This window comes from Myotis daubentonii, chromosome 4 (genome assembly GCF_963259705.1).
Source record: "Myotis daubentonii chromosome 4, mMyoDau2.1, whole genome shotgun sequence".
NCBI classification, from domain to species: domain Eukaryota; kingdom Metazoa; phylum Chordata; class Mammalia; order Chiroptera; family Vespertilionidae; genus Myotis; species Myotis daubentonii.
In genome coordinates this window covers 73,290,535-73,537,244 of record NC_081843.1, presented here as the reverse complement: position 1 = coordinate 73,537,244, position 246,710 = coordinate 73,290,535, and the positions used below count along the sequence as shown (strand labels likewise).

General features: G+C 40.6%; 4 protein-coding genes and 2 pseudogenes across 11 annotated transcripts; 4 read left to right on the top strand and 2 right to left on the bottom strand.

Moving 5' to 3' along the window:
- The first annotated feature begins 42,497 nt into the window (after positions 1 to 42,497).
- On the top strand, positions 42,498 to 89,495 carry TENT2 (terminal nucleotidyltransferase 2). 7 transcript variants are annotated; one of them, XM_059694236.1, is made up of 15 exons: positions 42,500 to 42,838; positions 49,808 to 49,978; positions 50,181 to 50,258; positions 55,133 to 55,370; positions 58,117 to 58,231; positions 58,323 to 58,414; positions 60,040 to 60,106; positions 61,769 to 61,838; positions 66,486 to 66,562; positions 66,944 to 67,072; positions 71,680 to 71,723; positions 78,656 to 78,792; positions 84,162 to 84,253; positions 86,188 to 86,267; positions 88,056 to 89,495. In XM_059694236.1, the coding sequence occupies exons 2-15, from the start codon at positions 49,845 to 49,847 to the stop codon at positions 88,128 to 88,130; spliced, it is 1,428 nt and encodes a 475-aa protein (XP_059550219.1). In that variant the 5' UTR covers positions 42,500 to 42,838; positions 49,808 to 49,844; the 3' UTR covers positions 88,131 to 89,495. The 7 variants fall into 7 exon arrangements, 6 of the variants coding, with proteins under 6 accessions (XP_059550221.1, XP_059550220.1, XP_059550219.1 ...); XM_059694235.1 differs by having other exon boundaries at positions 60,028 to 60,106; XM_059694238.1 differs by lacking the exon at positions 66,944 to 67,072 and having other exon boundaries at positions 42,498 to 42,838.
- A 1,643-nt stretch (positions 89,496 to 91,138) lies between these two features.
- On the top strand, positions 91,139 to 194,102 carry CMYA5 (cardiomyopathy associated 5). Of its 2 annotated transcripts, XM_059694234.1 has the most exons (13): positions 91,141 to 91,397; positions 127,210 to 137,275; positions 138,007 to 138,102; positions 139,448 to 139,681; positions 141,550 to 141,572; positions 146,142 to 146,260; positions 149,954 to 150,103; positions 153,719 to 153,865; positions 155,634 to 155,781; positions 185,790 to 185,923; positions 187,376 to 187,475; positions 189,718 to 189,891; positions 193,334 to 194,102. In XM_059694234.1, exons 1-13 carry the CDS (start codon positions 91,249 to 91,251, stop codon positions 193,578 to 193,580), a joined length of 11,787 nt encoding a protein of 3,928 aa, XP_059550217.1. In that variant the 5' UTR covers positions 91,141 to 91,248; the 3' UTR covers positions 193,581 to 194,102. The 2 variants fall into 2 exon arrangements, 1 of the variants encoding a protein (XP_059550217.1); XR_009452643.1 differs by lacking the exons at positions 141,550 to 141,572; positions 153,719 to 153,865; positions 155,634 to 155,781; ... (2 more) ...; positions 189,718 to 189,891; positions 193,334 to 194,102 and having other exon boundaries at positions 91,139 to 91,397; positions 149,954 to 150,093.
- On the bottom strand, positions 125,879 to 126,950 carry LOC132233482 (MRG/MORF4L-binding protein-like; annotated as a pseudogene).
- Positions 171,168 to 173,266, top strand: LOC132232423 (F-box only protein 31-like). The gene is given in 1 exon segment (XM_059691859.1): positions 171,168 to 173,266. A coding segment is annotated over 1 exon segment (1,506 nt). The 5' UTR covers positions 171,168 to 171,760.
- Positions 178,754 to 184,982, bottom strand: LOC132232505 (inositol polyphosphate multikinase-like; annotated as a pseudogene).
- A 45,221-nt stretch (positions 194,103 to 239,323) lies between the features above and the next one.
- LOC132232422 (small ribosomal subunit protein eS26-like) lies at positions 239,324 to 239,624 on the top strand. The gene has a single exon (XM_059691858.1). It carries the CDS (start codon positions 239,325 to 239,327, stop codon positions 239,622 to 239,624), a length of 300 nt encoding a protein of 99 aa, XP_059547841.1. The 5' UTR covers position 239,324.
- The last annotated feature ends 7,086 nt before the right edge of the window (positions 239,625 to 246,710 follow it).

The window sequence follows — 246,710 nt, the reverse complement described above, 5'->3', positions numbered from 1 at the left end:
CTCAGAACCTAGGAGAGGATGAGGAATTGTCTCATGATACCCTCCTGGAAAGATATAGAGACAGTGAGAAATGGCCTTGAAGTAGTTTCTTACAAGCTGCCCCTGGTTTCATGTTCCAAGAGGATCACAAGACATTTGCTAAACTTAGATCAGCTGCACTTAAGCTTTGCATCAAAAAGGGTCTGAAAATATGTTTACCAAAATGCTGGCAGTAGTTATTCCTGAGTCATGTAATCAGAGGATTTTGGGCCTTCGACTCGATGCCTTTCTTCTTTATACTTTATAGATTCAATTTAGGGAGTAGTGAAGTGTGGGCTCCAGGGAAATCCTGCCTGGGTTTGGATCTCAAGTCTGTCGTTTAGTAGCTACATGTTCTTGATACTGATCCAGTAACTTGTCCTCCTAGTTCATGGGTTCAGTCAGCTCCAGGTCCTCTGAGGTGTGTGTTCTCCCCCTTTACCTTCTTCATTTACAAGAATGTCATGTGGCGCTGTCATTTCCTTTCCTAAAATGAAGATATAATATGTCCATGGCAAGGCCCTAATTCATCATCTTTGTTTTCTCATTAAAATAAACAAGTCAAAGAACAAAATAAAAACCATGCTAGTTTGGCATGACTGTTTTCTTGGTAAGCCAAGACTTCAAGCAAATTATTTCGCCTCTTTATGCCTAAACTTTCTCATTTGTATAACGAAAATAATAGATAATAGCCCCTACTTCATAGAGTTCTTATGAGCATTAAGTGAGTTAATATGAACAAGACCCTTAGACAAATTGGCCAATTTTTTTCCTTATAATCACAACATCTCAGTCACCCTATAGAGAAATGAAATAATTTCTGAGAAAATATTTGAAAATTTCAATGAATATCTTAGATGACTATATAAATAAATAAAATACATATATACAAAATAGATATGTATTAAAATGTGTATATATATATACTTTATATTACTTTAAATTCCTCAGCCTCCCTCCAAAATAAGCCATAGTTAATATTTTGATCTCATACATATTTAAAGGAAGGAAATACATTAGAATGTTCATGTTTTATCTGTGGATAATGAAATTTTGGATCTTTTTATTTTCTTTGTACTTAGGACATATTCTAAGTTCTTTCAAGTCATCATGTACTACTTTTTGTAATTAAAAAAGTGTTATATTTACTAGTACAGATAAAATTATTTTTATCTGAATCCTTTATGTACTCTACAAAGAAGAAAGTAGAAACAGAAAACCTTGGAGACTCCAGTGACATGAGAGATTGCTTCTGAAACATTCTGAAATTATATTTTTATTGGTTTTAACAAGATTTACAGCCTACTCAGAAAAGCAATAGAGTGGGCACCAGAAAACAAATTTGTTTGGAAGCTCTAGAACCAGTACATGAATAGTCATGACATTCAACAACATGTCCCTGTTGAAAAATGGTTTTTATAATCTATAATGGTAGATGTTCTATGAACAGAGTAAGCTTCATGTAGAATAAAGTGAAAAGATTTTAAAAGTAGAGCTAAAGATGATTAAAGATTAAAGATGAGAAAGTATTTTTACGAAACTTCTTTTTGTTATGCTAATATAGCTCACTATCAAATACAAACATAAACTGTAAGAATATCAGTAAATATATATATATATATATATATATTACTACACAACATGGACTTTGGAATTAGACAGACTTAGAATTTGAGTCCTCTTGACCCAACCAGGTAGCACTGGATAAGTTATTTAATATCTCTGAGCCTCAGTTTCCCAGTCTCTAAAATATCAATAATAATAGTACCTGAAGGGCTATAATCCTATATAATAAATAGCTAATATGCTAATTAGACTGGATGGTGGAACGACCTTCTGGAACAACCAGTGGGTGGGGGGCCGAGAGGGCCAAGGCAGCCAGGGCTGTGAAGGCCTACTCTTGCATGAATTTCTTGCATCGGGCCTCTAGTAATTAAATGAAGTCCAGAATACTGGTACATTGCAAATGTTTAGTCAATGTGCTGTTTATATATGAAAGGCAACGGTCTGTTTTTGTTTCTTTTACGGATGTGAGAATTAATTGCATTCTAGATTCCTTTCATAATTAACCGTTATAAATGGAAAAGAAACATTAGACTATGTAAGAATTGGGGAAACTGACTTCAAAGTTGTTTTCAAGATGTATTCTTTTCCTTTAAAACATCTGAATCTTTGGAGTTTTACGCAGAGGCATACCATACCAACTCTGATCTTACCAAGTATAAAAGAAAGCAAAACAGAGACGTTACTATGCAAATACAACATTCTCTCCCCCCGCCCCCCAATTCATGCCCATTGATCGCTGAATCTTAGTGAACTACTATGCTTTAGCAGCGGTTCTCAACCTGTGGGTCGCGACCCCTTTGGAGGTCAAACGACCCTTTCACAGGGGTTGCCTAAGACCATCGGAAAACACATATATAATTACATATTGTTTTTGTGATTAATCACTATGCTTTAATTATGTTCAATTTGTAACAATGAAATTGGGGGTCACCACAACATGAGGAACTGTATTAAAGGGTCGCGGCATTAGGAAGGTTGAGAACCACTGCTTTAGCCTCTTCCATCCGTGAAATGGAGTGTGGATTATCATTGTCTCTGGATTTATCACATAGGTGCTAAACTCCTGGCCTTTTAAGAATGCTCAAAAGACTCATGTCACCCTTCAAAGGCCTTTGAAGATTTCGGTCAGAGTTGGCCTCCGTGCCTGCCTATGAGTTATCTGTGCCCTTAAAAGTACATTAGGGTGTACCTAATCACAATTTTTATCTAAACCTCTACAAAACACTTTTCTTTAAGGGAAAAGCCTCTCTTCATAGTTCTTCTGTGCATGCCACTCCTACAGGAAGACTTCTCAGAAATGATAAAACATCCCACAGTTTGGACCCAGAAAGAGTGGGCCGCCTCGGCCCTTCACCCCAAACCTAATTTATAGTGAGCACCAAGGATTCAGCTGCACGGATCCTTCCTCTCATCCATGGCACTCCCTTAACTAACGGCACATCACTGTGACCCCATCATCCAAAAAGGGGGTCAACACGCCTGGGCTTTAAAAGTCGAAGAATGAGACTGCTACATTGCTGCCTGATTACTCAAACTCTCCGGTTTTTCCTCTCATTTCCCCCATTGCCTTTATTGGCATTTTCTACTTGGAAGAACTCAGTATCATCTATGAACCTAATATCTGTCTTCCAGAGCACTTGCACAGATTTAAAATATATTTGTTCTAGCACAGAAGGATCGCTGAAACTTTGCTGTTTATGCTTCTCTAAATAAAGACACATTTATTAAACATACCATTTCATTTCAAGCCAGATCCCTATCCTTGTGTTGTGTTTTTTTAAGGCAGTGCCAGTCCAATGATGAGCCAATCAAAAATGTTTATTAACTAGTAGGAAATGTCTTTGCCTATAATTATTTTGGGGAAGTCTTATATTTATAAATTTCATCCACTAGTTTTGTCTTTGGTACAATAGTCATTATTTCTTTAAAGACCTTGTAATATTTCTATATTAATTTCCCTTACAAGCTATGTACCTTATTGCCAGTAGGTTGTTTATACATTTTTTTCAGTGGTCCTACCCTTGAATTACACATTCAACTAGTTTGTTTAGTATAGTGTGATACTATCTGTAAGTTTCCACAGCTATGCCTGCAATTTTTCTTTTAGATAGAATTCAGATAGGCAATCCATCAGTGCCTGGAAAGTTTGCCATAACAGGGTACACAACTTTGCTAGCAGTTGCATACTTTTGCCCTTGATGTTCTTTAAAAGCCTAGGTTGATCAAGTTCTATTGATTTATCTCTTTCTGGTGTGTTAACTAGGTCCTGGGCACTTCACATTATTTATTCTCAAGAATAAATACCACCTTCTATCTGCATAACGGTTTATATTTATCAAGTATTTTTAACTTTTCAATGGATCTAATAATATTAATCTCTAGGAATAAAAAAATAATTTATTTTTCTGTAAACCTACAGAAAAGTAGTTTTCTTTAAAACTACATTTAAAAATCTACTAATTAAAAAAAACACATCCATAATTTAAAAGTGGGACGCTTGGTAATGTTTCCTTAGTAACGATGGAGGGAAAAAACATACAAACCAATCTAGCTATCAGGATTGTTGCATTCCATTCCACCCCAATTAAGTGGTTTCCTTTATTCTCTACCTCTTCTGACTGATATAAATGTTCTTTTCTTCATTTAGAGATCCCTGCATAATTCTTCTTAAATTCTTATTGACTATCATCTATGACTAAATTATCAGTTGATTTTCAAAAAAAAAGAAAAGTTTTATCTATCTATACTAATAAAAGGGTAACATGCTAATTAACCAGGAGACCTTCCAGATGTCCTTCCAGACAAAGCCATGGTGGCGGGGCCAAGGCAGAGGTGATTAGGGGCGATCAGGCCAGGATGGGAGGGCAGCTGGGGGCGATCAGGCCAGCCGGGTGGGGGCAGTTGAGGGCAGTTAGGGGTCCCAGATTGGAGAAGGTGCAGGCTGGGCTGAGGGACACCCCCACCCTGTGCAGGAATTTCATGCACTGGGCCACTAGTAACTATATAATAGCTTTTATTTATTGGGTGTCTACTATATGCTAAGCATTATGCTAAACATTTTATGCATATTTTTTCAGTCAATCTGTAGCAACTCAAATGGAATGGGTATTCTGTATTCACCCCAGCTATGTAAAGGAGGAAATGCAAGCTCAGCAGGAATTCGTCCTTTGCCAAAAGTACAGCTAGATCTTTCTAAGTCCAAACTGTTGCCCTTAATCCCTATACTCTCTTGCCATTTACTTGGAGCTAAATCAAGTATTTCTAGAACTACAGATGACTAGGTTAGGGTGTAGACTATCTGCATTCTGGGCTGGTTCTGCCACAACCAACTATTTGATTGAGGGCAGGTGACTTAGTTCATGGGCGCCTATTTCTTTATCTGTTAAATGCAATGATAGATTACAAAACCTTTAATGTCTTCTTTTTATGTAAGAATCACAGAACTACTAACCCCTATGTGATCATGAATAGGTACCAAACTAAAGTAAAAAATATTAAAATATGTCTTCCCTTTAAATTTAAAGAGAACAGTATGATGTTAGTCTTAACTACTCTTAATGGATATTATTCCTTCACACAGGAGGAATATGTTTGGTCTATTATTTACTTTATAGCCAAAAGAGCAGAGGTGCTCATTAAACAGTACAGCCCCACTTTAGAGTGTAATGGCAGTTATGTCTGTAAATAAATTGTATTCATTGCCATGAGTGATAGATTTATGTGTTTATTTGTTGATTTGAAACTGCAATAATTGAAAGTTTGGATGTAACAGAGTGTTTATTCTCTTTATTCAGATTATATTCAGAGTGGCTTAGGGGAGAAAATTGTCAGGGCCTAAATTTGGCTAAGTCCGACTTAGCTTTTCCCACATAATTTTTGGATTTCTATACATAATAATTCAGACTTTTTCATGTTTCCATTTATAATGGAAACCTTCTATACTGGTTATTTTGCATGCCCTCCTCCCACCTACCTCCTGGTCCAATCTTACCCAAACCTCTCCACCCCCATTTTTCTCCAATCTCCTCTGTCCTACTTTATGCCTCAGAAGACTGAAATTTGCTGACATCTCCATGACTCCTTGTGCACTGGAACACATAGGAGATCGGCAAGTGGAAAGTGGAATATTTTTCCTCCCCACACCCCACCCTGCCTTGTCACCCCAGTTCTTATTCATCACTCCTGAACCACATTTCCTCTGCCAGGTCAGTCTTCTTCCCCAGCTCCAGCTCCAGCTCCCACTGGCTTCTGCTAACTCTATTTCCTTTCTTTGTTTCCTCAGCCCCAGGAGGAAAACAGCTCTCCCTCTGTAACTGGTGCCTCGCCATAGTTTTTTCTTAACCTTCCTCTATACCTTTGAGTAGTCAGTCTTCTTTTTTTAAAACTTAATTAATTAATTTTAATTCTTATCCAAGGATTTCTAGAGTGAGTGGAAGGGAGGAGGAGAGATACAGAGAGAGAAACATCAATGTGAGAGATACAACCATTAGTTGCCTCCCACAGGCCCCGATAAGGGAAGGGATCAAGCCTGCAACCGAGGTACATGCCCTTGACCAGAATTGAACTGCAACCCTTCAGTCTGAGGGCCAATGCTCTAACCACTGAGTCAAATCAGCTAAGGCTCATTCTGCTTATTAAAGCCTCTTCATGTAAAATATCTAAGGTGAATTTTGTTTCTTCCCCAGGACCCCAAATGATTCACCATCTCTTACCAAAAACCCATTAATTTGGAATTTAAGCGCCTCATTCTAGAGATGACATTGACTTCAATGAATATACATTCAACATCTTGATAAGCTCAGAATTATATTAAGTGCTATGAGAGGTACAAGAATCATTTGTGGCATGATTCTGCTTTGAGAAGTTTATTACCTATTAAGGAAGTCTGAGATTAACATATTAAATAATTCACATGTAACACAGGACTTTAAATCTTAAATTAGGTAGTTCATAGGACTAGTCAAGCAACAGGAGATAAAATTATAGCAAATGCTCACCGTCCAGACTTGCCACACTTCTTACATATTTTTATTTCCTGAATTAGAAACATTTTTATTTATTAGACTTACAAAATATAGTATTCAGAACTAGAAAATATTAGTGAAATATTAACTACCTGTGGAATACTCATGCTTGAAATATTCTGAGTAAGTGAAATGTATCCAAAAGTACCTGCTGTGTAAACATTATGAGGTCCAAGAGGTCATCTTGTGTATGTAAGAGGAATTTATTTGTTGGTTAAACAAGAAGAATGGTAAGGCATTTGCCAATGATCAGTCTGGAACTAGCCACCATTCCCATACACTCTGTGAATAGGAAATTTATCAACTGTGCCTGATTCTTAGCTTCTATGGGACTCTCCTGTTAGGCCCAAGGATATGCACTAAAATCCAACTTTGCTCATTAGTCTATCTCCCTACTTGGTTCAGAGAGAAAGCCCCAGATATGGGAGAATGGGGAAGGCATGCACTACACTCTGGTGCCTAATATGATTCTTGCAATCCAATAAACAGGTTAGTGTTTTAAGAGCTTGGATATCAAGACTATAAATTTGATATTTTACCACAGGTTGGGAAGGAAAAGATAGAATGTGCAGAAAGGTGTTGAGTTTCTCTGCCTGTGTACAGATATTAGTGGGGTTCTCTGTTAGAGCAGAGAAGGCTTTATGCAGGTAAGGACTTGGGGCTTGCTTTCTAATTTGATTAGGATTCAGACAGGCAAGAAAGGAGAAGAACTTAGAAGAGAGAGAAAAAATATAAGGGTAGGCAAAGAGGTAGAAATGAACTGTGTATTACCCACAGGACAATGAAGAAACCAGCTTGACCTGACCTCCGAGTAAAATTAGAACAGTACAAAGTAATATTGAACAGATAGGATGGGGCAGGTCAACAGCATGTCATTGTACTGATGAAAGAACACAGCACCAGAATTTCAGAGTGTTATCAGCTATGTGATTTCTCTCTAAGTAATGTAATGTGCTTAAAAGCATTGATGCAGCCACTCTGTAGAATTATGGTTGGTTAAAAAAAATGCTATCATATTCAACAAGCAGGGCTTGAATTGGACGGGATCTTACAAGACTTGAGATCTGGAAACTGATTTTTAGGTCCCGTGCCTGGTACAGTAAATGCAGGAAGAGAGGAGGTTCAGAAGTGCATTCTCAGCACATTGAGGGTTGGGATAGGTTTACTAAGGCAGCAACATAGGTTTGCAGCTATGGCAACAATAACGCCATTCAAGATTGTTTCCTTTCCCAAAGCAGGAAGCACCATAACAATGATTTCCTCTCCCTCACAGGAGCCTGCTTCCTACCGGGAGTGTGGGAAATGAGAGAAGCTTCATCATTTATTGCCAGGCCCACATGAAAGGTGTCGGGTAAAGGAAGGGTCATAGGAATACAGAAATAATAATGAGTGGCTAAGGACTTTCCAAGGTCTTAGCAAGCATGCTCTTGTCAGTGCTATGGTCTATGGACTTTGTTTTTCTGCCCTTACCCTTTGTTCTCCCAATTCCAAATGAGGAAAAGTGGCACTGAAAGTCACCCACCATTAACAACTGCTGCATAAATGTCTTTTAAACACTTGGTTCTGGAGTAGCAATTATTGGAGCACTTAGCTAATAAATGCCTGGTGAGTCTAATCTCTGGATATCAGAGAATTAAATTAAAATGCCTGAAAACTGGGTAGTAAATTAGCAACACCAGTTATTAAAGTGACACATAAGGGTTGTTTTTTCACATTAAGATACCAGTATGATATAACACTCCTATCAGAACAATGGCCTTGACTCAAGTTAGCAAAACAAAGGACTTACACATTCTCTATATATTTCAGGCAGTAAAACTTTCCAAGTCAGCACTATTTTCCCTATACACCTGTTCTGTATACATCACATTGATGTGAAGTGATGTGAGATAATTATGTGAAGGCTCTTTGTAAACCAAAGAGTTATATAATGTTCAAGGAATCATTATTACTATCATTCAATGAATCATAAAAGAACATGTTACAAGAGCACTTGTTAAGTCAATATTTTCAAATTCTGGAAAAATGCACTTATTCTTAAGAACTAAAAGTATTGAATTAAAATGTTGAAATATGGAAGTGCCCGGCTAGCTCAGTCGGTAGAGCAAGAGACTCTTAAAATGTTGAAATATTATTTACTAGGGGCCCAGTGCACGAATTCGTGCACCTTGAAAGGAACTGTGGGCTGCAAGGCTGCGGTGGGCACAGGGGTGGATCTCCGCCCATCCTCCGTGCCCCCACCTGGCCCCTCCCACTGTGGCCCCCAGTCCCCTGCCTGCTGGCAGCCCCACTCCTGCCACTGCAGCCCTCACACACTGATGGCACTGGCCCACTTGCACCTACTGACAGTGCAGAGCGATTGGGGCTGGCACCAGCAGTGGTGCAAGCGGTGGCTGCTGCCCCTATCACCCTCAGGAGCAGGGGGGCGTGGAGAAGCTCTCAGGAACGATCGGGCTGGCAGCTGCTGCTCACACCTGCTGACAGCACCAAACAATCGGGACCTGCGCCGGGCGCCAGCAGCGTGTGAAAGTGGCAGCTCTGCTGCTGGCTGTGGGTGCAAGTGGGGCCGGCATCGGCAGCAGGTGCGAGCGCCAGGTAGGACCATGGTGCATGGAAGCAAAAAATTTTCAGTAACCACCAGAGGCTCCTCTCGATGACAGCACCTGTTGCCCTGCCTTGGTCTGGTGCCCCCGCTCACCTGCTCCACCATCCCGCCACGGCTGACGCACGCCATGTTCCATGCTCTGCCTCCTACTGCCGAGGCCCGCCATGTTCCGCGCACTCCCCCTAGTGGTCAGCACATGTCATAGCAACTGGTTGTTTGGTTGGCTGTTCTGCCGTTCGGTCTTTTTGCATAATAGGGTTTTATATATATATAGATTGTGAGTTTGGTATGCTGGTAACAATAATCTGAAGTGAGAACAAGAATGAAATACATTAAAACTGTTATTCTATTACTTCTTTTTAATACTTTAAAGTACTGTATTCCAAGTATATAGAGATATGTTTACTGCAACATTGGTGTTACACACACACAAAAAGAGCCAACTGGAAACAGCTCTCTACATTACTTATGATACCTAGTACAATGTAAATGCTTTACAAATAGTTATTCTTCATTGTTTAGAAAAACATCTATACTTGTTCAGTATGCCTAACTATATAGTACACATCAGTAACAATGTACATTTTATTTAGAATATTTTCTATCCAAGATTGGTTGAATACAGAGATGCAAAACCCAGATACAGAGGGCTGGATGTATTTAAGTAAATTATGATACAATTATATCATGGAGAAAAGAATGAAATAGACACTATAAACACCAACCTGGAAAAATATCCAAAAGATATTAAATGATAAAAGATATGGAAAACTATGTATTGTATAATTGGTATGTTTCTAAGAGATATGTAATTGTCAAGGAATTATTTTTAGAAGTTTCTCTCTATATAGTAATATGTATCAGTAAACCAGAAAACATTTTTGGGAAATATCTGCTACTCCTCTATTAATAATATCTCTCTATATCACAAGAGTGATAACTTGTTATAGTAATTTTATAATTTTTGGATTTTTATAATGGGATTATACTCCTTTTATATGCATAAAAATTGAAGGCTTTTATAAGTAAGGAAAACACCTGTGCTTCAAACAAAATCTAAACACATTAATGTGCAGATAGGATTGACTTTCAATCATATATTGAAAAAAATATTGCAGGTTTGAAGTGCTAAAGGCAAATAGAGTTTAGTTCAACTTGTTGAGGCTGATTTGGAATTGTGGGGCTTGAAAAAAAAATGCCTCAAAATATTGATCTCAATGCTCTAAGGCACCAGACAATAAGTTCAAAATATGTTTCAGAGTCTCCATGGGGCTAAAACAATGCTTCCTGCTAACATAAGCTGAAACAAAGATGAGTTTTATCCTTTTGTAAGATATTTAGCTTTTGTCTGTGGCCAATAAATCAAAGATCCACATGTTTGTTAAATGCACTCTAAACCCCAGAGAGAAATCAACTAGAATGGTTGAACGTAGGTTGAACAAGGTCAACCTGGACTTGCACAAAACAAGGTATGGATAATGACAGAGTTAGCTTTGTTATTTTCCATCACGAGTGAAGCACGAAGAGTGTGGGCTGTGAAGGGAGATATTTAAAAGGTTCGGTCATTTCAGAGATTAATGATTACTTTTCCTTTACTTATTTTCTTTCATTAGTCCATCACCTACTGGTTAAAATGCTTAGTTGATGGCTGAATATAGAGAAAACTATGATGTTAAAATTATAATGCTACCATCTGAGTGATATGCAAATCAAATTGTATGCAGACACATAAAATAATAAAGTCCCAATTTGTGAGGATGGTGAGGTTGTAGATTATTTTTAAAACTTACCATTATTGTTGTAAAATTGGGCAAGCCACACATTTAAAAACAAAACATATTTTTAAAAAACAACATTATTTTACAAAAATTATAACTTCCTTTAACATCTCACAGGCTGCACATGAAGGAAGAAATCATTCAATACTATATTTGCAAAAATAGTTTGGTTCTAGATTGACTCTTGGAAATCTTCAAAACTAGTAGTAAATCTAGCACAAGAAAGGAAATTGTTCTCTTGGTATCCTGCGACTAATTGTTTCAGCTTGTTCAACAGACTCCCATTATAGGCAAACATTCACAATATAAAAAGCCTTTTGGAATTTGGAAGTTAGGTCCCATAGTTTTACTATGTCCTCTGTGGCATTATCTTATGAGAATATAGAGTAAATATTACCTATATTTACTCTTTATGAGTTAAATAATATCCCCTTCTGGAAAAATAAGGATTAAAATTAATAAAGAAAGCTCATATCCTCTATTAAATATTTACAAGTTCCTAAAAGCCCCTTAGGGAATCTGAGGTCCAGGATCCATAATGGTTATAATATGTTTATAACTTAAACATATGAAATCATATTTAATAATGTTTGAATGCTATAAACTTCAAACCATGATTTAAAAATAGTTTAAGTGAAAAGCTCTCTTATAATAAACTTAAGAAACCAGTCAGAGTGTAGCATGATCTCAAGTTTTGCTTTTGTCCAAGCTAAATAAATAATATGTTTAATAAAAGAAATTATACAAAGTTGAGAGTTTTAAAAATTGGTAATACTGTATTGACTCAACACAATATGTTAGAGCTATATTGATTTTCAACTAATTTTAAAGATTATGCAATATAATTACTTTGCTCTTATTGTAAAAAAGTTAAAAATTTAAGCTGTTACACGAATATATTTGCTTCTATATGTATAGTTGAGCTACAGCACTGTGCTTTTTATTTCTTCAGCTAAAACCTGATGTTTGTTTATTTGCAAACATTTTTATACAATGAACAATGACATTCTCTTCATAGAATCATAACGAAAAATGACAGTATGTAGAAAAAAATGAAAAGCAAGGATACATTTTCTAATTATAATACTTAAGATACAATAGTGAAATTGGAAGGAAAACAATGAAATCACAATGATTTTATATCACTCAGAAACTTTGACTAAAAATATTACCTTCTATAATTTTTCTCATTATTTTTCCACAAAATAAGCATGTTATAGTTCTATAAACATTTTTGCAAGGAACTCATAATAATTTAAAAGTTCTGAAAAGAGTGCAAATTACCTTACTATCAAAATAAATTGTTGTAAATCATTTTGAGTAAACAAAATAGACTTTTGAATCTACATATTTGCTGTTCCGATGGGAAAAAAAATTGTTCAAAAATTTAAAAGGCACCTCTTAACTTATAGACAGGGGGAAAAGAGAAAGGCAGAGCCTAGTGCCAGACTGCCTAGGTTTGATCTCAGGCTCTGCTTCTTGCTTGTTGTGTGATCTTGGGCAAGTTACTCAACCTCACTATCCTTCGGTTTCCTTATCTGTAAAATAAGAACGACAATAATAGCAGTACTTGCTTCTGTAGGGTTGTTGTTAAGATTAAATGAGTTAATAAAAGTAAAACATTCAGAATTTTGCCACCCAGAAAGTGCTATGTAAATTTCAGATGTTCTTATTACAGTGCATTTCTTTTATATACTCTAAATTACCCAGTAAATAGTTTCCAAGTTCAACTGTAGCTGATGATTGGTTCAAAAACCAACCTGCTCTTCTATGTAAGAGGCTGAGTTTTCCTTGAGAAATGTCCCAGGATCACCTTGGTCTCTGGCCAGTGATCACAAATATGCTGAGTTGAATCCAGTCCACAGGGTATGTGGTGAATGAGTCAGCTGGGAAGGAACCCACCTTTTCTCTGCTAGCTGAAGAAATACTGCAGGATTGTTTTATCAAGTCACTTGGTAATGGAGGGCAAGTTTTCCAACATAGGATGTGAACTCAAACTCTCATGTTGTTTATTCTGTGGTGGTGATAGTGGGAAAGAGGTAAGGGGCCAGATGATAAAATGCCTGATATGCCACAGTGAGAGCATTCTCAGATGCTATGACAATATATATTCAACTGGAATTCTGGGGGCCAAAGTATGCTACCTTGGGGGCAGGCCCTGTGTGTGGCACCAGCTCTGGAGGGCAGCCAGGCTGGCAGGGCATGGAGAGGCCCCAGGGCACCAAGAAGCAGCTGCAGAAGTGATGAGTGGGCAATCTCCAGGTAACTGGATCTGTGTGTTTTGCATCAAAGGGCTGAAAACCTAGCCCAGCGCTGGCCACCAATAGGCCAAACAACCTTAGCAGGTATTGTTGGCAGGCATTGGGCAAAAGGAGGCAAGAAGGAGACAAGAAGTAAAGGAAAAGGAAGAAAGTAATTGAAAGAAAAAGGGAGTGAGGTGAAAGCTGAGGTCTCTATAGAGGAAATAAATCACTAATTATCTTGGGAGACCCTCAGGGGTGCTGAGTAGAAGGCTACTAAGGGCTGAGAGGCTAAGTTCAGAGGTTCTTGGCCTAGGCTATGCAATAGATCCTCTTGTGTAATTGAAAAGAACAAACAAACAAAACAAAACTAACATTTGGGCCCCATTGCCCAGAGAGTTTGATTTAACTAGAATCGTGAGCCCATGCATTAGTAATTTTTTAAAAATTAAATTTATTGGGGGTAACATTGGTTAATAACATTATATAAGCTCCAGGTGTACAATTCTATAATACGTCATTTGTACATTGCATTGTGTGCTCGTGTCAGTAATTTTAGAAGATGATTCCAGTGTACAGCCAGGGTTAAGAACCACTGGTTTGGCTGACTGGAAGGTGAAGTGATGCTCTGTGACTATTTGGTTGGTAAGAAGATGCTCAAGAGAAGCCAGGCAAAGCAAAACAGAGACACTAAACCTGTTTTTACATGTGGGAAAGCAATGAAAACTGCTTGCTATACTAATTCACCAATATTTGTAGTTGGTTAGTACTGTTATTCGATGCCTATGAAATGCAAGACTTTTCTGCATTAGTCTGAAATAACTCAATCAGATGGCTTTTTCACCAAAGGTTTCTGGTCCCAGATATTCTAGAGCACTCTCTTTTTATGAGGTCATCAACTCCTAGGGATATGCCTCCTGATGCTCAAGATTGGCAGTCACTTCCGCAAGTAGATTGTTGCTATAAAGTAGTCAATCACAGCAGCAGCAGGCAATCCACAAACCATAAGCTTTTTAATGAAAAAATTACAAAGTTTAGGAATTTTTTTTCTGGAAGAAGATAGAGCCACACCAAAATACTTAATCAAAGGCATATAAGTTCAAAAGCAATTAAAAATAGTATTTCACCTTTTTATAGTGGGAGGATTATAAACTGACATCTCTGCTTTTTACGTCAAGAATAGAAAATATGAAACAACTTCAAGACTCAGCCCATCTGACCACCTTATTTAGTATTGTAAGCCCCACTTTCTGTCTGCCTACCTTTCTTTATTTTTCCCCACATCATTTCATTTTTTTCCATACTACATATTTGTTAGTAACTTTGTTCATTGTCTCTCTCACACCCACTAGGTGATGGCGAACCTATGACATGCGTGTCAGAGGTGACACGTGAACTCATTTTTTTTGGTTGATTTTTCTTTGTTAAATGGCATTTAAGTATATAAAATAAATATCAAAAATATAAGTCTTTGTTTTACTATGGTTGCAAATATCAAAAAATTTCTATATGTGACACGGCACCAGAGTTAAGTTAGGGTTTTTCAAAATGCTGACACGCCGAGCTCAGAAGGTTCGCCATCACTGCACTAGGATGTAAACACCATGAGGACACGGGTAGTTGTCTGTCTTATTCAGCTGTACCTAGTCCATGTAGGGACTCAAAATACGTTTTTGAAAATTTGAATACATTGATTAAAAACTCTTGTTATTTTAACATGTTGTAAAAATGTTTGAAAACAAGAGAGGGAATTCTGGTAATACTTTAAGAGTGAGTTTCTTTTAAACTGAACTACCAAGCAAAATAGAGACAGACTCATAGAGAGCAGGCAGACAGCGTGTGTGTGTGTGTGTGTGTGTGTGTGTGTGTGTGTGTGTGTGTAGGTGGTGGTGGTGGTGGTGGAAGGATTGAGCAAAAAAGGGGGAAAGAAGAGAGCATGGACATGAATAACAGTGTGGTGATGGAGGGAGGAGGGTAGGTTGAGACAGAAGAGGGGATAAATGGTGATTTAAAAAAAAAGGGAAAAAGGTGAATTTCTTTAAGTAGCAAGTTAAAAAAAAAAGATGGAATTCTACTAAAGCTGTTTCAAATGATTTAATACATAGATGACAAGTGTAGGTATAAAATCAGTTGAGAATGGGAGAAATTGAATGAAGTTAGTCAATTGTTGTAGAATTGCCTGTTGACTGAAAGGGGGTCATTTTAGGATTTTCATTCAGTTCTAGGTTATTCTGAAATAGTGTATTCTTTTATTCTTTTGCCACGAGGCCAAAGAGATGAGGTTAGAAACAGGAAGAGTTAGAGAAAGTGACTGAAAGCTTTTTTCTGTAAGTTGTAAGCAAACAGTTCTAGAACCTCTTAGGGTTTATAAGCAGAGTGGAAACTGCCTATAAGAATTTCTTTATGGAAAGTGGCTCTAACATCCCATAGTTCTGGAGCCAGGGCATTCCTATAGACTTCTGATTCTGAGATTTATGGCAAATTTAACCTGCCTGGGACAAAGTAAACCTGGGTTAGTTTAAGCAGAGGATTACTAAGTAGGGTATATAACTGTATGTTAAAGACTAATGGGCAAAGTTCTTAACTGTAGAAGGATATTAGATTTTCTTGCGTTCTTATACATAGTCATCACTTTCTAATAGAAAATACACATTCATCATTATTATGAATTTTGCATAATGCATTATACCTTTCAGTAACTAAGTTTTAGGGGAAAAGCCATCACTTAGTGGCAGTTTTTCACTTTTGTAAGAAGCCCAGGGTTGAGTCATAACTTCTCAACTGTTGACAGCTAACTACAGTTTAGGCCTGCTACCAAATGGTAATTCAGTCCAACAGAGAGGTGGCACCTATAGTAAAACACTGATGTCAGTTGTATGTCCGAGTTAGTTAAGGGCGACAAACAGACTCCAGGGGCTGTGGGAAGAGGCGGGAGAACAAGATGGAGAGGTAAGAGGGAGAGAAAGATTAGCAGCAAAGAAATAGAGATGGAGTTATCAAGGGACAGCAAGAGTAATATGCTACATAGACTTTTGTGCACATGCATCCACACCTGTGCAAATGCACACAGTGGTCCCAAAAGATAGGTAGAATCACAAAGGAAGATGGACTTCAATGGAGTTTAGGGTTTTTAACTAAAGGCTTCTAAAGTATTCCTTTCTCCCCAACTATATATATATATATATATGAATCATTACATAGTACTTAGCAAAATGAGCTGAAACACTTAAATTAAGAGTGAAAGATTATTCATCCTGCCTTGGATATACTCTTTAGTCATTAAAAAGCCTTATGAACTCTAAATTTTCTTTAAGGTAAAATCTTTCCAAATTACTTTCAAGATTACACATACTTAGAAGATATGAGAATACATTCAAATATCATGGTGGCCTTGAATGGACTGAAGAATATTAGATTAAAGGAATGTTGGCTTATAAGCATAAGTGGTCCCTACCCTTTTGGAGGAAATTTTAAGCTGCACACTGTAGTCAAACACTGGCACTAGGTACCTCAATCCTCTGAGATTCCCCTCAGTGCAGGGTCCTGGTTCATGATGACTGAGGGTGTTTACCCGCATCTCCGATGCTGTTCATTTGCTGCTAAGAGTGACCTACACTCCACTCCTCAACAACAAAAATCAGTCTCCAAACATTGCCAAATGTTCTGTAGGGAACAAATCACTCCCAGTTGAAAATCATTCTCTTTGGCCAAACATTTCTAACTAGTGCTTACCAGAAATTCTTGGGGGACAAGGATTAAAAGAATGTTTTAAAAACCATATATAAGATACAGGGGTGGGCAAAAGGAGGTTTACATTTGTTGTATAGAAAAATATATAATACAAGAATAAACTGTGTTTCATGTACTCACAGCTGTAAACCTACTTTTACCCACCCCTGTATATACAAAGAAAGGGAATGTGAGTAATAAAAAGGAAACTCAAACTAAAATTGCACTAAAGTCCCTCTATGTTTGCCCACACTTCTTTTTGGGGACTCAATCTGCCTTGCTCACTTTTGCTGACCAGGTGGTCAGGTATTATACCACATGGCCCTACCTACCCTCCCTCTACCCCCCAACCATGGATGCTGCTGCTGAAAGGTAATATCTGGTCTAGGAATCACTAGTTCAGTGACTTGTTTGTGGCTAATAGAATGTAAATTCTATGACAACAGACATTTTTATTGGTCTCTTCCACTCTTTTTACCCCAGCACCATGAAGAGTATCTGGCATATATTTATGGTGTTTCATAAATATTTCAGAAATGAATGAATGAATGCGGCTTGGCCAAGTAGATGAACTGTTCCTATTAGAATCCTCTCCTGTGGATCTGAAATTTGAGAAAAGAGAGGAAGTAGTGGAGCAAAAAAGGATGTAGGGGACTTGAATTGTAGCCAAAGTTCATGGGCAAGTTATCAGGAAATTGAAAACAGATGGTAGTGGAAGAGAAGCAATAAAGCACAGGTACAGAAAAATGTGAAGACATGACAAGATACTGTGGGGCGCTGTTACGGTGTTTTGGCCAGGTTCAAGCCTCGGACTAATGAAAGGACAGGGTCCTCTCATTGCCACCTGCAAGTCCCAGCTGGAGGGCAGGGCCCTCCCAGCACAATTATAGCCAACGGCTGTGGTTGTAAGCTTGAACCTATGGTCCAAACACGTAGCCCCACATGCCTTGTGATAGAGTTTGGGTGCATGTAGTTAAGTGAGGCTGAAACTCACGAGAATGCTGTGAACAACATGATCACACCCCTACTTTGCCTCCTGGCATCTGCTATAAAATAAAGACACAGCTTGTGGGCGCTGTCGTTGTCTCCTCATCAGGGAGTTCAGCATCGCACCAAGACCCAGCTTTCATTCTCTTGTCTGTCTTTTCTCAATCCTTTCACCCCCCCCCCACTCGGGATCACTGTTGGTCGTGCTGGCGTACCAAGAAGCTGCTCTGTACCAGCCTCATTTCCCATGAGGCTACCTGTGCTTAGATTCCCATGATATCACCTCAGTGTTTTAAAAACAACCCTTGCATCTACCCCTTCCCTTGAGTTAGCTTGAGCAATTCTGTTCCTTCTAATTTTAAGAGCCCTAACTTAAGCAATAATGTTGTATTTAATGCAGTAATGATGTCTCAAGATAACACTGTTATAACTACTTATTTTTTTAATTAAATCTTTATTCAGATTATTACAGTTGTTCCTCTTTTTCCCCCCATATCTCCCCTCCACCTGTTTCCCACCCCACCCTCCGCACTCACCGCCCTCCCCCCACTGTCCTCATCCATAGGTGCACAATTTTTGTCCAGTCTCTTCCTGCATCCCCCACACCCCTTTTCCCCCGCAAGAATAGTCAGTCCACTCCCTTTCTATGCCCCTGATTCTATTATAATCACCAGTTCATTCTGTTCATCCGATTATTTATTCATTTGATTCTTAGATTCACTTGTTGATAGATGCATATTTGTTGTTCATAATTTGTATCTTTACCTTTTTCTTCTTCTTCCTCTTCTTAAAGGATACCTTTCAGCATTTCATATAATACTGGTTTAGTAGTGATGAACTCCTTTAGCATTTTCTTATCTGTGAAGCTCTTTATCTGACCTTCAATTCTGAATGATAGTTTTGCTGGATAAAGTAATCTTGGTTGTAGGTTCTTGCTATTCATCACTTTGAATATTTCTTGCCACTCCCTTCTGGCCTGCAAAGTTTCTGTTGAGAAATCAGCTGACAGTCATATGGGTACTCCCTTGTAGGTGACTGACTGTCTTTCTCTTGCTGCTTTTAAGATTCTCTCTTTGTCTTTTGCTCTTGGCATTTTAATTATGATGTGTCTTGGTGTGGTCCTCTTTGGATTCCTTTTGTTTGGGGTTCTCTGTGCTTCCTGGACCTATAAGTCTATTTCTTTCACCAGGTAGGGGAAGTTTTCTGTCATTATTTCTTCAAATAAGTTTTCAATATCTTGCTCTCTCTCTTCTTCTGGCACCCCTGTAATTCGGATGTTGGTACGCTTGAAGCTGTCCCAGAGGCTCCTTACACTATCTTCATATTTTTGGATTCTTTTTTCTTTTTGCTTTTCCAGTTGGGTGTTTTTTGCTTCTTCATATTTCAAATCTTTGACTTGATTCTTGCGATCCTCTAGTCTGCTGTTGGGAGTCTGTATAATAGTCTTTATTTCAGTCAGTGTATGCTTAATTTCTAGTTGGTCCTTTATCACAACCTCGAGGGTCTCATTAGATTTCTTGAGGGTCTCATTAAGTTTATCAGCGGTTTCTAGAAAATTCTTGAAAAACCTTAAAAGTGTGGTTTTGAACTCTATATCCAGTAGTTTGCTTTCCTCCATTTTTGTCATTTGTGTCCTGTTTCTTTGTCTCCACATTTTTTTATGCTTCGCTGTGTCGATAGAGTGGCATTCTGTACTAGGTGTCCTATAGGGCCCAGTGGCTCAGCCTCCCCAATTACCTGAGGTAGACGCTCTTGGTGCACCCCCTTGTGGTCTTTGTGCATAGTCTTGTTGTAGTTAAGCCTTGATTGTTGTAGGTAACACTGGGAGGGATTGACCTCCAGGCCAATTGACTGTGAGAATCAGCTGTGTCTGCAGTGGGAGAACTTCTGTGCTGGAGACACCCCTCCAGGGCAAGACTTGCTTCAATGGGGCTTTGGTGCTCACTGAGTCTGCCCCCTGAGTGTGTCCTTTATGAATCCGAGGAGCTGCAATCTGGATGGTCCCACTCTGACCACCGGGAACACTGGCTCCTGGATCTCTAAGGAGGTGCTAATCTAGCCTCTGCCTGAGGCTATCCAGCAGGAGCCAGCTGTGACACAATGCAAGTTGCCCTGGGGCCTTGGGCCAGCTGCAGTTCATTAGGTAATTACCAGATTGCAAAGGGCCAGGCCTTTCATATGCAAAAGCTTCTGTGGCTTGAGTGGGGCGGAGTCCCAGGGGATCAACAGGGTGGAGTGAGCAGTTATGGCTGCTCTCAGTCCTGCCCTCAGAGGCCCTGCTTCTCAGTGTCCTGGCAATTGCTGCAGTCACCCCTGAGAGAAAGCTGCCCTCGAGTTCCGACCAATGCCAGACAGTCCCGCTTCTCCCGTATGAGTCTGGGTCCCCAGAGACTCGCCTGGAACTGGAGCTCAGAGCTTGAGACTCCCTCCCGATTGAAAAAGACAACCGTGTCCTCAGCTGCCAACCCTCTCCGCATGCGCCTCTGTACCTCTGTATTTTACTTCCACACCGCACCTCCTCTGAGTCTCGGTATGCTTTTCTCTTTCCTTCTAGTTGTAGAATTTCCACTCAGCCAGCCTTCCTGTGGTTCTGGATGATGTCTGTTCGTCTTTTAGATGTATTTTTGAAGTGGTTGTGCGAGGCAGCAATCTCTGGTGTTTACCTATGCCACCATCTTGGTTTCCTCTCTGTTATAACTACTTATACCATACTAAAAGAAGGATGCTAAACTGGCATTCATAAATTATTAAAACTTATAAAATAGATAAATAATATTTACAAAGTGAAAATATTTATTTATGCAACAAAAATTTTAAGTGTTCACTAGGTGCAGGCATTGTGCTAGCCACAGCTGATAGCAATATGGAAAGACAAGATCAATCCTCTTTAGGAGTGGACAGCCTGAAAGAGGCACAGCAAGTATAAAGCAAACAGTAAAGAGATTCTAAGTGGAAAGGGAGCATGTGAAAGGGAGACATTTTGAATTAAAACATAAAGGATAAGTAGAGCCCTAGCCAGTTTGGCTCAGTGGATCGAGCATCAGCCTGCAGACTGAAGGGTCCTAGGTTCCATTTCAGCCAAGGGCACATGCCTGGGTTGCAGGCTCAATCCCAATGTGGGGTGTGCAGGAGGCAGCCAATCAATGATTCTCTCTCATCATTGATGTTTCTATCTCTCCCTTTCCCTATCTCTCTGAAATCAATTAAAAAAAATATTTTTAAAAGATGCAATGGGCGAAAAAGGAAACATATAATACTTTAAACAATAAAGAATTTTTAAAAAAGACATAAAGGGTAAGTAGAATTTTGCCAGCAATAAATGAGAAGATTCTGCAGAAGAAAAAAATGTGCTAGAGTTGCTGAGTGGGAAGAGGAGGATATTTTAGGCAGGAGGAATAAATGTGCAAATGCATGGAAGCAGGTAAAAACACAGTGATGGAATTATGCGTCTGTGAAGTGCAAGAAAAGACCAGCAGAAGATGAAGCTGAACAGATAGGCAGGGCTGGATAGTGAAGGAACTGATATTTTATTCTGTAGGTGAATTGGAGCCATAAAGAACTCTGAGCAACTAGAAAGACTAGATTACATTTGCATATGAGAAATTTCACCCCAGTGGTGGAGTGGTTCGGTTGGAGCCAGAGGATAGTGATTGTCAGGGATGGGGTTTAGGTGTGGGATCAGGTGGTGAGTGAAAATGGTCCTGGTAGAATCCAGGGCAGAAAAGGTGGGAATACAGACGAAGAGCTGGATAGGAGAGTTTTGTGGTAAAATCATCAAGAATTGATTATTGGTAAAGAAAAGATTGATAGGTTTGTATAGACCAATATATATATATATATATATATATATATGAAACATAATCATTAGCATTGGGAGATAATGGTGCAGTTTCTAAAGAGAATTTATATACTCCACTTTCTCATCAGAACAATACAATGCTGGGGGAGAAGAGAGTAAGTCTCAGAGAGCCAAGTGGCTTGCCCAAGGCCACTTATCCTTTCAGAGCCTGAGGCAGGGCCTCTCTGCTCTGAGAAAAGCAGGTGAACAGATAAGAGAGCACACAAAAGGTTTTCTCAAGGTAGCTCTACTGTTCCAAAGACAACAACAACAAAAGGATAAAAATGTTAAACCTTTGTCAAAGTATTTTTATGTAATTAAACTTATTTTTTATGTATTCCATAAATCCTCAAAGAACTAAAATGTTAAGGACTCCGAACTTGATTCTTTTCTTTTATATATTGATTTTGTGTTTAAACTCAAAGGCAGGAGTCTTCGTTTTTCTTATTTTCTTTTCTTTGAAGAAAAATGGCATTTTATAGTTTGTTGAGCAGGGTTATTTTTCTTGTTGTGGTTTTATGCTCTGTTTCAAAAATGGCATGTAATGCATGTCATAGTGCACTTGTAGCCAGTTTCTGATGACACTGAACTGAGTTTTTACAGAACACTGCTCTTCTAAGGGACATGATATTCTTTACCAACACCCAACCCACTAATCACTAAGATGTCCCTGCCATTTCAACAGGCATCGGGAATTTTATTCCCTTTTTGCAAATAGAGAAACTCAGTCTTAAAGTGGTTATGTCTGTTTCTAAGAGATCAATGCCATTCGCTTCTACTTTTAGTCCACTAGACAAGTCAGGCTCTAGCTGAAAAAAAATTGTGTTGTTGGCATGTGTTTTTTCCAGATTCAGTTTTATATTCATTTAACCTATATTGAATGCCTACTATGGGCTGAATACTATGTAAGTCGTTTTGTTTAATCCTCAGAAATTTTCCAGTCTTTTATCTACTTAGATAACGATTAATGGCATTAATGTAATAGAAGAGAGGTGCATTAATTAAATTTTTCTCTATCTTGGGGGAAGGAAACAGAACCTTTTATTTTTCACTTTGTATTTAAAATGAGTTGCATTTACAAAAAAAATAAATTACAACAATTTCCCTGGCTAGTTTGGCTTAGTGGATAGAGTGTCGGCCTGAGGACTGAGGGGTCCAGGGTTTGATTCTGGTTAGGGGCACATGCCCCGGTTGTGGGCTCGATCTCCACTGGGGGGGCATGCAGGAGGTAGCTGACCAATGATTCTCTCTCATCATTGATGTTTCTAGCTCTCTCTCCCTCTCCCTTCCTCTCTGAAATCAATAAAAAATATTTTTAAAAAATTAAAATACAACAATTAGAAATTGTTCAAAAACATGATAATTAAACCAAATATTAATTTTTGTCAATGAAAAAGTAACTTTTAAAAATATGTTTAGTATGTTTTTATTGATTTCAGAGAGGAAGGGAGAGGGGGAGAGAGATAAAAACATCAATGATCAGAGAATCATTGATTGGCTGCCTTCTGCACGCCCCCTACTGGGGATCTAGCTTGAAACCCAGTCATGTGCCCTAACCAGAATCGAATCATGATCTCCTGGTTCATAGGTCAACACTCAACCACTGAGCCATGCAAGTCGAGTAAGAAAATAACTTTTTATTTAATTGTGTTTTTAAAAATTTCAGTAACTTTACAAAAAATCTCCTTTAATTTTCAGGTTTTAATTATAACACCTAAAATACATTGTGCAGGGAAGTTTTTGAGAAGCAATAACCACCATTTAAAGCTGGTTTCTCTCAATGCAAGGCCAAAGGAACCCACTAGGGGGCAAGCAAAGCTGTCATTTCCAAAAGTATTTTGAAATCGCTGACTTAAAATTTTAAGAATGGGAAGTGACCCCAAGGTCATTGAATCAAAACTTCATATTTTATGAATATGAAATCTGAGGCCCAATGAGATGACCTGATTTGTCAAAGACCACACAGCCTTCCATAAACAGAGGCAGCTTAGAAGAAGTCAAGCTTTTGGGTTCCTGTGCAGTCCATGCTCTTTCTGATGGTAGTCAGACTACATTTTTTCTTTTTAGATCACTGGGCAAATATTCACCATCACTTGGTGAAAACACTTCATTGAATCTTCCATTCTCTTAGCTCTTGTATCTTATCTGGAAAACCCTGGAGACTTGTATTAGCTTTCTTGGAATTTCTTCCTCTAAGATTGGTGATACATGTTTTTAAGCCAGAACTATTGAGCAAAGCATGAACTCTCCCTATTGTTTCATTATTTAGCAAGAAAATCATCATCATCATCAAATATATGTTCTGTGGTTTGGCATTGCTTTTATTACTTAGTTGAACTATTTTGCTGAATAGTAAAACTCTCCACTTTGAGGTTTATATTCTAGAGAAACTTGTGCACATGCACACCAGGAGATGTGAATAAAAATGTTCTCAGCAGCATTGTTCATAAAGAGACAAAAAATGGGCAACAAGTCCAAATATCCATCAGTAGTAGAATGGATAACCAAGTTGTGGTCTACTTATAAATGGAATACTACAGAGTAGCAAAACTGAAAGAATTACAGTTTGTGTATCAATGGATAATAAATCCCCAAAACATGTTGAACAAAAAAGCAAATCATACAAGCCTGTTATGTATGATTCCATTTACATAAATTACAAAGGCAAGCAAAATTAAACAATATATTGCTTAAGGAAACACATATATGATAAAGTATTTAATAGAAGCAATAAATAATTTCTTGGTCAGACTGGGGGACATCATCAGGGAGAGGGTACAAAGGAAACTTCTAAGGTCCTGAGAATGATCTATTTCTGAAGATGGATGGTAGGTACATAGCTATTCTATTATTATTATTTTTTAAACAACACATACACATGTATACACTCTTGTGGAGGTGTGCTATATTTCACAATAAGAAAGTTTAGCCGAAACCGGTTTTGGCTCAGTGGATAGAGCGTCGGCCTGCTGACTGAAAGGTCCCAGGTTCGATTCCGGTCAAGGGCATGTACCTGGGTTGCGGGCACATCCCCAGGAGGAGATGTGCAGGAGACAGCTGATCGATGTTTCTCTCTCATCGATGTTTCTAACTCTCTATCCCTCTCCCTTCCTCTCTGTAAAAAACCAATAAAATATTTTTTTTTTAAAAAAGAAAGTTTAAACAATAAAAAGCAAATATTTTCTGAATTAACTTGAAAACTCTATATTTCAATTACAAAGATACATTTTAAAAATTGGTTTTTTGTTTTTTCATTTAGAATTAAAACTTGGTTTTAACTTATATCTCAGAACATGTGATAAGGACCATGTTTTAAGAAATACACTTTATAATAAAGATGGTTGGCTAAATATGGCTAAGCCTGATGTTGTTGGGTATACCTATATTTATATTGGGCCAACGCATTTGAAAAACCAAACATCCTCTTTCCATTGATGCTTTTAGGAATATGACATTATAGCTGGTGAGCCTTACTTTGAAACTGAAATCAACTTGATAATGTTTTTCTTTTGTTTTAGGCGTGATATTATAAAAGCTGAGGTTATCGAAAAGAACTGCAGATATATTCTGTTATCCAATTTAAGACTCCTCAGCTATGTGGATAACTGAAATTTGCTTTTACTGAAATTAACAACAACTATATGTGTGCGTTTTTAGAAACTTTATAAGGAGATTATTCCTTATTACCATGTGTATATTTATTGTTGTAGATTATTGTAGTATATGAATATCTAGTTGTATTGTTAAACTCTGCAAAAAAAAAAGTCAAGACCTTTTGGCTGAAGAGCAGAGCAATTCTCTATGTCAATTCCTAGGGAAAGGGCAGCATCTGTGAATTTTGAAAATACAGAGGCAGAGTTCAGATTTTTACAATAGATAATAATAGCTACCACATATTACGCACTAATTATGAGCCGTGCTAAAGTGTTTTACATGCTTATATATTTTAATCTTTGCAACTCTCATATAAAGTGGGTCTACTAACATAGGGAATTGAGGCTTAGAGCATTTAAGTAACTTTTCCCAAAATATACAGGAAGTATCTGGTAGAGGCTAACTGGAATGTAGGTCTATCTGTCTGGTTGTAGAGCCCAAATTCACCATTATGCAACCCAGAGCAGATCTAATCCTTTCATGGACTGAGTCTTGAGATAGATTTATATGAAACCAATAAAACGTCAGCTTCGGGGCCTCTCACTTGCACACGTCCCTTCCAAGGCCCCAAGCAATGTGCTCACATGGTGTCATGATATTGTAAAATGTAAAGGCTTATTTTTTGTATTTATTTTCTTAAAATACGGCAGGTTCCTCAATAGCGCAAGTTTACAGCTTCACAATGTAGGCGGAGGTTAGCCCCATGGAGTCATATTGGACCTGGGTCCAGCAATCTTGGTACTGGAGTTCTGGCTAGGAAAGAATTCAGAGACAAGACTCCAATTATAAGAGAACATTTATTTATAAAATTACAGAGGTAGCCCGACTGGCGTGGCTCTGGTTGAGCATCAACCTATGAACCAGGAGGTCACAGTTTGATTCTGGTCAGGGCACATGCCTGGGTTTCTGCTTGGCTCCATCCCCAGTGTGGGGCATGCAGAAGGCAGCGGATCAATAATTCTCCCTTATCATAGATGTTTCTTTCTCTCTCTCCCTCTCCCTTCCTCTCTGAAATCAATAAAAATATATTTATTTTAAAAAATTACAGAGGTAGAATAAATAATTCGTAGTAGAGATGGACTGAAGAAACAAGTTATGGAGGCAAGGGAAGGGCCCTAGGAACGTGGGAGTGAGGAAGGTAATGGTAACGTGCCTGGAGGGGTGGGGGGAGGTACAGGGAAAGGCGCAAAGGCAGTGGTTCTCAACCTTCCTAATGCCTTTAAGACAGTTCTTCATGTTGTGGTGACCCCCAACCATAAAATTATTTTCGTTGCCACTTCATAACTGTAATTTTACTACTGTTATGAATCGTAATGTAAATATCTGGTATGGAGGATGTATTTAGGCGACCCCTGTGAAAGGGTTGTTCGACCCCCAACGGGGTCGCGACCCACAGGTTGAGAACCGCCGCACTAAGTAAGGGGTGTGCTCTTGGGTCCTCCAGCTTAAGGTTTTGTTTTTAAACATATTTTTATTGATTTCAGAGAGAAAAGGAGAGGGAAAGAGAGGTAGAGACATCAGTGATGAGAGAGAATCATTGATCAGCTCCCTCCTGCACAGCCCCTACTGGGGACCAAGCCTGCAACCCAGCATGTGCCCTTGACTGTGAAACAGAATTTTTGGAGGGGAACCCGGATTCTTTGTCTGCCGGAATCAAGGAATGAATCCAGGGACAGAAAGTGGTATAGCAAAGGTGGAGATTTATTGAAGAATAAGTACAGACTCCCACATGGGGAGAGGGAAAGAGTCCCACAGAATGGACTCCCATGTGGGGAGGGGGAAAGGGTCCCACTGAGTTCCCTTTCCCTATGGCTTACAAAGGCTGCAGATACTGGTGCCTTGATATCCCCTCTGATTGGCCACTATTCCCTTAGACTGGTTACTATAGTAACTCCTGTGCTCAAAGGTTGAACCTCACATGGGACATGTAAAGTTCTCCTCCCCTCCTTCCTTATTGTTTTTCTGTTCCCTTTGGGCTTTCTTCCTCTCCTTCTGGATGAAGGGCTTTCTTCTCTTTATTTTGTAAATAGAAACCTTTTGCTGTTCCCAGCTCCCTCATTCTATGGAAATGTACCTGTTGCAGCTTTTCAGCTTCCCTATTCTATGGAAATCTACCTTCTGCTGCTCTGCAGCCCCGTGCTTCCTCCATGGTCCTCTTAATTTCCAAAATTTCTAAAATTTCCTAAAACCTGTCTTTTTCACCCTCAAAAATTCCTGTTTCAACTGGAATTGAACCCGGGACCTTTCAGTCCGCAGGCCAGTGCTCTAGCCACTGAGCCAAACTGGCTAGGGTTTAAGGGTTTTAAGGATGGAGATTTTAGGGGAGGTCCCAGGGGAAGATCTTAATAGAATATTCCGCAGCTTTCCAGGTGTGTACTTCCAGGGTCTAGTCAGCCGTGGGCAAACGGATCCGGCCCGTTTGAAATGAATAAAACTAAAAAAAACAAACAAAAACTGTACCCTTTTATGTAATGATGTTTACTTTGAATTTATATTAGTTCCCACAAACACTCCATCCATGCTTTTGTTCCGGCCCTCCGGTCCAGTTTAAGAACCCATTGTGGCCCTCGAGTCAAAAAGTTTGCCCACCCCTGGACTCTAGATCTCCACGGATGGATTGGTAGGTGCCAGGGCTGGAGGTCATTATTCAGTAACACAGCTGGTCCTGAAGTCAGCCATGGGGTCACTCACTGGTCTGGTTTTGCTGCTTTTCTGGACCGGGAGCTGAAATGCAATTGAGGCCTAAATGTTATCCCTAGGGAGGAAAGGTCCGAGGACCAAACTGCTTGAGCAGCAATATGCTAGGGGAGGAAAAGTCACCCTGGGGCAAGGTCCTACTCCACAGTTGTTTGTTGCTAGGCACCGGGGCTTTCCATCCTGATGACCTTCTGTACCTGGCTCATCCTTCTTGCTCCGCTCATGTCTGTCTAACTGCCTCCCACAGCAAGACCTGATCAGTCCCTGGCTGCTCCAGCCTCAGGGGAATAAGCAGTCTGTTGGTTAGGCCCATCCTAACTGACCCAGCTGTTACTTGTTCAAGGGTTTTGGCAGAGTAATCCTGACCGTTTTGAACTGATGTTCGAGCCCCAGTGAATACTTATAGTATGATCACTTATACAACCCACCAGATGTGACTCTTTGAATGCAGATAGCATGATTTTTTAAAAATCTGTATTTGCCAAGCATTGAACACATTGCTTTCTCCCGCCTCTCTAGTCTATCACCAATGGATTTCATGTAACCCACCTACATCCCTTCCTTTGATTGCAATGTATGAATATAGATGTAACCTGCCATTCTCCGGAGCATTATCTCAATCCGTTGAGGTTCTGCTTCCCGGCAATCGTCCTCACTTTGGCTCAAATAAACTCACAAAAATTCTTTACAGGTTTGAATGTTTTTATGTTAACACAAATGACCAGAAAAGCTAGGGTCTCTGCCTAATGTTTCATCCAATGATGGAGAGGAATAATTTGATCAAGGAGGTTTGAAACAGCAGTGGAGAAAAAGAGTGAAGGTTTCTTTGTTCCTGATGGAGTCCAGTTTATTCAATGAACTAGTTACATGCAGTTAGCCAAAAAAGAAATGTTTGGTGAGCCAATTTGCAAAATTTCCTTATGGCTACCATTACAATTTTATTCCTAAAAGTATAGTGGAGAGCTGAGGCTTCCCTTGAAATTTAAGCCCCAAGGGGATTCACTCCCCCTCTTTCTTTACTCCAATGACTTTGCAAAAGGTCAGTGAACTCATTTCCTGAATCAATTGGATGATTCAAAGTTTTCCATCTCCAAAGTATGGCCTTATAATCTTTTAAACAGAGATTGAATATTGTAGCGTTGTATGTATCATTGTAATAATATATGCATCGAAATGACACCAAGACTTAATGAGCCAACAAAGGCTGTGATTAATTCAGGGTTGTAGGAGTCTGTAGAAGAGGAGGGGGTGCTTCCTGGCAGGAACCTCAATGCTTTTTTCTCTCTTTTTTAACAAGGAAAGGTAAAAAAGAGCTGCCAATCATGAAAGTTGTGGGGCTCTAGCTTTCAAACACCGCCCCTATTTCTAAGAACAATACCTTTGCCGTTAAGTATTCATAACAATATTTCATTGTTTAGCAACTTATTACTTTTTGCCAGTCAGCAAAGTTCTCTGCTAAAATGTTGTCAGATCATCAGCCCACAATCTATAAACCACCTACTCACTAGCTCTGTTCTTCAGCACTAATTTTCTTTTAATGCCTGTTTGTTTGTCCGGGAGATAGGTGAACAGGGAGCTATTTAGATGATTTATAGCATCTTCTTGATCTCCAAGACTTGGTTAGTTTAAACATGGAGCCTCGTATTCAGACAGCACTTGAAAAGTTTTGCAAATAAATGAGTACCCTTTTCTTGAAATTAAACTTGGTTTCTTCTTCTTTGCTTGAAAGGGGAGAATCAGAAAGCATCAAAACGGAAGGCACCTGCTGTGCCAGCCTTAATTTAAACAGTGAGAGTATCAAATCTCCTGGATTAATAACCTACTTTTGGTTTTCCAAAGCAGCCCTGGCATTCTCAGGGCCTAACGAATGGGCAGAATTTTAGGACTTCCAGTGTCATCTTGAATTTCCCACGTGACAGGCTACTTTTAGATTTTCACATCCTAAATCACTGTCCTTTAAAGGCTTCTTTCTTCTGCGTTCATTCTTACTTTCCAGGTCTCAGGGAAATTTCCTTCTATAGCTTCTGATGTGCTGATAAAACACGAACATCTTCTGGTTACAGGTTCTTTCTTTTCTCTTTCAAAATAGAAACATGAGAACCTCAGTATTATTAGTCATGATTGAGAACCTCACAAAGAACTCAGTGGGCAACTTTTCCCTGCATGTCAGAAGCTAAAAAGCTGGCTAGGGTATATGACTATCTCTGTGGGTCACATATTGTACTGCAACATCACTACACATGTTGCAATTCTAGCCCAGGAATTAAAAGAAGCCTTTCTTTCTGTTTGCTTTCACGTCAGCTTAGACAAGAAGTCAGTAACCTTGTTGGTCTATGAGGCAACATTGAAGCTGTTGATGGTTTAAGAGGTAGGCGGAGGAAAAAAGGGGGGGGGAAGGAAAGCAATGGAATTGAGGGCAAGGGGAAAAGGAGTAAGCCTAGAGTAAGAGAAGAAGAGAGAAGAGGAAGAGAGAAATAGATGTGGGAGAGGAGTTTACTAGTATGTGGAAGACTGGCATATTAGGAGTATCACCCATGACCTAACACGTATTAAGTAAAAGAGAGAAACATCAATTTGTTGTTCCACTTATTTGTGCATTTATTGGTTGATTCCTTTTTTAAAATGTGTTTATTGATTTCAAAGAGGAAGAAGGAGGGAGAGAGAAAGAGAGAGAGAGAGAGAGAGAGAGAGAGAGAGAGAGAGAGAGAGAGGAACATCAATGATGACAGGGAATCATTGATCAGCTGCCTCCTGCACACCCCCTACTGGGGACCGAGCCTGCACCCCGGGCACATGCCCTGACCCGGAATTAAACTGTGACCTCATGGGTCGATACTCAACCACCGAGCCACACTAGCTGAGCTATATTTGATTCTTGTATGTGCCCTGACCAGGATTAAACCAAAACTTTGGTGTACTGGGATGACACTCTAACCAACTGAGCTACCCAGCCAGGGCCATTTGTACTTTCTTGTAATGTGGAAACCATCAAAATATTTCATTTTCCTTGGTATATTTGATATTTTGGGCCTGGATCATTTTATTTTTGAGAGGGGAAGTGACACATACTCTGTGTTTTGGACAGAATTGCATTAATTGGGATAAAGTAAATAAAGCATTAGCCTAATGCCTGGCATCACCTAAGTGCTCCATGAAATGTTAGATTTCCTTCTCTTCGAAATAATAGATAAAAGTTTTCTCATGAAAGAAAATGAGCATGGGAAAAAACAAAACGAAACAGAAACCACTTGAGATCTAGAAATAATTATATAACCCCCTTTATCTGTGGATTGATTCTAAACTCTTCCTCCACAAGTTATTTTACCAGGGCTATCAGCTCTTAATAATATTAACTGATGTTTTTCTTTTCTGCTTCCTCTGTAAGAAGATGTGATATTTGTCTTGCTTGGGGGGGGGGGGGGGAGAGGGAGGAGAGGTGAAGGTTGTTTTCACAGAACTGTTTTATGCTCTGCTAAGGAGAGTGGACTTACTCCACAGGCTGAGGAATCAACAGCATTTTTCAAACTGGGGAGGAGTGTGACAGGATTTGCATTTCGAAAGATCATCTGGTGTAGGAGTGGAGAGTAGAAGAGTGGGGCTGTAGGCTGGAAGTCATCTATGTACGCAACCAATATGTACAAAGTGCCTCCTCTCTGTTAGGTGGTGGGGAGACAAGGTCCCTGACCTTTCGGAGATGACCTCATAGAAGGGGAGCAGACCCACAAATAAGTATATAAATGCATATTTTGATAAATGCTATGAAGGAAAAAGATGGGCACTAGGCCCTAAAGGAAATGCTTCTCTGAGGAAGTGAGGTGTGAGGATAAAGAAAAGTCAGAGAGGAAAAGGACTGAAGAGAAGATTGTATTCAGGAAGGGGAGACTTGAGCATGCTTCTGTGCCAAAGGGAAGGCTGAGGGGCAGGGGAGGAGTTAGAGAGGAAACCCGGGGTTTATGTATGAAGCAAGAGCCCTCAGAGGGTGGGAGGGGTGGGCCTCGGCCTTGCGGTGGAAGGTTACCACTTGCTCTGGGATAGGATGAAAGAGAGGAAATGAAAGCAGAGCTTGGCAAGTTTATAGATACAGGGTAGGCTTGGACAGAGGTTCTCCTTGATCTCATTGTCTGTGCAGTAGAAGTGGTTGCTGAGTATCTGGGAAGACTTGTGGAGTAGAGGGGGCGGGGAGTGGTAAACGGGTGGGAGTGGCTTCCTTGGAAAACCAGAAGGAGCCATGGCAGAGGCATCTAGCTCTGTTCCAGAGGCTCCTGGGATTTCTCCGAGGGATGCCCCACAGTGCTCCCTTTCTCCCATGATTTTCTTTCTCCCTTTAGTTGTTACATTTTCCAAGGGACTCAGTAATGACACACAGCAGCCATGAGGACAAGCATAGGAGAATTCTTCCATCACAGCTGTGCCTTCCAAACAAAGGAAAAATGCATTCATGCAGGCCTGCTTTCACCCAAGCCTTAAATGAGATCCAATAATGAGACTGGCAGAAATGAAAAATCGGACACTACTGAGTGTGGGTGTCAGTGTGGGCACAAAGAAACTCTCAGATGCTGCTGGGGGAGTACATTTTGGTGCAACTATGATAAAGAGCCAATTTGCAACGTCTTGTAAAGTTTAAACTGCCATAAACGGAATATACCATAGCAGTTGGATATATACCTAGAAGATTGTTTTTCAAACCGTGGCCGGAGACCCACTAGTGGGTCCAGAAATGAATTTAGTGGTGCTCAGCTAGCAATGTAAAAGACCATGGATTTAACATAGGTAATATCAGGTCATTATTCATGGAAAGGAAAGACTCTTTCTCGTGAGACTTTGGTTTTAGTTACATATACATAACTAACCGGTCACAATGAGGCACAGCCTGGTTACAATAAGAAATTTCACATTGTCGCATGGCGTCAAAATCTGTGGAAACACTGCTCTGGAGAGACTCTTGCACATGTGCACAAGGAAGCATGGAAAAGCTATTTCTTGCAGCATTGACTGTACTAATGGTTTATAATTTAGGAAATCTCCATCAATAGATGAATTGAAAATGGTCTGGTATACAATGTAATATTAAACTAGGTCTAAATATATCAGCAAACATAAATCTCAGAAACAACCTGGAGTGAACATGGAAAGTTGAAGGATATGCAGGTATGATGCCATCGATGAAAAATTTAAAAACTCACAAAACGATGGTAGACATTGTTTTCCACTGTATTTAAATGTGCATAAAAGCATATAAAAGACTTGGTAGGTATGCTCTACAATCTGATAGCTGTTGCCTCTGGGGAGCAGGAAAGGGATGGGAACAAAGACTTTACTTCTAATATTTTTTTAATTAAAAATGTTCTTGTGAAAAATATGATAAGATAATAATGGCCAATTTGGGACAATGAGTATACTATTCTTTGTTATATATTTTCTTTGTACTTCCTGTGGTTTTAAAGATATGTTCTTATATATGTATTTTTATATTCCTCTCCTTAAGAGATGGAATTAATTTCCCTCCTCTTGAGCCTGAGCTAGACTTGGTGACTTCTGGTGACTTGCTTCTAGCAAACAGAAGCAAAGTGATATAATGTCACCTCTGAGATGAGGAGAATAGCCAGGAAGAAGCCTCAGCTTCTCTCTTGGGTTCTCTCTCTCTCTCTCTCTCTCTCTCTCTCTCTCTCTCTCTCTCTCTCTCTCTCTCTCTTCTTTCTCCCTTCCTCCTTTCTCTTTCTCTCTCTCATGTCTCACTCTGGGGGACCAGCAGCCAAGTTATAAGAGCAGCCTTATGAAGAGGCCCATGTGGTGAGGAGCTGAAATCTCCTACCAACAACCATATAACTGAACTCAGAAGTAGTTTAGAGTCTCAGCCTCTTCAGATGATGTAGCTCTGGCCAAGAACCTGACTACCAATCCAGGAGTGTCCCTGACCCAGAACACAGCTAAGTCTCTCTTAGATTTGATTTCTGACCCACAAAAATTTGAGATATAATACATGTTTACTATTTAAAGCTGCTAAGTTTTGGGGTAATTTGTTACTCAGCAGTAGAAAACTAAGTTCTTCTCTGTATCTAACTTTTTTTCAAAAAAGGAAAAAGCACCTCTAAATAAGTGTAAAACAAAGCAGAAACTATTGGAAAATAAAGTTCCTACAAATATCCACATAAATCAAAGAACTCAAGTGTTTGAGGATATAAGTCACTGAATGAAGGTTAAGAGCATGAACTCTGGTGCCAGACAACTGAGGCCCAAAGCCCTTACTAGCTTTATGATCTTGGGTGAGTTTCCTAATCTCTCCATCCCTTGGTTTTCTCATCTGTAAAATGGGAATGGTAATAGTAGTACCTGCCTCATGCGTTTGCTCTCAAGATTAAATGAATCAATAAGTACAAGGCAATTAGAAAAGTAAGCACTTTATACATGTCACTGCTACAATTTTTATTAGTGTTTGAAGGAAAAGGACCTTAAAGATAATTTATTTCAATCCCTTTATTTTGTAGGTGAAGGAACTGGTGGTTCTTGGTTCAAGGGCTCAGAGCTATTTTTTCCTTGAAATATTTCCATGAGAATTTTCTTTTTTCTTCCCTTTACATCAATTACATCTACTGCATGTCCCAATTTGCAAGGATCTCCGCTGGGCTTCTTTATATAATCTTTAAAATACTCTAGGAATTTTTGTTATCTCCATTTTGCAAGGACAAACACAAAATACAAACCTCTGGGAGCTTACCACTTGCTCACATATCGGTAGGTAGTAAAGTAAAAATTCAAACTCGGGTCTTTTTATAACAAATTAGTAGCACAAGTACTTTCTTAACCAGTGAAAGGTACATTATACTTATGTGACTGTTTTTATTATAAAGATCTTGTAGACTTCTTTGCCAATGACCTTATAGAATTCTAGAGCAGATGTGAAGCCTAGAATTCAAGCTTTCTTAACTGAATTTGCTTTGCAAAACATTACTGTAACTTTCCCCACTAATTCTACTTCGGGGTGTATAGCCCACAAAAATACTCCCAAGTGTGCAAGGGTGTTCATTGTAGCATTATTCATTGTAGCATCCTACATAATAAAAACCTAATATGTAAATCAACCTAACTGCAGAACGACCAGTGGAATGACCGGTTGCTATGATGTGCACTGACCACCAGGGGGCAGGTGCTCAACGCAGGAGTTGCCCCCAGCCTGCAGGCCCCAGGCCAGCCAAGGTGGGTGCCAGCAGGGCCCCCCCCACCCCAATCAACCTGCCAGTCACCCCACAGATTGGCCCTGATCTCTGGCCAGGGCTAGGGACCCTACCTGTGCAGGAATTTCATGCACCGGGCCTCTAGTTAGTCATAATAGTGGTAAATTGGAGACTATATAACATAAATATTCAACCATAGAAAGTTATTTTAAAAAATTATTACATCCATACTACCAGAAGGACACTACGCAGACATATAAAACAATGAGGTACACACACACACGCACATACACATGACATGAAGAATAGACAAAATGTTTAATTTTAAAAAGTAAGTTGCAAAACATTACAATCTGATAGTTGTTGCCTCTGGGGAATAGGAAAGGGATGGGAACAAAGACTTTATTTCTAATATTTTCCATTTTTTATAAGGAAAAAACTTTATAGATTAGTATGTCTGTATATTGAAAGGTCTGAGAAACATAACAAACTTAAAGATAATCCTTAGGTTGAGATTAGGGGAGAAAAAAAGCACATGAACTTCAATTTATATTGTTTACATTTTTATAATGGTTACACATTACTTTATAATTAAACTAGAGGCCCGGGGCAGGAAATTCGTGCACTGGAGGAGGCGTTCCCCTCAGCCCGCCCTGCGCCCTCTTACAGTCTGGGACCCCTCGTTCCTTACCACCTGCCTGCTCGCTGCTCCTTACCACTTGGCTTGCTGCTCCTTAGTGCTGCCACAGAGGGGAGACTCCCGCCACCGCTGCTGCACTTGCCACCTTTGATCCCGGCTTCTGGCTGAGTGGCGCTCCTGCATTGAGCATCTGTCCCCTGGTGGTCAGTGCGCATCATAGCGACTGGTTGTTCCACCGGTTGTTCCTCCATTGGGTTTATTTGCATATTAGGCTTTTATTATATAGGATGTCTTAGGTTGAATTATAAACACTTTCTAAAAAAGTTATTTAGCCTCTCAAATATTTATTGAATTCTTGTATGTGTGTGCTCAGCACTCTGCAAGGGGTTACAGAACTCACAAGGAAGTTCTCTTGAAGTTGGCATCTGCTGAGAGAGAAAAATAGAACTTAGAAAATACCAAGTCAGTCACACAGATTTCCTTCTCTGTTGGAAGTTTTGCACAAGGGACGTTGCTTTGGGTCCCAAATTTCCCTACATTGGGACTTACTGCAACACTGAGCATTACTAAAAATCATAAATTGCTCAGTATCACTTGGACTAATTAAACTGGAGTAATCTGTCCTTTATTCATCTATAATTTATGGTTCTCAAAGAGAGAATTTGATTGGCTTGTTTGGTGTCACTTGGTAGAAATATAAATTGGGCTACTGGACAGTAATTGAATGAAGCTGTTACCAGGCAGGGAACCTGACCCTGAGTAGATCTGGCTAGCTGGTAGTGTGTGGGATCTTGACTTCATGCAGGAAAAATTTCACAACCCGAGTCCACGTGAATTTTAGAGGACACTTATTAAAGCTGTGGACAGTGAAACAAGGAAGGGCTTAGGATAACAGAAGGACTACGTGGGGAAATGAGCCTAGGCTGGGACCCTTTGGTTCACTAAGAAGTCAAAGAGAAAAGAGGGCCTTGGGAACAGGGTCAGGGGTTACCCAGGAGGAGCTGCCACTGCCCATTGCTGCCCTGGTTGCAAGCCTCATGAGGTTCCTTAGAGTTTAGGAGATGCACGCCTGTGTGGCTCTTCCACAAAATACCGACTTCTGCGCATGGGCCACGAAGTCGGTCAATCCCACTGTACGTGCGCGCCCGCACACATGCTTGGGTTGCAGGCTTAATCCCCAGTAGGGGACGTGCAGGAGGCAGCTGACCAATGATTCTCTCTCATTGATGTTTTCTCTCTCTCCCTCTCCCTTTCTTTCTGAAATCAATAAAAATATATTAAAAAAGTAAAGTAATTTTAACATCAAGATATATATCTGTTAAGAGATTAGAACTTGGAGCTACCTGCTGAATTCTGTAACTCCTAAAAATAAAAAGTCAATTCACTAAATATTTTTTACAGCCTACTACTTTATTATTATTATTAATGCTGAAGTTCTATCCTTCTGTAACCAGGTGGTCAGGTACACATTGCAGGATGAATCAGAAAATAGTCTTACTCAATGATCCTATGCATATCGTCAGATTCATCTAAAAACAAAGGCTTTGGTAACTTTGGGGGGAGATGGTGGTGGGAGGGAAGGAGTCCTGGCTATTAGTAGTGGTTAAGGCTAAACATAATGATACTTAGGAAATGATTAAATGGACAGGTATCTGGATTGATGTTTAAACCTTCTTAATAAACACTAAGAATTAAATTTTCACGACAAAGAGGTAGATGCTATTATAATATCCCCATGCAGATAAGGAAATTCAGATGCGGAGATGTTAAAGGAACATGGCTAATTATCTCATTTTACTGGAAAGATGCAGCTAATATAGAGACAAAATATACAGGCAAATAGACTTTTTGTAATTGAAGGATGCCAAGACTCTGAAGTTATTTTTCTGATTTTATTTTAATCACATTTCTATTTTCTGTAAACCAGAAGCCCCACTGCAAAGTCTTATTCTTAGATTTCCGGCAGCTTGGACATCTACCCCAGATGATGGAATTTCAGTGTTGTTGTTGTTTTTCAAAGTACTTGCTTGTAGATGGCAGTGTTACTTTCAAACCCTGCTTTGCATTTTTTTCCTGGGGAAGATTAGAAAAAGCTATCTGGTTAACATTACCCTGAACATTTCTCTGAGTGGGAACTTCCTAAGAAGAAATTGTTAACAGCAGAAAGTGTGGTATAAAGAAAGCGAGGCTGAATACCAATAGAAAAATTTAGACACTAAAGCACTACCTTCTGATACTTATGAGAATTACCTTTTTGTACAATGAGTTCACTTTTTCCCCAGCCCCTTTCTTCACTTTTCCTTTTGAGGAAATTATTTTAATATATTTTTACTGGCCGAAACCGGTTTGGCTCAGTGGATAGAGCGTCGGCCTGCGGACTGAAAGGTCCCAGGTTCGATTCCAGTCAAGGGCCTGTACCTTGGTTGCGGGCACATCCCCAGTAGGGGATGTGCAGGAGGCAGCTGATCGATGTTTCTCCCTCATTGATGTTTCTAACTCTCTATCTCTCTCCCTTCCTCTCTGTAAAAATTCATTAAAATATATATACATATATATATATATATATATATATTTTCTTTTTTACTGATTTCAGAGAGGAAGGGAGAGGGAGAGAAAGATAGAAACATCAATGAAGAGAGAAAAATCATTGATCGGCTGCCTCCTACAAACCCCACACTGGGGATTGAGCCCACAACCCAGGCACATGCCCTGACCGGGAATCGAACAGTCACCTCCTGGTTCATAGGTCTGTGAGAAATGCTCACCAGTCTGAATTCAAATAATGAACTCGGAGACAGAAGTATGGTGAAAACAAGATGTTCTTGAGAGCCTGTGTCAGTCCAGATTGCACAGGCACAGCTGGGCAGTTATCACCACCCATTTATTCAGTCCCTCCTCCGGTTCTCCATTGGCTGAATATTATGGGATCACCTGTTTCCTCATATGTCAGGTAGGTCTTATTGTCTCCCATTGGGCCATTAAAAAAAATTGGTCTGAGGCCTATTCTAGTTGTCTCCACCTTCCCCATCTAGTTGGGGCAGGCGCTTTGGGGATTTTCACCATGATGCTGGCCCACGTCCAGAGTTCCTTGCTCTTGCATCAGTGGTTCTCAACCTTGGCTGCACATTTAGAATCACCTGGGAATCTTTTTAAAATCCTGATTTCTGGGCCCCATCCTCTGGAAATTCTGTTTCTTTGTTACTAATGTTGTGGCCCCACCCCATAACAAAGAAACAGAATTTCCGGAGGATGGGGCCCAGAAATCAGGATTTTAAAATGATTCCCAGGTGATTCTAATGTGCAGCCAAGGTTGAGAACCACTGTCTTACATCCTCTTCCCTTCTCCCTATATTCTGTTTGCCCTGGAAAAATTCAGGAACAGTTTCCATCAAAAGCTGACTATGCTGGAGATGGATCACAGAGGCCCACTTCCTGCAGGTTGACGCTCAACCACTGAGCCACACCGGCAGGGCGAGGAAATATTCTTTTAAATGAAATTGTATTTCTTGAAAACACTTTTCCAGCCGTGCTGAGATTTAATATTGTTTACATATTGCTTTGCTTGGTTTTGAACTTCTGGCTCCTTTTCTAAATAGCTGTCTCTTGTATCCAGGTATTCATTACTATCACCCTCCACCTCCCAATGATGATGTTTAAGTTGTAACTATTTGCCTAGAAAAGAATCTGGCAAATAATGGATGCTCAATAAAGATTTGTTGATTGATTGAATGGCTGATTAAATGAATGAACAAATGAATTAGTGAGAGATAACTGTTAAGCCCAGATTTCAGGATCCCCAAAAGACCACCAGGGAGCCAGCCAAGTCCGATGCAAAAGCAGATAGAGTCTTTATTCGAGCTAGCTCAGCTCCCTGACCACACTCGCCGATGCAGCGGCAAGCAGCAGAGAGAGAGCTAGCCCTGTGGGAAGAGGGGTTTTATAGGGGGGTGGAGTAAGGGGAGGAGAGAGGACTGTGGGCCCTGCCGATTGGCCAGGTGCAAGTCGGGGTCTTGTTACACAGGATGTGGTTGTGTCTATGGCAGCCGTGGGCAAACTGCGGCCCGCAGGCCGGATCCGGCCCATTTGAAATGAATAAAGCTAAAAAAAAAAAAGACCGTACCCTTTTATGTAATGATGTTTACTTTGAATTTATATTAGTTCACACAAACACTCCATCCATGCTTCTGTTCCAGCCCTCCGGTCCAGTTTAAGAACCCATTGTGGCCCTCTAGTCAAAAAGTTTGCCCACCCCTGGTATATGGCGTGCACTTCCCTTGATTGTCATTGGTTAGTTTAAAGAGCAGAGGCTTGGGCTTCCGGGAAGAAGCTCCTTGCCGAGCACATGGCTAAGGCTGCTGCCCCAAAATGGAGGATCCGGGGTAAGATGGAGGGCGTAGCCCTTGCCCTTTCAATAACCTTCCCAGGAAGAAAAAAAAAATTCAAGGAGTGTAAATGTGAAACAAATTCTATAAAAAGCAATACATTCTATGAACCCTCCACCCCACCAACTCACTAATTTATAACTCTGAGCAAATTCCTACTAAAACTTATATTTATTATAGCAATTTTTAGAGGCTTGAGAACCTATGGCAGTAATTTCAACTTGAAACTTCCAAGGGCTCTGTCGAGGTGAATAGAGAACTATATTCATAGTGTATTTGTGTAGAATTTGCATTTGCCTTAATTGATTGTACTGTCTATTCTCACATCATATCTAAGTTGAAATTACATGCTGATCTACTTCAAATGACCTAGTATATATTAATTTATTTATTTTCCTATCTTTAATACATCCATTGTTTTCTTACATGTAAAACGAGGAGCACAGATAATTGCTAAACTTCGCTTTGGTCTAATATTCTAAAACCATTTGCTGGGATTGTTCTATAATAAACTCATTAGAGATAGAATTATAGAGTAGGGTATTTTGAATTCTAAGGAGCACTGTTCAACTCGCTAGCCAGGATGTTCTCAAATTGCATACAGAAGAATGAACTTTGGAAGTGTACCCATGATGTGTGAGGGATCATACTGGAAAGTGCAAAATCGGTAAGGTAAAAGAGTTTTAATGCCATAGTAATCATCTAACTCTATCCCGAACCTCTGGTTTCAGTCACTTCTTCCTCATTAGACATCTGTGTATCTCCATATGGAATGATTTGAAGAGGAACTTCCTAGAATTTCTTTCAAACTTCTGCTTTTCTAACTATAGAACTTTTCTTACAACATAGTCTCCATTAATGAAATCCTTTCCAGTTATCTCATGTCTTTCATATGCATCACTAGGGTGATTCTGCTGTTTTTATAAGAGCCAGGGACTTTTGGATGAATTACAAATTTAAAAAAATTCTATTGCAGGCATCTTCTTTTCAAAGCCCATTTTTAGTTCCTATGAAGAGAGCCAGTATAACTTGGTTAAGCAGTTAAAAACAAATCTAAATTTGTATCCTAGCTGTACTTTTCAACTACTGCCTGACCTTGGACGAGACACATTACAGCTCTGATCCTCAGTTTTGTCATTTTTAAATTAGGGATAATAATATAACTTTTTTTTCAAAATTGTTTTTGAGGAATAATTAACAGTATATGCCGTACACAAAGTGCTTTGCATTCCATTGACTCAAGCAATATTTATTGAGCACTAACCACGTGTCAGGCACTGTGCCAAGCTCCTGTCTAACTCAGGACTGTTCCTTTTCTCCTCTCAAATTTTCATCTTTTTTTTAAGAAAATATATTTTTATTGATTTCAGAGAGGGAGAGGGAGAAACATCAATGATGAGAGAGAATTATTGATTGGCTGCCTCCTGCACGCCTCCTACTGGGGATCAAGGCGGTAACACAGGCATGTGCCCTTGACCAGAATGGAACCTGGGACCAGTCTGCAAGCCAATACCCTATCCACTGAGCCAAACCAGCTAGGGCTCAAATTTTCATCTTAAATGGCACTTTCTGGGCGAAGGCTGCTGTGCTAGTTCAGGCCTCGAGGAAGTGAATGCTAAGATAGCATAAGACATACAAACCCAGCCGTGTGGCTAAGGTTGATCGTGGACCTATGAAGCAGGTCAGTTTGATTCCAGGTCAGGGCACCTGCCCAGGTTGCAGGCTCCATCCCCAATGTGGGGCTTGAGGAAGACAGCTGATCGATGATGCTCTCTCATCATTGATGTTTCTATCTCTCTCACCCTCTCCCTTCCTCTCTGAAATCAATAAAAATATATCAAAAAATAAAAAGACAAAAAAGCTTAATACAGATGGGTGCAGAAGAGGGAAAACTGGATCAGGAAAAGCTTCTCTGGGGAGGAGTCACCCCGCTGAGACACGAAGGACCAGTAAAAAAATGTTTACCAGAGCGAGAACCGCAGTGCGTGGGCCTGGGCAGGCGGCCCTCGGCTGATGCCTTACGTCTCCAGCCTCAGGGTAGTCCTAGCGCTTCCCCTCCAACCCTGGCGCTGAGCCGCATCTCCCGCCAACCCGGGACCCAGCAGTCGTGCGCATGCGCTTTCTAGCACAGCGCTCGCAGGAGGGGTGGGGGTGTTGCCGGAAGTGTGACTTCCCCCGCTCTTCCCATCCGGGGTCACGGCGGTCTTCCGGGTGTTTCCGAATGGGCTTTCAACGCCGCTTTTGGGGCGACTTTTCGGTCTTCCGCCTCTAGCCACCGCCCTCAACCTCCCACACCCTTGCCGGCCCTGCCTTTCCTCGCGTCTCTCCGCCCCGGCCGCCGAGTTCGGGTGTAGAACGCAATCCGCGTTCGGAGCCAGGCCTCGCCACTCCGCGGGCCGCTGCCTCTCGGCTCCGGCGAAAGCTACTCCCGGGCGCGTGGGCCGCCGCCGCTCCGGCCGTGGAGCTCCTGGGCGGGCAGTGCCGATAGGCCCTGCCCCAAGGACACCTGTGAGTTGGAGGGTTTCGGAGCGGGACGCGCCCCGCAGGCCTAGGCGCAGAGGGCGGGGCGCGGGGAACTTTTTGGAAACTACGGGTGTGTTTTGTGTGGGAGATTCCGGCGGTGTCTCTTCCCAGGCTTATAGGCGGCCCCATGGAACTGTGCCTTTTTAAGAATCTTTGGACCGTTTACTTCCCCCCCCCCCCCCCCACTCGTTTCTCTTCCTCGTGCCTGCCCTCAGCCATGGACCCAAAGAGGAGGAGTGTTTTGGGGTCCCTGCGTGGTGTGTCAGAGGCTGGTTTAAATGGGCCTGGCGTTGCCCTGGTGCTTCCCTGTACGGGACAGTGCACAGAGTAGGACTGTCAGGTCGCTGCCCTTCTTTTCCTGGTCAGCCTTTGTGGACGGGCTCTTCAGTCTCTCTTCCTAGGCCAGAATACGAGGGGTTTACGTTTCTCACAACTTCCGGACTACGGAGTAACCTGTCTGGTTTCAGCTCTCTCAGCCTTTTGTTTCAAATAGTTGTTTTAGTTATCGTATTCCAATAGGGTGAACAACAGAGAAACAGAAACTGTAAAAACTCAAGCTTCCTTGGCAACTCGTTGGCAGATGTGCAGTCTATGTGATTTTGTGAGGAAAGAGAGCCTAACTGAACACTTAAGTTTGTGTGTTTGTATTATAGGTAACATACTATTTTTTTTTTGTAAATGCCATCATATTGTATGATTTGTTATTATTTTTATTTTTTTAAATATATTTTATTGATTTTTTTTACAGAGGGGAAGGGAGAGGGATAGAAAGGTAGAAACACCGATGAGAGAGAACCATCGATCAGCTGCCTCCTGCACACCCTCTACTGGGGATGTGCCCGCAACCAAGGTACATGCCCTTGACCGGAATCGAACCTGGGACCCTTCAGTCCGCAGGCCGACGCTCTATCCGCTGAGCCAAACCGGTCAGGGCTGTTATTGTTTTTAATTCTTTATTGTTTAAAGTATTACATATAGTGTTACATATGTCTCCCTTTCCCCCCATTGTTATATGATTTATCACCTCAAAGCATTACCATGTACTGATGAACGGCCTGAAGGCTCTTCGTACGTACTGATAGGTAATAATAGTGACATTACTTTGTTGATGTGTGAACTCCAATTAAGTCTAACAGATAAGCTCCATGTGAAACAGGTCATTTAAGAAATGTCCATTTCAAACCATGTGACTAGATTATTTTTCAACACTTAGATGGAATCAAATTCTTAATAAAAAGGAGTGTCGTGCCCTAGCTAGTTTGGCTCAGTGGATAGAGTGTCCTCGGCCTGCGGACTGAAGGGTCTCGGGTTCGATTCCCGTCAGGGGCATGTGCCTTGGTTGCGGGCACATTCCCAATAGGGGGGTGTGCAGGAGGCAGCTGATCGATGTTTCTCTCTCATCGATGTTTCTAACTCTCTATCCCTCTCCCTTTCTCTCTGTAAAAAATCAATAAAATATATTTTAAAAAAAAAGAGTGTCATTTTCGAAACCTGCAGGCGGTTTTGACAGTGCGTGAACAGGATTTAGGGACTGGACTTTTGCATTGTGGAGAAAAGAAATGAGTTTAGGGGATGGATCAAAGGCATTTAGGCAAAGTGGACAGATAGTTTGATTTAGCCACTACAGTTCTGGTTATTATACCAGGTAAATTCTGCTTTCGGAGGAATCCCGATGAAGGAATTATGTAACCTTAGGTGTTCTCTAATTCCTTGGAGGAGAGGTCAAGTTTAGGACAAATTCCAGGTTGTAAGGTACAGGATCAAATACTATATAGCACTAGGAATTACTTTGTAATCTGATACAGCTTGTCCCAGGTATGATTATTTACAAATAAACCTGTATAGTTTCCCATTGGTTCAACCTTATTCAAGAAGCAATCCTTAAGATTTCTTAAGGCCAGAACCAATGCAGTGGTTTTAAAACAGTTCAAAATTTACTGAGGTTATTCTGTTTCATAGTCAAGTACTGATGGAGAAATTTTAACTTTCAAGCTAAGAAAAATGGGATACTACCAATCTCTGGATTTTATTTATTATAAAATTTCTTATACCTGCTACTACAGTTAATTGAAGTAGTGTTTTATATAGATCATTATCTACTTAGTGAAGCCTTTATTCAGAATATAAAGAAAAAGATTTCAAATTCTGTGGTGATTTCCTTAATTCTGGTGTCATAATAGTTTTGCTGAAACTATTCTGTTTAAAAAATTATCCCTTATATTGTTTAGGATAGATTATTATTTTGGTGACATTTTTATCTTCATAAAAATCAGAGTTGAAATGTATTAGGAAAAATGTTAGAAAGAGGAATTGAAATTCATGGGCTTTTGGGTTACTTCCTGATTTCTAGGTGGTCATGCAGGATACTCATGTTGGGGAGTGTTGAATGCCACTGGTTACATTCCCTAGGAATGTTCCTCTTTACTTTGTGGGCTGACTTGGTAAGAGCCAGACCTGAAGGCCAAGATTCATACTGAGGGGAACCTGACAAGTATTTTGTTATGGAGGGACTCCAAAAACTTCAGTGGTTTTCTGGGAATTTGGGACAGGTCGAACTCAGTATTTACCCCAAAGTTAACTTTTGGCGATGGAATCATTGTAAGCTTTTAAGCCTTGGATAATTGGGTCATTAGTTTTGTAGAGTACTTCTGGGCCATAAGACATCTTTTGACTTATTCTTAGTTTGGGCCTGACCTTATAATGGGATAGGAATAGGTGAGGTCTGGGATATTAAGTCACTTCTGATCTTCAAGTCTGTATGCATAGGTATAGGACTTTATTTGGGTCTGGAAGAAAGACAGGGCGGGCAAAAGTAGATTTATAGTTCATATGGAAAATAGTACAATAATTAATAAATAATCTATCTAATTAAAGAGTAATATGCAAATTAACCATCACTCGCCACAAAGATGGTGGCACTCATAGTGGCAGGGGCGGGATGCTGGTGGTGTTGCCCCAGCAACACAAGCCCAGCGTCCCTGCCCCGTGGTGGGAGAGGAGGGGCTTCTGGCCCGAGGCCTTGGTGTGACACTGGGCTCGCCTTGCCCCCCGCCCCCCCCACCCCCAAGACATGAGCCCAGAGTTTGAGCCCCGGCTGCACAGAGGGAGGGGAGCGGCGGGGCCTTGGGCCAGAGGCCAGTGTGAGGGACGCTGGTTTCATTGCAAGCCAGGTTGATGGGACCCCCCCACCCCGCACGAATTTCGTGCACCAGGCCTCCAGTACAAGAATAAATGTTTAAGTATTCACAACTGTAAACCTACTTTTGCCCAGCCTTATATTATTTATAGGTATAAACAAAGTGTTTTTGAATTTTAATTATGAACTGATTTTTTTAAACATAGTTTTTTATTGATTTCAGGGAGGAAGAGAGGAAAGAGAGAGAGAGAAACATCAATGATGAGAGAGAATCATTGATTTGCTGCTTCCGGCATGCTCCCCACTGGGAATTAAGCCCAAAACCTGGGCACGTCCCCTGACCGGGAATCGAATAGTGACCTCCTGGTTCATAGTTCCACATTCAACCTCTGAGCCACACTGGCTGAGCTGAACTGATTTAAATAAATTTGAAAATAAAACTTTTTAATTCTAGTTTTTCTGAATACAGATTCCATCCCTTGTTGATCATATCTATAGTATCTGTTTTCTAACAAAATGGAATATCAAGCAAAATTCATTACTGTAATGACTTGTATTTAATGTCATTTTCTCAGGAATCATATGAAATAGGAATTATGTCTTATGGGGATTTGGGTCAGGGAAGCAGAATAAAGAAGGCCAAGAAAGTATGAACCCAGGCAAAGGGTCTAGAACAGTGGTTCTCAACCTTCCTAATGCCGTGACCCCCAATTTTATTGTTACAAATTGAACATAATTAAAGCATAGTGATTAATCACAAAAACAATATGTAATTATATATGTGTTTTCCGATGGTCTTGGACGATCCCTGTGAAAGGGTCGTTTGACCCCCAAAGGGGTCACGACCCACAGGCTGAGAACTGCTGGTCTAGAACAAGACATTAGCTGCCAGTCTGGAATCTGACATTCTATGATTATTGAGTGTACTTTTAATAAAGGATTCTCTGGAATCCTCTTTGGTTCAAGATATTTTCCATTTCCTTTGAGTTAAAATCAGTCCAGGGTGGTAGATTTTATAGGATTGTTTTTTAAGAAAAAACCTATAACAGATAAAGGCCTGCCGAACGAAGTTGACAAACTTATTTTCTGGAGGTAACATTTGCCTTTGGTTTAGATGAGAGTCAGCCACTTGGGATGATATCTGATGGTTGTCAGAGACTCTTACTTAAAATCTGTTTGAGCCTGCCCTTGCCAGGTGGCTCAGTTGGTTGGAGTGTCATCCCATACACCAAAGGCTGCAGGTTCTATTCCCCACCGGGGCACATAAACCTAGCTTTCGGGTTGATCCCCAGTTGGGATACATGCCAGAGATGGCACATCCACGATTCTCTCTCGAATTAATGTTTCTCGCTCTCTCTGAAATCAATTAAAAAAATATATCCTTGGGTGAAGATATAAAAGCAAAAAACAAAATCTTTTTGAATCTGGACTGGTAAATTTCACTATATGTGGCCAGTTTGGGGAATTTTAATCTTTCAGAATTAAAAAAAAAAGGGGGACAAAGTTTGTATGAGCGATTTATTTTTTCGCAGATCATTCTCTTTTTCTCTTCTGTTGTCTCCTGCTTCAGTTTTTCCAACCATCTGGTATCAAACCCCAGAGGCAACTACCATTTTTTTTGTAGCTGCTTAAGTGTTCTTTTCTTATGCTCTAAAAAACTTTTATAGCTCATTCTTTGGATTGACATCTGCTGAAAATGAAGATTTAGTACCTTTCTGTACTCTCTCTCATCATAAATTGTGATGTATATTGCATAATAATATATGAATATATGTGATCTTTAAATATAATATGTAGTAAGTGATATATTACTATTTCTGTGTTTTCAATGTTTGTCTTATTGTAAGAACCAAGTAGGTTAACTAATTATATTTACTTTTTTATATAACCCTTTGAGTGTGTTTTTTCTGTAGTTTAGTAATTTATTTTGAACTTGCTGCTTTTCTTTTCTTGTAATTATTTCTGCTCTTCCAGAAGAATTGCTCTCTATGGTCAGATACATTAGGTAACCTATAAGTTAACTTTTTGTTTCTCCTTGGATATCTTAAAGCCCTCTGTCCTGCTCTAATTTAAGCTGTTAGCTTCCCTTTACCATCATCCTGGGTAATTTACTTCGTCTCTGCGCTGTGTTGGACCTTCTTTTTCTTAATTCCCAGGTTTTCTTTTTTGATACCTTCCATGTCTAAACATGTTTTTATTTTCCCTTGCATTGGTGATGTAGCTGGGTATAAAATTATAGCTTGAGAGCATTTTCTTCAGAAATTTGAAGGCATTGACTTCATTGTCTTGTGGTTTCTACTGTTGCTTTAAAGCAGTTTTGATTATCAGCCCTTTGTTTATAACATTTTTCGCTGTAACATTTTATGAGCTTCTTTTTCCTGATATTCTGAAATTTCACCATAGTATGCCTTGATATTCATTTCTTTTTTTAAACTGTGCTTTGTACTCATTGGGTCCTTTAATGTAAGGATTGGTGTTCTTCAGAATTGGAAATTTTCTTTTTTACTTACTTGGTAATTTCTTTCTCTGTTTTTCCTGGAGCTTCTGTTATGTTGGATGTTGGACCACATAGTTTGATTCTTTTCTATTTTCTCTACTATTTCCTGCTTCCCTTCTGCCCGCATCAGTTTTTCCTTTTTGTTCCTTCTAAGAGATTTCCCCAATATTTTAATTCTCTGTTGGAATTTTGGCTTTCAGTTTTGTAATTTTCAAGAGCCCTTTCTGTTTTTAAGCAGTATACTCTTGTTTTGTATATGCAATGTTTTTTTCATTACTTGTGTTTTGTTTTTAATTGAGTTTTCATTTGTTCTTGGTATTATTTCTGTTTATTCTCAGATTTTTTTTTTCTTTCTGACAGTCCATGATGTCTGCTTTAAGTGAGAACTATTAGAAATCTAATTAGAAGCTCTGTGGGGATGGTGGGCAATTCAATAGTAGGCTTCATTGTATTTGCTAGCTGGCTTAATTTCTCTTTGGTGGAAAACTGTTACTATGTTATATAGGTTTTCTGGTTATTATTTTATATGTGCCTCTTTTCTTTCTCAGTTATTCTATAGATGAGTTTTCTAATTTCCTGCTTTAGGAAGGTGGGCTGAGGATTCTTTTCACTTTGTAGACTTCACTTAATACTTATTTTGAGTGTGTTATCATACCCTAATCTTTGTAAGTTTGCAGCCTCAGGATCATTCATTGCAAAAAAATAAATATCTAGTCCTGCCTGGGTCAGTGAAAGGTTCTGATTTCTTTGTATACACGTTTTCCTTATTCTTGTGGAACAAGCCCTCTTATATTGGAAGTCCTTTATATACGCTATTTAGACTTTAAAGATAATCTCACAATTTTATAATAGTTATTAGGCAATGCAAATTCCTTCCCTTGTTTAATCAGATCCATAATATCTCAGTCATAGGTTGTTGCATGATGGCTTATACCTTTACATAAGTTATAATGGGAATAATTATAAGAATCTAGAGTTTCACTAAATGTTTTTCTTAGGTAGTTTCTTTTTATTAGAGTATGTGGTAATAACTTGATTTCTAAAGTATTTATTGATATTAGGGTAAATTTATTAGGATACATCAGAAAATTTGAAACATATATTGTACTATCATTTGAATAATTCTGTGGATAATGTAGATTTAAAATTAATTAGTAAGTTTTTTGTTACCTATAATATAACTTAAGAGAGCTGTTAAACTTTTAAAAATAAGTTTGCAAATGAAATTTAAAACTTGGTACTGTTTTAAATAGCGGATACTAGTTATGAAAGAGTTCAATAACTTTAAGCCATAATAATTTGCCTTTTAAAACTATTCTAGGTGGAAGAATACATGTTCACTTTTAGTGAACAAGAGCATGTTCCCAAACTCAATTTTGGGTCGCCCACCTTTCACTCCAAACCATCAACAACATAACTTCTTTGCCCTATCACCAACTCTTTATTCACACCAGCAGCTTATAGATGCACAGTTCAACTTTCAGAATGCAGAGTAAGTATGGTAATACTTTGGCCCATATCATTTGTAAATTATGTTTTCTACTTGATGCGAACGAACCCTTTTTATATGAAACATTTGAAATTAGACAAAATGTCATTATGACTTGTCATCTTTTGATCAATGAAATAATTTTTTCTGAAATTGTTTTTTAAGGAACAAAATGTTTATTACTACTGTTTTTTGTTTTTGGTAGCTTATCTAGAGCTGTGTCATTACAGCAGTTGACATATGGAAATGTCAGTCCAATTTCCCCATTGTTTCGAGGAAGGAAGTAAGTATATCTTAATTATTTTAAAAGAAAATTTTGCATTTCTTAGAACTGTGTAATAATGTACATTTTATTAAAATTGTATGGACAATATGCCCTAAATTTTTTTCCCCCTGGGATCTGTGTGATCAGTCCTGTCACAGAATTTTAAAACTTCTGTGTAGTATTTAAAGAATTTTAGGGATCCTTCGTTGAATTATTTCTGTCATAAGGTTTACATGGCATGAAGCTATATTTCTTCAGAAAACTACTTTTTTTTTTTTTTTTTTTTTTTTTTTTTTTTTTTAATTAAATCTTTATTGTTCAGATTATTACATTTGTTCCTCTTTTTTTTCCCCCCCCATAACTCCCCTCCTCCCAGTTCCCGCCCCACCCTCCGCCCTCACTCCCCACCCACTGTCCTCATCCATAGGTGCACGATTTTTGTCCAGTCTCTTCCCACATCTCCCACACCCCTTTCCCCCCTAAGAATAGTCAGTCCATTCCCTTTCTATGTCCCTGATTCTATTATAATCAACAGTTCATTCTGTTCATCAGATTATTAATTCACTTGATTCTTAGATTCACTTGTTGATAGATGCATATTTGTTGTTCATAATGTGTATCTTTACCTTTTTCTTCCTCTTCCTCTTCTTAAAGGATACCTTTCAGCATTTCATATAATCCTGGTTTGGTGGTGATGAACTCCTTTAGCTTTTCCTTATCTGTGAAGCTCTTTATCTGACCTTCAATTCTGAATGATAGCTTTGCTGGGTAAAGTAATCTAGGTTGTAGGTTCTTGGTATTCATCACTTTGAATATTTCTTGCCACTCCCTTCTGGCCTGTAAAGTTTCTGTTGAGAAATCAGCTGACAGTCGTATGGGTATTCCCTTGTAGGTAACTCGGTTTCTTTCTCTTGCTGCTTTTAAGATTCTCTCTTTATCTTTTGCTCTTGGCATTTTAATTATGATGTGTCTTGGTGTGGTCCTCTTTGGATTCCTTTTGTTTGGGGTTCTCCGCGCTTCTTGGACCTGTAAGTCCATTTCTTTCACCAGGTGGGGGAAGTTTTCTGTCATTATTTCTTCAAATAGGTTTTCAATATCTTGTTCTCTCTCATCTTCTGGCACCCCTATAATTCTGATGTTGGTACGCTTGAAGCTGTCCCAGAGGCTCCTTACACTATCCTCGCATTTTTGGATTCTTTTTTCATTTTGCTTTTCCGGTTGGATGTTTTTTGCTTCCTCGCATTTCAAATCATTGACTTGATTCTTGCGCTCCTCTGGTCTGCTGTCGGGCGTCTGTATAATATTCGTTATTTCAGTCCGTGTATGCTTAATTTCTCGTTGGTTCCCCAATATAAGATCGAGGGTCTTATTAGTTTTCGTGTAGATCTCATTAAGTTTATCGACAGCTTCTAAACAGTTCTTGAGGGACCTTAAAAGTGTGGTTCTGAACTCTATTTCTTCCATTGACAATTTTGTCCTGTTTCTTTGTCTCCGCATTTTGTTATGCTTCCTTGGTGTACCCCCTAGTGGTCTTTGTTCGAAGTCTTATAGTTAAATCTTGATTGTTGTAGCTAATTCCAGGGAGGGTTTGACCTCCAGGCCAAGTGGCTATGAGAATCAGCTGTGTCAGCAGTGAGAGAACTTCTGTCCTCTAGGGAGGTGCTAATCTAGCCTTTGCCTGAGGCTATCGGCAAATGCCTCCGTGCAGGGCTTGGGCAGGGCGGGTCGCACAGGATCAACAGGGTGGGCCGGAGAGAGCAGTTATGGCGGCTCTCAGTCCTGTCCCCAGGGGCTCTGCCTCTCTGAGTCCCAGCACCCGCTGCAAAGCTCGGAGAGAAAGCTGCACTCGCTCTGACCGAAGCCAGACAGTCCCGCTTCTCCCGTTTGAGTCTGGGTCCCTAAAGACTCGCCCGGATCTGGTGCTCAGAGTCTGCGACTCCCTCCCGATTGAAAACAACAATCGCGCCCTCCGCCGCCAGCCCGCTCCGCGCACTCCGCACCTCAGAATTTGACTTCACCACTGCGCCTCCTCTGAGTGTCCGTGTGTGTTTCTCTTTCCTCCTAGTTGTAGGACTTCCACTCAGCCAGCGTTTCTGTGGTTCTGGGTGATGTCCGTTCCGTGTTTTAGTTTCACTTTTGAAGTAGTTGTTCAAAGCAGCAAACTCCGGCGTTAACCTATGCCGCCATCTTGGTTCTCCAGAAAACTACTTTTAATTGAGATTTTTAACTAAATCAGATGGCTTTCTGTATTATACTATAGGGCTGCCATAACAAAGTATAAGACTGGGTGGCTTAAACAACAGAAGTTTATTTTCTCATAATTCTGGAGGCTAGAATTCCAAGATCAAGGTGTTGGCAGGTTTGGCTTACTCTGAGGCTTTCCTTCTTGGTGTGAGGATGGCTGCCTTCTCTCTGTGTCCTCCCATGGTCATCCCTGTGTCCGGGTTTTCTGTGTTCTAATCTCTTCTTTTAAGGACATTAGTCTTATTGGATTAGGACCTACCCTAATGACTCATTTTAACTTCTTTAAAGGCTCTATGTCTAAATACAGTCACATTTTGAGATATTGGGGGTTAGGGCTTAAACATCTGAGTTTTGAGGGAGACACAATTCAGCCCATAACACCTTATTTCTAAAGTTTACTACTTTTTGGCTTATCTAAATCTTATACAGGTAAAGTTCTATGATAAATGTTATTATAATGAAAATTTCTACATGACATAAAGCTTTCTATAGAGAAGTTCAAGCCAATTAATTTTAACCAGTTTGATTAAATGAGATTAATGTATCAATGTAATTATAATAGAGCTTTAGAGGTAGATTATAAAAATATGATTTGGCAATATTTAAAAGATATTGCTATTTAAAACATATAAAATATGTTATAATTTTTGTGTCCAGGTAAAAACAACACTACCTAAGAATTACTGATCACATTATATAGTAGGTATTGTTCTAAGAACTTTACAAATAATAATTTGATTAAATTTCACAGCACTTTATGAAATAGGTACTATTATACCTCTTCTGTTGAGGAGAAAGCTGAAGCACACAGAAGTTAAGCAATTAGTTATTCAAATAAGATTGGCATAACTGGTATGAACCCAGGAGATCTGGCTCTAGATCCTTTGCTTAGCTGCACTGAGTTGTTCTTCACAGTTGTCATGTGGAAAGCTATATAATGATGCTAAAAGTACTGACTTTATTCAGATTTTTAATTTTTGGAAATTTGCCTTGATAGCCAATTTGTGAATTATGAATGAATATAAATTCCATTAATTCATAGTTACACATATTTTAAAAACTAAATTGGCATTCTCAATAGAAGATATTTAAAATATAAAGCTCTAAATCAGCGGTTGCCAACCCGTGGTCCACGGACCACTGGTGGTCCGTGAGGTCCAAAAGGTTGGCAACCGCTGCTCTAAGTTACTTTTAATGTTTAAAAAATATTAAATATATTTCTTACGTTTTTAGCACTGTTCACTTTTAGCGAACAGGTATAGGAGTTCCAGGTCTGTCAAGGAGAATTGGCATAATCCCAAAGGAGTATTACAATAAAAACCTTCAGGTTTCTATGACTGGTAGAATTTCAGAGCTTAAAAGGAATTGGACCATTTCCTATGGCATAAAGTATTATCTACATGAACAACTTAATATATCAGTGAAGTAAATTCCTTTATTTTACAATAAATAATTACTTTCTAATGATTTTTTCCTTGCCTTTTATTTTGAAAATGTTTAAGCCTCCAGGAAAATTTAAAGAATAAATGGCCCAGCCACGTGTGTCTCAGTAGTTGAGCGCCGACCCAGGAAACGAAGTAACTGGTTTGATTCCTGGTCAGGGGATATGCCTGGGTTATGGGCTTGATCCCAAGTAGGGGGTGTGCAGAAGGCAGCCGATTGATGATTCTCTTTCATCATTGATATTCCTATCTCTTTCTTCCTTTCCCTTCCTCTCTGAAATCAATAAAAAAACATTTTTTAAAAAAGAGTAACAAATGAACACCTGTATTCTATTAACCTAAATTCACCAATTAAAGTTTTGCTATATTGTTTATTTTTTCTGCCTCTTTCTTTCCCTATACCCACATTTTTTTCCTGAACCATATGTAAATAAGTTGTTGACATCATTTCACTTTACCCCAATACATATCAGTTCATTCCTCCTAAAAACAAGGATATTCTCCTAAATAACCAAAAATACATTGTTCACATCCAAGAAATTTAACAGTAATATACTAGCAATGTTATCTAAAATGTCAATCATTTTCATTTTCTTGTTCAATGTCTTATGGCTTTTTTAAAAAAGTATCTTTTAATTTAGTTTTTCCTACTGATGAGTAAGAACATAGGTGGACTCAAAGAGCCTTTTTAAAATTTATAGCACTCAGTTCACTTAATTTATTCTCTTCATGTTAGAGTTTGGATCTTTTGTTGTTAGAGGTTCTATAAATACTAGTAGAAACTTTCCTACAAAGTTTTCACTCCTGAGATGAAATATTGGGGCAGTTCAAAAGTAGGAGACTAACCTTTGTATACAGGCTGTCCCCTCAAAAATGTATACATACTTTAACATCTGATAGCTCAATTTTGAAAATGAAATGTATTTTAATAAACACTGCCTTTATAATTATTCAAAGTGTGTGTATACATTTTTTGGGGACACCCTATATATGTAGTTTGTTTTTTTATACGTATTTTTCCCATAAGGTGTTTATCTATTGCATCTTTTGTGCTGAAGATGGATATTTTAAGATTCACATAGAGCTAATATTGTGGACTTGCTGAAAATGTCAATATTGTCATGTTATTTTTATATTCTTAATTGTTTTCTATTTGTTATCAGAAAGTTATACCTGTAATTACTAAGGTATATTGCTTGTTTTCAGGAGATTAAGCGATGAAAAAAACCTTCCTCTTGACGGTAAACGGCAACGTTTCCATTCACCCCACCAAGAGCCAACTATAATTAACCACCTAGTGCCTTTATCAGGTGATAGAAGATACTCAATGCCTCCATTGTTTCATACAAACTATGTACCAGATATAGTCAGATGTGTTCCACCTTTTCGAGAAATACCAATTTTAGAACCTAGAGAAATCACACTGCCTGAGGCCAAAGATAAGGTAATTATGTAGATTTTAGTTTTACATTTTGGGAAGTGAATATAAATAATGTATTAAAAGTATAAAAAATATCTATTGTCTTGGATTGAGTAGAACATGCCTTTTTTGCACTGTTTAAAGTACTGTTCCACAGAGTTTTCTGTTGAAATTTGACACTTCGCTTTTTTTTCCTTGGAAATGCAAATTTCATATTAGGAAATGAGAGATTCTCTATTTCATAAGAATCTGTGATTAGAGCCAAATCATTTGAGTTCTTAGTTTAGAGAACTCTTGTTACTTATTGACAGAAAAACAAGTTTTCATATGGATATTTTAATAAAGTATTAAAAAGCATGTTCTTTTGGGATATTTGTGTTTGTTGTGAGGTTTTTGAATGTCAAATACAGAGAATCCAGGAGTAATAGGAAATAATACATTCAAATCAAGAAAGATTTTTTAGAAACATTATTTGTAAAAATCACACATTTCAAATAAATAGAATTAAGCTATTTAAATAATAATTCTTAGAAAATGACACTATCTGCATCCTCTTGGATTGCCTATGGCTTATATTTGCTGTTTTTGCATTTTAAAAGCTGCTTCACTCTTGAAAAATATGACATTTGTATACTAAGGAGAATGAGCCTGAAGAGAGTATCGTGACTTTGTATTATTCATCTTGGGTTTCTAGCAACCAGCATAGCCTGGAACATAGTAAGTGTACAGAAAATGTTGAGTGAAAAAAGGAACACTTGCTTCATTCCTTAGTTGTGCTACTTTGTATTAATTCATTTATGTACAATTGAGATAAAGTTGTACATAAAATTCACTCTTTAAACTTTAAGTGTATGATTCATTGGTTTTTAGTATATTCACAGAGTTGTGAAACCATCACCACTAGATAGTACATTTTCATCACTCCCAAAAGAAATCATGTATTCCAGTAGCAGTCCCCTCCCTTTAGCCCCTGGCATCCACTAGTCAAGTTTTTTTTTTTAATCTCTGTGGATTTGCCTGTTCTGGAAATTCCATATAAATGGAATCATACTATATGTGGTTCTACTTCTTTAACTTAGCATGTTTTCAAGGTTCATCCAGGTCACACAGCAGGTATCAGTTCTTTATTCTTTTTTGTAGCTGAATAATAATCCATTGTATAGATATATCATATTTTATTTATGCAATCCTCAGTTGATAGACTTTTGACCTGTTTCCATTTTTAAGCTATTTTGAATAATGTTGCTATGAAAATCTGTGTACAGGTTTTTGTGTGGACATATTTTCATTTCTCTTGAGTAAATACCTAGAAGTGAAAATGCTGGGTTATATGGAAATTATGTATAACTTTCTGAGGAACTGACAAAGTGTTTTCTGAAGTGGTTGCACCATTTTACATTCCCACTAGCAGTGGATGAGCTTTCCAATTTCTCCACTTTCTTGTCAACAGTTGCTGTTGTCTATCTTTTTTAATATAGCCATTCAAGTGGTTGTGAAATGATATCTCATTGGAATTTTTATTTGATTTCCTAATGATTAATGATGTTGATAATTTTTTGTTTTTGATTAAAATATGTTTTTATTGATATTAGAGGAAGAGAGAGGGAGAGATAGATAGAAACATTGATGAGAGAGAAACATCGGTTGGCTGCCTCCTGCATGCACCTTATTGGGGGTGGAGTCCAAAACCTGGGCATGTGCCCTGACTGGGAATCAAACTGGTGGACCTCTTGGTGCATGGGTTGACACTCAACCACTGAATCACATTGGTTGGGCTGATCATCTTTTCATTTGCATGTTGGCCATATGTTTATCTTCTTTGGAGAACTGCCTATTCAGATCCTTTGCCTATTTTTTAATGGGGTTTATTCTCTTTTTGTTTTTTTATAAATATGTTTTATAGAGAGAGGGATAAGGAGATAGAAATATAGATGAAAGAGAAATATTGATCAGCTGCTTCCTTCATGCCCCTTACTGAGCTCACTACCCAGGCATGTGCCCTGATTAGGAATCGAACCAGTGACCTCTTGGTTCATGGGTCGATGCTCAACCACTGAGCCACACTGGTTGGGCTCTTTTTGAGTTTTAAGATTTCTTTATATATTATGAATACTAGACCCTTATCAGATATTTGATTTGCAGATATAGTCTCTCATTCTGTGGTTTGTCTTTTTACTTTCTTTTTTTAATGTACTTTTATTATTATATTTCAGTAAATTTTTTAGGAGACCTTATAGATTTAGAGTGTTTTCCCCAACCTAGTTTTTCTGTATGTCCTGTTCTTGGTCAAAGAACATGCACGGGTTGTGGGCTTGATCCCTAGTGTGGGGCGTGCAGGAGGCAGCCAATCAATGATTCTCTCTCATCATTGATGTTTCTATCTCTTTTTCCCTCTCCCTTTCTATCTGAAATCAATAATATATATATCTCCCCCAAAATAAAACAAAAAAATACTATTCTTAGCTCATGTGCCATCCAAAAACAGCAACCAAAGTTTGGAGTCAGCAGACCCATGGATTATACTTATTATGAATTATCTGTGACTATGCTTTTCTGTGACTTGTGATACTTAACCTTTTAACAGTTAGTAGTTATTTCGTTACTAAGTAACCATTGTTATTTAGGTAACAGTAGTTTTTATTGTAAAGTGTTAAGGAGAAAATACGTATTCATCTTTAAAATACTGTTGGTAGTATTGTTTTACACTTCTCACTGTGGTAGTTATACATTTCTGAACAAATTTTTTTACTTTTTTTGTGGTGGATTAAAGTTGAGTCAGCAGATCCTGGAGTTATTTGAAGCATGTCAGCAGCAAGTAAGTGATTTAAAGAAGAAAGAACTTTGTAGAGCACAACTGCAGAGAGAAATTCAGCTATTATTTCCACGTATGTTTCCCTGTTTTTCATGCCCATTATGAATATGAATTTCTGTTTTAAATTAGAAATAATACCTTATAATTCTCTTCTGTTTCTCTAGAAAGCAGACTTTTTTTGGTTGGGTCCTCTTTAAATGGATTTGGTACCCGGAGCAGTGATGGTGATTTATGTCTAGTTGTTAAAGACGAACCAGTAAGTAAAGAAACATTTATTCTCATATTAAGTCATGTAAGAAATTTTATACAAAAGTCGTTGAGGAAAATAATTTGTTTTATTTTAATTACTTCTTTGGATTCTTTGTTTATAGTAATTAAAGGAAACCCAAGAAATACTACTTTTTCTCTTAAGGTGTTTGTACAATAAGCATAACAGGAATTTTAGCATTAATTTATTTCTAAGTTGTTAAAGTGAGATGGCTTCACTCTTTCAAAAGAGCTCTGCCTCTTTTGAATAATTATTGGGTTAGATATGTTTCTGGGATGCAGCAAAGAAGAGCATATGTCAGTATTTTCTCTTTTTTTAAAATATATTTTTATTGATTTCAGAGAGAGGAAGGTAGAGGGAGAGAGAGATAGAAACATCAATAATGAGAGGGAATCATTGATTGGCTGCCTCCTGCACACCCCCTACTGGGGATCGAGCCCACAACCCAGGCATGAGCCCTTGACCAGAATGGAACCTGGGACCCTTCAGTCCACAGGCTGATGCTCTATCCACTGACCAAACCAGCTGGAGCAGTATTATCTTCTTGATACATTTTCTTTCCATATGAGTTTTCAGTGGTTCAATTTTTAATCTTTTTTTTACTACCTTGAAAATGCAATGGGGTTTGGAGTTCTCATTAGGGAATACAAAAAAAGTGCTTTCACTGAAATTTAAAATAAAGCTATTTTGATATATTTCTTCTGATATTTTGGCTTTGTTTCCTTTATTTTTATTAAATTTTGTTATTTAGTATTAGGTTTATTTGAATTTCCTTTTAACTAATACTCTTGTGTATCCTTAATACAACAGTAATTGCTAACCTGAAGCAGCCTCTTTAATATGCTGAGATCCTTTCGGAATTATCGAGGATTAAATTAATTTCAGTATAATTTAAAAGGCCTCATTATAGTCTACCTCTTTAAAAAGACAAGAAAAATCTATTGAATGGTAATATATATTTTAACTATATTCCTATTATTCCACTAATAAAATTGGCTTCTAGTTACTGCAAATCAGAAAAAGATTTATTTCAGGAAAGAAACTTTATTTTAGGCTTTGAAATCATACAAAGGAAACTTAAAAAAAAACTCAAATAATAAATGTAGTGGACTACACTAGTGTTTTAACACTTTCTCTCATGTAATTATACTATACTCAGATACATCCCACTAACCTTTCAGTCTTAGTCACATGTCTAAATCATGACACAGCTTGTACTGAGACACCATAGATTCGAACCTTATCCTTAATCTATTATGGGGAAATAAAACATGTTATAAAAAGTTAAAATTAGGTTTATTTTTCTTGAAGAACATTACTTTTTGTACATTTATACTAAAGGAAAACATGGCATATATGTCTCTTTCAATATTTCTTTTAAAATTTTCCATTAAGTTTAAAATCAAGAATTGACTTAGAAATTGTGATGTGAAAGACAACATAAACTTTGACTTTTCCTATGATGCAATTTAGTCTATATTGAAAAGTAACTCCAAAGAAAAGTATACTTTATATGCTTTCTCTTTGTTGAGATACATTAAGAAAATAAAACACTAAATTAAGAAAGATAATGAAAAAACACTTTATTTTTAACTTTTCAGTGTTTTTTTCAGGTAAATCAGAAGACTGAAGCACGGCATATACTCACCTTAGTCCATAAACACTTCTGTACTAGACTTTGTAAGTCGAATATGCCTCAAGTTCATATGTCATCTGACATTAACTATTTACTTAAAATGTCTCTCACTTTATTTTCTGGTAAGAATTGTTTATTTTCTGGTCAGGATAGGTATTATGTGGGTCCTTCTTTCCAAATGAATTCCCTTTTAGTTTTTATTAAAAAGAGTAACCATTTATTCAACAATTCTTCATTGAATTCACTTACAAATATCACTGATGCAGTGGAGAACTCAGATATACAAGCTTCAGTTCTTTTTCTCAAAAGGTTATAGATTGTTAGGGAAGCTGAGGCATGGACTATAAATAGCAGTAATGCAAAATATCTATAAAGACGTAAGAGTGATGCAGATAAAGTCTTCTTTAGGTGAGGGAGAGAATTTCATCTGTTTTGCAATGACATGGAATTTATGACATCAGATTTTAAAAATATGATCACTGAACATGAAGCCCAAATAAATTACTCCAACAGAAAGCAGAATTGCTGATGGTCAATGTTATTTTTTAATAGGATTAGAATGATAAATATTAAATATGGAAGGGACCTTAGAGATCATCTAACTCAAATGAAAGTTTTATTTTTCTTTTCCTTTTTATGGCTTTTAATAATTAAGAAGACTGGTGATCATGGGATCAGTAACTTGCAGGAGTATAGTTGGTTTTTGTTGGTATTAGAACTTTTACTTGGACCTTGAAACTTTTAAGTCCTTATTTTTCACTAAATTTCACTGAATTCTTACATATAAATTCTATTTGAAGCTTAATATATTTTATGATTTTGGTGATAAAGCATTATAACAAATTTTTTATAAAAATATTTTTATTGATTCTTAGAGAGGAAAGAGAGGGAGAGAGAAAGATCGACTAGAGAGCAAAACATCTATCAGCGGCCTCCTGCACGCCTCCTACCTGGGATCGAGCCTGCACGTGCCCTGATTGGAATCAAACAGGCAACTTTTTGGTGCACAGGACAATGCCAACCAACTGAGCCACACCAGCCTGGGCACAGAAATTTTTTGTTTTTAAAAAATTGGGTGTTACATTTTCTTTAGTTAAAACATTAGGAAATTGCTCATTTGGGAAAGTTTGCAGAGTTTCTTATTTATGCATTTCTGTATTTCCCCAAATTTCTATAATGAATGATATATATTACTTTGAACTCAGGAAAAAAAATTCTTTTAAACTTTGATGGAGTAAAAAATATGTAGATAATGTGTTTCTCCCCTTAGAGATCATACTTATTTGAATGTGTCACCATTCCACGTGTCACGTTGCAAGCATTTCCACATTTAAGATTCTGTACATATGTTATGACTGCCATAACATCTTGCCATGTGCTGGACCAGAATTTAGCCATCCCACTGCTGCTAACTTAGATATTTTTCATGTTTAAAATGCTCTGATGAACTTCGTTATCAATGTTGTTGAACATTGGATCATATTTCTGAAAATAACTTGAATATAAAGCCCTTAAAATGGTATTAGAGATTCCATTCTTAGAAGAATTCTTTAATGTCCTTTCTTTGCTTTATTTCTCAAAGACTATGTTTTCTTCAATGATCTTAGCTTAGTAAAATAATATTTAAAAATATTATACAATATTATACATTGGTACACTATGAATTTGATAAGTATTTGCAGATATTGACATCTTTTATCCTTTAGCTGGCTACATTGAGAGACCTCAGCTGATTCGAGCAAAAGTGCCAATTGTGAAGTTCAGGGATAAAGTCAGGTAGTAATTACCTAATTCCCTTTTTTTTAGTTGCTTTAAATAATTTTTAGATATTCTTTTGATGTAGATAATTAAGAAATGTGTACTATAATGTAATAGCTTGTCTTCATTAGTTTTTTTTTCTTCATTAGTTTTTGAAATTCACTTAAGTCTTTGAAATAATTTTTGAAAATGGTCTCACCAATTTTTCATGGTTAACTATGTAGTTATTCTGCTTCAAATTTTGAGTATTTGAGACTACCCAATTTAAAGAATGTATGCATATTTATGTTTCAGATTTTTTTAAATGATCACTTGCCTTTTGGAAATGTAATTAATGTATTAAGAAAATATCTTAGTTGATGAAATTATATGTGTCAAAGGGGTTGTTGTAAATCTGTATATTCTACTTGCCTGGGTTCTGAATTTCTTATGGGTATTGGAATTAGGCTCTTTTAGATAATATCTGACTGAAATGTAAATATTAGATGTTGACTCTTTCCTTGATTAAAAAATGATTTGTTGTTTTCTGAAAAATAGATAGGATTCTGATAAGTCAGGTTTTTCTAGCTCAGTTTTATAAAAATAACATTGAAATTTAAGTGTAAGTATATACACAGCTGATCTTTATTAGTCATGGATTCCATATTTGCGAAATATTCTTGATGAAATTTATTTTGTAATCCCTCATTCCCCTAAATTAATTCTTTTACCACTTTCATGGTCATTCATAGACATGTGCAAGTTTGGAAAATTTTGAGTCACCCAGTGCGCACATTCCTAGCTGAGGTTAAACAATACGATACTTTGCCTTCTTGTTTCAGCTTTCATAACTGTCCTTTTTACAGTCTAGTTAGTGCCATGTTTTTTACTTTTTTGTATTTTTTGTAAGTGGATTTGCTGCTTAAAATGGCCCCATGTATAGTGTTTCTGTGTACAAAGCTGTGATTGTCCTCATGGGCAAAATGCATGTGTTAGATATGCTTTGTTCAGGCATGAGTTATAATGCTCTTGCCTGTGAGTTCACTGTTAGTGAATCAACAACTTATTAAATAAGGTGTCTTTAAACAGAAATGCACATAGAAATTAGTTACATACTGATCAGTTGATGAAAATGTGACTGAAGGCTTGTGGAAACATGACTTTATTTCCCTAGGAGTAATGGTTTAGTAGTCACTAATTCGCTGTTTGCAATGACTTTATAGAACATAACTACTGTGAGTAAAATCTGAATGGACTGAATACACACACACACACACACACACACACATATTTTATATATTTTTATATAAATAAAAAAATATATATTTTAAATAAATATATATTTAAATAAAAATATATTTTAAAAAAATATATATTTCAAGTATATATATATATTTTAAACAAAATTTAAGTTGTTTTCCTGTCTCAAACCTTCCCCTTCATTCATCAAAACATCCACTCTATAACTCTGTATTGAATTTTATCGAGGAAATAAAGTATAAAGCACAAAGATATAGGGAGATAAAACTAAACGTAAATGAACATTAGCTAAATACATTTAAAAAAAATATGTGGTTATATAAACAATTCTTTTTCTATTTAAGATTATTATACAAACTTCTTATTTTTAATAACTCCATTTTATAATTTTTCTCTATACAAACTAGTAAAAATAACCTTCCACTTCTGACAACTAGAGATAACTGATGTTAACGTTTTGATGTAAACCTTTCAGTCCCTTACTATGCAAATGAATGCATGAGCTTTTAATTTTTTTTATATGTATTTTATTCAGTTTTTACATAGAGGAAGGGAGAGAGATAGAGAGTTAGAAACATCGATAAGAGAGAAACATCGATCAGCTGCCTCCTGCACATCTCCTACTGGGGATGTGCCCACAACCCAGGTACATGCCCTTGACCGGAATCGAACCTGGGACCTTTCTGTCCACAGGCCGACGCTCTATCCACTGAGCCAAACCGGTTTCGGCATCCATGAGCTTTTAAAGCTAAAGTTGAGCCCATAGGTTTTTTCTTAACCAAATATCATGAACACTGTATATATCATTGACTATTTTCTGGCTTCATTTTTAATGAGTTTCTGTATTTCATTGAGTGAATGTATTGTCATTAACTTGTTAGAATAAGCATTTTGTGCATAAATTATTTTCCATAAGAAGGATTACTTTAGTATTTCCAGAAGTAGAAGTTGAAGCAGTTCCTAAAGCATTCATATTTTTGAAAAGTTTTTAATTTTAGACTAGAGTCCATCTATGTGTTTTACCCTAGTTATAGAGAAGTGAAAACTGGTTTCATTGTTAGATTTGCACAAACACAATTGAAGAATATAAATCCATTGTTACCATGTTTCCCAAAGCCAAATATGTATGTGATATCTAAACTGTTAATAATACTATCTGTTTGTATTAGTATGCATGGATAATTGAAAAATTATAAGATTTCTTTCCCTAAAACAAGAAAATCTGAAAGGGTAGATTTTAAGTTTTATGATTAAAAGCTATAGGAAGTAAAGTTGTTAGGTTTTTATTTTAGGCAGTGTTTTCATGGAAAAACTTTTTTTTTTTAGAGGGTTAAAACTTTAAAAAATTAAAAAAATGTTTAAAAAATTTTTTTTCAATTACTGTTGACATATGTTATTATATTAGTTTCAGGTGTATACCCCAATGACTAGACATTATATAACTTACTAAGTGATCACCCCAGACAACTCACACCCATCTGACACCACACATAGTTATTAGAATTTTATTGACTATATTCCCTATGCTGTACTCTACACCCCCATGACTATTCTGTAACAACAAATTTGTACTTCCTAATCCCTCCACCCTTTTCACCCATTCCCCAAAGCCCCCTCCCATCTGGCAGTTGTCAAAATGTTCTTTTTATCTGTGAATCTGTTTCTGTTCTTGTTTATTTTGTTTTTTTTAGATTCATTTATTGATAGAGATGTATTTATTGCCATTTTGTTCATATTTTTTATCTTTTGTTTTCTTCTCCTTAGAGAAGACCCTTTAACATTTCATGTCATACTGGTTTGGTAGTGAACTCCTTTAGCTTTTTCTTGTCTGAGAAGCTCTTTATCTTATCTGTCCTTCAATTCTAAATTATAGCTTTGCTGGGTAGAGTAATGTTGGTTGTAGGTCCTTGCTTTTCATCACTTAGAATATTTCTTGCCAGTCCCTTCTGGCCTGCATAGTTACTATTGAGAAATCAACTGACAGCCTTATGGGAGCGCCCTCGTATGTAAATAACTCCTTTTCTCTTGCTGCTTTTAAGATTCTCTGTTTTTTAACTTTTTGCCCTTTAATTATGATGTGCTTTGGTGTGGGCCTCTTTGGGTTCTTCTTGTTTGGGACTCTGTGCTTCCTGAACTTGTGTCTATTTTCCTTCATGTTAGGGAATTTTTCTGTCGTTATTTTTTCAAATAGGTTTTCAATTTCTTGCTCTCTTCTTCTGGCATCCACATGATACAAATGTTGGTACACTTGAAGTTGTCCTAGACTCGCAGGGGTGGGCAAACTTTTTGACTCGAGGGCCACAATGGGTTCTTAAACTGGACTCAGAAGAAGGAGCTGCGGCCGTGTTTCCCGACGTTGCCATGTTAACACTGCTGCTGGTGAAGGAGCAGAGGGGAGAGCAAGAGAACCCTCTGGTCTTTCGGCTCCACGGGCCGGATAAAACAGCCAATCTGGCCCGAACAGCCTCTAGGCCAGGTGTGGGCAAACTTTTTGACTTGTGGGCCACAATGGGTTCTTAAACTGGACTGGAGGGCCGGAACAAAAGCATGGATGGAGTGTTTGTGTGAACTAATATAAATTCAAAGTAAACATCATTACATAAAAGGGTACGGTCTTTTTTTTTTACTTTTATTCATTTCAAATGGGCCGGATCTGGCCCGCGGGCCATAGTTTGCCCATGGCTGCTCTAGGACCTAGAGGCTCCTGCTATCCTCACTTTGGGTACTTTTTTCTTTTTGCTATTCTGATTGGGTGTTGTTTGTTTCCTTATCTTCCCAATCTTTGATTTAATCCTCTGCTTCATCTGCTCTGTTGTTAACTAGAGGCCCAGTGCACAAAAATTTGTGCACTGGGGGGGGGGGTGTCCCTCAGCCTGGCCTGTGCCCTCTCGCAGTCTGGGACTCCTCAGGGGATGACCACCTGCTGGCTTAGGACTGCTCCCCGGTGGATTGGGGCTAAGCTGGCAGTCAGACATCCCTCTGGCAGCCCGGGAGCCCTCGGGGGATGTCCACTTGCCAGCGGGGAGCAGGCCTCAAATGATGCTGTAACTTCAAATTAGTTGAGAGTGTATAACTTAGTGGGATAACTTGTCTAGAAATGTTTTTGGTCACATTTTCTTTTTGTCTGAAAAAGATTGGGTTGCAAAACTTTAAATTTCTTCTGTTAAAGGATAATTGGAGTCTTACCAATGTATTATGAATCTTTTCAACAGTAATCTCATTTTATATTTTTAAAACACTAAGTCATATTCAAATGATATACTGAGTACATATTCATTCTTATTTCTTTAGTGCTTCACTTTATGGTCTTGGGCCTTTGGGCCCATGCTATTTTTACATCGTTGGACTTGTGGATATACATTTATTTACTAGTGAGGTAATTTAATTTGTACTAAGCTAACGTTTTTCTATTTCTTTTTTTAATAGTTGTGTGGAATTCGACTTGAATGTAAACAATATTGTTGGAATAAGAAACACATTCCTTCTCCGAACTTATGCATATCGTAAGTTTTTGTTTAGTTCCAAATAATTATCAGCTTTTCATTTATTTGTCATTCTTTTTTCCTTTTTAAAGATGCTTGCAGTAAATACTGACATCTCTTTAATTGTTTTTATGTATAATGTCTTATTATATTATATGTAAAATATATTGCTTCACTAAAATTATATACTACCAGAGTTAAAGGTCAACAAGATGAATTTTAATAATTAGCAGTTTTTAAAAAGGTAACTGCTTTAGAAGTAATATGCATTTATGGTGAATACTGTTTAATGCACAGGGAGGCGGTACTCTTTTTATTAGCATGGAGCTGGGAAATTATGGAAACTTTCAAAAGAAACTGTAATGTCTTCTTACAATTTTTAAGTTTTAATTTTACTTTCAGTTGAAAATCGAGTTCGTCCATTAGTACTGGTGATTAAGAAGTGGGCAAGTCACCATGATATAAATGATGCCAGTCGTGGTACTTTAAGCAGCTATAGTCTTGTATTGATGGTTTTGCACTACTTACAAAGTAAGTATTATGGATTTTCCCCAAATTTTAAAATGGAAATGCAGCTAAACTTTATTATAGTGTCTTCCCTATTGACCCTACTTCAAATAGTATTATTTTAAACATTTACATCTAAGGTCCATTAGACCATATTTTCTGTTTTGTTGCTTTGAATACTTGCTCTAGAAATGTTACTCCCTGGAAAGCATTAAAAAGCAGTTTCACGGTGCTTTTATTTTTCTGACAGTTTTCTGTATTCACTTTTGTATTCAAAGAACTTTTCACCACTGTATTGTGGAACCATTTTCTTGAGGCAGATGAATGAATGTTCAGAAGGCCTATAAAAATAAACTCACATACCAGTCATCCTGTTTTTTATTTTTCACTTGAGATAGGAATGAAATTATTTTCCTGTTGGTCAAAGAAGCTTTTATTCCCTGTGAGCTGGTATGGAGATAGGGTGAAAACTTACGTTATTGTAATAGAAGACCATTTACCAGGATGTCTAGGATCTGATCTGTTCTGAGTTAATGTTATTGCCACAGTTTAGAAAGTGATGTAGTATTTATGTTCCTATCCTTTGACTCAGTAGTTCTATTTCTAGGAATTTATCGTAAAGTAATAATCAGGGATGCGTACATGGATTTATTTATAAGGCTGTTTTTCATAGTGTTTGTTGAAATAGTAAAAGATTAGAAATATACTAAGTTTTTAGGAATGTGGATGATTAAATTAATTATAGTATATCCCAATGTGAAATGTACACAGCCACTAAAAATCATGTTTTTTAGATGTTTAATGATACAAGAAAAGATTCAGGATACACTAAGTCATATACAACATGACACCAAATTTATTTTAAAAATTGTAACTAGCCCTGGCTGGTGTAGCTCTGCGTTTAGAGCATTGGTTCGTGCACCAAAGGGTCGTGGGTTTGGTTCCTGATCAAGGCCACATACCTGGATTGGAGGTTCGATCCCAGGCTCTGGTCAGAGCTGGTGCTGGAGGCAACCAATTGATATCTCTGTCGCTGTCTCTCTGTCTCTGTCTCTGTCTTTCTCTCTCTCTCCCTCTCCCTCTCTCCTCCCTCCCTCCCTCCCTCCCTCCCTCCTTCCCATTCCCCCCTTTCTTCCACTCTCTCTAAAAATCAATGGAAAAAATATCCTAGGGTGAGGATTTAAAAAAAAAAATTATATTTGAGTTCGTATATATATATTCATATGTATAACAAATATTGAAAAGGTATGTGCCAGAATTTATCAGGTTACTTATGGATAGCAGGATTTGTTTCCTTTATATGTGACTGTAATTGTAGATGTTTTAGAATATATATTAAATAAGAGTGTTTTTAGATTTTTTTTTTTTAAATATATTCTATTGACCTTTCACAGAGAGGAAGGGAGAGAGACAGAGAAAGTTAGAAACATCGACGAGAGAGAAACACCGATCAGCTGCCTCCTGCACACCCCCCACCGGGGATGTGCCTGCAACCCAGGCACATGCCCTCGACCAGAATCGAATCCGGGACCTCTCAGTCCGCAGGCCGACGCTCTATCCACTGAGCCAAACCGGTTCGGCAAATAAGAGTGTTTTTATTTGAATGATGAAATCAGGTGATTTTTTTTTACTTGGTGAGACAAAATAGTTAAATGGATCAAAGTTTTATGAATCGCTTATCAGAAAAAGCTAATTATAATATATGTATTTTTATTACTGACTAATTTGAGATATACATTAATTTGATGACTGATTTGCTCCTCTAGTAGGATTTGAAACATATGATGTTAGCTAGCTGTTTTAATACTACTTTACATATCACTAATCATTTTGTGTCCAATTTTGCAGTTCAATCTAAAACACAAATTACTTTTGAGGCTTTTTTGTTGTTAATCCTCACCTGAGGATATTTTTTCCATTGATTTTTAGAGACAGTAGAAAGGAGGAAGGGGGGATGGAAGAGAGACACATTGATTGGTTGGCTCCCACACGTACCCCAACCAGGTACATGCCCTTGACTGGGAATTGAACCCTCGACACTTTGGTCCCAGGCTGACGCTCTACCACAGAGCCACACTGGCCAGGGTACTTTTGATGCTTTTTTAGTGAACTCTGTACAATTCACAGTTATTAAAACGTGAAGAGATTAGAAATATTTCTTAATAAAATTTAAAGAATAGTATGACAAACCTCGTATCACCACCTACTGTCTATTCATAATTTTTTAGTTATAGTTGTGATTTAAAAATTTGAATTGACTAAAGCATTTATCATTCATGAACATCCATATGTGCCTTATTTCTTCATTCTCAGTGTGTTACATTATACTTTTTAATTTGATGGTCTTCTTTAGAAAAATGTACTTTAATCACAGATAGCTCAAGGTGATTTTGTAAGGAAGTTAAAAATTTAAACATAGTATTTTACTAGTGTGATGAAATTATGTTAAAATTTGGTTTAGATATTGTCAAACATATTTTATTCTTGACAGAGTGGTCCCATTTACTAAGTTGATTTGTAATTAATGTACTATCATCAACCATTTCTTGGCTCTAGGTGTTTGTTAAAGGACATCAGCAACTCTGTCCTTTGGCAAATTTAAGCCATTCCTTGCTAGAAGAAATTAGAGGCATTGAAATAAGTAGTTGCTTTTGTTTCATACAAGAGTCTGCAAGGTGTATTGAGCAGTTCAAGGTCTACCATAACGAACTAGTGTTTATGATTTTAGCTAAGTTATTCTACCTCTCTGGCCTTAATATTCTTATTGATACATGAATAGTTGGATTAGATGACTTTTAAGTTACCTTTAACTTCTTAAGTGCTTTAATATTTTTTCTGCCAGGAACAGATAAAGGAAACAGGTCCTCTGTATGTAGAAAGGTTGAAAAGATTAAAAACACTTCCTAGAATGAGTTTCAATAGTCAGTAATAGACTACATATATGAGTAAATAACTGCTACAGTACACTAATTGCTTGTTATAACTAGTGTTCTTAAATCTATGTTTGTCAGAGGTTTACTGAATGATATTTCTGCCCCCAAAAGCTTCCAGATTACTCTTTGTCTATTAAAAGACCTTACTTAAACCAGTGGTTAGTATTTGTATTACTCTCCTAGCATTCTAATTATGATTCTAGAATGAGATAAACCTAAAAAATATTCTCTGTAACCTTTTCTTCATCCTCTTTAAATTACAATTTTAATTTATTATGAGAATTCAGTAGGAAAGGAATTTAGGTTTTTAATTAAGAAAACTAACTTCTAATAAAATTTTCCAATTTAACTTCTATATTATAACAACAATTATTAGAAAGCCATGAAAATGTTATACAAATATAGAGACTTTTAGAATTAAAGTGACTAGGGCTTGAGTTTATTTGTAGGGTCTTCTATTTTGTGCATTTGAATGCCTCAGGGGAAAGATGTAACCTTGTTTTCTAAGTGATTTTGGTAAGTAATGTGTAAGTTTTTTCTGATATTCCAGTCATACACTGTGAACATTCCAGAGTATTCTATTACAATTTTCAACTTGGGAATGAAGCATGATATAGGAGGGAAATTTAAATACTATGTGGTAGAAATTTATACATTTATAAGCATAGTTGGAGACCTAAGTTGACCATAATGGTTGATTATATATATATTAATGTATTCCAGAAGTCATTTAAATATGTTTTTGCTAAATAGCCAGTTGAAAATGAATTAAAGATTATTTAATTATATGCAATGTATTTCTAATTCTTAAATTATCATAGTTTATCATACTATACTATATTGGTCTTTAATCTTAAAGAAGTCTATAAATATATTTGTATTGTGACATAAACCATTATAAGTTATTTATTATGTTGTGAATATTGGGAACCTTGCCTTTAATGTCATTTACTGTATAATGATGTGAAATGACTGTTAATGAATTTAGTGAGGTTGGATTTGGGTAAAACTATTGAAGGGTGAAGAATGACAATTAAAAATATAGTAGCATATGAAGATAATGATTCCTTTGTATGAAATTTTATTTATAGAATGTTGGTTCAAATCTCCTGATTTAGATTTCTAAAATTGCTGAGGCTTTCTTTTAAAAATTAAGTAATGCAGTTGAAGATTTTTTTTCCAGTTTCTTTCTTCAGTAGATCAGTTTCCAGAAATTATCTTAATTGTAGTATTATTGTTTGTTAGAAGAAATGAAATAATAAAGGCATAATTGTGATAGAACCGTGTTGGACTGTATCATTGGACTACACTTAAGTTTTTTTGATAGCTACATTCATCTTAACAATGTCCATTTAATATCTGTAGAACAATTCTTGTCTTGCTTATTTTGTGTGTGTGTCTGATGTTGGATCAAATGATGTGTGTCTATTTATTGATGGCTTATTCTAAAACCACATAAAGAACATTGGTTTACATTAAAATATGCACAGTTTATTAACAGACCTTAAATTGCCAACTTAGATATATTGTGAATTAAAATTTTTAGGAATCAGAATTAACTTCACAAAATATATGGAAACTGTTGACTTTTAGCAGCAACCCTTATAGTTTCATATCTGAGGGCCTTAGCTGACAAATTACTGTTTTGTAAAATGAATTACATGAATCATGGAAGCTTTAAACTTTCTTTTTTTATAGCCCTACCTGAACCCATCCTTCCATCCATCCAAAAAATATACCCAGTAAGTGTTTCTTATAAATTATTATAATACATAATGTGACCAGTATATGTGGGACTATTTATGTAGTGTTAATGTAAATATAAAAGTAGTACTAGTTACATAACCTTCTAAGTATTGATAACATTTTCTCTTTAGACTGAGGCATTGGCCATTAGAACATTAAAAATGTTTCATATACTTTTTCAGAAGACTGATAATTTATTTTGTTATTGGCAGACAATCTGGTCATTTTTTTAATGGTGGAATTTTGTGCATGAAGCTCATGATTATCCCTAATGGGAGTTAAATTAGTCCCATTTGGACTCATTCTGGTTTTCTTAAAATACAGTTTTACAGCATTTCTTTAGTTAGTTAACTAGAAGTTTTTTGTCCAATGTATGTATATTTTGAAAGCAGAGGGGAGAAATTAAGAAATTGAACAATCGGATAATCATTGTATCTTTCATTTGATTTTATTAAGTAATAAAGCAAAAGAGGTAACAATAGTACTCTATTCTTGTGTGAATAAGAATCCTGCTGAAACAATTTGGAAATACTCAAGAAATGAACTGTATCTACTAGAAAAAGTTTAGTATGTTCTCCGTTTGAGTTTAGAGGAACCTTGGTAATGTACATATTTGCAATGTATGCGAATACTTTCGTTTCTTCCGTTTTTTGTGTTCTTTCCAGAATTCTCTGTTGCCTTGTTTTATAGTCCTACTATTTTTGTTTTCTTCCATAGTCAGCCTTGTTCCTGGTTTTATTTGAGAACATTATTTAAGCTACTTGTTTAGAATGTTTGACCAACCTACTGAAACCACATAATTTTTACCTGTTAGTTTTTTAAACTTACTAAGTGGTCATATTATAAAGAAAAACATAGTATCTAGCTTTAGTGGTCAGCATTCAAAGAACTTATTTATTTTGTATGTATCACAAAATATAATAAATACACTTGACATAGAACCTAAATTAAATATAATTTAATCCTTGATAATTGAAAAGAACTGATCTTGTTTTTGAACCTCATTTATTGCAATAATTGCAATACATACATGCAAGGTGCTGGGTAATGAAAGGTTTACTGCAAGAGAGCTTTGCTCTAGTAGACTTCCTAGTTTGTGGTGGGTCATCTTCTAGAGGACACATTTATGACAACAACCTTTTGGCATTTGTATATCTTATTTTCCTCCTTTTAAAAACTAAATTCTGCTATATGAAGAACTATTATAATGAGTTCCCAATAGTACTAGGGTCTGCTTTTAAACATGAAAAATGAAACAAGCTTTCACTGAATACCTTTGAAAAGACAAAATACTTTGGTGAAGATTTATTTTTTTTAAATGACAATGAACCGTGGCTGACATGGCTCAGTTGTTAAGCATTGATTTATGAACCAGCAGGTCATGGTTCGATTCCCAGTCGGGGCACAAATGATTCTTTCTCATCATTGATGTTTCTCTCTCTTTCTCCCTTCCTCTCTGAAATATATTAAAAAATAAAATACTAAAATTATTATTTTGAAGTTGACATTACTTAAATTTTTAAAAGCATAAGGAAGTTAATTTTGAAATAATACATTATAAGTTTTAGGACCTAACCGTACTGCATTATTATATAAATGTACAGTTAAAATAATGATGATGCCTGGCATATATTAAATTATGAATATTTAGGTAATACTATTGCTGCTAAGCTTTACATACATTATGTTATTTAATCGTTATAACAACCCTATGAGTACTATTTTCTTTATATTATAGACTAGGGGCCCGGTGCACGAAATTCGTGCACTGGGTGTGTGTGTGTGTGGGGGAGTGTCCCTCAGCCCAGCCTGCCCCCTCTCACATACTGGGAGCCCTCAGGCATTGACCCCCATCACCCTCCAATCGCAGGATCGGCCCCTTGCCCAGGCCTGATGCCTCTGACAGAGGTGTCAGGCTTGGACAGGGGACCCCCATCTCCCCCCGATCACTGGCTCTGGCCCCCGCCCAGGCCTGAGGCCTCTGGCCCAGGAATCATGCCTGGGCAGGGGACCCCCATCTCCCTCTGATCGCTTGCTCCACCCCCCGCCCAAGCCTGACGCCTCTGACCCAGGCTTCAGGCCTGGGCAAGGGGACCATCATATCCCCCCAGTCCCTGGCTCAGCCCCCCGCCCAGGCCTGATGCCTCGGCCAGAGGAGTTGACCCTCATCACCCTCCGATCACCAATCACCGGATCAGCCCCTTGACCAGGCCTGAGGCCTCTGGCCTAGGTGTCCGGCCCGGGCAGCGGGGACCCGCAGCTGCAGCGGCCCCGCGATCGTGGGCTCCGCTTTAGGCCCAGGCAAGGGACCCCTAGCTCCCGGGACTGCCAGCTTCGACCGTGCCCAGCTCCCATGGCTGGCTCCACCCCTACTTCCTGCTATCACTGGCCAGGGCGGCAAAGGCGCCTGATTCTCCGATCATGGCTGGGGGGCAGGACAAAGGCGGCCCCAGGGCCGCCTTTGCCCTGCCCCCCAGCTCTTAGCTCCCCCTGGGTTTCCGATCACTGTCAGTGGCAGGGGGCTTCTTCCTGCTTTCCCTTTTGCCTCCCTGCATTGTGCCTACATATGCAAATTAACCGCCATCTTGTTGGCAGTTAACTGTCAATCTTAGTTGGCAGTTAACTGTCAATCATAGTTGGCAGTTAATTTGCATATAGCCCTGATTAGCCAATGAAAAGGGTATCGTCGTACGCCAATTACCATTTTTCTCTTTTATTAGATAGGATGAAGAATCTTTGCAAAGCTGGGTAACTTCATTTAATTAATAGAAGAACAACGTTTCAAACCTAGGTGGTCTGACTCCAAAGTTTATGCCTTAATCACCTTATTATAGTACTCATACTTTATGTTAAATACTTATTTATATTGATTTCAAAACTTTAAAAATCTCACTAAAATGTGATATAATGTAACGGAAATTTAGTGATCAGTTTTCCAACATACATCACCATATTGGTGGTGACCTGTATACAATAAAGAAAGCGTGGTAGAACTTCAATATATTATTCAGTTCTTTATTCAGGCAAGACTCTACTTACTCTATATCTACTTACTCTTTACATCTACGCATTTTTTTAAGGAAAAGTTACCAAGAAAAAGTTTAGCCAATCTAATTTATTCCAGAAGGTCTTTAATTGTCCAGATTTCAAACTTTGAAGATGAAGTAAGAAATTATGGGCACAGCTTCCCATAATAGAATATGGCAGAAGATGTTTTTGCCATATTGGCAGACAATTGTATTGACAAAACAGTGAAACTTTTCAGATGTTTTTCAAGCGATTGCCTTTCAAAGTTTTCCTTACCTTGGCATTGATTGGAGAGAAATGGAAAATATGTATCGTTAAAAAATGTCAGCATTTAAATATCATTTAGAATTGATTCATTACACATTTGGTTATGAGAAGCCCAAAGTAAGATATAACCTTAAAATGTAATACAGCCCTAGCTGGTTTGGCTCAGTGGATCGAGTGTCGGCCTGCAGACTGAAGGATCCCAGATTCGATTCCAGTCAAGGGCACATGCCCTTGGTTGCAGGCTCGATCCCCACTAGGGGGCTTGCAGGAGGCTGCTGATCAATGATTCTCATCGTTGATGTTTCTCTCTCTCTCCTTCTCCCTTCCTCTCTGAAATGAATAAAAATACATTTTTAAAAAAGTAATACAAATGCCTTTCCAATAAAAAAAAGAACAAAATAAAACTCCCCACATAAAAAACAAACAAAGTCTTCTCTACATTAAAAAATGAAACAGTAGTAATCCGAAAATCATCATCATATATAATAAAAGGCTAATATGCAAATCGACTGAATAGCCGAATGACTGTTTGCTATGATGTGCACTGGCCACCAGGGGGAAGATGCTCAATGCAGGAGCTGTTCCCTGGTGGTCAGTGCACTCCCACGGGGAGTGCTGCTCAGCCAGAAGCCCCGAGCTGGGCCAATGCCTGGCGAGTGCAGTAGAAGAGGCAGGAGCCTTTCCTGCCTCTGCGTATCAGTTGGACATCCCCCCCCTGAGGGCTCCCAGACTGCAAGAGGGTGCAGGCCGGGCCGAGCGGGGCCCCTCCCCCCAAGTGCATGAATTTTGTGTATTGGGCCTCTAGTAAATGTTATTACCCTGTCTGGGTAGCTCATTGATTAGAGCATCATCCTGATATGCCAAGGTTGCAGGTTCAGTCCTTGGTCAGGGCACATACAAGAATCAACCAGTGAATACATGAATGAGTGGAACAAATCGATGTTTCTCTCTCTCTCCCCCTATCTCTCTAAAAATCAATAAATAAAATAAAAAAATAGATATTACTATATATTGTATCAGTTAGTTGCTTTTCCATGAATTTAAGTTGTAATTTTAAGGATACCTTTTTTTCCCTTTCAGCTCTTTATGTGCTTTCTAATACATTAGTGTAAATTCTACCTACCCCCATCATGTCCAAAATAGCATAACTGCAGTGGGGGAGATCCATTTTGAAAAAAATCTTAGATGAAATTTTTCTTAAAGCAGAGAATTTTTCTGTAATGTGAACCAAAAATGGGGATTTCTTAAGGTTAAATGGAATTTCTATTGACTAGTACTTGTAGCTTCTTTTGGACTTTGATATTTATCTATCTATCTATCTATCTATCTATCTATCTATCTATCTATCTATCTATCTATCTATCATCTATCTTATCTATCTATCTATCTATCTATCTATCTATCTATCTATCTATCTATCTATCTCCCTCAGTATGTATATGGCCCTTTTGTATATGACTGTGAAAAAGAACAGTGTAGCTAAGAGGAGACTGGCCAAATTGGTCCAAGGTCATTTAATCATTTGTATAGACTAGGTCTCACTATTTCAGTTTTAATTTCACAATTGCTGATACTGCTCTTTAAATTACTGAGCAAAATAAAAAATTTAAAGGAAGTTCAAACTGTTAAATTTCAGGTAAGAAAATAACTTCTGTTTTAGCATCAGTTCATAAATTATATGCTTACTGTGCTAGGTGCTGAAATCAAAATTAGTAAGTAGTTTGTAGTTTTCAGAGCTGAAGGTATTAAACAGTGACCCACTTTTATTTTCCTTGCCACTTGAACTTGTTATACCTTTGTCTTCAATTTCCCAGAAAGTAATATTGAAATTTTACAATTTTAAGTAATGTCCTAAGTCCAATTTTTTACACATAACAATTAAGAGACAAAAGGTGGTAGAGGCAGTATATCTGCCCTTCCTTCTGCTTTTACTCTTTATTATAAATTGAGGCTTCTTTCTTATTAGTATATCTACTTGTAATACTAAATATGTTAGAAGTGGAACGGGAAGTGTCAATTTAGGAGTCCCAACATTATGAATTGCCGTTTTGGAATAGAGTTTTCTTCTGAGAGAATCATTTTCTGGTGGTTAAAAATTATTGATAGAATCTATAATAATAAAGGGTAATATGCTAATTAGACTGGACGTCCTTCTGGACGACCTTTTGGACAAAAGCCAGGGCTGTGAGGGAAGCGCGGGTCCTGGGTGCATGCTGGCAGCCAGAGGGAAGCCTGGTACCAGGTGGCAGAGGGAAGCCGGTGTTGGCAGCCGGGGGAAGGAAGGCCTGCTCTTGCACAAATTTCGTGCATTAGGCCTCTAGTTATAGATAATGGGGTAGAGGAGGGAAGCTTAAAATTTTCTTGCTCCTTAATTTTTTAGTGATGATTTTTGATGACTACCATTAAATAGACGCAGTACCCCAATTCTCTGTATTACAACGCAGTTATCTTGAGTTATTTAGACATTACTAATTTAATTGATATCAATAAACCCAAGGTTGATTTGTTAGAGTTGGGAATGTTAAGTGTAGTTGTCATTCTGCTGCCTTAGCCAATAGCTTTTTTGGGGAAAAAAAAAAAAAAAAAGTATTTCTATTTTGATGACAACAGGTAGTATAGGAAACCCTTCTTGAGGGCACTGCAAACTACCTTAGGAAACATTTTCTTTTTTATTTGTAAATAGTTTTAACAACCAGCTGTCCTTTCCCTACTTTTTCAGATCCTGGATTAGGGCAAGCAGCCAGTTGCAAAATTGGAGTTTATTTTTTAGCAGTGAAAAACAAGATTATTTACTAAATTCTTTTATTTTCAGGCATACAGATATATACTTCTTGAAGCTGTATAGTTCATTTAGTGTGTTTTAGAGCCAGAACTTGCTGCTATTAGAGAAAAGATTAAATATGAAAATGAATGGCATACCATAGGCAAAAAGAATAAGTACCCATTAGTATTCTTTCTAAGAAGTGTGCTGTTTAGTCCTGGATTACAAGCAAATGAAAATGAATATTTATGAATATTATGGTAAAAGTTTGCTGAATATTGCTTGCTGGTATTTTCCTTTCTTCTGTTCCCTGCCCTCTTTGTCTTTTCAAGTTCAGTTCATGTTGGATGTCTCTCTTTTTTCCCCTCTAAGATACAAAATAAAAATTTTTTAATTGGTATAGGTACTATTTATTTATTAAAGTTATTTTTATAGCCTTTGAGAGAAATTTTAACTGGCAGTTAGAGCTCTTTTACCTGGTGCTTGATATAACCTCTATAAAGTGCAACTGCTTCTTATAGAAATAATTAAAAAGGAGATACATTTGTAAAGGAATCTCTGTGTTACTGCATGGAGTTTCGGCATGTACAGTAACATTTTATTTATGAGTTAGAAAATCTTTGCTAGCATACAGATCCATTGTTTGTTATATCTCAGCCAAAGATTAGAATATCTTAGATTTTCAGGTACTTTCTGGCCTACTCCAAACACTGGTAAACGTACATGTAAGAAAATCTTCAAATTTCCAAAATGCCAACATAAAAAAAAATTTCTTCTCTCTTTTTCAGAGCACTTTATTTAGATCAGGATTTATCAAGTTTTTAGTGTATGTTTTAAATGGCTTTACATTTCATCCCCTTTTTTTCCTGACAGGAATCTTTTAGTCCTGCTATACAACTGCACCTTGTACACCAAGTTCCATGTAATGTTCCTCCTTACCTCTCAAAGAATGAATCAAATCTTGGGGACCTCTTACTGGGCTTTCTTAAGTATTATGCTACGGAATTTGAGTAAGTGAAACCTCAAATTGTATTTATTCATTTTTATATAAGTGAATGCTACAAATTTGGTCAAAAGGTTATTTTTGTCAATTTCAATGCTGTAAACTTGTCCAGAAATGTATAATTTATAAAAGTTAATATCTAAAGATTAATTATTAGATACTAAGTAGATTTCATATTCCTAGCTAAAAAAATTATAGCTCACTAAGCCCAGTTTTAGTTGCTTTCACTAGTGATCCCATTTTATGTTTAGCTGCCTCTTTTCATAGTAGGGCCTGAATAAATGTTTATGTTGGTCATATGTAGGTACTATATCATTTGGAACATCTATTTTTTAAATACTGAAAATTTGTAGTAAAAAACACAGCTGTGACAAATTGGAAAAATATTTACTTAATGCCTGATATCTGAATTTAATAGTTGTGGTATATGATATACAAAGCAAGGAATAATCCTTTTCCATGTTTTTTGTTGACAGTAATGTGTAAATATGAAAGATTAAAGTATATAATCAGACTGGACATAACTGAAAGTTCTTATGGGAGTTCTTAGTTCATAGAATAGGATTAGGGGATGTTCGCAGCTCTTCTGATCAATTTGGAAAGCTTGAAGGAGAAGGAGAAAGGACTTAGGAGTTACACAAAATTAGAGAAATTCAGTGACCACAGAATCCTACACTGAAGAGGTTTGGAGAGGGGATAATAATAGTAAGAGTAATAAATTGCTATTACTAGGTGGGGTAAACATTCTAAACAGGTTATATGTATTATCTCATTCAGTTTACATTATCACCATATAAGATGGTATTATATTACGCCCATTTTACCAGTGAGGCATATACAGAGGTGCAGAAACTTGCACTAAGATCACACAGCTTGTAAGGGGAGTATTTCAAATAGTTTTGATTGCAAAATTCACACTCTTAACTATGATACTTTACCACATGTTGATATTGTCTTATGTACTATGATGTATTAGCTTTAAAGAAAATTGACTTCTATGTGATGATTTGAAACATAGGGCATGAAAGATGAAATGTTTTTTAAATTTCTCAAAGTAAAGCTTATACCAGACTGTTTGAACCTGTTTAGTTAAAGTAGTTTCTCTAGTACCTAGTTCAGTGCCAGATAGTGGGTACTTGACAAATATTTATAAATAAATAAATAAATTTAAAGCATAAAGTAAGATTGTAGACCTGATTCAAAGATCCTTAAGATTACTAAAATTGCTGAATAAGGTTAAGAAAAGGAGTAGGAAAAGTGCTGGAAGAAAGGAGTTCAGTAAGAATGAAGTTATGATAGTCCAGGTTAAAAATGGCCTACATATAAGTCCAGGCAACAAGGATAAAAAGGAAGGAGGCTTCATTAATATAAAGATGAAGAAAGATTTAAGACTCTATGAAACATAGGACATAAACTGTAAAGGTTACTCTAGAGTTCAGATATTGGAATAACAAAATAGCTAATATTTAGTCAATATTTCTTTATTTCATGTCCTTTTAGAGTAGTGGTTCTCAACCTTCCTAATGCTGTGACCCTTTAATACAGTTCCTCATGTTGTGGTGACCCCCAACCATAAAATTATTTTTGTTGCTACTTCATAACTGTAATTTTGCTACTGTTATGAATCGTAATGTAAATATCTGATATCCTATATGTGTTTTCCGATGGTCACGACCCATAGGTTGAGAGCCACTGTTTTAGAGTATGCTAAGTGATTCCCGTGTATTACCTCATTTAATCCTTAAAATAACCCCCTGTCAAGCTTAGGGGGAATTTGTGAACTTTCTCATGTCAATACAGCAGATAGTGAGAAAACTGGGGCCTGACTACAAAACACACTCTAATTTGTTAGACCATATTGGCATGGTCTGTTATGTCATATAAATTAAGGCTTGGGAGAAGTTTGTAGAGGAAAAGGATACACGTAGTACAAAGTTACATTTCTGCCATGTGTATGGTTTAGGATTAGAGCACCTATGTACAAACACCTTGAAAATCGCTGCTTTGTTGGACTGAAACAAGATGGTAGTTGTCCCATTTGTGTGTTAGTATAGCAATGACAGAAACTAGCTTGCTGTGCCAAATGATACTGGCTAGGATGCTGATGCTTGAAAAAGGTTTTGAACTTTTGTATGCATTTGTTATCATCATGATATATGATTTACGAGCCATTTTCCTCTACTATCTCATCATATAGAGCATTTGTCAAGTGCATTATTGTTTCATACCAGATATTTTCAGAAATTTGACTGTAGAGAGCACAGCCAAGAATGTAGTCATGGTGATGAACTAGGTGCTGTTAAAAATTCTGATAAGTTAGAAATGTTTGTAAGTATTTCTTCTGAACTTTGAAATGTTCAATTAAAAATTTTTCTATACTTGAAGACAATTAAGTGCATTTTGAGAGATGCTTGAGTATATGGTACAAATGTTGCAGAAATTTATATGGCCATTTAAAAATTACTAAGATGTTCTTACCTATCTCACCCATTACTTTCTCCTAAACTTCGCTGCTGAAAATTCTCATAATGAAACCAGACTTCTAAAACTGTACCCGGGGAAAGGGAACTGACAAAATAGGGGGGAAAAAGAATTATGTGACTCAGGGAATCTTGAAAAAAATAGTGGGAGGTTGGGGGTAAGAGATCAACCAAAAGACTTATATGCTTCCTTATAAGCATAATCAGTGGACACAGATAATAGGGGGTGAGGGCCCGTGCTGGGGGGCAGGAGCATGCTGGGAGAGGTCAATGGGGGAGAAGGAGACATATTTAATACTTTTCAATGTAAAGAATTTTAAAAAAAGAAAAATATAGATGTAATAATTTTGTATTTTAGCAAGACAAAAGTTCTAAATATTATAGACTCAGATATTGGAGAGTCTATGAACTTTATTTTTGTATTTTTTTAAAAAAATGTTTTTATTGATTTCAGAGAGAGGAAGGGAGAGGGAGAGAGATAGAAACATTAATGATGAGAAAGAATCATTGATCAGCTGCCTTCTGCACACCCCATACTAGGGTCAAGCCTGCAACCAAGGCAAGTATGTGACATGACTGGGAATTGAACTGTTAACTTCCTGGTTCATGATTCGATGCTCAACCAATGAGCCATACCAGCTGGGCTCTGTTGCCTCACCCTGTATTTCTAAACTGTACTCTTTTTGTTTGTTTGTTTTTCAACACGTTAAGCTCCATGTCAGTCACCAGTGACTGACGTTATACTTTCCGTCTGGAAGACAAACAGGCTGGGTGCTTAACATGTTAATTTTGTTTCTGAACTGTACTCTTGATAAGAAAAAGTAGAAAACTATACTTTAAGGATTCTTTTCAATGATCAAACTTCACGAGATGCAATATTTTCTCGAATATTTAACATGGAAATTAATCAGTTTTCCAGAAATAAATGCCATACTGAACCCACTATTATATTCTTTTCTTACTAGAGGCCCGGTGCATGAAATTCATACACAGGGGTTGGGCGGGGGGGTTCCCACTCAGCTCGGCCTGCATCCTTTCCAATCCGGGACCCCTCAGGGAATGTCCCACTGTCAGTTTAGGCCTGATCCTGCAGGCAGTCAGACATCCCACTCGCAATCCGGGACCACTGGCTCCTAACCGCTCGCCTGCCTGATCACCCCTAACCACCTCTGCCTGCTGGCCTAATGCCTCTAACTGCTTCCCTGCCAGCCTGATTGCCCCCTAACTGCTCCCCTACCAGTCTGATTGCCCCTAACTACCTCTGCCTGCCATCCTGATCGCCCCTAACAGCCTCTGCCTGCCAGCCTGATTGTCCCCTAACTGCTCCCCTGCTGGCCTGATCTTCCCTAACTGCCCTCCCCTGCCGGCCTCATTGCCCCTGACTGCCTCTGCCTCAGCCCCCGCCACTGTGACTTTGTCTGGAAGGATGTCCGGAAGATGTCCGGTCTAATTAGCATATTACCATTTTATTAGTATAGATGGTTTCTCTATCTAGTAAATATAGAAAGTGTTGGACTTGGAAGGTCCCAAACTATGGTCTTTTCTCTTCTTACTGAAATGATGGAGAAAGCTAGATACCAGCTACTCCCCAGACTCATTTTCTTTTGTATACAGGCTGAGTACTCATAAGTGTTAAAATAATTCTTGAAAAAAAGAAAATAGTACTTATACAAACTATTATAATTGTAAAGAAATCAAAAGAAACAACAATGTAATGCTAATACATTACTAAAGACTGGACAATTTACCTTCAGATATGCAGATAAAATTATTTTACTTGAGTAAAACTTCATTATTAGCTGCTACATCCATATGTAGTAATACATGTTTTCACAGTGTATTAATGTTTTCATAGAGTATTAATTTTGTTTTCTGAACCAGCACCGACTTGCTTCTTTTGGGAAGTTTCAGAATTTTTTTCCAAATCATACAAATAGATATGGACCTGAACATAAATTACTGACTAAATCAGAAAATAACACAAGAAGATTAATTCTTCTTAAATTAAAAATTCTTAGTGGGGTAATAATAATGAATATAATTTTTATATTTTTTGCTTACTTACACATTTTTCTTTTATTTATTTTTAATGTTTTTTTAAATATATATTTTTATTGATTTTAGAAAGGAAGGGAGAGGGATAGCGAGAGAAACATCAATGATGAGAGAGAAGCATTGATTGGCTGCCTCCTGTATGCCCCCTACTGGGGATCGGGCCCGCAACCCAGGCATGTGCCCTTGGCCGGAATCGAACCTGGGACCCTTCAGTCTGCAGGCCAACGACCTATCCACTGAGCCAAACCAGCTAGGGCTATATATTCTTTTTAAAAATTCTCACCTGAGGATATGTTTTTTATTAATTTTAGGGAGTGAGGACTGGGGTGGGGGGAAAGAGAGAGAGAGACAGAGACAGAGACATTGATGTGAGAGAGAAACATTTATCAGTTGCCTCCTATATGCACCCCAACTTGGGATTGAACGCACAACCTAGGTATGTGCTCTGACTGGGAATCGAATTTGCAGTCTTTTGGTGTATAGGGCAATACTTCAACCAACTGAGCCATGGGGCCAGGGTTTCTTATTTTTTTATATTGCTTAATTTATTCAATAAATAAGTATTAAGTACCTAATTTGTGCTAAACAACTAGTTGAACATGAAAAAATACAGAAATAATTTAATATCTTGGAGACACACTGTAAACAACAATAACTAAGCAAATTGTTAGACTAATAGTGCTATGGAGAAAAAAGAGAAACGGAAATGGGGATTGTGTTGTTGAGGGTTGAGGCAAGTTTCAATATTCTTTGCGAAAATCAGAGGAGGCCTTACTACTAATATAATAAAAATAATAAATGGGAAATTAAAATAGTTAACATGATTAATGTTTTCTTATAGCTGGAACAGTCAAATGATTTCAGTTCGTGAAGCCAAAGCCATTCCCAGGCCTGATGGTATTGAATGGAGAAATAAATACATCTGTGTAGAAGGTAGCTTTTCCACTACTCTCTGTCATTCAGTTATCTTCATGGTACTGAGATAATTACTTGAATAAGTTCAGCTTATATTATTATAAAATAATAAATTTATATTCTTAAGTGGTTTACAAGTCTTTTAGTTACAAGATTTTAATTTAATATTTAAAAATAATTTAAAAACTTTTATTTGTAGAAAATAACAAACACGAATTTAGGTGTTTAGTGTTTCTAGTTGGTAAGATTTCAGCAGTCTTTATGCATCCCTTCTGCTTGTAATTGATGGAAACGTTATTCTTATATTGAAATAAAATCAGTTCTTTTATACTGATTATTGCAAGCTAGATTTTTATGAATAGAAATTGATTTTACTTTAAAAGTTAAATGCTGAGATATTCTGTTATCTAAAATTAATTTACATATAGTTGACTATCACTGACTCAGAGAAACACTGTTGTAAAGTGCTATGTGTGATGTGACTTGATAGTTTGGCATATGGCATTATTCTATTGAAAAAAACAGTACTGTGACAGTAAACTCCTTTTTAAAATGGCCTTTCTAAGCCATAAAACAAGAAACAAAAGAAGTTTTTACAATGATGGGCCTGCCTGCTGAGATTGTATTACAAATGTAAAGTTAACCTCTCCATGGGATTTCACCCTTTTTCCAGGTCTCAGCTTTAAAAGGCACACATAGTTCTTATCAATACTCTTGGCTTCATCCTACTGCCTCTTCTAAGTACTTCCCCCCCTCTTTTTTATTGCCAAAATTCTTAAACTCGAGTAACTTTTACCTACTGCTGGCATTATTTCAGCTATCCCATCTGTTAGCCTCCTTTTCTCACTATTATCTTCAGTTTCTTTGTCTTCTCAATATTATAAGACACTAGAGGCCCAGCACACAAAATCATGCATGGGTACGGTCCCTAGGTTTAGCCTGCAATCAGGGCCATCTTCTCTGGCTGCTGGCAGCTGGCCTCACCCCCCGCCATCACCCACCCAGGTTCCCAGTTTGCCATCAGGAGATCGGAGTCTAAGGGCCGGGGGGAGGGACCAAGAGTCCTGGTGCTACCGCATCCCCTGCCACCCACCCCGGTTCCCCATTCGCCATCCGCCATCCGGCAATCAGAGCCTGCCGGCTGGTGCTGAAAAAACCAAGAGGTGGTCAGTGCACCTCATAGTGACTGGTCAAACGGTCATTTTGGTCGCTGGGCTTCTATTATATAGGATTTGTTGTTTGTATATATGGACTCTTCCCTCTTGTGGATGATGTGGAAGATAATGTTCTATTCTCTAAAACTCTTCATTTTCTTCCTGTCTTCTCTACTTGCTATCTTTTCTCTCTTTTTCACTGCCAAATTTCTTATACCAGTTACACTCTTCTCACTGTATCTTTCTAAACCATCCACTCACACCATAACTCTCTGCACTGTCTTCTATCCTCACGATGTTTAGACTTTCAAAGGGATTGATTGACCTTTCTGTTGCTTGACAAATCAATGGTCTTTTAAATTCAAATTAAATTTAAAATTATCTTTCTGTGATATTTAACATTAACCACCTCTCTCAGATACAGTGCTTTATTCTTTTTGATAACTTTAATTCTTTAACTTATTTTTATTTTCTTAAAGGTAGGTAGGTTTTTGACACTGTAATTCTTCAGAAATCTTATCCACTTTTATGATTTAGATTTAACATACTTAGGCTAATGACTTCATTTTTAGTTATCCTCACTTGAATTCTTTCTACCTTATTAGACAGTGCATAGCTATATAAAACTGTTTTTAATATGCATAAATCTAATAAGATACTAGGTTGAATTATATGTAATTGCTATTTTCTAGGTAAAAAACTGTCAAATATTGACAGTTTCATATAGTTCAATCAAATAAAAAAACTGAAGCTTTCATTTTAATAATTTTTTGTTTATATGTGCATTTAACTTTGCAGAACCTTTTGATGGAACAAATACTGCCAGAGCTGTACATGAAAAGCAGAAGTTTGACATGATAAAGGATCAATTTTTAAAGGTAAACAGTATATTAGATTAACTCTTAAATGCATTAGTAGACTAACTAGTGTGCTTTGAAAATGAAATACATATGTACTAGTAATTGGACAGAATAGCCCTGGTTTCTGTGTTGTGAAGCCATTAATGTGGCACAATGGTGAATTTATTACTTGAATTTAGATATACTTTCCCTTCTGTTTCCATTCACATGGCTTTCACTTTTGTGGAAATAAGTATTTCCATAGTGACTTATTAAACTCTCAAAATGAAGCTAAAGCCTAATGGACTTCTTTGCCTCCTAAAATATTGGGGAACTTATTATACCTTAAAAGAAAGCTTATTTATTTATTTATTCATTTACTGTTATTGTTGAAAGTATTACAGATATCTCCCATTCCCCCTCCCCCTCATGATTTTCCTTTTGCATGTCCTAACAGGAACTTGAGTCTCATTTTATCTTTGTTTATATTTTGAGAAGTTAAAAACACATGTTTGTGTATATACATGCAATATATATATATATATATAAAAACTTCGGTCATATATATGTACACACACACACACACACACACACATACTGTAGTTTATTCCTTAGCTCTTTAGTCCACATTATGAATTTATTCATCAGTAATTTTGCTAGGTGGGGTTTTAGTCCTCAAGGAATTTCGAAGTACAATGTAGTAACACACTGATAAAAATATGTACTATGAGACATACAGGAGAAATGCTTCATAGAAGAAAAAGATCAGCGACTGTGACGATCATTTTGGAGACATACCTTTTTATTATCAAGACATACAAGTGGACTTTATTTTGATGATAATTAAAAATGCAAGTGTATTATATTACAAACTATTCTTCAAATTAGGCCCTCTCAATTATCAACCAGAATAGAAAATTTAAATGAATGGAATTCTGCAGGACAAAACAGATATTCCAGAGGGAATATTTTTGTCAGGTTAAATTGATAACTCAAAAACAGTATTGCTTGCATAGCTATTCTTATTGATGGATGAGCTTTCTTCAGTTCCCTTTGTTTTTGTTTTGTTAATCCTCACCCGAGGATATTTTCATTGATTTTCAGGGAGAGTGGAAGAGAGAGGGAAAGACAGAGAGAAACATCGATGTGAGAGAAACACATTGATTGGTTGCCTCTGAACAGGGCCAGGGCCCAAGGAGATTGCAACCAAGGTATGTGCCCTTGACCAGGATTGAACCCGGGACTCTTTGGCCGCAGGCCGACGCTCTATCCACTCACCCAAACCAGCTAGGGTGCTTCAGTTCTTTTTTTTTTTTTTTTTTCTTACCAATTCAACTTATTTGTCTTTTCTAGAGTCATAAAGAAAGTGTTTTTTAATAGATTTACTATCACCTTCATAAAACTATTTTTAATTGAAAAAGCTTGCTAGATGCCAAATAGTCAATCAGATAATTTAAGTAGTCTTCCCTTATTCTTTCAAACTCAAAGATTTTGTTTTAATTACCTTGTACCTTGCTGCTTTAGATGAAATTATTTAAATCTGTGAATAAATGTGAATATTGTCAATTTTGTGTCTTTTTGTACCACCTATACGATTAATCGAAGCCACACAGGTATTGAGTTTATAGATAACATTTTCTTTTCTGATGACAGAAACAATTCTTGTATTGTGTTAAAAACTTGGGAGATAAAAACACAAAGAAGAAAAAAAAACCACCCCAAATTTTACTACTTCGAGAGAACTATTAACATTCTAGTAACTTTCTGTTCAGTATTTGTTCTGCACATACTTTAGGTTTTAAGAATGATTTTTTTTTCTTCTCACAGTCATGGCACAGATTGAGAAACAAAAAAGATTTGAACAGTATACTACCTTTAAGAGCTGCTGTCCTGAAAAGATGACTGGCCTCTATTACTTAATAAATTCTTCTGATAAAGAACAATAGTAATACCATAATGCATTTTGTTTACCTCCATCATAGTTTCTTTTCATTGTTCTTGTTTTCATGTTTTATTTTTAAGAGGACATACTTATATAAAGATTGCATATTTTATTATAACATTTCCTAATAAAACCCTTTGATTTAGAGATGTATTTTTGAAAATGTTTACATTGATGATTAGTGATATTATGGCATGAATTTTCAGGTGATCAGATAAAATATTTTTGGGGAGACTATCTGAACAAATAAAAGGTTTTTGATATAACTTCAGTTAATTGTACCACATGCTAATACTGAAAAGATTTGTGGAATTTTGGAAAGTATAATCTTCAGTAGATAGTTTATTGCTTGTCTGGTCTAGTAAAGTGAAGAGTCAAGTCAGTTATTCAGTTACTTGAAGCAAAATGAAATCTTTTATTTCAATGAAATCACTGCAGAGGCATGAAATACTGGACAGTTGCCTTAAGTCTTCACTTGATATCAGGATAGAGGCTGTACGTGTGTCTGTATTAGCATTTCATTAGTACCTCAGATGCTTTTGATGTACTCGAGATTGCTTTCAATTTTTTGTGACAACAGTACATTTTGCACTGTAGTAATATGAGCGCTAACTCTGTATTGAACAGCAGTTAGTGAATTGTTTTTAAAAAATCAATTCGTTGTAGACATTTTGAAAAGATCAAGTCCCTTATGCTTTATAGTAGCTTAGTGCAATATGCATTTTAGCTTTACTTCCCATTTTGTGCTTTTATTTTCCATGTGACATGAAACAACAGAAACTGAAAGGTCAAAGTTGAGATTATAACCTATTGATCATAACAGATTTTTTTCCGTGTGCAATTATAGGATTGTAATCAACTGGAATTTTTTAGGCAGTAAGTCCCTAATAAAATGTTTTAGGGTAAGACATAAAATCATTATAAATAAAAGCTTAATGTTTGTAAAGATACTTTTTTAGTATTTCTTTTCCACATGAAGAAGTATTGGTGGCTGCTGAAAAAGCTACAGTGTTTATTAAGGTTGTTTGGGGTTGTGTAAATATTTGTAAAGTGGTTAATGCCTGTACATTTAAATATGAAAAGTAATCTTGGAAATAGTTTTAACTTTTTCAAAAGGACTCTGTACAACTTCTTTTAGACCTGCTGTAGCACAGTTTGTACCTCTAATATATTTGGGGGTTTTGTTTTTTGTTTTGTTTTTTTCAAACCAATCCAAATGCTAAGACTTGCTTTTCTTTGACTTGTAAAAGGTGCATAGTTTCATTTTCTTCTTTATGTTTAAAGTTTTGTATTATGTCAAATGCAATAAAGTTTATATATGGAAATTGTTGATGTGTTTTTGTGTGTGTTTGTGAGTCTTTGGAGATGAGATTGAGGCCTTAGCTATCATCTGGAACTGAACTGAATCCAATTATTGTGCTTGATTATTTAGATCAGAGGTTCTCAACATGTGGGTCGAGACCCCTTTGGGGGGTCGAATGACCCTTTCACAGGGGTCGCCTAAATACATCCTGCATAGCAAATATTTACATTACAATTCATAACAGTAGCAAAATTACAGTTATGAAGTAGCAACGAAAATAACTTTATGGTTGGGGGTCACCACAACATGAGGAACTGTATTAAAGGGTCATGATTAGGAAGGTTGAGAACCACTGATTTAGATTATACAGAGGGTCTTGGAATCAGGTTCTTTCATTGTTAAGCCAACTAACTACATCAACACCCTATTTCTCTGGTATTACTAGGAATGGAGCTTTCTACACAGATGAATTTTTTAGATTATTGATAATTTAACACTTTTAAAGCAATTATGTTTTATATATTACCTTTCTTGAAAATTTTCCTAAAATATACACTGTGCAACTCTTCTTTATCAGAATGTGTTGAGCATAATTAATATTATAGTGACTTGAGTAATCATTATAAACCAGTGATGGTGAACCTATGACACGCGTGTCAGAGGTGACATGTGAACTCATTTTTTTGGTTGATTTTTCTTTGTTAAATGGCATTTAAATATATAAAATAAATATCAAAAATGTAAGTCTTTGTTTTACTATGGTTGCACATATCAAAAAATTTCTATATGTGACACGACACCAGAGTTAAATTAGAGTTTTTCAAAATGCTGACACGCCGAGCTCAAAAGGTTCGCCATCACTGTTACAAACAGTAGTTAATAGTCCTCTATAGTAATTCTGTGCAGCACTCAAGGATGGGTAAGTATTTATGGCATTCTTCCTTTATAATACTATGACATTTCCAAATAAAGTTCCTCTCACCCCGAATTTATTATGGTATGGACTCCTTCACTGGCAATTTTCTCATCTTTCAAAGGTGAGAAACTTTGAAAGATGAGGAAAAACACACACTGCCCTGCACACAGCTCATTTTACTGTTGCTGCTTTTCACCTGTTTTGCTGAAAAATAAGATCAAAGTGAATAAACTTTCACTCAATTCAAAATCAATAACTTAAGCCTAAGTTCCCCGTGGATCACTGGACTAGCCCCGAGACCTGAACAGGCTAGCTACTTTTTTTTTTCTTCCTAGAAGACCAGCGTTGCAGTTAAACCTTACACGGCGGACTTGTGAGGGGATCATGGAAGTGAGACCCTTAGCTGAGTGCCTGAACTAGTAAGTCCCTTGTTCAGTAAGGAGCACTTAATAGGTTGGGTAGCTTGGCTGGAAACAAAGCCTACCAAACCCGCTCTAGAGGAAAGAGGTTACCACCCCTGGGGCGCCTTTCCTCCTCTCCACCTGGTGCTGCCTGGGAGCCTGCGCTCCTTGGAGTGATGGGCGATCCTCAGTTGCCCCAAGGGCCCGCCAGGGATCCGCCGGACGGCGCGGGGCGGGCTCGGGGGAAGTTGGCAGACACGCGGGAAGAGGAGAAGCGGAGTCCGGGTCCCTGTAGCTCGGCGGCGAACTTTCTGACGCCTTCTATTTAAAGTCGCGGGACGCGCCCGCCCCCCGTGCCGGGAACCCGAGCCGCCGGGCGGGCCAGAGGCGCAGTCAGAGGGAGAACACCAGGCGCGGCGCGGGCGGCTCGGGCTCCAGCTCCGGCCCGAAAAGACGCGATGGCGAGCAGCGACAGCAACCACGCCACCGAGAGCTTCCTCGGCTCCGACGGGGACGAGGAGGCGACTCGCGAGCTGGAGACCGAGGAGGAGTCAGAGGGCGAGGAGGACGAGACGGCCACGGAGTCGGAGGAGGAGCCGGACGCCAGGTAGCGTGTGCGCCTCTCCCAGCGCCGCAGCCAGCGCGCGGCCCGGCCTGGAAATGCGGCCGCCGAGGGCAGGTGCTTCGCGGCGCAGCCCCGGCCCTTTCCTCCCCTTAATTGCTTGAGTTCATTCCCCTCGAGCTAAGAAAGAAGTACTTTCTCTCTGGGGGCGCCGCCTTGGTAAGAACTTAAAGGTGAAGGTGCCTCCTGCCAGCTGGAATGACAGGCCTGCCTGCAGCTGCCAAGTTCATCCCTTCGGCGCCCCCCTCCCCTGCGCCCCCCTCACTACCCCCTCTCCTCCCAACCAGCTTCTCCTCACTTGCAGCTCTTGTTTATTCCTGGGAATTTACTTCGGGTCCTGCCTAACTGCAGAATGTGCTGGAACGCTGAAACTTGTGTCCTAAGGCACGGGAACAACCTTTGGGCGGGGGTGAGGGTGGCGGTCTCTTGGATGGCTAATACTGGGCCAGGTTGCCACGAGGGAACTTTATTTTGGTACCAAGGCCCATAAATTCTTTGGAGAAAAGAAGCATGAGTTTCAGCAACCCTCGTTCTAAAATCCTGCTTTTTTTTTGTTTTCGTGGTCCCAAATACCAACGTTTCAATGAATGTGAATGCAATTAGATAATACTGTATAAAACTATGGTTTTCCCTCCACTTAGATCAGCGGTTCTCAACCTTCCTAATGCCGCGACCCTTTAATACAGTTCCTCATGTTGTGGTGACCCCCAATTTCATTGTTACAAATTGAACGTAATTAAAGCATAGTGATTAATCACAAAAACAATATGTAATTATATATGTGTTCTCCGATGGTCTTAGGCGACCCCTGTGAAAGGGTCGGGTCTCGACCCACAGGTGAGAACCGCTGACTTAGATCTTCCTCTTCCCTCCCTTCATGGGGACCCTAAAATGAGATAAGTAGAAATCATCTCTCTATTTAGATTTATTTCTACTTTTACTTGTTCTCTTTGGGTATGGGGTTTGTTTGTTTGTTTTGTGTTGTTTTTGTCAGTTATGTCTCTTCCTATTTCTATTAATATCAATAGAGAGGCCTACTTTGTAGGTGACAGATAATGTGCAGCATTTCAGAATGCCCATCTTATCCAAAGTTAGAAGTACTGCCCAACCGAAGCCAATAAAGCTGGAGCTGAAGTAGCCCTAAATTGGCATTGATTCGGGTGAATGGTCTGTCAGATAAGTTTGGAATATGGGTCATATATTTACCAGTCAGCTGCCAAGTGGGAAGCAGGCACAGCCCCTGTCCTCCAGGACTTTATGGGAAAAGTTAGAGAGCAATAGGAAAGTGTGACACTATGTACTAAATAAGTGAGAGGGCGGGGAGGACAGACCAGGGCCTGTGGAAGGTCAGGAGAGAGTGTATAGACCTGTGACTGCCCCGACAAGTGGACCTGTCCTGGGCGCCTTACAGAATGGCAGGAAGTGCAGAATGGAAAAGCAGAAGAGAAGGCACCTGTAGGAAATGGAACAAGGAATAGGGAATATTGAGAGGGAGATCTGTCAATCCCAGACTTTATAACCTTTTTCCCCTTAATGGTGTCTGTGATCCTTATGTCCTTGTCCACCCATAATTTACTCCCCCTACCGCTGAGAATCTGAAACCTCATTTTCCCTAAAATGTGAGCAGCTGATAGTGATTTAAAGCACCTTTGGGGTTGCATTGCCCTTTGACAAAAGTCGAACTCTTCAGATAAAGACATGCTTTACCTGCAGTAAACTTAGCCTGCTCTGACTACAGATGGAAAGGTGGACACTAGCTCAAGGACCAGAATGAATACAGCGGAGGGAAACCCGAGGGAATAGGTAGGTGGTGGCGGAGGCCTTGAAAACCATCACATTTTTTAAAAAATTTGGGTTCAGTGACATTGGTAACAAGAAATCAATGAACTGAACAGGATTTAGAAGATTAGACTAGTGTTATTGGAAACTTAGACTAATAGGCAGGTTGGGAAGCTGGGTTTGCTAAGGGCTCAGATCAGAGAATCAATAAGAGAGACAGAGAGAAAGGAGATGTCAAGGAATTGAACCATTGTGGGGGCAAGGGGAACGGGTTGGTAGCTATAGCTAGAGGTAGGGAGATGTCAGTAGGGAGGAACTCCTGGGAGAACTGGGAGACCCCGAATTTCTCCTACTTCCAAGTGTTGTCAGAAATCAAACTGATTTGTTGCATGTGAGTTTACAAAGGTAGCCTGAAGTTCTTACTTCTGAGACTAGAGGTGAGAACTTGGCATATTCTCTAATCTACTGGAGGCAAGAATAATGTCGTGATGGCTCCCCCACCAACGTTTTACAGTTACAAAGAGGCCCATTTACTCTGTGCCAGTTTCAGTGCTGTGTTTACATATGCTTTCTCATTTTAAACACCTCAGCAACTCCATGAGGTGATTGTCCAGTTACAGATGAGGAAACTGAGGCTTTACTAGTATACAATTTACTGAGGGTACAAGGCAAGTAAATGTAAGAACCAAGATGTGAGCCTGGGTCTGTTTACTCCAAGCTACTTGTAGACTTTCACTGCTTCCCTTCCTTACTGAAGGTGAAACTTGAATGACTCCAGCTAATTTCTACATTGAAAGGTTATTAGAGGAAAAGGAAAGGCTTCATCTCTTTGAATACTAGTGGGAGTTTTTTCCCCTTCTTGAATGGAGAAGTTGTTTCTGCATATTCTCAAAGGTCAGAATCATTCTCAGAAGTTGAATTACAAACTGATTACATTGAGAGAAACATAAAAGTAAATAATATAGCCTAAGTAATAATAGAAAGATTAATTATTGCATCTATTTAATGTGATATTAAGCCATTATTAAAATGCTATTTATGAAGATTTCTAACAGTATGGAAAATACATATATAGCATTTGAAAAAATACTGTATAAAGTCATCTCACTTTAATAAATAAAATATATATTGGAAAAAGGTGTTAAAGGTTAATAAAGGTTAACATAATGAAGGTTATGCTAAACTTTATTAACCTTATTGTTAAAAGGTTAATAGTGGTTGTCTCTGAGTCATGGGATAATAGTTGACTAAAGCTTTTACTCTATCTATATCTATCTGTATTTTTCAGGTTTTCTATAATGAACAGATAATCCATTTTATTATCAGAAAATATAAATTTTATGTTTAAAAATTCAAAATGTACAAAGTATAATCTGCTTGTAAGTCTTTTTATTTTTTTCACGAATAATATATATTAAATTTATCCAGAGCTACCTTTCTGAATCAAGGGAGAAAAAACCTTTAATTGTAAAAATTCTTTTCTAGTTCAGGAAAGCTCACTGTTACATATGCCAATACTTACATTGGATCAGAGAAATGCCTTTCTGATGTATTATTCAGCGATATGAGTGTGATACATGGCATGAAGAGCCCTGAGTGTGAATCCTATTAGCCATTCATTCTGTCATGGGCAAACTCCCTATCCTCTCTGAACCCCAAGTTTCTTATCTGTAAAATGATAGTAATACTTCTCATTCATAAGGTTGTCTTAAGATTAAATAAACTCTGTGAACATGTGTAAGCATGCTTGGCCTTTAGTAGGTTCCCATTAAATTTTAGTTTCTTATATCCCTTCAGATAACTCATTGGCAGCGAAGCTTTACCTTCTGCCGACCATTCATCAGTGAAGGAAGAGGGGTGGTCTCAGTTTTCAATAAGTTTAATGATTCTATTCTACTTTGACTTTTCTGTATTCATTCACTCACTAAACATTTATAGAATGCCTACTAATTGCCATAGACCATGCAAGGTGCTGGGAATAAAATAATAGCTAAGAATCCACTAATATCCTCAGAGTGTTCACATTCTAGTGGAGAAACATAAAAACATAAAATGTCATTAACTGTTATATTTGAGGAAGAAAAGGTATGTATGAAGCACTTCAAAGTAAGGAGAAAGTGCTGGGATCATCCTTCCTGGATTCCAGTCTAATGTTTGTTAGTTTATTCACTCAACAGCTATTTATTGAACTCCTATGATGTGCCAGGTACTTTCTAGGCACAAAGGAAACAGCAGTGAACAAAATGAACGAAGTCCCTGCTTCCTGGGAGTGACTTTCCAGTTTGGGGAGACAACAAAACACATATGTAACATGTTAGGTGGCAATGAGTGATATGAGGACAAACAGCAGGATAAGGGCTATGCTGTTTTGGATAAGGTAGTGAGGAAAGCCTCCCTGATGAAGTGACATTTGAGTAGAGGCTTAAGGAATGGGTGTATTAGGCAAAGGGAAGAGCTGGTGCAAGGGGACTGGGCAGGAATGTGTGTGGTTTGTCTGAGGAACACAAGGAAGTCAGGTTGCTGGAGCAAAGTAAATAAGGGGGAGAGTGGTGGGAGGTGAGATGAAGGAATAGTTGGGTTGCAGATCATGTAAGGCTTGTAGGCCAAGGTAGGGACTTCAAGCTTTGCTCTGAGTGAAATAGGAAGCTGTGTTCTATCTACCATACCACTCAGGGTTTTAAAAAACAAAAAGCGTGGTGACTCCAGTGTTCCCTTAAATAGTGAGTATATACAGTCGTATATTCATTCAACTAACATTTATTGAATACCTACTATGTGCCAAACATTGTGCTGAATGTTTCAAACTCATGGCCTTCTTTATGGGGGGAGATATGTAAATAGACACTCACTGGTTTGGGGATTTTTTTTTCTGATTGTAGACCAATGAAGCCTGACTCTTTTAATCTTTCCCATAGATCACTTAGAAATTTTTCAGTATTTTTTGTTTTGGATCATTTTCTGTTGGCCAATTTTCATTTCTCTATTTAAGCACAGAGGATTTTGCCACAACAGAACCAAGACTTAACATCACTTTCAATTGCAGCTTTGTCAGTGCTTGTGAAAAATAGGTCTGTCTAAGCTGATAGAACTAAAATTATTAGTGACATTTACATTTAAATAATCATTGTAGAAAACCTTTTGGAAGGTAAAGGGAGTTTGTAAATCGTTTTGTTATCAGTACAGAGCACTCTGTTTCCATAGACCTATTTATATGTCTCCACCGGCTGTGCTTATCTAGGTGTTTGGACAAGTGTGTTATTTGAGCCCTCTTGTAAGGTCAGTAGAAAGAGCTGAGATGGGATGGGTGACTGCTCAGGATGCCAGAGACGGGGGAGGGGAGGATAAAACAGAGGCACTTGTAGCCAGAAATTGAAGAGCTATTTAAGTGTTGGCTGCATGGGTATTACATGCCCTTGAGACTTTAACTCAATGTAGGTGAATACAGTAAGATTTGGAATTATTTTTTTCTTTAAAACAGCATACCTAGTAAAGTGTAGAACATATTGACTAATAAAATGTTGCCCCCCAAAAAGTCTTATATTCCTTGGATATTTTGAACCTACTCTTAGTAAATACCTTGACTCAATTCAGGCAAGGTAACCAAATTCCTCTTTCTACCAAAACTTAGAGAATCAGCTACAAGAGACTGGATGTGGTTTGTACCTGAATAGTAAATCTTTTGTTTAGTCCACCATTATTCAATAAAAATAAAATATGAGCCACATTTATAATTTTAGATTTTCTAATAGTTACATTTTTTAAAAAGGTAAAAAGGTGAAATTAATTTTAATATTTTATTTAACCCACTATCCAAAGTATTTCAACATGTAATCAATATAAAAACTATTCATGGGGTATTTTATATTTTTGTGTCAAGTCTTTGAAATTTGACGTGTATTTTATATTTGCAGCACATCTGAATTCTTCCCATGGAGGTACATTTCAAGTACTCAATAGCCACATGTGGCTAGTGGTTACCATATTGAACAATGCAGGCCTGATAATACCTAGAAATTCATTAGCTTTCCTGGAATCCATAGAACTGCTCCATTGACAATGAGTTCTATGTGCTAGGCCCCATGCTAGGCACCAGGGACATAAAGGTGATTGGATGGCACAATTGCTTCTCTCAAGGAGCAGTTGTGCACAGTCAGGTGAGGGGAAGCAGTTAACCCCAACATAATGTCATATATGCTATACTAAGGACATTAACAAAGGAATAGAGAAAAGACATGTATTCTTAAAATGAGATTTAGTTTGTAGAGGTGGTACTATAGCTGGATACAACATCTATAATAATAAAAGCATAATATGCGAATTAGACCAGACAGCTGAACGACCTTTGAGACGTCATTCCGGACGTCCTTCTAGACCAAGCCACAGCGGCGGAGGCTGAGGCAGAGGCGGTTAGGGGTGATCAGGCAGGCAGGCGAGCAGTTAGGGGTGATTAGGCAGGCAGGCAGAGTGGTTGGGGCAATCAGGCAGGCATGCAGAGTGGTTAGGGATGATCAGGCAGGCAGGTGAGTGGTTAGAGGCAGGCAGGCAGAGTGGTTAGGAGCAATCAGGCAGGCAGGCAGGTGAGCGATTAGGAGCCAGCGGTCCCAGATTGCGAGAGGGATGTCTGACTGCGGGTTTATTGGGCCTAAACCAGCAGTCAGACATCCCCTGAGGGGTCTCAGATTGTGAGAGGGTGCAGGCCGGGCTGAGGGACTCCTCCTCCCCCTGTGCACAAATTTCGTGCACTGGGCCTCTAGTGTGGTTAGATATTGTTTTAATTCCTGGTTCCAGTTCTTGTGCTACTTACCGCTGCTCTGTCTAAGCTTTCTTTTTCTCATCCAGAATCACTCAGGATTTCCAGGACTGAGAACATTTGTAGAATGAATAAGTGAATGGATGAATAAATGAACAAATAAATAAGCAAGTGAATGTCAAGTCATCCATACTTTTGCAAGAAGCAAATTTAGTTTGGATATTGAACCTGTTAGATTAGGTAGAATTAACGCTGGATAGGTCAAGTTAAACCAAAATGAGTGAGGTTGTTGACCGTTTGTTTACCAGGGATTGACAATGTCCAGTGACTCTGGAAACACTGTAGCTTAGAGGAGACAATGATAAATACTGAGGGATTATTCAGTTAGGGTGTCTGTAGTGTAGTCATCATTCCCACCTCTGTGACTTGACAGAAAGCCTCTCCTAGATGGACCCTTGAGCCAGATCATAGATAGAAGGATAAGAATAGACTTTGCTTGTTGCTCAGAGAGTCCTCTATTAGGCAACTTGGATGTGTTCAGTTCCAAAATTCCACATGCTAATCTGATGAAGTCCAAAATATGTGGGAAGATTAATTGATGCTGCTATTTAGTCTACCAAACTCTGAATGCTTAAAGCCCTCCCATGGAGCTATTATGTTTTCTTAGTTTGGGTATGCTTCTTTTTATTTTATTTTTATTTATTTATTTACTTATTTATTTTAAATATATATATATATATATATATACATATATATATATATATATATATATTATTGATTTTCTACAGAGAGGAAGGGAGAGAGACAGAGAGCTAGAAACATCGATGAGAGAGAAACATCGATCAGCCACCTCCTGCACACCTCCCACTGGAGATGTGCCCTCAACCAAGGCACATGCCCTTGACCGGAATCGAACCTGGGACCCCTCAGTCCGCAGGCCAAGGCTCTATCCACTGAGCCAAACCGGTTACGGCAGTATGCTTCTTTTTAAAAGAAAATTCAGCTCAGCCAGCATGGCTCAGTGGTTGAGGATTGACCTATGAACCAGGAGGTCACGATTTCATTCCTGGTCAGGGCACACGCCCAGGTTGCGGGCTCGATCCCCAGTGTGGGGTATGCAGGAGGCAACCAACCAATGACACTCTCTCATCATTGATGTTTCTATCTCTCTCCTCCATTCCACTCTGAAATCAATAAAAAAAATACTTTAAAAAAGGAATTTACATAAACCACAAATTTCCTTTTAAAGGTTGATTTCACCAGGGCTTTTGAAATTGTTGATTTGTAAATAAAATTAATTTCCTCCTGACTTTTAAAAATATCTTTTTAAAAAATAATTCTTTATTGTTGAAAGTATTACATATGTTCCCCCCCCCCCATTGACCTCTCCCAGCCCCCCACCCCAGGCCTTCACCACCCTATTGTCTGTGTCCATGGATGACTTTGTTAAATTAACATGTGTTGAGTGGAGCATAGGGTGCCTGATGATGACCCTGAGTTTGACAGAAGACCACCAGAGAAACAGAAGTAGAGAAGTTCATTACTCAGAAATCCTGGAGGAAGAATATGGCGTATCTCAGGGAGCACCCCAGGGAGGCCAAGGCAGAGTGTGGGCAGAGAGATTGACAGGACCTGGGGGACACACCTTTATTAGGGTTGAGGGATGGAGTGCTTTGGGGTTCCCAGGCTAAGGCTGGATAGGTCGATTCAAACCAAGATGAGTGAGGTTTTGGTAAGCTCCGCAGGGGTATTACCTAAGGCGCACACAAGTGGAAGGTGGTGTAGGGGAGACTGTTGGTCCCAAAAACTATTAGAGAAGTCATATCAGGAACTTAGGTTTGCCTGTGGCTCTGCCTGTTATTTAGGGCATGGACCTGAATGAGGGGGCTAGTGTCAGCTTAGGACTCTGCAGCCAAACAAAATGGAGGCAGAGGCAGCAATACATGGAGTAGCCTAGCTAAACTTGTGACACCTCCAATTTCAAAAATGCATCTACTGTAAGAAAACAGCTTCATTCATTCAACAAATACTTATTGAGGGCTTACTATGTGTGCAGCAATGTAAATGTGGAGTGAATGAACAAAACAGTTTCTAGTCTCTTTTTATTTTGAGAGAGAGAGAGAGAGTGAGAGAGAGAGAGAGAGAGAGAGAGAGAGAGAGAGAGAGAGAGAAAGATGAACTGGTTGCCTTTTACATGTGCCCCATCTGGGGATGGGACCCACAACTTGGGTATGTGCCCGGACTGGGAATTGAACCCGCCACCTTTTGGTGTAAGGGACGATGCTCCAACCAACAGAGCCACACTAGCCAGGGCCAGAGTTCCTCACCTTTATAGGGTTTGGTCTCTGGTGAGGGCAGACATTAAATAATATCACTAGTAATTAGTAGTTGAAACAAATGCACCAGTGAAATGAATTGGGCCTGGGGAGCTACTAGAACCCTGGCCCTTTAAGTTCCAGTTCTTGAAACCTCATTGCTCATCCCCCTGGGAGTTTCCTGTCAGTCTCCAGGTTTGTCTTGTTAGCACTTCTCTATTTGCTACAGCAAAAGTTTTCACTTTCCTGTGGCTCAAATCTGGCAGGAAAGCCTAGCTGCTGATGACACTTGTCCTAGAAGGAATGTTAGCATCATGTCCCTGACCCGCTTATGTTTCTGATGAGTGAACAGAAACACAGAGAAGGAGAGGGAAACCAACACTTACTCAAGTAATTCAAGTACTGTCACTTGTTATTTTGAGTAGTTTTCACAATAGCTGTATGTATAGGCATTGTTTTCATCTCTGTTTTATGGAACAGAAAATGGAGGCTTAATAATATTGAGCAATTTACCTAATGTCAGACAGCCAGTAAGTATGCTAGTCTAATGGTATATATATGTATATACACAGTGTGCACACATCTGGTCTTTATTAACCAATTTCTTTTTTTTATTTGAGTATAAATTTACTTAAAATTTTTTTTCTATTTCTAATTTTAAAAGCAAAGCATAAAAGAACCAGAAAGTCTATGTAGTAGCTAATCCTCACAAGTACCTTAGTTGTATTAAGTTTCCTAATGTGTAATAGGAAGAGTAGATCTTATGTTTAAAAATAGACATTAGGCAATCCAGTGTGATTAATGTTCATAAGGTCAAACATAGCAACACCAAAATAATTTCTCTACATGCTCTATGGGATCATGTGATAAATGTTTAATAGGTATTTACCAGCCTATCTAATAATAGAGAAACATGGTAATTAACTGTAATTTCACTATCCTTCCCATTGGCTAATCAGGGCAATATGCAAATTAACTGCCAACCAAGATGGCAGCCGGCAGCCAGGCAGCTGAAGTGAACAGGAGGCTTGCTTGCTCCAGTGATGGAGGAAGCCAAGGTTCCCCGCCTGCTGCTGCTGGCCTCTGAGCTTGCAGTCTAAGCAACTATGTTGCAAATATAGAAGCTAAACAAACCCCAGAAACCTGCTTTCAACCGTCAGAGCTGGAGCGAGCAGGACTTCAACAGTTTTTCAATTATAGAACCCAAACAAACCCAGAGACCTGCTTTCAGCAGCTGAGGCCTCAGAGCTGGAGCCAAGCCTCAGAGCTAAAGCTGGCTCTCAATTCCAGTGACAGCCATAGAAGGTAAATAAATCCCAGAATTAAAAAAAAAAAGAAAAAAAGGAGAGGTTGGGAGCTTCAGTCACCCGCCAGCCTGAAAATGGCCCTCAGCCCCTCACCCAGGCTGGCCAGGCACCCCAGTGGGGACCCCCACCCTGATCCAGGACACCCTTCAGGGCAAACCAGCTGGCACCCACCCGTGCACCAGGCCTCTATCCTATATAGTAAAAGGGTAATATGCAAACTGAACCTAACAGCAGAAAGACTAGGAATGACTGGTCACTATGACACACACTGACCACCAGGGGGCAGACTTTCAATGCAGGAGCTGCCCTCTGGTGGTCAGGTCGCTCTCACATGGGAGGAGCTCTGCTCAGCCACAAGCCAGGCTGATGGCTGCCAGTACAGCGGTGGTGGTGGGAGCCTCTCCTGCCTCCTCAGCAGCGCTAAGGATGTCCGACTACAGTTTAGGCCTGCTCCCCACTGGCAAGTGGACATCCCGCGAGGGCTGCCGGGCTGCCAGAGGGATGTCTGATTGCCATCTTAGGCTCAATACCCCGGGGAGCAGGCCTAAGCCAGCAGGTGGTCATCCCCTGAGGGGTCCCAGACTGCGAGAGGGCACAGGCCGGGCTGAGGGGCCCCCCTCCCCCCCGAGTGCAGAAATTTTTGGGCACTGGGCCTCTAGTCCTATCTAATAAAAGAGTAATATTCAAATTAACTGTCACTCCCTCACTCCGTCACAAAGATGGCGGCGGCCACGGAGCTGGAGCGAGCAGGAGGCTTGGGTTGCCCCCGGTGATGGAGGAAGCCAAGCTTCCCACCTGCCCTGGCCTGACCTGGGCTCCGCTCAAGGCTACGAAGTTTCAATTATAGAAGATAAATAAATTCCAGATACCTGCTTCCAGCCCGTGGGCGTGGCCAGCCTGCAAACAGCCATCAGCCCCTCACCCAGGCTGGCCAGGTATCCCAGTGGGGACCCCCACCCTGAAGGGGGTGTGACCAGCCTGAAAACAGCCCTCAGCCCCTCACCCAGGCTGGCCACACCCCCATGGGGTGAGGGTCCCCACTTCGGGGCTTGTCCAGCCTGCAAACAGCCATCAGCCCCTCACCCAGGCTGGCCAGACACCCCAGTGGGACCTCCACCACTCCATCCAGGACACCCTTCAGGGCAAACCAGCCAGTCCCCACCTGTGCACCTGGTCTCTATCCTATATAATAAAAGGGTAATATGCAAATTGACCCCAACAGCAGAAGGACTGGGAATGACTGGTCACTATGACACACACTGACCAGTAGGGGGCAGACGCTCAATGTAGAAGCTGTCCCCTGGTGGTCAGTGCGCTCCCATAGGGGGAGCTCTGCTCAGCCACAAGCCAGGCCGAAGGCTGCCAGCACAGCAGTGGCGATGGGACCTTGGTTCAGCAACCTTGGTACTTGATTTCTGGCTAAGAAAGAAGCCCTAACAGGTTTGGCTCAGTGGATAGAGTGTCAGCCTGCAGACTGAAGAGTCCTGGGTTTGATTCTGGCCAAGGGCTTTCCTCAACCACCTGGCTCTGGTCGGAGCATATGCAGAAGACAACCAATCGATGTGCCTGTCTCACATCGATGTTTCTCTCTCTCTGTCTTTCCCTCTCCCTTACACTCTCTCTAAAAATCAATGGAAAAATATCCGCAGGTGAAGATTTAAAAAAAGAAAGAATTCAGAGCCAATACCCAGACACAAGCAACAGTTTATTTCGAAAGTCACAGAGGTAGAAGAAGTGAGCCAGCTGGGCTACGCATGGACTCAGGACACAAGCTATAGAGTCAAAAGAAGGGCCCTTGGAGCTTAGGAGAAAGAAAGCAAAGAGATATGTCTAAAGAAAGAAGGCAGGGAGAGAGAGAGAGAGAGAGAGAGAGAGAGAGAGAGAGAGAGAGAGAATGAATGAATGCTGGGTCCTCTGTCCTGAGGGTTTTTATCCCCTCTGTGAAGGCAGAGATCTTAGGGAATGTCCCAGGGCAGTGGTCGCCAACCTTTCAGACCTCACAGACCACCAGTGGTCCAAGGACCATTGGTTGCCGACAGCTGTCCCAGGGGACTATCTCAGTGGAATATTCATCAGCTTTCCGGGTGTGTCCTTTCAGAGTCATGGTCTGTACTGATTGGTCATGTGTCAAAGCAGGTGGTCATTAGCCTTGAGGTCAGCCATGGAATCACTTGTCTGGCCTTGCTGTTTTTCTGGACCTGTAGCTGAAAGACAACTGAAGCCTAGATGTTATCTCTTGTCTCTGCAGGCAACAGACTTGAGGCTTTGTTCCTAAGATTATTTGATGATGGTCAGAACCTCATTGTCTTGAGGGCTTACTGCTTAAGGGAGCGGTCATGCAAGGGCTTATGGAAGTCATATAAGGTTATTCTCCGGTCCTCTTGTTCCTCTTCTAAGGGGTCTATCTCATGACTAGGAGGAAAGGTCAGGGAGGGTCTGAACTGCATACCAGCCATATGAAAGGTTAGGGGGTCTAAACCGTGACCAGTGATATGCTAGGGGAGGAAAGGTCACCCTGGGGGCAAGGTAACACTTTACAATTGTCCATGGCTTTCTGCCCTGGGGACATTCTGCCTCTGGCCTGTCCTTTCTACTCTGCCTAACTGCCTACTACAATTTAACCTATTAGCATCTGTTTTACATTGGATTCCCTTTCAAACAAATCCGTTTAAGTACAGGATCTAAGCTACTCCCCTGGAAGAAAAAGGCATCAGAAAGGGGAGAGTAGATGCTTAGAAGGGTTGTGAGGGGAAACCAAAGGCAGACTGGCACTACTGTGTCCTGCTCAGAGGGGTGAGCCAAGGGTGTTGTTATCCAGGAAACTGCAGAGAACAACTTTCTCCAAATCTTCAGCCTCAGATTACTAATAACTCTAGGAGGGAGAGATATTCTTATTTAGCTAACTTAAAGTTAGCAATGTTGACATATGAACTAAAATTGTGTGATAACCGAATGTGTAGTTAAATCGGCTGATAAAACTAGAACTCCTACATCATTTACATACTTGACCCTTTGGAAGAAAATCCTAGTGGAGGCCCTGGTTACCAACCTTGGTTGGCAGAAAGATGCAGGGTTATGCAACCTCTATGGCTGCAGGACCAACTCAGAGAGAGGACTGCCGGCACCAGAAAATTAGGGCCTTATCATCTGAACAACTTACAGGAATCAATGGCCTACTTTATCTTAGGGGGAAATAACAAGAACTGACAACCATTTCTTAGTTTTCTTTCTGTTTTTCTGTGCTCCAGTTCCTACTTGCTACTCAACCTGCCAAAATTTTCACTTGTAAATCCCGTAAATTCCCTTGGATTGAGTTTGCATAGTTTCAGAGTTTAGAATCATGAACTCAGAAACCCAACCCTTCCACTTAGCAGTCTTCCATTTGCCAGAAAAGCCTTTTATATAAGTGATTTTCTCTAGGTGAGGGGTGCTGGTGCTGCCTTGCATTCCAGACTCTGTCCGTCGGGGTTTGCATTGCAGTAGAAGCTAACTATGACTGATTTAAGCAGAAAATGACTTTATTCAAAGGATGTTGGTAGCTCAACTATGACTGATTTAAGCAGAAAATGACTTTATTCAAAGGATGTTGGTAGCTCATAAAATCATTGAAGTGTGGAAAAGTAGGCTCTGGTAGCCAGGAACAATCCTTAAAACCATGCCTCAAAACTGGTCTGATGAACTATGTGACCCAATTATAGAAAGACAAATGACCCAATTTAAAATGGGTGAATGGTCTGAATAGGTAGTTCTCCAGCGAAGATATACAAATGTCCAATGAGCACATGAAAAGATACTCAACATTGTTAGCCATCAGGAAAATGTAAATCAAAACCATAAGATACCACTTCACACCTACTAAGGTGACTATAATAAAAAAAAGGCAATAATATGTGCTGGTGAGGATGTGGAAAAATAAGAATACACTGCTGGTAAGAATGTAAAATTGTGCAACTGCTTTGGAAACAATCTGACAGTACCTCAAACAGTTAAACAGAGTTACCATGTGATACAGCAATTCCACTCCTAAGTATATACCCATGAAAATGAACGCATATGTCCACATAAGACTTTGTACACAAGTGTTCATAGGAGCATTATGCATAATAGCCAAAAAGTGTAAACAATAGAAATGTCCACCAACTAATGAATGGGTAAAGAAAACATGGTCTATTCATGCAATGGAATATTATTCGGCCATAAAAGGGAATGAAGTATGCTTCATGCTACAACATGGATGAACCTTGAAAACAGTATGCTAAGTGAAAGAAGACAGACACAAAGGAGCACATCTTATATATTTCCATTTGTATGAAATGTCCAGAATAGGCTAACCTGTAGAGACAGAAAGTAGATTAATCGTTGCCTAGAGCTGAGAAGGAGATGGGGGAGGATTGGGGGATGATGCTTAAGGGTGTGGAGTTTATTTTGGGGATGATGAAAATGTTCCAAAACCTACTGTGAGGATGGTTGGACAATTCTGTGAATAGACTAAAAGCCAATAAATTGTATGTGGGTGAGTTGTATGGCATGTGGATTATATTTCAATAAAGCTGTTTTTAAAAAAATAATCCTCTGGTGAGGAAATGGTTACCATTACTGTTGAGCACTAGATGTCACAATTAGTACTGTTACCACTTCCATACCAGCAGCTCACTATTGCAACATCTGCTACGGCCAGAGAGAATGAGGAGCTCCACCATCTATGTCTTTCATTCGTAGCCCTCAGGTCAGTCTAGAATGGGTGTGAAGGTCATCACTGGGACAGTATCTGGCATTGTCAGCTCTGCCTCCTGCAGGACCCACCAGCTGGGGAATTCACCAAATAGGCAGATGCTGGACTGTCAAAAAGGATGTCAAATGTCTACTAGAACAGCATGGAGCACTGCATTTCCCTCAGGTTTCATTACCTGCTCCTCAGAATATTTAACACATGATGCAGAAGATTTTGCTTATTTAAACAATGGAACAAATCAACTAAGATATCCCATAAGGAATTTAGTTGAAAATACAACACAGAGCAATGACCAAACACAATCATATGAGGTTGAAGTAGTTTTTCGCATTAAATACCAGCTGAATGTCACTATCACTGTTTATTCTAGCTTGACTTATCATATGATAAAAAGGAACAAGTTTTTAATTTAGGCCTCAATATGCATGGCTTGTCACACACTTTGGCATCTCTGCTGTAGGGTTTCAAGGCTCTATTGAAATCTCTTAATTATCTGTTCGCTGTTATCAGAAAGATACGTACCTTCTAATCCTTGTAGTCTGTATACCTAGGTCAGTCCTTGTTTGAGAATTTGCTGCAACTCTCAAGGTGGGTGACTGTGACCCTGGTCAAGGGAGAAATGGACTCCAACAGCGTCAGATTCCCTCTTCTGGTAACTTGGAAATGGAGACACCAATTCCATTTAGCTAATTTTAGAAAAGAAGGGTTTGGGGGCAGGCCTGAATGTTTTGGAATCTATCCAACTTCATTTTGATCTTTGTAATATCTTGGAAGGAATATTGGTTTTTATCTTTTTATGAAAATTATTAAATAATTAATTTTTCTATTAGTCAAAAAATGTTTAAATTTATATCTGTAAACTGTCCAACAAGAACATTAGCTAAAATTGCTGGGCATAATTTGGTCTCTGAAATGGTATCCAGGGGAAAAAAGGTAATAAAAGCTATCTGTCAAGGTAGGGAGGCCAGAGGATAGAAGATGAGTGGGAGGATACTTGATTCTGAGAGAAAGGGTAGGATTCTGAATGCAGAATCACCCAAGTGAGTTTCTAAAACCTTAAAACAGGTCATCCAAGTGCACCTACGAGGAATACCTCTGGCTCACACCTTATTGTTTACCCACCTGTAAGAAAGTGAAAGTTGTTTGATCCTGTCACCCAGGAAGGGCTCCATCCTTCATCGGCCATGCCAACAGCAAGAGGTGAGGTTGTATAGCTTTCCCATCGGTTTCTCTTTGTTTCCTGGAATATAGAGATTGGAAGAGGGAGAAACAATATAACACCTTTTCAGAAAGTCAGAAGGTTCTGCTTTTGGTTTTGGCTTATCTTTTCATCTCCTTGGGAAATGATTATCTGTTACAAAGAAAAACTAAGACCTGCAAGACAATTCTGCAGACTCTGAACATGCTATTTGGCAGCAACCATTAATAGTCAATGATATTGCCTGGCCAGCGTGGCTCAGTGATAGAGCATTGACCTATGAACCAGGAGGTCAATGATTCCTGGTCAGGGCATATGCCCAGTTGCTCGATCCCCGCTGTGGGGTGTGGAGGCAGCCAATCAATGATTCTCTTTCATCATTGATGTTTCTATCGCCCTCTCCTCTCTGAAATCAATAAAAAAAAATTATTTTTTTCCTAAAAAAAAAATAGTCACGATATTGAAACCCTTAAGCTGCATTAGTCCTTCATCACTACAACACACTACTAGCAAAAGTTTTCAAACCTGCTTTAGAGCTGAAGGAACTAAACCTTCCCACCCACATTCTTCCTTCCCCATTGCAAATATTTTATACCCTATTGAACGTAGAGTTATAGAACTGGAGAGAGGTTTGTAATGACTTAACAACAACTTTAGCATATACCATCCAATACTAATAGCAAAAAGTTCTTGATTAATCTCAGTTTTATCTCAAGGATCAGAGTCCCAGACTTTCTTTGAATCTCTCCTGGAGTTAAAGCTTTAGCACTCACAGTTCTCCAGAATATACTGGTGAGACTTTAGCACTCACAGTTCTCCAGAATATACTGGTGAGAACCAGTTGACCTCTTTGAGCCTCAGCCTCTGAAAAATATAGATGTGTGTGTGTGTTGGGAGGGGTGGGGTGGGGGGCGGGGAGGGGGCAGGGTGAGGAATGATACGAATGGTCAAGGACATCACGTGTTCCTGGAACAGAGTAAGCAGTTCCCTGTCCCTCCCTCTATTATAATCTGTCAGGACTGAAGACTTGAGCAGTTTCATGGGTTCATACTGCTATTCCTAGCAATGCTATTCCTTAGTGATCACTACTCACTCTACACCCTTAGTTGGGGGTATATCCAAGGTGCACAAATAATTCTACTTGACTTACGTTTTAATTTTGAGTTAAAACCAGGAGTGATCTTCAACCTGAACTGCATTTAGCTCAGTAGTGTCTTTTCTCTAATTTCTTTGGTTGGGTTGTCAGAAAATATCAAAGCTTTCTTGTTAGTATTTGAAGACATTTCAGAGTCACATTAAAATATACTAGTCTTGGTTTCTATTCTGTTCTTCACTAACTTTACTAAACACTCCATCCTTTTTCTCCCCTCCCTCCCTCCCTTCTATCCTCTCCCTCTCTTCATTCCTTTCTCTAAATTTTGAAGAATTCATTCTTGTTCTCAGGTAATTTCTTCCCCACTCCTATGCCATCCTCCTCCTTCCTTTTTTCTATTCTATCTTGTTTCAGTGATGAAATCCCAGCTTCAGCTTCTTTAATCCCACTGAAACATTTTCTATTGTTTCCTGCATTGACATTATATCTATTCCCTCTGACTTCTCAGTGTTTCACCTCTTTCAATTTGCTGATTACCTCAATGTATTTAGTAACTTTTTCTTATTGTTTGAAAATTAAAAATTAAGATATGCATCTAGTGGTTCCTTAAAGTTGCTACACCTTAAACTCACCAGAAGGTTTTAACCGAAACACAGACTACTATGTCTTACCACTGGGGATTTTGATTTGGAAGTTCTGGGGCAAGACCCAGGAATTCTAGTGTAAAAAACAAATTTCAAATACTTTGACACTTCTAGTTTGTATAGAACGGCGTTTGGGAACCTCTAATCTGTGTTGCTTAGTATTTTTAGCTAGTATCAGCTTTTGTTGGCTGCATTGTATATCTCTTCTGTTTAATTTTTCTTGTTAGAGTTGTCTCTAGATATCCAGGTTGGTGCAACAGTGATAGGCCAAGTCTTCCTTTCCCAAAACACAAACAATAAATAGGAGTCAACATCTGTGAGCATTTCCTTGTGAGAATAGAGGTTGAGTATAAGGGGCTTTTAAAATAGTATACCATTTACATTAAATGCATATATTAAAACAGTTTGATGGAATACTTTAGTTAGGTTATTTGGCCTCTTTACTGTTTAATAAGCTAACAAATTAGGCTATTAATTTGCCTCTGGGTATAGTTTTAGGTACACCTTATAAGTGTTGCTATAATAGTGTTATCATTGTAGTTATTTTCTATATAATCTATGAGTACTTCTAATTAGGAGGCCACCAAAGGTGTTCAAGTTGTTGAAGATTTTCATTTTATTTTGTTTATCCTTAAAATTTTATAACTCTGTGGGCAGATAATAAAATGATGCATATATATATATATATATATATATATATATATATATATATATATATATACTAGTTTTAAGCCCCACTGCAAAAATTGTCAGCTTTTAACCAGAATAGGACCAGGGTGCCGGGAGCCGGTCCATCCTTGCTGTTTCAAGGGATGTGGCATATATGGCATACTGTTCTTAATATGTTTGCTCACCTTCTTGGCACTATGTGTTTTAATCAAGGTCACCTCTCTGAGAAAGGTTGTTTCCCCAGGTAGGGATTTTCCCCTGAAGTTAGGGAGGGAATAAAACCCCTTAACTAAGTGCCAGGCGGGTAATTAATCACTTTAACTACGAACAATCATGCTTAAGCTACATAATCTTTACTCCCTGTAATGGAGATAAGAAACGCCCTAACCTTTGGAATAGAGATTGATAGGATTGGAATCAACTGGTATAAATACAGATGTAACAAGACAACAGGACACAGAACCTAGACACAGAACCTACACAGAACCTATCACCCCAGGGAGAGCTTGTCAATCCTGCACTTTCCTGGGGTGGAAAGGCTGCAGTGGGGCTAAGGATAAGGCTCCTTGGGCCTACCTCCTCCCATGCCTTTACATTTACCTTTCCTTCCTCAGAAAAGCATGGACATACTTCTTGTATAAAATGTTCTGTCTGACTGGGAGTAACCTTAATTCCTCTGCTAGCAAGCATATGTGTTAAAAGATCAATACAGAGTCTTATTTCTTTAGACTCAGTATGGCATATCTTCTTAATCTAAAGATCAATACAGAGTCTTCTTTCTTTGGACTCAGTGTGGCACATCTTCTCAATCTAAGAATCAATACAGAGTCTTCTTTCTTTGGACTCAGTATGGCACATCTTCTCAATCTAAGTTCTGTACTATCCACCTTCTTACCCTACTTATCCTCTATAGGGGGGTCTGCAGTACCCTGGTGGAGTCCTATCCGTCCCGAGTGTGGGGTTCTCAATGGGGGGGGGCTTACCTAGGGGAATCCTGTTCCAGGGGTGTGGACGGAGTCGGCAAAGACTATCCACCCTCTTCCTACGGTGGAGTCCTATCCATCCCGAGAGTGGGGCTTACCTAGGGGTCCCTGTTCGGGCGCCAGATGCTGGGGTCCAACCTCAGCAGGTCCAGGGGTCCCCAAAGGTGTGGACGGAGTCGGCGAAGAAGGAATGACACAGAGACAGCGATCAGTTGATCAGCAGCCTAGCCAGGATCTCTAGCCAAGTTCTGGTCAGGATCTCCAGCGAAGTTCTGTTCAGGATCTCCAGCGAAGTTCTGGGTCCATGTTCTGTTGCTAGGTTCTCCAGCCAGGTTCTCCAGGTTCTCCAGCCAGGTTCAGTCACCAGGTTCTAGTCAGGTTCTCTTGCCATGTTCTATCCAGGTTCTGTAGCCAGGTTCTGTCTCTAGGTTCTTCAGCCAGGTTCTGTCTAGTTTCTCCAGCCAAGTTCTGTAGCCAGGTTCTGTCCAGGATCTTTTGCCATGTTCTCTCGCTAGGTTCTGTCTCTAGGTTCTGTGTAGGTTCTGTGTCTAGGTTCTGTGTCCTATTGTCTTGTTACATCTGTATTTATACCAGTTGATTCCAATCCTATCAATCTCTATTCCAAAGGTTAGGGCGTTTCTTATCTCCATTACAGGGAGTAAAGATTATGTAGCTTAAGCATGATTGTTCATAGTTAAAGTGATTAATTACCCGCCTGGCACTTAGTTAAGGTGTTTTATTCCCTCCCTAACTTCAGGGGAAAATCCCTACCTGGGGAAACATCCTTTCTCAGAGAGGTGACCTTGATTAAAACACATAGTGCCAAGAAGGTGAGCAAACATATTAAGAACAGTATGCCATATATGCCATGTCCCTTGAAACAGCAAGGATGGACCGGCTCCTGGCACCAGGGATGATGTACCAGCTGCTACTGAGATCTACAGTCAGAGCAGCTCTCTCAACATACCGTTATGAATAGCTTTCCTCTGACTACAGGTTTCACTATGACCAAAGAAGTGGCATTCTGACACTAAAAAGTTTCATTTTACATTTCTGTTTTGTTTAGGGACTGTGTATATTTTGTCTTTGGAACACATACGACACACTCATAGATATTGACTGACTGAGAGAATGAGTAACATCTGAGTGATGCAGGAAAGAGTAATTAGAAAACTCATCAATTTTGCTTAGTTACACTTTTCAGAGGTAATCATTTTTAAAGAGGTGTCCTCTGCCTTTTGGTTTTTCTTAATTAAGTGTAGCCTATTAGTAAATCAACATTTATTTAAGATCCTTCAACTTTGGATTTCACAAGGTTAATTCAACATTGGAAAGGAAAAGGAAGAGAACAAATATATGGAATATTTGCCAAGTATTGGACAAGGTATTTTACACATATAATTTCAAAACAGCTGCCTTCTGAAGTACTGTAGATGTTAGTCTACCTGTTAACTGATGATGACCAAGCTCAGGAAAGGAAGGGGAAGTAATTTACAAAAGCTTGCACAGCTAGTAAGCAGTGAAGACATTTAAACCCAGGTCTCTATAAGGTGGAAAATATTATTTCCACCATTATCCCATGAGTCTCCACCCTATGGACTCAACACTAAGATAATGAGACATGGTTACTGTCTCAGAGAACCTATTGCCAGGGATATAAAGTACAACATAGAAATATCAATAATAATAAAAGTGTAATATGCTAATTAGACCAGACGACCTTCCGGACGAAGCTGCCATGGTGGGGGCCGAGGCAGAGGCAGCCACGGCAGTGGTAGTGGCGGCGGCGGTGGCAGGGGCTGAGCCCCTTGCATGGATTTCTTGCATTGGACCTCTAGTAGTCTATAATATTGTAATAACTATGTCTGGTACTATACTTATCGGAGGGTAGGGAGCTGGGGGCCACCACTTCATAAGTTATATAAATATCTAACCACTATGCTGTACACTTGAGATTAATATAATATTGAATGTCAACTGTAATTGAAAAATAAAATAATTTATCAACAAAAAGACCTTACTGTCAAGTAGAAGACACAGGGTAAATACTAATTGTAATAATGCTAACTAGCAGTAAATAAACACTGTGGTAGAATTATCGGAGAAGTACTCTGTGAGCAGAAAATTCCAGTAAATCTCAAGTATTGCATGCCATCTAAGAGTGAGCTCTCTAACAGCCAGCTCAGTCACACTTTAAAAGCGACTCTTAAAACAGGGCTCACATGGTACCCAGTGTTGATAAGAGTGTGGTGAGAACGAAAGGCTCTTGTACAGGCTACTGACAGGAATGTGAATTAATAAACCTTTCTGGAGGGAAAGTTGGCAATATGTATAAAATCCTGAAAAATAACTTTGTTTTTGACCCTCAAATTCTACTTCCTAAGGTGTTATTTGAAAAAAGCAAATGTATAGAAAGATGTATCTATAAAGATGTTTGTCATAGCATTTTTTATAATAGCAAAAACCTGGAAACAATCTAAATATTTGACAACAGGTTAGTGGGTGAAGCGCTATGTCCTGTGATAGAATGCTATGTTAACTATTAGACATAGCATTGGTGTGGTCCCTTTCAGGGTGTCCTGAAGGTCAAAACTATTTTCATTGTAATACTAAGACATTTGCATTTTCCATTTTTATTCTCTCATGAGAGCACAGAGTATTAAAATTTCATTGATTTTTAAATTTTATTTTAAAATCCACATTGCAACTAATCTTTAAAACACTACCACTTGTCAAGTTCTGGTGTAGTATAAAGAAAAATATCCACAATAATCTGAAAATTGCTCTTCCTTTCCCAACTACATATCTGTGTGAGGCTAGATTTTCTTCACATACTTCTACTAACAGGACATATCAACATTTTGAATGTAGAAAACGGATATGAGAATTCATCTGTCTTTTGTTAATCCAGACATTAAAAGTATTTGCAAAAATTGAAAAAAAATGTCACTTTTCTCACTAAATGTTTTTTGTTGTTTATTTGGAAAATAGAATTAATTTTTATAAAATGTGTTATTAATGTTGATATGTAATAAGTTACTTTATTTTTAAATGGATTATTAGAATTTTTAAAAATCTGTTTTAATTGCTGATATTATAAATAGTAATACATATAACCCACATTTTTTTTTAAAATATATTTTATTGATTTTTTACAGAGAGGAAGGGAGAGAGATAGTTAGAAACATCAATGAGAGAGAAACATCGATCAGCTGCCTCCAGCACATCTCCTACTGGGGATGTGCCCACAACCCAGGTACATGCCCTTGACCGGAATCGAACCCGGGACCTTTCAGTCCGCAGGCCAACGCTCTATCCACTGAGCCAAACCGGTTTCGGCTAACCCACATTTTAAAAGGCTTTTTTGAGGTCCTCAATAATTTTAAAGAGCACAAAGTGGTTCTGAGACCCCAAAATTTGAGAATAATAATTGATAAAGCACATTACAAAGCATATCATTTGTGTAAAAAAAAAAAGGAAAGAAAGGAGCATATTTCAGGATAGAATGGCAATGAAGAAAATACCCAGTATTTAAAAAGTAGCCATCTTTGAGTGTTGGAATTGCTGGTTGGTTTAATTTTCTTTTTTCATGCTTTTCTGTTTTCCTATATATTCTACAATGGAATTTGTATTTGGCAATTAGGGAAATCTTGAATTTTCACCTGAATTTGACTGAAGAACGGGAGAAAAGTATTAGCCTATATTATGTTTAAAAAAACGTTTTACTAGATCACACATATAATTTTTTGCTGGATTTTTGTGTGGGTGAAGAATAAAAGAACATTATGAGATATTTATCTTAATTTTGAGAACTGCTATAAGAGATCTAGGTGCTTTAAAATGTGTAAAAATGATTTGGGGGAATCAGAATTTTACGTGAATCCGATTTATTCCAACACAGTCTTCCATAAAAATGATTAAATCTTTTGCTGGCTTCCTATTTTGAGATTTTTCAGCCAACAACAAAAAGGCTAGAGCAAGTTACTGGCAAGTTATTTCCCAGTGTATCAACAGGAATCTTACTTGATCTCTTACTTATGATTTCCTATGGAATTTGAGAGACTTCCTTTTAGGATGTTGGTTTACCCTCTGCATTATGTCGCAGGTTAAAAGTTTCTTGTTCTTTTATAGCCGTGGTGTTAGACTGTCCGCGAGGTCTTCTGGATGTTTCTCATGATAACGCTGGGTCTAGCCCGGCTGCTGCTGCTGTGCCTTCAACTCTGTAGAAACCAGGCACTTGTGCCACCTGCCCAACATGACAAAATTGGATTGAAGTGTAATAAGCACTAAGGGTGGTAGAACGAGTATAAGAATGTAAAATACCTAGACAATTGCTTAGAAAGTTGAAGGGGAGAGAGGCAAAGTTTAGCTATCGATACTGATTTTATTCCCAGATTTTGTAAATTGTGTTCTTGAGAGATTAATCTTTCAGATTGCAGTTCTTCTAAGTTCACAATGGAGAGGGGAATAACTGCATTAATTTTTAAAAAAGGTTCCCACCCCAACCTTTATAGATCATTGGTTTGAGAATAAAAAAAAAAAATGGAGATTGGGAAACTTTCTAAACACTTTACGTATGCACAAAAGAACATACTTTCTAATAGTGCAGAAACCACAAAGTTAGTGGTGGTAATGAATTGTCTTCCAGAGCTGATCTAGCACAAAATGTCTAAGGATTTGTCAGTAACAGTGACAGCATGATTAATTTTCCTTGATGGATTATTGGCAGCACTAGTTTGAGGACTAGATCAAAAGTCAGTGGAGCCCAGCTGGCATGGCTCAGTGGTTCATGAACATCAACCTATGAACCAAGAGGTTCTGGTTCGATTCCGGTCAGGGCACATGACCAGGTTGGCATGGAGGAGGCAGCTGATCAATGATTCTCTCTCATCATTGATGTTTCTATCTCTCTCTCCCTTTCTCTTCCTCTCTGAAATCAATAAAAGTATATTTTTTAAAAAGTCAGTGGAGTGCTCGAGCACTTGAACATTAAAGAGAAGATATGTGGTGGTTGCTCAGTCAAAATTTTCCGGTCTAACTCCTCTCCCCCTCCCATCTTGTACTCCTCTATATGCAGCAAAGATTCTCAAGGACATTCTCTCCATAGTTGGAGGGCACCCTTATTGTGCTCCTAGTGGTATCTCCGTGAGGGTGATTCATATAGGCCCAGGAGAGCCAACCCACTGGCCCCCAAGCCGCTCTGCTGGTGCAGGCAGAGGGTCCTCTCTCCGGAAGCCTCAAGGTTGGCCGGTTTTTTACTCATCCCTGCTCATCGCTGCAGCATGTGCTGGAGTGAGGTCTGGGTATGTTTTACTATAATTGTTTCTTTTAAAAAATGGTAAAGAAAAATGGCATATACCCTACTAGGTATATGGAAAAACCTTCATTCCATCTAGTAGAGGAGCTGGGTATTATTTTTAAATGTATTGTTGTTATTTTCCAGGCCACAATTTAAGGACTCTTTCTCTGTTGCAAACTTAAGAAAAATTGCTCAAGGAAATGAGGAAACCGGATCAGATTTCTTCTATTTTTTGGACCAATTAGCCCTTGTCCTTAGTGCTTTTATGAAGTTTGCATCGTTGTTGTCAGAAAAAAAAAATAAAAACTGGAACAGCAGGGGAGAAATCTCTCCTGACTCACTGATATATTTTTAAAAGATCCCAGCCTGACACATTCTATTCAGATGAAGTGCTCTGTTTCCTAGTAACCACAACTCAACCTTCACAGGAACTTGACAGCAGTGTCTGGTGGGGTACAGTTTCTGTTCTGTGCGAATACTCAATAGCTGTTGAAGAATTCCAGTGCTCAAGAGCTAAGCTTGTGTTTAACTCTTCAGCTGGGAATCCCAGAACACGAATGTTCTTATCTTCCATGGTTTTTCACTTACATCTCTAACCAGGGTTAATATTGCCCATGGCTGATGGTTTATTTTTCCCTTCACTCTTGGGTCTAACTATATTAGTGGCCCACAACTAGTATAATTTTGAAGACATTTTTGGTTGTCAAAACTGGGGGCAGGGTACTATTAGCATCTAGTGGATAGAAGCCAGAGATCTTACTGAATATCTTCAGCCCACAGGATAGCCCCCCATAACAAAGAATTTTATGTAGCCGAAAATGGCAATAGTGCCACTGTTGAGGAACTCCCAAGACCACACATAATTGACTTGCCCATGTTTTGGTTTGAAATAGTCACTAAGCTATGAACCAGCCCTGTCATACCATAGTTGATTTATTTTGGTTCTCTGGATCTGGCACCTTTATGCCCTCAGTTTTCTGTAATAGTAGAGAATTTAGTAATTTCAAAGTTCTGATGGGTTCTGTAACACCGTTACCCACAACTAGGTAGACATTTCCTACTTTGAAGTAAATGGACAAGTTTGTGCAGGTGGCCCACATGTAATATTTTGGATGGGAAGGGATGGACAGGAAAGAAGGAAGATACTCACTATTTTGAAACCTTGTACCTCCATTATAACTTTTTAATTGATTGATTTGAGAGAGAGAGAGAAAGAGAGAGAGAGAGAGAGAGAGAGAGAGAGACATTGATTGCTGTTCCACTTATTTATACATTCATTGGTCGCTTCTTATATATGCCCTGACTGGAGATTGAACCCACAACCTTAGCGTATCAGGATGATGCTCTAACCAACTGAACTACCTGACCATGGCCTTGAAACCTTATACTTTCAAATGGAACACCTTTTTTTTTATCTAGTCCTGGTTGTAAGGTCAAGCACATATCTTAGGCACTCAATAACTCATGTTACCTCAGCTGTTAATAACAAATATACAGCCCAGCCAGTGTGGCTCAGTGGTTATGCGTTGACCTATGGACCAGGAGGTCACGGTTAGATTCCCAGCCAGGGCACATTCCTGGGTTGTGGGCTCAATCCCCAGTGGGGGGCATGCAGGAGGCAGCTGATCAGTGATTCTCTCTCATCATTGATGTTTCTGTCTCTCTCTCTACCTTCCTCTCTGAAATCAAGATATATATGTATATATACATATATGTGTATATATATATATATATACACACACACACACACACACACACACACAAGTATACATGTAAACCATCGTTAACTCATTATCAGGACTATCTAAAGCCCTGAGAAAGATAGGATGATGGGTAATTTCCAATCTGCCTGGAGGTTAGAGTAGTATTTTGGAACCATCTGTATTATACTAACATATATGCCACTGGGTCTTTTGATTTTAAAGATTACAGACTTTTGTGAAGTTGCCCCAAAGCACACCGAGATATACCATATGATTTCACACTTCCCTCCTTTTGCACATATTGTTCCTTTTGACTGAATTGCCCCCAAAACACCTGTTCTTCCTGGAAAACTCATTTTTATCTTGCAAAACCTTATATCAGCTTTTATACTCTGTGATTATATTCCAGACCCCTCCTCTCACGTGTTCCCACAGCCTGCCCCAATCCACTCAAAGTTTAAAAGTTTCCTTCTCTGTAAATCTGCATATGAGGCTGGGTAATGTAAGTGCAGAAAGGAGAGAAATAAGCTTGGTGATAGCTAGCCGTCTCTAACAGAGAGCAAAGAAACAACTCTCTGTATAGCAGACAGAAAATGGAATCTATTAGAAGAATTTTAAAGAGCTCACAGAAAGAATGGCAGACTGGGGAGCTGAACAGGAACCAGGGGAGTGCTGTGGGGCCCAGGGAACAAGAAGGACTGATCCGGCCTGAGTGCCGTGGGGTTTCAGCCTTCCAGTCATTTCTGCTTAAGATTCAAATTCCTGACGGGTAGGGCAGTGGGGTAGGTGGGTCCCAGTCAGCTGAGTCTGAGTAGCTGCCCATTTCTGAGCTTCTAGACCAGTGATGGCGAACCTTTTGAGCTCGGCATGTCAGGATTTTGAAAAACCCTAACTTAACTCTGGTGCCGTGTCACATATAGAAATTTTTTGATATTTGCAACCATAGTAAAACCAAGACTTATATTTTTTATATTTATGTTATATATTTAAATGCCATTTAACAAAGAAAAATCAACCAAAAAAATGAGTTCGCGTGTCAGAGGTGTCATAGGTTCGCCATCACTGTTCTAGAAGATGGCAGGGCTGACCGTCCAATGGCTCTTTATCTCATTCAGAGTAAAATCCAAACCCTCCCGATGGCCCATCAGTCTAGGTGAACTGGCTCCCAGCTACCCTTCTCATCTTTCTCTTTCCCTCCCTCTACTCTAGCACTGTCTCATCTTTGCTGTTCGTGTTTGCCAAGCAGTCTTACCTCAGCGATTTTAATACTGTTGTTTGCTGTGCTCTTTCTCTTAATATTTGCATGCTCACTCCCTCACTCCTTTCAGATCTCTGCTCACAATCTCTTTAATTGAGAGATCTTCCTTGACCACCCTACATAATATAGCACCCCAACTCATAACCATCGCCCTCTATCCCACTTACTCTATTTTCTTCATAGTACTTACCGCCACCTAACATTTGTTCATTTGCTTTGTTTTTTTTTTTTTTTTTCTGTCTTCCCTCTACTAGAATTTAAACAACATGGGAGACTGTTTTATTTCCATGCTGAAAACCAGATCCTGGGTGAATGACAGAGCAAGCACTAGAATCTAGGTCTCCTTCCTCCTGTTAGCAGATGGCAGCAGAAGCAACCTTAGACCTAGCATTGCCCTAGGCCCGTGGTCGGCAAACCACAGCTCGCGAGCCACATGTGGCTCTTTGGCCCCTCGAGTGTCGCTCTTCCACAAAATACCATGTGCGGGCGCGCATGTATAGTGCGATTGAAACTTCGTGGCCCATGCACAGAAGTCGGTATTTTGTGGAAGAGCTGGTATTTTGTGGAAGAGCCACACTCAAGGGGCCAAAGAGCCGCATGTGGCTCACGAGCTGCAGTTTGCTGACCACTGTCCTAGGCTAAAGTAACCTGAGGCATTTAAGAATATCAACTTTTTTCTTTTTTGCAAATCTGACTCAAATAGTCAACCCTTATTCTTTGCAGCTTATAGACGTTTTTGTTATGGATATAATATCATCACTGACCATGGGTTTGCTTTAAAATTGGTCTGTGTTGCTTATAAAGCATCGTGTCAATCACTATGGTTTTGGAGTTCTGAAAGCTTGTGCAAAAAAAGGTGTGCACTTGCCTGTGTGCTTGTGAAGGAGACTCATGGGATCAGGGCATTGCTGAGTTCTGACAGGCGAATTCCTCTTGGTCTGATTGGTCCACATATCACTTTATGGTGGATACTAGCAAGCATGTAAGTCAGCTATCATATCTGTTCTTGCTGTCAGGTGATGTCCTTTAGGCTCTACCAGCTGCAGTATATGTGATCATTTATTTATTTTGTAAAATGACAAGTAGAATTGCTACACAATTCTTTTCCTCCCTAACTTCAGAAGCAATTGATAGATAAATCAAAGGAATGGCAGATACAGATCAAAATGTCAACTTTAGTACTGATAAAGCTAATGATATCAGAGAATATGGCTTAGGTACAAAAACAACAAAGTGCTTTCTAATACCAAATTTCAGAAATAGTCAGATTTTTTTTTTTTTAAATATATTTTATTGATTTTTCACAGAGAGAAAGGGAGAGAGATAGTCAGAAACATCGATGAGAGAGAAACATCGATCAGCTGCCTCCTGCACATCTCCCACTGGGGATGTGCCGCAACCCAGGTACATGCCCTTGACCGGAATCGAACCCGGGACCCCTCAGTCCGCAGGCCGACGCTCTATCCACTGAGCCAAACCGGTTTCGGCCAGATTTTTTTTTTAATCCTCACCAGAGGATATGTTTTTAATTGATTTTAAAGAGAGGAAGAGAGAGAGAGAGAGAGAGAGAGAGAGAGAGAGAGAGAGAGAGATAGATGAGAGAGAAACATCGGTTCAGTTGCCTCCTGTCCAGTATGTGCCCTAACAGGGAATGGAACCTGCCACCTTTTGATGTACGGAACGATGCTCCAACCAACTGAGCCACACTGGCCAGAGCAGAAATAGCCAAATTTATATCCCAAGTCACAGGCTCTGAAGACCTCTTCACATGAGGACCTGCCTTGTATACTTTATAGCACCAGGAACAGAGTAAAATGGGGAAGAGTGATAGAGGGAAGGTAAGCCAGGAAGGAGTGTTATAACAGATGTTCTTCCACATGGAAAGAAACAATGGAATGAGAAATTAGTGTCTCAAGTAATAATTTTAAATAAATTGCTATCATGTATTTTAAGATTTTCTAGGTAAAAAGAACTTTTAAAATTTAAAAAGATACGAATCTTTATACTGCACCCTTGTATAAAAGGAGCAGGAAAATGTTCACATACAACTGAGTGTTCTCAAGCTAGTCTGGGAGAACTTTGGTTGTGTCTAGTGATGCTCTTGTACAGGTGAGGGCTTAGACAAGGACCTGATTACTGTGGAGCTGCCTCTAGTGCAGCCGTGGGCAAACTACGGCCTGCGGCCCCTTTGAAATGAATAAAACTATTGAAAAAAAAGACCGTACCCTTTTATGTAATGATGTTTACTTTGAATTTATATTAGTTCACACAAACACTCCATCCATGCTTTTGTTCTGGCCCTCCAGTCCAGTTTAAGAACCCATTGTGGCCCTCAAGTCAAAAAGTTTGCCCACCCCTGCTAGTGGCAACATGCAAACACATCCTAGATTTCCAGTGAATAAAATAAGAAAAAAGTAATTTATAGTTCTATCACAATTCTGTAGCTCAGATCAAAATGGTTAATTTGAAATTAATTGTAAGATCTTTTAGAAAATTTAAACCACATGGTTACCTTGCTAAAAAAAAAAATCCTGCCCAGCATACTGTACATAGAGTTCAATAAATACTTGTTCAGTGAATGAATCTTGACTTTAGCTTCAATTTGAAATCAGTTGAAAGCCGATGATGATTGGAAAAGTCTTGCAGTTTTGAACTTCTTCTGAAACAAAAATTCCATGCCTGTGGGCACTAATAAATGGAAACCAGAAATGTACAGAAAGAGTAACGTAAGCTCTTAACTGCTTTCTACTAAACCTAATTGACAGGAATAGCCCAAACTCCCCATTTTCTCTGTAAAACAGACTGATACCCAAAGCAAACTAACCACTCCTGATAGAAGGCTGCTGTCTAATAACACCCATTATTTTGAGTTACATGTTTACGAAGGGCCAGTTGTGATTATTTTCATACCATTTTGTACTAGTTGTGCTAGTTATTATTACATGATTTATTTAAATATTACTGAAGCTGATGAAATATGTGTACAAAAGTAAAAGAGCTGTTCCTCTGAAAACGAAGGTCAATGTATTGGAAAGACTTCATGAGAGGAGAGCCCTTAAAAGAACCGCTAAACCACATGATCCCTGCTCACAGGTTGTTTATGGCCTTGTAGTGTAGCTATGATATATGTAAAAATAACTCCCATGTAGGGTGTAAATGCCTTAGGAAGAGTTCACATTGAGATTCCAGAAATTTAGGAGAAGACAGTTACTTTTGGCTTACAGCATCAGTGATGGCTACATGGAGAAGCTGATTTGTGAGCTAGTCTCTGAAGAGTGTAAAGTTAGGATATATAGAGGCGATTCATTCCAAGTGAAGAGAAGGATGTAAGAAAAGACACAAGGGAGAAGGCCAGTGTTTGGCTGGAGCACATGGTTTATGACCATGGGTATTGCACTTTAAAAATTGTTCTGGTTACGAAGGGGAAGAATGGGAAGTAAAACTAGAAAGATAACTAGGTTCCAAATAGTAGAGAGCCCTAACTTCCAAGCTTGTAAAATGTCTGGTCATTGTGAAAATAAGATACTTATTCTTTTTTTTCTTTTTATTGATTTCAGAGAGGAAGGGAGAGGGAGAGAGAGAGATAGAAACATCAATGATGAGAGAGAATCATTGATTGGCTGCCTCCTGCACGTTCTGCACTGGGGGTCGAGCCCACAACCCGGGCATGTGCCCTTGGCCGGAATCGAACCTGGGACCCCTCAGTCTGCAGGCTGATGCTCTGTCCACTGAGCCAAGCCGGCCAGGGCGAGATACTTATTTTTCTGATCCACAATGAATTTCTGTGGTCTTTAGTATATCTACAAAACAAGCACTTTATATTAGAGCATAATGCTGTGTCATAATTTTTTCATTCATAGTTACATGGATATTTTTTCTTAATTCCCTAATGGTTTATAAGCACTGTTTAATCTAAGCTACTTTGCATTACTTTGCTCAGCAATGCATATAATTAATTTTCTGCTAAAGACATAAGGATTCAATTAATTCTTGGTGAAATATTAATTAATGATTATGCTTTTAAGAATTCTTCCTTCTTTTTTTAAGGCCCTCATAAAATAGTAACAATTTGTATTATAAGATCACAAGTTTGCTTGGTGTTTTATATATTAAAAACATGTTTTCAAAGTTTGCAATATAAGCAGGATCATAAGTGACTTTATTGCTGTGTTTTAACAATCTATAATAATAAAAGCGTAATATACTAATTAGATTGGACATCCTTCCAGATGTCCTTCCTTCCGTACAAAGCCGCAGTGGGCGACAGAGGCAGCAGAGGCCCCCTGGCGGTGGGCAGGGACCGGGGCCAAGGCCCTTGCATGAATTTCATGAATTGGGCCTCTAATCCTAATATATAAAAGCTCAGGGTCGTAAGGACAGATCACGACCAAAGGCTGACCAACCCGGAAGTCCTTCAGTCAGCGCTGGGTTGCCGTGGCTACCCAGCACTGACTGCCCCACTGCAGCCTGGCGATCCAGCACTGTCTGCCCAGGGGGCTGAGACCCAGATAGAGAGGCAGGGTCTGATCCGCAGCCTCAGGGGCAGCTGCTGATCAGTACTTGCCTCTCTCTTTCTCTCTCTCTTTCTTCCTGGGCTTTGCCAGCAGCCAGGCCTTTCTCTCTCGGCCTCAAAGGGGACTGCAGTTCAGCCCCACCTCTCTAATCAGGCCTGGAGATAGGCCCGAGATGCTGACTGGCATAGGAACCAACCAATCAGAACCAAATCTGGGTGCTATGGGGAGCCACTGGCTGCCTAGCAGGTGGAGCTTTTGACGCTGACTGGCGTTGAAGCCGACCAATCAGAACCAAATCTGGGTGCTGTGAGGACCAATGGCTGTCTAGGAGGTGGAGCTTTTGATGCTGACTGGAGTAGAAACCGACCAATCAGAACCAAATTGGTCAGCAGAGGAGGCAGTTGGGGGCGAGATCAGGCCGGCAGGGGAGGGCCATTGGGGGCGAGATCAGGCTGGCAGGGGAGGGCAGTTAGGGGCAATCAGGCAGGCAGATAGAGGCAGTTAGGTGCAATCAGGCAGGCAGGCAGGTGAGCAGTTGGGAGCCAGCGGTCCCAGATTGCGAGAGGGATGTCCGACTGCCAGTTTAGGCCTGATCCCACAGGAACGGGCCTAAACCAGCAGTTGGACATCCCCCAAGGGGTCCCCAATTGGAGAGGGTGCAGGCTGGGCTGAGGGAACCCCCCCCTTCTCTGTTCACAAATTTCGTGCACCGGGCCTCTAGTTGATATATAAAGCACTTTAACAGATTTAGTCGGGGAAAATTCTACCCATGACCTTGTTTTGTTTGTTACACTTTTGGTTAATGTACTGATATTGTTGGAGAGTAGCATAAAGCAACATGCAAATCTAAGCTATTGTTCCTAATTATATTCCTATAAGGAACTTTAATGCCACTTTAGCTGTTAGCCATAGGTAGGTATAACCAGTTCCTAGAATACGTATCTTGAGCCTAATAGAAACAAAAGGTAATAGTTTAAAATTTTATCTTTAAGAACAAACTAGTTTGAGGACCTTTTACTTCTTTAGAAGTGTAGTGTTTTTGTTTGTTTGTTTGTTTTTTAAGTAAAAAAATGAGAGTACCAATTCAAAACAAAGATATTGGTGAAATAAGGGAAACTATTGTTTTGGTAGCTCCTCTTTGATGGCTAGTCATTTTCTCTTTAAAAATTTCAATTTGGAGATACATATTCTCTTTTTCTGTGATGGGTTTTCACTTTATGGCCCTGACTCAGCATTCCCATGATATATTTACTGAACAGCAAATTTTAGAGTTAAAACAGAAATCTATTACGTAGAGGTAGGGTGGAGGTGGGTACTTGGAAATAAAATGAGCTAGGAATCAGAGAACTAAGGATTTTGAACTTTGTTTTCTACCACAGGTAGAAGGAATTTGCTGAGATTTTTGAGCAGGGAGTGACATGATAAAAAATTTTAGTAAAGCTGGTGGAAGATGGGCAAGATGAGTTGAGGGTGGGGGCAGATAAGCGGTACATATAATACTAGCTGAACAGTTAGGAATGTAATATAAAAATCTAGAGGTGATGTGGTTAAAAAAATAACAACACTAGGTCAGGGTGGATTAGTAACAGAGAGGGCACAGATGCAAGAGCCATTATGAAGGTCCAGGTGACTAGAGAGGAAGCCTGAGTGACTAGGTGAGCATGAAAGGGTGAGGTGGGGAGGGTAATTCTTATAAGGAAGGTGATGAATTTAACTTTAGTTTTTTTAAAATATATATATTTTTATTGATTTCAGAGAGGAAGGAAGAGGGAGAGAGAGATAGAAATATCGATGATGAGAGAATCGTTGATTGGCTGCCTGCTGCACACACCTACTGGGGATTGAGCCCACAATCCGGGCATGTGCCCTGACCTGGAATTGAACTGTGACCTCCTGGTTCATAGGTTGATGCTCAACCACTGAGCCATACCAGTCAGGCTAGCTTGCTTTTATTTTTTTAGTTTGAGGATATTGATTCATTTCAGTCTAGGATGTGTTATATTTGACAATTTTTTTTTTCTTTCTGTGCTTTAATGTTCCACAGGTCCCCGGCCGGGCCATCTCCTGTCGGGCCTCCCCTCCACTCACTCATTTGGTCTGTTTGCAAGTTACTCGATAATAGAAAAATAACCACAAATTCTGTGTCTGGCATATAAAAACTGAGCAAAAATTATCCCATCGCTCATTACCTTAAAACAAAACATCTTGGAAAAAATACAACATAGGTTTTTAACTTCTGCAGTATTTTTTCATATAAAACACTAGTAAAATAGGCTTCTTAGAAATTAAATAGTGAAATATCAACCACATTATACACATCGTTACAGTACAAGTGAATGAGGCCAAGTACCCAGCTGTGTCTCAGGGCTGAGAGGGGCCGCTGCATGCGGCTTGTGTGGCCTCTCTCCTGAGGTCGCAGTCACTTGAGCAAGAGCAGCGGACAGATGGACAATGGCCCAGAGGGAAGACTGGTGCTCCTAGGCTGGCAGGGACAACGGCGTTACTGCTCATTCCTCCAGGTCTCTCTGTCATGTAGGCTGTAGCTCAGGCCGCTGGTGCAGAGAGCAGCAGAACTGACACAGAGCGCACTCAAGCTAAGCCAGTGATCCTTTTTCTAGGGGTGTGGGTGCCACAGATCCCCAGATCCCAGGGCAGGCAGCAGGGGCCGAGCACCTGACCCCTGCCAGCCCTACTCTGAGGAGCATCTAAGTCCGGCGCTGCTTGGCAGCACTGGGGCTGGAGGGGTTGCTGTTGGCGGTCCGGACCTTGTCGGTGACTCAGCTGCGCTTGCGCTAGTCCACCCCTTCCTTGGCCCCCAAGTCTGAGGAGTTCTTGTCTCTGTCTTTGCTGCACTTTTTGGTTGCTTTCCCCAAGCTTCCATCATCGACTCCATTGTGGGGGTCCATGCCTTCCTTCATTTCCTCTTCAATGGTCACTTTTCCTTCGCGGACTTCTTGAATGATTTCTTTCGGGAGGACCAAGTTCCTTTCTGGATTTGGGAATGGAAGAATCTCAGACTCGTGCAGCGCCTGCATGTCATACATGGTGCTCAGGTGGTTCCAGATGACCTTGGACGGCACCTGCCTGCCGATGTTCTGGCTGAACTTGTCCCTGATACAGATCATGTGGAAGTGCCGGTTCACACCGACGGGCTCGTGGCCCAGCATGGCGTGGAAGAGGCACACCTCCACCTCGGGGCTCCACACCACCGTCTCCTTGGTGGGGCTGGTGGCCGCCTCCCCCGGGCCCTTGTCGCCCGCCGCGCCCCCCGTCGCCCACCTCGGCCTCCCCCATGGCCCGGCTCAGCTAGGAGCCCCCGGCGGGAGTGGCGGGGCCATGGCTCCACGCAAGCGCACTCGCCTATTTGACAATTTTTAAACTTTATTTTGTATACTTCTCTATTTTTGATATGGGTGGTAAGTTTATCTCTATATTTTAATTTCACATTAATACTTTAGCTGGTAAATGTATGATATTTACTTATTATAAGTAATTAATATAATGTTTTTATTATAATATATGTGATTATTAATATTATTATTTTTTACTGTAGATTATCAGACCAGGATGAAGAGGGCAAGACCAAGGAGAAGTGTATTATATCTGACCCCTCCTTTTCCATGGTGACAGTTCAACGGGAAGATAGTGGAATAACCTGGGAAACAAATTCAAGTAGGTCTTCCACTCCTTGGGCTTCGGAAGAAAGTCAGACGTCTGGTGTATGTAGTCTGGAAGGGTCAACTATAAATTCTGCTGCAGGGAATGTTTCCTTTATTGTGGATGAAGTTAAAAAGGCCCGGAAAAGAACATCTAAATCAAAGCATGGCTCACCATCGTTGCGTCGGAAAGGAAACAGAAAAAGAAATTCTTTTGAAACCCAAGATGTTCCAGCAAACAAAAAAGATAGTCCTTTAATTTCAGAAAGCCAGGTACTAAATACCCAGAATGAGAAGTTATCTAGTGGCAGTTATGATAAAATGAGAAAAAAGAAGACCACCTCAAATACACCTCCTATTACTGGGGCAATATACAAAGAACACAAGCCCTTAGTGTTACGGCCAGTCTATATAGGAACAGTACAATATAAAATTAAAATGTTTAATTCAGTTAAAGAAGAATTAATTCCTCTACAATTTTATGGGACATTGCCAAAGGGTTATGTAATTAAAGAAATACATTATAGGAAGGGGAAAGATGCATCCCTTAGTCTAGAGCCAGATATGGGCAATCGTGATTCTAATATAGTTTCTAAAACAGGCAAATTAGTAGGCCAAAGCGTAGAAGATGCTAAAGGAAAAGAGCTTACTTCACCGTGGGGAGGTGCTCTCTCCAAAGGATCAAAGTCCCATACCTCCTTATTCAGTCGAGAAGACCAAAAGAAAATTTACCCGGATTCTTCCCTGAAGGCTGCTTCTGCCGCCAAGCACACAGTTTCCTCTTACAGAAGTAATGACACAGCAAAGGAAACACAGCGCAGCCCTCCCCAGTCAGTGCCACAACAGCCAGGTGTGGAAGCAAAACCCCATGAAATGGAGCCTTCCTCTCTTATGCCTGATACATCTGCAACTGCATTCCTGGAAAGAGCAAAGGAAGAATTCAAGCCTGATTCACAAGAAATTGTACCTTCAGAGCCTGAATCTTTAGTCTCACCACCTTTCATGGATGAGGTAAAGAAGGAAGACGTATATTCTACTGACCATTCCATTTCACCGGAGGCAGAGAAGGATTCTCTGGAAACAGGTTCACCAGGTCTGGCAGCATCTATCCAGGAAGACATTGTCTCAGAGAGAGAAGAATTAGATCTGACTTCACTAGAAAGGGCAGAACCAGTCTCTGAACAACTGACCTCTCCTCAGCTCGATGTCAAAGGAGAGAAGGAAGAAAATGTGCCTGAGCCACCCATTTCTCTTTCTGAACACTTAGTGTCAGAGAAAGAAGAAACAGAGACTTCTGTACCAATAGCTGCTACCCCTGAACCTGAAGATTCTCATTTAGTGGAGGAAGAGATCATAGAACTTGATTACCCAGAAAGTCCATCTGTTTCTGAGAAGCCTTTCCTACCCCATTTGGCCCCTGAAGTGGAGCAGAAAGAAGAGGAGCCCATTCTACCATCACTGACCACATCAACACCTGAACATGTTGCTTTGTCTGAGGAAGAAATAGAAGAAAATGAGTCTGTTTCCACTGATTCTGCTTTCGTATCAGAGCACTCAGTCCCACAGGATATGAACCATGAACTAGAGAAACAAGAAGTTGAGCCAGTTTCTCAATCCATTGTAAAAGCTACATCTGAACATGCAGTTTTGTCAGAGGAGGAGAATGAGGAATTTGAGCCTTATTCAGCCTCTGCATCTGAACACTCTCTCTCACCATCTATAACTGAGAAGACATCTGAATGCCAATCCCCACTGTTTTCAACAGTGTCTGAGGAAGAGGCCGCGGAAAGTGGGCATTACACACCAGATTCCACATCTGCTTCTGAATATTCAATTCCATCACAGGCAACAAAAGAGTCACTGAAGAACATTGACCATAAGTCCCCATTAAAGTCAAAAGGTGCTTCTGAGCTCATGATTTTGTCAGAAGAAGAGAAGGAAGACACTGGCCTGTATTCCCCAGATGTGGCCTCTGTGGCTGGACACTCTCTCCCCCCATCCACAGCTGAGGTGACTTCTGAGTACCAAGCCCCACCACTTTCAGCCACTCCTTCTGAACATGTGGTCCTATCGGAAGAGGAACTAGGAAGTGAACGTTTCACACCAGATTCAACATTGAATTCCCAATATATAGTTCCACCAAATGTAACACAGGAAATTCCAAAGAAAATAATTGATGATGCATCTCTCTTAAAATCAAAAGGTGTTTCTGAGCACATAACTTTGTCAGAAGAAGAGAAGGAAGACACTGGGCTGTATTCCCCAGATGTGGCCTCTGTGGCTGAACACTCTCTCCCCCCATCCACAACTGAAATGCCTTTTGAATACCAAGCCCCACCACTTTCAGCCACCCCATCTGAACATGTGATTCCATCAGAGGAGGAGACAGTAGGAATGGATCGGTACACACCCTCTTCCACTGCTGCTTCTGAAATTTCAGTACCACCACATGCAACACCTGAGTCACAGGAGGAAGAAATTGTCCACAGATCCCCTTTAAATCTAAAAGGTGTCTCTTCACCCGTGAATTATTCAGAAGAAGAGCAAGAAGATGTTGAACCGTTTTCTCCAGACTCTGCATTTGTGTCAGAGTTCTCATTCCCACCCTATGCAACTCAGGAAACAGAGAGAAGAGAATTGGAGTGTGAATCTCCAATATGTTTAACATCACCATCAGAACACACCATTTTGTCCGATGAAGACACTGAAGAAGCTGAACTTTTTTCTCCAGACTCAGCATCACAAGTTTCAGTCCCACCATATAGAATCCCAGAAACAAAGAAAAATGAAATTGAGCCTGATTCACTGTTAACTGCGGTATCTGCTTCAGGATATTCAGAAACAGACGAGGAAGAAATTGAATCAACAGCTGCTACACCAGTACCTGAGCATCTCAGTTCATCACAGAAGCAACAAGCTGAACCTTCCCCTCCAATGTCTGCATCTGGAGAGTTGGGTCTGCCAAATAAAGCAGAGAAAGCAGATGCTCAAACATTGTCAATATCTGTGTCTGAATATCTTATTTCATTACAGAAAAAGGTAACTCAAGCATTTTTAGAACCTGAGTCTGAAGATTTGATTCCACCACGTTTAACCAGCGAATTAGAGAAGGGAGAAATTAAGACTAGTTCATCAGTAGCTGCAACACCTGTTTCTGTACCTGCAGAATCACCCATAGTAAAGGAAGAAACCAAACCGGTTTCACCTTCATCTCAGTATTCAGTTTCACCTGATTCAATCCATGCACTTAAGAAAGAACAAGAAACCAAAGCATTGCTCACTCCAAAAGCTGCAAATGAACAGATGGCTTTGTTTAAAGTTAAAAGTAAGGAAGAAATTTTGCCTGATTCTCAAGAAGCTGCAGCACATGTATCACAGGATCAAGAAATGGAACCTCAGCCTCCAAATGTTCCAGGGTCTGGAATGAAATTTTCCACTCTGTCTGACTTGGTAGATGAGCCAAAGAAGGATGTCAAATTCAATTTAGCTCCAACTGTGACATCTGAACTAGAACAGAGAATATTGTCAGAGAATGAGCCTGAAGTAATAAAACCATATTCAACTCTAAAAGAACCACCTTTATCTGGGCCTGAGAGGTTATCAGCAGTGAAAACGGAAGTGAAACACAATTCCAAAATAATTGGTGTACCTAGAGTGCTGCGTTCAGCTTCACCAGGAGTGGAAAAGGACATTGAACATGGACCATCTGCACCAGAATTTTCAGAAGAAAGAAAGAAAGAAATTGAACCCAGTTCTTCAATAACCACAACCTCTCTAGCTAAGCATGATTCAAACTTAACCAAATTAGCAAAAGAAGAAATCCCAACAGAGTTACCTCTTACTACCCCTATAGAACATTCAGTCTTAACTGTAGGAAAGCGTGAATTAGAAAGTGGTTTGCCACCATCGGTAACATCTATGGATGAGCAATTACTCCTTAAAGACGAAGGAAAGATAGCAATTAAAGCTAGCTCTCCTCATATTGAAACTGTTGCATCCAAACATCCAACTTGGTCAGAAGCAGAGAAGGAAATTAAACTGGATTCACCTCCAAGCATATCCTCTATATCAGAGCATTCTATTTTGTCAAAGGTAGAAACTGAAGAAGTTAAACCTGGGTTGCCAATAACCAAAACACTGTCTTCTCAGCATGCAGATGTATCTAAGGATGCAAGAGTGGAAAACAAACAAGGTCTTTCATTTTCTACAGTCCTTGACTCTGAACATTTGGCCTTACCACAGAAAAAGAATTCTGTGTCTGCTTCAGAGGTGTCAGGGCTTTCAGTCAACCTATGTGGTGAGATAAAGAAAAAAGAAGCTGAACTTCCTTTCTCACAAAATGTGTCACCTGCACCCAAACATGAAGTTCCAAAAGGCAAAACTGAGAAAATGGCAAGTTCTTCTCCCAAGTTGGAAACTTCAGTGTCAGAAGATTTAGCTCCAACATTACCAACCGTCAGTGATGATAAGAGCAAACAGGCAATGGACACATCTTCTACAGCTCAGGGAGATTTTCTGTCAGAAAAACAGGGTCTTTCTCTGGCAGAGCTCTCTTTGGAACCTGTGAAGAAAGACAAGCCACGCCAAATATCAGAATTACCAAATGCTGGTGGTTTAGGTAGGCAAAGTGGATCTATGGACTCAAAACAAATAAAATCGCCCATGACTGGAACAGGGGGTTCTGTCTTAGGAAAGGGCCTTGCTGAGCTTAGGAGCAGAGAAGAAGAAGAAGACAGGGAACTTCATGTGTCAACCACAGTGCCTGAAATTTCAGAGGTTTCATCATACCTTAAGGAGGAACCTCCAAACCAAGAAATTAAGTCTGTCTCTCCTAACGTAGTCAGCTTAGGGTCAAAAGAAGCATTTTCCTCTTTGGTTGAAGGAGACAACCCTGAAGAACTTCAGCCATACACTTTCACTTTAGAAGGATTATCAAAAGAGTTGAGCCATTCAGCTGACTTTAAAAAGGGGGAAAAACAAGAAATAAGCTCATTACTGCCAACAGGAAATCTGAAGGCACAAGTGACAGGAGATGCTGTAACTACACTAAAAGAAGAAACAGACCAAACACATTCATTCCCTGTACCCCAGAGTATAATGAAACCATCAAAGATGGTTTCTTCTGACCGCCTTATGGAACAAGAGAAGCCTGAAAACACACTTCAGTCAGATCAGGCTGTTAAAGTACCTGATGTAAGCACATCTCTTGTGGCTAAACAGGATTTGGGTATTAAACAGCTTGCAGTTATGAAAGAGAATTTGCCTTTGGAAGAATCAAAATCATTTTTGACAACTGAGTGTGCAGATGTTAAAGAAACACAAATGAGAGAGGCCCTTATTTCTCCAGAGGACGAAAACTTGATTCTGGAAAAGCCAGAAAGAGATCTGGCAAGTCATCATGAAGAAGGAGTACTGGGATCTGTGCAACTGGGTTCCTCTGGCAGCACTGATCTGGAGACGGGGCAGCCCAAGGCTGCTTTGTCGAGTCAAGACCGTGCATATGAAACTGGAAAGCAGATTCTGCCACATTCTGCTGAAGAACCTCACTTATCATTACAAGAACCAGTAACTACTCATGATATCCCCAGTGGTAATGTAGGGATCTTAGCAACTAAAACATCTTCTGAAGAAATAAAGCTGGTCCCCCAAACAAAATCTTTCTTTCCAGCTGGAAATGTGGAGAGAAATGAAGCAGAGGGGAAGCAGGTCTTTTCTTTCATGAGGAGTGAAAGTTCAGTGTTGGAAAAAGCAAACACAGAGTTTTCCAGACCTTGCAAAGACAGCCAGGAAAGAGTCAAACTGCCTTCTGAAAGAATCCTCCAGAAACCAGTGTCTGGTCCATCCATGGAACAGGTCAAGTCAGAAACAATTCCCTCTCGTGCCAAAGCAGCTCCTTTCCTGGCAGAAGATGCAGAACCTGTGGTGGGCAATAAAAAAGAAGCACTCAGGAGTGTATCTCCTTTACCTGGAGAGAAGCAATTGGAAGAATCAAAAATGGATCAGTCAAAAGTTGTAGATGATGCTAATGAGAAAGGGATACCAACATCTGGAATGAAAATATCCACACAAATAAAAACCTCAACCCTAGAAAATAAAGAACCTCAGCCCCCAGAATCACCTGAGGTGACACAAAAGCTGCCTGAGCAGCCAAAGGCAGTTAAACCAGGCCATTCTGAAGAAAAGAAAAAGAAAGGAATTTCATCTTTCACGTCATGGATGTCCAATTTGTTTTTTAGATCAAGCACTCCAGATAATAAAGTTGCTGAAAAAGAAGATTTAGAAACTCAACCAAGTCCATCTATAGAAAAAACAGCGACTGTGATAGAGCCTAAAGGAACAGCTCCCACTGACTTGAATGCAACTGAGAAACCAGCTGATCAACTGCTACCAGAGGCAAAACTCATAACTGCTGAAGAATCCAGAGGTACTTTAGTTAAATCTGAGGAAGGTCAAGACTTTAAAGAAAAGCCTACTCTTTCATCAAATGTAGAAGTTTTACAGCAGCCAAAATCCAACTTTGAGATATCCAGTGAAGATCGTGGACCTAAGAAAGAAATGGACCTAAACTCAGTAGTTACTTCTGTTGATAGTGAGGAACATTTTGGAATTCAATCTTATTCTCCAGTGGGTGAGAAATCTATTATGGAAGAAGCCAAAAATGTCTCTGATAATAAAAGAGCCCAGAAGCCAGAAATCTCTTCTCCATCTAAATGGAATATTTCTATTCTTAAGGAAGAGCCAAGAAGTGATCAAAAAGAAAATTCACTCTTTTCATCTGATGCAGTAGATAAGGTGACACAACAGCCAAAATCAGTTTCATCTAGCTTCACAAGTGAAAATATCGTGAGGGAATCAGAGAAGCCAGAGTTAATAATTTTGCCAGAAAACTCTAAAGGCAGTTTAATTAATCTTGGTGGGGACAGACTAATGAAAGAAATGCCAAAACCTACTTCCCTGAAAATTTCTGAAGAGGAAGTAAAACTCAGGTCTGTTAGCCCAACTGAGGAGAAAGATAACTTGGAAATCAGATCATATTCCTTGGCAGAAAAGAAGGTGCTGGCAGAAAAACAAGAAACTGTGACCCCATTAGAGTTAAGATGTAATAATGAAATAGAAGAGACACCAATTACACATGGATCTCCCCATATTAAATTGGAAGAATCAAAAGCTGCTGCTGCACTGCAGCAAGTCTGTCAAAATGAAGACTACAAAGAAAGACACAAAATTATTGAGGAGGAGAAAGGAAAAGGAAAAGAAAAGCAGCTACAAGCATTTTCAGAAGGAAAGAAGCAGCAGGAGATTCAGCCTTATTCTGTGAATATAGCCAGGACTATGCCTGAAAAATCAGATGACTCTTTAAGTCGTTCTTTGGGTGAAACTCAACCATTTTCATTAGTTAAAACTACATTAACTATTGAAAAATCAGAAACCATGATCTCAGAGACTCACCCAGAAATCAGGGAAACAAAGGTAGTAGGAACCCAGCCATCTCTATTAGAAGAAAGTAAAGTGTTGGTGGAGAAAACCAAGACTTTCCCTCCAGTGGATCTTCCTTATCGTGATGAACTAGATGGCCACTCCTTTCCTAAGGAAGAAAATCTGGTATTGGAGAAATCAAGCAGGGATGTAGCAAGTCACAATGAAAAAAAGGGACAGGTCACAGTGTCAGAGCTGTCAAAAGGTGGTTCAGTAGATAGTACAAAAGATAATATAAAACAAGGATCTCCCTCTAAAGAATCAAAGAGCTTAGAAACACCGCCATATTTGTTGTCATCTGTGAAACCACAAACACTTGTTTCAGAGGCTTTTCCAGAAATTAGTACCGTAAAGAATCAAGAAATTAGTACAGAGAAGAAACAAGAATTGACTCCAGATAGGCATACAGTCCATACTATTCAAACATCTGTAGTACAAACATCTGAAATGTCTAAACAATCTGTACTTGTTTCAAAGCACCACTTGGGGGCTGTAGGAGCTGCCCATGTAAATGAACCACACTCTCCAGCAAGCAGCAACTATGCTGAATTTATAAGAAATGCATCAACAACCAATGCCAATAAAATATCCAGGGAGCCTGAAGAAGAATATACAACGACTAGTAAGCCAGCTGGACTTTCAGAAGATCAAAAGAGTGCCTTCAGTATCATTTCTGAAGGCTGTGAGATATTGAATATCCATGCTCCTGCATTTATATCTTCGGTTGATCAGGAAGAAAGTGAACAAATGCAAGATAAGTTAGAATATTTGGAAGAGAAGGCCTCACTTAAAACTCTGCCCTTCCCTGGTGATAGTGAGGCAGTTGCTTGCCAGAAAACATTAAAGAGTAAGTTAGATTCTGATAAAAAAGTTACATCTTTGAAAGAAAATAAACAAAAGGAAACTCATGAAACAAAAGAGGAAATAGCCACAGATTCAGAAACTGGTGATTTAGCCTTTAATCAGCCCACAGCTCCCGGTGAAGAGGATTATTTTGAAAAATATACGTTGATTGATTATAACATCTCCCCAGACACAGAAATACAGAAAGCTCCAGAGAAATTAAATGTTGAGGTGAAACTCTCAAAGGAAGTTACAAAAGAAGCTGTCTCTTTCCCCGAAAGTTCAGAGGAAAGTGCCCTAGAACATGAGTATGACTTGGTGAAGTTAGATGAAAGTTTTTATGGACTGGAAAAGGACTACAGCAAATTATCTCACTTAGAGACCCAAAAGTCTGTGGTTATCCAAAAATTAGCTGACAAAGATGCTTCAAAGAGCACAAATAGAGATGTGGACTCCAAGTCACCTGGGATGCCCTTATTTGATACAGAGGAAGGAGTTTTGTCACGAACCCCGATATTTCCTACCACGGCTAAAGCCATTAATCCTGAACTTCTGGAGGAACCACCTGCACTTGCATTTTTATACAAGGATCTGTATGAAGAAGCAGTTGGAGAGAAAAAGAAGGAAGGAGAGACAGCTTCTGAAGGTGGCAGTGTGAATTCTGAGGCATCATTTCCAAGCAAAAATTCTGACACTGATGATGGAACAGGAATATATTTTGAGAAGTATATACTCAAAGATGACATTCTTCATGACACATCTGTAATGGAAAAGGACCAAGACCAAGGTCTGGAAGGAAAATCAGTTGGTAAGGATGATTCATACCAACTAATAGCAGCAGAAAGGGAAATTGGGGCGAGGTTTAGAACTATTTGGGGGGAAAGGAGTCTAGAAGAGGAACAGAAAGCTTCTTACAGGGAGGGAGAACCAGTAGGCCATGTGGAGACCCTTGACAATGTAGATACACAGAGGAAAGCTCCCATCACTGAGGAAGTCAAAGTGGTTACCCAGAAGATAAGCTATGCGATTCCATTTGAAGATACCCCTCATGTTCTGGAGAGCAGAGATGAAACAAGCACTCAGGGTAATGAAGCAGCAAATGCAAATCCAGAGGTCAATCTGAATGTCCCAGTACAAGTGTCCTTCCCAGAGGAAGAATTTACATCTGGTGCAACTTGTGTTCAAGAAACGCTGCAAGTGGAACCTCAAATAATGGTCCTACCTGAGCCAAGTGAAGATAGGCTCCGCAGTAGCCCTGTCCAGGATGAATATGAGTTTGCTGAATCTCTGAATTATGAAGTAGTTACTCAAGACACTTTGTCAGAAGAACTCTATTCAGAATCCACACCTGAAGATGTGTTATCTCAGGGAAAGGAATCCTTTGAACACATCAGTGGGAATGAATTTGTGAGTGAGGTGGAACAAAGTATGTCTTCTGAACAGACTGAGTTGGGCAGAGAGAGGACAGAAGACCAATTATCATCGGAGTTAGTAACTGAGAAGGAGCAAAAAGAAGCGAAAAAGTCCCAGATTGACACGTATTGCTATACTTGCAAAAGCCCAATTTCTGCTGTTGACAAGATATTTGGTACCCACAAAGACCATGAGGTTTCAACGCTTGATACAGCTATAAGTGCTGTAAAGGTAAATAGATTTTAAAGCATTAAGAACATAATAATACTTACAGGAGTGGGGAAAGTAGTTTTACAGTTGTGTGTGAAAGTTTATTCTTGTGTTATTATTTATTAACTAGAGGCCCGGTGCACAAAAATTTGTGCACTGGGGGGGGTCCCTCAGGGCGGCCTATGCCCTCTTACAGTTTGGGACCCCTCAGAGGATGTCCACCTGCTGGCTTAGGCCCACTCCCTGGGGGATCGGGCCCAAGCTGGCAGTCAGACATCCCTCTGGCAGCCCAGGAGCCCTCGGGGGATGTCCACTTGCCAGCAGGGAGCAGGCCTAAGCTGCAGTCAGACATCCTTAGTGCTGCTGAGGAGGCAGGAGAGGCTCCCACCACCAACCACTGTACTGGCAGCCATCAGCCTGGCTTGTGGCTGAGCAGAGCTCCCCCTGTGGGAGTGCACTGACCACCAGGGGCAGCTCCTGCATTGAGCGTCTGCCCCCTGGTGGTCAGTGTGTGTCATAGTGACCAGTCATTCCCAGTCTTTCTGCTGTTAGGGTCAGTTTGCATATTACCCTTTTACTATATAGGATAGAGGCCTGGTGCATGGGTGGGGGCCGGCTGGTTTGCCCTGAAGGGCAAACACCACATACACCCAAAGCAAACAAAAAAAATAAAAATAAGAGACAAAAAAGAAAAAACAAACAAAAATAAATCAAATGTCATATACTAAGGATATCTTAATTCTTTTCTTCAGGTTCAATTAGCAGAATTTCTAGAAAATTTACAAGAAAAGTCCTTAAGGATTGAAGCCTTTGTTAGTGAGATAGAATCCTTTTTTAACACCATTGAGGTAAGTTCCTATATCCCTTTAACTTTTACCTGGTTTGTTCATGGCATCACAAGTTCATTATTCTGTTCTAAAAGAATCTGAGTTGGGTTTGTGTGCATGTGTTGTTTGCCGTTGTTGATTTTTTTCCATTAAGTTTTCCATCTGTGTGTAATCAGTGAGACTACTGCTTTCTGTCTAAGGTAAATGATTAGCCCTCAAAAACACATACACATTTATTGGGCACTTACTGCAATAAGGCAAATGCTTTACATGCTTAGCCAATTTAATCCTCATAATAACCATGTGAAATAGATGTTATTATTGTTCCCCTATTATAGATAAAAAACTGAAACTTAGTGTTAAGTATATTACCCAAGGTCATATGTTAAGAGACAAGGTTTGAATTCAGGTCCAAGTTCTTATTTGCTCCACCATCCTGCCTTTCCTTAGGCTAGCTCTGCACAAATGCTCTAAGTCATTGCCCAATGTCCCATGCCCTCATAAATGAGTGTTTCTCATGGTACCATTGTCTTTGATGAGTTTATGCCCTCCCAGCTGCTGGCCCCAGCTCCCTCTGAAGTGAAGGGCAGGCGTAGCAACGCTCCATCCATATACAAAGGTGGGCCAAGTATATTCGTCAATCAGGAGTGGCAAGGGGCCCCTGCAGAAGGCTGGTGCACAGTTTTCCTATTACTAGAGCAACTCTGTGTCCTAGTTTGTTTGTGAAAAGTCTGCTTAACTCCAGTGATAGCTCAGTTAATAACAGCTCATTATTTTTTGTCCCCACCCCTACCAAAGTGTCCCGTGTAAACAGTAAATTATATGATCACCTTATCACCAGCCATCTCATGAGGACAGCCAGGCATCTGGGTTTGCTCAGATAGGCAATCAAGTTTCTCCCACTGTGGAGGAAGCACCCCCTTCCTGGAGAGCATATGTGAAGGTAGCATCATAGCCAATGTCCTGGCTGCCCCTTCCTCACACTGATTTTAGTGGAGTGGTGAGAGTGGCACAAACCCCTCGCCACTCCCTGAAGGCCATGAATCTTCATTCATTGTGATGCCCTTTTCAAGTTTTACCATGTGGGAATGCTGATGGGGAAGACTTCCATGCACATATCTTTCTGTGTGTTTTCATTAACTAAATCCTTCTTGAGGATGCTCTCACAGTGAATTCTGTTGCAGAGCTAACTCTGTCAAAGGGGGGTTGATGGGTTGGAAATTTAGACTGTGCACATAATCTGTGATTCCCTGACCAGAATGCCTGAGGTCAATTCTTTAAAAGGTTGGTGTTTCTCAAAAAAAAAAAAAAAAAAAAAAGACATGCACTTCTCATTTTATTCAGAATTTTGTTTGTTTTGTTTTAGGAAAATTGTAGTAAAAATGAGAAAAAGTTAGAAGAACAGAACGAGGAGATGATGAAGAAGGTTTTAGCACAGTATGATGAGAAGGCCCAGAGCTTTGAGGAAGTGAAGAAAAAGAAGATGGAGTTCCTGCATGACCAGATGGTCCACTTTCTGCAGAGCATGGATGCTGCCAAGGACACCCTGGAGACCATTGTGAGAGAAGCAGAGGAGCTCGACGAGACTGTTTTCCTGACTGTAAGCACCGATCAAAACAGGCCCAAACACCTCACACCCACTCTGGCCCAAGTCTGCTTTTAAAATTGTAATTTTCAATATTCCCCAAGATCATTTATATACCTGTGTGGGGTTTTTTATATAGTTGCGACATTATAAAAATTATTGGGGCATGCCGGATGCCTATGGAAAAGGCCCAGCAAATCCTTAGCACCCTATCCAGCTGCTGGATACATGGGAGGCAGGGCACAGCCTCATCTCTTCCGTCACAATGGGTTGGTCACCTTCTGAGAGGGAGGAAGAAAAGCAGCCTGTGAATCTTATTCATGCCATGCTCCCTTTGGGGGCCTGGCATCGTCATGCTGGCCCCTGGGCCTGTCCTCTCCACTCCCACTCCGTCATCTGAAGTGACCTCTCATAGGGACCATTCCCTCTGAACCTCGCCAAGTGGCTGAGAGTAGCATTTGGTTCACTTTTAGAATGCAAAGGGATGATACAGTGTGATACCTCTCTCAGGTAACACAGGGATGTTGTTATAAGGGTACTCCTATGGACCAGATCCCTTAATTTAAACAAGTACCTTGCAGACCAAGATTCCCAAATTGCACCACAGAGGCAACTCTTTGCTCTCCTAATTCCCCTAGAACAGTGGTCGGCAAACTGCGGCTCTCGAGCCACATGCGGCTCTTTGGCCCCTTGAGTGTGGCTCTTCCACAAAATACCACATGTGGGCGCGCACATACAGTGTGATTGAAACTTTGTGGCCCATGCGCAGAAGTCGGTATTTTGTGGAAGAGCCACACTCAAGGGGCCAAAGAACCGGATGGGGCTCGCGAGCCGCAGTTTGCCGACCACTGCCCTAGAACATCCAGTAGAATACCGGCTCTTCATGGAGCCAGGATTAACTAGGAGTAATGGAGATATTTTCCTTGAGGGAAGTCCCCAACCTAATTATCAACCAAAGGAAAGCACCATCTAATGGTGAGTGGGGAGCCTACCTTTCAAAGCTCTCTGGTCCACCGGGCCCTCCAGTAAGGTTTGGAGATAGAGCAAGGCAAAGTGGGTCAATGTTAGACTTTTCATTTGCCGCTGGGGATACCTCCAGCCAGGGCAAATGTAAGTGAGGTGGACATGGCATCCTCAAACACAATGAAAACCATTCAGGTGCTTTCTGTTTAATTAAGGCAAAGCTTTAATATTTTAAAATTAGGCACCTCTTGCGAAGTACAATATTAATAAAGTACTTTGTGTTCCCTAAGAACTGTACTTTTGTTTAATAAAAATATTTTCTTTTCTGTCTAGAAGAACAAATTGTAAATAAGAAAGCATTGGTTTTTTTCTGCTTATTAAAGAGACATATATCTGTTTTAGGAAATTTGGAAAAGATAGAAAAGCACAGAGACGGTATCACCTAGAGATAACTACTGATTACATTTTTTGTATATATCCCACATTGAACAAATTTAAGTTATTTTTATTACTTCAGGGAATTCTATTCTGAAAGCCATTTGTTAATGAAGAGAGAAGCAAAGCCTAAGCAACTAATTGCTGGTCTTGCTGATCATGGAGAGTTAGAGCAGAACTGAGAACTGAAGCCCCCTCCATCCCTGCCCTGCTCTCCACCCTCCCCATCCCTTCTCAGCACTAATTTCCTTGCTGCCCCAGCTGAAGCCACCCAAGGGGAAGGTGAGGAGTGATGATTTTAGAACATGCATAGCTTTAATTCTCTAGGTTGGTTTTTGTTGTTGTTAATCTCTCTCTCTCTCTCTCTCTCTCTCTCTCTCTCTCTCTCTCTTCCTCCCTCCCTCCCTCCCTCCCTCCCTCCTTCCATCCCTCCCTTCCTCCTTCCCTCCCTCCCTCCCTCTCCCTTCCTCTCATTCCCTCCCAAGTCATTTGAGGAAATCAATGAAAGGTATATAAAACATGGCACAATGTAGTGGCACCCAAGGAAAGCATGACTATGCTTTATTTTTAACGTTTTGATGCTTTATAGAAAACGAGCTGCCAATTAAAAAATACGTACTTTTAGTAAGCTATTGCATTTTCACTTTTAGATGCAGTGCTTTTAAAAGCTAAATGACAGAGTTGAAAGAAAATTGCATGTGCTTTAGTTAAATAACAATTATCATCGTATGGGTTTTTAACTTGAGATGTAGTTTGCCTTTCCAACCTAATCTCGACCATCTTTCCTGTCATTGCACACAGAACATTTTGTAGATCCTTAGACTTATTAGTTAAATATGAGTGCTTGAAAGAATCATTCATATCTGCCTTGAATAATTTTACGACTTAATGTAATTTTAATGGAACTTCTCTCATGTTGTCTTCAAAAGATAGGCATGCATTTATCTTCTCTTCATGCTCAGCTAACTTAAATGAATCTTCCTCTTTTGATTTTTGTTTTTGCTGTTGTTTTTTTAGCACTCAGTCTAAGGGAAATTCTTTATTCTTTTAAAAGTCAAAGCATTAACAGGAAATTAGGAAATGTTGTCTCTAAAAACATCAGATCTATGTTTATCTTCTGGAGCTTCTAATAGTGACATGCTGATACTGATCTGACACATTTTCCCTTTGTTCCACAGCAAGACCTGAGGTGTCTCCTGCTTGAGCCTAATGCTTTTATCTTTTTTACCCCTTTAGTGTAAATTTCTAATCTTGTAAATATTATCTTCAGTTTACTTCAATACCAGATTGTGAACTATCATAAAGTAAAATCAGAAATTTATATTTGTGATATATTAAAATATGGAAAAATGGGTTTGGATTAGAAACTTGATTTTTTTTAGATAATACAAATAGTACAGGTGAACTTGTTTACCTTTGAACAGAATATTGTCAATACATTTTTAAAAATAATTTGTATAATAATATTAGTATTAATCAGTAAGGGTTTTATTTCAGTGGCTCTGTTACAAATAGAATAACCCAGAGAGCTTTAAAAATGCTGATGCCTGTCCCTGTCCGGTTTGGCTCAGTAAATAGAGCATCAGCCTGTGGACTGAAGGGTCCTGGGTTTGATTCCAGTCAAGGGCACATGCTCAGGGGCTCGATTCCCAGTAGGGGGCGTGCAAGAGGCAGCCAATCAATGATTCTCTCTCATCATTGATGTTTCTATCTCTTTCTCCCTCTCCCTTCCTCTCTGAAAACAGTAAAAATATATTAAAATAAAAATGCCGCTGCCTGAATCTTACCTCCTGAGGTTCTGGTTTAATTGGCCTGAGGTATAGCCTAGGCATTTTTAAAGCTTCCTGGGTGATGTAATGCTCAGTGGGGTTGAGAACCTCTGGGTTATAACAGTCTGTCCTCTGGCTCAGTGATTTTTCCCCAACTGGCTGTACCTGAACCAGCTGTGCAGTTTGCTAAACCAGAGCTCCCAGAGCCCCACCCCAGATCCGCTGCATGAGCGCCCAGGATAGGCCCGGCGTCTGCCTGTTTACCATTTCTGCCCCAGGCAGGTCTAGAAAATGATACCCAGGCTTTGTTACCAGTTTCCTTTGTTTTAAAAAGTGTACACATTTCTCCTACATACTATTGATACTTATTTTTATCCAAAAAGTATATGGATTTACAGTGCCATTCCTTGTACACTGGACAGTGTCAATACATATTTGCTTATTTATATTTCATCCATTCATGGCAGGCATTGATGGGAAGGAAAGTTTGGTGAATGAAAATTTGCGAATGCTTTTACTTTAAAAAATACTCTAGTATATTTTTAATTTTATAAACATTAGAATATTAACTTGCTAATCTGGATTGACATCCATTTAATTCTAAATTCTGTTTCTTTGGTCTTGTGCTTGAACTTGCTCATCTGTGTGTTATTTTAATTAATCTTGATTTCATTGTCCAATGGGTAGTGAATTAACCTTTGCAAAAGCTGCATGCCACCTAAAGGAGGTTCCACTTGGGATAACCATTATTTTTCTGTAAAGGAAAAAGCAAAAATTGGGATTTGGTAAAGAAATATAATCAAAGAAAACCCTGTTAAACATGCACGTGTGTGGGGGCACACGTGATAAGCCTGATTGTGTCCCTAAGAAGCCTTCCTGTCCTCAGGACAACCTCTACTTCAAGGTCGCGGTGTTTCCAATATTGCTTTCCATGAGGTGCTAATTACCTGGTTGGTGTTTTTTACCTTGCTGCTTTTTCTCCCTTCATGTTATATCTCTAAAGGCCGTGCGCATAGACTAAACAACTTTTCTCAACACTGAAAGTGCTTAAATTAAGGAATGCTTATTTAGATTCAAAATTTAGATTCAAAATTTGCATATTATGAAAAACACATTTTGCTTAGAAAATGCTGTCCTATTGAGAGGATGCATTCATTTTCTCTGTTCTGCTCTTTTGTGTTATAATAATGTGAAAGAGAGTCATTGCTCATAAAAAGATGTTCACTTGTCCTTTCATAGAGTGATGTTAAACTGGACAGGTGTCTACAACCAGGGTTGTTGTGCTACAAAAAGTTCTCCATTTAGTCAGTGGCATGTGTTGAGTGGCCTTAGTATATGTACTAGTCACCATTGTCTGTTAATTCAATAATTTTTCTCTCTGCATCCCCAAGGCCTTAAATTAAGCTTGTGATGTTTCCCTGGCCTGGAGCACTATGGAGTCCTCTCAACCGACCTCACTACCACCCTAGTCTACTTGCTCTGATTCTTCCTCAGTCTCTGCCAAGCCATGCTTCTAAACTTCCCTTTTGCGAACACTTCTGCGGCTCTCCCTGCCTTCAAAGAGACAATGGAAACTCTTGGTGGATCCGAAAGGCTCTTCACAGTCAAACCACAAATCGCTTTTCTATTCAACTCTGTCTCCATTTTCTAATTCTCAGAATAGCCCAGGATCACCTTTGACTCGAATGTGCCATCCTCTCCCATCTCCATGCCTTTATGATCCGAGCTATTCTGTCTGCAAACTCCTTACCCTTGGTCCAAATATCACCTCCTCTTTGAAGCCCCTATGGAAACCATCTCCCCTAAATCAAATGATAGTAAATTTTATTATTCCTAACACTTGTAAACACAGTAGTCACTCTTTAAATATTTCACTTATATTTTATAATCTTTTCCTCTCACATTGATAAAAAACTCCTAAGACCTGAGATCCTGATATTCTCACCCAAATAAAACCCTCTTACCCTCTTATATATTCAAAGTATATTTATTAAATGCCTATTGTATGCCAGGTTACCCATTACACTGCAGTAGGGAACAAGACAAAGTCCTTTTGCGCATGTAGGTTATATATTCTGGTGAAGTAGACAGAAACTAATAGGTCATGACAAGTTTGAGGAAGTAAAACACAGCAGAGTAAGGGGCCGAGGGCACGGGCACCACGGTGTTTAGTGTGCTCAGGGCCGGCCTCTCTGAGGAGCTAACATTGGAACAGAGATCTAAATTAAGTGAGAAAGGAACCATACAAGCATGTGGGAGAAGAAAGTTCCCACAGCAAGTGCAAGGGCTGAGGCTCTGTGCTACCCAAGTGAAAAAGTCCATGATGTGGAAGCCAGTGGAGTTCCTCAAAGCTGTTTAATTGCTGGAAGATTATTCCAGTCTTCTGAGGGGGGGCACACAGAGAACAGCTCCTAACCAAATTGAGGCTCCTCAAGCTAAAGATAAATGTTTTGTGATCTCTTTTTCCCTCTGCAGAATCAAGATTTTTTTTAAAGCCCAGATTTCACCTAGATACAAATGCTAAAAGTTAGTATTTGTTGGCATCTCTCCTGCAGCGGTTCTCAACTGTGGGTCGCGACCCCTTTGGCGGTCGAACGACCCTTTCACAGGGGTCGCCTAAGACCATCCTGCATATCAGATATTTACATTACGATTCATAACAGTAGCAACATTACAGTTATGAAGTAGCAACGAAAATAATTTTATGGTTGGGTCACAACATGAGGAACTGTATTTCAAGGGCCAGAAGGTTGAGAACCACTGCCTTAGAGGGTCTTGAATTTATAAAAGCTATTCATTTATATTCTGTGCTTTGTTTAGTCTGGATAGACTTTATCCTCTTTCATTGCTGTATCCCCACTACCCAGAATAGTGCCTGGCACATAGTAGGTGAACATATTTTTTGAAAGACTAAATAATAATGAGGTTTGAGAACAGCAAAGACATCATACAGTGTGTGAATTTCCAGATGGGCTCTGAACCTTTATGTTATTAGGAAATAAATAAAAAATTATCATTAAAATATAGTGATTTTTAGAACTAATTTTATAGATGCAAAATGAAAAATTGTATAATTTAATGGAATCTATTCAGATTTGAGGATATAGGAATGGAATTTCTAATATTAGCAGTTACACCAAAAATCTTAAGAATAAATGTATTTCTACAGTTTGAAACAGTTTAAATCCTTTTTGGATACAGTGCCTCACGAAAACTACCACTACCACTACCCAAGTTCATTTTGAACAATTGCTTTACCTTTCGTTCTGTATGCTAATAATTTTTTGACTTATATTTCCCCCAAATAGGTTGCTTTCTGCCATGGAGAGTACTGCTTCATTAGAGAAAATGCCTGCTGCGTTTTCACTTTTTGAGCATTATGATGACAGCTCGACGAGAAGTGACCAGATGTTAAAACAAGTGGCTGGTAGGCATTTTAATATCTTCAAGAGCTTGATGAGATTTGGCGGTTTTTCCTTGTTTGTTTTTGAATATAAGGAAATATAACTGGCAACAGGAAAATCTTCTTTGTAAACTTTTAAAGCCAGATTCTGAAATAAAGCCTGAGAGCAGCACACCATTCCGGTGATAAACTGCATTTCCATTGGAAGCCTAATGACTGCTCTGGGCTATCGAGGAGGTGGGAGGAGGTAGCAATGAAATCAAAGGTCTCCTGTTATTTTCTTTTGTCCAGTAGGATTTCTCTCCTTCTCTTCCAGGGATTATCTGCTTCACATCAGCAGCTAGCTAGAGAAGGAAAAATAAATCAAGTATTTTCATGTGTATTGAACAGATTTTTCCTTATGAGTGGTTTTCCCCTCTTCAATTGAGTTCTTTTTCCTTTTTTAAAAACTAAACAGATTAGCTTAGAAGAACTAACAGCTCAGCATCATGCTCTGAGCCAGGAGCCTCCCACTCAGCTGTCAGAAGCATCTTGCTGGCTCTTCAAAATATTTTTTAATGTGCTATTTTAACAAACAAGACAATTTAAATTTCTCAAAGCTGCCGTGTTTCAGTCAAGTTACCAAGTTTCACTTACTGTACAGAGTACTCAGATGTCCTCCTTAAGAGATGCTTGCTATACTCTTTCAAAACCACGTTAAAGACAGCTGCTGTTTTTCAATTGGCAAGTAACTTTCATTCCTGTAGGAAGAGTGTTTGTTTAGTAACTGGTAAAAGGCTACTGTGTCTTTAAAAAGACCAAAAATCCTCCCAACCCTATGTAAAATGAAAAGTGCAGGCATTTATGGATTTTCTCCAGAAAAGTCTCAAAACAAAAGGATGTTTTCTTAGAATGTCTTTAAGAGGCATTTAAATAAAGCAGTGATTGCAAATTAAGAAATTCTGATTAACAGAGTAGATCTTTTGCTTTTAAGAGATTCTTTTTTGAGTACCCAATGGGGAATGAGAGGACATTCCATATATTTTAGAAGCCACAGGGTTAAATTATCATTCTGAAATAGTGCCTGTGGCAGTCCCAGTAATTCCAAGCTGCTTTGGGGTAATTGATCTCTGAGAGATAGGTGCTGCTGGTTGTACTTCACAGAATGGGAGCCCAAGGTGTTGACTTGTTGCTAAATAATTTTTGTTCATTTTGTGACCAATGACACCTCTCGGGTCTAGAGTCCTCAGCTGGTACCTGAAAAGTTAATCAGATCACTCCCTAAACAGATATAATGAGGAAAGGATGTGGATTTTTCACTAACGTTTATTCCACTCTTACATGATGCCTGGCACTGGGGAGGCTGTTAAGCATCCTGATCATCTAATCTCACAACCCTAGGAGGTGGGTTTTATTGTTATTCCCATTTGACAGGTGAGGAAATTCAGGGAGCAGAAAAGTGTCTCTCATATTGCCCTAGACACACAGCTACTTGGGGACGTGTAGTGGAGGAGTTCAGTTCTGACATAAATCCAGGTCTCTGATGCTTGTCTATCACAGGAATTTTAAATCCAATAATTATTATTTAATTACATCTATGAAATATTCCTATTTCCTTTTTAATTTTAGAGTATTTTGAAAAGTAAGAGTATTTCCTGTTTTTGAAAAAAAAAATTCTACTTTAATGATTTTGGGAGAAGGAGAACATTAAGTACAAAATTATTTCTAACCTACATGTTTTGCTTAATTCCCTACAACTGTACCTTCCTTAAAATTTGGTGATGGTGTATGTGTGTGTGTGTGTGTGTGTGTGTGTTACCATTTTTAAAAAGCAGATATTGCTCAATATATAATTCATTAAATAAAAACACAGGAGCATTTTCATTGTTCATGCCTCAAGGAGCTCAACACTGTTTCAGAGACGATTGACAAGAGTTGAATCATTCTGCTTGGCTCTTCAGTAAACCTGGACAGCATGAAAATTTACTGCATTACATTTCTCCGGATGGTCTTCTTTAGAATGTGACACTGATTTCCTGCTGGGAAGACAAACAGTGAAGTCAAAGATAGCATAAGGATCTCTGAACCATTATCAGTCCTTGGGGAGGTGCCCTGACAGGCAGGCTTCCTGTCATGAAGCCTGCCCAGCATGCCTGACCTCTGAGTCCCTCTCGGATTTACAGGTGGTGGAGACCTAGTGCACCCCCATCATGAGGGGCTTCTTGCCTTCTCACTCCATTTTCTGTGCCCCTGCCAAAGCCATTTGCCTTCTGAATGTTAGCACTGTTTATGTGTCAGGCACTTTGCTAAGCACTTAATATATATTATGTTGCTTCGTACAACAATCCTGAGAAGAAATGGCATTATTATCATTGTTGTTGTTTTCCTATTAAAATATGAGAAGACTGAGGCTAAAATAACACCCCTGATAAGATGGGGATCTGGCATATACCTTAGGCAGCCTCTCTGCTCCAAAGCCCATGAATGTGGCCACTCTCTTACCCCGCTTCTTATTTTTCATACCTGTGTATTTCTTCAGCAATGTATCTCTTTATTGAATCTTTTCAATCGTCTCTTTTTGTGCCATTCTGTAGGCCCATTTGTTTGTCTTCATTTTTCACTTTTTTGAACTAACCTTCTTTTCTTTTCATTTAGTTTCATTTTCTTTTTGTTCCATTCTGTAGACCCATTTGTTTTTCCTCATTTTTAACTCCTTGTTGAACTAACCTTGTTTTCTTTTCATTTCATTACTCTTAATAAAGTAATCTCATAAAATTTGACTCACACTATTTTAGTAAGCTTATCTCTTAGGAAATTGTTGACTGGAAAAAATAACCACAAAATAAATTTAAAAACATGACATCTTCTCAATTGATGGGAATAACCTTTTCTTTTAATTTGTAAAATATGTTTAATGCTTTTGTCTCTCAAAAATGTTGGAGGAGAATTGCATAGGTGCTTGATTTATGGTGTTGTGTATACTGTTGATGTTCAATATGCAAAATTATAAACTTTCAAATCTCTAGTAAAACACTTGAGAATATTGTTGTCTTTACAATTTAAAACAATAGAGTATTACTAGATAGTTAAAACTTATACTTTTATCAGTTAATAGGGTACTTTTCCCCCTATGTAATTTTAACATTTTGTTTAAATTTCTTTTTAACTTGTAGCTATGGTCATGCTGGAAAGAGAAAATAGGATAGTATTTTGTTATTTTATTCATGCAAGTCTTTTTCAGCTTTGATGATACAGCACCTATAGTTAAAAGTGGTTTCACTTGTGATTTGTGAATATAGACTCTATATTGATGTAGCAGGATACGGCATTGGTTATCTAGCAAAGCATACTCAAGTTTTTGCTTCAAAGAAAAAACAAGTCATTTGCTATATCCTCGAGTCTCACCTGTATAAGTTAATTTCTCTAAATATAGAACTATAGAAGAATATTCTCAAGTGATCCATTTGGAGATCCATTTTTATTTATTTCTATGTGTCTTATATATACACATATACAAATTCAAAGAAAACGTTTTGGAGGGATACCACTGAACTACAGCAGTGGAATGTTAGGGTTTGGGATTAGTGGTGTGTTGGGGGAAAAGGGAGAGCTCCCAGTGTTACTTCATGTATTTCTGTATTGTTAGAATTTTTTGTAAGTGACATTTGAAAAAAGAAAGAAAAATCAATCCATAAAATCAGCATTAGTTACAATAAATGTTGCTTATATTCCATCCAGTTCCACAGCCTCCTAGGTTAGAACCTCAGGAACCAAATTCTGCCACGAGCACAACAATTGCGGTTTATTGGAGCATAAACAAGGAAGATGTCATCGACTCATTCCAGGTGTACTGCATGGAGGAGCCACAAGATGACCAAGAAGTAAATGGTAGGATTGCTAATACAGATACAGGTGCATGTGTACATTTCTGCATTTTAATGTGAAGTATTCAAACATATACATATTATGGCTCTTTCCATAAAGCACTCATAGCTACTTATAAAAATAACAACAAACCAACAGCAGCATAATGAAATGAAATATAAGCAGATTTGGAAATCAGGGTAAGGGAAAACAAAAATGCATAAATATCCTAGTGGCCAACATGAATATTGCCATTGAGATTCATATTTGACTTTGAGTTCTCAGGATAGCAGGAGCAATTAAGTGACCCTCATTTTCAGAAGGGAGGTAACATGCAAGAGTTTCAGAGAGAACAAAGTTTCAATCAGTATGAGGTCAAAAGACAAGTGTAATGTGTGCCACTTTGTGGAGGAGAAAGGAGCCGTATAGGACAGTGACTTCCACAATAATTTTAATGCAAATGCACCATTGGCTGTCATGGTTGGCATTTTCTCAGCTCTACTTTGGATAAAATCTGTAAACACACTACAAAGGTAATTCAGAGTGCACGCTTATGAAGGCATGGGCCTAGATGTGGTATAATCTTCTAGTGTCCCAAATTAATGTGCAGATCGAGGTGAAAGAGCTTGGCAGGGGGAGTGGATGGCATGTTTTATAGTTGAACTCCTGCAAATATCTCTGCTTAGTAGGACTTCTAACAAGACCTAGAAGCCAAGCAGTTTAAGGTTGTACTTAGTGATGAATCAGAGCTGGGAGTGCTGGCATACTGTGTTACCTGTTGAAGACAGACCCATATACAGGGTGGTGCAAGAGTAGGTTTACAGTTGTGAGTACGTGAGTTTATTCTTGTATTATTATTTATTAATTGCTCTATTATTTTCCATACACACAACTGTAAGCCTACTTTTGCCTCACCCTGTATCTTAGAAACCAGATAATCATGTGGCAGGATTGATTATAATAAATTTCACTTGTGCCAATATTTAAGTCTTCTGAGATGTCATGCGGTTCTTATTTAAATTAGAAAAAAGTAAGAAAGGCAATCCCTGACATAGTGTAAAGTTGGCTTTGTCCATAAGAATTTCTAGTTTAGCCCGGCTGGTGTGGTTCAGTAGTTGAGCATAGACCCATGAAGCAAGAAGTCACCAGTTTTATTCCCAGTCAGGGTGCATGCCCGGGTTGCTGGCTTGATCCCTGGTAAGGGGTGTGCAGGAGGCAGCGATCCATGTTTCTCTTTCATTGATGTTTCTATCTCTCTACCCTTCTCCCTTCCTCTCTCTAAAATCAATAAAGACATATTAAAATTTTATAAAAAGAATTCATATTTTATTGGGAAACTATTACCATATAGCTGTGACAAAACAGCAAGGTAAGTGCTATTATCCCATTTGCAAATGAGAAAACCGATATGAGGTTAAAAAATTCACCCAAGGCCACACAACTTATACATGACAGCAGCAGGATTCAAACACAGTTCTTTTAGACTGCAAAGCTTATATTTTTGTTTGCTTGAATCTGTGTTTGTTTTGTTATACAGTAGTCCCCCCTTATCTGAGGTTTCACTCTCCATCCGAGGTTTCAGTTACCTACAGACAACCTCAGTCTCTAGAAATATTAAATGGGAAATTCCAGAAATAAACAATTCATAAGTTTTAAATTGCATGCATTTCTGAGTAGCGTGATAAAATCCCGAATATTTTGCTCCATCCTGCCTGGGACATGAATCATCCATGCTGTGTGTGCTGCCGCCCCCTCAGTCACGTAGTAGCTGCCATCTTGGTTATCGGACTGACTACCCTAGTGTTGAAGTACTTGTGTCCAAGTAACTCTTATTTTACTGAACAAAAGCACAAATGTAGTGATGCAGGCAATTCAGATATGCCAAAGAGAAGCTGTAAAGTGATTTCTTTAGGTCAGTGGTCGGCAAACTGCGGCCCCTTGAGTATGGCTCTTCCACAAAATACCATGTGCGGGCGCACACGTACAGTGCGATTGAAACTTCGTGGCCACATTCAAGGGGCCAAAGAGCCGCATGTGGCTCACGAGCCGCAGTTTGCCGACCACTGTGTTAGGTGAAAAGGTGAGTATAGTGCAATAAGTTATTTTGACAGAAAGAGACTACATTTACATTCACTTAACTTTTATTATAGTGTATAGTTATAATTGTTATATTTTATTAGTTATTAATCTCTTACTGTGCCTAATTTATAAATTAAACTTTATTATAGGTATGTATGTATAGGACAAAACAGTGTATTAGGGTTTCTGTCTCTCTACCCCTCAGGCATCCCTTGGGGGTTTGGGGCATATTTCCCTTGGATAAGTAGTGGATACTGTACTTCAGCTCCCTGTTTATCCAGTTATATAATGAAATCTGGCTCTCCAGATTCTCTTAGCAACTATTTGTTGCCTAGAGTACTTTTTAAATGTGCTTCACCTGCCCTCACCATTCCCCAAACACTTATATAGCCTGTCTCATTTATTTAATGCCTTGAATTCTGCTAATGCCAGTTAATTAATCTGATGATATACACCATGATACCATGCTGTGTGAAATAGGGGTCCAGTAACATGTTATGTACATTGTTAAAAGTACTGGGGTAACACAACGTAGCCTGAAAGGATGATTCCATTGAAAACTACAGTCATAATTTGTAGGCTATGGGGGAAATGTTTTTTCAGTGTATAAGTCCTCATAACATTATTTAAATTAAATATTCTGTCCAGAAAGTATTACTCATTGAGAAATAGAGATGCAATTAAAGAAACCTGCTGAGTTTCAAAGCTTCTAAATTTCCTTTAAAAAGAAACAATATGGGTTTCTTACCTGAGGGGTTTTGAAGATGTGACATTCGAGAATAATAAGGGAGGATAACTGAAATTACCTTAGACTATTTTTTAAATCGTTCTTTTTAAGGAGGGAAACTTTCAGTAAAAATAATCATATTGGGTGTTATTATAACGCCCAAAGAGACCAGTGTTAAGAATGGTATTGAGTAATATTTACTACTAAAATATTGAAAGCAAAATAGCATAAATTTTAGGAAATGGTTGAATGAAGTTACTTCTTAGAATAGTTTGTGGCTTATCAAAGTTATTTAAGTATTTCTAAATATTATGGAAATCCCTAGTTGAGAGAATTTTTGAATTCATGAGAAGGAATCAGGATTTGAAACTATGAAAATCATACTGAATACTAAAATGGTTTACTAATCTATAAAGATGCTTTGTACCATGCGGTTGTCCTATTTTATTATATACTCTCCTAAAATATTGGCATTGCTTCTCAGGGATTATCTTGAGAATGTATTATTGAAATTTAAGCTAACAAACTCTGCAATTTTAGTATTTGCTATTGAAATGTTAATTTAATTGTAGAATACAAAGCTCAGAATCTTACTAATATGCTATTATTTTTTATACGTGTTCGTAAATAATACTATGTCATTCTAAATATCTCTTTTCAGAATGCTATTGCTTTCTTATGTATTCTAAAGTGATCTACCACATAATGATATCTGTAAGCTCATCGCTTTGGGGTTTCCACTGAAAAAAGTCATAGACCAATTTTTCCAATAACTGTAACTTTCAATTACCTTTGGAAGACACCCTAGAATTTATGGTTGTGTTTTTTGCTAGACTTGGTAGAAGAATACAGAGTTACAGTGAAAGAAAGCTACTGCATTTTTGAAGATTTGGAACCTGATCGATACTATCAAGTGTGGGTAATGGCTGTGAACTTCACCGGATGTAGCCTGCCCAGCGAAAGGGCAATTTTTAGAACAGGTAAGGAGACGTTAAGAGGGTGTTAGCAGGCAGTACTCAATTTTTCACAGACTATTGAGGTCAACCAATAAGCATTTAGTAAGCCTATTGCATGCTGGGTGTTGTGTAATGTGGCATATACAACAGTGGACAAATTTTGGTGCTAGGGCCCTGATCCAGTTATACACAGGTTATTATAAGAACACTCCAGAGGGGTACCAGAGTCCGCCTTGAGCGGCGGCAGAATCAGAAATACCTTCCTAGAACTGACGCCTGCTGAGTGATTCCTTCCACGACCCGCGTGGAGTAGGGTTCGGTATCTGAAAGAAGAGCCACACAACAAATGAAAGAAAGAGACACAAGATAATTTTGCAATATTGGGGGACCAGGCGGGCAAGTCCCGAAGGACTTCCACCTAAGCTCAGGCCGCTCTGATCTTTTATTGAGGTCGGGGTAGCCTTAGGGTAAGGAGGTCTGTCTGGGGTAGCCCGAAGGTAAGGTGGTTTGTTTGGGGTAGCCCTAGGTTAAGGAGGTTTCAATGACACACAGATTAGGTCATAACATCACCCTTAGGCAATTTACATGATTAAAGGTAGGGAGGTTGCTTCAGCTATCATTATCTAGATTAACTGGGTGGTGCACAGTTCTGACCTTTGCTAGAACTTCAAAGGTTACTAGCTTTTGGAGGGTCTCTGTCTAAACTCAGCTAGTGAAGACAATGAATGGTTTCCGGCAGACGCCCGAGTGAGCTCCTTTAAAGGATCAGTAGGAAGTAAAGTGTTAAAAGGCTGTATTCATTTGAAGAGATCCTATGAGCAGAGACATCAAGGTAAGAAACAGTGTGGAGTGTCCAGGACACAAAAATAAGTTTGGTATTATTTCTTTGACTTCAAAACAAGTAGAGGAAAGCCATTAGGTGAGATAGACTAGTTCAGTGATGGCGAACCTTTTGAGCTCGGCGTGTCAACATTTTGAAAAACCCTAACTTAACTCTGGTGCCATGTCACATATAGAAATTTTTTGATATTTGCAACCATAGTAAAACAAAGACTTATATTTTTGATATTTATTTTATATACTTAAATGCCATTTAACAAAGAGAAATCAACCAAAAAAATGAGTTTGCATGTCACCTCTGACACGCGTGTCATAGGTTCGCCATCACTGAACTAATTAGTGTGTACAGAGTTAATATTTGCTAAGCTAAGAAGCTTGGGCTTTAATCATATAGGTGCTAGGAGTCCCAAAAAGGTGTTGCAGTGATGGTTTTAGCTGACAATGCATTCCCATCATGGAGTCTTTTCACAAGGGGCTGAAGCAGGTATACTAATAGCATAAACCAAGTTTGAATTGCTTTGAAGATAATTTTAACTATGTCAGGGGAATCAATGACTTATTCCTACCGTTTTATCTTTTCTTCTTGCCTTTTAAAGCAAATATTTATTGAGCATGTACTGAAGGCAAGATTATGGCTAAATTTTGTGTACAGAGAAGGGGACAAGAATCTTTATTTTTATTTGCTTGTATAATAAAGAAACTTGGATAAGATTTACAGGAAGCTAATATCGGAAGCTAGCTGGGAATGGGTGAAAACTGGGCAAGTTTTGGAAGGCAAGGGTGGGAGGGAGATCTTTCACTACATAAAATTTTATACCTTTGGAGTTTTTAACCCAGAATGTATTTTTAATAAAAAATTAAAATAAAATCATACCTGAGAATTCTTCCCAGGCTCCAGGGAAGCAGAACTTTAATTCATTGCCCCACAATTGACTTGGTTCTCTCTCTACAGCACCCTCCACCCCTGTGATCCGTGCGGAGGACTGTACCGTGTGCTGGAACATGGCCACCATCCGATGGCAGCCTGCGAATCCAGAGGCCACTGAGACCTATACTCTGGAGTATTGCAGACAGCACTCTCCGGAGGGTGAGGGCCTCAGGTAAGAATCCTTTTCCATAGGGAGACCCCACCTCTCCACAGAGAGAACCTGGGGTACCAGGAGCCTAGCTCAGGGCCTAAAGTCAACCTCTGAGCTTATGCTCATAGAGGGAGAAAACTTCTGAAATCCTGCTGAGTTAATTAAATTGAATTGATTTGCAGCTCCATCACTATTCATCAATGAACTCTAGGTTTGTAATAAAACATATGCTACCATGCAGAATAATAACTCCCTTGTAAGAAAAATGTAAGTGAACATTTTTTGAGGTATGTTTAACCTGAATCATTAGACAGGATTTATGCATATTTTATGCTCATTTTAGTTATGTTAGAATAGGTACCACCTAATTCAGAAAACAAATGGTGAGTTTGTAATACATTGTAAATATGTATTTGTAATGTATAAATGTAAATTTTAATGTCTGTAATATATTGCTAATATTAAAGGAGCTAATTACACATATAATCCCAGAGACATACCTGCTTCTCCAAGAGCATGAAGAATCTAGAGATTTTTGCAGGAAAAAAAGAAATGTAAAGGTTTCTCACTAAAATTATGAAGCTAGAATTTATCAGTAAAGGCCTGTGCATCCAATGGGCATAAGGTAAATGTTAATTCATTTACTAAGCTGTGTTTTCTTCTGCTTCATGGCAATAGGACAACTTCATGTTCCATTATGGATATTAAGACCACTATTATTAATATTTATATTTTGATAGAGACATTTTTAGTTAAAAAACAAATTTACTGAGGTAAACTATTGTGATAGGTTATGGGACTTAGAAATAATGGTGTGAAATTAGACAGCTTTTCAATAAAGTGTATTATTAAGCTCTTATTTACATGATCAGTCAACAACTGTTTATTTAGTTATGATGTGAGATTTCATACAACTGAACAGTAATTATAGTTTCTTTCAAGTGTGTGAAGACAATTTTCACAAAATAATGATTAAAAGATGAATTAATGTTGGTTGGGTAGGATGTAGGCATTTCAGCAGAAGTGAGATCAGAGCAAATGTGCATCTCTGCTAACATGCCAATTGCTGCAAGGCAGGCTTCAACACTCAGCAAATAGCTGAGAGGTGAAAGCAGGCCAGGCCAGAGGGGTGGAGGGGGGAGAGAAAGGGCAAAAGAAAAGGAAGAGACAGAGTAGGGGAGACAGGGACAGAGACACTCAGAGGGAGAGTATAACTTTTATTGAGCATTTACTACGTGCCAAGTCAATGTCCTAGATGCTTTCTATGTGTCGCCTTATTTAACCTTCAGAAGAACTCTGACAGAAAACAGGTACTTTGAAAGGCTACTCAGCTAGTGAGTGGCACTCGGGATTCAAGCCCTGCTTTGTTTGATTTCACAGCCGAGCTGCTAACCCCTATTTAATGTGGCTAAGAGGAGCCCTGTACCTTTTCTACAAAAACTTCTGATGCTATGAGAACGTTATGTGAGGAGTGCTGAGTCCCAGGGCAGTCTCTCCCACCCTTCTCCTCCCTAAGGGAGGAAAATCCAGTTCTCTGAGGAGTGTTCTGGAATGACTCATCCTTGCTATGGCATTAGTCCCCAGTTGACATTTGCATAAATAACATCAGCACAGTTGGATTCTTAATCAGCAGAAACCTGGAAACTCTGAGACCTAGTAGCCATGCCACTGAGGGAACTGTGATGTCATCTAATAAATGTGGCTACAAGGAGAAGAGGAAGGGAAGCAGGAGAGGAGGTGGCATCCACTGAGGGCCTGCAACGTGCCAAGAGCTGTGCTAAGTTTCATTTAGCCCTCTCAACAATCCTAGGAGGAAAGAAATGACCTCCATTAATTGAGGCTCAGGATGGTTAAATAATTTAGCCAAGGTAGTAAATGGTGGAGTCCTTATGCAGACGAAGTTAGCATACCTCAACAACCTGACCACTGGGAGCTATTGTGTATCCTTAGATTCCTTGGTCGCATGAAAAAAAAAATGGATGTAAAGAGAGAATGCAGTACCATTCACAGCCCCTTTGATTAATGTTTTTCCTTTCTCTGATCATTCTGGGGCCCTCAAAGCAAAAACAAATGTTTATTTGATATCAACAGTGAACAATGTATTCCAAACAAACCCTTCTATCAAAGCCAAAGTAACAATGACAGTTCCACTTATAGGGGAACAGTGGCCGTCCACCAATTTCATAAAGACAGAAGTTGAACTTAGCAAAACATAAGGCTTGTCATTAGTTTATTCTAGCTGAGACTTTGCCAGTGGGTTCATTTTTATCTTCCTCATCAAAGGAGAGCATCTGAGAGGCTGGATAAGCAGAAGTTTATAGTTGTTATGAAACAATACAAGTATCCTTTATTAATGAATGGATATAGTCCAGCAAGTTTAGAAATGAAGGGAAATTCCATATGCAGAGCCTTGTTGATGGTTTGGAGCTGTGTTGGAGATGGAGCTGTTTTCCAATTAGGTGCTAAAAGACTAGCCAGTGCCAGGAGGTGGAATGGTATGTCCAATCCACAGCCCATGGATGATTCTCCAGTCTCTGAATCACTGCTGGTCTGACAATAGATAATTTTTTGAAGCAAGCAAACTTTTGTTGGCCACAAATCACAACCCTACTCATTTGCTAAGTCTATTGCGGCTGCACCATATCTCAATGACTTATACCCTGGGTGGGCATCAACAGACTGTGAAGTAATTCACCCTTAAGCTCAGAGGCCCAGGGCTGCAAAACTTTTTTGTATTTCTTTTGGTACTCCAATCAAGAGTTCCGGAGGGAAGGAAAAGTCAGCGGCCATGTATCTTAGTTTTTTTTTTTTTGTTTTTTTTTATAATATATTTTATTGATTTTTTACAGAGAGGAAGAGAGAGAGATAGAGAGTTAGAAACATCGATGAGAGAGAAACATCAATCAGCTGCCTCCTGCACATCCCCCACTGGGGAAGTGCCCACAACCCAGGTACATGCCCTTGACCGGAATCGAACCCGGGACCTTTCAGTCCGCAGGCCGACGCTCTATCCACTGAGCCAAACCGGTTTTGGCGTCTTAGGTCTTTTGACCATCTGGTTCTTACAACCACTTTAAAACATTCCTTACAGTGGCTGATGGTTTAAAACTGTAAAACATTAACTATAGTCTATATTGCTCAATCTCTAAGATTTCCACTGTAGACAGCTAGTCAGAAATAGAATTGATAAACAAAGAACCTCAAAACTTGATCACCACAGTCAATAAAAGCAAATAATTCCTACTTTCCCCTCTATTAGAACCACATTCTTCACTTTGGCTTTCTGCCCAGCAGCACATAATTTGTTGGGTGTCTTGGAAAGAACAGCAAGCCAAGGGTTGTCTGATCCTACTCACTTGACTACATGGAGGGATCATTATGTAAGGTTGCAGCCTCGGTGCCTGGGACAGTGTTTGGCATATTGTAGCTACTCAATAAATATGTATTACCTGAATGGGCAAATATCAATTAGGATTGCACACATAATACTGACTCTAATAAGGAAAGTTTGACAAGCTTTGAAGATAATCTCTTATTCAAAATGGGGAAAAAATAAAACTGTGCCAACAAAGTAAAGAAGAATGGTAAATGACTTAATTTTAGTGTTTGGATACTTAGCTAGGAGACAGGTCTAGTTCTATAGGCTGGAAACCTTTTCATGGGTCACAGATAGTGAAGGGCACTTATAATCTTGCTTATCCATTGGTTATATAGCCCTTATTTTGGTTCTAGGATCTATGCAAAAGCCCTATGCTAAACCAGATCCAAAAATTAATCCAGAGGCCATTCATTGCAGAGAAGTAAGGGGATCAACAATTACTTCTTTTTTTAAGTATATATATATATATATATATATATATATATATATATATATATATAGAGAGAGAGAGAGAGAGAGAGAGAGAGAGAGAGAGAGAGAGAGAAAGAGAGAGAGAGAGAGATTATTGATTTTTTACAGAGAGGAAAGGAGAGGGATAGAGAGTTAGAAACATTGATGCGAGAGAAACATCGATCAGCTGCCTCATGCACACCCCCTACTGAGGATGCACCCACAACCAAGATACATATCCTTGACCAGAATCAAACCTGGGACCCTTCAGTCCGCAGGCCGATGCTCTATCCACTGAGCCAAACCGGTTAGGGCAATTACTTCTTTTTTATGTGACTCAGTTTGACTGGGAGAGGATTGGGATATTGTCTGTGTAGATATTTAAAAATGTCTGTTTAATGAATGAATGAGTGGATGAATGATGGGATTAGCCAATCTTTTGTGCTTGCCAAATCCAAGTCTAACTGGCTGGAATCTCTAGCAAAGAAGAGAAAGAACTAAGAACTAAATCACTTCACATCTCTTTCTCCCACTCAGTCCCTGAAAAGACAGACAGCCTTAAAAGTTCTGGTCTGGAGTAGGAAGAGAAGTTGGAAGAAAATGGAAAGGATGAATAATATGAAAACACACACACACATGGAAACATTCATCTTCAAACCTGCATGTGTTCTCTCAGTATGATGGCCTCTAGGATATTCCAATTTAAAACCAAAGGTGCTGGTTCAGCTCCTATGGTGGGTGTTTGAACGCAATGAGCCTATTGTGCTCCCAAGTTCCATGACGCAGTGTCTGAAATAGCCCAGCAATTGCCTCCATTCCATAATCCTCACAGAAAACACATTTGCATATTTTTGTGTGGGGGCACCAGTGGCTCATCCCAGCAGTCGGTCCCTGTTGGGCTCGGGGGTAGGCGGGAGTGACAATCCGTGGCTTGTGTGCGGGGGCTGAGGGAGCTCCTACTCACCCTTTCCTGTTTTTCTTTGAATGCTCTCCTCAGGTTGGGTGGGCTCAAAACACTTTCAAAAATTTTCCACTGCTTGGCTGTTTCCTCAGCTGTTCTGTCTCTCCTGTGGGGAGAGAAGTCAGCAGGGCTGTGGGTGGAGGAGGGAAAACTGAGAGAAATATAGTACAGGCATTAGCTGTGTGGGCTGTACAGAGAGAAGCTTTGCATGGAATGACAAATCTGTGAGACTCAATATGCCACACAAGTCGGTGACAGAGACTGTGGGCAGGGAGACCCTTGGGGATATGGGGTGTTGGGCTCTGGATGCTGGGCCTGTGAGCTCACACTCCTCCTGCTTCCAGGGTGGGGGCCACATGTGGTGGGGCAGGAACAGAATTGTCTGTCACAGTTGGATGTTCCCGCTGGGGACACCTGCCGCTTCATCTGTGTAATAAGGACAAATAAGGGTAATTTTCCTAATGCGCCTAGTGCCTGAACAAGGTGAAAAATCCCAGCATTTCTTTCTTTTTAAAAACTTTTTGCTAAGCTGAATAGGCGATGAGTGACAAATGATCAACCTCAAGTGATTTGACCTTCTCTGCAACCTGTGGGTAAAGGAGGCAGCCATCCTGCCCCATCCTTGCTTCGCAGGGTGACAGGAGGGTCGCTGACATGATTGGGCCAGAATTGATTAAGGAATTATGAGCTAGTAGCTCCTCTTTATATAGTATTGATTTCCTGCCCTGGGTGGTAATATCCCTCTGCAAGGAACCCTTGGGAAAGTGAGTAACATGAAGATGATTTCTTTTCCACCCCCAGCATCCTTGGCATTCGGCTTTTCCTAGATCTTTCTTCCCAAATGAATCTGATTTAACTTTGATTATTTAAATCCTACATACTTCCTGGTAATATAGTAAAACCCCAATCAATGGGAACCCAACTTGTTCCTTCACTTCTGTCTTATGTTCTGTCAATTTCCAAAAGTATTCAAGTAAAAGACCCAGACATAATAGACCTTTAAAAAAATCCTGTAAGAACAGGAGCCAGATAAACCAGGGGTGAGGAGATTGTATCGAAAAGCACAGGTTAAGAACAGTACCTCAATGGAACATAAAATTTAAATCTGTACTTCCTGGCAGCTACGATGAAAACAGGAGAGAGGGGGAGAGAGTAAGAGGGAGAAAGAGGTTATATAACTCATCTCTTTTTAAAAAGGAAGCACAACATTTCACTAAGAGAGACAATTATATTTCTTGACATTCAGCTCGAAGATGAATTTTTCATGTAGAACTTTATGTAAGGGCTATTGAACAAGATAATAGTGATTATAGTTTAGAGCAGTTTTACAAAAGAGGAAAAAACATTCTCTAACCATTTTCAAAAATGGGATCTGAAAACATAATGTTAAATCATTACGTATAGGCAATTCTAAGGGACCTCAAGTAATTGTCCACATATGTAGCCTCAGAGCAGTAAAGGAGAGATTAGCAGCGGTTCTCAGCCTGTGGGTCGCGACCCCTTTGGCGGTCAAACAACCCTTTCACAGGGGTCGCCTAAGACCATCCTGCATATCAGATATTTACATTATGATTCATAACAGTAGCAACACTACAGTTATGAAGTAGCAACGAAAATAATTTTATGGTTGGGTCACAACATGAGGAACTGTATTTAAAGGGCCAGAAGGTTGAGAACCACTGGATTAGAGGTTCTGGAAGAACAAATGTGACTAGGCTCCTGGGATTCTCTATCCACTGAGGCTTTGGAGGGTAAACTAGAGAAAACAGGAATCCAGGATCCTTCTGCTGGAGTCCTTGGCTCACTTTGATTTTGTGAGAATTCTAATTACAGGGGAGCTTGAACATTTAGCCCTCATGTTATGTGTCTACATTATTATGAACTAACTAGAGGCCCAGTATGCGAAATTTGTGCACAGTTGGGGAGGGGTTCCTCAGCCAGGCCTGTGCCCTCTCGCAGTCTGGGGCCTCTCACTCCTTACCGCTCGCCTGTTTGCTGCTCCTTACCACTCGGCTCGCTGCTCCTTAGTGCTGCCTTGGAGGCCGCTGCTCTCGTCAGCCATGAGCCTGGCTTCTGGCTAAGTGATGCTCCCCCTGTGGGAGCACAATGACCACCAGGGGGCAGCTCCTGCATTGAGTGTCTGTTCCCTAGTAGTCGGTGCACATCATAGCGACCGATTGTTCTGGTCATTCCACCGTAATGGTCACTTAGGCTTTTATTATATAGACTAGGGTCCTAGTGTATAAATTCACTTAGGCTTTTACTATATAGACTGGGGGCCCACTGTAGGTTTCAAGGCTGCAGTGGGCACAGGGGTGGGTCTCGGCCCATCCTCCGTGCCCCCGCCCAGCCCCTACTGCCGTGCTCCCCCAACCCCCCCCCCCCCCGTCCCATCTGTTGGCAGCCCCGCTCCCACCGCTGCTCCCACGTGCTGACGGCATGGAGCGACTGGGGCCAGCGCCAGCAGCAGGTGCAAGCTGGGCCGTCACCGTCAGCAGGTGTGAGCAGCAGCTGATGCCCTGATCACCCCTCAGGAGCAGGGGGAGGTGGAGGAGCCCTCAGGGATGATCGGGGCCAGCAGCCGCTGCTCACACCAACTGACAGTGTGGAGCAATCAGGGTCGGTGCTGGGCACCAGCAGTGGGTGTGAGTGGTGGCTCCAGCACCAGCAGCGGTTGCAAGCGGGGCCAGCGCCGGCAGCAGGTACGAGCACTGGGCGGGACCGTGGTGCGTGGGAGCAAAGAATTTTTAGTAACCATCAAAGGTTCACCCTGATGACTGTGACCGGTGCCCTGCCTTGATCTGGTGCCCCCACTCACCTGCTCCACCATCCCACCGCAGCCAATGCCCGCTATGTTCTGCGTGCAGCCCCTGGTGGTCAACGCACGTCATAGCGACTGGTTCGGTTGTGTCGCCATTTGGCCTATTTGCATATTAGGATTTTATATATAGACTAGGGGCCCGGTGCACGAAATTCGTGCACTGGGTGTGTGTGGGGGGGGAGTGTCCCTCAAACCAGCCTGCCCCCTCTCACATACTGGGAACCCTCAGGCGTTGACCCCCATCACCCTCCAATTGCAGGATCGGCCCCTAGCCCAGGCCTGACGCCTCTGACAGAGGCGTCAGGCCTGGGCAGGGGACCCTCATTTCCCCCCATCACTGGTTCTGCCCCCAGCCCAGGCCTGATGCCTCTGGCCTAGGCGTTCGGCCCGGGCAGCGGGGACCCACAGCTGCAGCGGCCCCGCGATCGTGGGCTCCGCTTTAGGCCCAGGCAAGGGGCCCCTAGCTCCTGGGACTGCCAGCTTCGACCGTGCCCAGCTCCCATCGCTGGCTCCACCCCTACTTCCTGCTATCACTGGCCAGGGCGGCAAAGGCGCCTGATTCTCCGATCATGGCTGGGAGGCAGGGCAAAGGCGGCCCCAGGGCCGCCTTTGCCCTGCCCCCCAGTTCTTAGCTCCCCCCTGGGTTTCCGATCACTGTCAGTGGCAGGGGGCTTCTTCCTGCTTTCCCTTTTGCCTCCCTGCATTGTGCCTACATATGCAAATTAACCGCCATCTTGTTGGCAGTTAACTGCCAATCTTAGTTGGCAGTTAATTTGCATATAGCCCTGATTAGCCAATGAAAAGGGTATCGTCGTACGCCAATTACCATTTTTCTCTTTTATTAGTGTTGATAGTGATGTTTAGGTAACACTGAGTCTCATATCCTCATTTACAAGAAGAAAAATAGTCCTGTTTAAATATTTTTGCTAACTTTTTAAAAAATAAAGAATCAATATATAAAGAATTTTCGCCCTGGCTGGTTTGGCTCAGTGGATAGAGCGTTGGCCTGCAAACTGAAGGGGCCCAGGTTTGATTCCGGTCAAGGGCATGTACCTTGGTTGCGGGCACATCCCCAGTGGGGAGTGTGCAGGAGGCAGCTGATCGATGTTTCTCTCTCATCGATGGTTCTAACTCTCTATCCCTCTCCCTTCCTCTCTGTAAAAAAAATTAATAAAATATATTTTTTAAAAAAAAGAATTTTCTTCCAAATCCCAATTTAACCAACATTTTTCATCTTAAATAAAAAGTTCCATATTTACTCTTTGTTTTAAGGTTTTACAAATGGCTTCCAACAGCTTGAACTATTTAGTTAGTTTTGTATTTAATGTTGCTTTATGTTTTCATGGATTTTTCTCCTTTTTCCTGTTTCTCCCTCCTATCCCTTCTTACCCCACACTTCTTATGACTGTTTCCCAAACCTAACTGATCATGAAAATCAATGAGGATGCTTGATCAAGCTTAGATTCACAGGCCTCTCTTAAGAGATTTTGATTCAGCAGGTTTAATGTGCCTAGGCAGGTTTGGGAAACACTCCTTTACTAGCTGTCCCCGTAAGGCCTAGCAGTGTGCTCTGCTCACAATTCACATTAAATGGTATTGACTAGCTGAAGATTGGTGCTGCCAACAGGAATGCCAATAGGAGCCCACTGTGTTTTTAAAACACAATTTATACTTAGCCATCTGTTGTGTACCGCGGCAGCAGCACCCTCCTAGGCTGCTTCCAGGAGTCAGAGCACGGGATTGCTCCATATTGTTTGTACACATGCCGCTGCCCTCCTCCAGGAGAAAGCATGCTTAGATCCAGGTGTTAGGCATGGCAGTACAGAGGACAGGCACTCCTCATGGTTGCCATAGCACCTCAGGTTACCTTAAGCACATGCACATTCCTTCCCTCCATTCCACAAGTAGCTTTTTGAGAAGCTACTTTACAAAGTTCAAATTAATGTGCATTCTGCAAGCATCGTCAACCAAGTCCTGAACCCCTGAGCTTGTAACACAGCTCTGAAAAGAAATTATTTAATTAATTTTGGATAGATAATGTATAACATATGACACAAATTTAAAAGATACAAAAGGGAATAAGTGAAAATGAGTCCCCTTTCTACCTATACGTCACCTACTCAATGCTCCTCTCCAGTGGCAATTTTTTTTTAAAAATATATTTTATTGATTTTTTACAGAGAGGAAGGGAGAGAGATAGAGAGTTAGAAACATCGATGAGAGAGAAACATCGATCAGCTGCCTCCTGCACATCTCCTACTGGGGATATGCCCGCAACCCAGGTATATGCCCTTGACCGGAATCGAACCTGGGACCTTTCAGTCCGCAGGCCGACGCTGTATCCACTGAGCCAAACCGGTTTCGGCTCCAGAGGCAATTACTACCAGACTCATACTTATTCTTTCAGATGACCTGTGCACATACAAGCATCTATATTTTTTCAACAAATGCTTTTTTCAACATATATATTTCTACCACCTTGCTTTTCTTGTTTAAAATATTTTTGGGGCCCCAGATGGTGTGGCTCAGTTGGTTGGAGCCTCGTCTCATATACTGAAAGGTCACGGGTTTGATTCCTGGTCAGGGCACATAGCTGGGTTGCAGGCTCAATCCCTGGTTGGGATGCATATGGGAGGTGATTGATCAATGTTTCTTTCTCTCCCTCTCCCTTCCTCTTTCTTTAAAAATCAATAAAAACTTACCAAAAAAATTAAACAACAAAGAAGTGTCACTAGCCTTGAGCGGCACCCCATAGCCCATTGTCTCTGCGACGGTGGCCTGTCCCCGCCGCCTGGCGGGCTAGGGCAGGGGAAGTGTGGCAGGAGGAGTCAGATCTGTCTCTCAGTATTGCTCAGATAGTCCAAAAACTCAAGGACTCCAGTTTGTACGCTCAGTTTAAAGAATATATATATATATATATATATTTTTTTTTTTTCTTGGTTAGTGTCCCATATCGGTCCCTATACTAGTAAAACTGCCTCATTTTAAAAAACAATTCCATTCTATTCTGTTTTAAGAATATAATTGGAACCCAGCTGGCATGGCTCACTGATTGATTCCCAGTCAGGGCACATGCCTGAGTTGCAGGTTTGATCCCTTGTCGGGGGCATGCAGGAGTGCTGGGGTCCGAACCCAGCAGGTCCAGGGGTCCCCAAAGGTGTAGACGGAGTCGGCGAAGAAGGAAGGACACAGAGGCAGCGTTCAGTTGATCAGCAGCCTAGCCAGGATCTCTAGCCAGGATCTCCAGCCAAGTTCTGGTCTGGATCTCCAGAGAGGTTCTGCTTCGGATCTCCAGCGAGGTTCTGTAGCCATGTTCCTCGCTAGGTTCTCCAGCCAGGTTCTGTCCAGGCTCTCCAGTCAGGTTCAGTGTCCAGGTTCCAGTCAGGTTCTCCTGCCAATCTCTGTAGTCAGGTTCAGTCCAGGATCCCTTGCCATGTTCTCCCGCTAGGCTCTGTCTCTAGGCTCCGAGGCCAGTCCCTCTCCAGGATCCTCTGGCATGTTCTCTCCAGCAAAGTTCTTCTGTCTCTAGGCTCCGTGTAGGTTCTGTCTTCTTGATTCTGTTCTAAGTTCTGAGTTCTGAGTTCTGTGTCTCTGTCTTGTTACATCCGTATTTATACCAGTTGATTTTAATCCTGTCAATTTCTATTACAAAGGTTAGGGCGTTTCTTATCTCCATTCCAGGGAGTAAAGATTATGTAGCTTAAGCATGATTGTTTGTAGTGATTAACTACCCGCCTGGCACTTAGTTAAGGAGTTTCATGCCCTCCCTGACTTCAGGGAAAAATTCCTACCTGGGGAAACAACCTTTCTAGGAGAGGCATCCCCTCCCTGACTTCAGGGAAAAATTCCTACCTGGGGAAACAACCTTTCTCGGAGAGGTGACCTTGGTTAAAACACACAGCGCTAAGGGGAGCAAACATATTAAGAACAGTATGCTATATACGCCAGGTCCCTTGAAACATATGCTGTGCAGATGTTTCTTTCCTGCAGCGACTGTGTCAAGCAGCAAGGATGGACCGGCTTCCGGCACAGGAGGCAGCCAATCAATGATTGTCTCTCATCATTGATGTTTCTATCTCTCTTTCCCTCCTCCTTCCTCTCTTAAATCAATTAATATATATATCTATAAATCAATATTTATATATATAAATCAATTAATATATATTAATTAATATATATATAATCTGTTCCATTGATCTATGTATTTGTGTTCTATACAATTTTCATCATTATAACTTTAGAATTCCTAGTAGGTTAGGTTGCTTCTTCATGACTCCTTCTCCCCCTCCCCCCCTTTGCTAGTTACTATAGAATTATATTGTGATTCTGAATCTGGCAACTCCCTGCCCTTGAAAATTTAATATATTAAAAGATCATGTTAAATTGATAGATTAACTTAGGGAGGATTGAAATTTTGGTGATGTTACGTTTTCCTGTCTATACAGGAACTGATACGCCTTCCCTTTATTCAAGTCATTTGTGTGTTTTCCCTCAGTATCATCTTTAAAGTAATCTTTGATATAAATTGTATGCATTTTTATTATATTTGCGACTACTCCTTTTTATTATTATAGTTGAAATAAAATATTATATTTTGTATAATATAGTACTACAAATATATATTTTTAGTTTCACGACATAATTCAATATTTACATACCTTGCTAAAGTGATAATCATGATAAGTCTAATAATCATCTGTCACTGTCCAAAGGTATTATGATATTATTGACTATATTCCCACTCCTATGTTGTACATTACATCCTGGTGACTTGTTTCTTTTATAATTGGAAGTTTGTACTTCTTATTTCTCACCTTTTCATCCAGCCTCACCCCTAACCCCTCTGGCAGCCATTACTTTGTTCTCTGGATCTATGAGTCTGCTTCTGTTTTGCTTTGTTTGTTTTGTTTTGTTTTGTTTTGTTTTAGATTCCACAAGTAAGTGAAATCATATGGTATTTATTTTCCTCTGCCTAACTTATTTCACTTAGCATAAAATCCTCCAGGTACATCCATGTTGTTACAAATGACAAGATTTTATTCTTTTTTATGGCTAATATTCCATATATATATATATAGATATACATATAGATAGATATAGTTAAGATATAAATAAGAAATAGATATAGGGAGGGGCGGAGGGGCACCAGAGAGGAACGGACGCTCGCCGAGCGGTTGCTTGGTGACGCCCGCTGAGGCGTCCCAGGGTAAAAAGGTCCAGGAGAAGTGTCACTAGCCTTGAGCGGGACCCCATAGCCCATTGTCTCCGCGCCGGCGGCCTGTCCTCGGGAAATGTGGCAGGAGGAGTCGGATCTGTCTCTCAGTATCGCTCAGATAGTCCAAAAACTCAAGGACTCCAGTTTGTACGCTCAGCTGGAACGTCAGTCCTGGCCTGATACTCTCCAAGTCCCTCCATGCTACCTCAAAGGGTAAGAGATTGTTCTTTTTTACTGCTGCACAGTATTCCATGGTATAAATGTAGCACAGCTGTTTTAGCCACTCATGTACTGATGGGCACTTAAGCCCAAGGTGCTTTGTAAATACCAGGGAGAGGCACTTGGCAAGTCCCGGGGCTTCACAGGATGTTTCCTGACCAAGATCATGTGCCATTAGTAGGTGAGGCCCAGGACAATGGTAGAGGTTTGGGTGGTGAGTGGAGTGGAAGAGCTGTGTAAACAGATACAACAGCACGGGAAAAGGCTCAGGGATAGTGTAACAGGACAATCAAAGGGTCTGGGCTGCCTGTCACTACTTGAGCCAATTCAGCAGAGACAGGGTTGAATCATATATGAGTGTTTATTCCTATAATGCCAGCAGTATGGGAGAGCAACAGGTCATCCACAAAAATCTGCTTTGCAGCCCCCTATAAACCAGCTGTTTATATGTGGTAAAACAAAGATTACATGGGGAAGTAGGGATTACAAGCATGGAGAAGTAGGAGGCTGGGGTGGAACTCCATTGTTTGGGCAACAAGGTTTTTAATCTTTCCATGACAATAGGCTGTTCTTGAATGAGAATGGGTCACATTCCAAGGCTGACTCCCTGGTTTAAGATTGACTCCCAGGTCCCAGGGCAGGGGTGGGCAAACTTTTTGACTGGAGGGCCACAATGGGTTCTTAAACTGGACCAGAGGGCCGGAACAAAAGCATGGATGGAGTGTTTGTGTGAATTAATATAAATTCAAAGTAAACATCATTACATAAAAGGGTACGGGTCTTTTTTTATTTTTTATTTTTATTCATTTCAAATGGGCTGGATTCGGCCCTCGGGCCGTAGTTTGCCCACGGCTGTCCCAGGGGCATACAACCCCTAGCCAGGTAAGAATGTCCTTTCTTTTTCTTTTTCTTTTTTTTTTTTTTTTTAATAATAGCACTTTCTTTTTAAAAAAAATATATATTTTATTGATTTTTTACAGAGAGGAAGGGAGAGAGATAGAGAGTTAGAAACATCGATGAGAGAGAAACATCGATCAGCTGCCTCCTGCACATCTCCTACTGGGGATGTGCCCGCAACCCAGGTGCATGCCCTTGACGGAATCGAACCCGGGACCCCTCAGTCCGCAGGCCGACGCTCTATTCACTGAGCCAAACCAGTTTCGGCCAGAATGTCCTTTCTTGAACCAACACAAGGCAATCATGGTTAATAGAGCACAATTAATATTTCCCATAATCATAACTAATCCCCCAACATTCTATTTTTTTTCACTCTCACCATAGCAGCAGCCTCTGTCTCTCCTTTGAATGGACCTGTCTTTGACCTTCCTACACAGATTTCTTCCTAGGGCAGTGGTGTGTCTGGCTCTCTCAATCCTGGGAGAGAAAAGATGATTGAACCTCTTCACTAGCCGTTCAAGCCCTCCTAGCGCCATACACCAGCTGCACTCACATTCCTAGGTTCTCCTTGACCCACCAGACACACATGTACCCTTGGAGACCGTCCCTCAAAATCCCATCAATACAGGATCCTAAAAGAAGAGTCTTAAAAAAAAAAAAAAAGAAGAAGAGTCTTTACACCCATTACCCCATTACATACCAATAATAATATAGGGCTATTCTTCAAAGGAGGGATTGAGAATATTTTAGTGTTTAAATGATGGAAGTCAGTGTCTGTGGCAGATGGAATTTACACCCCTCTATCAAATAAACCACCCCAAATGTCTATTCCTGACAAGAGGCAAATCAAATTCCTCCCAGGGCACTAAGAGGACCCTCCAAAGGTGAGAGTGGTTCTCTGGTAGGAATCCAGAAAAGTGGAGAGAAGGGATCTAGCTGCTCTCAACATGAGAATGGAAGCCTGTCTGAATGGGTGGGGCCAGTCTCAGCCCATCGGAAAATTATGTTCATAGTGGGCAGATCCTGTGAACTTTTTTCTGAGGGCATCCATTCACCCAAGGAACTAGCAAGGTTAGTCACTTGAAAGTGAAGAACTCAAAGTCCACTGAAAATGAAGAACTCAAGTCCATCCTTGCTCACATGTAGGAGCCCATTCCTACCAGGGGCCTGAGAGATTTGGCAGAGGCTGGGTGAAGGCTGAGCATAGAAGAGATTTCCCTTATGGAGTTCAAGGTCAAGTCAACCTACAGTCAATAACTCTGCTCTAAATTATAATAAAATACCACTCAACACTCACTAGGATGGCTATATTTTTTTAAAAAGCATTCATGAGAATGTTTAAAAATTGGACCCCTCGTACATTGGTGGAAATGTAAAATAGTGGAGCCAGGTTGGATAACAGTGGCCCCACTATTTTTGGCAGTTCCTCAACATACTAAGCATAGAGTTACTAGATGACCCAGAAGTTCCACTTCTAGGTACATACCCAAAAGAAATGGAAACATGTTCACACAAAAAACTTGTACACAATGTTCATAGCAGCGTTATCCATAAGAGCCTCAAACTGGAAACAACCCAAGTATTCATCAACTAATGAATGGGTAAACAAAATGTGGTATACCCATACACTAGAATATAGCATACATAAAACTTTAAAATGTTATGCTAAGTGAAAGAAGCCAGTCACAAAAGACCAACTATTATGACTGCATTTATGTGAAATGTCCCCCGCCCCCATAGGCATATCCCTGGAAGCATGTAATACTTTAAGCAATAAAACAAAATTAAAAAAATAATAAATAAAATGTTAAAAAAAATAAAAAAGAATGCAGATTAGTGACTGCCTGGGGCTAGGGCGGAAGGACAGGGAGGGGGCACTAAAAAAGGGAGGCAACTGTTAATGCGTGTGGGTTTCCTTGGAAGTGTTGCTAAAGTCCTACAATTGGCTCCGCTCTGAGGGGGCGTGGCTAGGCCCTAGGGGGCGTGGCTGGATTCTGGGGCGGGACTAGCCAGTTTAAAGCCTGGCTGAGGCACAGAAGCCGAAGCTTTTTGGCTGTTATGCCTCGAGGAATGGAGGAGTGCGCCAGTCTCTGCGGCGCGGGCTCTTCGCGGGGATGTCGGTGTCGGTGTCGTCAGCAGTGCCAGGGCCCAGCTGAGACGGCAGTGGCCTACGGCAGGCCGGCCCCGGCCCCGGCAGAAAAGCACGTGGAGGCGGTCGAGGCAGCGAGGTGCTGTGTGGAGAGTGGAGAAATTGCGAGCCCCATGCCGCCCCCGCACTGCTCGCTGCGGGACCTGCCTGTGGAGATGCTGCTGGAGATCTTCGCCTGGCTCCCCGGCACCGACCTGCCCAGCCTGGCCCTGGCCTGCACCAAATTCCACCACATCCTGCACATCGACAGCATCTGGAGACGGCGCTGCCGGGAGGAATATGGCTTTTCTGAAAACTCTCAGAACCTGGAGAGGATAGGTATGTCTTATCGAGAAGTCTATGCGAAGCTGCTCCACCCATACAGACACATTTTGGGATTGTGGCAGCTAGATACTGAGGACTATAGAACACTGCTGAATGTCGTGGTGGACGGCTTATGCATTACTGGTTGGACATACGGGCCTTCCCTGAACACCCATGTGGATGGCCCGCTGCAATTCGAGCCCTCGTTCAGAATTCGCCTGACGGAGAGGAAATCAGTCGTGGTGGAATGCATGGAAGGCCGCATCAGCAGGCCCCACAGCCGCCACGTGCAGATTCAGAAGGACAGGCTCACCCTCCAGTGCGACAAGACAGACCACCGGAAGGATTTGACAGCGAGACTTCGGCAAGAACGGGCGCTGGTGCTGACGCTGACGCTGGAGGACAGATACCAGTATGACTGCCTGGCCTACCGCCGCCTCTACCTCCCGCCGAGCCACCCGGAGGACCTCATCAGGCCAGGCCTCTTCCAAGGCAACTACGATGCCTTCGGCCTAAAGATTGCCATGCTCAGCTTCCATGGGAAGTATGCCAGGGTCACGAAGATCACGGGAGACACCATCAGGATGTTAGAGATCCACCTCATGCGCCGCATCCAGCTGCCCGATGGCGAGTTCTTCCGCAACTTCAACGAGCTCTCCCGCGTGGTCCAGGAGATTGACGAGCAGGTGATCCGGGAGCAGCAGCAGCAAGAAAACGGGACTGAGGAAAGCGAGGGCCATGGCTGGCAGAGCCCTGCCCAGCCCAGCGTCGGGGAGTCCGGGGCTGCAGCTTTGGAGGAGCAGCCTGTCCCGTTTGTTCTGCCTGTGGGCATGCGCACAAGAGACCAGAACTACCCCCGAACCTGCAGGATGTGTTTCTATGGCGTGGACACTGTTACCTTACCTGGCTTAGCCTACTGGGAGCGGTTCCCTGGAGTCTTCATCCTGTTCGATGAGAACCACTTTGGGTTCATCTGGCTGAAGGTGAAATACTTCGTCCTGTACGGCAGAGTCCGGAACACCTTCCAGAATGTGGAGGCACCATCCCCGCAGGCCTTCCTGGAGATGCTCTAGAACATTCATTCCAGACCCCCTGGGAGGAGCAGCTTGTAGATTTGAGCTTCTGACCAGATTACCCACCTTTGTTTGTGTGTTTTTTAATCCTCACCCGAGGATATTTTCCCATTGATGTTTATTTTTTTTTTCTTTTTATTTCTTTTTCCCCCCATAACTCCCCTCCTCCCAGTTCCCGCCCCACCCTCCGCTCTCACTCCCCACCCACTGTCCTCATCCATAGGTGCACGATTTTTGTCCAGTCTCTTTCCGCATCTCCCATACCCCTTTCCCCCCCAAGAATAGTCAGTCCATTCCCTTTCTATGTCCCTGATTTTATTATAATCACCAGTTCATTCTGTTCATCAGATTATTTATTCACTTGATTTTTAGATTCACCTGTTGATAGATGTGTATTTGTTGTTCATAATTTGTATCTTTACCTTCTTCTTCTTCTTCCTCTTCTTAAAGGATACCTTTCAGCATTTCATATAATACTGGTTTGGTGGTGATGAACTGCTTTAGCTTTTTCTTATCTGTGAAGCTCTTTATCTGACCTTCAATTCTGAATGATAGCTTTGCTGGATAAAGTAATCTTGGTTGTAGGTTCTTGGTATTCATCACTTTGAATATTTCTTGCCACTCCCTTCTGGCCTGCAAAGTTTCTGTTGAGAAATCAGCTGACAGTCGTATGGGTATTCCCTTGTAGGTAACTGAGTTTCTTTCTCCTGCTATTTTTAAGATTCTCTCTTTGTCTTTTGCTCTTGGCATTTTAATTATGATGTGTCTTGGTGTGGTCCTGTTTGGATTCCTTTTGTTTGGGGTTCTCTGCGCTTCTTGGACCTGTAAGTCCATTTCTTTCACCAGGTGGGGGAAGTTTTCTGTCATTATTTCTTCAAATAGGTTTTCAATATCTTGCTCTCTCTCATCTTCTGGCACCCCTATAATTCTGATGTTGGTACGCTTGAAGCTGTCCCAGAGGCTCCTTACACTATCCTCGCATTTTGGATTCTTTTTTCATTCCGCCCCTCCAGTTGGGTGTTTTTTGCTTTCTCGCATTTCAAATCATTGACTTGATTCTTGTGCTCCTCTGGTCTGCTGTCGGGAGTCTGTATAATATTCGTGGTTTCAGTCCGTGTATGCTTAATTTCTAGTTGGTTCCCCAACATAACATCGAGGGTCTCATTAGTTTTGTTGTAGATCTCATTAAGTTTATCGGCGGCTTCTAAACAGTTCTTGAGAGACCTTAAAAGTGTGGTTCTGAACTTTATTATCTTCCATTGACAATTTTGTCCTGTTTCTTTGTCTCCACATTTTGTTATGCTTTCTTGGTGCACCCCCTAGTGGTCTTTGTGCGCAGTCTTGTAGTTAAGCCTTGATTGTTGAAGCAAAAAACCAGGGAGGGTTTGACCTCCAGGCCAAGTGGCTATGAGAATCAGCTGTGTCAGCAGTGAGAGAACTTTTGTCCTCTAGGGAGGTGCTAATCTAGCCTTTGCCTGAGGCTATCCGGCAAATGCCTCTGTGCAGGGCTTGGGCAGGGCGGGTCGCACAGGATCAACAGGGTGGGCCGGAGAGAGCAGTTATGGCGGCTCTCAGTCCTGTCCCCAGGGGCTCTGCCTCTCTGAGTTCCAGCACCCGCTGCAAAGCTCGGAGAGAAAGCTGCACTCGCTCTGCCCGAAGCCAGACAGTCCCGCTTCTCCTGTTTGATTCTGGGTCCCTAAAGACTCGCCTGTATCTGGAGCTCAGAGTCTGCGACTCCCTCCCGATTGAAAACGCCAACCGCGCCCTCCGCCGCCAGCCCGCTCCGAGCACTCCTGCGCCTTCTCTGAGTGTCCGTATGCGTTTCTCTTTCCTCCTAGTTGTAGGACTTCCACTCAGCCAGCGTTCCTGTGGTTCTGGGTGATGTCCGTTCCGTGTTTTAGTTTCACTTTTGAAGTAGTTGTTCAAGGCAGCGATCTCCGGCGTTAGCCTATGCCGCCATCTTGGTTCTCCGATGTTTTTTGCCATTGATGTTTAGAAAGAATGGGAGAGAGAGGGAAAGACAGAAATATCGATGTGAGAGAAACACATCAGTTGGTTGCCTCATGCCCAAGCCCAGACCAGGGCCAGGCTGGGTAGGAGCCAGAAACTGAGGTAGAATTAAACCTTAGACCAGTGGTCTCAACCTTCCTAATGCTGCGACCCTTTACTGCAGTTCCTCATGTTGTGGTGACCCCCAATTTCATTGTTACAAATTGAACATAATGAAAGCATAGTGATTAATCACACACAAAAAAGGAAAAGCACTACTGCAATTAATTCATTGATTGAGTTACAAGTGGGACTGCTTTTTTTTTTTTTACTGAAACACCATTTTTACTTGAGTGATTGACAAGCTATTGTTGACTTGCAGATGTTTTCTCTAAATGAACAAAGTGAGCCTCATATCAAAGAAAACCATTATATGTTACCAATGATAAAATTCATGCTTTAAATAAAAATTAGATTCTGTAAAGCTTGTGCTCACCACTGTGAACTTGATGGCTTCCCAATATTTAAAGACTTCGATTATATTGATGGTGATGTTAAAGAATGCTACTTTTTGATATTGTTTAATAAAATGTGTCCACTGCATCATTTGAAATGATCAATGTTTAATGTTACAAAATTATGTATAAATAGGAGATTAATTCAAAGTGTAAGGCAAATCTATAATACATGTTTATGTAATAAAGTATGAAGTTTATTGATAAAAAAAGAAATAGATATATAGATATAGATATATCACATCTTCTTTATCTATTCAACTATCAATGAACATCTAGGTGGCTTCCATATCTTGGCTATTATAAATGATACTGCAATGAACATAGGGATGCATATATCTTTTCACATTACTATTTTATTATTATTTTTTATAAATACCTAGAAATGGCCGAAACCGGTTTGGCTCAGTGGATAGAGCGTCGGCTTGCGGACTGAAGGGTCCCAGGTTCGATTCCAGTCAAGGGCATGTACCTGGGCTGCGGGCACATCCCCAGTGGGGGATGTGCAGGAGGCGGCTGATCGATGTTCTCTCTCATCGATGTTTCTGACTCTCTATCTCTCTCCCTTCCTCTCTGTGAAAAATCAATAAAATACATTTAAAAAAATAAAAAAATAAAAAATAAATAAATAAATACCCAGAAATGGAATTGCAGAAGGGTCTATGGTAGTTTTGTTTTTAATTTTTTGAGGAACCTCCCTACTGTTTTCCATAGTGGCTGCACCAGTTTATAATTCCACCAACAATGCACAAGAGTTTCTTTTCTCCATATCCTTGCCAACACTTGTTATTTGTTGATTTTTTTTTATAATAACTACTAGAGGCCCAGCACACAAAATTCTGTGCAGGTAGGGTCCCTAGGCCTAGCCTGCGATCAGGGCCATCTTCCGCCCGCTCGCCAGTCCCCAGTACTGCCCGGCCACTGCTCACCCCAGTTCCCCATGATTCCCTGTTCGCCATGATCAAAGCCTGTGGTCTGAGGGGAGGGACCAAGAAGTCTGTATGCCTTCCGCCCGCTTGCCAGTCCCCAGTCCCGCCCCGCCACCACCCTGGTTTCCCCGTGGTTCCCCATTGGCCATCCAGTGATCAGAGCCTGCGGGCTGGGGGGAGGGACCAAGAGGTGATCAATGCGCCTTATAGCAACTGGTTGATTGGTCATTTCTGATCATTACACTGTTATGGCCACTGGCCTTTTATTATATAGGATTCTAACAGGTGTAAGATGATAGCTCATTGTGGGTTTGATTTGCATCTCCGTGATGATTAGTGACATTGAGCATCTTTTCATGTGTATGTCTTCTTTGGGGTAATGTTTATTTAGGGATCTGTCCATTTTCTAAGCAGATAGTTTCCTTTTCTTGATGTTGAGTTGTCTGAGTTCTTGATATATACATATATATATGTACTAGGGGCCCAGTGCATAAATTTGTGCACCTTGAAACGAACTGTGGGCCGCAAGACTGCGGTAGGCACAGGGGCGGGTCTCGGCCCATCCTCTGTGCCCCTGCACAGCCCCTCCCACTGCGGCTCCTGGTCCCCTGTCTGCCAGCAGCCCCACTCTTGCCACTGCCGCTCATATCTGCTGATGGCTCAGAGTGATTGGGGCTGGCGCCAGCAGCAGGTACAAATGTCAGCTGCTGCCCCGATTGCCCCTCAAGAGCAGGGGGAGGTGGAGAAGCCCTCAGGAGTGATCAGGGTTGGCAGCTGTTGCTCACACCTGCTGATGGCGCTGAGTGATCGGGACCAGTGCTGGGCACCGGCAGTGGGTGCGAGCAGTGGCTCTGGCACTGGCTACAGGTGTGAGTGGGGCCGGCACCAGCAACAGGTGTGAACACCGGGCATGACCGTTGTTCGTGGGAGCAAAAAATTTTCAATAATCACCAGAAGCTCCCCCCGATGACAGGCCAGCATCCTGCCTTGGTCTGGTGCCCTGTTTTCCTGCTCCACTATCCCACCACAGCCAACGCTCACCATGTTCTGCACATGCCCCCTGGTGGTCAGCGCACGTCATAGCAACCGGTTGTTTGGTTGTTTCGGTTGTCCCAGTTGTTCCACCTTTTGGTCTATTTGCATATTAGCCTTTTATTATATAGGATCAGATATATCATTTGCACATGTTTTCTTCCATGCAGTAGGTTGTCTTTTCATTCTGTTGGTTTCCTTCACTGTGCAAAAGCTTTTTAATTTAATGTTGCCCCATTCTTTTATTTTTGCTTTTGTTGCTCTTGCCTGAGAAGATATACACACAAAAATATTGCTAAGAATGATGTCAGAATTTGCTGCCTATGTTTTTCTTCTAGGAGCTTTATGGTTTCAGGTCTTACATTTAAGTCTTTAATCCATTTTGAGTTTATACTTGTATATGATGTAAGAAAGTGGTCCTGTTTTCATTTTTGGCATGTGTTTGTCCAGTTTTCCCAACACCATTTGCTGAAGGGACTGTCTTCCCCATTGTATATTCTTGCCTCCTTTTTTGAAGATTAACTTACCATACAGGTGTGGGTTTATTTCTGGACTCTCTATTCTGTTCCATTAATCTAGTGGCTGTTTTTGTGCCTATACTGTACTGTTTTTGTTCTTTTTTTTTTTTTTTGCCACCACATTCTTTGCATAACATTCCAAAGTTTTTTCTTTATTTTTCATAGTTTTCTTATTAACAAATAATTGTTTTTCCTGAGTAAGATTATTAAAAAGTTAACCCTCTACCAGAAGTGTAAATATGTAGACTCACAATACAAATTTATTATTATTATTTTTAATCCTCACTGAGGATATTTTTCCATTGATTTTTAGAGAGAGTGGGAGGGGGAGAGACACAGAAAGAGAAATATAAATATGAGAGAGACACATCAATTGGTTGCCTCCTGCACACGCCCCGACCAGGGTCCAGGCCAGGGAGGTGCCTACAACAAAGGTATGGGCCCTTGACTAGACTCAAACCCGGGACCCTTCAGTCCACAGGCCAACGCTCTACCCACTGAGCAAACGGGCTGGGGCTCACAATACAAATTGTTTACATAGCATTACAAGTGCAGAGATATTGATGGCTGCTCTTCACAGTGATTGCTCCACCCCTTAAAAAGATTGCAGCCAAGGATTCCATTGTCTAAAATACTCTGTAGTACAGTAATTATTTGCTTCAGTCCGTAGATATATCCCTCATCTTTTGTGTTGCTAGGGAAAACATGAGAAAAATCAATCATTCCCACTTCTATTTCTGCAATCTTTTGGCAACCAGTGGGAAGATGGTAGAAAGTCTTTTCCAGTTGGGAAAGTATATTTCTGTTTAAATGACAAACTTCTCCACCTATTGTCTTGCTATATATTTTCAACTTTCAATGAATTGTGACTGTGATGTTTTTTCAAATACATTTTTCTGTGATGATCATATATCTTGGATAAGGTTTTGTCTAGTATTTTTCCATTCATTGTGGAACTTAACACTTGAAAGTTATTATTGTACTTCAGTATGTCTGTGTTTGAGAGTTGTCCTTTGGACAAAAACATTTCTGCCAAAGTTCTGTCATTTGATTTTGTAGTAGTTGGCTCAGATGAACCTTCATAAACAAACAGTAATGAACTCACATAAAAGTTAAGCTGCTCCTGGCTTTCAAACCACTGCAGAGTACTCTCAATCTTCTGAATACTGGCAGCAACAGCATATTTTTCTAAGCAGAATCCATTACCAAAAAAAATCTGGAAACTCCATCCATTAGTTTCTTTTGTTAGGCTTCTTCCATAGTGCTGGTTTTGTGTCTCCTAGCTATGAGAATGAACATGATAAACTCTCATGCCACACACCAAGAATCCAATCTCTGAGTACTTGCCTACCTGTTGCTGAATCTTCTCAGATAACGCAAAAGAATCATAGCTCTTTTGCCCTATCTTTACATCCATTAGACAGGGCTTATTAAATCTATGGGTCACATCTTCAAGATTTAGGTGTAAATCATTTGGCACAGTGGGAGATCACCAGACGCCATAATATTTTGGCAGAAATCTTTAAAGCTCTAAATCATATTATAGAATTCTAGCTCCCTTATTGGATCCCTTGGAGGTGGCTGTAGCTATTTCAAAACTATGCCATCTGGATGTTGCAAGATACCCACTTTGTCCTTCCTATACATGTGCCCAGCCACCTGATGTGAGAGGGGCACTCAGCCGTAGAGGAAGTTGAGCCTGCCGCTGCTGGTTTCAGGGTGCTCTCAGAGACAGCCTCGCTTGCCGGGTAGGGTCTGCAACCCGGGTGGGGCCCACATTTCTGGAGTGCTGGGTGCCTCAGGCAAAGTGGATGGGATGAAGCCCAGCTGGTGTGGCTCAGTGGTTGAGCATTGACCTATGAAACAGGAGGTCACAGTTCGATTCCCAGTCAGGGCACATGCCTGGGTTGCAGGCTTGATCCCCAGTGTGGGGTGTGCAGGGGGCAGCCAATCAATGATTCTCTCTCATCATTGATGTTTTTCTTTCTCTCACTCTCTTTTTCTCTCTCTCTCTCCCACCCCCCCATCTTCCTCTCTGAAATCAATAAAAAAAATATATTTTTTAAAAAAGTGGGGATGGAGTCTCCATTGCCAGAGAGCTGAAGTGGCAGCTATAACTTTGAGGACAAGAAAAAAAAAAAAAAAAGACGGAGTGAAAGGGCACAGGAGAATAGGGGATGGGGGTGGGACTTAGCACTAGGAGGCCCGGGGTTCCCCATCTTGGTGCTGAGGACCATGATGCTACTGCTCTGCTGCCCAGGCCACCAGGCCCACCACAACCCTGGAGAAATAGAATCGAGCTCCCAGCTGAGGAGTGCTGAGGTGGGCACCCATTGCTCTCCTTCCATATTTTGTTTGATTACTATAGCTTTTTAGTATAGTTTTAAATCCATGAGTGTGATACTCAACTTTGTTCTTTTTTCTCAAGCTTGCTTTGGCTATTTGGGATCTTTGTGGTGCCACTATTTAAATATGTGTTTCTCTTGTTTCATCTTTATTTAGATACTAGAGGCCCGGTGCATGAAATTTGTGCATGGGTAGGGTCCCTAGGCCTGGCCGGTGATCAGGGCCGATCAGGGCCTTCTGGCTGCTGACTGGGGCCTTCCTTCCCTGGCTGCCGGCTGTGAGCCAAGGCCTTCCTTCATTCCGTGCCACCCTCTGGTGGTCAGCGCACATTATAGCAAGCAATCGAACTCCTGTTCTCCAGATCAAACTCCCAAGGGAACAATTTGCATATTAGGCTTTTATATACATATAGATTTGTATATGAAGGCTTTTGATTTCTTTTTTTAAATTTATTTTTTTAATGTTACATGCAATAAAACTTAATATTTCAAGAAAAATGATCTTAAATATGTTACATGCAATAAACATTAATATCTCAAAAAACCAATTTTAAGTATGATAATGTTACATGCAATAAACACCAATTATTCAAGAAAAATGATCTTACATATAATAATATTACATGCAATAAACATTAATATTTCAAGAATAAAAGGATTTTAAATATAATAATATACCAAAACTGTACTCACATAGTATGATATCACAAAAGTTGTAGGAAATATTAAAAATCTGCAAATAACAGGATTACTTCTATTATATTCTAGTATATTTCCCTCCCTCTGGCTCTATTTTTGTTCATCAGTTTATGTTGTTCATTATATTCCACAAATAAGATCATATGATATTTATCTTTCTCCAATTGGGTTATTTCACTTAGCATGATGCTTTTAAAGACTATTTTGTCAGATATGAGTATTGCTACTCCAGCTTTTTTTTTTCTTTTCCATTTGATGGAAAATTTTTCTCCATCCCTTCACTTTCATCCTGTGTATGTCTTTTGTTTTGAGGTGGGTCTCTTGTAGACAGCATTATAGTTGGGTCATGTTTTTGTATTCATTCAGCTATCCTACGCCTTTTGATTGGAGCATTTAATCCATTTACATTTAGGGTTATTATTAAGAGGTACTTATTTATAGCCATTTTAATTCTGTCTTGCTAGGTTTCTCTCTCTGCTTCTTCTCAGCAATCCCTTACAGCAGTGGTTCTCAACCTGTGGGTCGCGACCCCTTTGGGGGTTGAACGACCCTTTCACAGGGGTCGCCTAAGACCATCAGAAAACACATATATAATTACATATTGTTTTTGTGATTAATCACTATGCTTTAATTATGTTCAATTTCTAACAATAAAATTGGGGGTCACCACAACATGAGAAACTGTATGAAAGGGTTGCAGCATTAGGAAGGTTGAGAACCACTGCCTTACAGTAATCCCTTTAGAATTTCTTGTAATGCTGGTTTGGTGGTGATGAACTCCTTTAGCCTTTTTTTTTTTTTTTGTCTGGGAAGCTCTTTATTTGACCATCTATTTTGAATGATAGCCTTCCTGGATATAGTAATCTTCGTCTCAGATCCTTGCTTTCCATTACCTTGAGTACTTCATGCCATTCCCTTCTGGCTTGTAGAGTTTCTGATGAGAAATCAGGTGTCAGCCTTATGATTTCTTATATTAGTTTCACACCTAGCCATCTTACTGAATTTTCTTATTATGTAAGCATTTTTCAGGTGATTTTCTTGAGTTTTCTATATTTAAAAAATATCATATAATCTGAAAATGGTAACTATTTTAGCTCCTTTCTCCAAATTTGTTTTAACCTCATGTCCGTCCCTCTAACTCAATGGGAATGCTTTCAGTATTTTCCCATTAAGCATTAGTTCTCTAATTTTTTACTTCATAAAGATCCTTTTTAATTCCCAAGTAAAATGATTCTTGCTCCATTGTCCATAGTTAGTTGGCAAACTTTTTGATCATTCCTTGCAAAAACTAAAGAATGAACGGGCTCAAGCTAGAAAGGTGTTCATTATATTGGGCAGATATCAGCTTCCTCATAGCTTCCACTCATTTGCCTTCCGGAAACAAACAAACAAAAGAAGAGGAGATCAGACTTATTCACATGATAGCCATTCAGACTTCTGAGGAGATAGTAGGTTGGTCTCTTATTTAAATTGTTTCTCTCTGCTTCACAGCTTTGGAGTTTAACTAATGTCCTTTGTCCTCCCAATGGAGAGGGTTGAGAGTCCTTTGAAGACTTGCTGGACACAGAGCTCTGTGGTTGGACTCAGTGTGCTTATTCTCCACCAGCAATCAGCTAATTTGCTGATGACTCAGGGTTTCTAGATGCTTCCTGGTCCTGGTATTCCTGGAAACTACACATATAAAGACATCCTTTTGCACCATACTATGGCACTTTTGGGAGAATTCCACACTTATGACCCAAAGTGAGACCAATTGAGTTATATTTCTTGTTGTCTTTTGGATTTTATTATTGGCTCTAGACTTCTAACAGTCAGATCAGTCATATTACTGATAAGGCTAAAATCCCTTCCTGCCTAAGCACCAACAACTTGTGGTTTCATCAGCTGTCTGATCACTTACCTTAGTCAGGATATGCTGTGAATTTTAATTCTGTAAACTGCAAGCTCATTATAAGTCATGTGGATTTGGTTGTAATTATAACAAGTGTTTGTTTTTGAAATTTTAAAAGATTATACTCTACAGGAGGGTGCCACTCTTCAGTTTTCAAATTCAAAAAAATGTTTGAAGTGTTTATTTGGCTAAAAAGCAGGGGAAGTTGACATGAAGACTTTTGTGATATTTAAGTGAGATCAGACAAAATAAATAGACATGGAAACCAATCACTTGTATTTAAGCTTTATTGCTTTGTTCTTGGTTCTTGAGCATAAGGTGGCAACTTATAAACAATAAAACACTACCACATTTTGTATTGCTTTCATTTTCATGCCCGGTGCTTCTATTTCACGTATTCAGTGAGGGCATTGTGCATATATGTCAAGTCTGCATGACCTGCTTTCAGGCACTGAAAGCAGGATCTGATCCTATAGTTGACTTAAGTACCTTGTAAACCTTTATTCTTTAAATGTGATAAGACATAGCATGCAGTTGACTATATCTACATAAATAGATAAATAGAAATTCCATTTTCTCCTTGACAGACTTTATAAAACTTAAGAGCAAACACTTACCCCCCAAAACAGCATCCTTGGCATTTAACAGCCACATTGTTACAAAATGAAGTCAGCATATTCTATCTAGTTTCTGGACATGAAATTTCCTCATTTATCCTTGCCACTTCCGCCCCTGGTAGAGACAGGGCCTATGCATATAATAAGTAATCAATAAATATTTACTTAATGAGTGGATGAAGTCTGAAATTCAGTTCAGACCCCACTGTGCTTATTGAGACAAAAATTTTATTGCTTACTATAATTAATGTATGTTTAAAACATCTCTTCTGTCATCAATTCAAATAAAATAAGCAATACATCTATCCCAGAATAATATTCTGGATATTAGTTGGGAATTAAATTCTCAATCTTGGACATTTTTCATTAATTAACTGAAGCATAATTAGTTGACATGTGGCTCAATTGCATGGATCCATTCTCAGCACATCTAAAGATAGTACTCTCCCGAAGGTTCTGGTCAGGTGGTAGATTCTGAAATAACAACCAATAACATTGAGGGGTTTATACTGACCTTTTCCAGCCACGGGCACTAAATAGAAGGTATACAAATAGACGCAGGCTACTCCCCCCGCCCCCCCTTCCTTCTGAGGAACATAATGGAGTTTTTGTGCTCTTAGAAATGGTGGTGGTTGGGGGGTTGTTATTCTATAGAGATTTTATGCTTTTAAAAATTTCTAAATTCATTTGTTTTCTGAGTCGATAATACTTTTTATTTTTCCTGGTTTTTCATATTATTCTCTAAGGTAGGTAGTGAGAAGTGAAATAAATCAACAGAGGTAGAAATAACCTGAAAAAAATATCTCTCTGTGGATGAAGAGTGGCCACTCTGATTCTAAACCTTTTGTGGTATGCTCAATAATAACAAAACAAATAGAGAATAATATAAAAACAAACAAAGCAAGCAGATTAAAAACAAACCTATCCTTTTGAGAATGAACATGAAAACTATTATATTGTAGTTTTCTTTTTTTAAAAAATTCTTTATTGTTGAAAGTATTACAATTGTCCCCTTTTCCCCCCATTGTCCTCTCCCAGCCTGTCCCAACCCCCAACCCCCACCTTCACCACTCCAGAAGCAAGAGCACTTGTGTGCTTTATTTATAAATGCTCTAGGCCATGATATGGAGCAGATTAAAGAGAACGGAAAAAAGGCACAAAACTATTTTAGCTAACTTGGCAACTTCAGAGAGCTCCATCTTCAAATCCAGCAAGTCCATTATTGTTTAAATGGTTGGGCTGTTACAGTTTACTTGCCAAGCCTGCTGCCAATCAGATACCACTACCATCACTTTCTTTTCATGTAGATGAGAGATTAGGAATTGCAGTTTGGGGGATTTTATGTGACAATTAGAGTTCTCTTCTTGCTAGAATTAAGCTTGCCTTCAAAGATATTGTCTTCATAGTGTGATGAAGGCCTGGGAGGGGTGGGGGCGGGGGTCCATGGAAAAATAAAACACACAAAGGGGATATCCGTAATACTTTCAACAATAAAGATAAAATTTAAAAATATATATATTGTCTTCTTTAGAGATCTCAGTTTCTATAACTTTAGCATGATGGCCATGTACAAAATCATCACTCACCTTAAGTTTTCTACAATTCTAGATCTGAATGAGATAATTAGGGTCCTTTGTATTGTAGATTGTTTTAACATAATTTTCATCCAAAAATGCCCTCTGAACCAAAAATTGATAAAGAAATAATATATTCTTGGAGATTTATTAACAGATAGTCACTTTTCTGAAAAATTTTTTTAAAAGTTTGTTTGGTTTTATTCCAAAGAGCATTTTGAAAGCCATCTGTTGGACAAAAGTTGACAAAGGTACAAATGATTTGATAAAGTAATCTTAGTGAATAATAACCATCTTATATAATCTTGCTTGCTAATACCAGTGGCCATTAAAAGAGAAAAAATAAGTTATTTGTTGTTAATAAAAGATGTTCATTCACTATAGGGTTGAAATATGATGAGTTGTTTAGTAATGGAATTATATTTAAAATTATTATTCTCCCTTTGTACTTAGATCTTACTCTGGAATTAAAGGACTCCAGTTGAAGGTTAACCTCCAGCCCAATGATAATTACTTTTTCTACGTGAGAGCCATCAATACGTTTGGAACAAGTGAACAGAGTGAAGCTGCCCTCATTTCCACCAGAGGTACTTTCTCCTTTGCACACAGCGGCATATTTCCAAGCATTCTCATACCTTCCCTCCCACCACCCAGAGGAGACATCCTTGAAGGCAACTTCTTAAAGACCTCAACCTGCTGGCAGGGCAAGGTTTTTGGCATGAGAACTCAAGATTGGTCAAGGGCCGAAATGTTTCTTTTATTTTTCTGGTTTAGAGGGTCTCAACCTTGGCTACCAATTAGCAGTCTCTCGGGGTGCTTAAAAAATACTGATGCCCCACTCCTGGAGGTCCTGATCTGGTTATTTGAAGACAGGATTTAACGTGTGGGTTTAATCTCCCCAGATGATTCTTGTTTGCCTCACAGTGTGTTACAATTTGTGGGTATGTTTTGAGTGTGTGGGATGGGGATAGTCTTATTTTTTTTTTAATATATTTTATTGATTTTCTACAGAGAGGAAGGGAGAGGGATAGAGAGAAACATCCATGAGAGAAACATCGATCAGCTGCCTCCTGCACACCCCCCACTGGGGATGTGCCCGCAAACCAAGGTACATGCCCTTGACCGGAATCAAACCTGGGACTCTTCAGTCCAAAGGCTGACGCTCTACCCACTGAGCCAAACCGGTCAGGGCAGGGATAGTCTTATTTTATTGCATTGTGAACTCTATGAACAAGCTTCCAGCTGTATTCCTCTGTTTGTTTGTTTGTGCCTACCACATTGTTTGTGCCAATTAATGTTTGTTGAGTGAATGAATAACTCAAGGAGGTGATAAAACTGTTCAATGACATTTTGTAGAAAATACCCAAATGATGTCAACAGAAATGTTTGTCTGCTCTCAATCATTGTGAAAAGAACTGAGGAATGGAAAGGCAATCATTTTATTATTTATCCTAGACCCAAAGATGGCACAAGATTGAGTGTGGCACATTAAGTGATATGCTTAGTCAGCAAAAACTTGCATATGTGCCTCATTTGTGATGTAAATATATTTATAAATATCTGCCTAATATTTATAAAGAGAAGACACGAGAGCTGCTGCCCAGAAATTAAATTCCCTACCGTCCCAATATGGTGCCTATACCTTTCACTCTGAGAACCACTCCTTTAGGTTACACCAGTGCATTTTCAAACTTTAATGTGAACACAACTCTCATGAGGACCTTGTTACAATGCAGATTCTGATTCAGTAGGTCTGGGGTGAGGCCTAGGATTCTGCATTTCTAACTCATTTCCAGGGGATGAATATGCAAGGAGCACACTTTGCATAGCACAGCAAGTTTTAGCACAGGAAGCACACTAGTAGAAGTAGCCAGCCACTGGCATCCACTAATGGTTTCACTGCGGGCCCAAAGGCACTGGGGTATTTTGATATCTGGGGAAAGGGAGACCAAGGTCTGAAATAAGGGACTTGCCCTAGAGACTGCACTTGACACTGTGGCAATGTTATACTAGTAATCATATTTTCTTAACTGAAATAGGAACCCGATTTCGCTTGTTGAGAGAAACAGCTCATCCTGCTCTGCAAATTTCCTCAAATGGGACAGTGATCAGCTTTGCCGAGAGAAGACGGCTGACAGAGTAAGTAGAAGTACAAGATGCCTCTGCATTGAGTGTTCTGAGGGTGTGTCACTTTGTTGTGCATATTTGTGGTTTCATGAATATGCCTGGTGTGTGTGGTATCCAATAGAAATGTGTGCACACCCATACAGTGTGGTTATGGTTCATTACTAGAGGGAAGGTGACAGAGAGAGTTCATAACTTAGAGCAAGTGTCAATATTTTTGTTGGAAATATAAGCACAGATGGTTTGTTTAAAACATAGGCTATTTTATGGAATTACCTCTGGTTTAGTGAAAAAGAATCCAGGTTAATTCTTCTATTATTTTCAATAGCAAACCAGATTTTACATCCATCCATTTGGAAAGGATTAGAGGAGAATGACATTTTGTTGAGTTTCTAGCTCTGGTCACATGCAGGACTTTTCAGACTTTCTTGCCCAACCCCCAACACCCGTATCACCCACAAAAGGAAGCATCAAAGTAACGAAGTGCCAAAAGCCGAGGGCTCAATCGGGAGACGGCTCTGCAATTAGCCTGCCATCTCTCATGGTCATTTTAAGGTCAAAATGGTGAAATGGAAGAATATACATGAAAGGCTTTTGAAAACTGTAACCCTTGTGAAACACAGGCTACTGTTGGTGCTGGTGTGGGCTGTCAGCAAGCGCTCACAAGAAAGCACTGAGTTGACCAACAGGGACTTGCACTGCTTTCCTATCAGGTTGCTATTCACCTGTCTCTGGCCCAGCTCAGGCGTTACCTGCTCCTGGAAATGCCCAAGCTTTCTCTTGGCCCTGGCACCCTTTGATTTGACCCGTGAAAGGGTCTGAACCTGTGTGGAGTTGCTTGTCAGCTACTTCATCTTGAATAATCCTCAAGCAGTTGCCTTATATTCTGCATCTTTGAATCCCCAGAATCTAGCATGGCGCCCAGAAACACAATAGATGCTAAATATATACAAATGAGTGAACTCAAAAAATAAAATATTTTAAGAATAGATTGGGCTTTTCTGTATTTTTTTTATAGTTTCTCAATAAATAAAAAATAAAAGAAATAAGCTGGTTGGTTAGAGTTCATACATAATAACTGCTGATAACTGTAATACATTTTATAGAATTTTACTTATTTATTATTAATCTAAAAATGATCTCATAGTTATCAGGCAGGCAAGCTTGCTCCAGAGAGCACCTCTCTGAAATGAAGTTGGGTAAAGACATGAGAAAGTGAAACACATTCCCTTGTATTAATCATGTTCTAATCTATTAAAGAGGAGAGGGAGAGGTGCTGACTTAACGCTGCTTAAATTAAAAATGCTTCTTTGCTGTCTCAGCCATTTTAAAGCAAAATTGAGCAATTCATGCAAACAAGGTTACCAAAAGTGCTTTGGTTCATTTCCCTGTGCCTCTTATAAAAATAGCTAAGGTGAAACAAGAAGAGACCTTTCAACAACCTCTCAGGCACACCTACTACAAATCCAAAGAGGCCAGAGTCTCAATTTCCATACTCCGTTCTGCTCTGGCCTCACCAGCCGTCTTGCTGTTCAAGATCAGCACCTCATTGGTCTCTGTGCCCAGTTAAGTCAGTAGACACTGGAACTCATTGTTAGAAAAAGGTTTTGGAAACTTTTTTTTGCAAGTTTTGTAAGAAAAATTTGCAAGTAATGCTCTCTTGGAACACCCTACCTGCCTCCCTTGTATAGTCTCAATTTCTTTAAAAGCAGATTGTGCCATTTCTTTTTGTCCTGCATTATTCTAGTTGTTGTTTGGTTCCCAGCTTCTTCCAGAGGTAAAATGTATAGTACATGCAAGTTGTATGTGGCAGTGGAATACGTCAAATGCATATTGAGAGTTTAGGCCACAGTGGTCGGCAAACTGCGGCTCGGCAAACCGCGGCTTGTGAGCCACATGCGGCTCTTTGGCCCCTTCAGTGTGGCTCTTCCACAAAATACTGACTTCTGCGCATGGGCCATGAAGTTTCAATCGCACTGTACGTGCGCGCCCGCACGTGGTATTTTGTGGTATTTTGTGGAAGAGCCACACTCAAGGGGCCAAAGAGCCGCATGTGGCTCGCGAGCCATGGTTTGCCGACCATGGGTAGGGAATTATGTGGCAATCAGGTCAAGGTTGGGGGCACAATGAACAATGGAGGTCTAGTCAAATTCCAGCAGTTCCCAAGGATAGAGTCCTGCTTAAACTGGGTGTGAATGTGTGAATGTTGATGTCTATGAGATGAAGGCTGGCAAATCCTAATCAACTTTGCCTACAGAATCCCATCAGTGCTGGGCGAGGAGCTGCCTGCCTGTGGCCAGCATTACTGGGAAACCACAGTCACAGACTGCCCAGCTTATCGACTTGGCATCTGCTCCAGCTCGGCTGTGCAGGCTGGTGCACTGGGACAAGGGGAGACCTCATGGTACATGCACTGCTCTGAGCCACAGAGGTAAGCTGCAGCCCAGCCCCTCCCCTCTTCATCAAAATGTCATGAATTGCTTTCTAGTTAGAGAACTCTGAGGGCCTAATAATGCCATCCCAGTCCCCGTCTGAACCACCTAAGAAAGAAAACAAGAGAGTCAAGTATATGAAGATTAAACTATTATTCTTATTACTGAGGAAGCCAATTTTAGAGAATGTAGTTCATACCTGAGAGACAGACACATCCACTCATAGCCTTGGCCAGGCCAGCTTCCTCGCCCTGCAAGGAAGAGTTGGTCCCTGGAGAAGCAGAGAAGGAGGTGTGTTTCCCAGGAAAGCTCCCAATTAAGAGACAGGGAATAGGAAGGGACTATTGGGCCGGCCATGCATGGACAGTTTTTCTTCCTAAACTCACCCCAGGGTAGGGAGAATCCACAGGGCAAAGCTAAAAGGCTCCCTCCACGGAGAGGAGTCAACAGGAGTGAGAAAGAAGTGGATCCCCAATACCCTTCCCACATGGTCTATATCAAGCATTGGCAAACTATAGCCCGCAGCCCAAATATGACCCACTGTTTATGTGGATAAACTTTTATTGGCACACAGTCACGCTCACTGTTTACATATTGTCTGTGGCTGCTTTTGTGCTACAATGGCAGAGTTAGTCGCAACAGAGACTGAATAGCCCCCGAAGATATTTACTCTCTGGCCCACTACAGAAAAAGTTTGCTGACCCCTGGTCTAGATTATTAGTATTGTTTAGATGGTTAAAGTGAAAAAGCCATTAACCAGTGTTCATCTCAGAGAGTTAAGGGCAGCCATGTTATGATCCGAATATGCTCACAGGATGGTCTAATAAAGGAGCAATGGACTGGGAACCAGAGGCTGATTTTAGTCCTGGTTCTGTCCTCCTATTGGCTACTTACCAGAAGTTGCTTAACCCTCTGAGCATATGCCTCATGTGTATTGCCAGGGGACAACAATGCCTGGTCTGCTACTTTTTGGGGTTGTGAGGATCACATGAAATCAGGTACAGGGAAGAGCTTTGAAATTGCAAATTATCATACAATGTGGGATATTATTCAAATGTAGTGCTTTAAAAAGAAGCCTTCAGTGCTTGCAAGTTTCCAGAGAAAGGCCCACAGATAGGGATTTTGCACATTTCTCCGTGCGTCCTACTTGATAGTTTGATTCTCTGACATGGTTCATAAGGACACCATCTCCAAGAGCTATTTAAAGTCACAGTTCACCAAGTCAGGGCAATTATGATTAATTGATATTCAGCATTGTGCAATGCTTAAGGACCTAGCCCCTTCCCAGAGTTAAACATCACTCAAACCTGGAGTTTATAATCAGATTTAGAGCTGAAACTAGATACTGATTTTACGAAAAGTTCCTTTGACTAGCCTCTAATAACAAATTTCTAGACTCTAGAAAACAAAATTGTATTATGTTCCAAGGAGGAACAGGCAGTAACTGGACAAGGAGTCATGCCCCCGGCAGACAGGCTTGGTTTTAGGCCAGAGTCCAAGTTGAAGAAGAAACTTATGTGCTTAGGAAGAAATGGAGACAGAAGTGGGGCAGGGCATATTCCAGGCCCTGTAGAACTGGTGGAGCCAAGTCTTCAAGGAATGTCTTTACATCCTTGGCCTCCTTGGTGGGGAGGGACTGACCTGGGCTGGAGGACACCAGAGACCTTCCATTCAAGGGTAGGGATATGGCTTATTTGGGCATTCAGAACCCTTTAGACCAGTGCTGTGCAATAGAACGTTCTGCAAAAATAGAAAAATAGTGTCACATGTGGCTACTGAACACTTGAAATATGGTTAGTAGGACTTGGAATTTTATTTAATTTTAAGTGGCCACATGTGGCTAGTGGTAACTGTATTGAACAGGGCAGGTCTAGTTCCTGGCTCCTGGCTTACTGATCCATGAAATATCCTCAAAGTCATGTCCCCTCCAAACCTGTCAGGCCAATAGTAATGTTTTCCATGACATACAGGCATATTCTGCCACCTCATCATTGCTTCTACTGCCCCCACTGCTTGGGTCTTCTCCCTCTTTTCCACCTATCCAAACTGACCATTTTTTTTTTTTTGGCTGAGTATGAGTCCTTATGCTCCCCAAGCCTTCTGTAAGAGCCCCAGCCTACACTGCTGGTCCCCATCATTGGCGCCTGCAACCCTTTTCTGCTGTATGTTTCTTTATCATCATAAAGTCTTGCTTATCTTCCCATTCCCATGAACCTTTGCCCTTTCACATGACTTTATTCTGCAATGAAGTTGCCAACTTGCCATTCCCTAAGTATACCTGCACTCAAGCTTCTGGGCCTTTAAGAGACATCACAAGATTTTAAAGGTCCTTAGCCTTTTCAGCCATACCCCTATCAGAGTCACTTACCCGGATTCTGGGGGCCCAGTCTGCCCTGGTGTTGCTCCCAGCCCTCAGACCTACTGTATCCACAGAACTATTCCTCTTCTCTCTTCTTCCTTTCCATCTCTCTCTTCTTCCTTTCCCCTACTTGCAGGTCTCCACCTTCCATTTCTAAGACCAGCAGGCAAAACCTTCAAATTTGTGTTACCTTTTTTTGCACAGAGGAATTCAGCTTCTTCTGTTCAGCAATTTCTCCTTCCCAACCTGGCCTTGAACCTTTCCTCTCACAGCAAAAAAAGGTCCATTAGATGTGTTTAGTAAACACTTTACAGTCTGTCCTCTGAGCTGGAGTCTCAGCTCTAGCCAGTGTTTAAGTCATCATCAGTTTTTCCTTCCTGTTCAGCAGAGTATGGGATCCTGGTGGTCAAGGACAGTGTGCCCAGTGCTGGGCACACAGATATGCCCAAGTGAATACTTATTGAATTAAATTTATTTCAATTGAAAAGATAAACCAAAGGCATTCCCTTTAGCTGCAAGACCACAAAATCATTGCTAAGTCAAAAAAGAAAGTTGGTTTGGAATGAGGGGAGCTTATATAGAGGCTAAAGCTGGGCAAAAATAATAAAATATTTCTTAAACTTCATAAAGGCCCTTATGTAAGTTATTATAAATCCTTAAACTGTAAAATTAATACATTTTATGGAAGGCAAGCTGGAAGTACTTTTAAAAATACATGTCAGCCTCAAAGGAGTTTTATTCAAAAGAATGACACACCATGAATGTGGTAGTTAAAACATGTGGGCAGCTGGGAGAGAATTAGAATGTTGAGAAAAATCACAAGGGAGGCACATGTTGGTTATTCTGGGACTGCTTCCTAATGTAGAAGGAACAAAATTATTAAAAATGCTCATCTGTTGGGATGAGCTATCCATTTTAGCATCTAGGGGGGATGTGTTTAAAGTACCTGGGACAATGTTATTGCAACTCATTGTTGTGAATTGAGGTTAATAACTGAAACATTGGTGACCTCCAAGTGATTTTCTTTATCATGGCCATCAGGATTTCTGAAGTTTTTAATTTTCTATCCCGTTACATTTCAGATACACATTTTTCTATAGTGGCATTGTGAGCGACGTCCATGTGACTGAGCGTCCTGCCAGGGTGGGCATTCTGCTGGACTACAACCACCAGCGGCTTCTATTCATAAATGCCGAAAGTGGACAGTTGCTCTTCATCATTAGGCACAGGTTTAATGAGGGTGTGCACCCTGCCTTTGCCCTGGAGAAACCTGGAAAATGTACTTTGCACCTGGGGATAGAGCCTCCGGATTCTGCGAGGCACAAGTGATCTCTGGCTTTCAGAGTTTGAAAGAATAAGAATTCAAACTCTGTTGGGGGCCCATTGCTTTCCCGTGGGTGCTATCCATTATTCAAAGTGTCTCCCACACATTTGCACTGATAGCTACATGCACAGGGATCACCACGTGAGCAAAACCACCAAGAAAACCCGAGTTCTTCCCTGCTTTGAAAGGATTTGTACCTGACCTGGGAACCAAAGCAGAGAAGTGGACTTCCACCTGTCTTACTGATAAAAGAAATCCTCAGAAGACTGTGCTGGTAATTCCTCTCCTCCGACAAGAAACACGGACTTTTTCCACAAGAGAAATGTCGCCTCACTTCACTAAAGGATGATGAGTCCTACTCATGAGAGAAAGGGTTTTAACCCTTCCAAGTTGATGATGAACTCTTTTGTAATAATATATGCTGTAGAACATGGGTCTCTTTTCCCTGAAATTTTAAATGTAGAAAAATGCTGAATATTAGAAATTTCCATTTTGTTAAATAAATGGTTAGAGTCTATAAAACAAAACAGGTTATGTGAGTTTATTGTCAGTAACTTACCAGCTGGCCTCTCTGGACCGGGACAAACTGCAGGGTAAATAGCCATCACACTTTAGTGCAGCGGTTCTCAACCTGTGGGTCGCGACCCCTTTGGGGGTTGAACGACCCTTTCACAGGGGTCACCTAAGACCATCGGAAAACACATATATAATTACATATTATTTTTGTGACTAATCACTATGCTTTAATTATGTTCAATTTGTAACAATGAAATTGGGGGTCACCACAACATGAGGAACTGTATTAAAGGGTCGCGGCATTAGGAAGGTTGAGAACCACTGCTTTAATGGGTCATACTACTACTAATTTTCACGTGAGAATTTTACACATGTGGTATGTTTTAAAACCTAAACACTTTCAGCTCAGTGTTACAGTCAACTACCCGAAGCCAGGAATCTCCTTTTACTAGAAAAAAAGTGCTAGGTCATTTTTAGATATTATATTGAAATCTCTCCAAATCTTCCTAAAATGTGTGCAAAGTTGTGCTAGTGGGGTATTGGGATTCCACAGAGGTGCCTAAGGGCCCATGTGGGATCCAATGGGAAAGCTAGGTGGGCATAAATTCAGATCCATTTTACACATTGGGTTCTTCATAATAATTATTTTTAAAAATATGTATTTTATTGATTTTTTTACAGAGAGGAAGGGAGAGGGATAGAGAGTTAGAAACATCGAAGAGAGAGATAAACATCGATCAGCTGCCTCCTGCACACTCCCTACTGGGGATGTGCCTGCAACCAAGGTACATGCCCTTGACCGGAATCAAACCCAGGACCCTTGAGTCCGCAGGCTGACGCTCCGTCCACTGAGCCAAACCGGTTAGGGCCATAATAATCAATTTGCTGAAAATGTTTCTATGGTTAAATAAAGTTAGAAAACTAGATAACCACTGAGGTTCAAATCTGGTTTCTGTGATGCAGCGTAACCCCAAAGTCCATAAATCCTTCATTATTTCAGAGTCCTTTTTCCTTTAATATCCAAATACTAATTGCAAAAAAAAAAAATGGGGTTTATTTTTTAGCCCAAATTTCCAAGAATTTCTGTAGATGGTTACATTCTCCTGGTTAACATCTCTGACTTCCTGCTTCTGAGTTCTCCTCCATCACCTCTGGCTACCTCACCACTACTTACCTCTTCATGCTTCCCTAGGCCCGTTTGGTCTCCATCATCCCAAAACACAAACAGTGCTCCTTTGATTTCTTAAGGCAGTGCTAACACAAGGCTGTCCTTGGAAGTGGTTAACACAGCTTTAGTTGAAAATTTGAGGTTAATGAGGGAAATTTCTTCATACAACCTGAAACAAAATAAAGCTGAATGTGAAATATCCACCATTGCCGGGAGTCCCTTCTGATCTTTTCTTCAGCCTGGTCTTCCTGCCACATTGAATAGACTAACCTCTCTGTTCTCCTTTATTCTGTAAGTTTCTGGCATCTCTTCAAACATTGTTTTTTCAAAACCAGGCAGGGGAACTAGAAAACATCAACATATAAAAATCTCTCTTACCAATACAGACTTCTTTCATAATAGCAGGAGAGCATTCTACCTCTGCTTCTTCCAGCCTGCCCAGGCTTAGGCTTCTCTTTGTAGAATTCAAAGGCCTACTAAATCAATTCCCCTCCCTTTAGAATGGCCTTAGAATCCCATTAGTGTCTCCCCTTTGGTGGGTTTCTGTAGAACCAGCTCATTTCTCAACCAACCTAGAGCCCCCAGACTTTGTGCTGGGCTGCCCAGACTTCCTGTTGGACTTTACTGTGTGCCAGGCACTTCTACTGGAGTCAGCATGTTGTTTGAGGATTTTATAACTTCTGAAAGAGGGGGTAAAATAAGTAGGAAAAAGAAAAATGGGGAAGAAGAAACACAATTCATTTATTCAATACATATTTATTGAGTACTTACTGTGGGCTGGGCACTATTCTAGGCCCTGGGGAAATGGCAGTCATCAAATCAGACAAAACCCCTGCTTTCAAAGAGCTTATATTTTGGTGGAAGAAGACACAATAAACACATATATAATATATAAGTGGGGAGTAAGAACTAGGAAGGGAAATAAATGAGGGTAAGACAATAAGGAATAATAGGAGGTAGGGGCTGCTGTATATTTTAGGTCTGATGGAAAGTAGCTCTGATAAGGTGATATTTGAATAAAGACCCAAATGAGATGAGGGAGCAGGCCATGTGGATATCTGTGGGGAAAGAGTATTCCATGCAGAAGGGACAGCAGTGTAGAGGTCCCGAGGCAGCAGCGTGGGGGTGGGTTAAAGGACCAGTGAGGAGGTAGCAGGGCTAAAGTGAAATAAACAGGAGGGAGAGAATGCTATGAAAATAGAGAGTAGCTGGGGATCAGTTCACATGGCCTTAAAGGCTAAGTAGGACTTTAGGATATATTCTGGGTGAGTTAACAAGAAGTAACAGGAATAAAGAGTAGATTCAAGGGCAGTCTCAAAGAATTGGCTCTTCATGTGTTTGGTATTATGTTTTTCAACATTAAACAGGATGTTCCATAAAGCCCCCCTGGGTTGGGCTGTACCAGCTCTTAGCTTCTGCAGAGAAAGGACCTAGTGTAGGTGGGAGAGAAGAAAAGTCATTCTTTGTTTCCTTCTCGGCTCAGTAACTCTGCTCAATTCCTGCTCCAAGGGAACTGCCCCTGCTGACTCCCCATAATGGCCAACCTCATGCAGAATGTGGGAGGAAACGGCTCTTATAGCTGGACCGACTCTGTGCTGAACTGTGTCTGCTTGCCTTTGATGAAAAGTTGGCCACCACCAAAGATGGTGAAATATCATACATTTTCAATGACATGATTTTGCAGTTGCAGGGAAGATGAGATATTGATGTCATCCAGGGAGGCTGGCTGGCCAAACAGGGCCTCGTAGATGTGTATATATTGTGTGTGTGAGTGTGTGCATCTGTATGTTGTGTATATTTCATATGTGTGACTATATGTGTTTGTGAATGTGTGTGTCTTGGGGGGTTGGAGGAAGTAGAATTATCATTACAATTCAGAGCTAGTTTTCCCATTGAAGATCTAGAAACTGGAACATCAGAGCTCCCAAATGTTGTCAGGTCCACAGGGACTCAGCCACATTAATTAAGCCCACAAAAATCTCGGTAATAGTTTAGTATGACGATTGCTTAATTTATAGTGAAAAATGAAATTGCCAAAGGGGCTGGAGAACACATATCTGTAGTCAGAGGATACTCTCTCTAGGCTCCTGAGCTCCAACACCTGCAGGTACCCACTATGGTCCACCTTGGGCTGCACACACGACCTGTGACTTTTTACCTCTTAAATCCCACATGCTCAGGTGAATTGACATACTGTCATACAGGAAGTCTCATGACAGTCAAAAGATTGGTGATCAAGGCAAGTTATGTGGATGCCCTCGCTGACCAGCATTATTAAGCTGCCCTGGCTAGCCATGGGCCCAAATATTTGGGTTTGCTGCTCTAAGTACTTTCTTCTTAATCAGAGCTGGGCTTCCCAGAGAAATCCTTGTCCTTTGTGGATTCTTATCTGTGCAGCCCAGCTTCTTGTATTCACATTTTTAAAAATGCTTTAAGACTACTTCTTAGGCTATAGTTTTCTTCTTCATTGAGTGAATACTTGATTAGATGTCTAGGCCCTGTGCCTCCTACTTGTTTTTGTAGTTGTTAATCCTCATCCGAGGATACTTTTCCATTGAGTTTTAGAGAGAGTAGAAGGGAGAGGGAAAGACAGAGAAATATCGGTTGGTTACCTCCCACACATGCCCTGACCAGGACCAGGGATTGAGCCTGCAATCGGAGGTACGTAACCTTGACTAGAATCAAACCCAGGACCCTTCAATCCGTGGGCTGAAGCTCTATGCACTGAGCCAAACTGGCTAGAGCTGTTCCTCCTACTTTTTATCTGAAAATATCATACCTGCTATGATGACTATTGCAGATGATAGAACATAATCTATTATGTGATCATCTTACTAATTTAATAAAAGCAAGCCATTCCTTATGTGTCATCTCACTATCTCCTCTATGGATTGACTGCATGTGGGAGGAGGAGGACACTCATTCAAGGATTTGTTGTGATTGATGAGAGTGATTCAGAACACAGATCCTGTAATCATGTGGATCTGGGTTGAAATATGGCTCTGCTCCTTCATAGCTGTGTGACTGGGCAAATTGCTTAGCCTCTTTTAGAATCCTTATTGTAAGGTAGGAATAATGCTAGTCTTTATGTTGTAAGGTTGTTCATTTGTTCGTTCATTCATTCACTCATTCATTCGAGTCCTAATCAGTTGCCAAGCACTGCTGTAGGTACTAGGAGTCTGGCAGTGATTGAAACAAACATCACTGCCTCAGGAAGTTCACATTCTAGTGAGAGGAACGACATGCAGTAAAGGAGATAAATATGTAAATAGTTTAGTACCAGAAAGTGATATGTACTATAAAGGAAAATAAAGCAGAAAGGGGTTGTTCTAACACATAAATGAAAGAATTAAAAAATGTAACGTTCTTGCCCTAACCGGGTTGGCTCGGTGGATAGAGTATCAGCCTTCGGACTCAAGGGTCCCGGGTTCAATTCCGGTCAAGGGCATGTACCTTGGTTGTGGACACATCCCCAGTCGGGAGTGTGCAGGAGGCAGCTGATCGATGTTTCTCTCTCATCGATGTTTCTAACTCTCTATCCCTCTCTGTAAAAAAATCAATAAAATATATTTTTAAAAAATGTAAAGTTCTTAACAGAGTGACATATAATGATAGCAAACACATTAGCTGTTATTAATTCAGCTATAATGCAGGGACTGGTTACAATGAAAGAGCTTAGTGTAGTCCTCAGAATACCACAGTGTTCTCACACAAGCATTTAGTTATCCATGACCACTGTAATTCCAATGAAAGTTTAGTATTTTCCTGTTTTTACTCATTACATTCAAGAAAAGTAGTTAGAAGAAAAGAAAAATGATCCTTAACTTCACCACTCAGAGACAAGCAATGTTAATTAACAATGGTGTGTATCCACCCATTTATTTCTTTGGGGACACACACACACACACACACATACACTCACTTTAAAAATGCAAATAAACTCTGCTTTCATCACTTAAATCTGTCTTGAACATCTTCTCACATCAACTACAGATTCATATCACTATTTTAATGCCCAATTGTTGTCCACTGGAAAGATGATCTTAAACTCCTAAGCCAGTCCATTATTGACATTCAATTGACTTCCAAGTTTTCATTTCTATAAAAATGCTTTGGTTTTAAAGGTACCAATTTTACTATTTGACCTAGAGTTATTCTTGGGTTTGTCATGGGAAAGTGTGTAGTGTTTCTATATTAACTATGAACTCAGATCAGTTTTTATAAACCCAGCTGGGAAGGCTGAATAGAAACTTCTTCATGGGCCAAACTTGGTGCCCAGTTTTATTTAGAGTCAAGGCAATGTCATTACATTTAACTGTTTAATTTAAATGTATTTTAATTTAATGGTTACCATGTCAGGACACCAATTCTTGCTAAGAAACAAGGTAAGACATACTCCCTACCTCCAAAAAGGCCAGGACAGGCCCACAGGGGACGCAATGCGGCATGTTGGACAGAAGAATCATGGGGTTCCAAAGGAGGGAGAACATATCTGTTTGGGGCGACCAAATGATGATAAATGTTAGTTCATGTCACTAGCATGTCGAATAAGCAAGACTCCTGAGATACGGTCCTAAGTGCCCTTTTATTTCTGTCTCCTTGAACCCTTAGGGTAAGTCCGGGGAAGGCAGTTCTAAATGAACGTGCGGGCGGGGGAACTTGGGAGGACCGAGGTGGTCTTCTCAGAAGAACCGCCTGCACTGCGCCCTGACGGCTGCACAGGAATTGGCCGCATGGAGGGGCCTGGGAGGGACAGGGGGAGAGGGGGGAGCCGGCTGCTACTGGGGGGGTCGGGGCAGGGTCGGGGCGTCCTGCGTAGGCCTGGAAGCGAGGACTCACTCCGGGGCCAGGGCCCGGCCCGGACTAGCGCTCTGCGCCGTAGGAGCGGCTCGGCGTCCCCTCCACGGCCGGCCGCGCAGGCGCACGCCAAGGCCCGGACTAGGGGCAGAGCTTCCCCTCCCTCCACCCCCCACCCTCCTCCGGCCGGCACCTCCCTCCCCCCCCCCCCCCACCAGGCCGCAACTCGCGGAGTGCCGAGGCTGCCGAGCGCTCCGCCGTCTCTCCCAGGCACGCGTGGTGCGGGCCCTGCCACCTGCGCCGCAGGCATGAGCGCGGCCTGCTCAGCGACGGGACCTGCGCGGACCTGGCGTCCGTCCCTCCACGACGCCCGCAGCGGACTCCGGCTCGGCCGCACCGCGCCCCCCGCCTCTCCGGTCAGGCCCCCCAGGCGCTGCCCGCACCGCGTTCAGCTTTGACGCCTCTGCGGCCTTCGCCAGCAGCAGGGGATCGGGCTAGGAGGGGCTTCCGCGGGGACCCATCAGGACCCAACTTCAGTCTTCCCGCTCCATGGGATTCGTTATCCGTGGCGAGAGAAGGGGAGGGGAGCAGCCCCCCAGCCACACCCCAGAAAACGGCCTTTCCCGTCTTGAACCCTTCGCTTTCCAGTCTACCTCTGCTGGGGCCCGAAGGAACCGCCCTCCCCTTCGCCTCCCCGCTCGCCCAGCTTAGCCTTTGACCCGCACCCTTTCCCTGCGTCCAGAAAAGGGAGGCTTCTCGGCGCCCGAGAAGGAGACCCCTATATGGACAGCCCTGAAGGCCCGAGAGTGAAGTTTCCTGGAGTCCCTGGGTGCCTGCTTCCAGGGGTTGCCTTGCTGAGGTTGTCCTCTTCGGGAACACTTGGCTCTGGCCTTACTGTCCAGCTCTGAGCAGAGAATTGTCTGCCCCTGCCCCACGTTTGCGCCATGGAGCTCTGTAACTTTGAAATGTGCAATGTGACCAGTTGTTAGCGGCCAAAAGAAAAACTCTGCGGTGTGCAACCTTGTCTTTCTGTGAGTTCCCAAGCCACAGGTGAGACGTGATACGGGCTAAAAATGTGATATATAGAAACCTTGCGGTGGTCAGCCGCCAACCCCTCTCCCCTTCAGCTGTTGGCATGAGGGAGTCGGGAAAAGCAAGATCATGGAGCATAAAGAATGAGTGTTCCTGTGCCCGTACTTATCTAACACTAGAGGCCCCGTCGTGCACTCAGGGGGTGGGTCCCTCAGCCCACATTGTGAGAGGGCGCAGGCCAGGCCAAGGGGGACCCCACGGGTGCATGATCAGGCTGAGGAGGAACGGGAGGTTGGCCAGCTAGGGAGGAACCACGGGTGGACTGCAGGGTGTGTCTGGGCCATCTTAGTCCAGATCGCTGGACACCAGCAGCAAGCTAACCTACTGGTCAAAGTGTCTGTCCCCTGGTGGTCAGTGCACGTTATAGCAACTGGCCAACTGGTCGACTATCTGCCCCCTGGTGGTCAATGCATGTCATAGCGAGGGGTTGAGTGACATTAGCATATCATTAGCATATTATGCTTTGATTGGTTGAATGGATGACCGGACAAAGCATATTATGCTTTTATTGGTTGAATGGATGACCGGACAAAGCATATTAGGCTTTTATTATATAGAATATGACCTCAGAGAAGTTACTCTGTGGACATGACAGCAGTGAGCAAAATCATTTGCTCTCTTGAGGTTTGTCACACTTTTATTGTCCATAGTTCTAATGGCTCAATGGTTAAAATATGCTAGTAGAGTCAAGTTTATCCTTGGGATAGTGTACCTGTCAGCTGGTTATCCCTTTACCAGCTGGCCCTATCCCTAACAGTGCAGCCAGCCCTCCCCAGAAATAGAGCTCCTCTGAGTGTGGCCCATCCTGTTTATCTTGAGTGCTTATTGCAGGTGGTACAAGCCAAGTCCTGGAAACGTGGTTGCTTGAGGCTGTGGGGAATTTTGGGAGTTTGGAGTTGGTGGGACTACTGAGGACGAGGAGGCCTGTGGCTTTTTTCCGTTTCTAATTTGTGCTCAGCCCTTGGTCAGTCCTCACTTGGCTAGAGCAGTAGTAGTGAGGCTCTCTTAACCCTGAGTCACTGCACATAGGGAGTGCATGGCTGTGAGATTATCAGTGCTCAAATATTTATGCACTGGAGCTGAATGTAAAGCTGTGAGATAGGAAAACCTTTGCAAGAGAGCTACCACAAGGGCACAGGCCCAAGTCTAGAGTCTAAACAAAGCCAGAGGTGCTTTGATATAGTAATACCAATTCCTGCACGCACACTCTTGTGTGAAATCCTTGTATAAATTGGGATCAAACCATAGCTAGTTCACCTTGGTCTCTTCGATTCTCTCTAGCCTTAGATGTCAGGGGCAGGCCCTTAATCATGGTTTTGCAGTGACCACACGGTTCAATAGTAAAGATTTGAGCCCACCCTAATTCAGGCCCGCTGTGCTCAGTGAGCCTTGATTTGGGGGTGGGGCAAATGTACTTTGAAAAAGAACATGTAATATTATTGTTTCATATTTGAAAAACAAGAGGGAGAGTGTTCTTTTCTCTTTTTTTGGTAAAGAATTATGAATTTATTAAGTCATCTGGAAAACCAGGTGGGCTGAGCCCCAAAATGGCGCCAGCTGAGTGTTCTTTTTGAAATATAAACTACAATAAGTGAAGCTTAGTAAAATATACAGGAACTAGTGATTCTCAGCCAAGGAGTTGGGGCATAACAGTGTCCTCTGGGCAAGATTCTATTAAATAAATAAATAAATAAATAAATAAATAAATAAATAAATAAATAAATAAATAAGGAGTTAAGGTGAGTAGGTGAGAAATAGCCTGATGCCTAGGAGGTCTCAAAGTTCAGTATAGTTGGGGCAGGGGGGACAGTGGCTAAGGGGGTGACTCTAGGGTGTCACTGAGCAAGGCTCCTGTGGTGGGAGAGATTTTCTCTGAATACCCCAGGTTTTAGCTTAGGCCCTTATACAAAGTAGGCAGTAAATACTGTTGAAAGTGAAGTCTGAAAATCATATAGGATTTGGCTCTTCTTTAACACAGTTTACCTTCTCACAATTCAGGATGACTATGCATCAACTCCCTGTTTCTCTTCACTGGAAAATTTGAGGGTCATCTCCAAAGGGTTCCTGGATTGTAAGTCAGAGGGAGAAAAATGTTCAGGTCCTTCAAGCAGAAGCTCCCACCGAGTTTGTTTGCTGGTCACCGAGTTTTCTCTGGGAGGAATGACTAAAGGTAAGTGAAGGATCGAAGCCTCAGGGTCAAAATTATCATTCAGAAAGAGCGAATACACTTGTCCGAAACACAGGCCATTTCAAATGTCATTTTTTAAAAAGAAAAGTGTTAATCATATCTTTCAGGAAATCAACTCTGTTGAAATATAATTTATACTGCTGTTTACTTTTGTCTTCTTTCAGTGAATTAAACTATAACCAGGCTTATTCCTTGATTTGCATTTCTCCTTAATTATTCTGAGCTAAGTTCTACCCTGCAGAGCTCCAGAAAATAGATAAAATATGTATTTGAGTGTTGAACAGCAGCGGCAGACACCTACACACCAAACCCTGGCTGTGTGGGACACTGCCATTTCCCCAAGTCATTGCAGGTCAGGAACACCTCTGCTCCCAGAGAATAGCACCTAGGGCCCCCACATAGGGTTTTGTATGAGAATCAGGGAGCAGTACATTGTTCTGCACTCTCCCAAGAATAAGTTTAGGGCTATTTTTCTGCCCCTATAGCAGTGGTTCTCAACCTTCCTAATGCCGCGACCCTTTCGTACAGTTCCTCATGTTGTGGTGACCCCCAATTTCATTGTTACAAATTGAACATAATTAAAGCATAGTGATTAATCACAAAAACAATATGTAATTATATATGTGTTTTCCGATGGTCTTAGGCGACCCCTGTGAAAGGGTCGTTCGACCCCCAAAGGGGTTGCGACCCACAGGTTGAGAACCGCTGCCCTATAGGCATAGAAGGGATTCTGCAATTACTCATTCCCAACAGGAAACCCTGTGAATTACCCCCATAGAACTTGCAGTTGAACATCTAAACATGATTTTTCTCCCACACCCTCACCCAATAAGCAGTTTCTTTTAAAAATCACATTAATACTTATCATTGTGGAAATTTTAGAAACTATAGAAAATTGTGATGACTAAAATAGTGAGAATAAATTGTGAGAAGGTAAACAGTTCTGCAGACTTAGACTCAGTTGGTATGTACTTTGGCTTTGGGTCTTTGGCCTACTGCCCTCCCCTAAAGCCAATGCAATGCCTAGAGGTGACACAGGCATCTTGCAACCTGGAGAATGAAATTCACATGCTGAGCATGAAAGACCATGAAGATAGGAGCTTGGAATCTCAATGACATTGTTGAGACACCATTCTGATTCTCTCTTGCCTACTCTGAACTTTCTGTTGCTTTGTTACATAGGCCTCTATCCTTTTAAGCCATCAAGATAGCTTTCTTTTGAAGTATGAAATATATTCAGAAAAGTACATAACAAGTTTGTAACATAGTGAATTTTTTAAAAGCTGATACATGTGTAGTCATGTAACGTGTGTATATCCAGAAAAAGAACATCACAGTAACTCCCAGCTACTCCCACATCCTTAAGTGACTAACCAGTATCTGAAAGTATTGATTAGTTTTGCCTGTTTTTTGAACTTTATATGAATGAATCACTCAGTGACTTTTTTTCCTTTGTTTCTGGCTTCTTCTACCCGACATATTTGTGAGATGTATCTATGCTATATTGTATGTAGCATTATTTGTTCATTCTCTTTACAGTTTTGTATGATTTATGAAGATATTGCAATTTATTCATTCTGCTACTGATGGACATTTGAGTTGTTTCTAGTTTGGGGGCTATTACAAAAAGTACTGCTATGAATGTTCTTGCACATATCTTTTAGTGAATATGTTGGATCATGGCATGTGTATATTCAGCTTCAGTACATACTGCCAAAGTAAGTTCCAGTTTCTACTCCAACCAGCACTATCTGAGTTTCAGTTGCTTTATGTACTTGGTACCACTTGGTATTATTTGTCTATTTCACTCCAACCATTCTGATAGATATATAGTGGTACCACATTGTGGTTTAAATTTTCATTTCCCTGATGTTATAGAAGTTGAACACCTTTGTATATATTTATAGGACATTTGGATATATGTTTTTTAAGTTTCTGTTTAAATATTTTGCCCATTTTTCTATTGTGTTTGTTCTCTCTCACTCCCTTTCTCTCTACTTTTCCTTTTGGTAGGGTTTTTAAAAATATATTCTGAATATTAGTCATTTGTTGGATATATATTTTGCAAACGTCACTGCTTAATCTGTACCTTAATTTTTCACTCTCTTAATGGTATTTTTGATAAACAGAAGTTTTTTATTTAGTAAAATTGAATTTATTTTTTTATGGTTGTTTTTGTACTCAAAGCTTTGCCTACCCTACAGTCATAGAGATATTTTCGTATGTTTCTTTTTAAAAGTTTTATTATTTTACATTAGCTTTAACATTTAGGTTTTATGTATGTGGTGTATAAATACACACATAAAATTTATATACATGAAGTAATATAATTGATTTTGTGTGTATGGTATGAGGTAGAATTCAAATGCATTTTTTCCCTGACAGAAAAAAAGTTGTTCTAGCCCCATTTATGGAAGATCACTTGCTTCACAAAGCACTGCAATGTCTCTTCTGCCACAAATGCTTAAGTGCTCCCCTCTTCTACCCTTTCCTCCAGCAGGACATTTTCGTAGGTGGTGCTCATCTCCTGGGTGTGGTGCTGGTGGTGGCATAGCAATTACCCGTCTAGATTGTGGCCTGGCTGGACTGAGGGCCTAGAGTCACTTTCCCAGGGAGGGACCAAGACTTAGTCAGGTCAAAGCATCTTCTCATTACACAGAAGGCACCCACCCTCTTGATCCAGTTCTGCTATTGATGTCAGAAATGCAGGCTAGAGCTAGTTGATTTCATTTAAAGTTGGCTGAAAAATTTTCCCTATTTCTTTAGTCAGGTTAGTGCTTCAATAACTAAACCCCATCAGCTCCATAACTTACAACCAAATGTTTATTTCTTGCTCTTGCTATATGTCCATTGTGGGTTGGCTGTGGCTCTGTCTCGTCTTGTTTTTGCTCTGGGACCAGCTGCCGCAACAGGCTCTAACGGGAACATTGCTATCTCCTGCAGAGGAGGAGCTCAGGAAACCACCTGTCCGTCCTTAAAACTTTTGCTTGGAAGTGATCCAAAATCCTTCTGCTGTATAGCTACAGTACAATCACCACATCAGGAAATTAATGTTGATAAATTACTATTAGCTTATTCTCAGGCCCCCATTCAAGTTTCATTAATTGTCCCAATAATGTCCTTATAGCAAAAGTATAGAGTTCTGAATTACACATTGCATTTAGTTATGTCTCTAGTCTTCATCAATCTGGAAAAATTCCTCAGTTTACTTTCATAACCTTGACCCTCTAGAAAATTATAGGCAGATTATTTTATAGACTATACCTCAAAATTTGAGTTTCCTTGATGTCTCTTTATGATTAGATTCAGGCTTTTCTTTTTTTTCTTTCTTTTTTTGGTAGGAATATTGAAGAAATGATGTCATTTACATAATATTAAAAAACCCAAAAAATGAAATAGCATATTTTTAGAGATATATCCATATCTAGTAATGCCATGAAGAAAAGCAAAGGAATGATAAATACAAATTTAAGATAACGATAAACACAAATTCAGGATAACAATAAAATCTAGAGAAGAGGGAGGAGAATGTGATTGGGAAGGAGTTTATAGGGGCTCCAATTGTTGTTTTATTCTTTATACCTTATACATAAATTGCAAATCTTTGTTTGCATGAAATATTTAATATTTTAAAAATAAAATTTATTTCAGATCATCTCCTATGTATTCTTCTAGAACTTTTGTAGTTTGAGTTCTTATATTTAAGTCTATAATCCATTCCAAGTTAATTTTTGTATATGGTGTGAGGTAAGGGTTGAGATTCACTTTTTCATGTAGAACCAACCAGGTGTTTTAGCACCATTTGTTGAAAATATTATCCTTTCCTCATTAAAATTCCCTGGCACCTTTGTTGAAAATCAATGGGCCAATTATGTGTGAATTCTCTGTTATGTTCCATTGATCTATATGTCTGTCTTAATGCCAATACCACACTATTATAATTACATTTTTTTACTTTATATGTATTTTTATGTTACTTAATTATTTTATGTTTTAAAGTAAACTCCTCTAATCATATTTTAATATGAAGCCTAGCAAAAATTTTTAGAGTTTTACAAAATTAATCAAAGCCTCATATAGCTTTTGTCTCTCTAAATGGAGAAGTCTGGATTTTTTTTGTTTTCTTCCTATCCTGAAACTTGATAATAATTATTTTAGTGGTTTTTTCCCCCCCATTGCTTCCATTCTAATGTGCTTTCTTTGCCTGAGAAATATATATGCTTGGCACATGAGTAGGCACAATAAATAGTGACCTTTCTTCCCCTATTGCTATTATCATTATCACTACTAGTATCATTATCATTACTGCACACACACTTTGGTTTCCCACATCCTTCCTAAATATACAAAACCACTTACTCTAGTTTTGTCCCCAGTAATTGAACCTAGGTTTATTAAAGAAATATGTGACTCCTAGATTCCATAAATAATGATGCCTAGGCTCCATACTGACTATTCTAGAGGATGTACTGAGGTATCTCATTGTGATTTTAATTTGCATTTCCCTATGATTAATGATGCTGATCATAATGATGTTCCTGGAACATAATACAAAACTCAAATGTTGTTCTTTTATAAGTATAATTTAAATTCCTCCTCCCTAACTATATAACCTAAAACTTTTTCACCCTGATCCTTTTTTCACAGAGCTTGCCCTTTCACCTATCTTTGAGAGACCATGGTGGGTTTGCTCTGATCAGATTATGGCATAGCAACTGGATAAGACTTCTGAAAATTGGAGGTTTTGTGAGTATTTCTTACTCTACATTTAATTTTTAAAATTTAGTTAATAGTTGTCATGCAGTGATCCCTAGAAACCCCACTATGGTTTCTTTTCCATTGAGATATGAATTTACTTGTCCCTATCTTTTGTTTTCTGTCTTAAACCAGTGTTGTATTCATGACAGAACTTTCCAATTCCAAAACCAATCCATAAAAATACAATTTGAAAGAGTGGTGTGTGTGTGTGTGTGTGTGTGTGTGTGTGTGTGTGTGTGTGTGTGTGTTGAGAGAGAGAGAGAGATAGAGAGAGAGAGAGATAGATAGATTTGGGAAAATGAAGAATATAAACTCACTTAGCAACATCAGGCTTATATCTCTGTCTCTCTTGCTTGATGAAACCAGTGCAATTTTTGTTTAAGTTTCAGCAAAATTCCACTCTAAGTGATGTTATGACTTCAAGTGGGGGACACTCTTAGCTCTCTTATACAAATTTGGAAAGGAAGGGAGGCTGACAGGCAAAGTTGTTAATGTTAAATCAAAAGCTGAAAAGTCACTGAATGCAAAGTAATTCAGACTCCAAATGAGAGAGTTCAGGAGGGACTTCTCAGAAGGGGTGGGGGATGTCAAATCAGCAGAATAGGGAAAAGTCAAATGGAGGAGTGGCGTTTCCCTCCTCAGAAGAAAGGGCTACTCTATCTTTATTGCCTCCTCCACTCTTCCTTTTTAAAATTAGGGATGAAGAAGGTGACAAAGTCTAGACAAGATAGATGAAGGGAAACAAAGGAAACTGCTGGTTGAGCAAGAACTGAGGGTTAGAGGCCCTACCTTTTGCTTAAAAGGACCACAGCACAGGGTGAAAAGCTGCCAACAGCAGGGATGTGAATTAAGGAGACTGACCTTACAGAAATAGAAAAAATGACCTCTCTCTAAAATCTAAAGGGAAAATATGGGGATCTTAACTAGTTAGGAGAAAAAAAGTCATTGCATATTGGAGTATTGAAAAAATCTTAGAGGTAATGGAAACCAACTCCCACATTTTACAGATAGGCCAACAGCTGAGAAGAATGAGCCATCAGAGTCCAAATTGATTCGCCACAGTATATGTTTGCATTTGAACTAGTAAAAAATAATAGCCCCAATTGTCAAAGAAATGGTATATTCCTAGAAGACACATTTTTAGTGGCTTTTCGTAACAATACGGTTGTATCCTTGTTTGAGAAGTACCAGATTAATTGATTTGCTGAAGAGCCATAGCTTATTTCATGAGATTAAAATTTTTTTTTGTTTTTAAGTATTTAGAAAGGAGTATCATCATCATATTTGGAGCCTAAGCTATAGTTCCAAACGTTTTGATTTTTTTAATAAATAGGTATGATATTTGGGTAGTATTGTATTATCAAGTTCAGTGCTGGTATCACAAATTCACCTGTAGCTGAACAGATCAGGGCCAAAAAAGACAAGGTTCTTCAATCCCACCACCCTTGTACCCAGCCTGAGCCTAGCTTGGGCTACTAGAACAGCCTCATTTGGTCTTTCTGCCTCCTGTCTTGTCCCATTCCAATCCATCTTTTTTTAAAAAGTTTATTTGAGCCCTGGCTGGTTTGGCTCGTGGATAGAGAATTGGCCTGCAGACAGAAGGGTCCCAGGTTTGATTCTGATCAAGGCCATGAACCTTGATTGCAGGCTCCTCCCTGGCCCAGGCCCTGATCAGGGTGTGTGCAGGAGGCAACCAATTGATGAGTCTCTCTTACATTGATGTTTCTCTCTCTGTCTCTCCCCCTCCTACTCTCTCTAAAAAAACCAATGGAAAAACATCCCCAGGTGAAGATTAAAAAAAAAAAGTTTATTTGAGAGAGAGAGAAACATTTAGTTGTTGTTTCACTTATTTATGTATTCATTGGTTGATCCTTGTATGTGCCTTGAGCAGAGATCAGACCTGCAACTTATGTTTATCAGGATGATGCTCTAACCAACTAACCTACCTGGCCAGCACCCCAATACACTTCTGCACCAGCTTTCAAAGTGTCCTTTTTTAAATGCAAATCTGAACATCACTCTCTTGGTAGTAACTCACTGACCACAGCCTAGATTTGAAACTCTTTAACTTCCAAGTCTTTCTCTCATCCCCTCATTTGTGGTTCCCTTCCCAACACCATACACTCAAGGTTTAGTGATCTTTCTCTTTTTTAGCTCATCAGGCCGACTTCACATAGCTGTATATTTGCTAGCAGTTCTCTCCTGCCTAGGATGTCCTTCTCCCCTTCCTCCTCTCCTGAGAGAACATCTTGTCATTGATCAAGGCTCAAAGCAACTCTTTCCTTGCACTTCCAGTTAAAACTGACCATCCCTCCAACAGTGTCTCATTCCTTGGACATACGTATCATAGCATCTATAATATCTTATTGCACTTATTTGCATACATATCTATGTTAGCAAAATCAGTGGTTTTTGAACTTTAAAGTATATAGTGCACAATAAGGATCACCCAAGAAATTTCTTTAAAATGCAGAAATTTCTTGGTCTCACCCCCAGAGATTCTGCTTCTCATTCTAGATCTAGCATCAGAGGGGGTCATTTCTGAGTCAAAGGACAGCCTACCACCATTTCACCAAGGGCAGAGGATGCTGTTGGTTTGTTCCATCTGCTTCTCCCCAATCATAGACTCCCAACAGTTATCAGCTTGAGAGATTCCCAAAGTCCGCTTCCTCCCCTCCCACTCTCTTCGGGGTAAAATATGCAAAACTCATTTTTATGCTCACAGGTAGGTGAGGATAACATTCTGGGCCATACTATTCAATAATGGAAGTTTTGTGCAAAGTAGTGACAGGTGAGAGGAATGATTTCATTTTTCATTTTGACAATTGGGTGAAGCAGATTCCTGGCAGTTCTGCAAAGGTTTTATGCCCACATAGTTACCCAAGGGATCTGCTTAGCAACCAGAGAGGCTGCAAGGAGACGAAAAGCAGATTTTTCTCTCAGTGGCATCTTGTAACTGAGATGCCGGACACAGAGAGGAGAGAGAGGGCATCTCTGACCTAGGTCCTGCTTGTTCTCTGGTCTCCAGAGAGGCTCCTCCTGACCATCCAGGTACTCCCTCCCCGCCCCATAGCATCATTCCCCAGGGGGCTTGGCTCTGCTTAACTAGATTGATTCTTTGCACAACTACTTTTTTTCTGACTATAAATTTCACCCTATGTATTGGAGGTTTTGAGAGGATCCAATATGGCACCCCTCTTCCATGCTGGGGTTTTGAACTGAGAAAAAAAGTAGACACTTGGCAAACCAAATATGAACAGTTCATGATAAAGTTGATGTTGAGGAATGCGGCTTACATCTGCTGTCAGGTGAGCTTCCTAATGAATCCCAGAACTGATGCAGACCCCACGACAACCCCTCGAATCTTCTTCCCAGGAGCTTGGGCAGTTCTTCTCCCACAATCTAGACTGGTAGGTGGGCTCCCTGGAAGAAGGGGCTGGACAAGCCCAGTGTCTTTTCTAAACCACCATCTAGTGACTCCTCCAGCCTCCCCAGGTGGAGGAAGTCGGGGGCAGGGAGAAACCACAGTGGTATTTGCCTTCACATGGCAGAAAACATTAGACACAGGTCCAGGTATTCCACCAACCCAATTGTGTTTACCTTCAAAGGTTTGGGGAATAAAATAAAAATCAATAGTAATCCTAGAGATATACTCTATTTGTTCTAGTCTAAGGCTTTTATTTCTCTCCTAATGTTTCTTCTTTTTAAAATATATTTTATTGATTTTTTACAGAGAGGAAGGGAGAGGGATAGAGAGTTAGAAACATCGATGAGAGAGAAGCATCGATCAGCTGCCTCCTGCACACCCCCCACTGGGGATGTGCCTGCAACCAAGGTACATGCCCTTGACCGGAATTGAACCTGGGACCCTTCAGTCCCCAGGCCGACGCTCTATTCAGTGAGCCAAACCAGCTAGGGCTCTCCTAATGTTTCTTGATTTGGCATGTATTTTATAATTGATATATGCTTAATGTACTATTATTATTTCTTCTTAAAAGACTTTTGTTAAGCCTCTCTGCCTCTTTCAGTTATTAGTATCTTAGAAATGAGGACATATAGTACATATCAGTTGTTTTTCAAAGACAGGGATTACAATAGAGCATTTTCCTATGCCAGTAGTAGTGAAAACCTGATACATAATGACTGTAAAATATTTCATCATCTGAATGCACTAGATAATTTTACCCCTTGATATTTAACTTCTGGTCTTTTGGTTTTTAGTATTATAGATAATGTTGCTATAACCTTCCTTGTACCTAAATCTTTGCTCCAAATATTATTTTTCCCCTTTAAGAATTAGTCCTCAAATTCAGCATATTAACTTTTTAAAAGGTTGGTGATCATATATAATCATATTGTCCCTCAAAAGGTTACCCAACTTAACTTTCCATTAGTATTATCTGAGTGCTCCTATCGAAGTATAGTCCATAGCATTGCATATTATGGGTCACCATTATATACATATAAGGTGGATAGACTTTCTCTGAATTTGGAGATTGTCAATCCTCAATACCTATCCTGCCACTCCTTATCAACCCTCTCTCCCTCCCTTCCAGTTTAGTCCAGAGTCTCCTGAAAGAACAAGAACAAGCAGAAAGGATGAGGCCAAGCATGTTCAGGCTCACTGTTGCTACAAACCTTTATTCCAAACCCAGCATAGTACCCTAATGGTGAGACTCATTGATGGAGGAGACAGGCACCCTGAATGGCCTGGAGCCAAAGCAGGCAAAGGAGCCTTCACTCTTTGCTTCCCTCTTTCTGACTCATGGCTCCTCAGGGGCAAGGGGCATTGTGCAAAGCACTTCGCAGGAAGCTGGCCGGACACAGCATTTGTGTACATGCGAGGTTCCTCCCTGCACCCCCTTCTCTCCTCTCTCTGGCCCAGTGCTCAGTGCTGGAGGAACCTTGAGCTTCCTCTGGAGGCCAAGACACATCACTGACATGGACACCATACTGAGTCTTAGTCTGCATCTCACCGACTCAGAGGCAGCAAGGGATGGCTCAGCCTGGGTTTTGTGTTATGTGAGATATTTTCATGAGTATCTGCTATGTGTAGGTCAGTCTTAAGTGCTGCAGGCAAGGTTTTATTTCTTTTTATGGCACCAGTTTCATGGATCCTCCTCATACTCTGACCCATCAGCTCGCTGCTTGGGTAGGGACAGGAGACTTTTCTGGGTGGAGAAGCATGTACCTGCTCCCCAGAACCACAGGCACAAGCAGATTGGACTATGGCGAGTGCAAACCTGGCATCCTTGCCAGAAAAACAAAAAATATTTTTCAGCTCTTGGTCCCCCAGAGAACAATGTATCAAAACAAAATGGGTCCTATGGACATTCCTCAGTGGGATGATTCCTACTCAGGTTAAATATTCCAGGGCCTAAATATGCCCAACTCCTACTGTATTCTTTGCCTGCTTCTCCACTGGGATACAGATTCTCTTATTTGACACTCGGAAATAACTGAGGGCTTTAGAGTGGAATTTGGTTGGGCTTCTCCCAGTATGGTGTCTCACCAGATCTGGTGGCCCAAGGCCCTCAGAGCTACAACAGTTTATTTTAAGCAGTTTCTAGAATTAAGGGGGCTCATAGGATTTCTGAATCAGGTAACCTCCACCAGGTAGAGCTCCCTGGTAACAGACCCAAAGTAGCCCTCTCAAGGGGCACCACCAGGGACCTGCTGCCCCCAGAGGCTCTCAGCTTGGTCTGACCCTGACAGTGTTTCTCCTTGCTCCTTAATTCACCAGACCTAAAGGAGAGGTTCTGGAGGAAAGCATTGTGCAGAGGCACTGCTAGGAGAAAGGGCCTCAACCCTGCTATGCTGCCTCTCGCTCCCCTACTCCCAGAGGAAATGGAGGAGACATGAAAATGGGTGAAGAGAAAACCACCTATGGATTGAGGGTAACATGTCTGGGACTGTGAGCCATTCATTAACTCCTCCTCTTGATGTCTTCTGCTTCAGAACATAAATACCAGTGGCAGGAAGTTCTGTAGCTTTGCTAAAACTACCCGGCATGTAATTATATATTCTAAATGTATTGGCTCCAACTTGTGCAGAATAAAATGTAACCTAAGGAGAAACCAAAAATAGTTACTTGGTTTCCTTTGCCAAATTTCCTTGAACACTATAAATGCATGAGAGTTTAAAATTAGGGAGTTAGCTAACAAGTATTTGTTGAGTATCCTGTGTTTGGAGGCCTTCCGCCTCCCTGGAAGCATTAAGGACAGACTTTCCGGCCCTCGCTGTGTACAAGAAGAGCACAGGGCCCAGTGTGGGCAAGGTTTCATCACCGCAACCTACTTTTCACCAGCCTGATAGCTGGAACTTGTATTTGGGGCAGGCATGCTCCACCAGGGTCTCTTGGCCCACTGAGATCTCACTCCTGCAAGCAGGAGGGCAGCTCACAAAGGTGTTGAGCTTAGTTGCCACTTCCGTAGTTTGCTCTCTTCTGCCTCAGTCCATGTGGCAGGTCTGACCACAGAGCTTAAGCAGCAGCAGGTCAGATTCTGGGAAAGACCTTGGATCACATTTAAAAATTAATTTCAGACTTTCATGTTTCTGTTTATTACTGTGTAACCTGGTTTCTCCAGGCCTCACTAGCTTGTTGGTAACAGAAAAGTCCTCTGAACCATAATTACCCAATAATAACCCAATATACGAACCCAATATTTGGAGGAGAGCCTGCAGCACCCTACACCATCCGCCCGTGCTTATGCTCTCTTCCAGCCCTTCTATGGCCTGTGACTCCACTTGGGGCTTGTGTGTCACCATGTCCCATGTCCATGGCTAGTAGGAATCGGGGAGCAGTCTGCATTCCTCTCCTGAGCCCTGCAACAGACTTTTGGAGAAGGTGGGCAAAGGAGTGGCATCTTTTTGCTGCTCACACCCTGATGACAGATCCCAACTGTGTTTCTCACCTCAAGTGCATGGGCTGCTGGTGCCTAGCAGCAAAGCCTAGAGCTAGAGCCCTACTTTGTTCCCAGGAGGCCTCACAGGCCAGAGCCCTGGTGTGCTTCACAAGCTACGTCTTCCTGCACTCTGGACCACTCTGTACTACCTGCTCTCAGAAACGCCTACCGAGCCCTTTCCCGAGTTTCTTCCCAGAGCCCCTTTCTCCATAAGACTTGAACACAGAACCATGGGGTTGGTTCCAGGGCTAAAATGTGACATAGGCTCCATGTGCTCCTCCCAGAGGATGTGTACCCTCTCCCCATTCCTCTCAACAAAAACAACCCTTATATAGTCATCTCCTAGAAGGCCCTCCCATGCCTAGATCAGACATACTTATCTTGGATGCTGGGTCCCACCTTAGCCTCAATCTGAGATCCCTGCTCCAAGCAGAGAATTAACCCTGTGACAATTAGCAAGGCATTTGTCCACCGGGGCCTCCATTTCTTCATCTGTAAAATGCAGCCTGCCCTTTCTATGCAGCTTTGAGCATCAAGTGACATCATCAGTGACTAAGCATTTCAAAAAAGCCCTTCACAATACAGAGCGGAAGAAAAGCAGGAGTTGGTTGCTTTGTTTTCTTTTGGCCTGCGTGGCAGACTTGTGGGAAGAGTAGGTTTCCTTTCCTTAATTCAATCTGGCCAGCCCAGTTTAGTCTTTCTAAACAACAGATTAACTTTATATGAATTACTTATATATTTTAATAGTATCTTGCCAAGAGACTTTATATCCATATGTGGCTAAAAAAAGTTATCCTCAGGATATGTGATGTATAAAAAGACACTGGGCAAGTGACCAATTCTAATTTCTACTTGATGTCACACTATTGATGATGCTGAGTTTACCCAAGTGTACCATGTCCTATCAAGCCAACATCGCACAATTCTGATTCCTGTAAAACACATTTACAATCCCATTTATTTGCTATGTACTCCTGTGAAATATGATTTATTTTTAAATGATATATGAACACAGTTTTAGAAATATATTCATATCCTGCTAGCAAATCACCAATGAACCAACATTACATTTCTGGATGTATTTCTTCTCAAGAAAAAAATAAAAGTTAACATAATACATTATACAGATGATGTATTATAGAATTGTGCCCCTGATATCTACGTAATTTTTACTAACCAATGTCACCCAATAAATTCAATAAAAATAAAATAAACAACAACTTTTCTAAAAAGGCAAACAAAATTAAATTAAGTAAAATGTCAATGATATTGGGGTTGGGTATGATGGTGGATTGAATGAGGGAATGAAAGCAAGAGACTGTCTGTTGTAAAATAAACCATACTGTATAGGTTTGACATTTCCTGTGTAGAATACACAGATTAGTGCAAGTTAATTAGTGCAGCAGTTTCTGGAGCAAAGCTACAAGAATGGACTGTAGGGTTGGCAAATAGGAAAACCAGTGCCAGCATTTCCCCATGCCTGCAGCCATGACAGACATTTCTTTTTAAACATTTTAATTTTTAAATTTTATTGAAATTTTGGGATTACATTGGTTAATAAAATGATATAGGTTTCAAGTGTACAATTCTATAATGCATCATTTGTGTATTGTCTTGTGTATTCCCCACCCCAAGTCTAGTCTGCTTTTGTCACCATTTATCCCCCTTGACCCTCTCTACTTGCCCCCCTCCCCTTCCTCTGTGGTAATCACCATACTATTGTCTGTGTCTGTGAGAGATTTTTTTTTTCTTAATCCCTTCACCTACTAGTATTTCACACAATCCCATCCCCCACAGCTGTCAGTCTGTTCTCTATGAGTCTGTTTCTATTTAGTTTGTTTATTTTGTTCATTAGACTCCACATATAAGTCAAATCATATGGTACTTGTCTTTTTCTGACTGGCTTATTTTACTTAGTATAATACCCTCCAGATCCATCCATGCTGTCACAAAGGGTAAGCATTCCTTCTTTTTTATGACTGACTAATATTTCATGTGTAAATTTTTTATCCACTCATCTACTAATTGGCACTTAGACTACTTCCAAATCTTGGCTATTGTAAATAACACCACAGCAGATATTTCTAATGGATAGTTACACTTCTTTCTACCTGGGCTGAAACTTGACCTCACTTTCCCTCTTGAGAAAATGCTTAATGGTTTGGATTGGAGTCAGCATACTAGGTGAAACTAATATTTTATGCTAGAAATCTTGAAGAGTATAGTTAGAACAGGATAGTTGAGATAACAACAACAGTAGCTGGAAGCTACAATTAAAAAAAATCTGTGTGCCTTATGTTGGAGGAAACCGCTTCATGAGACTTTCAGAGAATTATTGGTGGTGGGTGGGAAGACCATAGACCAAGAGAAGACCAAGAGGGGAAAGAGGGGACCAGAGTTTGCTATTGTAGGATCCTATTGCTGCTTACCTCCCCTGAAACCTCAGGCAGCACACATACACACACACACACACACACACACAGCACTAATCCCCTAAACTGTCACATACTTAAATATTTAACTTTAGATTTAAATGAAATAAATTTAAAAATTCAGTTCCTCAGTACTAGCAATGATTCAAGAGCTCACTGGTCATATGTGTCTAGGAGGCTACCCTATTGGGCAGTGCAGGTAGAGAACAGAAGGGCTATGAGCAACCTAAAGCAAATCCCATGGTGCATCTTACTCATGGCACCACTGATTAGTGCAGCATCACAGGGCTCATCCTTCCCTGGTGGGAGTTAATCACACACAGTATTAATAGAAACTCACGTCTGCCTCCCTCCCCTACCTTCACCTATGCAGAAAGAAGGAATCAGGCTGGGGGAAAGAGGGAAATACACCATTTCGAGACTTGAAATGATTTTCTCCAACATAAAAGTTAGAGAATAAACAGACGGCACTTTAAAAAAAATGAAAATCTGGGATCAAAGAAAAGGAAAGCGCCAAGCATGAGTCTCAGGACTGCTGTTGAGCTTTCCTGACCACCCCAGCCAACTCAACATGGTTGTTGTTGTTTCTGTGAAATACACAAATGTTCTGAGTTTCAAGATTTGGGTTGCACAGAGAGCTCTTACTTTTACATTCAATTGAAAAGAAGATGCTTGCTTTTCTTATGATTCTGTGACTCCCCATCCTGCCTGCCTGCTGGCTGTTTTGTGTATCAGGCAGAACAGATAAGCTTTGACCTTGGAGCTGCTCCCTGGAATTTTCTGAAGATGGTTCTCAATAATAAGGTGTTTGCTCATTTGTTTCTAGGTTCTTTTATTTCAAAATAAAAGTGCAGCCAAATTGACCCATGGGGAGAAAATAGATTAGGTAGAAAATAGCATCTCTTTAGATTTCTTACTCTAATGCACTCTGATTTCACCCATGAAATTGTCCCACCAGGATGCTGGCAATAACAGAATAGGGCAGGCCAAGGGGAGGTCAGGCAGGGACCTTTGTTCTGGACAGGCACATGTGAGGGCCAGGAAAGTCAGCTGAGGTGGAGTGGACAGACAAGGTCTACTGGTTTGGAGTGGAAGACCAGGATCCAGAGTCCAGGAGGTCAGTGAGAGGGCAAGCCCCAGCTTCCAGCAGGCACCTCAAAGGTGGGCACAGGCCATTTTCCCCAGCATCTGAAATGGGTGGCCCCAAGCCAGTAGGGCTTATCTGGGTGTGGTCCTGACCCTGATTGAAGCAGAGAAATGGAATCATGAATACTAGAGCTTAGGGGACTTTCAGGACCCTCTTCTGGAGTCCCCCAAAGACCCTGAAGGTAGTAAGAAGCACCTGTGTGCTTATTAAGCATAGAGCCTTGGGACCTGAGCCACCCCCTCCTGAAGCTTGGTCACCGAGGTATCTGACAAGCACCTCAGGTGACCTGATCTCAGAAAGTCTGGGAAACACTCATCTATCCAGTGGTTTTCAGGCTGGGCCACACAGAGCTCTGAGGTCTTAAAGCTTCTTTAGAGCCACAGAAGGATGAGGTAAGAATGATGGGGAAGGCTTGGCTATATAAAACTTGAGGCTCCCCCCACCCCACTTCAATCTGATAATGGTGAATAATAGCAAATGCTTATCAAACCTTTCTATACTAAGTACTTGCCATACATGTATTATCTCATTAATCCTGACAATAACTCTATGAAGTAGGTATGCATTGTTGTCATCCTGTTTTATGAATGAGAAAACTAAGGTGTGGCAGATAAGGTCACTGAACCAGTAAGTGGCAGAGCTGGCATTCAAATGATAAAACTCCTCACCATCATGTATGCCAACCTTGGAGCAGCTCCCTTGTATTTGTTTTCTGTGTTATGGGGTATCTTGTAGTATTTAGTCTATGAAATGGACTCCACTGCCAATAAGGATGTGAAAACACATATGCAGTCTGATCCCTACCTTTTATATAAGAAGAATCAAAGGCCCAGAGAGGTGACCTTCTAGTCACAAGAGCACAAAATGGAGACACAAAGTTTGGGACCTGGCCTGAACAAGGTTGATGGTTTCCCTAAGAGGCCCACTCTGAACTAGGCTCTTCCCCAAGCCAGCTGTGTGCCCTGGGCCAGCATGGCCTGTGACCTTTCCACCTGCAGCCGGGAAGGCCGCCTGATTTCCTAAGGCTGGCGGACACCAGCTGCTGAGAAAGAGTTATGGCCCCTGTGGAGGGCTGGATTGGGTAGGAAGGACGTTTAGCCAAAGGGGAAACAAAGGTCAGGGTGTAGTGTGAGTAAATTTCTCATCTCGTTACATGGGACCTTGACTCCTTTGTTAGTCTGCCTCCAGTCCTTAGGAATGCAACTGATCCTCTTTCATTCCTGTTCTAATTAAGGTCCATGTGGCTTGGGGCTTCCTGAAAGGGTGAAATATTTTCTCTAGAGGTGGCTATATTTCAGGTACTGGTGACATTTCTTCTTCCCAGGGGCTGGTTCATCAATCACTTGGAGATGTTTTGCAACCGAAGGGCAAATGCATTTCTCAGAGCAGTAGCCTCCACCCTAATCCCCAAGCCAAAGCCGCACCATCAAGAAAGGGCTTGGGAAGCAGCCAGCCCCTGTCGTCCAAAACCTAGCATCTGGGAAGTGAATGTGCTGCCTTCTGCTCCCACTGGGGAATGGACACACCACAAGATGCCTGTGAGTCCTGTTTCTGAAGCATCTGGGTGTCTGCCCACTGTCCCTCGGGCGGGGGGGGGGGGGGGGCGGGCGTGGAGAAGGGTTTTAGAAGCTGCACACTCTTTGTTTAAGGAATCCAGCTGAGCCTCCAAGTTGATTTATTTGATTGATCATCCAAGACGCAGTGTTTTTTCCAGGGCTGCTGTCAAAACCAGCTTTCCATGTTGAGAAATCAATTTTCCTCACTTGGTGGAAATGGTTTTACAAAACATATGGCTAAGAGGCCTTCATTCTGTGAGATACTTCTTGAATGATGTGCCCCTTGACACATCTCGAAGGGGTTTAGATTAGACAAAGTCTTGGCTGCGTTTATGACCCCCTTCTCCATTCATATTTCTAAAGAAGGTGATACTGTCACATACTTGTAAGCAGCTCTCCTCATTACCAGGCAGATGGATCGCAGACAACTTCTGCTTACATTTTTCCAAGTGGTAATATCCCTGATATATCTTAGCAGAAAGTCCCATGCAAGCAAATCTGACCAAGGAAATCTGATGTTTGCAGCAAGAGGCAGCATTGTAATGCCATGTGTCGAAGGAAAGTCTGGGAAAAAGGATGAGTAGCTAAGATGAGAGCAGGAGAGCAGAGTGAATTTGGAAGGGAAGCACACTTTTACCTTTACCCTCTTAGGGTTTTTTTTTTTTCTGGCTGGGCCTAAGAATTAAATTGACATAAGACAGACAGATCAATAGGAGAAAAGCATACATTATATTTAATACCTAAGGAAATGAAGACCCAAAGAATTGGGGAAATCTACTTGCTTTTATAGTAGGTTAAACAAAGAGAGGCAGTTGTGGGAAAGTGACTAAACTATGTGGGGTGGCGAAAGGAAGCAAACAATTATTTTAACGTCCATTTGTATAGAATTTTATCAATCTCAACTTATCCTTGATGATAAGAATGTTGCTTTTCTGGTATAGGGAAGTCATCTTTCATATGAGAATTTCATCTCCTGCTTTTATGAAAAAGAGGGAAGGTCAGAGTGTTTTTCTTGCATCTGCTGTTTTTCAAGTGCCTTTGCCTCAGAATAGTCACTATGCCAGAGCAGCATCTTCTGGGCTGGCATCTTCTGAACTCCCTCACAATGCAGTATAAAGGGAGGCAGCGTAAGGTGGTAGCTAAGAGCACTAGGCTTCTGACTAACCTGGGTTTGAATCCTGGCTCTGCCACTTCCCAGCTGTGTCTCTGTGAACAAATTCTTTACTCTTGGTGGCTTCATCTGAAAATAGTACTTACTTCATGGAGTTATTAAATGAGTTAATGGATATGAAACATTTGGCCCTATGCCTGGCACACAGTATGTGCTCAATAAATGTTAGCTGTTATTATTCACCCTTTCTTGGGACATGATAGTGGATCCCCTGGCTTAGCATGGGGCCTGGCCAATGAAGTTTTCATTTATCCATATATATATATTGGGGAGAGAGAGAGAGAGAGAGAGAGAGAGAGAGAGAGAGAGAGAGAGAGAGAGAGAGAGAAACATCAATGATAAGAGAGAATCGTTGATTGACTGCCTCCTGCACGCCCCACACTGGGGATCCAGCCCACAACCCAGACATGTACCCTGACCGGGAATCGAACCGTGGTATTCTGGTTCATAGTTGGACGTGCAACCACTGAGCCGCGCCAGCCAGGCGATTTTCATTCATCCTTGACTGAGATTTCTCAACCACTTGGGCTGCTATGTTTTCCAGGAAAGTCGGCAAGTGGAGTAGACTACCCTAACCTGCCATAGGACTTGGGTTCAACTTCCTAAAAGCAAGGTGGCTGGAAGGCAGGTGATGCACAGAGGTGAGGCACTCAGTCTCCTGCCCACTTCATGCTGCCATTTCAGAAGGGATTTTTCAGTTGATTAAAGAGGGGAGACACCAATTACATTCAGTTCTGCCTTATAGAGAGAAGACTTGCCAGGTCCTTGCAAGCCCTATCTCATCCCAGCACCCTCCTCCCTTTCCTCCCCCACCCCCAAGGCAGAACGCATGTATCTCTTTTTCTATCTCTTCAAAAGGAGGATGAATGACTCTCAGATAAATACACAAATGGCAAGAATAATTAAATCTGGCAGTGCTTGAAATAAATTCCTGGCCTGTTCCTGTTTTTCTACCCCCATGGGCCTGGGTCTCTCATTCCTGGCCTATGTAGAGTCCTTGAGCAGAAAGAAATAACAAACACTGGTGGTGCTAGGTGGCGAGGTGCAGTCAACCATGCATATGAACTGCAGGGAAAGTGCCCCAGCTAGCGCCTCCAGGGCTGTCCTATGGGTTGGTGCAGCTGTCTAATAAAAGACCATTTTCGTAATCAGTGTTCAGTGAAAACGTATCATTTTCATTTATAGAAATAGTGAAGCCACCTGCTATTTAAAGGCCTCCTCCTCCTCTTCCTCACCCCAGGCCTGAATCTTCCAGCTCACCCCCTCAGCCAGCTGCATCTTGTCAAAGTTCCAATCTCCTCCTCCAGAAACATAAATCTCTCCGTCCACCCCATGTGCATTGCTTTTTATACTCTTTGTCTGGAGTCAGGGATTATGGCCTCACCCACCAAAATAGCTTCATTGAAAGTGGTCAGCTGAGGAGGAACTAGGTGTACCCTATCAAGTGAAGAGAAAATAGGTGACAGGTCTTCTTCAGAGTCCCAACTCACTGATTCACTCCCAACCATTCCCACACAGCTCCGGCTGAGTCAAGCATGACAACTGAGAGGGCGGAGAGGTGAGAGGAAGAGAAGAAAATGCTGCTGCAAAGACAGGAGCCCAGGAGCCCAGAGTGAAAGGAAGGGCCTCAGAGCAAGCAGAAGGAAAAAAGCAAAACCAAAAGACAGATGCAATAAAACCTCAATTAGCCAGCCGGCTTGGGGAATAGGGCATTTTTGTTAGCAGAAATTTCTAGTTCACTGTGCACAGAACCAAAATCTTTTTGTCTTAACCCTTGATTTAGAAAAGCTTTCCATATAATGTTAGTTCAATTTCTTATCTCCATTACAGATAGAGAACATGTGAACTTACAGGGCCTTAAAGGGCAGCAGCCTAGACGCGAATACCCATGTCTAGACTGGAGAGTGTACAAGGAAGGGTCCCAGCCTAGGTGAATTATGTGAGGAACCCCTCTGCTTACTTATCCTGAAAGCAAAATCTCTGATATAAACCTGCTTTTTGTCATGTTTTTGACTTACCTTTATTACGGATTGCTGAGAATTTTTGTTAAAATTTAACTGTGTAATATATCTATCTATTCTTGGGAACTCAATTTGAATATCACCTCCTCTGGGAAGCCTGATTACTCTTCCCTTTCTCCCCCTCAGGACCTCGCTGTTATTTCACTCTTTGCTTAGCATACTGTGTTAAATAATTTGTTAACATGGGATACAGTGACCAGGTGACTGATCCTACTTGTTGAGAAGCGAAACTCCAAGTTTTTGCCATGGGATAGTAATAAGTCCAATTACTTGTGAACTCCCAGAAGGCAGAAAAACAAGGTCTTTTTTACTATTAAACCCTAGCTCATGGCCAGAAATGAGGGAGGAGAGGAGGGAAGAGAAAAAGGAGGAGAGATTCTATAAACAGATAAGAAAGAAGATAGAGAAAGCATTTATAGACTTGGTGAGTTCATCTTTTTTTTAAAAAATGTGGTTTTTTTTAAAATTAAATCTTTATTGTTCAGATTATTACATTTGTTCCTCTTTTTTCCCCCCATAACTCCCCTCCACCCAGTTCCCACCCCACCCTCCGCCCTTACTCCCCACCCACTGTCCTCATCCATAGGTGCACGATTTTTGTACAGTCTCTTCCCGCATCCCCCACACCCCTTTCCCCCCCAAGAATAGTCAGTCCACTCCCTTTCTATGCCCCTGATTCTATTATAATCACCAGTTCATTCTGTTCATCAGATTATTTTTTCACTTGATTTTTAGATTCACTTGTTGATAGATGTGTATTTGTTGTTCATAATTTGTATCATTACCTTTTTCTTCTTCCTCTTCTTACAGGATACCTTTCAGCATTTCATATAATACTGGTTTGGTGATGATGAACTCCTTTAGCTTTTTCTTATCTGTGAAGCTCTTTATCTGACCTTCAATTCTGAATAATAGCTTTGCTGGATAAAGTAATCTTGGTTGTAGGTTCTTGGCATTCATCACTTTGAATATTTCTTGCCACTACCTTCTGGCCTGCAAAGTTTCTGTTGAGAAATCAGCTGACAGTCGTATGGGTACTCCCTTGTAGGTAACTGACTGTCTTTCTCTTGTTGCTTTTAAGATTCTCTCTTTGTCTTTTGCTCTTGGCATTTTAATGATGATGTGTCTTGGTGTGGTCCTCTTTGGATTCCTTTTGTTTGGGGTTCTCTTCGCTTCCTGGACTTGTAAGTCTATTTCTTTCACCAGGTGGGGGAAGTTTTCTGTCATTTCTTCAAATAGGTTTTCAATATCTTGCTCTCTCTCTTCTTCTGGCACCCCTATAATTTGGATGTTGATACACTTGAAGCTGTCCCAGAGGCTCCTTACACTATCTTCGTATTTTTGGATTATTTTTTCGTTTTGCTTTTCCAGTTGGGTGTTTTTTGCTTCTTCGTATTTCAAATAGTTGACTTGATTCTTGCAATCCTCTAGTCTGCTGTTGGGAGTCTGTATAATATCCTCCATTTTAGTCAGTGTATGTTTAATTTCCAGTTGGTCCTTTATCATAGCCTCGAGGGTCTGACTAGATTTCTTGAGGATCTCACTACATTTATCAGCAGTCTCACCAGTCTTTTCGAGGGTCTTACTAAATTTATCGGTAGCTTCTAGAAAGTTCTTGAAAAACCTTAAAAGTGTGGTTTTGAACTCTATATCCAGTAGTTTGCTTTCTTCCATTTCTGTCATTTGTGTCCTGTTTCTTTGTCTCTGCATTTTTTATGTGTTGATAAAGTGGTTTTCTGTGCTAAGTGTCCTCTAGTGCCCAGTGGTTCAGCCTCCCCAATTACCTGAGGAGGACACTCTTGGTGCACCCCCTTGTGGTCTTTGTGCACAGTCTTGTTGTAGTTAAGCCTTGATTGTTGTAGGTAACACTGGGAGGGATTGACCTCCAGGCCAATTGGCTGTGAGAATCAGCTGTGTCTGCAGTGGGAGAACTTCTGTGCTGGAGACACCCCTCCAGGGCAAGACTTGCTTCAATGGGGCTTTGGTGCTCACTGAGTCTGCCCCCTGAGTGTGTCCTTTATGGTTCCACAGAGCTGCAAACTGGATGGTCCCACTCTGACCACTGAGCATAGTGGCTCCTGGATCTCTAGGGAGGTGCTAATCTAGCCTCTGCCTGAGGCTATCCAGCAAAAGCCTCTGTGCAGGGCTTGGGCGGGGTGGGTCCCACGAGATCAACAGAGCGGGGCTAGCAGTTATGGCTGCCCTCAGAGGCCCCGCTTGTCAGTGTCCCGGCAATCGCTGCAAACACCTCTGAGAGAAAGCTTCCCTCGAGTTCCAACCGATGCCAGACAGTCCCACTTCTCCCATATGAGTCTGGGTCCCCAGAGACGGTGAGTTCATCTTAATTCTAAGACATTCCTTGTCTTGTTTCCTCTGATCTGTAAAACAAAGTGCCTCCAACCCTGTTTCTGAGATCTGTAACAACTCAGAAAGATGATATTCCTCTCTCTGTAAACTAATCCACTCTCTAAATGAACTGTAGGGGTGGGGTGGAGTGGGGTGGAAGTTTAGGGGAAAAAACCAGTCAGCAGGTATCACGAGCCAAATAGACACAAGTTATCAACATAAGAAATGTCTAAACCTGAAGAAAATTTTTATAGGAGTTCATTTGAGCCAAACTGATGACATGTGTTAGAGAACAAGCTTTGGAGAAGAACCATTTTTGAAGCTTTTCATCTGAAATTAAGAAAGTTAAGAAAGGTTACATGGAGGTGGGGCGGGGCGGGGGGGGGCGGGCAACGTGAGGATTGAATTGCAAGATGGTCGACAAGATTATGAGCTCTCTAGAGGATGGTTAAGGCTTATTTCTAGGGTGTGTTAGCCTAGATACACAGAAACAATGGATAGGGCTTGCTTAAGGCAAAGATAAACCTTGTACTAAAAAGTTATGTTGGGGTTTGGGGGTAACTATGACTACCCTCCACAACCTACTCAGTTAGGAATTTATAATCAGATCACCCTATGAGGTTACTTTCCATTAAAGCCCCTTTTTGTCCACAGTGTCAGATCTATGGAAGTTGAATCTGAAAATAGATTGGAGACCAACCAAGAGATAGATGGCCAACTCCACTTGACCTTGGCTGAGTCTGTAGGCCATAATAAAAAGTCACCCAAACAGTCCTGTTGGGCCATGACCTGTTGCTGAGAATGAAAAACCAGGAGTAAAGCAAAAAGAGGGCAGGACCCTGGCCTTGTTTTCCATCATACAGTCCTGGTTATGCCACATCTCTGGGCTTAGAGACAGCTGCCTGCCCTCTGGCCCTTGGCCCATTAGCATGGGAGGTTCACGGAAGGAGCAGGCAGGGCTGATATCTGGGGGATTAGCTCCATCTGCCCTGAGCTCAGCAGAAACCTCTCATCTTTCCCTTCCCTGACCCTTCTCCTGGTGCCTGACCCCCAGCAGGCCCTGTAGCCTCAAGCCTGCCTGGCCATGACATCAAGTTTAATTTAAGCTAGGGGCCTGGTGATCCTTTTAACAGCCCTCTGAGAAGCCATACATTTTGCTTAAAACAAACAAACCAATAGCCCTCTTACATTGTAGGGTTTTGTGTGTGTGTGTGTGTGTGTGTGTGTGTGTGTGTGTGTGCACACACGTGCGCGCTTGCGCTTTATTGACAAGGGAATGCATGGTGAAGACTTATTTAGAGGTTGTAACAATGTCCTTCTGGATTCAGTGTATGCCAACCTGGCAGACAACCTGCCCAGTATGTTTATGTGTATCAGTGATATGTACAGAGCTTTACCCCATAATGAAATAGGAAGCACACAGGACATTTCCTCAGCATGTCCTGCTACCTGTGGACTCCTGGGGCGGGGGAGGGGGCAAACCCTGTCCTTTTTCTTCCGTATTCTCAGTATCTAGTCCAGAGCTTGCCAAAGGGTAGGTGCTCAACAGATGCTCCTTGAATGAATATAGTAATTCTATTTTCAGAATTCAGTTATGACTGGATCAACTCTGGCCCATTGTCTCTTTGCTCCTTTATAGGGATGAGCTCATTGAATGTCTCTGTAGTCCCCAGTAGCTCAGCTGTTACTCACCTCATGCCAGCAAGTCAGACACACAGGGTTCTGCCCCAGGCTCACTTGGACCTAATTTAATTCACTCCTTCCTCCCTCTTTATTGTCTTCCTTCTTCCTTCCTTCCCTCTCTCTCTTCCAGCTGGGTGACCAGTCATCTCTGTTCACCCAAGTCTGAGGGGTTTCTTAGGCCAGAGGACTTTAAATGCTAAAACCTGGGCAAGTTGGTCATTCTATTATCCTTTTCCCTTCCATAAATAGTTAGTGAACTGTTATATGCGCCCACCCTGGACTGGACCCTGGGGACATCAGGAACAAGATAAAGCTTCTACTGTCAGCAGTCTTACAGTCTAATGGTATGGAGACCCAATAGGCAAGATATTATATAGTACCAAAGAGAGGCACCTCAGCTGGAGGGTGAGAGGGAGGATGAGGTGAGATTAGACTTTCTGCAGGATGTGACATCAAAGAGCATCAGAGTCAGAAAGTCTGATTAGGAGGGGTGGAAGGAGGGAGAGGAGGGTATAGGAAGGATAAAAGGTGATGGAAGGAGGCTTGACTTGGGGTGGTAAACACACAATATAGTGTACAGATGAGGTGTTGTGGACATGTGCACCTGAAACCCATATAATTTTGTTAACCAGTGTCAACCCAATTAATTAGATAAAAAGGAAAAGAAGAAGAAGAAGAAAGTCTGATTAGTCAAATGCACCCAGTGCTGGTCAGGGAGACTGAGGCAGTATTTCCTGAAGAGATGGGAGATTACTCTACATCAGTGCCCACTACCCAGGTGCTTGCTGTAGAGCAGAGATTGACAGAGACCGGCAATATCATCTATGTGCACCACTGCTATACTGGGAAGCACAGACCAGGCTATGTCAGAATGTGTTGACTGGTTTTACCTGGGGTAACAGAGCTTAGTTCAGAGCCAAACTGCTTTTGCTCAGGAGTGAGGAAATGTTCATTGTACTTCCATCTTTGCTCATCAGCTTCAGCCCTCCCTGTGTACCCTACATCCTTCTTTCCCACATTCAAAGCAAATATAAGTGTGGATCTTGGCCAGGTCACAAGTCAGGTGGTCATTTAAATTCCATTCTTATCATACCTCAAACCTTGATTGCCACCACATTTAGAACACAGAGCCTGAGGAAGCTGAAGTTGGGGGTCACTAGTGTCTTTGATGGTGCTGCGCAAAGGGGCCAAGGAGAAAGCAAAAGATAGTGAACTCCTTTCTGTAGTGAACATGTTCCTCCTTCAGTAGAAGAGGGTTCTCTCCCTCCAGGAGCCTCCCTTTAACTTTTCTCTCTAGCTCAGTTCCTTTACAATTTATTGTAGAACATCTTCCTACCACATGTTTTCACCTAGAGTCCACCTCAGTGTCAGGAGTCTGTTTTCATGGATTCAGTAATTCATTAATTATTGATGATTATTCAATAACTAATGCTGATCATCCATTAATAGTAGGATTATTAGTGGTATCATCCTACTACTATAAGGGAGAGAAAATCCTATACACCAAAGGGGACAACACAGGTAGCTTCTTTCTCTTTCTGAAATATTTTCAGTTATGTTTGAAAGTGGAGGGACAATAAAGGAAAAGAGTATGTTGAAATCATTAGAAAATAGGTTTAGCCACCAAGACTAAAGCATAAAAGGATAGAATGGAAGCCCCCTACAGCCCTGGTGGAGCACTACGTCAAGGTTAAAGTGCCTTCTGATGAAAATAGCTCAAAGTAGCTTTATGATGATGAGTTCAAGCATGATATTGATGATGAAGATAAAAAGGAAGAAGATGCTAACTGTAATGATGTGATCTGGGGTTCTGACCAAATGCTATATGTGAATTGACTTGGTTACTCAAAGTTTTTTACTGGAATGAACAACAATTTCATAACAATTGGCATCTTTTTGATTGATTGGTAACAGCTGTTTAAACTGAGTCAAGATGGATTCTGGGGTTGTATCCGGGATGATCTATTCTACAGACAATGCAGTGATCAATCAGTGATGTCAGAGGTAGCCAAGAAGGTGTGGGAGCGAGTATTTCAGATACTCACCATCTGCACAGCTGCCACTATGGTTTGTTTGCGTCTCTCTTCATTCCACAGAAGTTGAGTCACCGGAGCTACTTTGTTTTGTATTGTGTTATTTATGAGAGCTCCATAACTGGTTGGTCACCCTTTATTGTTCTCCTAAACATCAGGCATATTGCTGGGCTTGTAGGCTGCCTTTCTCTAATACTTCAGAAGGGCAAGGAAAGTGGCTTTTCTAAGAGTAACCTTGCATCCCAGCACCCATCCTTCTCCCTGCTTCCTGTGGGAGCACAGACAGATTTGCAGTAACAGGGCTGATGTCATGATGATTTCAAGTGATTTGGCCCAGAGACAGCACCTACTCCCTGAACAATATCCATGAAAACTTAACACAGTAACTTGAGTGAGTCCCATTTTCCCCTGGTGTGATTTGCAGATGTTGGGATGGAAGCTCGCCAGGGCTGCCCTCTGAAATGGAACTTGTAGGAAGCAGCAGCTCTGGTCAGCTGAACGCAAGCAAGGTTTCCAAAGAAATCGAAATAGCAGCTTAGGGAAGGAGCACAAAAAATGTACTTTATGGAAAGATTTAAAGTCACAGTATACCTGATGAACATGAACAATTTTCCCCTCTAACTATATTCACAAATCCTGGCTCATGGGATTCACACAGTAACCTAGGGGTATGGACTGTATGGATGTGGGCTGTGAGGGTGTGATCCTTCATTTTCTAGTTGAGAGAAGGGAGGGGGTGTCAGTGGCTTGCATCTCAGGTGACTGAGATGACTTGTGTCTTCTGGCCATTCTTAGGAAGTGCTCTCTCCACCTCATCCTGCCCTTATGAACTGGAAGTAGGCCACCTAAGTTATACTTTATCATACATTCCAAGATTTTTTTAAGGTGGAAAAACTAAGGAGCAGAGGGCAATGGAGACAAAAAGAAATGGGAAAGACACACTCAGAGTGCCACCTGCGCCCACAAATTATTGGAGTAACAGCCCAGAGTGTGGCTATTTATTTATTTATTTTGGAGAGTGTGGCTTTTTAGAATATAAAGGTGTGGGGATGTTTTCTGATATTAGCAGAATACCTGGATGGTACTTCTTCTGGGAACTGGTAACCTTGGGGATAAAATCTGGGCCAGCTCTGGCTGAAAACTAGGGGTATAAATGCCCCTAGTTCTGGAAGTTAAACATTCAGAAGTAAGCAATTGCTCTGGCTTCAGCTCTTTCTTTATAATAGTGAACAAAAATGATGGAAGATAACATAGATTACAAAGAGTAAGAAAACATGGCAAGAGAGACCCCAAAGTCCCAGCCCTTTAACAGCACATTGGAATCACCTGGGAAGCTCTAAACCCACGATGCCCAGGCTTCACCCCAAACCAGTTGAATCAGAACCACTGGAGGTGGGACCCAAGCATCAGTGCTTAAAGCCCCCAGGAGTTTCTAGTGTTTCTAACCATGGTCAAGAACCCTAGTTTAAGAGAGTGGTCCAAAAAGGCTGTCTTAGGAAAGGAAGATGCACCGAAAGAACATATACCCACCACGCCCCCCCGCCGGGCCGCCTTTTTGCCTTAATTAATCTTTATTCCTAATGAAATATTTTGAGGGCTGGGAAAAGGGTACTAAGTCCCCCAATTCATTTGATTTTGGTCTCACTGCCTCACACAGGAGCGTTCACCTGAGGGAACACACTTGCTCTTATGAACCCCTCAGTCTGCCCTCTTCTTCTGAAGAAAAACACAGGGACACTTGAAAGGACAGCCATACAGAAAGCCACAGCAATCGCCAGGGGAAAATCACCTCCCAAAGGCCTTCTCAAACTGAGTCCAGATGAGGAATTTCTCCCTTTGAAGCTGTGAGAATTCCAGGACAAGGTTTTGCATGGCCATGTCCCCTGCTATTGCTGCTCCACCCCAGGACCCCTCAGAATCCCTGCCCTGCCCAGTCTGTTAGAGTATCGGCTTCAGAGGGGCTCCTTCATACTCAGCTTTGCCTCCTATACAGTATACAGGTTAGCACCTACCCAGCATGTAGTAGAAACTAAGCAAATGTTGGTGGAATGAGCAATTAGAATGTTGCTGGTGTTGTCGGGGACTTTATGGGTTAAATTCCCTACCACCTCAGAAAACAAGGTCCCATCTCCTGTCTCCCGTGTGTTGAAGGGTACGTGGGAAAGCCCTCTGTGAGTACAGGGTCCAGGGAGGCACTTCCACTCTCCTTCCACGCTCTTTCCGAATCAGGGCAAGGGGGAGGAGACATGACTACAGCTCATCTGGAGGTGACATTTAAAATCATGACATTTGAAGACACTGGAGCAGGAAGGCTGAGGGTAGGAGGTCAAATGGGTCTTATCTCATCCTTCAGGGTAGGGCCAACTCTTTGGGGTCAGTTGAGGGGCCATAGCACCAGATGTCACTGCTTCCCAGAAAACATAGCTTATGATCAAGTGAGCTTTAATGATGCTGAAATCCTTTCTAGAAAGCCTGAGTCCTTCTGAAACTGGATGTCCAACTGGCTCGAGGACTGGGTATTTCTATTGGTGAGAAAGCTCTTATTTTTCCAAAGCAGAAGGTCCTGAGTAAGTGTTTGGAGCCCCTCTGGTACTTGGAAAACCTGCCACTTTCTGAATAAAGCATCCTGTAATTAAGAAACAATTACTTGGAAGCGTACGTCTCCATTGCTCAGTCTAGCTTTCATTTTTTCCCCCCATAACATACAAAAAGTTTCCAGTCTGTCTCCCATGCTCTGTTGTTCTAAATTAATCATATTCTGAGATGGAGCTTAGAGCCTGGCTTGGCCTGCACTGTCAATGAGCGGATGCAGATATATTGGGTCAGGGCATTGCAGAGATAGGTCAGGGCGTTAGAAGCTTTGGCTGCTAGTGCTGGTGATTAGGTTAGAATCAATTGGAAAAATGGGTTAGGGTTGGCTGAATAGGCTCATTTGCTCTAAAGGAAATAAAAGACGGCTTTAATCATGACTAAGCTGCATCTCCCAGCCAGGCAACCCTCGTCATTGCCTAAGAGTGTCTGTTCTGGGAGCTTAGGCCCAGCTCTGCTGGACAGGTCTGTGCACCTGCCCTGGACCGGAATATGGTCAGAAAATGGAGGCCTAGGAAGACAAAATCCAGGACAACCTCTGTTGCTTCCCAAAGATTCCAGTTTTGTGACATGAAATGTACTTCTTGTTTAGACCAGGTAACAGCTGCAGCCCCGTTTATGAACCGACACTTTCAAGCATGTCAAGTGGCTACCAAGAAATATATATATATATCCAAGAAGTGGACTATGTTTGGATTGACCGCTACTTCTTAATTCTCTATCACCTCCTAGGTGTGGCTGGCTGGCCCTTACCTTCCATCAATATTGAGTAAAGAAACCTTGCAGATGAGACCTTTGAGAAACAATCAATACTATTTATTCCTTCTGGTTGGGGAGATTTGGGAGGGCAAACTGATCTCCATAATCAAGAAGAGGTAGGACTTAGACCAAAGTTCCTCAAATCTGATTGCATTGCACCTTATACTTGAATTGGGGGTGGAGGTGAGGGCAGGGGTTAACAATATTAATGCCTGAGCTCTCCCCAGATATTTATCATTTAATTGTCTAGGGCAGTGGTTCTCAACCTTGGCTACACATTAGAATCACCTGGGAATCATTTTAAAATCCTGATTTCTGGGCCTCATCCTCTGGAAATTCTGTTTCTTTGTTATGGGTGGGGCCACAACATTAGTAACAAAGCAATAGAATTTCTGGAGGATGAGGCCCAGAAATCAGGATTTTAAAAAGATTCCCAGGTGATTCTAATGTGCAGCCAAGGTTGAGAACCACTGGTCTAGGGTGAGGTTCAGGCATGAGTACCTAAAGCTCCTCAAGTGACAGTACTGTGCGGCCAGGGTTGACAAAGAACCTCTGATTTCAGCTAAAAGGAAATGTGTAGGTGTGCATATGTTTCTTATCTCTCTAGTTAGATAATAAACTCCTAGAGAGCAAGGACAGTGCCATATGTTTTGGCATCTTTTCCCTCAGAGTTTAATAGAATGCGTGCACTACACAGTGGGTTCTCATAAGTATTTAAACATGAATTCTTTTTTTAAAATATATTTTATTGATTTTTTACAGAGAGGAAGGGAGAGGGATAGAGAGCTAGAAACATCGATGAGAGAGAAACATCGACCAGCTGCCTCCTGCACACCCCCTGTTAGGGATGTGCCCGCAACCAAGGTACATGCCCTTGACCAGAATCGAACCCGGGACCATTGAGTCTGCTGTATCCACTGAGCCAAACCGGCTAGGGCTAAATATGAATTCTTTTTTTTTTAAATTTAATTGATATCTTTTATTTTATTATTTTTTTTATTGTTTTATTGCTTAAAGTATTACAAAGAGTATTACATATGTCTCCTTTTTTCCCCGCCCTTAACAATCCCCCGGCCTCCTCTACCCCCCAGTGTCTTATGTCCATTGGTTATGCTTATATGCATGCATACAAGTCCTTCGGTTGATCTCTTACCCCCACCCCTTCCCGCCCTTCAACCCTCCCCAGCTTTCCTGCTGTAGTTTGACAGTCTGTTCAAGGCAGCTCTGCCTCTGTATCTATTTTTGTTCATCAACACTAATAAAAGAGAAAAATGGTAATTGGCGTATGACGATACCCTTTTCATTGGCTAATCAGGGCTATATGCAAATTAACTGCCAACTTTGATTGGCAGTTAACTGCCAACAAGATGGTGGTTAATTTGCATATGTAGGCACAATGCAGGGAGGCAAAAGGGAAAGCAGGAAGAAGCCCCCTGCCACTGACAGTGATCGGAAACCCAGGGGGGAGCTAAGAGCTGGGGGGCAGGGCAAAGGCGGCCCTGGGGCCGCCTTTGCCCTGCCACCCAGCCATGATCGGAGAATCAGGAGCCTTTGCCGCCCTGGCCAGTGATAGCAGGAAGTAGGGGTGGAGCCAGCGATGGGAGCTGGGCACAGTCGAAGCTGGCAGTCCCGGGAGCTAGGGGTCCCTTTAGGGGGCCTAAAGCGGAGCCCACGATCGCGGGGCTGCTGCAGCTGCGGGTCCCCGCTGCCCGAGCCGGATGCCTCAGCCAGAGGCGTTAGGCCTGGGCAGGGGCGGAGCCTGCAACCGCGGGGAGCTGGGGGTCCCCTGCCTAGGCCTGACACCTCTGCCGGAGGCCTCAGGCCTGGTCAAGGGGCTGATCCGGTGATTGGTGATCGGAGGGTGATGAGGGTCAACTCCTCTGGCCGAGGCATCAGGCCTGGGCGGGGGGCGGAGCCGGGGATTGGGGGGATATGATGGTCCCATTGCCCAGGCCTGAAGCCTGGGTCAGAGGCGTCAGGCTTGGGCGGGGGGGTGGAGCAAGCGATCAGAGGGAGATGGGGGTCCTGTGCCCAGGCATGATTCCTGGGCCAGAGGCCTCAGGCTTGGGCGGGGGCCAGAGCCAGTGATCGGGGGGAAATGGGGGTCCCCTGTCCAAGCCTGACACCTCTGGCAGAGGCGTCAGGCCTGGGCAAGGGGCCGATCAGGTGATCGGAAGGTGATGGGGGTCTACGCCTCTGGCCGAGGCATCAGGCCTGGGCAAGGGGCAGAGCCAGCAATCGGAAGGGTCTGGGGGTCCCCTGCCCAGGCCTGATGCCTGGGCCAGAGGCGTCAGGCTTGGGCGGGGGGCAGAACCAGTGATGGGGGGAAATGAGGGTCCCCTGCCCAGGCCTGACACCTCTGTCAGAGGTGTCAGGCCTGGGCAAGGGGCCGATCCTGCGATTGGAGGGTGATGGGGGTCAACGCCTGAGGGCTCCCAGTATGTGAGAGGGGGCAGGCTGGGCTGAGGGACACTCCCCCCCCCCCCATACCCAGTGCACGAATTTCGTGCACCGGGCCCCTAGTAAGTTTATAATGGTCTTTATTATCCATGAGTGAGTGAGATCATGTGGTGTTTTTCCTTCATTGACTGGCTTATTTCACTTAGCATAATGCTCTCCAGTTCCATCCATACCATTGCAGATGTACCACAGTTTTCTAATCCATTCATCTACTGATGGGCACTTAGGCTGTTTCCAGATCTTAGCTATGGTGAATTGTGCTGCTATGAACATATGGGTGCATATACCCTTTCTGATTGGTGTTTCTGGTTTCTTGGGATATATTCCTAGAAGGAATATATTTCACAGGGTCAAATGGGAGTTCCATTTTTAGTTTTTTGAGGAAACTCCATACTGTCTTCCATAGTGGCTGCACCAGTCTGCATTCCCTCCAGCAGTGCACGAGTGTTCCTTTTTCTTCACATCCTCTCCAGCACTTGTCATTTGTTGACTTGTTGATGATAGCCATTCTGACAGGTGTGAGATGGTACCTCATTGTTGTTTTGATTTGCATCTCTCGGATGATTATTGACTTTGAGCATGTTTTCATATGTCTCTTGGCTTTCTGAATGTCATCTTTTGAAAGGTGTCTATTTAGGTCCTTTGCCCATTTTTTGATTGGGTTGTTTTTCTTCCTTTTGTTGAGTTGTATGAGTTCCCTATAAATTTTGGAGATTAGGCCCTTATCAGATATGACGTTGGCAAATATGTTTTCCCACGCAGTGGGCTTTCTTGTTGTTTTGTTGATGGTTTCTTTTGCTGTGCAGAAGCTTTTTATTTTGAGGTAGTTCCATTTGTTTATTTTCTCTTTAGTTTCCAATGCCCTAGGAGCTGTATTGGTGAAGAAATTGCTTCGGCATATGTCTGAGATTTTGTTGCCTTTGGGTTCTTCTAGTATTTTTATGGTTTCCTGTCTTCAATTTAAGTCCTTTTCCATTTTGAGTTTATTTTTGTGTATGGTGTAAGTTGGTGGTCTGGTTTCATTTTCTTGCATGTATCCGTCCAATTTTCCCAACACCATTTATTGAAGAGACTATCTTGACTCCATTGTATGTTCTTGCCTCCTTTGTCAAATATTAATTGAGCATATTGGTTCAGGCCGATTTCTGGTCTCTCTATTCTATTCCATTGATCTATATGCCTGTTCTTGTGCCAGTACCAGGCAGTTTTGAGAACAGTGGCTTTGTAATACAGCTTGATTGATATCTGGTATTGAGATCCCACCTACTTTGTTCTTTCTCAGGATTGCTGCAGCTATTCAGGGGCTTTTTTTTTTATTCCAGATGAATTTTTGGAGAGTTCGTTCTAGGCCTGTGAAATATGCCGTTGGTATTTTAATGGGAAGTGCGTTGAATTTATAGATTGCTTTGGGTAGTATGGACATTTTAATGATGTTGATTCTACCAATCCAAGAACATGGTATGTTCTTCCATCTGTTTATGTCTTCCTCTATCTCTTTTTTCAATGTCCTGTAGTTTTCTCAGTAGAGGTCTTTTACCTCCTTAGTTAAGTTTATTCCTAGGTATCTTAATTTTTTTGGTGCGATGGTAAATGGGATTTTTTTTTAGTCTCTCTTTCTATAAGTTCACTATTGGTGTATAGAAATGCCATAGATTTCTTGGCGTTAATTTTGTATCCTCTTACATTGCCGTATTCATTTATTAAGTCTAATAGTTTTTTGATGGAGTCTTTAGGGTTTTTTATGTATAATATGTCAACTGCAAATAAGGACAGTTTTACTTCTTCTTTTCCAATTTGGATGCCTTTTATTTCTTCTTCTTGTCTAATTGCAATGTCTAATACTTCCAGTACTATATTGAACAGGAGTGGTGAGAGTGGGCATCCCTATCTTGTTCCTGTTCTTAGGGAAATGGTGTTAGTTTTTGTCCATTGAGTATGATGTTGGCTGTGGGCCTGTCATATATGGCTTTTATTATGTTGAGGTATGATCCTTCTATTCCCACCTTGCTGAGAGTTTTTATCAAAAATGGGTGTTGGATAAATATGAATTCTTGAATGATGGACAAGCAGTGTAATCCCTTTAGAAATCTCATCCACCTGAGGCAGCAACTACCAGTTTAAACATGCTGCACTGCAGAGGTCCTTTTAGGGACAGATGAGCCAGCTAGAACTGTACAATTCACTCAGCACCATTCTAACCACTTAAAAAATGTCTAGATGTAAAACCTCCCTGATAATTAAAGGTAGAAGGTGTCTAAGGTGGGTTTTCTCTCTTTTCTTTTTCGTTTGTTTGTTTGTCAACTCTCTGATAAAAAACAAAAACAAAATAGTCTTATTCTTAGACATATTATTTGTTTCTGTAATTTTCCCGGGATGATTATGTCATTATCTAGTTTTCCTTAGAGAAATCAGACAAGACAGTAGTCACTTGTCTAAACACTTCCAAAAGCATCCTCTGCAATTATCCTCTGATACATCATTATGATTCAAGCACCTGATGGTCTGAGCACTTCATTCTGATAAAGAAGGAAACTAGGAAAATTATGAAAAAATAGAGAGGTAAGCAAGAAGACTATATCTAGAGAGGTTGGAACTAGAGTTTAGATTGAACCTTCCACTACAAGCCTTCTTTACTACATAGGACTGTTGTCTATGGATTGAATCTTTAAAATCAACCTAAAAGAAGCCTAGGGGAGCACTTTGGATTTTAAAAAGTAGTCAACACAACATGGAAAGATTATCCTATATAATAAAGGCTAATATGCAAATTGACCAAACAGTGGAACGACCAGTCACTATAACACACACTGATCACCAAGGGGCAGATACTCAATGCAGGAGCTGCCCCCTGGTGGTCTGTGCACTCCCACAGGGGGAGCTCTGCTCCGCCAGAAGCCAGGTTCACAGCTGGCGAGCACAGCAGCGGTGGCGGGAGTGCTAAGAATGTCCGACTGCCAGCTTAGGACATCTCCTAAGGGCTCCCAGACTGCAAAAGGATGTAGGCCGGGTTGAGAAACACCTCCTCCCCCCAAGTGCACGCATTTCATGCACCAGGCCTCTAGTGAATCAATAATTTAATTAGGAGACTAGATAGAGCTTCACAATTAAGTGCTTACAATTATTGTAAAAAGTAGATTTCTTGCCTTTCTTTTCTTTGTTCCTTTCTCACTCTCCTCCCCTCCTTCCCTTTCTTCTAATAAACACTAATTGAGCTAAACAGAAAATCTCACAGTCTTCACATTCCTTCCAAGAGTTCATGACTTCATAGGGCAGGCAGAAATGGCAGCAGCAGCCCTGACAAAGAGTGGGTGTGAGGAGCCCAAAGGGAAGGAGCTTAGAGGAAAGGCTGCACTCCCAGAGGGGAAGGGAAGGGTCATCAATGCACCCAGAACTGGTTCTTAGAGTCTGGAAGGACATGTAAGGTCAGCTCGTCCAGAGCTGCTCATGGGATCCTTAGCCAATCAGTGATTGTGTGACCTTTCTTAAGTATCTGCTGTCATTTCATGGCCAAATAGCTCTGACATGCTTAAGACAAGCAACAAAGTCTGTGTCAGTCAGTATCAACCGGACTCCCTAAAGAGGCACAAAATGGACAATTGGGCCAAAGCAAAAAAAGTAATTTAATTGCTCATAAAACAGATGTCTAGGGTATAGGTCTGGCTTCTGGCAAGGCTGGGTGGAGGGATTCAAATGACACCATCAGGAATATTCTGCCCTCTCTCATCTTTGCTTCCCTCAGGCAGGCAAGATAGCCACCTGCAGCTCAAAGATCCTATCAGCTCAGCAACCCAAGAAGAGACAATCTCTCCTGTTAGTCTTGGACAACTCTCATTAGCCCAGCTTGAGTCAGGGCTGATCCACAAACAAAGAGAAAACTCCAAGGTTTCAGACTGGAGACACCACAAATTAAGAGATTCCGAAAGAGCACTGGATTTGGAAAACAGAGAAATTGGAAAGGCAGACTTTCGTCTTAGATAAGTCAGAGGTATTGGTGTGACTCTAATGAGGGGTGAGTTGTGAGCTATAAAACATTCTGCAAGTGAAATTTATATTATTAGCACAGGTGTCATGTATGAGATAGGAGAAAACAAGAAACCAGTGACTCTCTCTTGGGTCCTCATTTCCAAGATGACCAAGAAAAGAAGGAATAATGGTAGTGCCAAAAAAGGCCAAGGCCATGTGCAGCCTATTCATTGCACCAACTGTGCCCAGTGCATGCCCAAGGACAAGGTCATTAAGAAGTTTGTCTCTCAAAAGATAGGAGAGGCCACAACCAGTAGGGACATCTCCGAGGCGAGTGTCTTTGGTGCCTATGTACTTCCCAAGCTGTATGTGAAACTACATTACTGTGTGAGCTGTGCCATTCACAGCAAGGTAGTCAGGAAGAATTCTCATGAAGCCTGGAAGGACCGAACACCCCCATCCTGATTTAGACCTGTGGGTGCTGCCCCATGACCAAAACCCATGTAAGGAGCTAAGTCCTTAAGGAGTGAAGAAAAGTTCTCGGGGGGGGGGGGGGGGATAAATGGAAATTGTAATTTTTAAAAAAGAAAGAAAGAAACCAGTGAAAGAGAAAGAGAATGTGTGAAGGAAATGGATCACAAAAATTATAAGTAGTCAGTATTTTTTCAAGAGATAAAAAACTCTTTATATTGGTTTATTTATCTTTTAAATTAAAAAAATTAATATTTTGACTCATATAACAGGGTAGTCCAGGTTCAGATGCATTTGGGGTCTCAAAGGCTTTGCGATTTGTTTATTCTTTTATCTTATTCGGCTTCCCTAGGTTGGCTCAGGGACCTTCTTCCTGAGTTCCATTCTATCTTCTCCATCAGGAGGAGCAGTTCTCCCCCCCACACTTCCAATGAAGGAATCTAAGTTCATCTGACAGACTCTGTTTGGTGTAGCTACCATTATTAGCTCATTTTAAAGCTGATCTCTGGAGGCAACAGATGTTTAGATAAGTCAATACCCATCTCTGGAGTCAGGCATGGAGGCATCCAAACCATATGGAATGATAATGAGAGAAAGGTGGTTTCTTAGGGGAAAATGAGGTGCTGTTCACAGAAGAAGGTGAAATGGATACAGCAAGAACATTAACTATCCACTATAGAAACCCAGGGAAGAATGTTAAGTAGGGTGATAGTCAACACTGTCACATGATCCAGAGGTTGATGAGAATGAGATGGGCGTGAATGGGCACCTGTGGCTTAGTCATTTGTTTCTTTAAAGATCAGAAAAATGGGAGGAAAACACATTTTAGTGGGTGAAGAGGTGAGTGGGGGTAGAAACACCATAAAGGCAGGGACTTGATATTTTAAAGAAGTCTCTCAGTGTAAGGAAGCAGAGAGAATACTCTAACCCAAATCCTACAATTACTGAGTTCTAGGCACTGAAGGCACTGAGATGAATAGTTCACCTCAAAGAAGCTTAAAGCTTGGAAGGGGAAGAGAGAATTGTCAATGAATACTATTCTACAGAGAAGGAATACTTAATGATTTCAAGGTTGCATGATGGGAAGATATACCAGTGACAGCCTGATATTAGGTCAGAGCTATCCTACAAGAATGTAATGAGCCCTAGCTGGTTTGGCTCGGTGGATAGAGCGTCAGCCTGCAGACTGAAGGGTCCCAGGTTCAGTTCCCGTCAAGGGCATATACCTTGGTTGCGGGCACATCCCCAGTAAGGGTTGTGCAGGAGGCAGCTGATTGATGTTTCTCTCTCATCAATGTTTCTAACTCTCTCTCTCTCCCTTCCTCTCTGTAAAAAATCAATAAAATATATATATTTTTAAAAAAGAATGTGATGAAATCTACTCAAGGGTACATGGGAAGTGGTGCCTGAGCTGGGTTTTGTGGGATGAATAGGAGTTTGCTTTATGAAGCAAAACGGGGAAAGAGAGGTAGGCAAAGGCAAACATTCTATAGGAGGCTCATGAGTGCATATTGCTGGTGTATAAAGTGCAGGGGTGCGGAAAGGACAAGTGGAGAAGGGCCTGTGTGATATCCCCAGGGGTTGGGCTTTGTCCTGCGGTATTGGGCAGTAGGCAGTGAAAGATTTTCGGCCAGAGCAAGACATACTAGATTAACATGTTCGAAGGCTCTCTCTGGAGTCAGTCTGAAGAGGGACCTGTGTGGATACAGATGGGCCAGTTCATGGGAAGAAGTGATAGTGTTCAGCACAAAAACAGGGACTGAGAAGAGGGGATTCCTGGAGTGGAAGGTTCATCAGTAGCAGGGAAAACTCATAAAACTGGTGATTGCTGGATAGGGAGAAAGAGGAGGCTCTGAAGGCAGGAGCTGGGGCTCTGGAAGGAGGAAATGAGCCCTGGAGAGGGCAATACCCAGACGGACGTGCAGTTGGGGAAGTAATAATGGGAGGAGAGGTCCCCGGAAAGGCAGGGAGAGGGGCTACAGACACCGGTGGCAGCTAAGACAGGCTGAGCACTGTGTGTGTGTGTGTGTGTGTGTGTGTGTGTGTGTGTGTGTGTGTAGCGGGGGAAGCGGGGCGGAAGAGAAGGTGGAGGATGAGGATAAGAACCCAAAGCATTATTGAGGAGGGCGAGAACAGTTGGAGAGCTCTAATTTTCTGTTAAGATTGCAGTGAGATCACCTGTTGGGAGTGAGTGGGCCTCAGATTTCCCTGTGGGGAAAACGGGGTAGTAACAGAACCAGTCAATCACTGAGTCATGCCAGCTGCACCCCCGCCTGGCCCTCCTGGTGCCATTTGCCTTATGTAGGTCCTCATTAACTCAGCCACGCTGTGCAGGCCCCGGAAGTGGAGTGCGGTAAGACCTCCACCCCCCAGGAGCTTCTCAGACTTTCACCCACAGGCATCTAATTTGGGAGGCCTGCGGTGAGACCCCGCAGGACGCTTCATATAGGAGGTTCTGAAATGCATCCTAACCACCTGCCCTCCTCCCCCATTCTCTCAACTCCTCCCCTCCCCCAGCACACACACACAGCTGAAGTACAGAGGACTGGGTCCTGGAATTTGCGATGATGTGGGAGAAGATGGGGTGGAATCGTTTGCAGAAACCGGGTGGGTGTCAAGTGACTCAGGAAAGGAGGACACGGAGAGCAGGCGGCTGTGCCAGCAGCTCCGGAAAAGCGCGGGGGCTCCTATTCTTACACGCAGGGGATATGCCTCCCCCAACCATACAAGAGTGCAGTGGCCACACAAGAGACCCAAATCTGTAAAAGCTGAGCACAACGGAAGATAACCAGACTTTTCTGACACATCATGGTAATTCTCCTAAAGGCAAGGAATGAAAATGGAGAGAAAAACAAATAATAAGAATTTAAAAAACTATGGATAATAGAAAGGCACTGGGCGATATCTCCCAAAGTTGCAGCAGTTGTGTGAAGCACTGACCTCTGCTGGTTCCAGTGGGACCTGCAGCTTTATGGCAACAGCGTCCTTGACTTCTTGACTGCAACCTGGAGAGAGGACAGGTGAGTGAATGGGGCTTCTGAGTAACTGTAGATCAAGCCAGTGACTATCATTAAATACACACCATGGCTCTTCAGATAAAAGCTGAACCTGAAACTTTAGATTTGCATATTTGCTAGGTAATGATGATCAGGTTAAGACACGAACTATTTAGGAAAAACACTGAAGCCCTGAAAAAGTTTCCTTGGAAAATATTTTGATGTGCATTTAATGGACACAGTCACCTGGAGATCAGCTGCAGAGGTAGAAATTTTTTCCTGGGATAAAGGAATAAACTTTCAAAAAGAATATTTGGTAATTCTATGCTGTTAATAATAATGGCCAACGTTTTATTGAACATTTGTCATTGTTGGCACCTTGTATGCATTATATCAATTAACTCTCACAACAACCCAATAAAGCAATAAGTATTATCAGGAATAAGGCAATAACTATTATCTAATTTATCTTAGAATCATTGTGCCTCCTCCTAGTTAAGGTTGTGCCCACTGCTTTATCACATAGACCAAAAGTATTTATTTCATGCTCATGTAATGGTCCCACGGAGGTGTTTCTTGTGACTGGGTGCCTCTCTTTCTCCCTGTGCTGATTCAGGCACTCGGACTCCTTCTGGCCTATGGCTCTCTATTAACAGGCATTGGTCCTTTTCATACACATCTAGCCTGTCAGAAGAAAAGAGCAAGGAGAAAGCACTCCTGCTTCTTAAAAGCTGTGGCTCATGTGCCAATGGCAAGAACTAGACCAGTGATGGCAAACCTTTTGAGCTCGGCGTGTCAGCATTTTGAAAAACCCTAGCTTAATTCTGGTGCTGTGTCACATATAGAAATTTTTTGATATTTGCAACCATAGTAAAACAAAGACTTATATTTTTGATATTTATTTTATATATTTAAATGCCATTTAACAAAGAAAAATCAACCAAAAAAATGAGTTCGCGTGTCACCTCTGACACACGTGTCATAGGTTCGCCATCACTGAACTAGACCATTGGCCACACTTAGGGCTAAGGGGGAAGGGAGTATTGTTTCTGTCTGGTCAGTCTGCACCATGGGAGGGGGAGCAAGGATTTCAGTGGTCAATTGGCCATCTCTTCCCTCCCTCTAGTAAGTATGAAGGATGGTTCACTGACTCAGGTCACACCTTTTCAAGGAGGATGAAGGCAGCTGATCACTTCCCCCATTGAGTACCACCTCAAGATCCTGAGACTGGGTTTTTTTGTTTGTTTGTTTAATGTATTTATGTATTTATTTATTTATTTTTCTTAATGCTCACCCGAGAATATTTTTCCATTGGTTTTTATTTTTTTTAATTTCTTTATTGATTAAGTTATCACATATGTGTCCTTATCCCCACCATTACCTCCCCCCCACTCCCTCCACTCATGCCCTTACCCCTCTGTTGTTTGTGTCCATTGGTTAGGCATTGGTCAGACTGTCAAACCTCAGAGGCTGGGGTTTTTGACAATAAAACATTTGTGTGGCACTTTTCTTGTTGACAAAGCACATTCCTGATCTATTATCTCATTTAATCCCCATAACTCCTTGTGAGGTGGGTTAATTACCTTTGTTTCCCAGGTAAGAAAACCAAGGTTAAGCATCAGGTAGCTTGCCCAAATTCCCACAGTTGGGACTCAAGGTATTGTGATTGCCAGATCCTAGAAATAGTGGCGGCTGCTAAGCTTAGGAGGAGCTTGACCAATCAATCAATGAACTTGTATGCATTTATGCATAACCCATGGACACAGACAGTAGGTTGGTGAAGGCCTCAGGTGGGGGCAGGGGGGCCAGAAGAGATCAACGGGGGTAAAAAGCAGACATATGTAATACTTTCAACAATAAAGATCTATATATATATAAAAGCCTAAGCGACCATCTGACCGTTCAACCATTAGATCGTCAGCTATGACATGCAATGACCAACAGGGGGCAGATACTTAATGCACAAGCATGGAAACATGGAACAGACTGATGAATCTCAGAGGAAAGGGGGAGAGGGCAGGACAGGAAGAAATTAACCAAAGATCTTATATGCATATTAGAGGCCCGGTGCCTGGGGTCCCTAGGCCTGGCCTGCGGGGATCTAGCCAAAACTGACATCCCCCGAAGGGTCCTGGATTGTGAGAGAGTGCAGGCCAGGCCGAGGGACCCCATCGGTGCATGAATCCGGGCCTCTAGTTTAATATATATAAAAAAGATATTTTATGGTGAGAGGAGAGGAGTGGGCAGAAATGTGAGCAGAAACAGGTGATGCCACCCATGGTATGGACATAATTCATTAAAGAGGGACCCTGGTGATTCTTTGTCCAATTACTGCCAGGAATTCTAAAATTAGAAAAGGCTGGTAGTGGGAGAGAAAGGAGGCAGCAAGTGAGGAGTGGGAAATAGAGGCTGTTGGAGAGATAGCAAGGTTCTAAAATTTTATCTTTATTTTCTACCTTTACCAAATGTCACAGAACAAATAAAACAATTTACATTGAAGATTTTATTTACCCTTGATAATTCTATCATGTTCTTGATTGTTGTAGATTTTCCCTCCTGCGAGTTTGAATCTTCACTTCCCTCCTGCCCCCCAACCCCCAGCCTCCTTTGAGTTTTATCGAGTCTCTGATAACAATCTAGTAATAAGGAGGAGCTAGCTCTAAGTAAATTTCACCAAGCCTTCATTCTGTGCTAGTTTTACCATTTAAAGATTTTTAAAAATATATTTTTAAAAATATATTTTTAAAAATTGATGTGAAATGTTAAAATATATAAAACAGAAAAGTAATATACAAACATACAGATACTCAACTAAATTAAAACAGTAGCTATTTCCAAATGTCTTTCTGTTATTGATTTCTAGGTTAATTTCATTTTGTTCAAAGAATAGAGTTTGATTCCAATTATATTACATTTGGTAAGGTTTGTTAAAGGCACAGATTATGGTCCAACTTGGTAAATGTTCCATGTGCACTTGAAAAGAAGTGTATTCTGCTATTGTTGGGTAAAGTGTCCTATATGAATATAGTTCAGGTCAAGTCTATTCATAGTGTTGCTCAGGTCTTCTGCACGCTGGCTGGTTTTCTGTCTTCTTGTTCTGTTAACACTTGTTACTGAGAGAAAGTGTTGAAATCTCCAGCAAAACTGTGGATTTATCTATTTTTCCTACATATTTTGCTACATGTTTTGCAATTCTGTTGTTGGGTCATACACATTTAAGATTATTTTATCCTCTTGGTGAATTGAGTCCTTTGTTATTATGAAATGTCTGTCTTTATCTCGGAAATATTTCTTGCCCTAAAATCTTTATCTGATCATAATGTAGCCACTTGAGTAGGGTATATTTTTCTCCATCATTTTACTTGTAACCTATCTCTGTTTTTACATTATAGTGGATTTCTGTCTTTTTTTATTGAATTTATTGGGGGAGTGGGCAGACATTGGCTAAAAATGTTATATAGGTTTCAGGTGTATAATTCTATAAGACATCATCTGTATATTGTGTTTTGTGTTCACCACCCCAAGTCAGTCTCCTTCCATCAGCAATTATCCTCCCCTGTACTGTCTTCTACCTCCCCCCCAACCTTCTTTTCTCTCTGGTAATCACTGTAGCATTGTCTGTGTCTATGAGTTTTTTGTTTGTTTGTTTGCTTTACTTAATCCCTTCCCTTTTTCACCCAGCCCCACAACCCTCCTTCTCTCTGAAAGCTGTCAGTCTGTTTCTATTTTGTTCATTAGATTCCACATGTGAGTGAAATCATATAGTACTTGTCTTTCTCTGACTGGCTTATTTCACTTGGCATAATGCTCTTCAGATCCATCCATGTTGTCACAAAGGGTAAGATTTCCTTTTTTTTTTTCACATTTGAGTAGTATTCCCTTGTGTAAATGTACCATGGCTTTTTTATCCACTTGTCTATTGATGGGCACTTGGGCTGCTTCCAAATCTTGGCTATTGTAAATAACGCTGAAATGAACATAGGGGTGCATATATTTTTTCAAATTAGTGTTTTGGGTTTCTTCGGATATATTCCCAGAAATGAAATTACTGGGTTAATTTTTTAAGGAAACTCCATACTGCTTT

Bases quoted from the DNA above. Each gene is read 5' to 3' on its own strand.
- TENT2 (XM_059694235.1), top strand. From the start codon at position 49,845: ATGTTCCCAAACTCAATTTTGGGTCGCCCACCTTTCACTCCAAACCAT. The intron at 71,724-78,655 runs GTAAGTGTTTCT...TTTTCCTGACAG, and splicing joins CCATCCAAAAAATATACCCA to GAATCTTTTAGTCCTGCTAT. The intron at 84,254-86,187 runs GTAGCTTTTCCA...TTAACTTTGCAG, and splicing joins TAAATACATCTGTGTAGAAG to AACCTTTTGATGGAACAAAT.
- CMYA5 (XM_059694234.1), top strand. From the start codon at position 91,249: ATGGCGAGCAGCGACAGCAACCACGCCACCGAGAGCTTCCTCGGCTCC. The intron at 91,398-127,209 runs GTAGCGTGTGCG...TTTTTACTGTAG, and splicing joins GAGGAGGAGCCGGACGCCAG to ATTATCAGACCAGGATGAAG. The intron at 139,682-141,549 runs GTAAGCACCGAT...TTCCCTCCCAAG, and splicing joins ACGAGACTGTTTTCCTGACT to TCATTTGAGGAAATCAATGA.
- LOC132232422 (XM_059691858.1), top strand. From the start codon at position 239,325: ATGACCAAGAAAAGAAGGAATAATGGTAGTGCCAAAAAAGGCCAAGGC.